At 37.8% G+C, this 288358-nt stretch overlaps 19 protein-coding genes and 1 long non-coding RNA gene across 27 annotated transcripts in view; 7 read left to right on the top strand and 13 right to left on the bottom strand.

Annotated features, from left to right (window-relative positions):
* The window catches only part of LOC136255586 (fibronectin-like), a 17222-nt gene extending 16545 nt beyond the window's left edge, over positions 1–677 (bottom strand). Inside the window, exons 1-2 of the mRNA XM_066048388.1 lie at positions 487–677; positions 51–431 (exon numbers count right to left, since the gene is read on the bottom strand). Coding sequence (XP_065904460.1) covers positions 51–431; positions 487–625 — 520 coding nt within the window. The 5' untranslated portion in view covers positions 626–677. The remainder of the gene's footprint in view (positions 1–50; positions 432–486) is intronic.
* Positions 678–15033: 14356 nt separating this feature from the next.
* LOC136256826 (cell cycle checkpoint protein RAD17-like) lies at positions 15034–24877 on the bottom strand. 2 transcript variants are annotated; one of them, XM_066049865.1, is made up of 15 exons: positions 24756–24877; positions 23976–24126; positions 23878–23930; positions 22659–22724; positions 22319–22615; positions 21754–21806; positions 20343–20462; positions 18438–18619; positions 18127–18297; positions 17801–17856; positions 17657–17749; positions 17345–17407; positions 16142–16343; positions 15728–15866; positions 15034–15392 (listed from the first exon to the last, which is right to left on the bottom strand). In XM_066049865.1, the coding sequence occupies exons 1-15, from the start codon at positions 24780–24782 to the stop codon at positions 15137–15139; spliced, it is 1929 nt and encodes a 642-aa protein (XP_065905937.1). In that variant the 5' UTR covers positions 24783–24877; the 3' UTR covers positions 15034–15136. The 2 variants fall into 2 exon arrangements, with proteins under 2 accessions (XP_065905937.1, XP_065905938.1); XM_066049866.1 differs by having other exon boundaries at positions 15034–15389.
* LOC136256828 (high affinity nerve growth factor receptor-like) lies at positions 24860–28399 on the top strand. The gene is made up of 3 exons (XM_066049869.1): positions 24860–24969; positions 25059–25902; positions 27893–28399. The coding sequence occupies exons 1-3, from the start codon at positions 24935–24937 to the stop codon at positions 28346–28348; spliced, it is 1335 nt and encodes a 444-aa protein (XP_065905941.1). The 5' UTR covers positions 24860–24934; the 3' UTR covers positions 28349–28399.
* On the bottom strand, positions 28340–37774 carry LOC136256829 (sister chromatid cohesion protein DCC1-like). Of its 2 annotated transcripts, none has more exons than XM_066049870.1 (12): positions 37636–37774; positions 37313–37477; positions 36257–36393; positions 36165–36205; positions 35417–35560; positions 35138–35228; positions 33161–33299; positions 32585–32634; positions 30391–30548; positions 28923–29008; positions 28548–28610; positions 28340–28498 (listed from the first exon to the last, which is right to left on the bottom strand). In XM_066049870.1, exons 1-12 carry the CDS (start codon positions 37641–37643, stop codon positions 28387–28389), a joined length of 1194 nt encoding a protein of 397 aa, XP_065905942.1. In that variant the 5' UTR covers positions 37644–37774; the 3' UTR covers positions 28340–28386. The 2 variants fall into 2 exon arrangements, with proteins under 2 accessions (XP_065905942.1, XP_065905943.1); XM_066049871.1 differs by having other exon boundaries at positions 36263–36393.
* Positions 37639–43112, top strand: LOC136256827 (DEP domain-containing mTOR-interacting protein-like). Its single transcript, XM_066049868.1, has 9 exons — positions 37639–37779; positions 37862–38233; positions 38463–38583; positions 39022–39200; positions 39639–39918; positions 40913–41076; positions 41215–41282; positions 41934–42038; positions 42790–43112. The coding sequence occupies exons 1-9, from the start codon at positions 37680–37682 to the stop codon at positions 42922–42924; spliced, it is 1524 nt and encodes a 507-aa protein (XP_065905940.1). The 5' UTR covers positions 37639–37679; the 3' UTR covers positions 42925–43112.
* An 80-nt stretch (positions 43113–43192) lies between these two features.
* On the bottom strand, positions 43193–50720 carry LOC136256830 (ATPase GET3-like). The gene is made up of 9 exons (XM_066049872.1): positions 50556–50720; positions 50348–50495; positions 50009–50072; positions 49577–49670; positions 49002–49152; positions 48246–48356; positions 47740–47887; positions 44300–44361; positions 43193–43794 (listed from the first exon to the last, which is right to left on the bottom strand). The coding sequence occupies exons 1-9, from the start codon at positions 50684–50686 to the stop codon at positions 43675–43677; spliced, it is 1029 nt and encodes a 342-aa protein (XP_065905944.1). The 5' UTR covers positions 50687–50720; the 3' UTR covers positions 43193–43674.
* Positions 50721–50726: 6 nt separating this feature from the next.
* Positions 50727–73715, top strand: LOC136256825 (tRNA (32-2'-O)-methyltransferase regulator THADA-like). Its single transcript, XM_066049864.1, has 31 exons — positions 50727–50853; positions 50920–51097; positions 51304–51455; positions 51628–51660; positions 52245–52296; positions 52350–52579; positions 56114–56242; positions 56290–56431; positions 56504–56569; positions 57399–57507; positions 57892–57961; positions 58907–59094; positions 60515–60583; positions 60644–60712; positions 61364–61427; positions 61720–61841; positions 62580–62735; positions 63863–63937; positions 63991–64132; positions 64209–64767; positions 65236–65557; positions 65683–65919; positions 66036–66281; positions 66334–66521; positions 69713–69838; positions 70007–70264; positions 70314–70809; positions 70864–70950; positions 71079–71204; positions 71784–72024; positions 72178–73715. The coding sequence occupies exons 1-31, from the start codon at positions 50742–50744 to the stop codon at positions 72663–72665; spliced, it is 5532 nt and encodes a 1843-aa protein (XP_065905936.1). The 5' UTR covers positions 50727–50741; the 3' UTR covers positions 72666–73715.
* A 6699-nt stretch (positions 73716–80414) lies between these two features.
* On the bottom strand, positions 80415–82110 carry LOC136256246 (uncharacterized). Its single transcript, XM_066049175.1, has one exon. It carries the CDS (start codon positions 82045–82047, stop codon positions 80512–80514), a length of 1536 nt encoding a protein of 511 aa, XP_065905247.1. The 5' UTR covers positions 82048–82110; the 3' UTR covers positions 80415–80511.
* Positions 82111–109124: 27014 nt separating this feature from the next.
* Positions 109125–109695, top strand: LOC136256761 (uncharacterized). Its single transcript, XR_010701634.1, has 3 exons — positions 109125–109269; positions 109427–109568; positions 109617–109695. It is a non-coding gene; the product is annotated as an uncharacterized lncRNA (long non-coding RNA).
* A 25410-nt stretch (positions 109696–135105) lies between these two features.
* On the bottom strand, positions 135106–144161 carry LOC136256017 (probable serine/threonine-protein kinase pats1). 2 transcript variants are annotated; one of them, XM_066048928.1, is made up of 3 exons: positions 143562–144161; positions 143158–143480; positions 135106–136209 (listed from the first exon to the last, which is right to left on the bottom strand). In XM_066048928.1, exons 1-3 carry the CDS (start codon positions 144136–144138, stop codon positions 135250–135252), a joined length of 1860 nt encoding a protein of 619 aa, XP_065905000.1. In that variant the 5' UTR covers positions 144139–144161; the 3' UTR covers positions 135106–135249. The 2 variants fall into 2 exon arrangements, with proteins under 2 accessions (XP_065905000.1, XP_065904998.1); XM_066048926.1 differs by having other exon boundaries at positions 143158–144161.
* A 3581-nt stretch (positions 144162–147742) lies between these two features.
* LOC136255967 (probable 4-coumarate--CoA ligase 1) lies at positions 147743–159041 on the bottom strand. Its single transcript, XM_066048877.1, has 5 exons — positions 158950–159041; positions 151185–152488; positions 148280–148361; positions 148091–148231; positions 147743–148041 (listed from the first exon to the last, which is right to left on the bottom strand). The coding sequence occupies exons 2-5, from the start codon at positions 152460–152462 to the stop codon at positions 147842–147844; spliced, it is 1701 nt and encodes a 566-aa protein (XP_065904949.1). The 5' UTR covers positions 152463–152488; positions 158950–159041; the 3' UTR covers positions 147743–147841.
* Positions 159042–161944: 2903 nt separating this feature from the next.
* On the bottom strand, positions 161945–198298 carry LOC136256386 (terminal uridylyltransferase 4-like). Its single transcript, XM_066049336.1, has 32 exons — positions 198240–198298; positions 197832–198026; positions 183998–184120; positions 181621–181807; positions 180459–180562; positions 180175–180226; positions 180030–180117; positions 179908–179950; positions 179767–179856; positions 178295–178408; positions 175884–176017; positions 175327–175436; positions 175227–175277; positions 175015–175107; positions 174243–174670; positions 173997–174053; positions 173844–173943; positions 172325–172411; positions 172142–172236; positions 170903–170975; positions 170772–170844; positions 170678–170720; positions 170541–170630; positions 167254–167367; positions 166956–167030; positions 166838–166905; positions 166668–166777; positions 166567–166614; positions 164487–164569; positions 164078–164267; positions 163853–164023; positions 161945–162969 (listed from the first exon to the last, which is right to left on the bottom strand). The coding sequence occupies exons 2-32, from the start codon at positions 198018–198020 to the stop codon at positions 162152–162154; spliced, it is 4101 nt and encodes a 1366-aa protein (XP_065905408.1). The 5' UTR covers positions 198021–198026; positions 198240–198298; the 3' UTR covers positions 161945–162151.
* Positions 198259–210371, top strand: LOC136256389 (terminal uridylyltransferase 4-like). Its single transcript, XM_066049340.1, has 18 exons — positions 198259–198383; positions 198483–198542; positions 199886–199982; positions 200622–200708; positions 201126–201220; positions 202461–202524; positions 202583–202658; positions 203075–203117; positions 203171–203260; positions 204946–205059; positions 205749–205823; positions 205874–205941; positions 206438–206547; positions 207558–207605; positions 207652–207734; positions 208361–208429; positions 208748–209054; positions 209358–210371. Exons 1-18 carry the CDS (start codon positions 198354–198356, stop codon positions 210290–210292), a joined length of 2451 nt encoding a protein of 816 aa, XP_065905412.1. The 5' UTR covers positions 198259–198353; the 3' UTR covers positions 210293–210371.
* A 1293-nt stretch (positions 210372–211664) lies between these two features.
* LOC136256392 (dystrophin-like) lies at positions 211665–218275 on the bottom strand. Its single transcript, XM_066049343.1, has 16 exons — positions 218110–218275; positions 218001–218061; positions 217035–217096; positions 215127–215201; positions 214866–215070; positions 214720–214805; positions 214527–214606; positions 214382–214471; positions 214171–214288; positions 214019–214113; positions 213877–213948; positions 213342–213475; positions 213236–213292; positions 213080–213181; positions 212290–212582; positions 211665–211844 (listed from the first exon to the last, which is right to left on the bottom strand). The coding sequence occupies exons 1-16, from the start codon at positions 218195–218197 to the stop codon at positions 211735–211737; spliced, it is 1728 nt and encodes a 575-aa protein (XP_065905415.1). The 5' UTR covers positions 218198–218275; the 3' UTR covers positions 211665–211734.
* Positions 218276–218287: 12 nt separating this feature from the next.
* Positions 218288–229222, bottom strand: LOC136256387 (microtubule-associated serine/threonine-protein kinase 2-like). Of its 3 annotated transcripts, none has more exons than XM_066049337.1 (24): positions 229008–229222; positions 227141–227410; positions 226852–226892; positions 226383–226529; positions 225759–225843; positions 225170–225202; positions 224734–224840; positions 224057–224132; positions 223958–223987; positions 223542–223613; positions 223298–223402; positions 222865–222963; positions 222677–222803; positions 222493–222581; positions 221946–222028; positions 221679–221853; positions 221016–221379; positions 220844–220954; positions 220539–220787; positions 220240–220459; positions 219924–220180; positions 219601–219839; positions 219476–219550; positions 218288–219380 (listed from the first exon to the last, which is right to left on the bottom strand). In XM_066049337.1, the coding sequence occupies exons 1-24, from the start codon at positions 229104–229106 to the stop codon at positions 218511–218513; spliced, it is 4023 nt and encodes a 1340-aa protein (XP_065905409.1). In that variant the 5' UTR covers positions 229107–229222; the 3' UTR covers positions 218288–218510. The 3 variants fall into 3 exon arrangements, with proteins under 3 accessions (XP_065905409.1, XP_065905411.1, XP_065905410.1); XM_066049339.1 differs by having other exon boundaries at positions 219601–219791; XM_066049338.1 differs by having other exon boundaries at positions 229032–229221.
* On the top strand, positions 229218–248529 carry LOC136256391 (origin recognition complex subunit 1-like). The gene is made up of 11 exons (XM_066049342.1): positions 229218–229416; positions 229803–230531; positions 231263–231364; positions 235528–235699; positions 236072–236182; positions 246732–246881; positions 246937–247056; positions 247200–247354; positions 247438–247525; positions 247843–247879; positions 248298–248529. The coding sequence occupies exons 1-11, from the start codon at positions 229274–229276 to the stop codon at positions 248450–248452; spliced, it is 1962 nt and encodes a 653-aa protein (XP_065905414.1). The 5' UTR covers positions 229218–229273; the 3' UTR covers positions 248453–248529.
* Positions 239200–268816, top strand: LOC136256395 (origin recognition complex subunit 1-like). The gene is made up of 7 exons (XM_066049348.1): positions 239200–239458; positions 267166–267315; positions 267371–267490; positions 267602–267756; positions 267840–267927; positions 268234–268270; positions 268566–268816. Exons 2-7 carry the CDS (start codon positions 267172–267174, stop codon positions 268688–268690), a joined length of 669 nt encoding a protein of 222 aa, XP_065905420.1. The 5' UTR covers positions 239200–239458; positions 267166–267171; the 3' UTR covers positions 268691–268816.
* LOC136256510 (kelch-like protein 8) lies at positions 248944–250311 on the bottom strand. Its single transcript, XM_066049487.1, has 2 exons — positions 250291–250311; positions 248944–249852 (listed from the first exon to the last, which is right to left on the bottom strand). The coding sequence occupies exons 1-2, from the start codon at positions 250309–250311 to the stop codon at positions 248944–248946; spliced, it is 930 nt and encodes a 309-aa protein (XP_065905559.1).
* On the bottom strand, positions 249712–255863 carry LOC136256394 (receptor-interacting serine/threonine-protein kinase 4-like). Of its 3 annotated transcripts, XM_066049344.1 has the most exons (6): positions 255580–255863; positions 254479–255188; positions 252646–252849; positions 251907–251995; positions 251093–251203; positions 249712–249852 (listed from the first exon to the last, which is right to left on the bottom strand). In XM_066049344.1, the coding sequence occupies exons 1-5, from the start codon at positions 255737–255739 to the stop codon at positions 251191–251193; spliced, it is 1176 nt and encodes a 391-aa protein (XP_065905416.1). In that variant the 5' UTR covers positions 255740–255863; the 3' UTR covers positions 249712–249852; positions 251093–251190. The 3 variants fall into 3 exon arrangements, with proteins under 3 accessions (XP_065905416.1, XP_065905417.1, XP_065905418.1); XM_066049345.1 differs by lacking the exon at positions 251907–251995 and having other exon boundaries at positions 255580–255859; XM_066049346.1 differs by lacking the exons at positions 249712–249852; positions 251907–251995 and having other exon boundaries at positions 251092–251203; positions 255580–255862.
* Positions 268817–268934: 118 nt separating the features above from the next.
* Positions 268935–276918, bottom strand: LOC136256390 (uncharacterized). Its single transcript, XM_066049341.1, has 5 exons — positions 276621–276918; positions 275860–276569; positions 271804–272070; positions 270538–270648; positions 268935–269945 (listed from the first exon to the last, which is right to left on the bottom strand). The coding sequence occupies exons 1-5, from the start codon at positions 276868–276870 to the stop codon at positions 269052–269054; spliced, it is 2232 nt and encodes a 743-aa protein (XP_065905413.1). The 5' UTR covers positions 276871–276918; the 3' UTR covers positions 268935–269051.
* Positions 276919–288358: the final 11440 nt, after the last annotated feature.

The following is a 288358-nucleotide window of genomic DNA, read 5'->3' as shown; positions in this document are numbered from 1 at the left end:
TTTTAGTGCACACACATAACACTATAACACACGCAAATCACACACATTACCTGTGATAGGATCAGATGTTACAGGAAGATTTGGTGTACCTGTAATCACTCCGACCACAGCACTGTACTGTCTGCCACTCGTCAAGTTTCCAAATACAGCAAAACTGATAGAAGTCAAAATTGCATCAGGTGATTGTCTCTTCCTAGAAGAAGATGACAGTGTAAGTGATACTCTGTATAGAGGAAATCCTTGAGCTTCAAAAAGTGTCAACGGAGTCCAAGTCACATTGACCGAAGTAGGAGACAGGGGTTTGAAGTCCACATTTTCAGGTGCCTTAGATGCAGTGAGTTCTTGACTAAAAAATGGCTCAAATTTATTCTCCATTCCTCTACCGGCAATGGTAAATGCCACCACTCTGGCTTGATAAGGTGTACCAGGCTCTGTAGTGGATCAAACAACTACATAAACCATCATATTTCAAGTCAACGTCCTTACCAAGATTCTCAATCAGGAAACTTTCAACACTCCCATTCAACCTTTCACTCATCATAGGAGCTGTGGCACTTTCATACACAGAATACATCACTTCATATCCAGTGATAATCCCGTTTGGTGTAACAGGTGAATCCCACATGACATTCACTGCAGTATTCGATGTGCTGCTGGTGGTATATACTACTATTCCAGGTGCTATATAAAAATATCAAAGATGAATGTACAGACATAATCGTCGTGGAATATTATTTACACCTAAGCTTTATTGAATGTTAAAACAATAACTACACAGAAACTACAGCAACCAAAACCAAATGTATACAGTGATGCTTTTTTTGGTTCATAGTTCAACAAATTAGTGGCAAGGATGGTACATATGTGTTGGTACTAAGAAAACTCTTTTTATATGTGTAACTATCACGTATTCAAAAACACAGTGTGGCACTCTTATTACAATTATAATAGCAAAAGCAATGTACAAAACAATTGCACGTCCTTATATACTGCATTACAGGAAGTGTTGTATTACAGTACATTACAGGAAATGTGGTATAAGATTACATCATAACAATTACATCACAAAGTGTATGCATTTAGAGTTAGTCTATATATATATATATTACATTCGCTCCTCCTAGTACAAGCTCGTCCCTAAGCTAAGGTCGATAAAATTCTGGTGGTTGTCTTACACGAGATGGGTATCGTGGCTGATAACTGTCCTGAACAATAATGTGTTCGACTGCTGGTGGCTCCCAGGTTTGCTGTAATGGTTGTTCATGTCTACTGCTGTCAGTGGCACTGTTATCATTAATTGGTTGTACTCTAGGTCTTAGTCGGTTAATGTGAACAGTCTTAGTTCTTCTTCCGTCACTTATTGTGTACGTGATTGGGCTCTGGGCTGATTGTATTACCCACCCTCCTTCCCACTTAGGATCTAGCTTGCCTGCAGTAGGGATAGATAGCCACACTAAGTCACCAACTATAAATGTTCTTGATTGGGTGACATGGTCAAAATGGTGTTTCTGTTGGCCACTAGCCTTAACATTGCTCAGTTCAACAAAGTCATACAGTTGTGCCAATTTTGCACGAAGTTGGTCTTGGTAGGTAATCACATCATGTGCTGCTCTTGTGGGAAGAGGTGGCTTGTGTGCACAGCGTCCATACACCAATTCAAAAGGTGACACACCTGTGGATGAATGAACAGCTGTTCTATAGGCATACAATACTAGTGGAAGATATTGCTCCCAATCATTGTAACGCTGGACATAAGCACGAAGTAGTTGGAGCAGAGATCGATTAAAACGTTCCACTAGCCCATCACCAGCTGGGTGATAAGCAGTAGTTCGGGATTTACTTATTCCAAAAGCTTCTAATGTCTGTGACAAGATAGTACTCTCAAAGTTTCTACCTTGATCTGAGTGTAAAATATCAGGAATCCCATAACGACTGAATACTTTTATTAACTCTTCAGTTATACGACGTGCAGTTTGGTTTGGAATGGGAATAGCATCAGCCCACTTGGTCATATAATCTTGTATTACTAAAAGGTAACGGTTATTGTGCTTTGATGTCGGGACTTCTAAGATATCAACTGCAACCATTTGCCATGGTTTTCCAATGGGCACGTTAGTTAATGGGGCTTTGACTGGTGCTGTAGGCTTGGTACGCTGACAAATAATACACTCTCTACAATATTTATCAATATCTTGCAGCATTCCAACCCAATAGCCCACTTGGCGTACTTTTGAAATGGTTTTATCATATCCCAAATGCCCAGCTGACGGGGCATCGTGGTGCTGTTTTATCAGGTTTAAACACTGGGAAGCAGGGATGAGTGGAACTGTGATAGCAGGTAATTGTGGGTTTGGTGCATAATGATGGAAAACAATTCCATCAGTAATGCAAAGTTGTGACCATAACTGTTTGTAGCGTGACAGAGGGGATTGGCGCCACTTGGGGCCCTGTGGTAAGACATGATCGCTAGATGTTTGTGCGAGGGCTGAATGAAGTTCTTGTATGACTGGGTCAGTAAGCTGTTGTTCATGAAGACTCTCTGTAAGTACAGGAATCTGTGAGGTAGCAGCAATCAACTGTGTATCTGGGTAAACCTTTCTGGATAATGCATCTGCATTACCATTCTCATGTCCCCTACAATAATGGATAGTGAATTCGTACTCTTGAATGGCAAGTGCCCATCGTGCTAGTAGGCCCTCCATTTTCTGAGCAGAGAGCCACTGTAGTGGGGCGTGGTCAGTTAAAATCTGAAATGGCCGCCCTAGAAGGTAGTGCCTAAACTGCTTTAAGGCATAAACAAGAGCTAAGCATTCCCTCTGGATTACACTATAGTTCTGTTCTGACTTAGTGAGTGTTCTACTCATATATGCAATAACATGGCCTGATTGTTCTAACACAGCACCAATCCCAGTAGCACTAGCATCTGTATAGAGGTGAAATTGTTTAGCGGAAGGTGTGAAGTCAGGGTATTTCAAAATTGGTGCTTGAGTGAGGGCAACTTTGAGATTGTTAAATGCCAACTGACAAGAAGGATTCCATTCAAATGGTACACCTTTATTGGTTAGGTGGTAGAGGGGAGCTGCAATGTCTGCAAAACATGGAATATAGCGTCTATAATAAGATGCAAGTCCCAGGAAACTTCGAAGAGCTGATGGTTCAGTTGGCGTATCCCAATCTCTGATAGCATTAACTTTCTGCATGTCTGGTTGCATTCCCTCTGATGAGAACACATGGCCAAGGTACGACACTTGTGAAAGACCTACATGACCTTTGGATCCCCGGAATGTTAGTCCAGCTGCGGACATCTTGTGGAAGAGAATGTCCAGGTGTTGTGCATGTTCTTGCTTACTAGCTGAGTGAACAAGTAAATCATCCAGGTATGTGGTGACAAATGGAAGGTCTGCACAAACTGTATTCATGAGTCTCTGGAATGAAGCGGGAGCACCACAAAGACCAAATGGCATTCTGCAGAATTCAAATAATCCAAAGCCAGCACCAGGACAAAATGCTGTTTTGGGTTGGTCATCTGGATGTACAGGCAACTGCCAGTATCCACTCTTGAGGTCAAAGGTTGAAAATATGGTGGACCCCATCAAACGATCTTGGACTTCATCTGGGCGAGGTAGGGGGTAGGCATCTTTAAGTGTCTTCTTGTTGAGTTCTCTATAGTCAACACACAGTCGGATTTCACCAGACTTCTTACGCACGAATACGGCAGGTGCCATCCATGGACTAGAACTGACTCGTATAATACCCTGCTGTAGCATGGACGATATCTGATGGTCAACTTCAGCTCGATAATTGGCTGGGATTCTACGTGGAGGGATCTTTACAGGGTTGCCTTCAGTTGGAATAAAATGTTCTGCCACATTTGTCTTGCCAGGCATGTTCCGGAACAACTGTCTATGTTTATCGAGGACCTTCATGAAGTCTGGATCTTGGCAGTTGGGAATTTCATATGCATCTACTGCATGAAACAAGGGAATTGCACAGGAATCAACAACATCTTCGTCGGGCTCATTAATTGATGTCACAGCACAAACTTTCTTCAAAGTGTTTCTTGCGGAGTTCAAAATTGGCATGAATTCCTCAGGTAAGTCAGTCGGCTGTGATGAATTGTGTATTGTTACTGGTATTGTTGTAAAGTCAAGAACTATTCGATGTTTATGTAAAAAGTCTAAGCCCAATATCACAGGTGTAATTAAGGAGTGAACAACAATAAAATTGTGATCAACTAGCAAATTACCAACACGAATAGGTGCCACAACTTGTCCTATAACTGGTATGGGTTCTCCCGCTGCTGATATTAAGTTAAGGTCTGTAGGAGGCTGGTGGTTATAGTTTTTAGCAAAACTTTCCATGATTAATGAAATAGATGACCCTGAGTCCATCATTACATCAACACACATATTACCAAGCACCCCCTTTATTACAGCACCCTGTGACCGTACTGCTGCTACTACTACATTAGATAAACCACACTTAGTACTACTACTACTACTTAATACAGATACATCACTATTAAAATATCTATTATCATAGTTAAGTTCACACAACGGGCTTACAGTTCTCAGGGGCGCCCGAAGCCCGACCGGGACGCCCCGTTTCCGTTTCCCGAGCGGCACTCACTGGCGATATGTCCTGGTCTTCCGCACGTATAACATCGTCGTAATCTATTGGGGCAATTTCTTTGCACGTGTCCAGGTTGATTACACCGGAAGCAGAGGAGACTAGCTGGCGGATGAGGATTCCTGCGTTGTGTCGTCAGTGCAGCCACCTGTTCAGTAAGGGCGGTCATCTTCAGTTGCAAGGCTTCAACAGCGTCAGTCTGTTGCTTCAGTCCCACTGCTGCAGTTTTCTCACCACAATCTAATGCCATTAGTAACTTAGCTCTTTGAATAAGCTTGTCTAGGTCATCAATGTCTCCAGCGGCACGTAACTGTTTGCTGACTTCCACCGGGATGCCCGTTAAGAATTGGTGTGTCAACAGTGTCTTTCGCATGGTAGCATCTGCTTTGGGCATAGCGTGATCCAGTAGACGTTTCAGTTCATGCACAAACACGGAAAGAGATTCTCCTGGGAGCAGGCGGCGGTAATGAAAATTGTCCATTGATGTAAATTGCATTGGCCCCATTCGCTCGATTATCTTGGCTTTTGCATCTTTATAGCTTTTCTGTTCAGCCTCGCTTAGCTCTAGCCACACTGCTAGTGCTTCCCCCTCTAAAAGTGTTGGCAGTCGTTTAGCTTTGGCCTCGTTCTCCCAACCATTGGCAGTGCAACAAATATCATATTTCTGGAACCATTCAACTGGGTTTCCTTCAGCAAACGGCTTAGGAAGACTAATCGCGGATGCTGTCGTCGTTGCCATCTTCTGCTATCAATGTAACTATCACGTATTCACAAACACAGTGTGGCACTCTTATTACAATTATAATAGCAAAAGTAATGTACAAAACAATTGCACGTCCTTATATACTGCATTACAGGAAGTGTTGTATTACAGTACATTACAGGAAATGTGGTATAAAATTACATCATAACAATTACATCACAAAGTGTATGCATTTAGAGTCAGTCTATATATATATATTACATATGTAAGTACATACAAGCTTTGACTGTACTTGTTTAGTAGCACACATATAATGTTTAGTTCACTCCAGCAGTTAATGCATTAAAAATAACAACTGAAGTAGGGTGGTTCAAAACAGACAAAATCCTTGTTTCAGAGCTTTTTGCAAAATTAATGTACAAGAAAAATTAAAATTTTGAATTTTAACAGGGATCATAGAAATAAAAAAACAAAGGAATTCACTTACACCTGTAGCTATACTATTTGACAATACATCCCTACTTCATAGTTATACAGCCATAACTGATTTAGGTATTTAATGTCCACTAGTATAGTTGCAGGAGTAGGTGACCTCACTGATTTATTCCTACTTGTATTTAAACTTTCTCATATTCTTCTTGTACTAGTTTGTTTCATAATTTATTGTGACTGGTGAAACTATACCTATCACAACATAGGATGGAATGGCACCAGATATATTTTAAGGAAAATTTGACATCTATACGTGCACTCTTGACAGAGCTTATAGTGGAGAGGCCATTCTGCTTCATTTTCAGCTGTCTTTCCTGTTGCACAGTGTTACAATCAAAGAACAGTGACTGCAGTTTTCCATACTTGTAGGTCAAGTGATACATATTAGTTGTAACTATATAGAGATGTACTGATCTACCTATCTAGTATCGGATCGGCAGCCAATCTGGATGATTTGAGCAAAATCGAAAGTGCTGATTTTTGTGTATAAACACTGATCTCATTCCAATGTTTCTGATAACTAAGTCTAACTGCATGTCTTCAACCATACTGAGCTTACTCTATCATTTCTCTTCTTCATGTCAGAGGAATAGCTAGACTGAAAAACTATCTTTTCTGTTGGCTACGTTATGAGAAGCCATACAACCACATGCAGATTTATTGTACTATTCATGCAGTTAAACTTGAACTTACCAACCTTCTAGGAAGCAATGATAGTGTTACACTAAATGAAGTAAGATACTTGGACACTACATCAACTTACAAGCCATTTAAACACGGAGTATTCCAGGATTAAGTGTTGGTAGGAGATAGCATTAAACATTTTGTGAGTGCCTTATTGTCTGTGTTGTGTAACTGCGGTCATACCACAGTGGGCACTGGCTCTTGTAATACTTTGGCTAATATTCAGCTTACAATTGCCTAATAAGGGTTTAAACACTGAGTAAAATCCTATGAGCTACCTATAGCAAGCTTAAAAATTCTAACTTATAGACTATACATGAACGACATAATGATATGATTGAAGTCAGATCGGTACAATATCGGTAGAAAGGAAACAAATTTGTTAGATCGAATTGAAATTGGAATAGCTCAGAAATGTTGAATCAGTACATCTCTAGTTGTAACATGGGCACTTGCTATCAGCCTAATATATACACACTCACCATTGGGCCTGTGGTGTGCATATACAGTGTATATACAAGGCATAGCACTTGTGCCTGTGGTATCAAGACACACGATAGTGTGTCGTGCGGCCCAAGAAGCCGGCGCGCCACACCGTGAGTATATTGACAGGAAGAACGAAAACGTCATTTTCACACCTTTGTATCTCGGTGATCACTTATCTGATTGGAACCAAATTTGCTACACAGTTGCCCGCCAGCCCAGGGAGTCTACATTCCAAATTTAAAGGAAATCACTCCAGCCATTTCCGAGATACGAGCTGCCAAAGTTTCGTTTTTCTTTCTTCGTTTTTTTTTTTTCTTCTTCTTCGTCTTTTCGCACACTTGCAAAAATTGCTATAACAAGCAAACGCGTACTCCGATCGCCTTGAAATTTTGCACACAGTAAGGGAGTCCAAAGGCGAATCCTAGCATCAAATTTGGTACACATCCGATGAATGGTTCAGGAGTTATGACCGATTATTCGCGTAAAACAAGATCGATTTGTTGTCACGCCTACAGGGTAAACCGCTTCATGGAATGAGTTGAAAATTGCTATGTAGATGGAGTAACCATCGTAGGAGTGCCTTTTGGTAGTTTGAAAGGAATCGAGATAAAGACCACGGAGATATGACACAAAACCCAACCTGTGTCACAATTACGCGATCGATTTTTATGAATAAAAAAGTATTAGTTTTCACGCCTACTAGGCAAACCGCTTAGAGCAATGAGCTGGAAATCGGTGTATAGCTGGAATAATCTTCATAGAAAGTCCTTGCAGTAGTACAGAAGAATCGGATTACAAACCACTGAGGTATGATTCGAAAGCCAACTCCGTGTAGCAAATGCGAGATCGAGATACTCTAATAGAACAGTCACCCTAATAGAGCATTCGGATAATTTATTTACTCCATTATAGAATTTTATTACATCACAAGTTATTCTGTAGGGAGTTCAGCTGCAAACAGTTAATCTTATAGACAGTTCGGCAAGAAGACAGTCACCATGTGGAGAGTTAAGCAAATATATCACTATAGAGATTCAGAACATTACAAGTCACACTGAAGAAAGTTCAGCTATAAACAAGTCATGCACTATGTAGAGAATTCAGCTACAATTAAGTCACTCTCTAGAGAATTCAGTTACACAGAATTCAGCTACACACAAGTCACTGTGAAGAGAGTTCAGCTACAAACAAATTACCCTTTAGAGTGATCAGCTACAAACAAAACACTTTGCAGGGTGTTCAGCTGCAACAAATCAACCTTTAGAGCAATCAGCAATGAACAAATCAACACAAATCTACCTGTAGAGAGATCAGCTAGAAACAAATCACCCTGAAGAGAGTTCAGCTACAAAAAATCACCCTGTAGAGACATCAGCTAGAAACTAGACACAATGTAAGGAGTTCAGCTACAAGCAATCACCCTGTAGAGAGTTCAGCTAAAACAAATCAACCTGCAGAGAGATCAGCTACAAACAAATCACCTTATAGAGAGTTCAGCTACAAACAAATCACCTTATAGAGAGTTCAGCTACAAACAGATTACCTGTAGAGAGATTGGCTACAAACAAATCAACCTGCAGAGAGATCAGCTACACACAAATCAACTTGTAGAGAGATCAGCTACAAACAAATCACCCTGTAGAGAGATCAGCTAGAAACTAGACACAATGTAAGGAGTTCAGCTACAAACAAATCACTCTGTAGAGAGATCAGCTACAAACTAGACACAAAGGAAGGAGTTCAGCTACTAGTAAATTACCCTGTAGAGAGTTCATCTACAAACAAATCAACCTGTAGAGCAATCGGCTAGAAACAAATCACCCTGAAGAGAGGTCAGCTACAAAAAATCACCCTGTAGAGAGATCAGCTAGAAACAAATCACCCTGAAAAGAGGTCAGCTACAAAAAAATCTCCCTGTAGAGAGATCAGCTAAAAACAAATTGCCCTGTAGAGAGATCAGCTACAAGCAAAACACCCTGTAGAGAGTTCAGCAACAAAGAAACCACCATGTAGAGAGTTCAGCTACAAACAAATTACCCTGTAGAGAGATCGGCTACAAACAAATCAGCCTGTAGAGAGTTCAGCTAAAACAAATCAACCTGCACAGAGATCAACTACAAACAAATCACCTTATAGAGAGTTCAGCTACAAACAAATTACCCTATAGAGAGATCGGCTACAAACAAATCAACCTGCAGAGAGATCAGCTACACACAAATCAACTTGTAGAGAGATCAACTACAAACAAATCACCCTGTAGAGAGATCAGCTAGAAACTACACACAATGTAAGGAGTTCAGCTACAAATAAATCACCCTGTAGAGAGTTCAGCTAAAACAAATCAACCTGCAGAGAGATCAGCTACAAACAAATCACCTTTTAGACAGTTCAGCTACAAATAAATTACCTTGTAGAGAGATCGGCTACAAACAAATCAACCTGCAGAGAGATCAGCTACACACAATTCAACTTGTAGAGAGATAAGCTACAAACAAATCACCCTGTAGAGAGATCAGCTAGAAACTAGACACAATGTAAGGAGTTCAGCTACAAGCAAATCACCGTGTCGAGAGTTCAGCTACAAACAAACCAACCTGTAGAGCGATCAGCTAGAAACAAATCACTCTGAAGAGAGGTCAGCTACAAAAAATCACCCTGTAGAGATATCAGCTAGAAACAAATCACCCTGAAGAGAGGTCAACTACAAAAAAATCACCCTGTAGAGAGATCAGCTAGAAACAAATCACCCTGAAGAGAGGTCAGCTACAAACAAAACACTTTGCAGAGAATTCAGCTACAAACAAATCAGCTTGTAGAGAGATCAGTTACACATAAATCAACCTGTAGAGAGATCAGCTAGAAACTAGACACAATGTAAGGAGTTCAGCTACAAGCAAATCACCCTTTAGTGAGTTCAGCTACAAATAAATCACTTTACAGACAGTTCAGCTACAAACAAATTACCCTGTAGAGAGATCGGCTGCAAATTAATCAACCTGCAGATAGATCAGCTACAAACAAATCACCCTGTAGAGAGATCAGCTAGAAACTAGATATAATGCAAGGAGTTCAGCTACAAGCAAAATCACCCTTTAGTGAGTTCAGCTACAAACAAATCAACCTGCAGTGAGATCACCCACAAAAACGCACTTGTACAGAGTTCAGTTACAAACAAATCACCCTGTAGAGAGATCAGGTAGAAGAATTCACCTTGTAGAGAGTTCAGCAACAAAGAAACCACCATGTAGAGAGTTCAGCTGCAAACAAATCACCCAGTAGAAAGATCAGCTAGAAGAAGTTACCTTGTAGAGAGTTCAGTTAGAAAGAAACCATCGTATAGAGAGTTCAGTTACCAAGAAATTACCCCGTAGAGAGTTCAGCTAGAAGAAGTCACCTTGTAAAGAGTTCAGCTACAAAGAAACCATCATGTACAGAGTTCAGCTACAAAGAAACCACCTGCACAGAATTCAACTACAAACAAATTACCCTGTATAGAGATCAGCTAGAGGAAGTTACCTTGTAGATAGTTCAGCTACAACAATTCACCCTGTAGAAAGATCAGCTAGAAGAAGTCACCTTGTAGAGTGTTCAGTTACAAAGAAACCATCATGTAGAGAGTTCAGCTGCAAACAAATCACTCTGTAGAGAGTTCAGCTACAAAGAAACCGCCATGTAGAGAGTTCAGCCTCATACAAACCACCTTGTAGAGAATTCAACTACAACAAATCACCCTGTAGAGAAGAAGTTACCTTGTAGTCTTGATGTGATAGAAAATCAAAACATTCTGTAATAATATCCAGCCATAATATCATAAATTGTAGAGATGCAATTTTTGTGGTTGCTTGGTTGTCCTTGAAATTTTCATTCTTATACATTGACAATTATTAGGATTGGCTTTATATATTATGTAGGTAACTTGATTGAAAAATGGGAAAACAATACGGTAATTGTTAATCTACGAAAAAAATATGAATCTACGAAAAAAATATGGACCTCAGAAATTTTTACGTATACTGTAAAACATGTCTAAATACTAGAATGCAACTTTCATATTGTATATACCCATTTACAATTACCCCCAGGTGGTCATAGAATTCACTACAGTAGATGGTGCTGGAGTTGCATTTTGAAGGAGTTTGTTAGTGCATGAATCAACACAGTATTTCTAGTCTAACTGCAATGGTCAAATATATGGTACATTTGTGTCAAATAATTATCATGAGTAAGTCTTGTTAAACACCCAGCTCTAGGGGAGTTTCTGAGGTATCCAGAAACTGGCCAAACAAGATTGAGATATTCTAATAGAGCAGTGACCCTTACACAATAGTCAAAGTATAATATTTTATATAATATACAGATAATTATGCTGCTAAATAAAATTGGTCTCAAGTTAGTCTAACTTCAAAACTTTCCTCCTTAGAATTAGCATGCAAGTGTATTTCACTATCAATTTTGGGCACCCCTTATTAAATGTGTTTAATATCTCCCTATGATCATCATTGCACAAATTATACTATGCTACTATTTTGTATTGTTGTTACCTGCAAGAAGCTCCCACAAATTGAAACCAATCTGGATATTACTGAATTTGGCAATTCAAAGATGTGATATTGTTTTTTGTAAATCTGGTTACTGATGATGTGCTAACCTGATGTTGTGATGATGGCTGACCAGTTACCTCAGCCCACCATACAATTGGACTCATCCCATCACGACCAGTCTGTTGACTACAAACATCTTTTGTCCTCTTGATTTCTGTGGAGACTTGTGTCACTGGAGGACGCTTGTCAGCATTATCATCCAAACAGGACATCACCAATGACTTCAGGACTGCAGCACCTCTTGTTAGCATGTTAATGTAGCACTGTCATCTCACCACTTCTGATATCAGTTCCCAATTTTTAGTATTGTCATTGAAATGCATCTTGTCAGTTGGTTCAGGCCACTGTTGGGTAATGACATTAAGAACCACTCCCCCATAGGAGAATATGTCTAATGGAGGACCATAGACTGGCTTTTTAGTGAGCGCTTCAGGGGGCATAAAATCTGGTGTTCCTGGGATCTTGGTCATGGAAGTTTTATTGTCAATCTGCATCACTTTAGCAACACCCAGGTCAGTGATCTTAGCCTCAAGACGACCTCCCAGTAATATATTATTAGGGGTGAGGTCACGGTGTACAATCAGAGGATTCCTACTGTGGAGGTATCTTAAGCCAAGGCACACATCATCCAAAATGGACAATTTCACATTTAACGGTATGTTGTCATACTTCTCCACCAGACCCCTCAGGCTGTGTTGCATCTTCTCCATTACCATAACAGGTAATCTGTATTGGTCACGTGCGGGATAGTACACACCTATACAGGCAGGTAGACGACATTATGATTCATCACGTGACACAAGATCATACCTAGAAACTGAACGACGCACGGGTGGCGAATGGTACTCCAAATCTGACTCTCGTTAAGAAAGTCGGTTGTGATCTTACGAAGCGCGTCACCTTGTGAATATTGTAACAGTAACTCGTGTACCTCCTTTGCGGCGCACAGTGTCCCTTGATAGTCGACTTCAAAGACTCTCCCATAAGCACCACGACCAATTTCCTTTCCTGTGGGTTTCACGTCATAGAGGATAATATCAGTAGCAACTCTAGTAGCCATAACAGAACTTCAGTCAGGGGCGGATATAGGATTTATAAAAGGGGGGGGCTAACTCAAAGTACTAATCTCTTGGGTAGAGGTAGGGAAGTACACTTCCCAGCATGCTGGAACTAGGGGGGTCTGGGGGCATGCCTCCCCAGGAAAATTTTGAAAAATAGATGCTAAAACACTGCAATTTGGAGACATTTCCACATAAAATTCATAATATTTTCTGCCTGTAGATATTTTATATATACTGCCTTTAGATTATAGGTATGGCTCTCTGAAGCATTTTGCTAGTGGAAAAGTTTGGGTAGGTACAGACAACCAAGTACATGATGCACCCCTCTCACAATTGCACAACACTGAATAGGTGCATGTTAGAATAATAATGTTGAAAGTGGAAAATTTTGAAATTTGAACAATACAAGATTGAATCTGAGAGCATTTTCAATGGAAATTGTGAACCTGAATTAAGTATTGTCATACACAAGTAGATGAATGAAGCCCTTTAAACAGACCAATTCATTTCATTGCATGTATAGGTGCAGGCAGATTTGGAAAAATTCCATAACAGAACCAACTACATGTTTCCAGTGAATGTTCTATAGAGTAGTTAGCTGACTGCTCTATTAGAGTATCTCGATCTTGTAAACCTCCAATGCTGATTCGGGTCCTTGTTGCATAAATTTTAGCATAAATCCACTGATAATACCTTGGAAAGACGTTTATAAGGTGGTTTTATGAGTATTTGTATTATTAGTGATCATATAATTATGCTAAGACAAAATTTCATTATAATACTCAGCATATTGATCAAGTAAAGCCTAAATATGAAGGGGGGGGGGGGGGGGCTTCAGCCCCCAAAGCCCCCCCCCCCCCCCCTGGATCCGCCCCTGTCAGTTACCTCACTGCCTCATTACGAACCGGTTGAGCGTGGCTTACGCACTGGAAAGGCATTTCGAAAGACGAAAGTGCGCATATAACTGAGATAATTTTATAGTCCGACTCTAGGGACCCGCCGATTATGCTGGCATAATTATGAGCATAATAGGTGTCTGAAAGCATTGAGCATAATGCTAGCATAATAGGTAGAATATTTGTGTAATAGAATGAATTCTTGCTTATCAAAATAGCGATCACAGAAAGATCGATATACTCTAATAGAACAGTCAGTAACTCTAATAGAACAATCACATAGCTGACTGTTCTATTAGAGTATATTGATCTTTTCTGTGATATGCATTTTGACAAGTAAGTTTGTGCTTCAGCCACTTATTATTCATCCATATATTAGCAGAGCATGAGAACTGAGGCATAAATAATTGGGCATAATTTGAGCATAATGGGTAAGTATTGAGCATAAATTTAAACATAATAGGTAAATTTTTGAGCAGTGCAGCATAGCATAATAGGTAAAATTATGAGCATAATCGGCGGGTCCCTATCCGACTCTAGTTCTGTAGTCAATGATCAAACCATATAATTACACTAGCTTGATGAAGCAAATTGTCACACGTGTGAATGCATCAAGTAAAAATCAGTATTATATTTATTCACACCCAATATTAATTTTTTTCTCTTTATTTAGTAATATCACTAGCATTAGCTACATATAGTATTAAGTTTTGATGCAATTTTAATTTAATAATTGATTGCATCAAGTAAAAGCTTGACTACATACACAATTTTATTGAAATTCTTTACCAAAATAGCTACAAATGGCAAAAATTTTAACTTTCATAATAAATTATTATGCTATAGTGCACAAACTTGGCATAAAGTTCAACAGATTTGCTACATCATTTACAGATTAGTTTTTGCTAATAAGACCAACCATTCCAAAGGTATGAATAATGTGAAAATAATGTATGAAAGTGGTAAAGAAGGACAAATTAACTTCAAGAACTTGTTCTCCGGCTGGGATTTCTAAAACATGTTTTATTCCTGGAATTACTGGATGTGTTCACACACATATAAAACAATAATTATTGTAAGATCATGGATTACAAATTCCTAAAGGTCTCATGTGAAGACTACATTTCTCATCACTTTCACCGTGCAATAAACTGTATAGATAAATTTCAAGTCCAAAACTTATTGCAAAATGGACATTTTACTACTCCATCATAATTATTGATTGTACAAGTAATAATTACGTATGTAAGTCGACAGTCAGCTCCAGATCCCCTTTGCTTACATATTAGCTAATTCTGTATATGGATTTTATTGAGCTCAACAAAATAATTATGTTACTTATGTTGTACCAATGAGGTACTCAGATCACTTGACTCAGATGATAAAACACTCTAATAGAACAGTCAGTCACTTGTAGTGTACTAATAGTTGAAGTTTTGGTTTAAGGGGACAACTGTGTGTATTATTGTCCTCCTGCACTTAAACATTTTATGAGAGAAATATCCCCATAATTAAGTAGTTAAATTGCATACGTACTTATAAATGTATATACAATCATTGTACACTAGTTAATTCATTGTGCAGTCACCAGGAATCATCATCTTCAAATTGTTCAATCTCATTATCAGAACTACCCACCCCTACACTGGTGTTCTGTGATAGTGTGTGTTGTATGTTATCCATGCCTGGAGCTGGTTGTTGGGACATGATGCTCGGTTCTGTGTGGTCATCCAGTGTGGTAGTGTGTTGATCTGACTGTGACCCAGTCCTCATTACATGACTGTAGTCATTGTCCAGTCCAGTACAGTCTTTATCACTTAATAGTTCAGGTCTGCTCCTGCTGTGACAATAACATGTATACTGTAATTGATGATGTCATATGTAGTAAAACTTAACATGTGTATACTTGTACATGGTCCCATTTATGTAATGTATGTATGGGACTTCTGACATATGAACACATCAATGACATTTAGGACAGTTTCAAAAGTGTTTTCATATCCCTTACTACTGGTCTAACAAACATGGGTAAGGTGTACCATACACTCTATGGTCTACTCCACTCCTTACATTTACTCCCTACATACAGTACAATATAGCTAATGTTTAGCTGTGTTGACCAGTTTAGCCTGTTAATCAGGTTTCACTACATTAGTGTGGTTGTTGTGGTCTGACCTGTAGTAGTGGCTATTGGTGAACTGAGTGACTGACTGTAGTAGTGACACTTGGGCAGGATTCTTCAGTGTCACTGCACTCAATAGAGCAGTATAGGGTAGTATCTCTGTCTGTAGTTCCACTGGTGTCCACAAGTGTGCTGTGGAATTACATGGTGAATATTATCTGTTTTGTTAATACTAAACATGCCACACACAACAATTAGAACACTCTAATAGAACACGCAAAACTACAACAGGGTAACTCCCAGTTATTTCAACCTGTGGACCATCTGGACACACACATAACACTCAACTAGCACAGTACACACAACAACTAATGATAAATAAAATTACGTTTCACTGACATAAATAAAGTGATGACATATTTAACCACTACTAATTTCTATCCTATAAACATTGATACAACACACACCATGTGATGAGATGTTGAGGTGTAGAAACACATCTCTCACTGCTGTACAGTTGTCATGGTAACTACGGTGAACTTCCAGCCATTGTGGTTTGTGTAATGGTCGCCATTTGTTGCCAGTAGCAACAGGTCGAGGATAATTAGAGTACATTATACCTCTGGTGGCCACACTGGAGGAACATGACATCATAATCTCCCTGGTAACCTACATGTGATAAACACCACTCATGATACCAATGTTCGATAGTTCCTACAAGATTGTGCAAAGAGTGCTCACAAAAGAACTGTTACTGTAGCTTAAAAAGTTAGTCCCTCTTTGGTCAATCAAAACCACATCATTGTGTTTCACAGCACAAGGCATGCACATGTGTATGAGTGGTAACATCATATCTACTAGGGCTGTGTACCGATATCACATTAGTTTTATACATCCGATATCCAATATTTACTATCAAGTACTGATACAGGTTTTCTGATGAACCAATATTACAGAAACAGTCACTGCTTTGAAAGCTGGTGTAACCAATGTTCCTTATTTGAGATACAAGCATTATGTCACTATAACATATTATCATGGTTAATTCAGTGCTTTCCAACAAGGTATACCTAGTTTCCAATGACTGCAATTGTTTGTAAGCATTTTGTTAAGACTCTGGTATGACTTGTTTGTACAAATTAACTGTACAATAAAAGATGGTACAAAACAGTGGTACGTACCAAATACCTCCAGTAAAGAAAAAATCTAAATCAGCCTCTAAATCCCCACCCACGTACAACATTTTAGCATTTACCACTGCACCATGAAACCACTTGCACAAATAATTGGCTTATAACAGTACTAATGTAACATAAATAAAATATCTGTTATAGACATCGTAACTGACCGATACAATATCAGTATCCCTATTATCTACATCCTGTGTGTATGTATGTGTGTGTGCGTGTGTTTGTGTGTGTGTTTGTGTGTGTGTTTGTGTGTGTGTTTGTGTGTGTGCGTGTGTGCGTATGTGCGTGTGTGTGTGTGTTTGTGTGTGTGTTTGTGTGTGTGTTTGTGTGTGTGCATGTGTGCGTATGTGCGTGTGTGTGTGTGTGTGTGTGTGTGTGTGTGTGTGTGTGTGTGTGTGTGTGTGTGTGTGTGTGTGTGTGTGTGTGTGTGTGTGTGTGTGTGTGTGTGTGTGTGTGTGTGCGTGTTACAGTAACACTTACCACATTTTCTGACCAGCGGCAACTCAAGAAATCAGCATCACTCAAATATTCACTACCAACAGCCTGTGAAATAAATCAGCACAAGAGAGTAAACAGACAAAGCAGTAGACATGTGTGTATGTGTGTACATGTACTATTAATGTAAGCACATACACTTTCACTACTATACTCCCCATCCTCATGTTCACTGCACTAGTACTGCGTACGCACACGCACGCATGCACACATACACCGCACGCATGCACTCACGCAAGCACACACACACACGTACATACACACACACAAGCATGTGTGCACACACAGTATCCCTACCAGTTGGTCAATTTCACTAAAGAAACTCGTGTAGTTCTGATGGAGGTAGAGGATGAACATGGAACTGGATATGTGGGTGTCTTCCAACACTTCCTAATAAGGAAGATACATTCATGTATAGGTAGTTGTTAGTACTGATAGTACCTCAGGATTAACTAGTAGCTGTGGTCTAGTCTGACCTTCCTCACTGAAAGCTGCTCCTGTAAGGGAACATATGGTTAGAATAGGAGCATAACTGCTGCTCTGGTTGTTTTTTTGCTGTTTAGGTCACTAAATAATAAATGTGAATATTAAATATCACCTTCTGTTTTGGCGTAATAGCACACCTGTCACAAACAAAATGTAGGGAAACCACTAGATCTCATTTTTCATTCAAATGTTCAATCACCTTTCAGGCCACAAAATCTGAACAATAACTTTTCTATTAGGTCTAGTGTAATTAGGGACTTGCAGTAGCAGTCATAACTCACTTTTACAATATAAAATTTTTCCTAGCGACTTGAACAGAAACAATGGTGCATCTCTGCTACCACACACTGTAGTTGAAGCCACACCTCCATCACTTGCAGAAGAAGCCTTGCCCCTCCCTTTGTGAGATGTAGAACGTTTAGCTCCTGACTTTCCACCAGTGTGGGAATAGTCTACAACAATATCAACAATTGATAACATACAAAAAGTTGGAGGTGCAAGCAAGAAAACACATTAAGAAAAAAATTGGTAAATTTTATTAAGCTGACGCACCTAACAACCAGACTCTACGGTACACAAATCACATGATCACCTTTCAGACAGGCAAACTGTAGTGAGTTCAGCAGTGATCTCACATCTCCATTGCTACCGGCAACCAACGCCTCCACAATACATTTATCTGGAGCTATAAATCTACCCTCACTACCCACACACTCTGTCTTCATCACTGTCTGTGCCAGTTTCATCAAACCAGTGTGAGCAACTGGGTTGAAACTGTAGCAAAAGATACACATAGTCTATTATCAGTCCAATTGTGACTTTTTACAGTACATATCATCAAGCACTCAGATACAGTACAAGTACACAAAAAATTTTATACGATATTAAATCACAGTAAAACAATAAGAAGTGTTACTGTGCCCAAGATACCATAACGGAAATGCACAGTAGGGATATAACACTTCTTATTGTTTTACTGTGATTTGATATCGTACACTACTCCAGCTTGTTTCAGTACTATTTATCGATGTGCTATGGTCCCTACTCTAGTTGAAAATTTCAATTTTTGTGTACTTGTTTATTATCATGACTGGTGAACCCATGCATACTGCATCAAAAGAAAAAAAAGGCGCCGCATGCCCCAGTTGTACTAATTATCATCTGAAAAGTGAAGTATCCATTATGCTTCGTTGTCAGCTATGTTCCACCCGTTACACAATATTACAAATCAAGAACTCCACGCATGCCACATCAAAAGAAATGGTGCCGCGTGCCCCAGTTATATCAATTATAGTCTGAAAAGTGAAGTATCCATTATGCTTCGTTGTTAGCTATATTACACAGCAGTACAAATCAAGAACTGTCCAAAATGCACTTCTGCAATCAAAGTAGCCACTATGAACAATTTCCATTACAAAGGAAAGTCATCACGTGCTACCGCCAAATCAACACTTTTCACTGTAAGCAAAGCTGAATGGGACATAAAGGAGGATACTGGTAAGCAGACATGGGGCCAAGTACATTAAAAAGTACTTAAGTAAAGTACAAGTACTTTTGAATTTTCCAAGTACAAGTACAAGTACTCCAGCAGCAATCAAGAGAGTACTTAAGTATACAAGTACATTTTGCTGTAGTAAAATATACACTGTATTCAGTGTATTGTAGTATGTAAGTGTGCCTGGGGGGGTTGATACTTTCAGGTTCTTGTCAACCATTTTCTCTCTTAAACTCTTAAAATGCACTGACTTGAACAGCAGCATTGTTTTTGTTTGCCAGAATGCTATGACATCATTAATCATGGTAACTAAGGTTGGGGAGGCAGTAGAAGAATCACAAGAACTTGTAAACTGCACCTTCATACAATTTTGTTATTCTCATTGTACACCCACTGTGTACAAACTACGTACAATGTTTGCAGTACGTACAAGTACTTAAAAGTATTTTAAGTACTCAAGTACATACAAGTACTTAGTGAAGTACTTGAGTATAAGTACAAGTACATTGGGGAAATTAAGAAAGTATTTAAGTAAAGTACAAGTACTTTCAAATCTGTACTTAAGTGTACTTAAGAATAAGTACTCATGTACTTGGCCCCATGTATGCTGGTAAGTCCATGAAGAATGCATTGTACGTACTGTGGTATGCCAAAAGGCACCTCTCGTGCTGAAGCAATGTCGAATAGCGAAAAAAATCAAGCCCGTCGCCTTAGCCGTTACCGAGTTATGCTTGTCTGAAGGAATCAGTCACTTACTCGGTCAGTAGAAAATTCCGTTAAATAAATTTATTTTAAAATTCCGGTTGGAAACATTTCGGGTCAATCTGAAGGTTTGTTTGGGCTTAGTTTTACCTAACCAATACCACCTCATTGTCGTCTGGGAAAAGCGAAGCTGGTTTTTGGGTGATGTTTTTTCATGGGCCACTCCGACTCCTCTGTGGTCCCTACTATACAGTACTATTGTACTGTATGATACCACCACACCCTCCTTCCCTTCTGTACCTGATGGTGTGTATGTCCAGTGATGTCATCAGTTGCTTTGGGAACAACTTAGCAACAGGACTGTGTGGTCCATCAGTGATGATGAATATCACTGGATAACGACAATGTCTCAAATGTCTCCTAGCAACAACAAAACAGAGAATGTACAATACGTACTGCTCAATTGCAACATAGTCTCGTAAGAGTGTAAGCTATTAAAACTCTCTAATTAAAAAGGGTGGCATCTGTTTCATTTGGGATGAATACTCACAAGTAAAATGGGTGCCATGCCCTTTAATTATGGAGATTTTAAATTGCTCACACTCTCACGAGATGACGTTGTAATTGAGCGGTACCATACAACCTTATCGTATATAATTATTAAATTAGAAAAAAATGGTATGTGAGCAATGCTTTGAAGTTCCATTAAAATAGAAGTTACTTATTCACTAAGTAACTTCAACAGAAACTAAGAGTCGTGGTTAGCCACACCAGTTAATTAGTTATCACTATGCACACAAGAATATATTGTTAACAGAAACACCGTCAACAAAACAATAGCACAACCAACCTAGTAGCTAGCTAATATTCTTCACCACCCTACACCGGTGAGTTAACAGTGTCAAGGTCAGTGTTGGACCACTACTTATATATTATTTATTACTCTTTACTGCCACTGCAATGAAACGCATTACAATTATATATTACCTCAGTTTATAAATAACTAGTAATATGTTATTGTATAAAGGTACTTCATTAGTGTAGTTAGTATTTCGTTAGATAATAATATTACAGTAACAAGTAGTAATGTGCTACTTTACTAACACATTACTTATGTAAAGTAACTTCCATTAGATATTATTAGCATAACAAATGTAGCGTGTCATTACTGTATTAAGTAATAATATTACATAACGCATTACATCCAACACTGGTATTGGAGTATTAGAAAATGGGCTGTGTTGTCTTGATCAACAAGCAGAATTACAATGTTTGCACATGATTCCGTTTTCACTTCTTTAAAGATAGCAGGGTGAAGCTATCCAGTACGTTTCACTTGTGGTAAGTTAATTTTGACGAGATATTTGTCTTGTATATAAACACAACTTCCTTCATCAAGCACTTACACCAATGTCAATACAATTCTCTTACTCAAACTGATGCAATACTTGCTGATGTCACTAAAGTAAGCAGCGTGTATCACCAGTCTACCACAGTAGAATGCCTGGCTCTTCAAAAGGAGAGTTAATTTTCATGCAGAATTACCCATGCAGCTTATCATAAACTCTTCACTGACATAGCAAAGCAGTAGTGTGTAAGATGTCCTGATTTAAGAGGAGTAAATGTGCGTTCATCAATTTAACTGTACAACCATTAGAATAATATTTCATGTAGGCACCATATTGTCTAATGTCTACATCCTGACACATACCTCAACACATCATGAAATCTTGATGGATCTCTCAAGAACACATTTGGGATTTCCTACACACAGTAAAATCACCAGTAACACTACACCCCACACAGACACAACGTCTAATAGGATATTTTATAACAGGATGTCTGTCTGTGTGTGAGTTCATTAATGGGAAACTTTATGTAAGTTTTGTGAGACACAGTACAACTTCTTTGTACAGTAATACAAATTTACAACTGATTTTGTAAGGATCGAGTTTTAAACCACACACACACACACACACACACACACACACACACACACACACACACACACACACACACACACACACACACACACACACACACACACACACACACACACACACACTACACACTACACACTCTACAACACACACACTACACATACACACACTACACATACACACAACACACACAGCACACTACAAAGTCAAAATGTCTGTAAAAGCTTTCCTACAGTAGCAGGTAATTCAAGTGAAACTTCATACATGCTTATACGTTTCTATTTGACAAAATTTAATTCAACTTCACACAAATGTTTTTAGGATTGACACCTTTACCTCTATCACAACAATTTTCTTAGCTGCAATCTCATTGGACGGATCTCCATCCAACTGAAGGCTTGGATAACGGTCTGCTCTACTAAGGAAATCACAAAACTGTTTAGTTTGAGATGGTTGATAGTAGGTGACTCCATCAGAATCTTGTTGTGTTAGCAAGCTGGTCCCACCAGTCATTGTTGTGGGGTTAACCCATTCTAGTATATCACATTTCATGTCTTGTGATAGTGCCTTCACTGTGGCTGTCTTTCCACACCCTGCTGGTCCTGATAATAGGCACACCCCACCATGTGGAGCCTGAGAAAAAAAATACAACTACTGGAGGCTAGACAGCCCTAACCTGGACACTCCATTCCATCCATTGTTGAACTTCAGACAACTTCTTCTTGTGAACTGCCAGCTCTGACTAAAATACAAATCCATATTTCAAGTATGCAAATATGTATAGCTAATGAGTGCATGACTATCCTTAATCATGTGGTGGAGACCAGGCCCCTCACATTGAGCCCATACATCTAAATTATTACTAGAGATGAAGGCTTGTGCTACACTATTTTCAAGACTTATACAAATGAGTCAGTGTCTCTGGTATAGGGGTCCTGAGGACATGTATGTAAAGACAGCAACTACCTGGTAGTGTCCGACATGAGTGTATGTTGTGTGTGCTTCCTTGACCAAGAAAGTTCACTTAGATTGCTTCAGTCTACCAAATGTTTTTAGGGGACCTGGTGGCAACTGGAGAAGCAGCCCACCCAGCTATGTATAACATCAATGGGTACCTGCATGGGGAAGCAAATGCCCAACTGTCCATGTCTTGTATAGTGGGTGAACGTCCAGTGGGACTTCAGGTACCCACACCTTCACCTGTGAGACATGGCACAGCCTTCTGTGGATTACTATTCCAGCAGGATTTTCTTGTGTTGACTAGTAGTACCAGAGTGGCAAACAGGTATCCCAGGACTGGTCCACTGGGTAGGCATAACTGTGCTAGTACGGCAGCTAAAGACTTTGCCTTCAGTTTTTGTTTGTGGCAGAACACAAATTCTCTCCAAATGGTGACAGTTGGAACACACACACACACGCACACAGAGAGAGAGAGCAAAAAAGGTATTACTTTTACATGTTAATGTGGGAAACCTTTTGAGACTTTGCAAGACATTAGAAGTTTTGCAAGTTAACATTCTGAAAGCCTTAACTAGGCTTTGTTATCAAGACTACTAGTTGTGGAACAACTTGAGGCTTTAAGTTTGTGTGTGTGTGTGTGCGTGCGTGCGCGCATGTGTATGTACGCGTGCACATGTGTGTGCTTGCGGCGTGTGTATATGCTTCATGTTTCTTCTGCATTGCCTGGTAAATCGCTGATACAGTACCCAGTACCTGATCATATCAAGTCAACAAAAGGGAATACCTCATGTATACATATACTCGAGGATAGCACTTGGACCAGACTATCAGAATGTTGTCCTACTTAGCAGGTTTCTTGGTCAGGTGATGCTTGGGGATTGGGAAGGTCATCTGACAATGTGTGTAGTGTATGTGTTTAGTACACAATTCCTTACAGCAGTTTGTGGTGAGTACTTATCACTCCATAACAATGACTCCAGCTCAACACCTACACATGTACATGTTACCATATCACACTACTCTAGTTATATACCTATAGTCAATGGTGAAGATTGTTTATATGTTACGTTGTATGATTTCTTGTGTTGCTCTGATGTCTTCTTGTTAAGTCTCTTTCTCTTGGTACCAACACTAGTCTTGTTACCATCACTACCAAATGAGGAGCTGACCCATTCTGATATACTCTGCAGTGTAACACATCCCATCATTATTTAAATATATTAAGTAAATCCTCGGTCACATGCGACCATAAAGACTGGCTCAAAAATGAAACCACCGTGGGCACAGCAAGGGTGAAAATACAAAAATATAATGCTACAGTTACCTCTAGTAATAAGTTACAAGATTCACAGTGTAAGTAGGGCACAGCCACTCCCTGCAGTCCCATGCTATAAATATCTTTTGAGATGATGTAATGCAAATCTTTTGAGGCACTATCTAAAATTTGTCTCACTGATGCTTTTGATATTGATAAATCTTAAGCAATAAAATGGAGGACATTCAAGTGTTTATTGTTGGTAATGTCCCGGTACAAGTTCAGTCAACACCACTGCTCAAAATTAAGCGCATCCCGAGTAAAGTTATTGCCTATATTATATCCATTGAAGTACACTTTGGTTAAATTTTTACGAAATATAAAACAGTAAGCATAAGAAATGCTTTGTAGAAGCGTTTGGTTGCAGGCCTGGTAAAGGTTGTCCTCTGCGGTGATACGCGCTAGGGCTAATATTAGCGCCTTGCACACATCTCGATTGTACTGGCTCATACTAATGTAAACATAACGGCGGCTGAATTATTAAGTGTAGTAACTCACCAGTGAGTTCGTGGAACGATGCTCCATCCAGTTTTAAAGCAGCCTTGAAAAGAGCACGTGCACAAAAAATACCGTTCACCCGTTATTCAAAATTTTAATGATGTCATAAGGGAGGCACGCCCATATTGTTGCAGTACTATGCCAACAGCTAAACAACATCGACAACCTCGTCTGAAACAATGAAGAATTTTATGAAATTAGGAGTATTGCTGAAGTGAGTGTACATGCAAGTTTAATGTACCTCCAGGCTGGTTGCTTGGAGGCGTGTCTGCTAATACAGTTTTAATACTTTTCCCCACGTAGTCTCCTGCTGTTACCAACCGCTTATTGCAATGATGAAGATAATGCTGGGATTATTGCAGGAATTGCAGTAGGTGCTGTGGTACTATTGAGCACATTTGGGTGCATATTTGCTACTTACATCTACTGCAATTGTAAGAGATTGAGACACACTTGGCCATCCAATATTAATGTTGAGGAGACAATGTACTTACCTCAAGCAGACCAGCTGGCATCATCTGCCAGTTTTGTAGCAATGGATGATGACAGATATGCCTCAGGAGAATTGTCACTGGTGTTTGCAAATGCTAATGCCCCCACCCACAATGCTCTACTATCTGAGCTAAACTTTCCCAGGACTGCAATATGTCTGATTAAAGACATAGGCAACTGGACTCTAGGAATGGTATATCAAGGAGAGGCTACTGGTATTAAGGAAACTGAACTATCTACTACTGTGTTAGTGAAATCACTTCATGAGAGAGCTAGTCGTAAAGTAAAGGAGAGGTTTTTAGCTGAGATGAAATGGGTTGTAGAGTTTAACCATCCTAATGTAATAACACTGTTAGGAACATGTGTTAAAAATGAACCAATGTATTTGATATATGAGTATCTGGAGTATGGACCCTTGAAAGCATTCCTGCAATCTGTGTCCAGTGCATGGACTGATTTTGAAGTGCTTGATGATGTTACTGATCGTGATGATCATGATGTTGGTTCATCACCAATGTCTGGTGGTCCCAACCAGAGCTCAGATGTACTAACTCTTGATGACCTGTTTAGTTTTGCTATTCAAATAGCATCTGGGATGGAACATATTTCCAGTAAGGGGTTTATACACAAAGATCTGGCTGCAAGAAACTGCCATGTAAGCCGTACTAACATAGCTACGCTTGGACTTGTGATATTAATTCCAAGTCAAATGTTTCATTCAAGTATTTATCCCTTTACTTTGGACACACTGGGACCATGCTATAGAGGATAGTGTGTTTTGATTTCAGGGGAGTACAAACATAACTCATACACTAACTCTGTCTTTACTCCTCCATTTTTGATAGAGTGCATGTAGAGATGGAACTGCTATCTGTTAGTATTGGTTCACAGTTTTGCTGATCACATTATGGAATACAAGGACAAGTGTCCAATTACCTATTGAGATGCCCATGAGGTGGAGTTCCAAGAATTATCTAGTTATAGATTACCATGTGTAGAAAATTTTAAGCCTATACAATCTATTAAGCTGTCATACTACCTACCTGGTTATTTGGTAGAATGAAAATTGAAAGAAATAAACTTTATATCTTTTTTAGTGGAACTATTAACTCTGACCATAATCCTCAATTGGCTGACTGTGTACTGTTAATCTATAAAATCTTCTGCTATAATATTACTACACTCTATGGCTGCAAATGAATCACCAAATCCATGCCATACTGTTACTTGAATTTGTTAATACTGCGCATCTTTTGTTATTATGATTATGAATAAAGTACCTGGTAAAGGCAGAGACTGTATACCAGAAGGCCTTATAAAGGCCTAAGATGTTTATATTAACTGCACTAAGTATGTTTGAAAAGTAGGAGAAAGAAGAAAAAATCCATGACTGGGCCTGGGCAGCCTTGAACCTGCAGCCATCCGATTAACGCTCAAACGCTTACAGGAGTCTGCGCCAGGTGGTCAGGATATTTTCTTCTTACTATTTTCATGTATTTGTATCCATAGGAATCCTAGAGATTGACTTATTATCTCTAAGTACCTCAAGTGGAACCAAATGGACATTGTTTTATTATGATTTGTATGGTAGTGGTAACAGGCAAGGTGTAGTTTAGCAACAATAACTAACTAGCTCTTAAATGGTACTTATAACTTGCTGCCGTGTGCTGGACACTGCAAAGCAGTAATAATAATAAATTGGTGGCTGACCTCAATAAGAGACAGTACATGGGAATTTGTCCTCTTCCTGGTCATGTGCCTCCCTGAGCTGTATAGACGTTACGAGACCAAAAAATAATATTGATATATATATATATATATATGGGCTGAGATTTTTGCGTCCTTTCTTTTATTATTCAAAGGGAATTTTTTATTTTTTTATTCATATACGTAGCAGTAAAAGACTTACTATACAAGAATGGTTAGACAGTGTAACCTTAACATTTACCTCTACAATCTATAATGCATGCACTAGCTAAGATCCCATCTGGGCTTCTTCATGCAACAGAGGGAGAACACTAGTAAATATATGTAGTGATTTGGTTATCTTATAGTATACTGCCTGTACTTGTTCTGCCTATGCTTTTACATTGGAATTACTCAGTGTACTAGACTAAGTCCAAAAATTTCAAACAAAAACAGATCATTTTGCCTTGGTATAAATTGTTTGTTAATTGTTTCAATACTGACTAAAGAAGGAGTTATACTATATTTGCCGTGCTTGAAGCACAGCCATCCAAAGAGTTTAGGATTGTCATTTGATGAGGTGGGCTTCACACTTACAGAAAAACTGAATACCTATTGAATTGTGTAATAGTATACTGTTTAGCTGGAAAATGTTAATTACTTAAGTGCATCTATACTACTTCAAGCTGTGCTCAACTATCCAGTAAGAATGTAATTCTCTCATTCTCCCTTAGACACAATGTCTGTTTCTGTCAATTGCCAGTTCAGCTCTTAAGCCCTTTTAAAGCAACCATGATGAATAAGGGCCTTTATGTGGTGGAGTTATGGTAAAGGTTGTGTGCAAACAGAAGATGTAGAATAAAAGATTAATTTCTAAATGAATGAACAAGATAATTTAGTTTTTGACAAGTAGTATTGACACCATACACAAACGATAATGTCATTACTTTGCCACTCAGGTCAGTCAAAGACTACAAGTCAAGATAGCCAACTTTGGCTTCAGCAAGGACATCAACTCACAAGACTACTACCACATGCAGTCACCTAAAACACTGATCCCTGTACGATGGCTGGCTCCAGAGTGTCTCAAGGAAGGCAAATACAACACACCAACAGACGTATGGTCATATGGAGTTACATTATGGGAGATACTTTCTTATGGGAGGCAGCCATATTCTGAACTAACCGATGTAGAGGCTTACAAGTGTATCACATCGTATGAACAGCTCGAGAAGCCAAGAGAGTGTCCAGATGTACTCTATCAGTTGATGCACCAGTGTTGGGAGAAGGAGCCACCAATGAGGCCATCATTTAATGAAATAATCAGCACCTTAAGAGACATGCAGAAAACTGGTAATAACCCTAACGTGTCATTTGAAAGCACTGACTTAAAAAGACTTGCCACCTTGTTGTAAGTCACTATCCATTTATCACTATAGTCATACATTAAAAATTATTTTATTGAATGTTTTGCATTATACAATTTCTGTCCTTTGTGATTGGTGGAAGTTCTTGTAAACTTGAGTAGTAGTGCGTTAAGTGATTGGGTGGGTGTCTCCAGGTCCCTGAATGGTGTCATGTGAGATCATGTGACATCATGTGAGCTGTGCTCACCTGATGTATGGTTCAAGGTCTTCTTGTGCCCACCTCTCCCTGACCTTGAATAACTTGTTGAACCTGTAGTGTGACAAGTTTACAGTGGAACCCCTACATATTATACAACAGACACTTTGGGACCAACAAAATCTTAGTCCTTTTTTAGAGATACACATTGGTAGAGATCTACAGGGACTTCAGAAACTAAGAGGTTAAATGTACAGTGTTCCCTTTTTAGAGAGGTTCCACTGAACACAGTATAACAGACAACTCCATACACACCTACACACGTGTGTGCACATCACACACCACATGTACGGTGTACACTACACATGCATGCACTACATACAAAGCATGTAAATGGTCGTACATACAATGTATATACATACACACCTTGCAGTTGGATCTTCAGGTAGATCATATGCTGGAAAGTGCCATATTGCTGGAGGCATACTGTTGAGGTCCCATAGAGCAAGTCCCTACAAGCCATATACATGTAGTACACACTGTACAGATTCTATAAGCTCATCACAACAACAATAATCTGTGATGTGGGTCAACAGAATCACAACCAGTTGTGGATGGTACAACAAAATGTGTAGTATAGTGAAGTTTGGGAAATGAGCAGCATTTCTAATTCACCAAACTCTATTATTGACGACACTGCTGCCAAACTTTTCCTTGACTTCACCCCCTCCACCTAGCTAAGTATTCTGGGTTGAGCCCTGGATGTTATATACACGCATACCTACAGAAGATATTGTTGGATGCTTTGTGAATACCCAAGGGTCTCTGACAGTTGCTACGAACTTTGTACTTAAAAAAACTTAAAAGAGTCCAAGTAGCAATACAAGATGTCTTCTCGTAATTCAACCGTATGTATATGTGGAAAGCAGTGTAGTGTAAACTTAGGCCAGATCACAGTGAATTATAGTTAACCATTACTGTACACTAATGCACAGTACAATACAACGTCAACAACATTGTGGCAACAACTAAACCACAGTGTTTGAATGTGGTACAGATCATGTTATGATATTTAGACCACATGAACTTTCCTGTAGACTGTTTATTAAGTATTCGTATGAAAAAATTATATAGTTGATCTTTGTCCTTTAAACTTTAATGATAAATCATGCATATAACCTCAAGTACAACAAAACAACAACTCTTTTCCCACTTAAACTTGATTGGCTTGATCACATGTTTTCTCCTAAGAGGCAAACATGACATGCTACCATATGGCTTCATCCCTACCCACCTACAGAGCAATAGAGAGGCTCTCAGGTATTATCAATTTAATGGTTGACTAAGATGATTAGTTATCAGATCAAACACCTCACTACTTCAACAAGAGATCACACATCTTGTAGTGAAATGTAATAGAGAAAGTGATAACAAGAATGTGTGAATGCAGAATGAGGGTTGAAATAAGATAATCACAATTACTCAAACATGTGATGCGTAGGTATGTATACACTTAGAGATAATGGGATAATGGCTAAACACTGTTCATGATATAGTACTTGTATGTAAACATACTTCACTACACTACACACTATTAGCTAGCTAGTGCTCAGCTTAGTGCACATAACTCAGTTAATTCCTAATAGAAAACACATCAAAGGCTTTTGGCTATCAAGTACATACATACCATGTATACATTGTAACTTATAGCCTTCAGTAACATAACGAAGGACATTGAGTGGTCACTACAATGAGGTGATCTTATACAACAGCTACTCAACCGCTACTGCCAAATGAGGTGGTCTAAGAAGCAAATTGAAAGCTGACATTAATGACCAGGCTGCAATACAGTGCATATGGGCAGTCATAGCCTTACTATACACTGTTCAGTTACCCTGAGATAGTCCATACTAGTGTTCATTCCATCAGGAACACTTTGTTTCCAGCAGTCCATGAATTCCTCGTAGTTAAACCGATCAACAGGTCGTAATAACAGCTCAGCATAAAACTGGCACACCTGACGTTCTGATAAGCTGTACACTCTCTCTGGATCTGTAAAGAGATAAGCAAATGATTTATCTAGTTGAGCACGAGACATAACAAGTTTGTACATGTACTTGACAAATTTATACACACATACAAAGTGAACAATAGCTACATCTTAACCTCACAATGATACAGGCTGTATGTCATCAATATAGTATGCTCATGTTGAGCTGAATCCTGAAAAACAGCTAAAAATTAAAAGTGGATTTTTTCTCAACAGAGTAAACATTTCAGCCAACCAGATGATTATTGGTAACAGCAAAGGTGTCAACAACAGACACGTACGGTTTGGCTCCATTACAAGTTCGGGAAAGGGCTGTAATGGACACTGTACTTATATGGCTTCCCCATATGAAATGTATTGTGAAAATTTTGATCGGCAGTAAATATTATGTCAAACATTTGAACAACAAGATTTTGAAATATTTTTAGTGGGTCAAGCAGTACTACAAATGAGCCAAATTTCAAGATCGTGTGTAATTGCATCCATGAGTTATTAAATGTTTTTGGGGATTCAGCTCAACATGAACATACCATACCGTATAGCTGGTAATTTTCGAAAGGTTTTTACTTTCGGATATTTCGAAGAGGCCCTTCTGTTCGAAAATAAATTCCCACGTCCGGTTGTTCTTCGAAAATAAATTCCCACAAGTGAAAGCAACGATCCAACTTTTGGCGATTTGTTTGTGTATTCCTAGAGTTTTATCTCAGTATTACTGATGATAATGGGTAAACTGTATCATTACTGTGCCAATAACCAGATAACAGGTGATCCAGGATGGGAATTGATGCCGTCTACTCTAGAATCTATGCGACTCGAATCTATGGTAGATAGCTAGCTACGATCGAGCCAATGAATTTACTCCACTCGAGACTCCCTCAGTCTTCTCTCCAGTGCACAGGGATAGGGATTACTCCATCAGTAAGTCAGTTTTTGGCAAACATTCACATTTTGTGACACGAATTTCTGTTTATTTGAAATCCATCCAGACTTCGAAATATTCACTTTTTCGAAATTAAAATCCTTCGAAATTCAGATTTTGCTTCTTGTGCGAAATTTTCTGTTTCGAAAATAACCCGCTATACGGTAGTAAGATAAAACCACAGACACTTTTATCAGGTCATATTATCCTATAATACATTAAATGAGACAAATATCTACTGCTACATAATAATATTATTGGTTTTGGGTGGCATGTCTACAGAGTTCACTAAACATTTAGCAACTAATTTTAAAAAAAGTCTTTCTGATTTACAATGTATTAAGTTGATGACATCGTTCTGATAAAAACCATAATCAGTGATTAAAAGGACCAGCAACATTCAGTGGAAAGGAAGTGGGGGAATACCCATGTTGCATTAATTGTACTATGAGAGGATGTCACAGTACTGTAGCATATAAACACCATTGTTACTCAGACTTATAGAGATTCATCACGTATTCATGGGAATATTTTATGTGGTCTAGACTGTTAGTAACAATATTGATAACAGGAACACAACTATTAGACCTCGTCATGATGCATGTTACATCACAACCTACACTGCACCACACACATACATACAAGGCAATAGTAGAGCCTTTAGCTGCTGTTTACAAGGTCATGTCAACTGTTGGTATCATGCTAGGAGTCGTGTACATCTTCCAGGCCCACGGGAGGTATGTATAGTGTGGATGTATGATATCCTAATACGTGTACCTGTGCGCGTGCACGTGCGTAAGGGACCGAGGCTGCCTAGGTCCAGTTATGGATTTTTTTTCTTCTCCTTTCTACAACCTTTTCAAACACACTTTATATAACATCTTTAAACAGGTTGTAGGACAGGGTGTCCAGTACCTGTGCTGTAAAGCCTTAATAAAAAATAAAACATACACACACGCATACACACACACATGCGTACACACACACACACACGCACACACACACATGCATACACACACACGCATGCATACACACACACGCATGCATACACACACACACACACCACTACATACAGTATGCAAAAAATGAACAAAGAGCTAATAAAGTCTAAATTCTTACCTAAATTCTTGAGGAAGCCAAAACAAGCAAGACAATGCTCAGTGATAAACCTGTGGTATGAACAATACAGACTAGTGAACAAGTACTGTCTTCTATCCTTAGCAACAAAAGCATAGTTTCACTATAGCTACCCTCACTCATTATTCATTATGGCAACATCTGTATCACCAACAAGACAAACTTCATTAACACATGCAAATATTGTCAACCACTTGTTAATGGTTTACTATGATGGCTAGCAACATACAGCTGCTAGCTGAAAACTAAAGGTCTTAGTAGACAGAACTAAAGTTTAAACACAAAAAATATAAATTATGTTTAATACAAACATATTCTGTCAACAAGTCACGAATTTCATGAGTGATGACAGCTCCGTGAAAATCATGAATTTGTTTGTGGTTCATGAGTCGATCATGTTTGATTGTGGCAAGTTGCGATGAAATGTTCTGACATTTCGTAAATAGCTGCTTTCGCATGCATATTTGCGAATTGAAATTTTTCACTTATATATGTACGATTATAGTTTTTCGTAATGAAATTGGTCCCATACAAGGGATGAGACATGTGGTGGCTCACTTTGGCTGCAGTTCCTCCAGTTTCCCAGCACATTGTAGTAATGGAACATGGTCCACACTCCATCCCTCCTCTTCTAGTAAGGTCAGGATGTGTTGGAATGACTGGTCCATGTAGTCTGCATCTAACAGGCGCCAGTAACCTGTAACAACGATGTTTAGTACGTGTTAGTTGCCTGACTACTTAACTGTATGGTCATCTGCTAAATGGGCCATTAAAAATACATAATTATTTTATTTTCAAAGTAGCCAGCTACCAGCTTATCAAGGTTAGGAGATCTTAGCTCTTAGATGACCAACATACACTCACTCCACTGTACACATCTGTTAAAACTGAATGAGTGTCATGTGAAAACTGACCAATACAGTACACTTTAGCAATTTGATCCTCCCACACAAAGCACAATATAACACAAATACATACATATCACTTTGAAAAGAAGTTGCATGGTCAGTGTCAGTCATGAGTCATGTCAAATATGATAGAAGACATAATACTATCTGAAGTGGTTAATTCATGCCAAGAACACGGATTCTACTATTATGAAGAGGGGTCAATCATTATCAGCAAAATCAAAAATGGTCTAAGGATAATTATCATCAATACCAGGTGTCATGTACGATTACATAATTATTTAGGTACAGTCTCATGACCATATATCCAACCTCTCCAACGTATGTGATATAGGCACATCAAAGACCTCACCTTATCGGTTACGTAACTCTCATGCAAATACAGTAATAATTTTAGTTACATCCCAGAGGGGGTTGGTCATGCATTATCATTCATCATGTGATCTCAAAGAATAGTTGAATTGTGTTCTGAACTATTCTAAATGACAAATTGTATATCCATACCAGTATGTGTTAGGGTCATTTTACAAGCCTTCTCAGTACAACTAGTTATTAAACAAGCCTTAATACCTGGAAGAAAGGTTGGTTACATAATCAAAGATACGTTGTGAAGAAAAAGGGTGATGAAGTGTGACCAACCTCACACCTTATGCACACAATCACAATACAATATAAAGTACAGATGGTTAATGGTTAGAGCACTTAACACTCCCTTCAACCATGCAGTCAACCAGCAGGTGTTGCTTATCGTTAATGGTGGGTCACTGCTGACAACAACTTTAACCATTAAGGTTTGTCCCTGGTTGCTGAACTAGCACTCACAGACATTCCTATATCCCACAAGAAACAATGGCTATTATCATATGACACAATTCTTGTTATATTAGAATAGTCATAAATGGAGGTTGTTATTTAGTAGTCAATAGAATACTCTTCTCTATTCAGACACAAGGAATCTCAAAGCAGATTCCATACTAGAAAGTTGTCAGGGAGTTTTAATTGTACACATACAAAGGAATGCATGCCATGTATACATACTTGCTGGGAGCATGACTGAGAATATATTTTTGTGTGTCAATGTGTCTATACAGAGGTCAGACACACTTTAAGCATCATCGCTAAAATAAATTATACAAAAGTCTGTTTTTAAAGAGTGGAGTAAACAGTACAGTAGTCTCGATATAAAACAGTGAGACATTGTCATCATTTCTGTTCATGAATACATTGCATACATGATCAGTCTGATGAAGTCATAATGTGAAAAAGTGGTTTGGCATTTTCTAAGCACTTTAGCAAAACAAAGTGATATGAATATTAAGTCTATCCCAGTCAACCCCACCATTTGCTTATTTCGTATTGCAACTATTGAGGGTCACATTTAAAAAATGCAATTAAAGGTGGTGGCACTTAAAGCATGTCCAAAGGTATCTACAATTCTGTATGCCAAAATTTTTTAACGTGGATAATTAAACTCCAAGCACATGAACAAGCTATAAAATTTTTAAGAGCGAGTGTGTGTCGATAGGTCAATAGATACAGGTGCGTGTTTGTGCATGTGTGCATTAATTATCTAGAATTTGTTTTGCTATGATTGTGCTCAATTCAAGTTGACAGGGTGACCACTTACCATCAATGTTACAAGCATGAAGTTTCTTCAGTGCCTCCAATAGTTCCTCTTCACTGGCTTGAACAATGTCCAGTAAATGCACAAACATGTACTACAGAAATGTACAGTATCCAAAACAACTTCACAAAATGCATAACTTCCACACAAAACATCACTTTTGTAGTATACTTCACACATTATAGATTTCAGAAATTACTTTTGGTATAAGACAATTTAGTTAGTAACCCACAAAACCATCCACAGATGGCACACACATAAGGTACACAAAACATGGTATACCTTTTGTGGACTAGTGATTACATCATCATCCATGACCTCATGTTCTGGTCCAGAGTAGGGACTTTCTCTTAGCAGTCGCTTGAGCTTGTCTAGTTGTGGACGACATGAGCGTGCTTCAAAGTACGTGTCCAAGCAAGCAGTAACCTAAAGAGGAGAGAAGAAATGAGGTTAGAAGCTGAGGTTGATAGCAGCTGCTAGGAAAGATGAGTGATAACATCGTTAATGAAAAAATCACATTATTGATGGTATAGGTCAATTAAACAATGGCAACATTGTAAGTGACTCAAGGAAAACAATCTCTTGTTATCAAAAAACCAAGTCCATATACTATTTTTTTCAAGTTTTAAAAAATACATACAGTATGTACGGTTGAGCTACTTTAGGCAATTCCTCCTGGAGGGCAGGATTAGCTGGCTGTACCATGTCTCATACGTAGTTGAAGGTGTTGGCACCCAAATTTCACCTGTTATGTGAGACAACACACAAAGCAAAAAAAGCAATACCTCCAGCAAGTGTGTGAAGTACAGCTATTGCCGCCCAGCGAACCAGCACTGGTATGCCTACATGTGCACAACTCAGGCACTTGAGCTTTGTGCAGGCAAGTCCTCGAGCAACTTTCTTGCTCAAGGAAACAACATGACAGCAACTTTGCATAACCAGGCATCAAACCTCAATTGCCAGGCTGGCCGGTGCTCTAGTACGCACACAAACACTACTACACCAACTAAATCATACAGCACTTACATACCTCTCTACATAACAAGGTTCCAGTTTCAGTTTTCTGAAAATCTACAATATAAGGAAATAGGAATAGGAAAACTCATACAAATACCAACATGCCGTTACCTGGTTGAGATGGGTCACTAAGGGCTGGAGCAAGTAACATGGTATTTGAAGTCTCTGCTAATTTGAGTTCAAAGGTAGTGTCTGTGGTGCAAAGGACTGCATTATCGTCCCTATCACCTCGTAACACCACCCTGGTGGTACATATAATACAAAGTGATGTAGTTAGAATTTTGTATACCAAACTAAGGTTTATATTAACAAGGTCACAATGAGGTGATCTTACTATTGAGGTCATGAAGCCTATCCATGGTGTAAACTTGATAATGAAGTGGTCTTATTAATGAGGTCAAAAGTCCACCTTAATTTGTGACCTAATATTGCCATATAATGAGGACGTAGCCATGAAGTATGGATTCACAGCATATAAAAATAAACAATTGAAGTTTAAAATCACAATTGAAGTTTAAAATCACATGGGTTATCCCCTAACAAAAATGTCAAAAGTATTCATAAAAGAGGGCCCACTATAGTGTGCTACACATCGGAGTTTGAGGTTAAAGGATTTCAAACACATGACTGTCTACGTAACCAGCAACATTAAAATTTTTAAGTCACAACCATCACACCATTAACTAAGCAAACAGTCCACCTATAATACTCCATACCAGCCTGATCATTTAATGGGTAACAATGACATTACATTTGGCATCGATCCAGGTATTAGAAGTCTGTGATCGGCCAATAAAATAAGTCAGGTTACCTTTAATGACGAGGAAATGTTACATAATTTTCAGTCATGAAGTCAGTCACTAGGTTAAGTCAATAAGTTTAAGTCCTTGAAATTAGGTTAGGTAATCCTAAGGCTGCAGCACATGTTGCTGTCAGACCTTCAGTGCTGGCTGTAAAGTGTTAGTAATAATAATAATAGTAGTAAATGATAAAATTCCATCACTTAAGTACATAAACTAACGGCACACTTTAAATTAAGGAGATTGGTACATTATTGAAAGCCAAATATGTCAAATTGTGTTGACTTTCAGACAAAAAAGAAAGTCTTCACTGAATTCTTGGCTTTAACAAGAGCAGGCCTGTTGCATCACACCCACTCACGTGTCTCCAGCTTCTAAAGTGGACAAGATTTTTGGCGGCAACTCAAATAATTTGACGTCATCTGAATTAAGTTGGTCGCTGAACTTCAACACTTGAACAGGTCCCTTGCTTGACTTCACTCCAGCCGCTCTAGCTGTTTCTGTGACCTCTTCTTGACTGCGACAACTAAGAAATCAAAATTAAAATATTACACTCCATATTTGGAAGTGTGCACAATGTTACAAAATACAGAGTGGACAAAGCAACCAGAGTTCAGTCCATCATACATTATTATCAATCTTACGCTGTGGAGATACTGAAATACAATACGCCAAAGCGCTTACCTCGACATTAATTACTTCACGTGAGTATCGAATATCTGAGGGATATGACGTATTTTGTTAAAAGACACATCGCGGGGTGTGGCAGCCATCAGAGTTTAACTATTTTACTACGAATTCTGAGGCACTGCAGGGAATTTAAAGCCGGTCAGTGTAAGAGTGCATTGTCCTATAAGGAACCAGCTATATTACACTGCACTTCAAATGCTCGCTGCTACTCTTGTTACAGGCTACGTCAAGAAAGCTTGTGGTATGTCCACGGACAACGTGCGCGAAGATAATTTTGTAGCACCCCTTACGAGGGCCGGATCTGTATCGAGTATTACTTCGAGTGACAGTGGATCAATTAGTCGCAGAAAAATGAGCACAGTTCGATCGTTAAACAAAGAAGCGGTGTTAGCTTTAGGTGAAGATCTGAGACAGACGCTCCATGAGTGTCCAGGGATGATTAAAGATAGGAGATATCATTTGAAAACATATTCAACCTGTTTTGTGGGTAATGACTTGATTACATGGTTAGTTGAACGTAAAGAAGTAGAAACAAGAAAAGATGGAGTAACAGCCATGCAGAAGCTACAAGACAATGGAGTAATTCACCATGGTTAGTTTGTGTGTTGTGCATTTAATAATTTATACTGGGCCATCCACTGGGTGCTGGAACTATGGGCGATAGAAAGTGTCTATTAGATTTTGGTTTCTATTCGTTCTGTTAACTAACCCATCAGGCCAGAGTATGGGTTTTTAATTGGTAGCTTTAACTACTTAGCAACACAAGCTGACTTTAGTAAACCACTAGTTATATTCATGATAAATGTGTTTTTTGTGTGTAGTTTGTGATGACCATGGATTCAAGGATGAAAAGTTGTTCTATCGATTTCGACGTGACGATAACACCTATGCAGGTCCCCTTGATGCACCACTGGTTGCTAAGGCACAAAGATTGTACTCTCGGTATGTAATTTATAGTTGCAATTGCTATTTCCAGGACCATATAATTCTGGTACTTGCAAGCAATAAACAACTCTGGTGTATATTAATTTCCTCATCTCCACAAATATTTACCAATAATCACTACACATGTTGCAGATTATCACCCCAGGTGGTGCTTAGTTGGGTTTCCCGCCATTTCCAGAGAATGCCTGGTAACTTATGAAATCATTTCAGAAGTTGTAAGGCTAAAACGTACACACTGCTTTCAGTATGTATGTTCCATGGCTTGTAGGCGGTTCTTATTGAATGAACTGAACAATGATTTAGTATTGAATAGTTGTGAAACTAAATTTGATTTGTGCCATGTTGATCATGGATGCTCTTATAGACAGGAATTTTGATTTAATCTAAAATTGTTGTATATGGGTTATGTTTAACAATATCTGTCTCTCTTTACAGGATTAGAACTAGTTCTCCGGGACTAATCGCCGACCGCAAGTACCACTTACACACGTACAAACAATGCATCATTGGTAGAGAATTTGTAGATTGGTTGATCGTGCAAGGGGATGTTAAGGACAGAGAGGAAGCTCTTGAGTTTGGCAAGAAACTAGTAAAGGCCGGTGTTATTAGACATGGTAGGTTATGGAAGTAAGATTTGTGTCTCTTAGGAACTTTACTGTTATTTGTTCCTAAAATACATCCTTTTGTGTGTTAACCTGTTAACCAAAATGGTTGTGGAACTAGTTCCATTTTAAGCAATGCTGATCTCACTTTACTAGAAAATCTGTTTATATGTGGCTTCATTTACACATCCTGTCCAATCAGCTTGTCTCTTCTCAGAATATTTTCATGGACACCTTGTAAGTGATCCCATTGATACTCTGAGAATTTGTAAACTTTTTTCATTTGGGCAGTACAAAGGCTTTCTATTGTATTTCAAAAATGCTTTAATTTTTATTGTGTAGCTGGAATGGATTTTGTAATTGTGGCTTTAATGATGTAATTTGTGGTCATAAATATTATGTATGATCAATGCATACCAGACAATAATATTTGTGTTATTGTTGTTGTAGTGTGCGATGATCACGACTTTAAAGACGATTATCTGTTTTATCGGTTCCGCAATGACGATAAGGTCAAGGACAAGTTAGAGCTGCGGAAATTGTTGAGTGGTTCTCCAAAGATCGATAAGAAATCACAACCACCTACACCTCCAGAAAGAAAGAAGAGCAACAAGAACAGTAAAATATTTAAAGGAGAGATGGTTTATGCAAGTCCGGACGAGGCAATGACATCAAAAGGAGCCTTCTTACAGGGAGGAGAAGTAGTACCGTCCATTGAAGAAGAAGATGAGTAAGTCCTGTGGCTTGTATGTAGTATATTGAAACTGCTTGAGCACAACAAAGTCTTTGAAGCAGGGAGACACTGTTTGGGATCAAAATCTTATAGGGGAGGTTTCTGTTTAGAGATGTTTAGTAGAGTTTTTTTTAAGAAGAGATTTTGATGTGAATATAATATACCACATACCCTACTATTAGTACCCCATCTAGTTATATTAGAGGAAATGTTGTGTTAATGGTACACATATAATTAGTATACTAATTTGGTAAACTATTTCTGTCAAAGGAAACTCTAACCACAATTACTAGATGAAGCATATGTGTGTATATTGAGTTGTTGCTTCTCCATATGTTGTAGCATGGAATGTTCCTTTAGCAAAATCCCATAGACCTTGATAAAATGTTTTATGCTAAATATAAATGCACTTATATGCATACACACAGTCTCCTTACAACACACTGATATTCAATATCATACCATACATCAAGCGATCCAGTAGATGAATATTGTTTAGTTGGTCTACTGAGCATTGTTAATGTTTAGTGAATATCAATAGCTATAGGGTATGCTTCAGTGACTAGAGTATAGAAACTTGATACATAGAATGGTTTTGTGTGTTAGATCACTGATTGTAAGAGTGTGCCAGGAAGCCACACAACAATAAAGTGTCATTTCCTGATGATATGGTCTATGTCTTTTGATATTAGACCTCAGTTCGTGGGTATTTTTAAAATTATTGTAGTAGATGAAAATGTTGAAATGCGAGTTGTTCAGAACAATCTGTGATACAAACAATGGGCTTCTTCCTGTAAACCACTACTTTAAACATGATATATGGGAACAGAACTATATCAATAACTTTTTTTTAACATCATGTGTGTAACTTTGGAAATAAGTGTACCAAGTGACAAAATGGGACCTACCAACGTAGCTTGCTTATGTGTTAATTATAACTTTCTATGGTGGCATTATTAGAAAATAATTCACCATGGTTACTGTTCCACAGATACATGGTAATGAAGCCAGCTGACGAGAAGGATGACCCTACCTACGTACAAATGCACTCTGCAGTTAGTCAGGCAAATGTTTTAAAAGATAAGTTAGCAGTGGGAACTGGTGGTGGTGGTGGAACTCTAGGTGGAAAGACATTTACTAACAGTCCAAACCCTGGTGAGTATGTGATAGTAATATATATTTACTTGTTGACAAAAAAAAAGGCTAATACACAACACATTCTTTGAGTGAACAGTACCGTATTGCAGGTGTGGTGGTAGTTTATAAATTCATGTCATCTTGTTTGGCTCACAGGTAGAAAGATAATCCATGTTGATGATTTGTTACATCAAGATGCTCCATTTGTACAGAGAGAAGTGACAGTAAGTTAAACTGCATAGTGTGTGTCATTGTATGGGTGGTCTTAGCATGTCCACACTTGAGGGGTGTCCTGATTTCATTGGCTGAATATTTAATGTACATGTAACCATTTATTGCAAAATTGCACACTCTACACTATACAGTACCACACACTCACTCACTCACTACATTACACATCAGCTACACTAATCAAGTCTTACACAGATACCACAAAGCATACAACCAAGAGTCCCTAATACTCTTGATACAACCAACAAAGTTCCCCAGATGTGATTTCAGTGCCTCAGTTTTAGTTGACTATCCATGCCATTGTATCTACTCCCTTAGGCCTTCACAATTAATGTATGTACTAGGCTTGTGCGTGTGTGTGTGTGTGTGTAGTACTAGTCAATGACTTTGGTAATGTTTGATCTCAGTAATGAGAAATGATCTGATGACTTGCCTTAAAATATGTACTAAGTGTCTGTGTGAGTTTCCTCAATGTTTCCAACTGTCAACTAAAATGACTATGAAAGATGTGATGTAGCTAAAAGATGTGATGTAGCATCCTTAAGAAATTCATTGTCGTTTTCCTGCTAGTTTATAGCCTCATGTCATATTACACGTAGTTAATTGATTTTTGTACCATTACATTATTGTTGCTATTGTTACAGGTGGTTAGCGACCCGGTAGGGTATGGATTTGTCATACGAGGTAATAGTCCGGTCTATGTTCATTCTGTTGACCCAATGGGACCAGCAGCTGCAGCTGGATTACAAGTGAGTGACCTTTTGTAAATCCTTGACCTTGGTGGATTAGTTTGACATCATGACTTTGCTTGATTTTGTACGTACGTATGTATATACGTGTTACCGAATTTGTTAATTGAGTGAACTGTCTCTGATGTGGGTTATACAGTATGTGTGAAAGTGGGAGAGCCAATCTACTGTTACCCTGTACAAGCAGGCAGAGGTTACACCTTCCCAGAATATTCTGTGGCTTACAGTATAGAGTATCCTTTACAAGGGCTTATTGCTTATGTAGAGTACAAAGCGTTGAAGGTTGTCTCTGGTGTGGGTTATACAGTATGTGTGAAAGTGGGAGAGCCAATCTACTGTTACCCTGTACAAGCAGGCAGAGATGTCTAATACACCTTCCCAGAATATTCTGTGGCTTACAGTGTAGAGTAAGGGCTTGTTGCTAATACAAAAGGCTTGAAGGATGTGTTGTGCCTAGAGAAGCTTGATCATATGTGCCATCAAACATCCTGTGATTTCAAGGAAAATTTCAACATCTCTATATCAATACTAATGTGTAGATCATGTGTGTCCCAGAACTCCACCCCAACACAGTACAAGGCTTACCTATCTAAAAAAGCAGGCTGTGATGTGATAAAACCATATTTAGTAAACAGCAAGGGTTAAAACATATGGCCAATGATCCTGTGCATGAACAAAATACAAATATGTAATACAAACACACTGTTTTATAGTTGACATGTGATTTTATGTAATTTTTCCTTTGCTTCAGATCGGAGAGTTCTTGTATGCTATTAATGGACAGACGGTACTACAGTCATCACATCAAGAAGCAGCTAAGATCATCTTAATGGGACCCAGTTCAACCCACCTTTCCACATTATGCCCCCACCACTTGTGTCCATGACAACCGCCGCCATTTATTGTTATCCTACTTCACGATCACTCACGCTACAAACATTTTTAAAACATGACAGAGAAATGTGTATGTGTGTCCATGTGTTGTGTACTGCTTGTCTTGTAACTGTATCTCTGGTCAATTGTGTAGATATTTTAAGGCTTGTAATGATACAAATGTTATGTACTGTATTGGAACTATACTTGCACTGGTAGCAATGCATGGACACTGCTTTATATCAAATCACCACTTGTAAGTAAGAATATTATAGTAAATGCTTCATTGTAATAATTAATTTGTAATATATTTCATGATTACTAATTTGTATGTACTATATTATGTATGCATGTATGTATGTAAGATGCAAGATTAAAATTATAAATGAAGATGTTTCAATCAAGTAGTTTTCTGTTATGTACAGTATGTACTCACTTATTCCAGACACCTATTACATGAAATGCTCAGAATTTCAGGAACTATATACAAGTGTTCTGATTATCAAGGTGTCCCATTAAACCTTTAGATGCTTATCGATTGAACTGCAGCTTGGATGGCATCTATAGTCTTCAACTGATAAACGCTTGCATAGAAACAGTATGAGTGAGACTAAGCATCACCACCTGACAGACTAGCCTATTTTTGTCTTTGTGTACACAAATTTCAAACAGCACATTTCTGTTGTCCAATTACCCCCACTAGACCATCATAAATCTTACACCATACAAATCAATTACACTATCAATTGTGATACGATCAACACTAGTTTGTTGACCCTCCTAGTAAATATTGTGAGAATTGTTTCACCTTCTCCACTCCTCGTACCTCCTCTTGTAATAGTGGACACTCCACGATGTGGAAATCATCATAGAGATCATAAATCTGTTATGATGCACATACATGATTTGTGTACTTATATGGGCACATGATTAAGGCTTAGCTGACAAGACAAAAAAATATTAAGAAATAAGTTTGCTGTAAATTTAAATTTCATGCCATATTAGTCGCAAAAATGTTTGAACACAGAAAATTGGAGCCAGAGTATTAAAGTTAATTTTTGACACATGATCACACCACACACTGTGTATACCTTATGGAATGTAGAAATCTGTTAAGTATAATGAGGGGGGATTGCAAATTTCATGGATGGGTAGCTAGCTATTCAACCCCTCGAAATTTGCAGCTAGATTAAAATGGCATTGTTTACTAATATAAATGCATAAATGATCCTAAAACAGAGCAAACCCCTCCCCCCCCTCTTGAAAAAATCCCACCATACGGTATTACTATACACAAACAATTCATAGGGCAGGAAACAGAACAATAATGACGACATTCAAACACACACAATATGACACCATCCAACGTACTCTACACAATGTTTTACCTGGTCGAGATATTTTGACTGTATCTTATGTCTAGCAGCACACATTGTACACTTGATGGTACCTGTAATTGATGACCACAATAAAACGTTATCAAGTTATTGATCTCTTTGATGGGTTAGGTGTGGTGACCTTTAACAGGTTATTGTAATTTACTGAAACCTGCTAAACTTGTTATTGCGCTGTTCAGAGTCACTAAAGTTACAAAATGATATCCCACAAAATTATTAAATAGACTGAGAAAGTTAGACAATCCACAGATTTCAGAAAAACACTTGACCAGTAGACCCTGGTTGGTGATTTATAATTATTCTTAGAGTTTACATATCGAGCAAAGTTGAACTCACAAGATCGGCATCATGCACTATTACATGTGTCATATGGGGAGAGGTGTTAGTAGTACCTTCCATCATTCACACAGAAAATAAGCAGCCGTATAATCAGTTGAATACCTACCCCAACATCAAACAAACCTTACAAGCACATCAGGTACACTATCAACAAAGGGAAATTGAGTACATCGCAAACATGAACCCTGACATCCTCGATGAGGCCACCAATGAAACCTCACTTAGCAACCACATGATTAATAGGACCACCTTGTTATAGTGACCAGGCACCAAACATGGCTAACCTGTAATGCATCACTTAGTCACTAAGTCATGAGGAAAGAGAGGCTTCAGTCTAGTCCAGTTATAAAGGCATTGTGTCATTTCAATAAAAATGAATCAAAGATTTCAATAACCAAATATTGTGAAGCAATTATAGGAAACAATTGTCGTCTTTCACTTCATAGGCTACTAGGAATATAGCAATTACTTCATGTATGTGAGCATTATTGTATATTAAGTGAACCTACAAGTGGATGAATACATGGCAACGTACTTGACTTGGGTACAAAGCCACTAGGACTGTAGGAGAATTTTAGAAGAATTTTAAGATCACATAATCTTTAATTTACAAGAATTAATAATAGCAAACAAGAGTATCAAATGGCATATTAGCATGCGGGGTAGTTACTAAAAAGTAACTAGTTACTCGTTACCTTTAAAAGTAACTGTGTTACAGAGTTACTTTTTAAAAGGTAACTACTGAAAAAGTTACATTACTAGTTACTTTAAAAAGTAAAATCACACTGTAGTTACCCTCAACTCGGCATGTGATAAATGATTGTGTGAAGTAAGACATATAATTCAGTAACTGTTCATCTATGTTGCTGCTGTTTTTAGTCCAATTCGGCCACTAAACTAAGCAAAAACATGAAGAGAAATGGCTAATGTTAGAGTTCAGGCACTGTCAAGTGGATCCCTGAAGGCGTTACAACAAGCTCGTTTGTGCCACCACTTAGTTGGAGTTATCTTAGGTCCTTACTACACTTTCCTTGTACAACAACTGTTGAATATTTGGTTGGTTGAACAACACAAAAAACTGGCAAACAAATACCTGTTGCCATGTATACGCATTTCAAATTACAATTTCACAAAAACGAACAATTACTGAAATATCCATTGCTCTATACATCATTTAACACAGGTTAATACACTACTTGACATTATAATACTCTTGTTAGTGGTATATGAGACATGGTGATGACGTCCTGTACACACAGTTTACTTTCATAAAGAAATATGATCATGTTTCTCATGATGAAGTTCTATAAAATTACGCACACACACAAGAGTCTCCCTTCATTATGGGATAATAGACTAGTGCAGAGTTGTTAAGAGAATGTCTGGCTTCCTGGCTGGGTAGATTCACAGCATAGCAGATACCGTTCAATGGACAAACTTTCATATTCTATGATGAGCAAATACTAATAAACAGGACATTAAATGTGGGACAAACATTTCATGATTTCATCTGTTGTGTGAATCAATGACTGATAATGTCAGGAACAAGGGCTCGTTGTATTGAATCATTCGGTTAGCTGTCACAAAGCTCAGCTATTCAGTGTTAACTTATTGTGAGGGTTGTAACCCATTTAGGTATGTAAGAAGAGTAATGACTAATATAATTAATCTAGTATATGTAATGGGAGTACAGGCCTTGATGCGTACCTAGCTGTAATATAACACTGTTCCAAGCTACTCCCAACAGGCAGTAAACAATTTGGAACAATCACTGAAGATAACATAACTGCACACAACACAAACAGTGAATAATTGGCATAGTGTTAAAACTTAACTAACGGATACAGGGACCATGCCGAAGTGTCACCAATACAGTGTAGAGTTCTAGCTGATTTCAGGGGTCTAAATGTGTACACACTGAATTTGAAACCATGGACATTGCACTGATTATCAACTGTGAATGGAAGCCTGATAACAAACCACAAGGTGTGTATCAGTGTATCCAGCACATCAGAGATATCGTTGAGTTATCAAAGAAATATCCTGGTTTATCAAAAGCTAATTATGTTTGATGACAAAAGCCAGACAAGAGTTACCTGTGGTTCAGTGGATACCATTCATGATAAACCTTGGATTAACTGATATGAGAATGGATTATATTACAACACTGATAACTGTAACCACATGGTAATCTTACACCCCATTCACACTATTTTCTAACTCGGATACAGCATTGACATAAATTGCATGAACAGATCATGCCATGCTAACTAGCTTGCTGGCACGGGTTGGCCCAGGATAGGATACAATGTGTGAATGGACACTCAACTCGGGTTAACAATAACCATTTTCTTCTGTTGGACCTCGGCCAGGATTTTCTACTCACCACAAACATTCTACAATGATACAAATATTGTGAACTCTTACTGTAAATAGTTGCTGTACAAATCAAGTTTCTTGCTGTTCCAATTATCTACCACTATAACTACAACATAAAAACTGAAACTCTAGCTGTGCACTCTTTTGTTACTATAGATAGCAGAGAAGCAATGGAATGTGTGAAAATGATAGGTTTTTGCTTGTACATATCCCATACGAAAACATGTACAATAGATCTAAAGCTTCTATCAGCTGAGCGTGACTTGGACTATGAAGTTCTTACAGCAGTCATGCTGTGTCCATGGGAGGTATCCATTCAAAACCATGTTACAAGTCTTTTCTTTACATACACCTGTAGATCAGCAAGTGCTGGAGTCATGTCAAATAGCTTTTAGTTACAGTCATAATAGCTATTATGAAGAGATACAAAAAAACATTGTACATATAATTATAGTAGGTTTGGGCTTTCTTGCCCAAAAATATCACCAAAATACCGACCTCGCTTTCCTTCATAACATATCGAAACGTTTTTTCACAGAAAAACATTTTCTGCAAAAAACAATGGGTATTGCATATATAATGTGTACTATAAAGTACATGTTTATAAAACTATTTTAAAAATAACACACACATCAGTTACATGATGGAATAATAGCAGTCAACCCATTACAAACATCATACTGGCCCCATTACCATCACAATGACTCACTCACCTTCAGAATTCTTTTCTGGCCTTAGCAACTGGTTTACGACAATGTTGTGTACATCAATATTGAGTTTTGCTAGTTCTTGTACTAGTCTCTCTGTCTCATAGAGTGATAAGAACTCCGGTATGCAAATACACACAAATGTTGTCTTGTCCTACAAGTTAACCACCGATATAACAATTTACATCTACAATAAGTGTATGCTATTATTATTAGTCTACGCCCTGCAGTCTACAAGCCTATACATGTGTTGTGCACTTTTATACCCAAATATAAGCTCAGGTACTTATTACACATGAGAACTAGTGTTATAAATATTGAAACAAAAATTCTACATTATATATTTTAGAAACGCCAAACAACAGCAATAAATGAGATCAGCCCTAAGCTGTGTAATACCAGCTCATAAGCGCCACAAGGCTCCTGGGAATACTAATACGCACATACGTACGTATACTGTAGGCTGTACATGTACACATAACTTAATTATGTATGATATCTACTAGACTTACAGGATCTTGAAACTCATCGTTAATTTGCTTGACAGTTGGAGCAGAATGTTGCAGTTGTCCCATCAATGATGAGCCTTCCTCTTTACTGTTTATCCCGAGCATCGGTAATAACTGTAGTTAACACAGTACAGTGAAATCTGCACTAAGTGGGTCACCTGGCCATTATAAAAACTCCCAAATGTAAAAGTGACCTGCCTAAAGTATATACAGTAGCTACCTGCTTAATTACACTACCGGTAGGTCAGACAAATTTTGGCCACGGAATAGATGGGCAGCAGCCTGAAATTTAGTTTTAGCATAATAGACAATACATACACTTCATTATTTGAATAAAAAATTGCAGTGTTCTCTACTTATTTGACGGTGAACGACAATCGCAAATCCCATATAAACTATAGGATATAACAAACACTAATTGGACCCACTACCACTGAGTTCAGGATTTACCAAACAGACAATAATGCTTACCAGAGAGAGGAATCTACTGGAAGATGCACTCGTAGCTGGCTTATTGTACACATAATGAAGTGGGCACACAGCTTAACCTAGTGAGCCAAAACTGCTTGCAAGGCAGGTAGGTGGCTGCAATAGGCAGGTCACTGTTCCGAATCACACACTTGGGGTTTTCAAATAGCTGCCATCTTATGTACAGTACTTAAGTGTCAGAGTATTAACTTAAAATGACAGTTACCAAACTCACTGATGGAACACACAAGAACTCATAACACTGTGCGACTGTACATAGCGTATACATACCTGTGTAAATAAGGAGCCAAATTGTCCTTTCACTTTTTTCAACTTCTCCATTCCTTTTATGAACAAGTTTGGCATGGAGAGAAAACGTAATGTGTGTCCAGTAGGAGCAGTGTCAAAAATGACAACAGAGAAATCCATCTCCTTCACAAGGCTGTGTGCATGATCAGGTGTCGTACAATAAAACACTGACCATATACAGGTTGTATTAAAGTGGAACCTGCCTAGCCTGGTCACCTTCCGACCGATGGCCTTGATAGGCAGGTGGTACTGTAGAAAGTTCTCACTTTGGGACATTAAAAGTTGGCCTTTTTAAAGGGGTGGCCTGGCCTGTATGCATACATACATACAGGCCAGGCCAGGCCATCACTAAGGCAGGTTCTTCTGTACTACACAGAACTAGTAATGGTTTATAATACACTATAAACTACATAACACTTAGCAGTGTATGCATACATACATACACACTCTGTGTTCACAAGTATTTGATGGAAACTTAAGATAATAGTTCAATAACAACCCAATGGGTATCACATTTGGTGGCTTCCTACCATATATACACATACACAAATACTTACCTTATCACTTCAACAAAGCTCTTAGCTTCATCAATCCCAGGAACTGAACCTGCTAACTCTTCAAGTATCTCCTTTGCCAATCCCTTTATGCCACCTGAGACACACAGTAAGAATGTAACTAGTCTAATAGCATTAACTACAGACTACTTCATTAAAAACAACACCACTGAACCACACAAACAGCACATGTACGTTATCAACAGAAAAATAATGGCTATAAATTGGCTAGCTGACTCACAATCATAAAAGGGGTCACTGAAGGGTTTATTACCCCATTGATAATCTACTGCAAATTTGTTCTACTAAATGATAACCAGTTTGCTCGCCAATTTGTAATGACTCCAAACTGAAAAACTCTAATAGTACAATCAGGTACAATGTACGTATGCAAACATGTACAGACTAACACAAACTGTTAACAAGTCAACTCACTATCGCTATCATCAAGATCTTCATTGACTATCTTATCTGGGTCCACTAGTTCTGGATCAATCTCCTACAACACATTCAGAGAGATAACCATCATTAACAATTGTGATGAAAAGATGTACAATAAAACAAATAGGCATGTGAAACCTCGGACAACATGCGAACACAAAAAGTAGAGGACTAATGTAGTCACTATGTGCTTGTGATTCTATACAATTTTGAAAATGAGATTAACTGAAAATGGCACTAAAATTAGTGGGAGATGTACTATTAAAATATGTTAACTGGGTACAATTACTCCAGTAACACATTAGTTCCTGTACCAAATATTTACCCACTCACCATAGCAGAGAGGTTATCATAACCCTTCACTTTGGTAGGGTATTTGGTGAACTTCTGGTCGAAAGCATCAGATATGTTGTGTGCAGGGTCGGTGGATATCAGTAAGACACTAGGACGAACTCTAGCTAGTAGTAGCGCCAAACTACAGCTAATGGAGACGGCGAGAATCTTACAATTAACGATTCTAAATAGTGCACACTTTACTGACCTGCACGTTGTCTTACCAACTCCTCCTTTTCCACCTACGAATATCCACTTCAGTGAATTCTGTTCAACAACATTCTGCAGAGTAGGAGGGTACTCATCTGTATCTTCTGGTTCGGGAAACTTTGTAGCCATTATCCGTAATTAAAGAAATCTAATGTAATTAAAGAATTACACCAGACCAAGTCACATGGAAGGCAAGTACCCCAAAGTTGCCAGGGCCAAGCAATCGCAGCAATTCACCGATAAGTTGATAGAGCGGTGGAGACAACTGTTAACTCCGATCAGTGCATGCGAAAAAGGTATTGATAATTGTTCTGTTTCCTCGCTTTTCTTTGTGTCACGATCCGTATTATTGCTCGTTCCAGTGTTTCTAGCGTGTGTGAAAGCACCCACCCCTTCAGTACAGCTGAAAGAGTTTAAGGTGCTCACTGTACAACTACAACAGCTGCAAGATGAGCAGCAGGTCAAATTGTTGGTACAAGTGCTCAGTGCCATGCACACACACTGCTTACCACGTCATCCACTACAGAGAGCCATTGGAAGGTAAACAGATATCAACACATTACTATCTATCCGTAACTACACTCCGCGTATTGCAAAATGCTGATGTCGACATTAGAGTTTGCATGTTTGTGCAATGCCAACTGGTTTATAGATATTTTTGCCATGGTACATTTTTGTGTAATTAGTTAGACATGTGATTCAATATAGGAATTAAAAGTGTACTTGTAAATTATTTATCATTTCAGAGTTTTAATGGACACTGCGTCATCCAGAAGTGACAGACTTGTTCACTCAGTTTTAACCAATCAAATTAAGTGTGTGGTAAATGTGGAGGAACCCTTTGATGTCCTTGATAGCCTCAACTACCTGGAGACCATGACTGAGAACTTCTCACTAGGTAACATGTAATATAGTGAATTGTTGAGTGTTCAATTAGAGTGTATTTACAATAGTATAGTGACTACTCTATTAGGAGTAATTGTGTGATGTGCATGGTTGTGGCAAGTCTAGTATAGATGAATATTTCAAAGAAATTGAAATAATTATTTGTCCTCTGATTATGTCCACAGGAGCTGAATGCTTACAATATCACATGCCAACATGTGAGTGAGCCAGTTTGTGTGATATGTTATGTGCTAAATGTATTAATCTGTGATTAATCAGTACGCATAATTATGTTCCAAAATCTTTGGTCATTTTCAGATAAAGTTTCCCATACATAATGCAGTTACTGTTTACTATGTGATGTGGGCTTGTTTGGCAGTAGCCTGGGGCATTTATATGGATTCGTAGATGACTGACCTTGTTAAATCATAGTCTCTCCAACCATCCTGTATTTTTCTTTTGTCCAAATGACAAAAAGAAAAAAAAATTACAGGCTGGATGGCAAGACTAGTTAAATCATCCTTTAATGTCATTATTCATTTTAGCTTCAAAAATGCTATTTCCTGTTTTAAAACAACTCTTTTGCCTGGTTTCTGCTTCAAACAACACTTGCATCAGTAATTCAGTGTATTCCAACTCTTATCCGAGGGAAACTCTTATGACAATAATTCTGTGGAGCAACTGGTGGCTATTATAGCTATTAATTAGTCAAATACAGTATGTACATTTCTAGTAGAATCTCTGCATCACATCGTAGCATGATTAAATAGTGGCTACAGTTTACCTGCCTCTTGTTCAACAGGTTTTGAGCTATTCTGTACTGTTCTGGACAGAACTACACAGAGATCATTAAGGTAAGACATGCTATATTGATACTGATATTACCACTCAATACTTACCCATCCAGTTCAGAGCAGTGGGATATTCAACTGGTGGAGACAGTCACAACCTGTTGTAAAGTGATCATGATAATTGTGAACAAATATTCTGAGAAGCTTCGTACCATTGTGGTTGGCATGGAAACTGGCCTGCCTCTGATGGAATGGCAACATCCAATGGCCACGGCAACAGAAAAACAGTCATGGCTTAAGGAGAAGCTGACAACAATTGAAAATATCTTGATGAATTTGCTTCAATGTGAGTATATTTGTATTATCAGTGGAAAAGGCTTTAATAACATGGGGATCATGTGATGGGTGTACATTTTTCATCTACTGTGCAACAGGAAATATTAACAAAAAGAAAATTTGATGAATTCACAATTAATCAGTTTTGACAAATTAAAATTTAATGAAAAGCAAGAAATCACAGATCTAAACATTTGACTTTTGAGGTGCTTATTGATGTTTGACAATTTACAACTTGACAAATGGGTCATTCCATGTCAAATCACCAAAGAATCGTAAGGTCACCCCTCGGATTTGACCAAACTTGGTGTGTTTGTAGTATCCCTGGTGCTCATCACCCATACCAATATTTAGCCTCATACACCACATTGTTTCTGATTTATGACCATAAATATTTTGAATATTTCATGAAAAATTGGTCCATCTCAAGGTACAAAATCAACTGTAGCTCATCACTGTGTTAATATTTTTAAATAAATGTTTCAGAGATTGAAGACTGTTGATTGACCTTTCAAGTGGTCCATAAATTATGGGATATACACTTAATTAAGGTTTAAAATGGCTCAATTAAAAACTTCAATCCTTTATATTTCATGAAGTGCTGCTTCAAATTCTTTGCATTGTTTAGTGAATAAGTATTGGGTCATGATCTAGTATTGATAAAAATTTTGTGGTTGGGCCACAATGGGTTCAAGAGATATAAGTAAATATGTTGTGGTATGTTGTGGAATTTTGTGTCTATTATTGCTGTATGGGAGTCTACACCTCTATTAACCACTCCTAATAAGGCCATGCCAACTTTCCAGTAGTGCAACTTGTGTTAGTGACCACCTGTATTTAAAGACCACCTTTGTGCTCCAGTTTATTTCCATTTTTAGTCTGACTTACCATATAGTCCCACCTTAAGCTTGTCCTGACTATAGCAAACATTATCGAACATGGACACCTAGTTATCTTCTTAATTTACCACCACAGTAGTACACTACACTTACATAGGCCAAAGCCACACTACATAATATTATGTAGCCACCCTGGAACATGGACAGCTTGAGAACTATGGCACTTGCTCATTATTTTAATGGAGTACACACATCGGCACTGACCTCATAAATGTTATTTTGGCTCCAGGGTTGTACTTTGTACATATTACAATACATGTGTGAACTTTACTAAGACATTTTTAAATGTACGTATTTCACAATTATGCACACTTTGAAGACAGTACAAACAGTCTTGATTATATGGAACCATGATAAATAGTTTGTATTAGAAAACTCATAAAGTGTCTGTCCAAAGGTATGAGTGCATGCATATTCACCATTAAATTAATTGTTAATTCTTTTGGTATTGTTAATTGGGGCAATTAACAAGAGTCCTGGCTATCAAGCTACCTACATTTTACTATTCCACTGCACCTATGCAACCCACATAATGTAATTTTCAAAAACTTCAAAAACTGTCAGCTGTTTTTAAACTAAAACATTTTGGAGTTTAGCTGTAAAAAAGTAATAGCACCATTCACTTTAGATGAAAATGCAACACTGCTATAAAGACGTTTTATACTCAATTTGAAATGATGACATAAACTCATGAGCAGCATAGTAGATCTTGGTGCCAGTGGCGGGTTGATTAATCTTCACTCCTTTCTCTAAATGGGTCTTTGAATTACGTATCTTGCCCACATGATGTACCCATGTGAAGCATTGTGGCAATAATAGCATCATGTAAATCTAAACGTTGCATGCCATCCACCCCAAATCAGGGGGTGATGTACCGCACAAATATTGTTTTGTTTGTTGTTTTTTTGGAAATGTTGGCAAATTTACTAATTTATCCATTTATAAAATACCCTATATACAGTAAATAGTGTGGAATTTTACTTAATACAAAAGGCATTTTCAAATCCACCTGTTCAAGAAGGATCGCTATATAAGCCAGCTTCATTGGAAAACAGAACGGTAAATGTGACTAAATAATTGCAGCACAAAGGTGGTCTTTCAATACAGGTGGTCACTAATACAAATTTCACTGTACTTGAACATCTTCACTGTGCAAGACAAATTCGGCATGGCTTTATTAAGAGTGGTTATTAGAGGTTTACGCTCCCATACAGCAATAATAGCCACTACATACCACAACATATTTAATTATATCTCTTGAACCCATTGTGGCCCCACCACAAATATTTTATCAACAATAAATAGACCATGATCCAATACTTATTCAGTAAAAAATTCAAAGAATTTAAAGCAGCGCTTTTTGAAATGTTAAGGATTGAAGTTTTAATAGAGCCCTTTTAAACCATAATTAAGTTGATATCCCATAATTTATGAATCACTTGAAAGGTCAATCAACAGTCTGAACTTTTGATTTAAAATATTAACACAGTGATGAGCTACAGTTGATTTTGTAACTCAAGAGTGACCAATTTTTCATGAAATATTCAAAATATTTGTGGTCATAAATCCGAAACTATGTGGTGTATGGGGCCAAAAATTGGTATGGGTGATGAGTACCATAGGTACTCCAAACACACCAAGTTTCATCAAAATCCGAGAGGTGACCTTACGATTCCTTGGTGATTTGGCATGGAATGACCCAAATGTAAAATTCGCCAAAGTTTTCTTTCATCAAAATTTCCTGTTGTACGGTAACCTGTGGACTAGTGATGGGTGTAGTCTTGGTGCTAGTTGGATATTTGTACAAATGTGCTTCTTGTGCTCATTGATACGTACTTGCATTAAAATGAATGAACTTAAGCTAATTTCCAACAATGTTATTTTATAAAACTCGCTGATGTGACTAATTACAAATGCCGATTAACACTTGATGTACAAAAACCTTCTTTATATTTGACTTATGTAGATCAATGATTAGTGGCAAAGAATACCTTTAGATAACTACTAGGTTAGTTTTCAGGTGTATACTTTATTAGTGCACAGTTCCTGGACCAAGAAGTTAGACTAATGTCACCAGATGACCTTCATGTGATCAAATATGTGAGCACGCAGTATCGAGAAGTTTGAGAATAAGTATGGTATAAATGAATTATTTGAACAATGCTTGTCCTAGCAATAAACTAAAGCAAGGAGGTATATCAAAATTAGAATTTTAAAATTTCAATGAATCACCATTTAATTTATTTCTGAAGATGTACTACTGTGCTATGTGTAGCTAGAGTACAGTATGCAATGCATTGAGTTGTGTATTTATTGTGTATGTATGTTATACCATATGTATGTACAGTGAGATTTCCATTATCCAGCCACCTGTATGTCACTTTAACTACAAAAGTGTTTAGATCAGTGAAGTTGTTGAGATAAATGGAGCCGATTTATACTATCAGAAGCTTATAAATGCCAAAGGCACCTTTATGATCTCCTGGTGTTATACAGAGCTGTCCAATTACTCTAATAGAACACACACTTACTTAGTTGAGCACCAAAATACTCTAATAGAACATTTAGTTGTACCATTCAAATGGTCAGGGGGTTGACATTGTGATAATTGAAGCTGACCGTTTATGTGATTTTTTATTGTGTAGGTTCCTCAGCATCATGCGATATGTTGTTGGTTGTTGGCATGACAACAGCAGTGTTGTGGAAGACACTACACCAGACTGCTACCATGGTAACCTCACATGCTCACATGATGCTAGTACAGTCCACACAAGGTAGGATGATAGTTAGACTAGTGTGTTATTGTGTGTTGTGTTTGCAGATATGAAGCCATTTTCCCAGCTATGCTTGACATATGGAGTATTGACAAAGTTTCCTGTTGACATTTTGGTAGAAAAGGTTGTAGCAAATGACAAGCCATTCTTCATTGTGTTATATGACCACTTGTCTGTGTTGAACCAAAAGTGAGCAAAGTTAGATGTCAATATCAGGTCTAACATCTTGTGTAATATATTAATACAACGTGTCACTTACAGGTTAGTTGAAGTGTCTGGTCGGTTTAATGTTGTCAAGGCACTAGCTCTGTGGATCACTACTGCAAGGTGTGTAGTATGTACTGTATAGTGAAACTATTACTCATGATTGAGTTTGTACATTAACAAATATATATATATATATATATATATATTGGAGGGAAAATGTCAAAGTTATTTTGCTCTTTGTTCAAGGCAGCAGTATATCATTCACTATACCATATTGTAGTGTACACACACCACTCAACACTAGTTGTGATATATGACACTACCTATTGGCTATTGGTATTTGTTCATTGTACATAACCACTATAATACAGTAGACTAGTACAGTACAGTTGTACAGTCATAATATGTGACCAGATTTGCGAAAAGGGGTCTTCCACACACATCCAATATACCAACTTTGACAATTCATAACTGCAGATTACAATAAGCTATTGTCTTGAAATTTGTGCTGTAGCGAGAACCAACATGGGTGAACTGATGGAGAAACTTTGAGGTTTGCATGTGCTTGGACAACTAAGTTATGGTCTTCCAAATTCATAGAATTGGATGTGTGTGGAAGACCCTTTTCGCAAATCCGGTCACATATGCATAGAACTGTTTCAAACACACATGTCAACATAAACATATAAATCAAATAACTGTTTCCATACTCCGTAGTTACATGTAATTGTTTGATACTTGTGTATGTGTACATTGGGGTGTGTGTATATCCTCAAAGCAGAATCAAATAGTTATAATGTTTGTTTTCAAGTTATTAAATGTTACACACACTAGTACCTAGAGACATATAGAAATCCATGTAGCTGTTTGAGATTGAGTAATGTTTATCATTGATATGTGGTATAACATAGTAATGTATTCGTGTACCTAGTCTGTTTGTTTTGTACAGGTTGTGTGCTCCAGTGTGTCCAGCTTGTCATAATGCTACTACCCCTAATGGTACAGTGATGACATCATTACTACAGTGTGTGTGGTCACAATGGGATGACCCTGTGGAGGTGAACGTGTTGTGTGTAGTGTGTGTATAACTGTCTCAAGCTCCTCTTTGGTACTGTAGAAGGTGCAGTACATATACTATTGTACGTTTGATAACTGTATTGTTAACACCATGACATGATTGTGGTCATCACAGTTGTTTTGTGGGTATCTTACAGAATTTATGCAAATGATATACTCTTATTGTTCTTGTATTCATGGAGCATGTGGCCATTATTAGTCTTTGAGAGCAGCCATATTGACTGTCATTTTGCTTGTCACTGATCATGCCACACATACCTACATGCTTAATTTATGAGTTCTTTGTTTGTGTTCACATAACATGGAGACATGTTGAAAACAGTTATCAATCATACTAGAGACATGTGTGTATCCTACCATTGTAGGGCATCAGATATCAAGTGATGGAGATATTTGATGGAGTAGTGAACCTCTATCAGACTTGTTATCATAATGGTTAGTGGGGGACGCACGCACGCACACACACACACTACACACCACACACACACACACACACACACACACACACACACACACACACACACACACACACACACACACACACACCCACACCCACACACACACACACTACACACCACACCACACACACACACACCCACACACACACACACACACACACACACACACACACACACACACACACACACACTACACACCACACCACACATACACATACACACACACACTACACACACACACACACACACACACACACACACACTATATGTATGGCAAACAACGCACACTACACACACACTATACGTATGGCAAACAACACGTATTCTACATACACACACATTATCTGTTGTTGCCGTATTAACCACATGAAGAAATGTCAGGATGTTGAAAAGCAATTTTAAGCTGGCACGCGCCTCCATTCCAGTGTTCCATTCCATTCCAGCTTTTATACCTTCCCCTAAGTGTATTGTGGATAGTGTTTCCTGACATGTTTTCATGTTTTCATTGTGTCAACTCTTCATGAGCCTGTAATGTACACACATTCTGTTAGTGGCTATTGCTTGTGGGTTGTACATGGGTAAGGTGGCTAGCCAAGGCACTAAATAGTTGAGTTCATCACTATAAAGCATTTAGTTGCTAGTCTTTGAATGGCAGTCCATGGCCAGTTGATCTATAAGTTTATAGATGATTTTCATCACTTAAGGTGTCTTAGGATGATTTTTAAAGGCACCATTTTGGGCAGTGCCTGTCACTTAGGTGGGTCTCTACTAACGTACCTACACTGTACCAATGGGATGATGTTGCTTAAATATTGATACCAGTAGCACTATATTGTAATGGTGGCACTTGGAGTTGACAATGAATGAACTTTTGTTCATGTGTGTAAACGCTGATCATACAATATCACAATGTACTCATCAGAGCACAAGGACTTCATCCCAAACTTGTTGAGACAACTTGTTGAGGTGACATGGCGGACAAGAGGCAAATATGTCTGCCTACAACATGTACTGACCCACATTGGTGATGCCAGTCAGTTCCTGGAGCTATCCCCTTCTCTGCCAAGTCTTGTGCTGAAGGCAATGGAGCAACACTCAGTGGCTCTGTGTGTAAGTGTTATGTGGTGTTATGTGCTAAACTGTTCTAAAGGTATTATTTACGAGTGTTGTATTAACCAATAAAAACTATTAATTTAAAAATGAAGTAAGGTTCCAGCAATGAAAAGATGTGATGGTAGCTATGAGGGAAGTCCTATCTACTTGGCATTGTAGCAATGTGGGATAATTGGCATTGTAGGAATAATGCCAAAGTAGGGATTTTCTCTCATAGCTACCATCATTTCTTGTTTGTCTGCTTTTTATTGCTGGAGCCCTACTTCATTTTTTAAAATATAATTTTTTTATTGTACTAGTTTGTTAACTTTTTTTATTAGAGCATAGCTGTGATGTGTGGCTGTGACTGCTGTATTAGAGTATCTTGATCTCACCACTCAGCTGCGCAGTAGATCAAGCTAATGGGATGCCTTGTTTTCTCGCCACTCAGCTGTGCAGTAGATCAAACTATTGGGTGTGGTGCAACACCTTATTTCCAATGGAACTACATAGATCATGCGTTCTGATCGTTGAAAGGGGTGTGGCAATTGTTTTAAAAGTGCAGCTTAACTGCTACAGTCCATTAAGCACCTCAAATAGTTTGTGGTGTCTAAATGCTCTCCTTCAAGGAATGTGTCAATGGAGAAAATCAATGCCTTGGTATGGTTTCCATGAAGAAGAAGAAAACAGCCATTACATTGAAGGGAAAAGTGCAGAAGGCAAACATTTGTCGGAACATTTCACCATTGAGTTTATTGCTGTGGTGTAAAATTGTGGTTGTGTGTAGTTTTATTGACCTCTAACCTTGCGAATGCGGTCGGGCAGGCTGGCAGGCAGTCAGACGAAATTCCTAGTTACGACAATTTTTTCAAAATTCAATATTCGGACAGACCCTACTAAACGGTACAATTGTACTGTTTGATAATCAAGTGTGTACATGCACATACGTTACACAAACACACACAATGGTGGGATCATATAAGATGTAATAATGCATACACACATACGGACACAGACTACGTATGCATGAACAAGAGTACATGTAATAATTGTAACATGGGCATGAGGGCTTTGCCTGATATGTATGCCCGAGGGCAGAGGGCATACATATCGGCCCGAAGGCAGAGGGCATACATATCAGGCAAAGCCCGAATGTGGTGCATACATATCAGGCAAAGCCCGAATTCCCATGTTACAGCTAATATGTAACACTTATTAGGCTGATAGCCTGTACAGGGCGATCAATCACCCAAACCAGTACAAAATGTAGCCCGGGCGGTTCCTTTGATCTGAGGTGTGAAAGTGTTACATTGAGACTTATGCACAACTACAAGTTCTAATGACTGAGAAAGGCTGTGTACATTGTATAGCACTAAAAGGAACTGTCATGTAAAGTATGTACTGTGAAGTGTGTTCATTTACTGATAACATTTTGCAGGCTGGACACTTTTGGTCAAAGCTAGCAGTGAAGCATCACCAAGAAGTGGACACTGACAAGTGGTTAGAGGTATGATGTGGAAAATATAGTTGATACATGTAAGTATGATGGCAGTCTCCTTTCTCACAGACTTGGGTTGATCCATTACTGGAGGTACTACAAGATGCCACATCAGGTCATCGTACACATGTTGCTCAGGTATTAGCTGATTAGCTGGTATATAACAGTAACTACCCAACAAAAGTTATGCAAATGATACATGATACATCTTTTGGCAAGGTATTTTTGCCTGCTGATATATAGATGCAGATGTGCCCAGAAAGAGAACAAATTTGTCAGCAATGAGTTCCATCATTGTTTAATTAGCAAACTCTGTGTTAATGACTATTTTTTACCGAATACGTACAAATTTTCTAGGAATGTAATTTTTACATGTTTTGCAATTGCTTAGCTGTCCACAAAATTTTCATCCTCAAAACTGAACCATCGTCAAATTAGCTTTATACTATAGAATAGGCCTTATAGGGAATATGAATGATTCGTGAAATTAAAACCAAGAAATCCATTAATTCATAAAATTATAATTAACTTGTATATGGTGTATTTAAGGAATCTCCAATTGTAATGGATAACTCCCCACAAATCAGGCTCAATCTGGGTGAATGGGCTTTTGGTTCTGATTGAGAAAAGTTTCTATATGGATTTCTTGGTCCTAAAGTGTCCTAAAGTATGCTCCTTTGTAAGCATATATTTCTAATACACATGTATATGTATAGCAAGTTAGTACGTCATAACAATAGTGAATTGTGTAATATATAAACTGCTTGTCTTATTGTTTGGTTGGTGTAGTATGCATTACCAGCTGTGCTAATGTCACAAGATGTGATGGATTATATCAAGATGAAACTTAATGGTAAGACAATAATATTGCGCCATAGCACAATGGCCTTAATATTGAGGTTGCCTTATTACTGAGGTCATAAAGTGCATTTTAGCTGTGTTTGGGACGTTCTAAAGGTGATCATAATAATGAGATGGTCTTATAAAAGAGGTGTCTGCTAAGTGAGGTTTCAGTGTATATAGCAAACATGTTGTATGTGTGTTTGTATTAATGACACTTCGTGTAATTTTTCTGAGATCAAGTATTTTATACTACCATTGTTACAGATGTCAATGAAAGTGTGTCAATATTGCTATTGTTACAGATGTCATTGAAAGTGTGTCAATATATCTTTTGTGTCTGAGGCAGTTTCGAAGTGAACACCCTGAGATCACGTCACTGTCTATGGAAACTATTGGACCTTGTCTCTGCCACATTGATGATCAGGTGTAGTGTATTGTAGAGTTAATGTTTGTAGTGTGTAATGTATTGGCTTGACTTGAGTGACATGAGCGATGACCACCACCTCAATGCCACATTAGACTTGTACACACTTGTACCTCGACAAATCCTGGCGACATCTAAATGTTTAATGGCAATTAGACCACATGAAAACACTATTGCTATTCTCTGCTGTGTGTCTGGATCTAATACTATCACACTTCAGTCTAGCCATATCTTATGCACTTATTAAAAGTATGTATTACATCTATCACAAAACAATCTCTGCTGCTGCACAAGTTCTATTACTAACAAAGGGGATTCTATACACAATCTCCTCCACTCATCTCTGATTTTTTGCTACCACATACCAGTCACGAAAAAGTTCAGATCCTGCCTAACCCTATTTTGTCAACAAAGCTTAGGTCCATGTGGCAGACAAGGCTGAGTCAACCACCCAAACAACATCAGTTTGGGAAGACGATGGTCTCACATTCTAGCTAGATGTCTCAACCAATGAAGCCTATATGGCCAGAAATCAAGTCTGATAGGGGAGTAGGTAAGCCCATCTTACACTGAACCTCTTCACTGCTAATGTGCTGGGCAATCTGCTGTGATCTAGTGTATATATGTATACACATAGTGTTCTTGAGGAATATGGCATGTTGTTATTCTCTCTGAGGTGTAAGCTTCTAATTTTAGTTCACACATTTACATGTGCACATCAGTTAATGTTTGTTCCAGGTGAGGATTGATGCTCTTGGTCTGTTGTGTGAGAGCAAGAAGACAACAAATGCTCCTAGCGAAGAAGAGCTTCAGTTAGTGTTGTCCTTCATGGAATACAACATGAACTCACAGTCACCACAGTTTAGGCAACAAATGTTGACATTGCTCAAAAAGGTCAGTGTGATGTACGTGGAATAGACTTATATTCTTCTGGGAAGACAGACCATAATTACAAGCCAGTCATTTAGTCAGTTGGTCAGTTGATCATTTAACTAGCTATTTAACCAACTGGTCACTATGTATAATGTAGTTAGATGTAGTTGTAATAAACTTTTTGCTGTAACAAAAAGAATATTTCAACCCAAGCATATCTACATAGTATTCTTTCTAAGGTAGTCCCTCTAAATGTACTGTACATGTCATACAGTATGATACAGTAGTAATGTATTTATTGTACTGAATGATATTAGGTTTCGGCTTTTGTGGCCAAAAGTATCATCCTGAAACCAGCCTCACAATATCTTCATGGTGCCTTGACAGTATTGGTTAGGTTAACCAAGCAACCTGAAATACTTCTACATAATAAGTTGATTTAAAAAATATATTCAGTGGAATTTTCTATTGACTGGTGACTGACTGACTGACTCTCTCAGACAAGCATACCTCGATAACGGCTAAGGCTACGGGCTTGCTTTTTTCACTGTTTGGTGTTGCAGGTGCCTTTTGGCATGCTGCAGTATGTACAATGCATTCTTCATGGACTTACCTTTGTGGCCCATTTATCTTTGCTGACAACGCATGGTGTCAATTCGTGTAGTGCCACGTGATGGCTTCCCTATGTGTTACAGGAATCATCCGAGTTTTCTGTAATTGTGACTGGGTTAATTACAGAGTTCCTTCTCCTAGTGTTCTTGGTTTGTGACGCTGTGTATTGGGCTGAACATATGTAGCTGAAAATGACCATTTTGCTCTTTCGTTAATGGCACACGTTTATATGAAAGCAATAAGCCTGGTGCCATCCTTTCTTTTGATGCAGTATGCGTCAGTTTGCCAGTCATAAAAATGTTACAAATTAACCCTTAAACCTGCATAATCCAGAAAACTGGATTTGATAAAACACGAATGAAAAACGCACAATATTTTTCCATTTTACATACATGGTTTTAAACAGGCATATCTTGCAAATCGTTAATCCAATCTCTTAGAAATAGAGGTTTTCTTACTTGAAGTAAAAATTCTTCCTTATACATATTACCAAGAGTTAGTTGTATTACAATTGGCAATGGCATCATTTTATGTAGTTGCTGATCAGAATAAGGGAATGTGGAATCACATTGGCTAAAAAATGTGGAACTTCAAATCTGCAGAAGTTTAAGGTACTTATTTTGCTGAACTTGCAACAATGATTCACTGATCCCTTTGTTGTTAGAAATTTCTTGTGGACTATTTTGAGATGTCAATCGCATCACTCTTCCCAGGATCATCATTTCAACGACGACAATGTGTACTACACTGCTTGACCCTACTGGCTACACTGTTTGACTATCATATTAAACAAGCTGTGGAAAATGGTGAGGTGATAACTAATAGGCTGTGTCCTGGTCTTCAATTTGTGAGTTATTCACTGCTGTGTGCTGTTTTACACAGGTGAATGGATTCCTAGTGTGTTCACTTGCTCTGCGACACTTACCAACTCACACATCAAACAATTACTGTGCTGTCTTCAAGACACTTATGTTGGTAACAAAATACTAGCACTGGAGTTACTCACCAACCTGGTATCCAAGGAAACACTATTAGAACACATCCAGACTCTTATCCCAATAGCTCATGAGATGATGTGTGGGTCTAAAGCTGCTGACTGTTCCTCAAGTGCCTACCACATTAAATTATTTATGATCGTTGATGGAGTACAACTAGCTAACATCATTAGACAGCTAAATACAAAGTGGTATGATCAGGTTAAAAGTTCTGGTAAAGTTAAACAGGATCTGTTGATGAGTCAGTTTAGTTTAGCTAACAGAGTTGGTGATGACTCAGAGGTTCCAGTGGTAGAAAGTTCACTTCATGTTATAGCAGAGTTGATGAACTTCCTCCAGCTCCAGTTATCACTAGCAGAACACAACTTGTTACAGGCATCAGTAGAGACTCCAGTGTATGGTGTACTAGAAGTGATCAGGATTGGACTGGAGTGTGTTGACCTGAAGTGAGTTAAAGGGCTGGATATAGCTGCACTTCATTGTTACATGCTTGTAAGTATGTACATGTTTTACCCGTTACTGTAAGTAATAGCACGTGATTACATATCATGATAATTTAGACAAACTTGAGTAACAAATAAAGTGGAATTAAGTGACAAGTGTGCAATGATGAAATCGTAACATTAGCATCTACATACTGTGGTCCCTCTATTATCCAAAGTCATTGGGCCTTGAGTGCATTTGGATAATCAAAAACTTCAGATAAATGAACTCCATTCGTTTATATATAAAACCCTGTTCAATAGAATGCACACCATAGACAAAATGCTCTAATAGAACAGTCATTTGAACTGTTCGGACAATGGGATATTTGTTGATTTGATAGCCAACAATGGAGGGATTGCTGTATATGTAGACACTAAATAGTCAAGTTCAATGTTTTGCTGTATCAATGGAGTTTTGTTATTATACAGAACTGTTCCTGACAGTATTATACCAAGTTGGAGGGAGATGTTGTCACACCTTATAGAGATCAGTACTAGGGTAGCTCAACTAGTCACTCCAGTAGTGTGTAATAGTTCCCCTGAGGGTTGTCTACCTGATGAGAACATCATCCATCATCTGACATCACATGTTAATGATAGCCAGGGGGACAATGGGGCTACAGCTCAGTCACTTGTTATCTGTTGTTGGCATTGTATGAAGGAGGTCTCCTTATTGTTAGGAGATATTGTAGAGAGAGCACCGCTGATAGTGAAGGAGTCTGATACTGCTGGACTGATCACTGTAGAACAAGTAAGGATAGTACAGACAGTAAAAATAATGAACTTCTTGCCGTAAAGAATTTTTTTGTTGTCAATTCTGTATGTAGTCCATATTGTGTTTCTAGTAAACTTTTATTTACACTGTTTTCACTATAGATTTTGAATATTGGCAAGTTATTCACTTATCATTTGATGGAGGCCAAACACATGGGAGCATTTGAGATGGCTTATGCTGGATTCCAGAAATTGTGTGGTGTTCTATGGGCCAGTACTTCACCACAATTACTAACTAAACCACTGGAGTGGGCTAAGCAGTTGTTAGACTCATTCAAGTCACAACACCCAGATTACAGGGTTACCAGGAGAAGTGCTGGAGTACCATTTTACTTGCAAGTAAGGATGTGCATACAATACTCTCAGTGCGGGTCATCTTGGCTGTGTTTCATTTTACATGTTTGGATTTTTTTACATGATGTGTAACTTACAGTTTGTATGTGTTACTGTAACAGGCAATCTTGTCAGCTGAACCAGATTTTAATGGCCGATCATGCCTGAGGACAACCATGACAGCGTTACTTGACATTGCATCATCTTCGGATCAACCTGATGACAACAGTCTACAGCCATCTTGTGTTCATGCTCTCAATATCCTCAGGGCTTTATTTAGGGAGTCTCGTTTGGGAGATCATGTGATGCCATTTGTAGCTAGTGGTTTTAAGGCTGCACTGTTCGGCATTTCATCACACTTGTGGGCAGTAAGTCATAGAGCTTATTATTAAACTGTGATATGGAGTACATTGTGTTTAGGTAAGGAACTCCTCCACACTGTTGTTTAGTGCCTTGATGACGAGGGTGTTTGGAGTGAAACAGTTGTCAGATGAACATTCTCAAGAAAACAAGATGGCATCTAGACAATTCTTTACCAAGTTTCCTTCACTACATTCTTTTCTAATAACAGAACTTGACACAGCAACCTCATCACTTGAAGCAGGAAGGTACCCATACGTATATGATGTCAATGCAATTATTGCTAATCCTGACATGAATAACATGGCTTTGTTAACCCTTAACCCCCCCTGGTAATTTTTGCTAACAATGCACTGAAAATGCATACACCGGTAAATCAGCTTTTACCAATGGCCTCAAACAAAGCGCTGTAACTGTCGGACCAAAAACCCTATGGCTATGCAATTTGTGCAATTGTATTTGTATTGTAATAAGGAATAAAAGAATACCTAGGGGTTTACCCTTTGACAAAAGCCTGGACCAAAACTTGCCAAGAAACAGCATGTACGCAGTCAAAACACGCATTCCAATACATACCTTCAGAAAATGATTCGTAACTCCCTCCCAGTTCACTGTATCTCCCATGCGCTCATGAGGTAGGGGAAACCAGACGTCCATCTTCAGCTCATCATAGCAAATGAGCAAATGTTGTTACAGTGATTATTCATCCTTGTCTAAGTAGCCCAATGAGTACGCTTTCCAGTGATAAGTGGTTTTTGGACTAATTTAGTTAGACAAGTTTCATACACTGTCAGTTTAGAAGCCATCTTGTGGTTATCCATTGGTAATAATAATTGTGTGTATTTGCACTTTATAAAAAAAATGCCAATATATCGACGTATGCAGGTTTAAGGGACAATTAGGCTGCAGGTATGTTTAATTCTAGACAAGGATGGTCATGCGTCATAGCCGTATGTTTTATTACACAGCCAAACATGGTGCTTGGGATTGGTGAAGTCCTTTTGTCATACTCACGAGATTTATGAATACTGTAGCATTTATTTAGTAGATAGAAAACCACACAAAGTGTTAGGATGGCTGAAAGAAGGACTTTGGGAACCGTGATTTATTAAATTTGCTCGTTAAAATATTTACTCCCATGTACATATACTGTACATTACTTGCACAATGTACAGTTTTGTAATCATAAATAAATAAATAATAATATAGTGTATCATGTGATTGTTATTATAAGTGTGAACATGTGTATAAGTGGTAGTGATAAATTGCTCTAATTCATTTTACTGGTAGCAGAGGGTGGCTGAGTGGCACATCAGTTTACTGCAGTCCTTTCCTAGTGGGGATGCCGAGGATTGGTTTCAGAGGTTTGAATATGTTTGATGGCAAATGGTTGGAAGGTGGAGGACCAAGCAAATAAGTTGCCAACATTGCTGAAATGGGAAGCACTGGCTATTTGGCTTGAGCTCACTGCAGAGCAGGAGAAAGACCACGAAACTACCAAGAAGAAGATACAGAACGTGATAATGCCGATGGAGTTTGCATCTCTAGAGGAGTTTTACTGAAGTTAACTGCGACCTGGCGAAGCAGTTTCCATGTTTGTTCTCAACCTAAGGAAGCTACTAGAGATGGTGATTCCAGGAATAAATAAGGATGCAAGAGATTCCCTTCTTCTTCTCCAGTTTGTTAGTGGCATCCAGAACCAATCAACAAAGGACTTCAGGAGAAGTGAAAACACTTGTGAAGTGGTGGTTACTCATGCTTGATTATTGATGACCATTGATTCACAGTTAGATTCTGCAGTTAAAGAGGTCGCCAAGGAGCACGCATAATTACAGGAGCTGAAAGATCAAATTTTCCTGCTGACAAAGCAAGTGGCTTTCCTATCAGCACAGCCATGTTTTACTGATTCTCTGACCTCATCTGAGCATAATTTCAGTATTATACAGCTTGCTATTGTTTTTGGCCAGTTCCGCCACTATATTTGTGGTAGATTTTTATACTGACTATGCCCTCCTGCAATGCCTAGCTCAGTAAAAGATGTAAGGCATGCTATTCTTTGGGCCTTGGCCATGCAAGAGTATAAATTGTGTGTCATAAGGGCTCAACTACTACTAATGCTGATGTATTGTCATGATTGCCATCAACCCCATGCTCTTTTACTGTTTCTATTCCACCATGCTCAGCACCAGAATTACAAAGCCTAACTCCCTGTGTACGTTATACTAAGTTGCAGTCATCAAATCTGACAAGATGTGGAATCAGCTTTCACTGTGCATATTCAAGCAACTGTAGAAACAGTTGCTTATTGCTGATGGCACCCTATGTTGAAAATATACTCACCTGGACCACTGGAGCCAGTTGTCACGATACTTGTCCTTTCTCCTTACTTCCAGCTAAGGCTGAGTCATGCAGCAGGCCATAGAGGGGTGGACAAACCTTAGAAAAGTTGTCCTACTCAACATGGCATGAGATATCAAGCAATACTGCAGAAGCTGCACTACTTGTTGTCAGCAGTCCAAACTTAAGTAGCAAGCTAACACGCATCCCAGGGGCGGATCCAGGGGGGGCTTCAAAGGGTTCCATGCAACCTCCCTTTTGAAAGAGCCTCTCTTACTCGAAATACTCTAATAGAGCAGTCAAGATCGAGATACTCTAATAGAGCAGTCACAGTATTCTTAAGAGGAGCAGTGTAGCAGGCTACTTGTGGAGTTGTACATAAGGAAATATAGTTGGTGAGGGTATATATGGTAAGGGGCAGCTATTGTCATGCATGCAGCAGGTGATGAGCTTTTTTTTTGGTCTTCAACTTATAGCTAGGCTGAAGTTACAATTCCAGAGTGGAACCTCCCTTTTAAAAAATCTGGATCCGCCCTGCATTCCACTTCAAAACACCCCAATTGATCAACCGTGGCAGATGGTCAGTGTGGACATATTGCAAGTTCCCTTTTAAACCAGTAATAACTGCTATTACTTGTGCTGCAAGATTATTTTGCTAAGTAGGGTGATGCTGTCCCTGTACCTGACCATACAGCAAATCGTATTGTCACAGCATTTTTCTGTATAATATGGTCCACTGCAAATGATGACACATTTGCTTGTAGACAAGGGAGGGGCAAGTGTAACATTGTACATTAGACTCATGCGTTGAACAGTTTTGATATGTAATAATAATATAGTGTATCACGTAATTGTAACTGTACGTTATTGGTGTGAACATGTGTATGAGTGGTAGTGACAAGTTGCCATAAGTCATTACATACTGTTGCTGAGGTGTCTGCTCAGGATTAAATGGGTTTTCTGTGTTTCTTTGAGATTACAAGATGTTCAATTACAGGTATGTGGCCAACCTTGTCTAGTTCTAAAATGCAAAGTTCCATTATGTTACAATCATTAATTGTTTCCTATATTTAAGGCTTCACACATTAATTTTGTTTTTCAGGTTTGACGAACTTCAGCCATCCCTATTCCCCATGTTACTACTGCTGGCCAGACTCTACCCCTCTACCTTTGATGATGGTGGTAACCCCAGTATGAGCCTGAGACCATTTATCCCACTAGTGTTGAGGTATGGTAACATGTGAAGTGTGTATACTGTATCTAGTGTGGAGGTTATTAATGATAGATATGTATATATTACATGAAATTAAACCTGTTTGAAATTACCTGCTATGTACATGGATAATGTATTTTATTGCACTACTAAATTTAGTTTATAATTATTCTCCTCTCTCAGGTGTGCTAAGAGTTCAGTATGGAAGATCAGGGAAGCAGCAGCCAGAGCATTATTGTCAATGTCATCTCAGACTGAACTAAGAATATGCTTGGACTTGCTGTATTCTAATGGTTTAGCAAACAGAGATGCTCGACACAACCACATTCATGGACTGCTACTAATGCTACACCTCATTGTGATGGAGAAGTTTCCTAAAGACTGGGAAAACACATTAGCTACACTAAACACGTTGCTAAATATTAACTGGATTGGAAAACGGTATAGTTGCAGTATATTACACATACCATTCATATTTGTTTAATACTAGTGAAAACAAATGTCCAGTTACTAGAGGGAAGTACTTGCAGATCTTGGCAACATTTTTTGATAAGATAAGTTCCTTTCCTCCTCTCAAGACTGATCAACAGCATCACAGTATCACAGTAGAGATACAGCAACTGTTCTGTGATGCCATCACTACACTATCGTCTAATAAAGACTACCCTCAGAATGAGTTATTTTTAAACACTGATCTAATGACTGCATCTTGTTGTTACTGTTATCACTTGTTAACATGTGCTCATGATTGTGTTTGTGATGAAGTAGTTATGACCACGGCAGCTAACCTGCTTTATTATTCAGTTACTGATCATATATCAGTTCAGTTTGTGTTAATGTGTTTACAGCATACACTGGTAGAAGTCAGTCAGTGTATTGTGACTGTGTTGAGAAGGAAGCCTCTAGCTACAGATCTTCTACCATCACTTGTCCCATCACTTTTAACTATGAGTATTTCAGTTAGTAATGTAGAACTGCTAACACTGGTTAGTTGTACACAATAATGATTTTGTTTTAGATTAAATATTATATAACTGCAGGTTTATGAGCTACTTGTAAATTATCATGATGTTTGCTTTGGTGAGATCATTGCAGCAGTCTACTCTGAGAACTTTTCTCCATTAAAGGTAAATAGGTTATTGCCATTATAATTATAATGTATATTATAAAAATAATAATGACAATAATATAATTATGTAGTGTGGTATGACACTAATGGACAGGTTTTAGCTCTTGGTTTGCGTTCTTTTTACAGTTACTTCAGAGTATTATTAAATTAAATCAAACCCACACCATTAAAATGTACTTGAAGGAAGTTAGCATTATGTTAGCAAGCTATATCCTCTTTCACTGTGTAAAGGAAACAGCTAGTTTAACAATGGTAAGTGGGAACAATGTTTTAGTTACATAATGTGTGTAAATGACGTTCAACAACGTATAAACTCTACCAATATCAAAACTGGAATTCACTATAGGACAAACAGAAGCCATCATAGGCCCACTGATAGTGTGCTTTTACTATTGGTATAGACCTGACTTTGTAGCAGTTGTATATTGGCTTGGATGGGTGACAAATGTTATGTCTTGCTGTAATAAATATGAAATTTGCTTGTTAACAGATAGGTGTTCATCAGACACTTTCTGTATTGCTTTTAGTTTTGCTTTTGCTAAATGATTCCTCTTTCATTAAGAGTTACTCTTCCTGTACTATTATGTACTTGCACATAAATCATCTGTTTAAGTATGTGAACTTTTTGCTTCAATGAAAATAATGACGTTTTACATTCAAGAAGCCTACATAGTGTTGTGGTCTTACTTGAAGTGATATTGTTAGCTACTGCATGTTTAGCTACATACTGTATGATGAGCTATTAATATAGCTGTTGCTATGTGTTAATTACCCAAATATATTGTTCCTGTATGGTCTATTTTTTCCTCTTACTGTGTTCTTATTATACAGTTAGTACAGTGGATTAGATTACTTAAAAGAAACTATGGTCCTTCACAGCCTGAGTCACTATGTCAGGTGGTGGCTAATGCTCTAGGTCATAGTTGGAGAGCACTGTTACATTACTGTAATAATGATAGTACAGTGATCACTGAGTTTTGGTCATTACTAGTGGAACTGTTACAAGATTACAATGTAACATGTCGTAATGTAGCAGCTAAATGTGTGACAGATATTCAAGCCAGTACTGATGGTAGGTATTGTAAATAGATGTTAAGTCATAAACTATGTGTTACTATTGATTATTTGACTGTGTGTTTGTGTAGTAGTGTGTGAGTACTGGAAGTCATGTTTTGTAGTGTATACGATGTGATTATGTTTATGTAATGTTTTTATCTATCTTTAGGAGAGTGCTGGAACATTCATCCTCATTATTGTTTGAGCCTTGTCTTTAGCTTAACAAGACATCTTCATGGTGGAAATTGCTCTGTACATCAGAAAATAGTTCTCCAATTTTTAATTACTACAGTCAGTAATGCAATAGATACTAGTGACAGTCAGAGTAATATATTATTCATTGAGGGTCCTATTAATGATTACAAAGAAGAAGTAATATTAGTACGTCATGCTTGTAGAGCTCTGAAGTTGATAATCAATGATTCAAGTGATGATCCTACAGTGTTAGCAGAATTGAAAACGTTTAGTTCAAACATGATTGCTTGTGCCACTAAACTAATTCAACTTTGTTCTCTGCCTGTCATGATCCAACACAATAGCTACTTTGTTGTTGCCCTACATCACTTGCAGTCAGTACTGAATGTTCTCCAGTTAGCTGATGACACTGTTGAGCCAGTGATCACAAGGATTACTTCTTTGCTACCATCAACTCTATAGTTACATTATAAAACACTCTATGGAATATACAATTTAGATGTGTTAAAGCAAACACAGTAATATTTTTCCAGAGAATCTACAATAATTGTGACCAAACTTTTGAAAATCGTCAATCTACGCACACACCAGTGAAGTTCACTTTTCACCACGAATGGATATATAGCCACACCAATACTCTACAGATTTGCACCACAGTCATGCCTCTGATTTTGATCAGGCTGCTTTTCACGAGTGAATTTCTAGAGACGTGTGCCAGCCACTGATAACACTCTGGCACCTACTGGCCAGCTGAAACATGAGACTGTGGGCATGAACAGCCTTGCACAGTTGCCCAGATATTTTCTACATTCTTTAATTTTCAGTGGCACAGGTGTCCAATATTAAGGTTGGAGACACCGTATGACCCACTTGGCCATTTTCTGGTCATGCCCAAATATCAATCACCCCCACCACCACCACCCATGGTGACATGCTTGTGTTACAGATACCATGGTGAAAAAAGTGCTCTAAATCATGGTATATCAATAGCTAGCTTGCTATGGATTGGAGTGTATGGTTGGCTGCATTCACGGTGAAAATTTTAAACTTGTAGCTTTTGACCTTCCCAAGCTATACTGGATTGAAATGTTTAAAATTGCATATCTCACAAACTATTGATGTATGTGGATCGACGGTTTTCCCAAATTAGGTCACAATTAATGATCATACATTTAGTCATATGATAGGGAATTCATCAATTCATGATAATATATAATTATGCACGTGGCTGCTACTTTATGGTGGCTGTGTAGATTACTAATTTTGTGGGTGACTTGTTGAGAGTTATACTTCCTGCTTTCATTGTGGGTTGGAGTTGTCCATAGCATTGTGTAGCTCATGTGGAAAGAGAAGCCACGTGAATAAATTAGTACAGTTGCCATGTGATACACTAGTTGTCCTATAAGAGTTACAGTGAGCAATAGTGTGGTTATAATGCTAACATTGAGGGTACTTGAAGATGTTTAATTTTGTCTTGGTGATTTTTCTATCATTCTATATTTCTCTACAAGGTGAGTCATTTGTTGTGTGTAGTAATAAGTATGTATGTATATCAATGCGTGTTACAGAATTTTTCTAATATGCAAACTACTAGAACTGATGGCTACATGGTGCCATGACTGTTACGTACATAGCATAAGTTGTTGCTAACTAGCCTATAAGTGATTTGTAGTGACTGATGGCAATGATCTCAGCAATGACTTTTTACCAATAGCTACATACAGTACACTCGTGATCATTTATCAGTGTTGTATATCCTCATGCATGTATTGTCCATTAGTGTTTTTTTGTGAGGAGAAAATATTAAGTTGCCATCGTAATTAAAAGTCAGAATTGTGTACAGTATTTTGCACAGAAAACATTATATGTTTGTGATGCTTCAATGCTGTTGCCATTATAGATTATGATTTTACAGTAATTTGCATAATACCATTGTGCATGGCTTTACGTAGCTACACAGCATTGTGTTAATATTGTTGAATACTATTGTAATTGCTAATAGCTGAAATGTGACCGAATTTTAGAAAATCAACCATGCATATGGGCGCATTTGACAATTAAAATATATGACCAAATAACACGCTTTATAGTGCAACCTACTTTTTAATTAGTGATTGTAAGCCATTCTCAATATCAAGACACACGATAGTGTGTCGTGCGGCCCAAGAAGCCGGCGCGCCACACCGTGAGTATATTAACAGGAAGAAAGAAAACGCAATTTTCACACCTATGTAGCTCTGTGATCCCTTACCCGATTGGAACCAAATTTGCTGGAGACGTGCCGCCCAATTAGGGTAGTCTACATACCAAATTTGAAGAAAATCGCTCCAGCCATTTCCGAGATACGAGCGAGCACAATTTCGTTTTAATTTCTTCGTTTTTTTCTTCATCTTCATTTCGCACACTTCGCAAAATTCGCCATAAAACACGAATGCGTGCTCGGATTTGGCTGAAATTTGGCACACTTACAGGGCTCATTAAGGCGGATCTCCGTACCAACTTTGGTAGGAATCCGATGACCATTCACGGAGTTATGACCGATTATTTGCGTACAATAAGGTCGAAGGTCTGTCACGCCTACAGGGTAAACGCCTTGGAGGAATCAGTTGAAAATTGATATGTAGATGGAGCAACCATCGTAGGAGTGCCTTTTTGTGGTTTGAAAGGATTCGGGATAAAGACCATGGAGATATGACACGAAACCCAACCTGTGTCAAAATTACGCGATCGAATTTTATGAATAAAAAAACTATTAGTTTTCGCATCTACCAGGCAAACCGCTTAGAGCAACGAGCTGAAAATCAGTATGTAGCTGGAATAATCATCATAGAAAGTCCTTGCTGTAGTACAGAAGAATCGGATTACAAATCACTGAGTTATGATTCGAAAGGCAACTAGGTGCAGCAAATGCGAGATCGAGATACTCTAATAGAACAGTCACCCTAATAAAGCATTCAGCTGCATTTATAATTTACTCAGTTATATTACATTGTAAGTTATTCTGTAGGGAATTCAGCTACAAACAAGTCACCCTGCAGTCAGATCAGCTAGAAGAAGGTACCTAATAGAGAGTTCAGCTACAAATAAGCCATCATGTAGAGAGTTCAGCTCAAATAAATCACCCTGTAGAGAATTCAGCTACAAACAAATTTCCCTGTAGAGAGATCAGCTAGAAGAAGTTACCTTGTAGAGAGTTCAGTTACAAAGAAACAATCATGCAAAGAGTTTAGCTACAAACAAATCACCCAGTAAAAAGTTCCGCTATGAACAGATCACACTGTAGAGAGTTCAGTTAGAAACAAGTCATCCTGTAGAGAGATCAGCTAGAAGAAGTCACCTTGTAGAGAGTTCAGTTACAAAGAAACACTCATGCAAAGAGTTTAGCTGCAAACAAATCACCCAGTAGAAAGTTCCGCTATTAACAGATCACACTGTAGAGAGTTCAGTTAGAAACAAGTCATCCTGTAGATAGATCAGTTAGAAGAAGTCACTTTGTAGAGAGTTCAGCTACAAAGAAACTACCATGTAGAGAGTTCAGCTGCAAACAAATCGCCCTGTAGAGAATTCAGCTACAAACAAATTACCCTGTAAAAATATCAGCTAGAAGAAGTTACCTTGTAGAGAGTTCAGCTACAAACAAATCACCCTGTAGAGAGTTCAGCTACGAACAAGTCACCCTGTAGAAAGTTCAGTTACAAACAAGTCACCCTGTAGAGAGATCAGCTAGAAACAAGTCATCCTGTAGAGAGTTCAGCTAGAAGAAGTTACGTTGTACAGAGTTCAGCTACAAAGAAACTACCATGTAGAGAGTTCAGCTGCAAATAAATCGCCCTGTAGAGAGTTCAGCTACAAACAAATCACCCTGTAGAAAGATCAGCTAGAAGAAGTTACCTTGTAGAGAGTTCAGATACAAACAAATCACCCTGTAGAGAGTTCAGCTACAAAGAAACTACCATATAGAGAGTTCAGCTGCAAACAAATCGCCCTGTAGAGAATTCAGCTACAAACAAATCACCCTGTAGAGAAGTAGATCAGCTAGAAGAAGTTACCTTGTAGAGAGTTCAGCTGCTACAAACAAATCACCCTGTAGAGAGTTCAGCTACAAACAAGTCACCATGTAGAGAGTTCAGCTAGAAGAAGTTACATTGTAGAAAGTTCAGCTACAAAGAAACTACCATGTAGAGAGTTCAGCTGCAAACAAATCGCCCTGTAGAGAATTCAGCTACAAACAAATTACCCTGTAAAAATATCAGCTAGAAGAAGTTACCTTGTAGAGAGTTCAGCTACAAACAAATCACCCTGTAGAGAGTTCAGCTACGAACAAGTCACCCTGTAGAGAGATCAGCTAGAAACAAGTCATCCTGTAGAGAGTTCAGCTAGAAGAAGTTACATTGTAGAGAGTTCAGCTACAAAGAAACTACCATGTAGAGAATTCAGCTACAAACAAATCACCCTGTAGAAACGTCAGCTAGAAGAAGTTACATTGTAGAGAGTTCAGCTACAAACAAGTCACCATGTAGAGAGTTCAGCTAGAAGAAGTTACCTTGTAGAGAGTTCAGCTACAAACAAATCACCCTGTAGAGAGTTCAGCTACAAACAAGTCACCTTGTAGAGAGATCAACTAGAAACAAGTCATCCTGTAGAGAGTTCAGCTCGAAGAAGTTACATTGTAGAGAGTTCAGCTACAAAGAAACTACCATGTAGAGAATTCAGCTACAAAGAAATCACCCTGTAGAAAGGTCAGCTAGAAGAAGTTACCTTGTAGAGAGTTCAGCTACAAACAAATCACCCTGTAGAGAGTTCAGCTACAAACAAGTCACCATGTAGAGAGTTCAGCTAGAAGAAGTTACATTGTAGAGAGTTCAGCTACAAAGAAACTACCATGTAGAGAGTTCAGCTGCAAACAAATTGCCCTGTAGAGAATTCAGCTACAAACAAATTACCCTGTAAAAAGATCAGCTAGAAGAAGTTACCTTGTAGAGAGTTCAGCTACAAACAAATCACCCTGTAGAGAGTTCAGCTAGAAACAAGTCACCCTGTAGAGAGATCAACTAGAAACAAGCCACCCGTAGAGAGTTCAGCTAGAATAAGTTACACTGTAGAGAGTTCAGCTACAAAGAAACTACCATGTAGAGAGTTCAGCTGCAAACAAATTGCCCTGTAGAGAATTCAGCTACAAACAAATCACCCTGTAGAAAGATCAGCTAGAAGAAGTTACCTTGTAGAGAGTTCAGCTACAAACAAATCACCTTGTAGAGAGTTCAGCTACAAACAAGTCACCCTGTAGAGAGATCAGCTAGAAACAAGTCATCCTGTAGAGAGTTCAGCTAGAAGAAGTTACATTGTAGAGAGTTCAGCTACAAAGAAACTACCATGTAGAGAGTTTAGCTGCAAACAAATCGTCCTGTAGAGAATTCAGCTACAAACAAATCACCCTGTAGAAAGATCAGCTAGAAGAAGTTACCTTGTAGAGAGTTCAGCTACAAACAAATCACCTTGTAGAGAGTTCAGCTACAAACAAGTCACCCTGTAGAGAGATCAGCTAGAAACAAGACACCCGTAGAGAGTTTAGCTAGAAGAGAAGTTACATTGTAGAGAGTTCAGCAGTTTAGCTGCAAACAAATCGCCCTGTAGAGAATTCAGCTACAAACAAATCACCCTGTAGAAAGATCAGCTAGAAGAAGTTACCTTGTAGAGAGTTCAGCTACAAACAAATCACCCTGTAGAGCATTCAGCTACAAACAAGTTATCCGGTAGAGGGATGAGCTACAAGGATCACCTTGCAGAGAGGTCAGCTACAAAGAAATCACCCTGCTTCATCTTTTCTTCTTCCTGTAGTAAAGAAAAAAATGACAGGTCAAAAAGCCCTAAAGCCGGCCATAGGCCGGCTTTGGGGTATACAAATACAAAAAGCAGTGAAATCTAATCCAAAACATCCAAGCTGTAAAAAAAGAGTGCGGCCCTGAGAAAGGCTATGGTGAAAAAAGATGTGAAATCCAAGGTGGTCTTGGCACAAAATTCACTTGAATTGTCGTTATTAAAATTTTTACCATTAACCTACCATCACAGCCATTTCTTGGCCGCCACCTTGGATTTCACATCTTTTTTCACCATAGCCTTTCTCAGGGCCGCACTCTTATTTTACAGCTTGGCTGTTTTGGATTAGATTATTTTTACACTAGTTTATAGTGGTCATTGTAAGTAAAATCCTGCTGACCGCCTTACAACAGTCACCTGTTAAGGGTATATAAAGGCCAACACTTTCTGATCCGAAGGTGACCATTAATACACAAGTTTCACTGTATATAACTAGACCAAAAACCTGTACAAATCAGCAGAAAGTAAATTTGTGTTTCTGTGACAAACTTTCCTGGTGCATTGGTGTGAAAGTTTTTGCTGAGTCCTATAAGGATCACTGCTTGAAGTTTCTTAGTTTACTAGAGTGGTATATCCCCAGTATATGGAACAGTTAATTGTTTGGAATTTTAGTAGCTTTTCAGTAAACCTGCATTCACTGATGTTTACTGAGAGTTTACAACTTAGTAAAACAATTATGTTCCATATACTTAAAGCTCCTGACATTTTACTATCAGTATAACTGGGCACAACTACAGTAAAGCAGCTTAACAAATTAGTAAACTAAGAACCTTCAAGCAGTGGATGGTCGTTATTTCTGGATAAGTGCTGTACATTGTTACCAGTGAAATCACTACTGTGTAGAATACTGTAAATTGGTACTACTGTAGGTAAAGCAACGGGTTACCCTGAGTGCATAGGGTACAGATAACATTGGTATTTAGAAGTGTTAGGGAGTGTTCCAATCCATTATTTGAGCAAATATGCAGCTATGACTTATGCAATGAAGAGGGGACATCAAGTGATAAATAGGCCCAAGAAAAGAATTGCAGTGCGGATTCTCACCTCAAAAATTAGCTACCTTCATACAGACAGTGAATGACACAATTATGCTTAACAGGCGAACCTCAAGTTAGTGGGTTCGGCCTTGGTTTCTTCTTTACCTCTTCTTACTATGTACAGGTTATAGTTCTTGAGTCACATTTATAAGATGGGAAGTTGTGCGAACAAATTTGCTGAGATGGTCACATATTATGGAGACAGTGAACATTTAATCCCTACTTCAATATTGCTTTGAAGTATAGGGATTGAATGTCCACTAGTAGCTATAAGGGTATATACCTCTATAACTCAGTCCATTCTCAATAAACAACCAAGGTATGCAATTACATTTATGGCTTCTGTGGGGGGTGTCCTGTGCCAGTAACCAGAAATTAGTCAAATTACATTACTTTTTGGCCTTTTCTTTCTGCGCATGGTACTCAAGCATACTGGGTTGTCTTGGAGGCTGCTATAAAGCTTTATAAACTTTTGACACTGCTCTTTAAAAGAGTCCATGTTGGTAGTTCATACCATGAAACATGACAAAAATATGCCGTAGTAGAAATAATTGCTCACATATGACATCACTTCTGTGCATAATCTAGAGCACGGACAACAAAGGCTAGAGCAGTAAGGAACCCTACCATAAACAATAGTATAATGAAAACATCAATTACAGCAATTAAACTTTTAAGATTTATTGATTAGATTAAGGGAAACACCACTATCAGAGCCCCCACATGTGAAAACTAGGTTTACTTAGATGGTGAAGCAATACAGTACTTGCCAATGGCTACAATGCCAGAAATCATTTTAAAACTTCACCACAAAGTGCCTACCTCATAAAAGAGCTTTCATTTTATATAACTGTTTTAACTGCCCAAGACAACTTGTGCACAAATGATGTCAAAATTGACAGGTCACTAATATTGCTGCATAGCTATTAACTTCATCAACACTATTCAACAAGGATCAATTAATAGAGCTGTTCCAGAAGCTTCTGAAAATCTGTATAACTAATTGCTACACTAAAGTATATGAGATCAACAGCTAATCAAAGGTGATGTCAAAATGCATTTCAGCCTATAGAAAACAAGACTTTCGTGGTTAATTTAAGGCACCCCAGTAAAGGAATACAAGAGGCCAAAAAGTGAACTGCACACTTTTAACCTTATTGAAAATTGATACCTTGTTTCCAGGGTTTCTGACCATGTAATGTAGTTAATTGGCTTCTATTTTTTTGAATCCTTGTACTCCATCCAATAACTGCTATACAGTTTCTGTAAATTCTTTATTGTATGCAATGGATCCACTAGAAATTTAAGCACATGTTTCAGTGACCACTTCAAGGATATGAAAGTGAATATATACAAAAATTCATAATAACCGATACCTAAATGAGGATATTCATTTAAAAAAAGTCTTGTATTGTATTAGATGAGACCTTTTTACCAGTTGGGTCATAGTAGTCCTCTGCACAGATTGACAAGATACACCTATTAGTGTCATGGAGTGAAATATATGTTGATGCTGATGATCTCACAAAACTAGTGATTGCTCCTAGTAATACAATACAATCAGCACGTGTAGCAATTGTTTTCTCCAGGATTGCAATAAATCCTCTGTCTGTAATCCCACCTGCAACTTTAATCAATCTTTGTTCTCTTTGTTCTGCTAGAAGACTACCATTAAAGACATCTAACATTATTTGATCACGCAGTGGAATCAAGTTTTTGTCAGCAAGCGAATTATAAAATCCAATACTTCCATACGTACCCATATCATATGCTAAGAATATTCCCCACTTACTCCTTATTTTTTCAAGCAAATGGCTAAGGGATTTACTACAGTCAAACAAATATTTGCTTTTCTCTGCAAGATGGTGTCCTGGAGCATAGTATAAAACATTATGTGTTCTAAAAGCAATTCCAATATACTTCCGATCACCGATGTAATTGGAGACATAAGATTTGTAAGCATTTAAAACTCTCTGACTTGGTGAAATCACAAGTGTTGCATAATTTGGTTCATGTGGGAAAAAGAATTGTACATTTGCAGCAGCATTAAAAGCAGAATCAGATGGTCTGAATTTTACCCTCTCTGTACCAAACCAATTTACAATTATTAAAGTTACTTCATTTGGTTTCAAGCTCCCAAATATACTAGACTTGAATTGTTCCAGTATCATTGGTTGTCGAACACTTCCACGGACGTAGTTTACCACTTTGGTGATGTTGAAGTTCTTTTCAATCCAAACCATGTCATCTTTTGTAATCTGTTCATACTTACCAGGATTATATTTCTTTATGTCATCTTTACCATAACTAAATATCGGTGACTGCGGACCTCTCCTTAATACTGTATAAAAAAGTATAGCATTACGAGGTGCTGTAGAAAGAAAGTCTTCCCACTTCACTAACGGATTTCCACCAAACTTGGTTACCTTATGGTTCCAGTCTTCTATATCATAGTAGTCACTGAATCGTAATGCTTGGCTAAATGTAGAAGTTACTCCCATCACACCAAAATTAGAATCTACAGCAAATGGTTCAGCAACCTTCATGCCCACCAATTTAGACCATATTTCTAACTGCCATAAGTTTCTAGCTCCATTAGTTTGTTCTTCAAAGTTGCTATAAATAAAAGCATGCCCTTGTGATTCCTGGCTTTTGGTGGTAGCTTCCTCAGCTATGACGGCTGCGTTGTCGCTTGTTGGGTGGGTTGTTGCTGCTATCGGAGCATTTAACGATGTTACAATCGCTGTATCATTGGGATTTATTTCGTGGATAGCTTTGGAGACGTAACGAGTTGGCGTCAACATAGGCTGTTTGTACTCAAGGTGAAACGATGCCGCTGTATTACTGGAACACCAATAGATTAAAAAACTCACTGTCACAAAACCTAGGATGACTAGGACGCTAATATAGGTTTTTAGAAACATCTTCATCACAAACAAGGCGGATCACTTCCCGTCGGTAGCTACACCATCATACTAAGCATCATAGGCGGCGGAAAGGGGGGGGCTAGGGGGCTGAAGCCTCCCCTAGGTCTGCTGAGGGGGGGCTTAGCCCCCCCTCAGAATGATATCATACCGAAATTATCTTTCTTGGAGTGGGGCTGAAAACCGTGATAAAGATCGAGATACTCTAATAGAGCAGTCACTCTAATAAAGTAGTCAGTGTGTAGCGAGCTATGTAAGGATTTTTATGTAGTTTATCAGCTAAAAATGGTAGCTGATGAGGTGGAAAGCTCTTGTCAGTTGGTTGTGACCTTTTTTTTTTTTTTTTTGGTCTCACCTTACCAAACTATAGAAATAAGTCTGGGTCAGCTCAGCGGAGCCCCCCCCCTCATATCAACTACTTCCTCCGCCGCTGCTAAGCATGTCGCATGTGTCGTTACAATGGAATTCGATGATTGTTGATTATCTAAATTTGCAACGTCATAGCTAGATTAATTTCATGATTTCGTATAATGAAATATTTCACGACGCCGTGTAATGAAACATTTCACGATGACGTAAGCGGAGAGGTTATCACGCTATCGCGAGCGTCGTCGTAATAAAATTTCGCGACAAGATAGCAAATGAAAATTTCAGCACAATTTATGCAAGATAAATCTATTCATACATGCAAGATTAATTTGATGCATTAACCTGACTGTGGAAAGTGGGACAATGAGTGTGGCGGAAAACTTCAACAAGATTAACCACAAGTACAGTTGTTACAGTCTCAATCACTCTAATAGAACAACCAAAGAAATCTCTTCTATTCTTTGTTCTGTAGGTTCTATTGTTTAGTTCTGTTGGTGTAGGTATAGGCAAAACTAGAACATCTTAACTTGAGTGTGGTGGATGGCTATGCCATTAGGGTATAACCATCCACCACACTCAAGTTGATTGTGGTGGATGGTTATGCCATTAGGGTAGGTTCTTCTAGTTATCCTAAAATAATAATAATGAAAAAAGTGCAATTTATAAAGAGTCGATTGCTTTATCCACTTGGCTCATACTATTGCTGACCATGCTACTGTGATATAATCAGGGGCGGATCCAGACTTTTAAAAAGGGGAATTCCACTTTGGAATTGCAACTTCAGCCTAGCTGTAAGTTAAAGACAAAAAAAGTCATTACCTGCTGACAATAGCTGCCCATCACCAACTATATTTCCTTATTTATAACTAGATACATAACTTTCTACACTGCTCCTCAAAAGACTACCGTGACTGCTCTATTAGAGTATCTCAATTTGACTGCTCTATTAGAGTATCTCAATTTGACTGCTCTATTAGAGTATCTCAAGTAAGAGAGGCTCTTTCAAAAGGGGGGTTCCATGGAACTCTTTGAACTCCCCCTGGATCCGCCCCTGCTAATGATATTACTATACTATATGTGTTGTGACCCACTGCGTAATTTTCCTGTACGTGTATGGGATATCCCATACGAGTATACCTATACGGGCTTCCTATACGCGTATGGGATACCCATACACGTACAGGGCACCCATAGCTATACGCGTATGGATCACTAGCTTAAATCGACCTATTAGGCCACTCCAAATAAATTCTCTGTTTCCCGTCCACCGCCCGCATCTGGTTACTGTCAGCTCTAAATATCCTACTATTCCGTATTCTTCCATTATTTCCGGTTATTCTTGCATACTGGCAGGCTCAGTAAAAGCCATCCTAAGTCAGTGTCAGCAGTGCTATCAACTCTGCACAAACTTCACGTTTGTGCTATGTTGCAACTTAAAAGGAAAGAACAAGCTTTATAAGCATGCTTTTATGTAGCTGTTTATGGTTTTGCCAGGCAAGTAATGGCTAGAAAAGCTGCCAACCTTATAATGAAATAATGGAAATGAACCGCCCGCCCGCATGCAAATGTGCCTGCGTCCAGGACGGGAAACAGAGAATTTATTTGGAGTGGCCTTAGCTAAATCTTTCCGACATCCAAGGAGATGATAAAAATTCAGTTTAAAACCTTATGGTTGACCAACTAGCTAGATAGCTAGCGGCTACTCAGGTCCAGTGGCGTAGCTACACTGGGGCCTGTGCCCCACCGTCAACTTTCCAGGTCCCACCTTCAGTAAATGTTGCAAGTCACGTGATTCGACACGCGACGATTTTTCACAACGCTACCATGTAGATTTTTATATGAAAATCATCGATGCAGATACAATTTCTTGTTATTTCGCTATTACTAACATCAGCGGACAAAGAAAATTAAAATTCCATTAAATACCCACTATCACGTGATTGCGAGTTCAAATGTGTGAGTTGGAGGGAAGGTGTCAGTAAAATGAGGCTGTACGTATCGTGATCATATCAATTATCATAATAATCAAGTCAAGGTGATAGCATACTCTATGACAGGTGTTGAGTGAGGTGTTCTTGATAAAAGACATGCAAGAGGTTTAATGCTTTTCCTGATCTTTATAAATGATCTGCCATCTACCATCATATCTCAACTACTCGAATTTGCAGATGATACAAAGTGCTTTTGGCAAATCATTTCCATACTGGACATACAGCAGCTTCAAGAAGACCTCAACTCTTTATTTAATTGGACTATTCAGGGGCGGATCTAGGATTTATAAAGGGGGGGCTAACTCAAGGTACTAATCTCTTGGGTAAAGGTGTGCAAAGTCACACTTCCCAGCATGCGAAGCATGCTGGAACTAGGGGGTCTGGGGGCATGCCCCCCCCCCAGGAAAATTTTGAAATTTTTTTATTTATTTATTACTGTGTAGGACTCCATCAAGGAGTATAACACACAGATACAAAAACAAAATCAAAGTAAATTCAGATGATTTAACAAAATGTCCTTAAAACAGTTTATAGATGGCTGATTGACCACATCTTCTGGCAAAGTGTTCCATAATTTAATAGTGGATGGTAAAAAGGAAAATAAGTACAAGTTGATTCTTGCTTGTGGGATTCTGAAACGTTGTGAATGACCTCTGGTAACTGATGACATTGATGTTAGTGAGATAGATGGAACTTCCATTTGACAATTGATTATCTTATAAAACATGACTAGTTTGCAAAATGTACGTCGTGATTCTAGAGAGGGCCAATTAAGTGATGTGAGCATGTTAGTAACACTACTTCTCCAGGAGTAATAGTTCATTGTATACCTTGCAGCACTATGTTGAATCTTTTCTATGGCAAAAATATCAGATTGAAGGTGAGGAGCCCATATAGGTGAAGCATATTCTAGTATGGGTCTGACAAGGGACTTATAGCAATGAGATCTTACAGAAATTGGACAATGATTGACGTTCCTCCTCAGAAAAGCTAAGGCTGAATTGGCCTTATGACAGATGTTATGAATATGATTTTTCCAAGTATGATGTTCATCAAATGTTATTCCTAGATATTTTGCCTTGGAGACCTTTTGAATTAGGTGATCAAATAAGTAATAGTTATGTTCAATAATATGATGTTTATTTGAAATTGTAAGATGTACACATTTAGCTGGGTTAAATTCCATTTGCCATCTCCTGGCCCATGCTTGTAAAGTATATAAATCTTGTTGAAGATGCTCAGAGTCATTGGGAAAATGAATGATGTTGTAAATTAAGATATCATCTGCATAAAGTCTAACAGTACACTGGAGATCTTGTGTAATATCATTTATAAATATTAAAAACAATAAGGGTGCCAAAACTTGCCTTGTGGCACACCGGAAAGTACTGTAGAAGGACAGCTATTTTCTCCATCAATAACAACTGATTGTGTTCTTTCTGTCAGAAAACTTTTGATCCAATCTAGCAAGTGGCCATTTATTCCATAGTGTGATAATTTGTGACAAAGTCTTTCGTGAGGTACCTTATCAAATGCTTTGGAGAAGTCAAGAAACAAAGCATCAATTTGTTCTCCAGAGTTCAATGCTTTAGCAAAATTGTTCACTGCACCCAGTAGTTGAGTTTCACATGATCGCTTGGAACGGAAACCATGCTGATTGTCACATAGAATGTTGTATTTATTGAGATTCGTAAAGATACAGGAGTAAATAATATGTTCAAGGGTTTTACAGCAAATGCTGGTTAATGAGATAGGTCAATAGTTACCCGGATCACTTCTAGATCCTTTCTTGTGAATTGGCACTACATTAGCTTTCTTCCATTCATCCGGGACAGTACCTTGTTGAATAGAGGCTTGAAAAATAAGAGTCAAAAGAGGAGCCATGAGACTAGCAGTTTCTTTTAGTAATCTTGATGGTATATTGTCTGGTCCTGATGCTTTATGTATGTCCAAGTCTCCTAAAAGTTTTTGGACGCCAATAGGATTAATGTCAGGAGTTGAAATATCTGGTGTGTGGGATCCATGGATAGTGGGGAGTGAATCCAAATCCTCTTCAGTAAATACTGATGAAAAATGTTTGTTTAAAATATCTGCTTTGTCTTTACTATCAGTATACACTTGTCCATGAGAGCATAGTGTATTGATGCTAACCTGATCTTTACGTTTGCCCTTAACAAAAGACCAAAATCTTTTAGTGAGTTTGTTATGTGAGTCCAGCAGTGATGAAAGATAGTTGTTATGAGATCTTCGACATAAACATTGCAATTCTTTCTTCAAATTATGGTAGCTTTCCCAGTCTTTTGCAAGGTTGGATGAGCGAGCAGTGTTGTATCTACGCTGCTTTTTCCTTGATAATCTATTGATTTGGGCAGTTATCCATGGAGTTCGAAACTTGGTTGATGTCTGCTTCTGTGGTACAAGGGCTAAACAGGATTCACAAAGATATTTAAATTTATTCCACAGAGTATTAATAGGAGTATCAAGGGTATAATCATTTAAAAAACTATTATTGAAGTTTAGGATGACTTCTTCAATTAAATCAAAGTTAGCCTTATGCCAAAGAAAAACTTTTCTTGAGTTTAATTTACAAGGTGCTGACACATAAGTGGAAATATGCACAATTTCATGGTCACTAAATCCTGGGATGACCTTGCATGATTTGACTAAAGATGGTCGATTTGTAAGGAATAAGCAGGGGCATAGTCAGGATTTTTTGAAGGGGGTTCCAGCACCAGCATTGAGTTACTAGTAGCAGGGGTCTGGGGGCACAGCCCCCAGCCGCTGAGAGACTTTCAATATTTTAATAAATCAAAACTCAGCAAATTACTATATTTTATACAAAAAGTACATTAATTATGATGCATTAAGTGCCCCAGGGATAAAGGTAGTACTAGATAAAGTCACCTAGTGGAAACAGACAGCATAACACATAGAGACACATATAGTAATCTGTAAGTGATAGTTATATCTCACTGTGGTATAGGAGCCATGAATCCACTGATACAAATGACAATCAAATCAATATAGCTAACTATACAAATATGCATAGCATGAATTAATTTTGCATAATAAAAGTGATAAATTACTGGAGCTCTATATCTTTAAACACTGCACACCAAAGCTATAGCAATATAAGGTCATGCTAAGTTTTGCATTTAATGTTGGAATGTCTGAAAAACTTCATATGTACATGGATATTTACATGCATGTTCTATTAGAGTATACCTGACTGCTCTATTAGAGTATATACCTGACTGCTCTATTAGACTATATCGATCTTCTTAACAAGTTTTGAAGAGGGCTCATGTTACCTCTGTAAATCCTTCCCTGAGAGATGAATGTAAGTTTTATCAACTCACTCATTTTGTCCTGCCGCACTAAATGGTGTGTTAGGATCCTGCTTGCAGAAGTCTAAATTTTACAGGGGGGTTCCTGAACCCCCCCTCCCTACGCCCCTGAATAAGTCTAAAATATTATTATTATTATTATTTGTTTACTGTACAGAAACCTCCATATGGAGTATATAGTACAACAGATTAAATTAAGAATAAATTATAGTGATTGTACTTAGCTACAATTAATACATTGTTTAAATGTGTTTAAGGTAGGTGATTCCACAGCACTGCTAGATAGGTTATTCCATAATTTAATTGTAGAGGGGTAATAAGAGTAAAGGTAAGAATCAATTCTGGAGTGTGGCTGCAAAAATCGTTGATCGTGACCTCGTGTTTGGCTTGCTGTTGGGATTAAATAGGTTCCATTATCGATGTGAACTTGTCTATGCACCATTTTATACATCATAACTAGCTTCAAATTGTTCCGTCGCTGTTCAAGAGTTGGTAGATTCAGGTGATCTAGTATCTCAGTTACACTAGCCCAGGGTGAATAATTGTTTGTAATAAACCTTGCAGCTCTTCGTTGGACCATTTCTAACTTGTAGATGCTACTGTTAGTGTATGGAGACCAGACAGTTGATGCATACTCTAAGATAGGACGTACCATTGCTAGATAACACAGCTTCTTAGTTTGTTGAGTGCAAGAGCTAATATTACGACGCAAAAAGGCATTGGCTGAGTTTGCTTTACAGGTAACATGTTGGATATGGTTTGTCCATTTGAGGTGTTCATCTATTGTTACTCCCAGGTAAGTGGCACTGGTAGATCTACAAATTTGATGTTGTTTCAGAAAATATGTTGAGTTAGTTGTTAATATCCTGTTAGTGATCTTGAGGTGTACACATTTGCTAAGGTTGAAAAACATTTGCCAGTCTTCACTCCACCTCACTATGGCATCAAGGTCTCTCTGCAATACTAAAGTGTCTTCATTTGAGTAAATCGGTCTAAAAATAAGTATATCATCTGCGTAGAGTCGTATCTGAGAGTTCACTAGAGCTGGTAGGTCGTTAATAAAACAAGTAAATAGTAAAGGGCCAAGTACTGTACCTTGTGGTACGCCAGAGATAACTTCACACTTCTCACTAGTTACACCATTCAGAACTACTTGCTGTTGTCTTTGTCCAAGAAAATCTTTTATCCAATTGACAAGTTGTGGACAAATTCTGTAATGCTCAAGTTTTTGAAGAAGTCTTACATGTGGAACTTTATCGAAAGCTTTGCTAAAGTCAAGAAATAAAGCATCCACTTCTCCACCATCATTAAGTATTGTTGCAAATTCATGAATTGTGTAGATCAGTTGTGTTTCACAGGACTTATTTTTCTGAAAACCATGCTGTTCTTCTCGAATAAGTTGATGATTTTCCAAATGAGAGCTGATGGAAGAATAGATGATGTGCTCTAGAACTTTACAACAGATTGATGTTAAGGATATTGGGCGGTAGTTAGATGGTAATTTACGATCTCCCTTTTTAAAAACAGGTACAACAGTAGCATGTTTCCATTCAGATGGAAGGTGACCTTGATGCAAAGAGGCCCTAAAGATCAGCACAAGAAATGGCGTAATGTAGTTTGCAAAGGTTTTTAAAAATCGGGGTGGAATTTGGTCTGGACCTGGAGCTTTGTTTACCTCCAGGTTTTCTAATAAGTTTTTAACACCTTCTGGATTAATACTGATAGGTTCCATTAGTGGGATAGGTAAATTTTCAATATGTGGTACAGAACTTAAATCTTCTTTAACAAAGACAGATGAGAAATAGTCATTCAATAAGCTTGCTCTGGTTGCTGTATCAGAGATCAGAGTGTCTCCTTCTAGTAATGGTGGTATGCCACAGTAGTCCTTCTTTTGACTCTTAATGTAACTCCATAACCTCTTAGTTGTAGAATATGTTCCAGGGGTGACTAAGTGTTGAATATAGGAGTTGTGGGATTGCCGACATGCCCTTTGAACTTCTTTCTTAATCTGTCGATATTTTTGCCAGGCATCACTAGACTTGGAATGTCGGGCCAAATTATATAGTCTTTGCTTCCTGTGAGATAGACGTTTAATGGCGGGATTCATCCAAGGGGGGCTATGGCCAGGTTTATAAGTTCTGGATGGAATCATATCTAGACACTTTTGACACATTTCCTTGAACACTTTCCATAAGACATCAACTTGTGTATCCATATCATGTTCCTCTAAAAACTGTTCACTAGATCTTGTAATGTATTCACTGATGATATCGTTGTTTGCCCTGTTCCAGAGTTTATAAGATTGCACTGAGGGATTGCTTTGTTGTTTGACTTCTACAGTAGACTTCACATACACGATATCATGATCACTAATCCCTGACAATGGTTTACAACAAAGTACTAATGATGGTCGATTTGTTAGGAAAATATCAAGAGTATTTGCATATCTAGTTGGAAAGTTGACAGTTTGTGTTAGGCCACAATCCTCAATGAAGTTGAGAAAAGTTTCACACAGATGTACAGGATAATTGTTACCACTAACTGAGTAGGAGTCCCAATCTATATTTGGGAAATTTGCATCACCTGCAATCCACACAACGGAATTAGGATTGTGATCCATTATATCACGTAGGACAGTGCAAAGATTTTCTAAATATGGTATATCTACATTTGGTGGGCGATACACAGAGCAAATAATAAGTGGAGGGCCTGTGGCTAACTGAATTTTACATACTATCAATTCACATAGAGATGTGCTATGGTATTCAAGTGCAGTAGACAACAATGAATTGTGACAAGCAATGAATACACCCCCGTAACCATCGAATCTGTCTTTACGGTATACCTGATATTGTTGGGGGAAAATTTCACTTGAAACTATGGAGGGAGACAGCCATGATTCACAACCAATGATGATTTTTGGTGAGTGACAGTTTATAAAGTTCTGAAAATCAAGTCGTTTTGCAAGGACACTTTGACAGTTGACAACAGCTACATCTAATATATCAGAATGATTCAAAATTTCAGGATTAAGTGTAAAATTATCAGTGCAGGGGGGCCCGGCTAGGGGCTCCTCTGCACTATTTTCCAGTTTTTTATTTTAAATTTGTTCCCATCCTTGTTTAGTTCTTTAAGTTCAGCACGTAACTTCTTATTAACTTCCTGCTCCCTAGGTGTGAGATCAGGGGTGATAAAAACCTTTTGAACTATGCTAGGAAGGTTAACATTGCGAAGTTTGGTACAATTTCGCATAATTGATGCCTTGTCTGACTCAGACGCAACCGAAACCTTCAAGAGTCTTGGCCTATCGCTTTTCTTGCCCAACCGGATTGCTTTAGTTATTGTGGCAGGGACTGTCAGATGTTTATGAAAGATGGATGACACAGAATCAATGTCATGCTTACGTCTAAGTTCAGGATCCTCAGATGTTGATTCAATAACATTATGTACTATAACATTCAAACGTCTCTTGGATTTTTCTTTTTCTTCATTAATGTAGGAAGACACCATTTCAGATATTTGCTCTTTAGACTGAGAAACCGGCTGTGTTTGAAGAGTGGGTTGTGTTTGGTCACTAGGATTTGCTTCTGTTGAATCCACAGGTTGTAATTTCTTCAGATTGTCCTCTATCTCCGTTAGTCTTTTCTCCATTTCATCCTGCTTATCTTGTATGTCTGTGAAGAACTTCAGGGCTAGTGTGACCTTTGGTTTACACACAGTACAAAAAAAACATGACATTTGATTCAGTGGGCTGACGATCCCATATATCTGCTAGCGCTTCTAATTCTGATGTAGATAGCCCAGCACACTCTCTGTGTTGCCATTTCCCACACCAATCACATTCAACACAATCAGTACTTGACTCCTTACTACAAGTAACACACAAACTAGCTGACTTCTTCCCTTCCTTGGACGGTGGAGTTCCCCCTGGTACTCTTCCACGCTTTGGCATACTCAAAATTGTTGTTCACAATAAAACTATAGGGAAACACCACAACAAAAACAGAACAAACAAGTACTGAAGTCTCGCCTTTTGTGGTACCGTTTTACCAGACGCAGAGACGTTGGACACCACGGTACAAGGTGGAGCGTTTAGTGGCGAGCGTTACTTGGAGTAAGATCTCTAGGATATCCACACCAGTGATCAGACGAACAAACTTTGGTAAAAGAAACATCAAAAGAAGCCTAATCACGTTCAAAATATGCCTCTGGGAGCTATTAAAACAACGAAACAGCACTCTTGTCGAAGAACCACCATACGTAATCACGTGATTTTTTTATTTTTTTATTATATTGTGTTTTCTGGTAGGAGCATCAACCATTTGTGTGAAACCATAAGTGTTAGAAAAGTCTAGAAGGAGCTCTGCAAAGGTGTGAGGGTAGTTGTTTCCAGATATTGAGCCATCACTCCAATTAATGATGGGAAGATTAAAGTCACCTGCTATCCAAATCGGAGACTGAGGGTTATTGCGTACTATATTGGTGAGTGTAGTTATCACGTTTTCAAGATAAACCAAGTTAGAATTAGGTGGTCTGTAAACTGCACACAAAAGAATTGGTTCTTTGTTTGGGAGAATTATCTTGCAAATAACTAAGTCAGAATCAGTTTCTGTAGAACATTCAATAACACTGAGGTCACTACGTATTCCTATGAGTACTCCTCCATAGCCATCACTTCTATCATGATGTACAATGTTATAAATGTTTGGGATAATTTCACTGGATTTGATTTCTGAGGATAGCCATTTTTCTGTACCAAAATTATATCTGGGTGATTATCATTTAGAAACAGGGAAAAATTAGCTTGCTTAGATATAATACTTTGAAAATTAATTATGGCAATGTCAAAATAGTCCTGAGCTTGGATGGAGGTTTGATTATCAGTGCAAAGGTGGCTTACTGCCTCCTCCGCACTATTGACCTGTTTTTTATCTAATAAAGACGGCCATTTTTGTTTCATTCTTTTAGTTCAGATCTTAGTTCTTTACTTCTCTTTTGTTCCTTAGGGGTTAAATCTGGGGAAATAAAGATTTTCTGATACGGAGGTGGTGTGCTCCGATTTCTAAGTTGGGTACAGTTCTTGAGAACTGTGGCTTTCTCAGAAACTGATGATAATGAAATCTTAAGTAATCTAGGTTTAGCTCCCTTTTTACCAAGACGGTATGCTTTAACTATTGACACCTTTGTATTAAATTGAGACTCACATAGTTTACTCACAAATTCTGTATCTTCATTCTTCCTAGTCAAACTTTCCTCAGATGAAGACACCGGTACATTATGTACAATAATATTCAAGCGACGCTTCTCATTCTCCTCATTAAGTAGAGTTGCAACCATGTCTTGTATGCTGTGATCAGGCAGTGTTTCCTTTGTTTGTGGAGTCACCAATGTGGAATCATGAGGTTCATTACTAGTATTGCTCACAGATCTGACAGTGTTTATAGTGGGTGTTGAGTTTTTCTCAAGTTGAGATACCGTTTGCTCTAGTGATGCAATAGTAGCTTTCATATCATTAAATAAGCACTCATAATTAGTTAAGCGACAGAATGGGCAATGAAAAGGGGTCTCTGACAATCTGATTGAATCAAATATTGGTTTTGGTAGCCCTGCACATTTCCTATGAAGCCAAGAGTCACATTTACCCTCCAGGGGCGTAGCTAGCCAGAAGGTGATGGAGGGGCAGGCATGCCCCCACGAAACATTCAAAATCATTCATGATTGCAAAAAAAAGGCTAATAACCCAATGGTGGGCTAGCCAACATACGGTGTTGTATTATTACAGCTTAAATAACTAGCTACGTAACTATTTCAGTACTGACTGCTTCCAATCGAGGTAGCTACATTCGTCGAGCATCATCGCACGTGCCACAACTGTACTCCAACAAATTCATCCACAGTCCGGTAGAGCTAATAATTTAGTGCAAATACAAACGTTAGCCACAGCCTGTGCTGCAGTTCTAGCACACTGCTGACAGGATGACGTATTCATTCACTTCACTCGGCGAAATTCAAATGCAATGTATTGCATGAAATCCCACCTGTCTTGCTAGCAGAACTTGTAAGCTTGACTGATCCACCTGACTGACTGACAAAGTAAAAACAGACTGCACTGTCGTACGTACAAAGGTCCAGTGTGATCGACTCGATAATGGTACATTTATTTAGCTAACGCTTTATCACCTCGTAGGCAGTAGGCTCATAGCCTCATCTGGTCTCCTTTGTCACTTGTGAGTTGTGACTCCTGTCGAGGAGAAACGGGTCACCCTTTTTAGATTCAAAAATGTTCGATCACGCGAGTAATCTAGGCTAAATATAGAAGTATGTCTCTAATATTTTCGTTCGATGGATTCACGAGCGAGTTGAATGTTGTGTGTGCACATTCACTAGCAACCCCTGGTGATACCGCGTAGTGGTGTACATAATTTACAGGCATTTGCATGTCAGTTTAATACTGGTAAACTTGTGACGAAGGTTTTAAAAAAATCATTTAGTGATGGGGGGGCAAATGCCCCCCCTTGCCCCCCCTTAGCTACGCCTCTGTTACCCTCACAAAATATCAGTTCTCTCTCATCGATATCATCAGTTGGTGGAGCAATAGATTCTAGACAAATTGTACAAACAAAGGACTCACCGTCCCTGGCAGACTTTTTCCTTGATGCTACATCAGGCGATATAACTTCATCCGCAGTACGTTTAAGCGGGCGAACATCCGTCATCTTGAGCAAACTGAAAAATAGATGCTAAAATACTGCAATTTGGAGACATTTCCACATAAAATCCCTAATATTTTTTGCCTGTAGATATTTTATATAGTGTCTTTAGATTATAGGTATGGCTCTCTGAAGCATTTTGTTAATGGAAAAGTTTGGGTAGGTACTGACAACCAAGAATAGGTGCATGTTAGAATAATAATGTTGAAAGTGGAAAATTTTGAAATTTGAACAATGCAAGATTGAATCTGAGAGCATTTTCAATGGAAATTGTGTACCTGAATTAAGTATTTCCATACATATTAACTACACAAGTAGATGAATGAAGCCCTTTAAACAGACCAATACACTTCATTGTATGTATAGGTGCAGGCAGATTTGGAAAAAATGCCATAACAGAACCATCTACATGCTTCCAGTGAATGTTCTATTAGAGTAGTTAGCTGACTGCTCTATTAGAGTATCTCGATCTTGTACACCTCCAATGCTGATCCGGATCCTTGTTGCATACACTTTAGCATAAATCCACTGATAATACCTTGGAAAGATGTTTTTATGAGTATTTGTATTATTAGTGATCATATAATTATGCTAAGACAAAATTTTATTATAATACTCAGCATATTGATCAAGTAAAGCCTCAATATGAAGAGGGGGCTTCAGCCCCCAAAGCCCCCCCCTGGATCCGCCCCTGCTATTAACAATCATCTGTTATTTAACCTCTCTAAATCCGTATTCATGAGCTTCCATCGTAAATTCAACTCTCAGTACATCATAAATGACCATATAATCAATGAATCACCCAGTTGCAAAGACCTAGGGATTATTTTCACTAACTCATTGTCATGGAGAAAGCATTATGAAATGATTTCCTCTAAAGCCTACAAATCACTTGGACTGCTACACAGAGTATTCAAGGATTTGCATTGTCCTCAGGCTAGAAAATCCCTATACATATCATTAGTGAGATCTAAATTGCTATACTGTTCCACATTGTGGAGACCTTATTTGTTGAAAGACATAGAATTACAAAGGCGTGCTACTATATTCATACTCTCTGATTACACTTCAGACTACAGGACTAGATTGACCCAACTTGGTATGTTGCCATTGATGTATATTTATGAAATATCTGACATCCTCTTTTTCATCAAATCACTTAAAACTCCTACAGATAAGTTCAATATCCTGAACTATGTCAGCTTCAATACTGGTTCTACTAGATCTTCTGGAATCAAACTACACTACAAGACAGCCCATACCAATGCAGCTATGAACTCCTATTTTTTTTGCCTACCTAGCACTGCTTGAAACTTCTTTGTTTACTAGAGTGGTATATCCCCAGTATATGGAACAGTTAATTGTTTGGTATTTTAGTAGTTTTTCAGTAAACCTGCATTCACAGATGTTTTACTGAGAGTTTAAAACTTACTTTGACAATTCACCCTGTTGTTTCCATTACCTTTGTCCCTGTTCCCGTTGTTCCAAGAATCCTGCATCTAACAATTTTAACCACTTGTAACTAAGTATGTAGATGTTAGTGTATAGTTATTTTTTAATGTATGTTAGGCTATCAGTGTAGGTCACTGGTAGACCCTCAGAATTATTATTCTGAAAAGCATTATTATTATTATTATTATTATTAATAAATGAAGTATTCCTTTTAATGCTCACTGCAAAAAGGTTGTGAATAGTGAGGTGTAGTGATTGGAGATTAGACCTATGATACTATTAAAGGAGATTGTCAAGATGATGAGGCACATGCTACTACGCATTCCTTTTAATGCCCGCTGTGGTTTAGCGGATCTCCAACACTGCAGTGCTGATGTGTGACATGTTGCTAGCCGATTAAAATTTGGATCAAGAGTTAATCCGTGAGAGCTGTGGAAGAAGAAATTAGGTAAAATTGCATGCTGATCGAGCAATAGCGTAGGTTGTAGGGTCAATTAGCTGCAGAAACAGCAGTGTAGCAGTATATTTAGCTAGCTAGGCACAACCATGCATTTTAATAAGATTTCTATATAAATGTGTAAGAGCCCACAGTGAGATGGACTCGTATGTCGTGTATGTATATTGCATGGGAGGACTTGATGCGAAGGTGTGCCCCACCTAGGCCCTACCATCACTAAACGTCTAGCTACGCCCCTGCTACTCACTCATTTTCTCCTACCACACTAAATGGTGGGTATATATATAATATATAAATATTGGAGGTAAAAATAGGTGGGGACTATTCTACGGAACGGAACAGAATGATGGACTAAACTGCGGAACGGAATGCTTTCTCAGATTGAAGTTTGCAGCTTACCATTGCTGTACAAGTTATCAGTGGCACTTCCAGCAGGTAATCAAACGTACCCCAAGAAAGATAAAACGAATTTAAGGATCGATTGTGGGTTCTTGTTGGTTGTCATTAGTAACGAAGTACTAATTGTGGGAATAGCTGACTCAGTGATTTCATCTTCGGATATATCAAGTAGGGAACTTAATGCATTACTTTTTTTTACTAGTATGTGAGTTATTTTTACTTACTTGACTTTAGAATGTACAGTCTGAGGCCCAGCCTTTCTAATCGGCATAAATCCAGTATGTGTATAGCTACACTACAAAGGAAACAAGTATGGTGACAAGCTGAATCAACTCAGCCTAAGTAGAATCTAAAGGAATTTTGTGCAGTGTGTGAGGAGCAAACATTCAGATACCTCAAGGAGGCTATATTGTGTGAACATCAATGATTCATTAACAGAGTAGTGGACTATTGTCAGATATCTCAGCCTGAGTACTGAGTTGAATTCTGAATGGGGTCTATTTTACAGAATGGAGTGCTTTCTGAATCAACTTGCAGCTTGGCTAGCTGCTATCATTGCTGAAATTGCATTTTATCAGTGGAACCTCCAGGAAAATGGAATAGGATAATTATAAAACATTAATTGATTGTTTAGGTAATCATGACTTTATTCAGTCTAATAAACAGAATATATGGTTGATTGAGTGAGGTATTACTTTCAGAATGTTCAGACGACCAGTGATGAGATGCATGGATTCATCGAATTTTTGTTGTGGTTGGAGACATTAAATATCCAAAAGCAAACTGACTGTATAATATTAATTCACTTTCTTTATATTTTCTCAATTTTGAGCCTGTATACAAATAATTGAATTTTCCTTGTCAATAGAAATCCTAGAATAAGATGGGAGAGAAACTTATCTTTGTTTACCTATACTGTACAACCAAGAGTTCGTAATACTGATTTGTATGGGGGAGAGTGTCTAACTCTCAGTATGGCCTGTACAAACACCCTGTGTAAAGTTCACCTTTCATCAAATCAACACCTTTACTGGGGGATAGAAAACTGTTGATTAGAGTTGCTGAAGAAGGTAAAGCCTTTGTTCTGAAATAAGGCCGAGGTGTTACTTTAAGCAGGGTGTTTGGTGAATGCATTCAAGTTAGACTTCTTGCTCTTGAATATGTTGCAAAGTGGAAGTACAAATCAAAATTGGATATCAATTTCATTATGAAAAATTTGTATACATAAATAATCTAGCATTACTATTTCATTTGTCCTCCACTTAAACATGCTACAACAGTACTAGTGTCATTAAATTGGCAGTGAGTCTACCTTGAAATCTCAACTCTAGAGTAGATCCAACACAGGACAGCCCGCACTGTAACAAATACATGTGATCCCATTGTAATTTCATGGACCAGCTGGACTGGGAATCACTTGAAAATAGACGAACAAATTTAACCTGTTTTGTTTGAAGTGAAGCATGTGAAATGTTACACTTAAGAAATCCTAGGATTCTTAGGTGGTATGTAATTAATGTAAGTGTTCCATTTCAGGTCTGACTAGATACATTGAAATTACACACACATCCTGGTCCAAATCACGTTTGCCTGGTGGCTACGGGCATGGTTTCACATGCGGCTTATAATAAGAGATTTGGCTGATCTTGGAGTTTGACATTTAGCCTGATTCAAGGCTAGCAGTCAGACACATCCTTGAATTGTGCAACAGATAAAATCAGCTCACTATTGAATACGGCATTAGTCCACTGCACCAGCTGTTAATATATAAATAACTCCATGCATACACTTCAGTGATGTTTGCAGAATATACCCTCCTTGCGGTCTGCCAAAATATTTGCTCCTCACACACTGCACAAGTTTTAATTCAGCTGGCTCTTTCCTGTTACCAGTATCTTCCTGCTTGCTTTATTTATACACTGACTTATGACTTGAAAGACCGGCCCAGACTGTTTTGTAAAGTCTAAATAAGAAAAACAGCTCACATAAAGTTCCCTTCCGTATGGATGAACATCACTGATACAGCTCATCCCACAATAATACTTCGTTACTAATGACAACCAACAAAAACCCACAATCGATCCGTTAATTCTTTTTATCTTATGTTTAACCACCCACTGGAGATGCCACTGCTAACTTATAAGGAAAGTTTCAGCAATGGTAAGTTGCAAGCTTCAGTTTGAGAAAGCGTTCCGTTCCGTGGTTTAGTCCATCATTCCGTTCCGTTCCGTTCCGTAGAATAGTCCCCACCGTAAAAATACTTGTATTAAAGGCGACGGTAGCGTCTGTGATATCAGCAACTTCAAAGACGTTTGACATAAAGGCTGTGTAATAGCTGAGATTATGGCGACTTGATAAACCTTTGAATAAAACGCACCACAAACGCGGAGACTTTAGCAGTACGGTATACCTTTGATATAAAGACTGTCTAATGCACTTGTCAATTTCATGCCCCACCCCCCCACCCCCGGGGAGGGTGGGGGAATACAGGGGATTTGACAAATCGCGGTGTCAAATTCCCCACTACTGGGGCAAAATCGGCTGTCAAATCCCGACTATGTCCCCACCCCCATAGTAGGGGATTTGACAACACCTCAAGGATGTCTAAGCGCATATTTCATACACACGACTAGTAATAAACCTGCCCTGTAACTAGTAAAATTATAGCGAGTGCGATTTTATTGTTTAGAAATGTAACTACCAAAAATCGGTCAGTGAATTGGACAATTGTCAATTGCCCCAGGGGTGGGGACAAGAAGCAATGTCAAATCCCCACCTGGGGTGTGGGGACGCCCGGGGGTGGGGGGGTGGGGCATGAAATTGACAAGTGCATAATAGCCAAGATTATGGCGACTTGAAAAAACCTTTGAATCAAATTCACCACAAACGCGGAGACTTCAGCAGCACGGTATACCTTTGATATAAACACTGTCTGATAGCCAAGATTATGGCTATTAGGCAGTCTTTAGTACACAACGTCTCCGTGTTCGCTGAGATAGTGGCGACCTCGAATATCTTTAGTACACAACGTCGTTGTGTACTAAAGATATTCGAGGTCGCCATCATCTCAGCGAACACGAAGACGTTGTGACAACGTCTAGTATACAACGTCTCCGTCTTTGCTGAGATAGTGGCGACCTCTGATATCTTTATTATATACTAATCAAATGCATTGAAATCGCTGAGATTACTGCCACTGCTTTCTCCCGCCCACACAAAATGTACACATCATGGGTGAAATAGAAATTAAAACAGAAATTGCTTTCTCCGAGTTGTCAAGAATTTATTGCTTTCAGTTAAACAAGTTATATTTGCAGGTGTAGTATGGTTGCTATGACTGAAATAAATCTAGGTTATTAATATGCCACGGTTCTGTAGTTTGTCTAGAGCCAGGTGCGCCCTCCCCTTTGTACAAAATTAATACTATTTACAAAAAGCCTATCACTTGGTGGACTAAGCAGGCACTTGCAACCATGGCAACCACATGCTTAGGAGCTTATTTAAATTTCTAGGTGTGGTAAGGAGCAGCCATGGATAAAGAACATTCTTTCTTATTCTTAAAGCTTACTGAGTTTCTAATTTTAATTTATTTTATCTATTAGCTAAGGCTTCACAGCTATAAGTGTTGAAGGTCTGTAGGACACCCGATCCTACAACTTATTTAAAGTTGTTATATAAAGCATGTTTGAAAAGGTGGAGAAAGGAGAAAAGTCCATGACTAGCTTTGGTCGGCCTTGCCGAACCTGCAGCCAGCTCATTACTAACATTGCTTGAATCATTTCTCTGCTGCAGGCGTGCTACTGCCAGACCCCCAGATGTAAAATGCTATAAGTATGAGTACTAAGAAGCTACATATGTATTATGCTGACTTTCATGCCTATATATTCCCAAGGTAGCAACCACTGTAAAATCTAAAGTGTCCCCTGGCCACCAAAATATCCTCTCTATTATCATCATTGCATGTGGTGTCTGTATTGGGACATTTTGGTGACTTCAGTATTTATCACTTTACTGAAAATAATTTCTAGAGTCATGTCAATAGAATCAACAGCAAGGGGAGAGCCTGTTGGATGAACTGTAGGAATGATGGTAGTATATCTTCAATGGTAAAAAGTAATCATTGTAAATTAAATTAAAGAATGAAAATTTCAGAATCTGAGCACACTGTAACCATTGGGACATACACTTTAAAAAACTGCAGTATCCACAGGAAGTAAATATCCTGGGCCTGATGAATTCATTGCTGTCTAATATATATATATATTCAATAAGTTGTTTAATAGTTGTATAGAGTTGTAGACTGAAAGTCTTCCCAAGTACCACCCATTCACAAGAGTGCATGGAATCTTGTTTCAGAGTCAAACTATTGACCAATTAATTTAACTTCTATGTATGTATAATGTTTACAAGTTTAGGGGATCTATTGTTAATGATCACATGCATATTGAGAGTGCATGTGAGACATTTATCCACTAGCTGGTCTAGATCTCTGCTCATGAATTTTTACTTAAAGATCTTGTACTACCCAATTACTACACAAGAACAATTATTAAGTTGTATATAGGTAATACATCCCAGTAACAAGTAGTGTACCATGTATGAGATCAGTGTTAGGTCCTGTGCATGCTCTTCACAATGTTTAATTTGTCACTGGTATTATATACCATCAATTGTTTCAAGTCCTGCATGTATTCATGCATATGTTTGCCAATGACACTAATGATAATCTCATGCACCGTTTCAAACATATAGTTTCTGTAAAAACTTTAAGGAGTCTACAGACCTTCAGAACTTATGCTGCAAATCTTAATGAATAAATAAATAAATAAAGTTAATAACTAAATAAAATTAATAAAGAAGTATAGTAATGACTATAGCTCTTCAAAATGATCACTTTATAAAATGGTCAGTCACTTGGCTGACATTAATGAAGTGCAACTATATTTTAGTGGAATTTTTGAAACATATCTCCAATGCCGCAACAGTTTGAAATACTATACCCCTTTAATTAACAATCATTTTTATAACCATGATTTATTTAACTATGTGTAATTACTGTATAATTATCACTTAACCCTCAGCATACCCAATACATCTAATCATTTGTTGTATACTTATATTTTCTTGTTTGCAACCATCATTATTGAAAATATACAGTGAATGAAATGAGAAAATGTAATGCACTAAGTATACACACAGAAAACCTTAGTCACATATGACCAAAGACTGGCTCTTAAAATGAAACTAGAGTGAAATGAGAAGTACAAAAACATTATAGCATAACTATATGTACATATAAATTATAAATGACAAGATTCTGTGAGTTCTAAGTAAGACACAGCCATTCTGGCCTTGAAGTCCCGTGCTATAAATATGGGATGCTGTGACGAAAGTTTAAAGACACTATTTAGAAATTAAATTCTGACAAGTAAAATTTAATCAAAAATTCCAATTGACAGAAAATTGTCGGTAGCTAGTTCAGTCCCCAAAAATTCCAATTCATCTGGGTATAGGTTTTGTAGTGGTTAGGGATTTTCAGCTGATTGTTCTGCTAAACTGGTATTCTTCCTTAACATAATAATTGTGGCTATATAACTACCTTTCAGAGTATAGGTTCATTTAAAACAAATACAATAGCGATAGATGGTCAGATCAGAATTTAAGGTTATCAGTAGAAAGTGTCTTTTACAAGTTCAGCTAAAGTATCAGACAGACGTCAACCTTGGATAAACGCTGAGATTAAATGGCCCTCAAATAAAAAAACTACAGTTATTATGATAATGGATAGGTAGATAAAGAAGAAATGGTGCAAGAAGAAATTTAGAAGGGTCTTAAGAACCTCCTTAAATTAATTTTGGTAAATTTAAGCATTTGTGGCCTACATGGTATATGAATTAAGAGTTAATATGCAGCAATATAATGCAGGTTTGAAACCTGAGAGAAATCTTGCAACTTGATGGTTACATCCTAGGAGCTTCATCTTCACTGCGTGGTTACTGGTAAATGTGAAGTATCTTCAACAGTGAAAATAGAGGGAACATCTGCCTTGTCATTATCATCAGAGCATTATGATGTAGCTATACCCTAATTCCAGTTTGGTCCATGCTAAAAGAAACTGCTAATCAAAATTGCTCAAAGCTTCATGTACCAGTCCATGTTACAGACTCTGACTGGAAAGCTGCTCAGAAAAGGTGATAGATCACCACCTATAATAGTTATTAGGGCTAAAACAAACCATTCAAATAGTTCGTTATTCATTCTAAATTCTAAATCAAATATTCGATACTATGTGAGCAGATTCAATATTCTATAGACATACTTTACAATGGTAAAGCAATAGCTCTTTTGAATAATTCTTATCAACATAGCTAATAGACTAAAACTTCGATGAAATATATGGGGCTTATAGTAGTTGTACCAATAGATCAGCACAAATGAAGTACAGTTTCATTTCCTACAAAAACATAATCGCAAGTGTCTGTGAATAAAACATATTTAGAATATTCGAATCAGTAGCTATTTGTTATTTTTACAACAGAGGCATTTAGAATATTCATTTTAGCTCTAGCAATTATAGGTCAATATCATTATGCAGTAAGGCTCTTCATGCATTCTCGGCAAGCATTAATAATTATTTATCCTGAGCCAAAATTGTTTATGATAACCAACATGTATCAGGGAAAGCATAAACCAATTATCACAATTGAGTTTATGAGGTGTTAACCCTATAATAGCAATTCTAACTATAACTACTGTAACTCAGAAAGGACACATTAAGTCAAAAGCTTATGCAGCTCTAGCATTCTTGAATCATATTTGTGACCCTGCTCATGTCATATCAAAGAACATTGCTTTAAGACATCAGTGCTACATGTGTCCTATAATAGAATAGGCCTCCACGATATGGACTCTTCAAAAATGTTCTAGAGAAGATCTACAGCTGCTAGGTTGTGTATAGTAAGTATATAATCAGGACAACACTAGACTATTATAGTGTTACTATTTTGCTGAACTCTCTTGGTTGGCCAATGATATATTGAAACTAGAAGATCATAGCTATTACATGACATTGCCAATGCAGCACAAAGGAACATGCGTATCACTCCTAAGGAGATTCAGAATGGAGTAGGTATGGAATATAGACCAATTGAAAGTTCGTTAACTGCTATAAACATAGAACGGGTTAGAGTGCATGTAAAGAAAGCCAGGCAATAGGTGGATAAAATTGATAATGAGGGGGTTAATCCATTTAAGATCATTGCCTCTTTCCCTAACATTAAAGAGCGTATTGATAAGAGCAACCACTGCCAACAGAGTGAAACCGTAGATAAACTGGTAGGAAAATACCAAATCGATGGAAATGATGCATACTGCTTTGGCAGAGACAGACAATTTGCATTGTTTCAGTCACCATTTCAGGCAAAGCACTGGTCACAGGCAGAAGTTCTTTTCGTAGACATTGACCACACTGGGTGCCGCCATTTTCCATATCTACTTAATGTCGTCTGTTTTAACACCATTACTTCAAAGTACATTGCTTGTGGACGAGGATTATTGAACCGTCAAGATGCTGAATCTATTGGTACAGTGTTGTCTAAACTAGTTGAAAATGTGAAACTCTATCATAGCGAATACAACATCAAAACTGCTCACAAAGAGATACTAGTTGATTTTGATGATGCAGAATCAAATGCATTTGTTACTAGCTTTGGACAAGAACTTTCAAATGTTTTGCGAGGGTGTGCAGTACATTTTTTGAGGTCTGCTATGTGTGTTTCCAAGTTAGTAAATCCATCTACAACATCACCTAGCTATCACATTTTCATGTCAATTGCCAGGAGAATCCCAGATGAGCCGTCCAAGCAAAGGGTAGATGAAGCTTTTGATGTGCTATGTGGTTTGCAGTCATCTGAACAATTTACAGATCAATTACCACCATATCTTAGGGCCACAGATTTCACTCAAGTGGATACCAGCAGATGGAAAGAAACAGGAACCTGGGTGGATTGGTGGAAAAGACCTCAGGTTTTGAAGAAGCTGAGTAAAGCATACAGCTCACTTTCAGCTGAAGAATGGGAAGATCTACCAGGAACCACCAATCCAGTGGAATCTATTAATCGACAAAGTGTACCAGAAAACCAGAAATTAGTTTCTTTAAAGCCTTTAGTGGAACATGTATATCTTGAAGATCGAAGGCAAGCTATTTTAGAAGTTGCCATAGCAGCCAATATCACAATTACTTACCATGTAAAGGCAAGAAGAAGAACCTGAAGATCCCTAAAGCCGCCTGAAAAGAGGTCTGCATTATCATCAAAGTCCAGGCAAACTAAAGAAATCCCAACAGGAAAGAAGGCTATAGGTACGCATGTTAGTGTGGAGTTCTATAATGATCCTGATAACAGTGCCACAACATGGTACAAAGAAACGGTTATAAGATACAATAAACAGGGCTATCTAATATCATTTGATGACTGTGGTCCTGAAGACAATGAAATTATAAAGTCTTTAAAAAAATCCATTGAAAAGGGAGAAGTAAAAATACTGTAGCACTTTTCTGGTTTTAGGTAATCGACTACTTGTCTAGATTTGCGTCTATTATAATCTATTCATGATTGCTGTAATAATTATTGTTATTATACTTAACTAATATAGTACTATTATATCATTACAGAAATACACCACAGCATCTAAACTTGTTATTGATTTTATGACACTGTAGAGTGATATTACTATTATTATGTACATTATTGTTAACAATTATAAAATATTGTAGAACTTTTGTTTCATGTAACTTATAATAACTGTGTGGTTTGATTATTTTCATTGTAGCTTTTGCAGTTGATTAATTATTATAAATTGTAATAATTATTGTAGTGGCATGGAAACTTGATTCATATCAATAATATAAAATTATATTTCTCTGTATACTATGTGGCTATAAACAGTCAGTATGGACTTTCTATACTTATGAATTCATGTTCCATGCAAAGTCAGTATGGACTTTCTATACTTCTGAATTCATATTCCATGCAAGCCTATATAGTAGAGCGGCTAAGTAACAAATTTTGATGAAATTGTTCACTTTGTGATAAAAGCACTAAATTTTCAGTGGAAGTTGAGTAAGGTATACTAAATCATTTTAGATACGGTGCCATGTCAAAATCATTGCCTTAGGGCATGTTTTGAAACTTTTAAAGTAGATTATAAGTGCACTTCTAGCTGGTAAAGAAACCACACAAGTGCATTAAGAACCTTCATTTTAATTTATTGAATGTATCTCAAATTTTCAGGTGTAATCAGAAAATTTTCAAAATGAGTTAAAATTACCTGTTTTTAAACACTTCAAATGGAGCAAATATTTCAGTGTTAAAAGTACAGGTACGACCAAATAGAAATAATGTATTGTACATCTATGGCTTCATATGCCATGACCCTCCGTACATCTTAACATGGCAAGCTAGTGACCTGGATGGACACCTCCCTTGATCAGATTTGGATATTACCATCCCTCACTTGTACTATTCAAATGCTAAGTTTCAGTATATGCAAGAGTTCATAATAGAACTCTTGGTATATGTACCATTGAGCCAGCTCAGAGCTCTTTTATGGCTTCCCCAATACATTTTCTACTAACTTTACTTTTCAGGTTCTTTGAGCATGATATGATTGGTAATTTTAAAGGCACCATATCTAATATGAAATAAGCAAATGTTGTACCAAGTTTGTTGCTTTTATTGAAAAAATGAACGATTTGCTCAATTAGCCACTCTACTTATATATTTGGTCATGACATATATAGTCCCACAATATTGGGGGAAGAGATTAGTATGTGGTTGGTACTGATTTTGTACTCAATACATAAGTCTTGTGACTTAGCTTGTGACTTAGCTTTGTAACAAGCAAACAGTTATGATACAGTAAAAAGGGAGATTTGCCACATGCATGTTCAGAAATTCTCACGAGGGTCTTGATTATTTATTTATTAAGGCTTTACACTGGGCAGCCTCGAACCTGCAGCCATCCAATTAATGTTCGAATGCTTACAAGAGTCTGCCAGGCAGTCAAGATGTTTCCTCCTTGTCAATTTCTGTATAGGAACTCTGGAGAGTGACTTATTACCTCTGAGTACCCCATGTAGAACCATATGAATATTAGTTTATTGATTAAGCTGTACAAAATTGTCATCATAATAATCATTGATGAACTATCAATGCATTGCCCCATCCCTTTGGGATAAGCAGTATATATCATGCCTACCATTATTTAAGCTATATGTATACTATAAGTAATGAATTCCTACTTGTACCATATACCCAGATTGTGGAACAGCTTACCATTAATTGACCTATCCCAAACCCCCAAACTATCAAATTCAAATTCAACTTGAGAATGATTTTTGGAATCATTTTGTTAGCAATTTTGACAGTAATAATCTATGTACTTTTTATTTCCGTTGCCCCTGTTCCAAATGTTTAAACGTTCCAGCTCCTACAAACTATTTTATTCTTTAAGTTATACTCTCTATAGCTACCCATTGTAATTATTATTTGTAGTTATATAGCTTATTGTAATTTGTAAGTATTAATTATGGCTACCAGTGCAAGACACTGGTAGACCTTCAGTTCTGTAATTTAATCATTTAAGCTCTTAAATTTTGTTTATTGATCTGTACAGTCCTGTATAGTAAAAAATAAAAGTACACCATTCTGTACATTTTGTGTGGGCGGGAGAAAGCAGTGGCAGTAATCTCAGCGATTTCAGTGCATTTGATTAGAGCAGCTCATGTATTTTCGACCCCCATGAGTTTTTGGACGCGATATTTCCTAGAAGAGCAATGAGAGCCGATCATTTATGGAACTATTATGAAGACCTATCACTATAACCTCCATGCATAAAATGTGAAAGGATTTGGTTATATCGTGTGGCTGCAGTGACCTTCGAAAGCCACTGTCCAAAAAAATGGATGCTCGGACAAAGTAACGTTCTTTCGGACTCCTCCATCTCTACCCTTCCCATGCAACTTATATGCTATTGTGTGGTAGCGATTGGTAGAGCTATCCTTGAACTATCCCGTGATATAAGCAGATTAGATTTTTATCAGCTACAGTTGCAGCTATCGCCCTTTCCCCAGACGTGGTAACTTGACGAATCGTCGGACACAAAATTGCAATTATAATTCCGGACACAGCAACTTATTGCAATTACTTTGGCAGTTTTTGAGTTTAAGTATAGTACTAGCTAAGAAACATTTGAAAACAGCTATTTAGGCACCTGTGTAGAGTGATTTTTTAGCAATTCGAGATGGAAATAGTAGCTACCACATATAGCTACAATACATTAGGCCTAGAATAGCTACATAAAATTGCTCAAACTTAAAATATTTTATATATTTGAACTTACTTGAGACAAGGGAGGTAAGAAATAAACCACAACAATGCACAGGAGGTCGCCACTGCTTTATCGCCTTAGTGACTGTTCTATTTGAGTATATTAATTTAACGCAGTTTTTAAACTGGTTTTCGCACTAATGCACCCTTAGATAGTCTGCATATACATAAAATTATACTATTGATGCAATTAATGAAGTTTAATTAATATAGCATTTAATATACTCTAATAGAACAGTCACTAAAGCTATAAAGCAGTGGCGACCTCCTGTATATTTTTGTGGTTTATTTCTTACCTCCTTTGTCTCAAGTAAGTTCAAATATATAAAATTATTAAGTTTGAGCAATTTTATGTAGCTATTCTAGACCTAATGTATTGTAGCTATATGAGGTAGCTACTATTTCCATCTCGAATTGATTAAAAATCACTCTACACAGGTGCCTAAATAGCTGTTTTCAAATGTTTCTTAGCTAGTACTATACTTAAACTCAAAAAATGCCAAAGCAATTGCAATAAGTTGCTGTGTCCGGAATTATAATTGCAATTTTGTGTCCGACGATTCGTCAAGTTACCACGTCTGGGGAAAAGGCGATAGCTGCAACTGTAGCTGATAAAAATCTAGTCTGCTTATATCACGGGATAGTTCAAGGATAGCTCTACCAATCGCTACCACACAATAGCATATAAGTTGCATGGGAAGGGTAGAGATGGAGGAGTCCGAAAGAACGTTACTTTGTCCGAGCATCCGTTTTTTTGGACAATGGCTTTCGAAGGTCACTGCAGCCACACGATATAACCAAATCCTTTTAAATTTTATGCATGGAGGTTATAGTGATAGGTCTTCATAATAGTGCCATAAATGATCGGCTCTCATTGTTCTTCTAGGAAATATCGCGTCCAAAAACTCATGGGGGTCGAAAATACATGAGCTGCTCTAGTATATAATAAAGATATCCGAGGTCGCCACTATCTCAGCGAACACGAAGATGTTGTGTACTAAAGATATTCGAGGTCGCCACTATCTTAGCGAACAAGGAGAGGTTGTATAGTAAAGATATCCGAGGTTGCCACTGTATCAGCGAACACGAAGACGTTGTGTACTAAAGATATTCGAGGTCGCCACTATCTCAGCGAACACGGAGAGGTTGTATACTAAAGATATCCGAGGTTGCCACTGTATCAGCGAACACGAAGACGTTGTGTACTAAAGATATTCGAGGTCGCCACTATCACAGAGAAGCAGAGAGAGGTTGTGTACTAAAGATATTCGAGGTCGCCACTATCACAGAGAAGCAGAGAGAGGTTGTGTACTAAAGATATCAGAGGTCGCCACTATCTCTGCGATTAAGAACAGTTTACATGAAGGGAAGTGAAGGCGCTGTTATCTCAGCGTAATATCATCTTTTAACCCAAAGTGAGAGGTAATTGCAGCAATACACTGTCATCAATTTTTCTTTAATAGAAACGTGTTTGTGGCGATTTTAATTTGTTTAATACTAAAGGTCACAGCATCCAATATTCTTCACTAGTATGAACTCCGCTAAATGGTGTGTTAGGATCCTGCTTGCAGAAGTCTAAATTTTACAGGAGGGCTCCTGAACCCCCCCGGAACCCCCCCTCCCTACGCCCCTGGTACTGTATGCTATACTACATGTATATTTAAGATAAGGCCACTCCAAGTCATACCTTAGTTTCTGGTCACTCCCAAGCCTACAAATGGATGCGGGCGGGCGGATGATCAGGACTTCAGGACTATAGACTCTACTGTGACAATATACTGTATGGTATTATTATTTGCTCAATTTAGCAAATTCATGTTGATTTTGGTTTTAGTCAAACTTAACCAACAACATAAGTAGTTGTGCTTCGGCCAAAAATGCACTAGGAAAGTTGTTGATGGATCATGGCTAGTTATACACTGATGTATAGCATTTAAGTATATTTATTTATTTATTTAGAATATACTATAGGAAATGTTTTGCTCATGTAGCTACTTATGCTTTCCAAGTGAAATAAATGTCTCATTAGCTATGTCAGGAAAGTATTACTATGACTTATAGCTAAGTTGTTCAAATGATCATGATACACAATGAAATTTAATTTCTATTTTCACATCAGAAATTCTTCATTCAAATGTGAAGTCTTAGCCCACTAGCTATGTGTTTCCAGCCTTCTATTCAGTAACCTTGAGAAAAGTATCTGTCAAAGTTTTGAGTCATTGAGTGCTCCAGACTAGTGTTTTTTAGTGATCATCTGGGAATGTTTAAACTATAAGGGTTTCTACTTGCCAATCTAATTTTAGTTATGGAAAAGTTTAAGTTTTAGCTCACTGAATGTTGCCGGCTTTCCATACCCCTGTAGTGTTCAGTGATAAGGAATTTGAAGTTACTAGACTAATCATTAGAGGAGTACATTTGAATTATAAAGTTAAAGCTATGGCCCATCTGCATGGACAAGTAGTTAATGCTACTGAAATTACTTTGGTTACAGAAGCAATAGTAACAGTTATAATCTGAACAGCTATTTAATCAAGGACAAAACTAGCTATAGTTAGAAACATTTTATTAGTTTGGCATATATACCTAATATTAGAGTTAAGAGTAGTGTGACTGCTCTATTGGAATCCCTGAATGCTCTATTAGAGTATATCGATCTTTTGCAGTAAAAAATAAGTGTCTTGCTGGGTCACGTGCACTTAAGCACCTGTAATATTATAATAATAGTCCTCATAAACTAGGGTTTCAGGTTTGCCATGCGGGCGGGTGACCAGAAACTAAGGTTTGACTTGGTGTGGCCTAATTATTATATAATTCTTTAGCTTCTGTTGCCGAAAATGAAGAATCTAATGATAAGGACAACACAGCGCAAGAAATCTTTTTCGGTGTACTGTTAGTTGTAGTTTTGATTAGTTTTATCACATTGATTGTGATCTGATTGTTCAAAGAAGAAATAAAACAAGGTTAGGTGTATCAACATACTGTTCTATATAGCTAATTAGTTGATGGAGATTTACATTTAAATCATCATAGCTATTTGGTTGTATTGACTACGTCTATGTTGTCTACCGTATTGTTTTCCTGAATTTTTTCACAATTATGTAATAATATTACATTGTAAAAAAATTGTTTACATGAATATAGCTATGTCTTTCACAAAAATATTGCTGTTAAGTATCAAAACTTCTAAGCATAAAGATCAGGTGATCAAACAAGCTCACATGAACTGATTGATATATATTGTGCAATGCACTTTGCAATGTTTCACTTTACAATGTTTGGAAGTGTTTCAAGTGAGCCAATGATTATAGAGGAGATTAGATAAGGTTCGATGTATGTAATTGAATTCTACTGTGTTTGTACTTTACAATGGTGTGATTTTCGTGTAAAGAAAAACAAAACCATTACAAAGAAATCAGTGTCATGAAATGATGACATGTGGCGATCACCAATTTGCAACTGACAATCCCTGCATTAATTTATCAAACAACCACAACAATCGTCCATGGTGGATACATAGAAGAATCCATTTCTTTAAATTTATATATATATTTTTAGTAATGCTAAGGACCATACGTAATTCCATTACCAATTCATGTGGGCCTCTACACTGCATGACTATTGAAAAAGGCAGCCAAATTACCAGCCAACTAGAGTTAAAAGAAATTAATTTAGGATGCAGCAAGAGTGAATGTAAACACAGCCGAATGATTAAAGGTTCAATGTTAAAACTTTGCTAATTGCAATCAGTTGTATCAACATACATTGTTGGCTGCTTCAGATATCAGCTGATTCAGTTGCCAGTTACTTTCGAATTGATGGGTGCACCTGTTTTGGATTAAAACTTAGTTAGTTGTATTAACATTGAGTTTTGGGTGCTCCAGATATTATGCAGCTGTTTAAATTACTAGTTATTTTGTACTTTCATGAAGTCATTTTCTACAGTTGAGCTGTTTTTACATTGGGTTACAGGTACTTGTAGTTTCTTGGATGTGCCTTTGTACAGCAAAGGTGTTCTGGGGGGGTTAACGTAATATTACATAACTGCACGTCAAATGTATGTGTTACTTTACAGGAATTGAATTACATAATGAACAAACAATGACAAATGGAGTCAACAAATCACTTTCATGTACAACTCAACTAAGCACAGGATGACATCTGATACAAGTTATGATGAGATCAACACTGATCACAGTACACAACTACAAGATATTAAGAACGTAACAGTTAATCCAGCCTATGGTGGAGATATTAGACTAACACTATACTAATGGATAACCCTACCTATAACTCAACTGACAACACTAACTATGGAGAAACTGATCATGTCACATAATATTATGAAGAAAATGACAGTCAATGAAAAAAGTTTATAATTCATGTAATTGATGTAGGTCATAAATTTATACACTTGTAAACTATGTATAGTGGACAATAGTATTGTTTTGATATTGATATGAGATAGCTACAGTATTAACCAAGGAAGGTCCTTCTATACACTGTAGTATTAATTGAGAATAATGATACTGTACAGCTAACTACCACCCGTATGCTTGAGAATGGGTTCAGTTTTTATTATAGTTTGATTTTGTTTAGTATGTCATGCCAGGGATATAACTATTGTACCATCAGATACAAACATTTGGCTACATGGATAATGTCTGTACATGTATAGGCTGCTTAAATTTGTTGTGAGGGCACAATGAATTCTTTAGTAATGTGTATATATGTGCTGTAAAATAATGTTTTTATAATGTTGTTTAGAACCACTCATGGAGACTGGAGCATTATTAATTTTAGTGAGAGCAGAGGCTCATTTGCAATAAATATTCACAGACTACCAATTTTGTGTGTTAGTGTGTTAGTATAAGATTCCAAACAGTAATTGCTGAAGCTAATAAAATTTGCAATATGATTGGACCAAATCTCACAAAAAAAATTTGCATTGTTTCTTTACTATACTTCTTTCTTCAAACATGGAGTCACTTAGTCTTCATTATATGTGACCAGTTCTGTGAAAAGGGGTCTTATATAATATAGCCTTTCCAAATTTCCAAGTTTGATTATAATATAGTCACATTCTTCATGGCTTTGACCTATCACCTGATATTACACGAAATAATAGCAGTGTGTTAGGAGTACAGCGTGACCAAATTTCAAGCTGGTACCTTATTTACAAGGTCAAGATATGAGCTGCCAGCTGCATGCAATTGGATAGGCTATAAGACTCCCTTTTGCACATATTATGCAGGATGCATTATTATTTTTAAGAAGTTTCACTCAAATCACTATACATCATTGCAGGTCAGAATACCACACTAGTGATGGTTAGAAGAATGGTTCACATTAACCATAGTATACAGCAAATCATGAAGTTCAAGGAATCCTATCATCTTCAAATTGTTTAATCTCATCATTAGACCTGCATCAAATAATAAAAAGCATAATAGGCTGGAGTGCTGAGGTGGATATTTCAAACTGAGTCTTAATTCCATGAAAATAGATCAATACTCCCTAATAGAGCAGTCAGTGGAAGGGGAACTGCCAAATGCATTACACATAGCTAATAAAACAGTCACTTTGTAGTGAAATACTCTAAAAGAGCATTCAACAGTTCTAAGAAATATTATTAACCTAAAAGTGTATTACAAGCATAATGGGAACACTGAAGAGCATAATAGGTGAAAATTTTGGGAAATTCCTGAAAGTATTTTGGGCAAATTTTTGAGCACATTTGACTCAGGCCTACTCATCATCAGAAGTTCAGACCTACCAATGGTGTTTTGTATGTTATCCATGTCTGGAGCTGGTTGTTGGGACATAATGCTTGGCTGTGTGTAGTCATCCAGTGTGGTAGTGTGTTGATCAGACTGTGACCCAGTCCCCATTACATGACTAGTCATTGTCCAGTCCAGTAGATTCTTTATCACCTAATAGTTTCATAGGCGTATTATAGCAAGATTTTTCAGATAAGGGTTCTTTTCCAAGCTAGGTGTAGCAGAGGGCAAAGCACAGTATGCATGCACAGAGAGCATAATTTCTCTAGGGGAAGAAGGTCTGCATTGTCTGTCCGCATAGGAAAATTTTTAATTTTTACCCTTCTGAGCTGAGATCAATTATTCTTAGGGCAACTTTACTTACTGATTGTTTTAATTTATTAAAACAATTGACTGTCCTATTAGAGTATTTAGATTTTTTTTGCAAACTGAAATCAGAGGGGGGCTCCAACCCCTACAGTGAGTTCATAAATTTAGGGGCCATGCAGCTTAGTCCTACTATAGATGTGTGCTAGTTTTGAGCATAATGCATAATAATCTCTATTTTTCAGCAAACTCAGTCTGTGTCATCAATCACAGGTACCATCAAATGTACTGCATACATCAAATTAATTATCTCAATCAGGTAAAATACTGTACATTAGATGGTGTCATGTTGTGTGTTTTGTGCAAATGTCCTACCTGTATGGGCATGCAGTGGGGGATGGGGTGGGTTGAAGCCCCCCAACTTTCAAAAGCAGGGGCAGAGTCCCCCCCCCCCCCCCCCCCCAATAAAAATGTGTTTTATGTCATAAGTCATATCATGTGATCAAAAAGGCATACACTCACTACCTGATTGTTCTCAAGGTGATAAGAAAGAAGAAATCATATTATTAAAATGGTGTATAGCTACTGATCTTTATTTTCAACTAAGTCTAAGTCCTCCACATCCACTCACAATCTGTGACCTTCATAGCTTTGAGGCCTGCATAAAATATACCAGCATAATGCAAAGTATAATAAGCTGGAGTGCTATATGTCAGCATAATGTTAGCATAATAGGTGGATATTTCCATGAAATAAACCAATACTCTCTAATAGAGCAGTCAGTGGAAAGTGCAAACTGCCAAATACATTACACATAGCTCCTTACATCAATACTCTCTAATAGAACAGTCTTTTTGTAGTGAAATATGCTAATAGAGTATTCACACTGATCAAAATGTTAAGAAATACTGTTAACCTAGGAGCATAATGCAAGCATAATGGGGAGCACTGAAGATTTTGGGAAATCTCTGAAAGCATTTTGAGCAAAATTTTTAACATATTAATTTTAACTCAGGCCTAATTTCCAATTTTGAAACTTTTAAAGCTTGAAACTGTGACTGCATCATAAAACTAATTAATGTTAGTTACCATAGTAAAGTTATCAGGTTATCAATCCTTTTGACTTTAACAGGTTATTGTAATCTACTAAACTTGTTATTGCACTGTCATTAAAGTTACAAAATAATGTCCCGACGAGAAAGTTAGACAATTAATCTACAGATTTCAATAAAACACCATTACACTTGATTGGTACACACACACACACACACACACACACACACACACACACACACACACACACACACACACACACACACACACACACACACACACACACACACACACACACACACACACACACATAGACATGTTGATGATTTATAATCACCCCAATTATTCTTAGAATCAAGATGTCTACATATGCATCAAACTCACAAGGTCATTAAAGCATTCACTATTACAAACATCTATAGGGACGGAGACCTGTTAGTAGCATGTTTCCATAGTTCAAACTGAACACAATTATGCAAGCAGCCATATAATTAGTTGAACACTACGGTACTAAGCCAACAAGCAGTTGTTAGACTCATTCAAGTCACAATATGCAGACTACAGGGTTATCAGGAGAAGTGCTGGAGTACCATTTTACTTGCAAGTAAGTGTATGCTCTTTAATGTGCACCTTTACTGCAGTACAACCAATTATGCTTGACCTTGCATATTGCCTTGCAATAGTTTTCATGGTGTGAACAGTTTTTGTGTCCTTAGGGTATCAGCTGAACCAGATTTCAATGACTGATTGTGCCTGAGGTAATAATGACCACCTTAGTTGACAGCTCATCAGCCTGATAACAACAGCCTACAGCTTGTGTTCATGCTCTTAATATCCTCAGGGCTTTGTTTAGGGAGTTTATGCCATATTTAGCTAGTAGTTGGCTTCACTAGCTGTTTGATGATTCATCACACATGTGAGCAGTAAGTGATACAGCTTATTATTAAACTGTGATATGGAGTACATTGTGTTTAGGTGGGGAACTCCTCCACGCTGCTGTTTAGTGCCTTAATTTTGAGGGTGTTCGAAGTGAAACAATTACCAGATGAACATGCTCATGATCAAGAGAGCAAATTGCATCTAGGCAATTGTGTACAGTCAAACTTCTCTAATCCGATGTTCAATGGGAGCCATAAATTTTGCTGGATTAAGGAGGTTGTTGGATTATCAAGTCACTTCTGTAATCCAATATGTCAGATTATGCAGTAAATTACAGGTAAACGGATCACACAATGTTTTTAACATGAATTAATTTTAGAATTTGCAAGTATTACAACTTTTTTTTCTATTACTGTTAACCAATTAAATACTTTGGTTGCTTAAAAATTATTTTCTGTGGTTGTTTTTAATGCCACTATTATTCTTCGTCATATTACAAAGGTCGAAAACCAAGTCTAGGGAATCAAATTTTGTGTCGGATTACAGAGAACAGAGGTGTCAGATTACAGAGGTTGTTTTCTATACAAAAGTGTTGGTAAATGACATTTTGGTAGGATTAGAGAGGATTCTGGATTACGCAGGTGTTGGATTAGAGAGGTTCAACTGTACCAAGTTTCCTTCACCATGTTACTACTGCTGGCCAGACTCTACCCTCTACCTTTAGATGATGGTGGTAATCCCAGTATTCGAGCCTGAGACCATTTATCCTACTTGTGTTGAGGTATGGTATAGTAAAAATTATGGAAGTATATGATGTACCTGCTACATGCATGGATAATGCTTTTCTGCACTATACTAAGTTTATGCATACCATGCTATAATTCTTCTCCCTCAGGTATGCTAAAAGTTCAGTATGGAAGATCAGGGAAGTAGCAGCCAGGACATTATTGTCACTGCTGTCTCAAACTGAATTGAGAACATGTTTGGACTTGCTGTATTCTAATCAGTGGTTTAACAATTAAACAAAGATGCTCGATACAACCACGTTCATGAATTGCTACTAATGCTACATCTTATTGTGATGGAGTAATTTTCTAAAGACTAGGAAAGTGTATTAGCTACACTAAACAAACTGTTAAACATTAGCTGGATTGGAAATGGTATAGTTGCAGTATATATACAAATGCCATTAATGTCCAATTACTAGAGGGGAGTACTTGCAGATCTTGGCAACATATTTTGATGAGATAAGCTCTTTTCCTCCTCTTAACACTGATAAACAACACAGTATTACAGTAGAGATACAGCTACCAGTTAATGTATCAGTTCAGTTTGTGTTAATGTGTTTACAACACACACTGGTAGAAGTCAATCAGTGTATTGTGACTATGTTGAGTAGCTACTGACCTTCTACTAGCATTTGTCCCATCACTTTTAACTATGACCCAGAACTGCTAATACTGGTTAGATGTACACAATAAAGCTTGTAATATATGCTGGTTTATGACTGAGCTACTTGTAAATGTGGCAATCCACTGTGAAAACTTTTCTCCATTAAAAGTAATTGGGTTATTGCCATTAGATTTATAGTAGAAATAAAAATGACATTGATTTGTAGTGTGGTGTGACACTATACTGGTCAGGTTTTAGCTCATTTTTGTGCAGTTACTTCACAACATAATTAAACTAAACTAATCCCACACCATTAAAATGTACTCAAAGGAAGTCAGCATTAAGTTAACAAGCTATATACTCTTTCACTGTATAAAGGAAGTCGCAAGTTTAACAATGGTAAGTGGGAATGTGTTTTTGTGTGTAAATGACATTCAACAAGGTAGAAAGCCTACTAATATCAAATTGGAATTCATTAAAAGGACCAACAGAAGCCATCATAGACCAACTGATAATGTGTTTTACTATTGATGGACCTGACTTAATAGTTGTTGTATGATAATATGGCTTGGAACATATGGTGGCCGACAAATGTTATGTTTTGCTGTAATAAATATGAAATTCCTTATTAATAGATGGGTGTTCACCAGACACTTTCTATATTGCTATTTCACTTTTAGTTTTAATGTCACCTATAGACTTCCTCTTTTCTCAAGAGCCACTCTACTTCTATGCTTGCATATAATCATCTATAGTGAACTTTTTGAAATTAATACCATTGTAATAACTTTATATTCAAGGAGCCTATATAGTTTCATGGCCTTGCTTGAAGTGATATATTGTTGGCTACTGCATGTTTAGCTATAATTAACACATAGCAACAGCTATGTATATTAATAGTTCATCATACAGTATGTGTACATACTGTATGATGAACTATTAATATAGCTGTTGTTATGTGTTAATTATTGAAATAATATATTGTTCCAGTGTGGTCCATTTGTTACTCTTACCGTGTTCTTATTAAACAGTGTGTATAGGGTTGATTGAATTGCTTAAAAGAAACTATGGTCCTTCACAGCCTGAGTCACTATGTCAGGTGGTGGCTAATGCTCTAGGTCATAGTTGGAGAGCACTGTTACATTACTGTAATAATGATAGTACACTGATCACTGAGTTTTGGTCATTACTAGTGAAACTGTTACAAGATTACAATGTAACATGTCGTAATGTAGCAGCTAAATGTGTGACAGATATTCAAGCCAGCAGTGATGGTAGGTATTGTATTGGTTAATTGATGTTAAGTCATAAACTTGTGACTGTGTGTTTTGTGTAGTAGTGTGTGTCTGTGTGAGTACTGGATGGTATGTTTTCTGGTAGCTGTCTGGATGTATATCTGAAAATACACATATATGTTTATAAATTGTTTTAGGAGAGTGCTGGAACATTACACAATAGTGTTTGAGTCTTGTTTTCACCTTAACAAGATGTCTTCAAAGTGTAAATTGCTCTGTACATAATAGTTTTCCAATTTTTAATTTCTACAGTTAGTAATGCAATCAGAAACTAGTGACAGTCAGAGTAATATGTGACAGGCCTGCAAAAATAGGGCATGTAAGCACAAACTACATCCCATCAGATTACAGGCGTATATCTCAGTATTGGCGTGGAATAACTGCATTCTGTAACTTGTATTATAACACCAATTAAATGTGCAATACATGATAAAAATTGCATGGCCATAGCATAACTATAACTGTAAAGTTATGATGCATGAAAATTTGAAAAAAGTTGTCAAATTTTGTGTGCCCACATACCCTTTTTTGTGGGCCTAGTCAAATAATATATTAAAGATCCTATTAATGATTGCAAAGAAGAAGTAATAATTATGTGATACAGGGCGACAGCAAAGTAACTATTGTACTGGATCATGACAGGTAGAGAACAAACTTGAATTAGTTTAGTAGTGCAAGCAATAATGTTTGACCTAAATGCTTTCAATTCAGCTAACACTGTAGGATCATCACTTAAATCATTGATTACAACTTCAGAGCTCTACATGTTCTCCAGTTAGTTGATGACACTGTTGAGCCAGTGATCACAAAGATTACTTCTTTACTAACATCAACTCTATATAGTTAGTTACATATAAACACTCTATTGAATAAATGTAATAATTAGATGTGCTAAAAGCACATACTATTTTCCCTTTTTTCCCAAAGAATCTACAATAATTAATAATCATACGGATGTACATTTATATACATGCTTGTACTATAATTTATGGTGGCTGCATGAATTATTAAATTTTGTGGGTGACTTATTGAGAGAGGTACATGGCAATACTTCCTGTTTTCATATTTTTGGAAGCTGCAGATCAGAGTTATCCAATCCACACTTCAGCATTGTTTAGTCTTGTGTGGAAACAGAAGCCACGTGAATAAATTAATTACAGTTGCATGTGATGCACTAGTTGTCCTATAAAAGTTGCACTGAACAATAGTGTGGACATAATGCTAACACTTGAGGGTATTTGAAGATGTCATTCAATTTTTATTTTGTCTTGGTGATTTTTCTATCTTCATTGTATATTTCTCTACAAGGTAAGTCATTTTGTTGTGTGCATATATAGTTATCTGCTTGTACACTTGATTCTCAGCAACGTTTTGGAATGGCATTTGTGATAAGCATCTCTAAAATTATTTTTGTATATTTAATTTATATTGTATATTTAATTTATTATTCTGACTTTTTACTGAATACATGTCAAAGAATTTTTCTAATAGGCAAGCTGCTCATATGTAAAAATAATTTATACATTAGCTAAATAGCTACATAGAAGGAAGCATCTGGTGGCCAGCGTCATGACAGCCATGGAGTATGAGCTACGATATCAATGGTCTAGGCAATGGCTTTTTGCCAATAGCTACATACACTCGTGCATTGTCTGTGTAAACAAAAGATTTTGGTGCTTTGTACTGTAGCTATATATCATCATGCATTGTCTATTAGTGTGCATTATTTGTATTTCAATTTGTGAGATATTTAATTGTTATCCTAATTAAAATCAGGTGTGTGGTATGTATTTCACATGGCAAATTTTATATATAATTATGTTTCAATGCTTCAGTGCTGTTGCTATTATAGAGTTCATCAGTGACAGTATTCATGTACATACACTCCATTATGATTGTAATTGGCAATAACTACACAGCATTTTGCAAACTGTTGAATAACTATTGTAATTGCTAATAGCTGAAATACCTCCTGCACCACAGCCACTGATAGTGAACAGAGTTACTGATACTACAGTGACATTGTCGTGGATGACACCTAATGAAAATATTTCACAATACATTCTAGAATACAGAGAGGTCGGACAAGTTTCGTATATAAGAGAACAATTAACTGGAGACACACTAACATATACAGTAAATGGATTATCCACTAACACTAGTTATGAGTTCAGAGTAGGAGCTGTTAATGTAGTGGGAGTTGGACCCTTCACTGATCATGTTAGTCAGACCACATCTTGTAAGTATAGTCACTTTATCAATAACATTAACTCATTGATACCCAACAGATGTTAATGTCAATGCTCAGGTGTTGTCACCACGTAGCATAACAGTCACATGGGAATTCTCTCTTACTGATTACGTGATCACTAGCTACATCATGTCTTACAAAGCTCTGGAGAGTTTTGCTGATAATGGCACAGCATCTTTTGTTGCAGTAGTCACTTCCCTTGTAATTGATAGCTTGGAAGAGTTTGTTACCTACACCATTACAATACAACCAGTATCTAATGGAGTGGAAGTTAGAGGTCTTTCTGGTAACACAGTACAAGTGACAACTTGGTCAGATGGTAAGGATATGTGCTTGATCAGTTGTGAGATGAATCACATGCTCCCAATTTTAATTGCAGTGTCCTGGTGGTGTTTATTATATATTTATCAGACACCACTGTTCCTAGACTGTGTAATACAGAACATGGCCAGTGTATAAAAAGCTGTTTTAGATGCAACAGAAGTACTCTGATTGAACAAACATCAGCCAAAATGTATACGTTCAGAATTTGGATTTAATTACAGTGTTGTACAGTAAATAGTCAGACTTTTATAGAAGCTATATCCCTCGGTTGTGACATCAGAATTCAAGCTTCTAAATTTAAATTTTGACGTAGCTACTCAGTTTAATTTCTGTACACTTGCTAGTGGCATGTTGATAGTGTTTGTGTAAAACTTTATTTAAATTTTATCAGTACCCTTGTTTTCTGTTTATTAGTTCCTAGTGGTCCACCACTTAATGTTACAGTGACGGGTGATGATGATACATTATTGTCAGTGATGTACACAAGACCAGAGATCAGATTACATAATGGTGATGTTACTGGATATGTAATCAGATACACTGGACTAGTGGGTGGTGGTGTTTCACAAGTGATGATGGTTGGTAATGACACATTTGAATCAGTCATATCAGGAGTTGTGGCCTTTACCAACTACTCAATAGAAGTGGCTGCTGTTAATACTATTGGGACTGGACCATTCAGTGATGTTGTGTATGTATTATCTGGACAAGATAGTGAGTGAATTGTAGTAATAAATCATTAATATTATTACTAACTTTTAGAGCCGTCAGCTCCACGTTTGCTATCAGCAGATACCATCCAGTTCACATCAGTGACATTGTCATGGATGTCACCTGATACTCCTAATGGGGTCATCATACAATATGAAATACAGTATAGTGTTAACAGTATGATATCACTTGTTAACTTCACTGGTACACTGATGGGCACTATTGAAGGATTATCACCTGGTAGAATGTATACTCTACAAATAAGAGCATATACTAGAGTGGGAGCAGGACCATTTAGTAGTGAGATGACTTTGGAGACTTTACAGGAATGTAGGTTGTAATGATGTTATAAGTATTGTACAACACTTCTGTAATCTACAATCCTTAATGAAGTGAATTGAAATAACTACCACTTTTGTACTGGTACTGGGTAATATTTAACACTTGAATTTATTATATTTGAATTCCAGTAAATTTAACAATATTACATTTATACCGTCTTCTATGACAGTATCCACACAATGGCTTCAATCTCCATTTTCATGAGTTTATTTTGCATGTACTAAACTATCTGAAGTCTTTGTACAAGCTATACAGTTATAGTGGCTAGACAAAATAGAATAAATTTGCTTAAAATTTGACTTATGTAAGTCAACTTGAACTTGAGAAAAAATTAAAATAAACTATACTCACAGAACATCATTGACAATCTGATGTTAGGGTTTATTGAAAGCTAACTTTCCATCCCATAGACACTGTATATGCTACATAAAATTGTCACATTAAGATATTGTGTGATTTTTAGCTTCTGTTGCTGAAAATGAAGAATCCAGTGATAAGGACAACACAGTGCTAGTAATTGTTTTGGGTGTACTGTTAGTTATAGTTGTCACTGGTTTTACCACATTGATGATAATTATTGTGATTTTGGTTGTTCAAAGAAGAAATAAAACAAGGTTAGGTGCATCAACATACAGCTGTACCTAATAAGCTCATATAGTTGCATTTAAATCAATGTGGATGTATTGAATAAGTCTATTGTCTACTGTTTTTCTGTAGTTGTGTCATAGAACAGTCATGTACAATGATTTTCGTTTGTGTAAAACATAGAACAATATTTTTGCACTCCTGAATATTTTTATTATCACGAAATTTGTATGCAGGAAAGCAAAGCAAAATACGGTAGCATATTACATAACAACAACACATCAAATATATAATTACAGAATTGAAATACAAGGTGAACAAACAATGACAAATGGGGTAAACTCATCACCATCATGTACTACTCAACTAACCAATATAACAGAACAACACAGGATGATATCAGACACAAGTTACGATGAAGTCAACACTGATCACAGTACACAACTACAGGATATTCAGAACATAACAGTTAATCCAGCCTATGGTGGAGGTATTAGACTAACACTAATGGATAACCCTGCCTATAACTCAACTGACAGCCTCAACTATGAAGAAACTGACCAAGTAACATATGAAGAAAATGACAATGTGTAAATAATGTCGATGTAGTTCAATAATGTAAATCATAAATAATATGCCTGTATGCATACCAGGCAATGATATTGATTATATTTGTTGCCGTATAATACTTAAATCAATTAATTATAATGGCTAAGTGAAATTATAAGAACAAGAATACCTTCATAATTGGTACATACAATTCACACTCATAAAGGTCATGGTTGTGGATGAGTCATACTGGAGTAATAAAGGTTTTCATTTTTATTCGCTAAAAAGTGCATAGATTTTCTTTGTGTTGTGAGTCTGTGGAGAAACAATAAGTAATTACAACATGGCAGCTCTAATTCAGTTCTTAAAATCCTTTTCAGTTATTTTGACTTCATATATACTCACCTCTACTTCTTACAAATTATTTAAAGGTTTCTTTTTAGGCTTGGGAAGTTTCCTAAGTTGGCGTTTAGCTATGTTAGTGTTTCAACTATACTAATGTAGGTGATCTTTACTATGTGAACCATGGCCACTACTGTGGTTTTCAGGTCCATAACTCATAAGTTTCACTTTGTTTATACTGTTCAGGAATGCAGCTTGCTACTTCAGCATCCAAATTCACTTTCAATTAGCACTTTTGACCCTTTCTTAACCTCTGGCCTTTTTGAAAAATATGTTCAAAAATATACGCTAGTTTTTCAGCTTATAAACTCAAGTCACACCCAACTCAGTTAAAATTTTGCAATATTCCATCATAGTCTGGTGCGGCCACCAATGATTTAATGGCCACATGAACACACTTTCCACTTTGGAAAATTGTAAGGAGTAGGAAAGTGTCTGTATTCCATAGCATTTCATTGCATATGTAGCTATATGCAGGATTCATTTCTTATAAAGGTAAATATTATTGTGGTCTATATAATTTGTGTTGGTGCTTGTATCAAAGTAGCTACTGTATATCATTCTCTTAGGTTTTCAATATTGAGAAAGTTATTCATTTATCATTAATTTTAGTGGAAGCCAAACATATGGGACCATATGCTGGATTCCAGAAATTGTGTGGTGTTCTATGGGCCACAATAATATTATTACTACTAAGCCTACAGAATGGGCTAAGCAGTTGTTAGATTTTTTTAAGTCATAAACTCAGACTACGGGGTTACCAGGATAAGTGCTGGAGTGCCATATTACTTGCAAGGAAGTATGCGTATAGTAGGGTCTACACTGAATCAAGATCCAGCAGTTAAGTTTGGGAGCCGGCTATATTTTTATTTTATTTTACATGTCTATGCTAAAATTTTACATGATGTGAAACTTTCAATAGGCTATTCTGTCAACTGAACCAGATTTCAATGGCCAATCATACCTGAGGACAAGCATGACAACGTTACTTGACATTGCATCATATGTTGATCAACTTGAGCCTACAGCCATCTTGTGTTCATGCATTTTAATATCCTCAGGGCTTTGTTTGGGGAATCTTGTTTGGGAGATCACATGATGTCATTTGTAACTAATAGTGTTAAGGCTTCAATGTTTGGTATTTCATCACATATTATGTGGGCAGTAAGTTTATTAAATTGTGATATGGAATACAGGTGAGGGACTCCTCCACACTGCTGTTTAGTACCTTGATCATGAGGGTGTTTGGGGTGAAACAGTTATCAGATGAACATGCTCAAAGACAAGTTTTTTTTTGCTGCATTCTTAGCTACTAACAGAACTTGACAAAGCAACTTCATCAGGAAGGTCCTGACATTAATATAATTGCTGTATTACATATTAGGAGCATGTATACGTATGTCTACTTGTAAAGTGTCAAGTCCCATTGTAGTTATTACTTCCTATTAATGGCTCACACATTTGTTTTACAGTGTGATGAACTTCAGCCACCCTTAGCTATTCACCGTGTTACTACATTATAGAAAATACATTGAATGTTCTAGACCTTCTGTTGGTACGTAGATCTATTGCATGCCTTAATTCACTATTAATACTCCAATGGAGTGCAAACTTTTAAGGGCTACTAATAGAACATACATGGAATGTTGTAGAACTTTCATTGGTGGGCCATGTACTACACCATACCTCAACACTAGTGAGATAAATGGTCTCAGGCTTATACACCATCATAAAAGGTAGCTGGGTAGAGTCTGGCCAGCGGTATACTGGTGGCCAGACTCTACCCCTCTACCTTTGATGATGGAGGAAGCCTCGATATGAGCCTGAGACCATTACAGTATGGTATTGGCACATGTGAAGTGTGTATACTGTGTCAGTATGATATAGAAGTGTATTAATTGAAAAATCAAGGCTGTTATAATTACACTGGTGTAGAATTCAGTCAGTGTATTGTGATTATGTTGAGAAGGAACTTGAGCCACTAGCTACAGACCTTCTACCAGCACTTGTCTCATTAATTTTAACTATGAGTGTTTCAGTTAGTAATCTAGAACTGCAAACACTGGTTAGTTATACACAATAATGGTGTTGTTTTAGAGTGAATATCTGCAGGTTTATGAGCTATACTAGTAAATTATCACGATGTTTCTTTGGAGAGATCAATGCAGCAATCCGCTTTGGAACCTTTTCTCCATTTAATAGTTGTTGCTCGCAGATACAATTTAATTACATTATTGTAAAAATAATAATAGAATTAATATGTAGTGTGATGTACACCAATAGTGAGGTTTCAGCTTGTAATTCATGATCTTTTTACAGTAAAAAATATAACTGAACTAAACCAATCACAGACCATCAAAATGTACTCAGCATTAAGCTGCCAAGCTATATCCTCTTTCATTGTGTAAAGGAAATTGCTAGTTTAACAATGGTGTGTAGTTACATAATTACACTGTGCCAGATGTAAATGACATTCAACACGATAGAAATCCTTTAATGCTATTAGTATCAAAAATGGAATCCATTATAGGAAAACAGAAGCCATTACAGACCAACTATAATTATATTGTTTACTATTCTATATATGGAGGCAGCAGCTATATGTTATGGTTCGGAACATGTGATGGTCGACAAATGTAATTTGCTGTAGCAAAATATCAAGTTGATTGTTAATAGATGGGTGTTCACCAGACACTTTCTGTATTGCTGATTTCACTTTTAGTTTTGATTTCACCTATAGATAGGGGCGATCTAGGATTTTAAAAGGGGGTTTCCAGACTCAGATGTAGGAGTCTAGAGACACAGCCCCCAGACGATGGCAAGGATTTAAATTTTTTAATTTTATAATGCTTGAAACTTAATAAAACTTGGTGTTTAAAACTACTAGTCTAGAAGCCTTCCTACTACAAATAATGTGCAAATTAAACTATAAAACTATGTCACATTATGTTCGATGTTCGATGTCACGTTATGTTCACCAGAAAGCAAGCAAGTACAAAGGAATTTTAATCCAGGTAGAGTTCAACTGACCAGCAATGAAACAAGGGAGACCATCTACTCCTGCAGTTCACCTGCTCGGATGATCATTGCTAATGGATACTGTAGCTATACCTGTGGAGAAGACCAGAGCTACAAGTTATAAAATAGCATATAATTGGTGGGTGTATCAATCATGCAAGCAGTATTTGTTTACACTATACACACATAAAACACAGTCAGGCATTATCGAAAAATTAAGAAAAGTGTATGCACACAAGATCTACACTAAGCTGTGCTATCATAAAGTACGATAGTACTGTATAGTAGGGACCACAAAGGAGTGGGTGTGATCCACGAAATGACATCACCCAAAACTAGCCTCAATTTTCCCAGACAACAATGAGGCATTGGTTAGGTAAAACTAAGCCCAAACAAGCTTTCAGATCGACCTGAAATGCTTTCAACAAGTTATAAAATATATTTAATGGAATTTTCTACTGACTGACTGACTAACTGATGCCTTCAGACAAGCATAACTCGACAACGGCTAAGGATACAGGCTTGATTTTTTCACTTTTCGATGTCGCTTTGACCCAAGAGATGTCTTTTGGCATACTGCAATGTACAATGCATTCTTCATGGGAATACCAGTGTCCTCCTTTTTGTCCCATTCATCTTTGCTGACAGCGAAAAGTGTCGATTTGGCGGTAGCACGTAATGGCTTCCCTTCGAAACGGAAATCGTCCATATTTTTCATAGTGGCTACTTGATTGGAGAGGCACTTTTCGAACAGTTCTTGAATTGTACTGCTGTGTAGCGGGTTGAACATAGCTGACAAATAAGCATAATGGATGCTTCACTTTCATACGACAAATGATATAAGAAGTGTTATATCCCTACTGTGCATTTTTATTATGGTATCTTGAGCACAGTAGGGATATAACACTTCTTATTGTTTTACTGTGATTTAATATTGTGCACTACTCCAGCTTGTTTCAGTACTTTTATCAATGTGCTATGGTCCCTACTCTAGTTGAAAATTCCAAATTTTTCTGTGTACTTATATATATATAGATGAATAAAAAATTGGAAATTTTAAAATGGGAATAGGGATAGTGGAAAAAAGCCACGAAACAAGAAGGGATCACTGGGGTGGTAATGTAAACCACAAATACCTATTTTGACTCTCTGTCATAAATCTTTAGTTACATGCTCTGTCATTTTGAAGTGAGTCAAAAATAGGGGTTTGTGGTTTACATTACCACCAACAGAGAGTCAAAATAGGGATTTGTGGTTTACATTACCACCCCAGTGATCCCTTCTTGTTTCGTGGCATTTTTCCGTGATCCCTATTCCCATTTTAAAATTTCTAATTTTTTATTCTTCTAGTTTGTGTACTTTTTATTAATCCGGTAATGGATTATGAAGAAGACTGTTGTGAATAGTATATTTTGCATTCTGCATAGTAACACCATCAACATTTCAGTACACACATGAAACTGATCAAATTGCAATGTGCATACAAACTGAGAGTCTCCTAATATGAGCTACAATTTACATTACTGGTGCCTTTAATAGCTGTCAAATTCAGTGCAAGGATTGTTGTTATACACTTGACTGCATTATACATCAGGGTGAACTCCCTTCAGACTGGAAGAGGGCATATGTAACACCAGTATACAAGAAAGGCCCGTGTACTAATCCATTGAACTATAGACCTATATCATTGACTAGTATTTGCTGCAAGTTGTTGGAACATATCATCTCCTCAGTGATATCTTCTCACGCTATTGATTACAATATCATGTGTACAAATTAACATGGATTTCTTTGATTGATAATGAAGACTGTGGTGAATAGTGTAATTATGCATTCTGCGTAGTAACGCTGTCAACGTTTCAGTACAAACATGAAACTGATTAAATCGCAATGTGCATACAGACTGAGAGTCTCCCAATATGAGCTACAATTTACATTACTTGTGCTTTTAATAGCTGTCAAATTCAGTGCAAGGATTGTTGTTATACACTTGACTGCATTATTAGAGTATTTACATGACTGTTCTATTAGAGTATTTAATCTGGATAACCCGCCCACATACAATAATTTCGGAGTGAAAAAACCACCTTACACAACAAAGTCATTAGCCCAGATTAAGCTTCCTGGCCTATACTGAGTTTAATTCATTAGCCACAAGCAGCGCACACCAAAAACCTTAACTTTGAGTACGATCTTGTATGGTTTCTCGAGTCCATCCGAAAACGAAATCAAAATTAGGTCATGGACACGCACAATGAACCATTCAGCAAGCCTTGCTACTTTTTATTCCAGGATTCTCCTTGTAAACTTCGCTATGCCTGTTAAAGAATCAAGACATAAAACACGAATTCGTGCTCCAATCGGGTTGAAATTTGGCACACTTTAAGGGCTCAATAAGGCGGATCTCAGTACCAACTTTGGTAGGAATCTGATGAACATTCACGGAGTTATGATCGATTATTCGCGTAAAATAAGGTCGAAGGTCTGTCACGCCCACAGGGTAAACCCCTTGAAGGAATGAGCTGAAAATTGCTATGTAGATGGAGTAACCATCGTAAGAGTGCCTTTTTGCGGTTTGAAAAGAATCGAGATAAAGACCATGGAGATATGATACAAAACCCAACCTGTGTCACAATTACGCAATCGATTTTTACGAATAAAAAAACTATTAGTTTTCACGCCTACCAGGCAAACCGCTAAGAGCAATGAGCTGAAAATTGGTGTGTAGCTGGAATAATCATCATAGAAAATCTTTGCAGTAGTACAGAAGAATCAGATTACAAACCACTGAGTTATGATTCGAAACCCAACTACGTGTAGCAAATGCGAGATCGAGATACTCTAATAGAACAGTCACCCTAATATAGCATTCGGCTACGTTTATAACTTACTCCATTAAAGAATTATATTACATTGCAAGTTATTCTGTAGGAAGTTCAGCTACAAACAGTTAATCTTATAGACAATTCAGCTAGAAACAAGTCACCCTGTAGAGAGATCAGCTAGAAGAAATCATCCTGTAGAGAGATCAGCTAGAAAAAAGAATTTACTTTGTAGAGAGTTCAACTACAAATGTAGAGAGTTCAGCTACAGACAAATCACCCTGTAGAGAGTTCAGCTACGAAAAGATCACCCTGTAGAGAGTTCAGCTAGAAGAAGTCACCTTGTAGAGAGTTCAGCTCACCCTGCAGATAGTTCAGCTACAAACAAGTCATCCTGTATAGAGATCAGCTAGAAGAAATTACCTTGTAGAGAATTCAGCTACAAAGAAACCACCATGTAGAGAGTTCAGCTGCAAACAAATCACCCTGTAGAGAGGTCAGCTACGAACAGATCACCCTGTAGAGAGTTCAGATACAAACAATTCATGCTGTAGAGAGATCAGCTAGAAGAAGATATTGTACCTTGTAGAAAGTTCAGCTACAAACAGATCACTCTGTAGAGAGTTCAGCTATGAATAGATCACCCTATGGAGAGTTCAGCTACAAGCAATTCACCCTGTAGAGAGTTCAGCTACAAAGAAATAATCATGTAGAGAGTTTAGCTGCAAACAAATCATCCTGTAGAGAGTTCAGCTATGAAAAGATCACCCTGTAGAGAGTTCGGCTAGAAGAAATCACCTTTTAGAGAGTTCAGCTACAAAGAAACCGCCATGTAGAGAGTTCAGCTGCAAACAAATCACCCTGTAGAGAATTCAGCTACAAACAAATCGCCCTGTAGAGAGACCAGCTAGAAACAAGTCACCCTGTAGACAGATCAGCTAGAAGAAGTTACCTTGTAGAGAGTTCAACTGCAAACAAATCATCCTGTAGAGAGTTCAACTACAAACAGATAACCCTGCAGAGAGTTCAGCTAGAGTCAAGTCACCCTGTAGAGAGAATCCTGTAAAGAGTTCAATCACCCTACATTTCAAGTCACCCAGTAGAGAGATCAGCTGCAAATTATCCTGTGGGGATTAATTGACATGTAATAAATATATGCATTATATATATATATATATATATATATATAATTTGTACATTTACTGATAAAATCAGAATGAGTTAAAGTATTTATAAAATCTGCTTCATCTTTTTCTTTTTCCTGTGGTAAAGAAAAAAATATAGGTTAAAAAGCCCCAAAGCTGGCCATAGGCCGGCTTTGGGGTATACAAATACTAAAAGAAGTGAAATCTAATAAAAAAAAAAACAGCCAAGCTATAAAATAAGGAGTGTGGCCCTTGAAAAGGCTATGATGCAAAAAGATGTGAAATCCAAGGTGGTGGCCAAGAAATGGCTGTGATGGTAGGTTAATGGTAAAAATTTTAATAATGACAATTCAGGTGAATTTGGTGCCGCTTGATCTTGGCACAAAATTCACCTGAATTGTCGTTATTAAAATTTTTAGCATTAACCTACCATCACAGCCATTTCTTGGCCACCACCTTGGATTTCACATCTTTTTTCACCATAGCCTTTTCAAGGGCCACACTCCTTATTTTACAGCTTGGCTGTTTTTGATTAGATAATATTATGAATAATAAGAACAATAATAATATGAACAAAATGGCAAATTTCAGTTTTGTCTGAAATACATGTACTGTTTCCTTTTCACTTAATACTTACTAGTGGACCTATACTCATTGCAAAGAACCACCAGAAGGTTGTTCTGGGTTGAAGGATGCTTTTCAAGGTGGTTTTTAAGTGTGTGTTCTATTAGAATTTTTGCAAAAAACATGGGTGATCCCTATTATGAACCCACTATCGTGGTTCATGATAGAGTTGATGCTAGCTTTGCAAAATCATCAGAAATTGGCTGGCTATGCCCTTGGGTGTATCTCAGCAAGGACGGATCTAGGATTTTTAGAAGGGGGTTTCCAGTGGAATGAGGACTCAGATGTGGGGGTCTGGGAGTGCAGCCCCCAGATGCTAACAAGGTTTTAATTTTACAATGCTTGAAATTTAATGAAACTTACTGTTTAAAACCTAATATTTTAGAGAGTTTCTGATCTACAGATGTTCACAAGCGTTTGATATGTCACGTTTCACCAATAGTTGTGTAGTTAGCTATGATAGATTGGTCTACCGAATCTTTATGATTAGCTTCAAGTATATTTAGCTAGCTTTATAGCTAGTCATGATCAACTCTTTACTTCTTCATAGCTACTAGGCATTTCTGCTTCGTTATCAGTATTACCATCACCTTCTATATCTTGCTCTGTAGTCCGGAAGGTTTACTGCTATGTCAATAGCAGGGGTGGAGAACAGTACTAAACAGTACTCTAGCTAAGTTGGGGGAGGGAAGGCAAAATCACATGAGGTGGTTAACATTCAGGAAGAATCTAAGAATCATTTAGCACAATATTAGGGCATATAATTATACCGTGTACATTAGCATTAAAACCCTGTCGGGTGATTGTTAATAAATAAATAAATAAATATGCCTCACAGGAAACATTTGAAGGTTGAGGTTTTGAGAACAATTTCAATGGTGCATGAGTAAATGAATACAGTATTCCTCAATGACTATCATTAAGTACTGTAGAAGTAGATATCAATAAATGAAAGGCCCTTGAAATACACACATAAATTTGTAAGGATACATCTCTAATAGCAGATAGGTTTGGATAAATTGCATCCTAAAAAGCGGAACTAGAATGAGGTATGAGGTATAGTACTAATTGCCTGAGGCATGAGGTATAGTACTAGTTGCCTAAGGGCTGGACAGTTGTTCTGAAGTAAATTCAGCCCCAAAGGAGTTTCTGGAAACCCCAGGAACCTGCACCTGCTCAGACTTTCATGTAAAGCTTTTATTATAATTAAAGGGGGGATGAGAGTTTTGTTGTGAGTGCCCCTCCCCCAGCCCCCTAAATGAAGCCCTGTATGTGGGAAAATCCTTATATTAGTATGTTACCACCATCTGTTCAATACCAAAGTGGAAATTTCCCACTGGTATTACTACCATTATTTATCTTGTTTCACTACTTTTTATTGTTGAACCCTACTTATTATTAATTGCATTGGGCAATTAACATTCTTTGGTATAGTATAGATATGATGCTTTATTAGAGTATCTCAATTTTGTTGCTGAGCCACATAATCATAGATTAAAAGGTATGCCTATCTTGCACTGTGAAAAGGTGGGATATAATATGGTATTTCCGGTGGCTAATTGAAAACAAATAAGCCTTAATATAAATCCTGTATTATACTCATCTTATGCTTTAACATAATCCATACTATACTATTGCATGTATGGTTTCAGTTTATTTACCACATTACCTGAAATAGCTTATATCTAATATAATGTCTACACTATACCATCACATATGTGGTTTCAGTATGTTTAACACATTAACTAAAGTCTTACATGTGATTGTTAGTATACTACAGGTTATATCAAGCTTTTTCGTATTCAATAAGCCACTGGAAATACCATCTTATGTCCCTCATTTTTCACAGTGTTGTTTCTACAGCAAATCAGCAGCTGATTGCAGCTAGATCATAAAGGGGCATGTCACCCATTTAAACACATTGTACCATGCAATTATTTTGTATGTGCAGCTACATGTATCTAGTTGCCCTTACAGTAACTTAAGTACTTCAAATAGTTTCGTGGCATCTAAATACACAAAGTATCAGTACAGAAATTTAACACCTCAGTAAGTTTCCTCGCATCAAGATTAAGACAACCATGTAACTGAAGATAAAAAGGGAACTATAGGCAAAGCGCCAAATGAAGATACTCATCAGAATCACTAAAGGTACTGTTGTCATTACTTTGTTGAAATGCGTGCACTTTTTCAAACACATTTAATATAGCGTCTTTAACAAGGCTGTGGGCTTCAACACTTGTGCTCAAAAGCCCCAAAAAAACACACAGTATACAAAAATAAGTTAGAGACAATAATTGCACCTTCCTTAAAAGTTAATAATCAAATGCTATCTTGTTCTAGTTCTCCTGATACACAAGCCAGTATGTAGCTCTCACAACAGCAAATTCCAGGGTTGAATAGACGACTTCTGAATAGTGCTTATCCCATCAAAATGCTAGACGATGCAAGTCTTTCCAGAAAACGAGAAACTCCAGAACCCCTCAGACTGTCAACAGAGAAACTAAAGGAGCAGTGGTAGTACCAGAGAACATTCAGACTTCTTTGGTTTCAACAAGATCAACGCAGGGGTGTATAATTCAAGTAACTTAAGAACTAAGACTAGGCGTCAGTGTCACAAACTTGAATATCAAATAACACCACAGACTGGGGAGACCAAACACCCCAGATACCAAGATTATTGTTATCATTATAATAACCCTTCTTCACACTAAACTCTATGCTAAGATGCTCTATAATGAGAACCTGGTCTACAAACCTAGCTTGAATTAACACGATGAAAATCACTACTACAATTTACACTGTACACACTAGCACATAAAGACATGCAGAACAAAACAGAGGAAACATACACATGTGTACAAAAACACCACACACAACCATATACAAAAATATACATAAACACACTATAAGGCTGCACCATCCTCTACACCAAGAGATCGCCACTTTGCATGAGAAACCACGGAGCAACCGCACACGCAGAGCAAAAGCAAGTGTCAAAGTACAAACATCTGAAAAGCTTCTGTCCCATGCATTATTATTAAATTTAGTATTACTGTATGTATTGGTAATTAATATAGCTTTACAATTAATTAACTGAAGACTGCTATCTGTGATAATTAACAATATAGTTTACCTTGTAGGAGGAATTAATAAAATTAACAAAACTGATTTCTCAAGTTTATTCCGTACCAGACACTTTGTCTGACGACCAGTTAAAATAGAGTTCCCACCAGGATACTTTGTGGCTCTGTTTAGCTCCATGTCAACATACAAAATTGATATTTACTAACAGTAAGGGCAAAAGCCAGGAGGTGTGCACACAAGGTCAACACAGCAGGAAAAACATAGGACAAATTCCATCACCTAGAAATGGACCAGCTGCAGTTAGTTCAGTTTAACTGTAAGGATTTAGCACATGTGAATCATGCAAGAGCAACCTCTAAGGTATATAGCAAGACAAAAATTATAGCAGTTATAACTTTGTGATCATGACAAATATTTGAAACAAAATCAGCAATTTTTGTGAGACAAAATTATGGTACTGTAAGAACCACACATTTCCTTTCAAATATAACTTGTTTTATTGATTGTAAAGTGTGTATGCATGGTGTCAACTAACTATAGCAATACACAGGCGGGGGTGCCACGAAATGTCCCAATGTATACATTATTCAAAGACTTCCTGTTTTTGTCAAATCCTCCTATCACATAAATTTGATGACTAGAACACACTGCAGCTGAAGAGCAGAGCATTGTTGGCAGACTATCAATTGACTCCCAAGAATAACTAGTATTTAAAACACATGCTGTAAAATACTCTGAATATCCTCCCACTGCTATTAGATATTTATCACCAAGGCTGGCAGCAGCTGGGCTACTCCAAGGGGTATCTTCAACACGCCCCCACTTTAGTTGATGATCTGACAGAGTTTCCAGTAAAGCTACATATACTGCTGAAGAAGGTTTCATATCTGGAGTCACTCCACCAAGCACAAACAGCTTGTTACCTACTATGGCCGAATGTAAAACACAGAGTGGTTGAGGGAGATCATCACATTTGAACCACTGGCTAGAATTGCTATCATATGCTTCAGTAGTACTGAAGATACCGTTCACTGTTATCTTTGTATTCCCTTTGTTTGCATCCCAGCCACCCATCACTATCATCATCGAATTGTGACTTGCAGCAGTTGGTGTCCACCTTGCAGTTGGCATCTCAGTATAATCTTTCCAATGTTTATTCTCCAAAGAAAGTAACCTATTAGTTGCCCTGCCATTTTTGGTCTTTCCACCAACAAGTATCAAATTATTCATAAAAACGGCGAGAGAAAATAATGACTGCGGTGTATCAATGGGATCATCCCACTTGTCAGCATCAGGATGGTATACATCAACTCTGTAGAGAGAAATGGTATCACTTTGTCCACCTCCAACATAAATTGCATTATCAAACATCACTGCTTTGTGGTAATCTGCAGCGACTGGTGCAGAAGCTCCTGTCACCCACTCAATTCTCCGTCCATTGTGTAAGTTAGGAATAGATGGTCCGCTGGAAGTAGTTTTCTCTCTAACTTCATCCTGAAAATTGACAAAATACAATGTTTAATACATATACTTGACTAAACTCATGACTAGGTAAAAAAAATTGCTTCTGTACAAAAACATGCTAATATTCAAGATACATGATAGTGTGCATGTCATTCAGCCAAAGAAAGCCAGTGTAGGGGAGCGCAAGAGATGAGTGTGTACGGGAACCAAGAAAAATTTAATTTTCAATTACCCTAACCGGAGCAGAATATATTAGTGTGACCATTGGACATTTACCAACCGACTAGCTATAAGAGTGCCCAATTACTTACTCAATCTGTCAAGGATGGCAAAACACTTTCCACTAAAATAAGTTTGATATACTCTAATAGACCAGTTAGCTATTCTAATAAATGCAGTAGTCAACAAGCTTTTTAAACAAGGTGCAACTACAAATGGAAAAAAAAACAAAAAAAACCATGATATCTCTTGTTTTACTACTGCAACTCTACTTTATTTTAAAATTAATGAATTGTTAATTGAGGGCTCAAACGAATAGTGATTTTTACTATTCAAATATCCTGTAATTAAAACTACCAAATATTCGAACACTCTATTTTTATGCATACCACACAGGAAAAGGTGCGCTCCGATGGAGTTGAAGTAGCTGGAACACAGAAATACTTTTGAATTAAAGGTATGAGTAAATTGTAATGTGAAGTACTAACTTTCCACCATTGTAGAGGAGAAGATTCACGGGAAGGAACGTTAGCTGATAAACAAGCCCTAACTATTTCAGAGACATGTTCACCACTTCGACTATTTTCAGCAGAATCATCTTCCCCAAGTAAAATATATAGGGCAGACAAGTGATGTGGTTCTGAAGCACATGTTTGAGAACTAGTTTGGCCACTTGCAGTAGCTGTAGTATCACTGTCATACTCAAAGCTGTTGATAAGGTAAATTACTGATGTTTCAAGCAAAGATTTCTGTGAGGGGTTAAGCAACTTGGTATCTTTAAACCGTAGGTAGCTAGTAATGGAACACTGGATCAATTTCATTCACGTTCCATCGTTGGGTAAGTTCTCTTATAACAATATTCTTACAATTTCTACTTGGTGCTGAGTGACCACTTTCAGGCTGCACATTTTTGATAAACCCGTGTATAACTGGTAACATAGTTGAAACTGAAACATTGTATTCACTGCTTAAGTAGGTCATGGCTACTTGAAATGGATACAATACATCTCTTAGCTGTTCTAGAAGATCCCACGATGATACTTGTAAATCAAGGTGACGGTGATCTCGTCTGGTTACAGTGCTATCAGCTAGAAATGCACTAATTGGCAATCATAACTTCAACAAACGATCAATCATGTAATAGACACTATTCCATCTTGTCTTTACATCTTGAACTATCTGTAGTGCATCTTGATCTGGTGACATTTGTTGCTGACACTTCTGCAAAGCAGTATTAGCAAGTTCACTCTTCTTGAAATGCTCAACTAATCTTCGAGCCGCACTAACCACTTGCTGAATTTCATTTACTTCCAGGCCAGCCTTAATACATAATTGCAAATCATTACCAGCACAACTTTCACTTGACCACCCAAACTTCTCTGATAACATTTTTCCAGCATGAACAAAATTTCACCCATTGTCATGAACAAAGCTAACAACCTTTTGTGTACTGATGCCAAAATTTCCCAGTATCTCCTCAATCCACAATGAAATATTATCACCTGTGTGCCGTTCAGATACTGGCATGGTGCCCAAACAAACTAATTCCATATTCCACTCACCAGAAATAAAGTGGGTAGTTAGGCTAATGTAAGCATCATTGGCAAGGCTGGTCCACATGTCAGAAGTGATTGATATGTAATTAGCTGCTTGAAGAGTTTGTTGAACATTGGCTACAGCTTCTTCATATTTGAGCTCAATCAGTTCCGTAAAGCAAGTTGCAGACAGTAAATGATAGCCTGGTTCAACAAAGCTCGTGAGGTTCTGAAAACCTTCCCCATCTACGAAATTATTGCCCTTAAATCTTTGATGATAACACCAGCTATACGGTATGCAATAACCTTTGAACGGGTCCGAGAACACACAATACCACAAGTAAAACTATCCAGTCTGGTTTGCTTACTTGTAGATGGAGTATCACTCAAATCATTCATAGTCGCTTCATAAAATGCAGTATAGTGGCATCTCTTTAAATGTTCACGCATCGATGATGATGTCTCTCTGTGATATGCAAGTAAACCATCATTATCTCCAACTGGACATAACTGACATTGAACTGATTTTCTGCCCTGCAAGGCACTGAAAAACTTCCGCACCACTGAACAAGGTCAGCATTGTCTTGACGAATTACCGCAAGAATAATTACTGGCAACGGTGCCAGTCTCACGAGTCTCTTCTTCTTCATCATTGTCATCTATTCTTTCTTCACCTAAGTCGTCACTAGAACTATCTTCTAGTTCCATTGCCACATGTAGTCACGCAGTGTAGCACAAAGGAAACAATTGACTTAACACATGATAACTTATTAATTACAGAATTTGGATCCCAGGTACTTTCGATTACTCAAAGACATTATCATAGCTTCAAGTACTCAATTCGGTTACAAATAGTCGGATATTATAGGATATTCGTTTGAGCCCTATATTAGAGTATCTCTATCTCACTGCTTAGCTATGCAATAGGTTGAAGGACATGGTTTTCATGTAATGTTTTCTACAGCAAAACTACTTGCAGCTACATTATTATGCTGCATGGTCACCATGCTGCGATCATTTAAGAGCATGTCAGCATGTTTTGATAGTTTAAACACAGACTACAAGTATCCACTCCCTTGTACAGTATAGAGTAAGCGCATCAACTAGTTTTGTAGCATCTAAACATGCACAAAGTTTCTGTGCAAAAATTTATGCTTTGGTATGGTTGCCTTGCAGAAGAATACAACCATGTAATTGAAGATAACAGGAAAGGCGAAGTGCAGAAGGCAAACACTTGTCAGAACCAGAAAATAACATGCCACGAGTGAGTATATGACTATGACATGAAGCACTGTTTCGTTTGGCCTCTAGTTTTCCGACTGTGGTCAGGCAAGCAAACTAATAATCAGGTTTTGGTGATTCTTTTTAAATAGTTTCTGTAAGTTATTAATGCTGGATATGATGACAGATGCACTATTCCATAAAGGTACTTTTCATTGTATGTGCGCCCATGTGTGCTACTTATATGATGGTTTTTACAGCAAGATGCAAGTTTATTTTAGGGGAAACACTACTAAATAGAGCTATCATACTGTTTTGATAGCCATATAGGGATTAAATGTCGTTGCAAGTGTATTCCTTGCTTCTAGTGCTGTGAACCTGCAGAGTTTACTAAAACAGGTTATTGGAAGGTGAATAATTGGATATTGACCGGTATCGCTAAGAAAATGCAATCAAAAGCACGTTTTTGATATCTATCTCTGCGCCTACTACTACTGACCTGTTCTAAGCCACAACAACTAGCCTATCTAGTAGTATACTAGCCTATCTAGTAGTATACTGTAGAAAACTGACGTGAAGTAATAGTATACTTTAGTGAAATGCCAAAGGAACCACAAATAATTAGTGACATCATTCAAGCGCCACGCACTAACAGAACTGACAGTGTATCACAGATATAAGCACCCAACAAGCTTTGTTTCGCAAAGCTGATGTTTGCTACAAGCCTTACAGAACTAATTATGGTACTAACCTTGATGTACCTTGTAGACATGAAGAAGTCATCACGCCATACTACAATTAAACCATTACCAAATATATTAACAAGCTTTTATCAACTCATTTATGCAACATTTATGCTATCCTAGTGGTAAATAGCACTAAAAACCAAACACAAAAATCTAGCCTTGGTGCAATCACCATTTAAATTTTATGGCATATTATGCAATGTGGTACACTTAATGAAATTTTTTGCGGTACACACTTTGGCTTCCCTAGATTGAAGGGCTTCGACTTGACTGTAACCTTAAAGGCTTCTTAGCCAATAATTCGCTTACCTAGACAATACCAGTAAATAACCAGTTTTTCCATACCAGTTCGCAACACTACTTGTTTCATTGCTTTTTAATTCTAATCGCTACTCAAATGTAAATTTTTAATTTTGTTTGTTTACTTATTTGTAATAACACTAGCTATAAAAATAATTAAATTTTAAAAGGAAGTAGAAATCAATATAATACACATCACGGCTGCCAATTAGCCAGCGAGCTCAAAAAGTAATGAGTATATTTCCAGGTGCAGCAAACTATTACTTGTAATATATCTCATAATGCACATATATAGAGTACATGTAACTTTTACATCAAGATCAAGATATTCCAATAGAACAGTCACCCTAATACAGCAGAGGCAAATATTTAGCTATATAGCTACTCTAACAAAATGTTATAAAATTTCCTAGGTGGTGTGCATTCTTATTAAAAATATGCAAGCTTGAGATACCCTAATAGAGCAGTCACCCTAATACAACAGTCATTAACCCTTCGTTTCCCAAATTCCTTTAACAATTACACTCCTTGCTTTATAACCTTATAACTCTTGTATAGTTGCAGGTATCATCACCTAATTTTTAGTAGCACTTCTCTACATAATTATGCACTAGTGGTGTAAATGGGATGGTGATTGAATAATCTAATTAGAAGTATGATGTAATTAAAATTGTAAAAAAAGGGAAATAAATGTATAAGAATTTATTACAATAGATTCACTCTGTTTATTTACAACTTTTACAAGTTTGCTGGGTAGCTACACCATTTAGGCACAAGCAGAAAACAATTCAGCGCAAAAGATTATTCCATGATGGTTTTACAATGAAAATACTGTCGTGACGTAGATGCGGGAATATATAACAATACCTTTTTGTACTAGATCCTTATAAGGAAATTTTTATTTCTAAAGTTTGCTTAGATACAATAAAAATGTATGTTATTATTAAAGCTGTTCCTATTCATCTAAAAAATAAACATTATCATGAAGCCAAAAAATGTATGGCAAAAACTATTGGTGGGTTAATAACAATTACACAAAAAATTGGAATTTTCAACTAGAGTAGGGACCATAGCACATCGAAAAAAATGCATGAAACAAGCTGGAGCAGTGCATGATATTACATCACAGTAAAACAATAAGAAGTGCTATATCCCTACTGTGTTCCAAAATACCATAACGAAAATGCACAGTAGGATTATAAGGCCAACCCAAGTTGTTGTCTGGTTTCTGGTCCTAGTCAGATTCAAATAAGCATGCGGGCGGGCGGATTTGGCCATTATGTCATTATTATTAATGAAACAGATAAACCAGGCATAGCCAGAGAATAAATACTCCAACCATTTGATTAGTGCTGTGATTGTAAACACTACAATTCACCACAGCCATGGTAAAACCTGCAAAAGTAAACCATATTCTAATTAAACAATGCCAGTTCGAAAATCAAACTAGCCAGATACCTTTGAAGGCTATAAAATACCCAGCAGCAAGCGCTCTAGTAATGTTTTAAAAGTGAAACTTACCTCCACCAAACGTCTCTCACTTGTTTACACATGTGAAACCTTACCTAATCTATTATATGATGTCATTACGCATGCGCACCACTAATAATGGAGAAACCTGGCAATTGTGTAAATTGGATGCAGGCAGTGGACCAGAAACCAGACTACCAATTGGAGTGGCCTAACACTTCTTATTGTTTTACTGTGATTTAATATCGTGCACTGCTCCAGCTTGTTTCAGTACTTTTTATCGATGTGCTATGGTCCCTACTCTAGTTGAAAATTCCATTTTTTGTGTACTTGTTTGTTAACTTCTTTTGTAAATAATTATTATGACTGGTGAACCCACACATACTGCATCTGCACACGCCCCAGCTATATCAATTATCATCTGAAAAGTGAAGTATCCATTACGCTTTGTTGTCAACTATGTTCAACCCGTTATACAGGATTACGAATTAAGAACTGTTCGAAAAGCACCTCTGCAATTGAAGTAGCCACTATGAATAGTACAAACGATTTCCATTACAAAGGGAAGCCATCACGTGCTACTGCCAAATTGATACTTTTTGCTGTCAGCAAAGATGAATGGGACACAAAGGAGGACACTGGTAAGTCCATGAAGAATGCATTGTACGTACTGTGGTATGCCAAAAGGCACCTCTCGGGCTGAAGCAACGTCGAACAGTAAAAAATCAAGCCCGTATCCTTCGCCGTTATCGAGTTACGCTTGTCTGAAGGCATCAGTCAGTTAGTCATTTACTCGGTTAGTCACTAGAAAATTCTGTTAAATAATTTTTTTTTTAAAGTCATAGCAACTTGTTGAAAGCATTTCGGGTCGATCTAAAGGCTTGTCTGGGAATAGTTTTGCCTAACCAATACTGTCTCATCATCATCTGGAAAAAGTGAGGCTGGTTTTTGGGTGATGTTTTTTTTTCATGGGCCATGCCTACCCCTTTGTGGTCCTACTACACAGTACTATTGTACTGCATCAGTCAGTCAGTCAGTCACGAAAATTCCATTAAATAATTTTTTTAAAATATCATAGTAATTTGTTGAAAGCATTTTGGGTTGATCTCAAGGCTTGTCTGAGCATAATTTCGCCTAACCAGTACTGTCATCTGGGAAAAGTGAGGCTGGTTTTGGGTGGTTTTTTCATGGGCCATGCCTACTCCTTTGTGGTCCCTACTATACAGTACAATAATTAAACTTCCTATTTAGTTTCCTCCAAGTTAATTATAAATGACTATACCTAATTATATTGGTACATTGGATTGGCCTGTGCATTGGAATATATCAGATTGGTTCTATTGGTATACCTCTAGGAGTCACTATCTCAACCGAGATTATAAATCTAGGCTTCACTTATACTTAAATTTAGAAGTGACTTGTAAACCAAACCCGATACATACACTCTGCGTTAGATTCTACTACATGTTAATTATTAATAAATGTACCTTTGACTCTGTGCTTTTAGATGTCTCAAAATACAAGAACGCATCTTTTAGGCTAATACCAGGATATATTTCTTCTACCTTCTTTATCAATTTATTGACTTCCTCAAATATGTCTGTCGCTGAAGGTCGAAATTCTGGATCATCTGCTAAACAAGACAAAAGTAATGGCTTCATTAGAATTCGATCGTCAGTATTCATCATGTTTATGAAGTCTTGACGTCTCTCTATTTCAGAAAGAGCTACTAGTTTTCTTGTCTTTAGATCAATCTGCTTCATGGCTTTTGGAGTAGGCCACTGTTGGCTAGCGATGTAGAGGATCACACCTCCAAAAGAGAACACATCTAATGATGGTCCATATACTGGCTTATCGTCTAATGCCTCTGGGGGCATAAACGCAGCAGTACCTGGAATTTGGGACATACTCTTGCTACTTTCTGCCATCATTACCTTGGCCACTCCCAGATCTGTGATCTTTGCCTCAAGAAAACGAGACACCAGAATGTTATTAGGAGACAAGTCTCGGTGGACAATTGGAGGATTCTGACCATGAAGGTACCTCAGTCCTAGAGAGACATCAAGTAGTATTGACAGCATCACCATTAAATTAATATCACCACCATATTTATTTACCAGCGATGTTACACTGTCCTGCATTTTCTCCATCACCATAATAGGCAGTCCGGACTCGTCACTCGAAGGATAGAAAATTCCTAAGAATTGTACAACGTTAGGATGACGTAGAGTACTCCAGAGGCGACATTCACATAAAAAGTCTCTTTTTAACTTAGCCAAGTCCCTTTCACTAGCCAGCTGGAGAAGCAAGGCATGAAGCTCCTTACAAGCACAACGTTTTCCGTTGTACTCCACTTCTGAAACTTTCCCATATGCCCCATTTCCCAATTCGACTCTTGTAAACTTCAGTTGTGATCTAGGAATAACGAGATTAGAAAACTCAGTAGATGCCGCTGCAGGCGAATCCATCGTGCGCCGTCCCAATCGCGCTATTCAATAGACGATATGCACACTTTATTACTCGAACGAAAAATGATCAATTAAGCGTAGACGGCGCAAAACTCAACGGTACCTTAAAAGCGGAAGTCCCATACAAAAGTATGGGAAGCAAATGCGGCTCGAGCAATAACTCACCACTCGAGCTAAGGACAGGCCATCTCGCCTGCCATACACTTCTTTCCGTGCAAAAGAAGTGTATGGCAAGCGAGATTGCCTGTCCTTAGCTCGAGTGGTGAGTTATTGTTCGAGCCGCATTTGCTTCCCATACTTTTGTATGGGACTTCCGCTTTTAAGGTACCGTTGAGTTTTGCGCCGTCTACGCTTAATTGATCATTTTTCGTTCGAGTAATAAAGTGTGCATATCGTCTATTTGGATTCTCGATTCAATTGGATATTATGGGTTATAAGCGCTCGAATCAAAAATATAACTTATATTCTATGGCGCTACTAGGGGGCGCTCATAAACCGTATAGCCTAGGGGGAAAATTTTCGCTGAAATCGCGGTTTTGGGGGTTAACAGCGAAAATTTTATCCTTGAGACCTCCATATAGTCTAATACATTTTAGGAGTGTTTGCAAATCCGCGAAAAAATTATTTTTAGCTAGCTACAACATTGGGGTCCTTCACATACAAAATCCATCTACGAAATTTCGAAATATGGAAATTTACCAACCAAATTTCTAATTTCTGGATAAATTTCTACCAAATTTCCGGCTTGGAAATTCTTGGTGCTATATACGAAGTTGTAGCTTGAGTTGTAGTATATTCCGTACCTTAGGCTACTGTATTATGGTTTCAGTATGGGTTAATGACACCCAGCTGGATACTTTGTATGACTTACTGATGGTATGAAGGTATTAGATAGGTAATAGGATGATTGCACATAACTAACGTTATTGGTAATTCTCAAATTTCAGTCTTTGAAAGATTAAATGTCATCTGTCAAACATCAGCCCATTGTGATACAGTATTCAAATCATTTTGAAGAGCTACCACATCTTGTTTAGAATGAATACTTCTGTACAGTAAAGTGTCATCTGCATACAACCAAATTTTTGATGAAATGTTGTGTGCAATATTGTTAATGTAACATAGAAACAAGAGTGGTCCCAACACTGACCCTTGTGGCACTCCTGAAGTTACTTTACACAGTTGGCTATATTCGCCATCACAACAACTCATGGGATCTGTCCGTCACAAAGCTTTTAATATATCTTAGTACATTTCCACAAATACCATAGTGACCAAGTTTGCTGCAGAATCTGTTTAAAGTACGGTATCAAAGGCTTTGGACATATCTAAGAAAATTGTATATTAAGAAAATTGTATCAATTTGTCCTGATAGGTTGAGAGTAGTGGCAAAGTCATCAATTGTTTGGGTTTCACAAGATCTTAAATATTAATTCTGGATCTAAAGCCATGTTGGAAAATGGTGGAGATTAGTTGAAGGGCAGCAGCTGCAGTAATCATGATATACATGTGTCAGGTTAGTATTTTTTTTTTTGAAACCATCAATATTGATGTAGCTATAGTGAAAAAACAAAACAATTAGCTAACATTAGTATACATACTCCTGACAATAGTGATTTACTTTGCTATACATTAGTTCCAATAGTAGAAGTGCCAAATCACATGGTTTATATTATATTGTGTAATTGCACTGTGAAGCAGCCAATAAGATAACAGAAGCCATTTAAGTGCAACAAGATCATCACTAGCCAATCAAATTATGTGACCTTTTAAGTGTTGAAAGAATGATGCAATCATCTGTCAGATGTGCACTACAAAGCATGAATGGTTGTCACCATGTGTTTAGTAGATAGCTAATCAGTAATCATGTACTTTTTCATGCAGTTATGGAGTACTTGTAACAGCCAAAATTGCACTCAAATGTGTGTGATTACCATCAACCTATACAAATAACACAACTTTCCTTTGCTGAATGGAATTTTATGTCATATGTTCGAATTCCCTTCAAAAGAAATGGTACCATCACTGAATTCCAAGCAACCATCCAGTAAATTGAATTTTTTAATTTCTTTTTGTTTGTTTTCAACTTACAGCCAGGCTGAAGTTGCAATTCCAAAGTGGAACCCCCCTTTTTAAAAGTCTGGATCCGCCCCTGATATTATATCAATCCCTACTTCCTTTTAAATTTTAAAAATTTTAATAGCTAGTACATAAGGCACTTGACATAATTATGGTACTAGGTAGGTTGTTAATGCAAAAAAAAAAAAAAAAAGGTCATCACCTGCTGACAATAGCTGCCCCTCACCAACTATATTTCCTTATTTATATCTACATACATAGCTTGCTACACTGCTCCTCAAAAGACTACTGTGACTGCTCTATTAGAGTATCTCGATTTGACTGCTGTATTATAATATCTCGAGTAAGAGAGGCTCTTTCAAAAAAGGACCCTTTGAACCCCCCTGAATATACATGCTGCAATAAGTAAGGAAACAAGCTCAAAAATGTTACAGCTGAAATGAGAAATGATCCAGCAGTAAAAAGTAAGGAAACAAGATTAAACGACTACTTGCTAAAATGAGACACACTTTAATCCCTACTTTTGGCTAGCATCTTGGAATGAGACCATTAAATTAGCCAAAAGTAGGGATTAAAGTGTGTCTCATTTTAGCAAGTAGTCGTTTAATCGTATTTCCTTACTTTTTATTGCTGGATTGTTTCTCATTTCAGCTGTAACATTTTTGAGCTTGTTTCCTTACTTATTGCAGCATGTATGCTATACCAATCCCTACTCCCTTTAAAATTTTTTAAACAGCTAGTTTGTTTACTTTTTATGTCTAGCTAGCTAGTTATATTATACTCTTTGTTTTCCACATAGCATAAATATCACTTAATGCAACTATCTTTTACCTTCATGTGCAATAAGCACTTCTAAAAATATTTATCGTTTTGTCGTTTAAAGCTATTACAGCAACTGCTAAAGGCTTCAGCTATGGCCTAAATGTTGATGATTTAACAGTGAAACATCACTGGAAAGTCCATCATTAAGAGTGTAACCCTTGCTTTTAGAAGTCTGGATCCTGAGTGGATCCGCCCCTCAATGGCATTATTAGCTAGCTACCTCGAGAAGAACAATGAAGTGAATGAATAATGAAAGCAAACAGCATGGTGCAGTGGACAGAATGTAATCAGAACAACAGATTCGTGAATCCGCCATCATTACTTTGGCTGTCTGAAATTTCTGGAGCCATACACCTAGCGTAACCAGGTTTACAGCAGTGAATTTCAAAATTTTAAAAACTCACTGTCCATCGAAACATTTGACTTTTCGCTTCGTTTACTCAAGGTACAGCATCATTACAGCAGTACTAATGTATTCCAGGTGGTTTTTTGGGTAAAACTTATTGTAAGGCTGATTTTAAAGTGTAAAAAAAATAATTATGAAGCCATATGATTTCTTACCAATCCCTACTTATTAAGTACTATCGTACTTAATGATACAGATCTCAAATCACTGATAATGAGTAGCACATTTTAACAGCTGCCTTTGTATACAGTTTAAGCTTTTACGTGTCATGTGTTCATTACTAGTGTTAACACTCACTACTATACCAGTATCAGATTGTCTCAGCAAACATTTCTGTGATCATATTATAGTGTTTATTTATATTATTATGAAACAGCAAAACAAAATACAAAAATTTCACTTTCTTAAAAGCCTTCGTAATATTTTGCCACTCGCTGATTTTGGTATTTCTTCAATAAACTTTACTCCTCCTTTTAACTGTTTGTGTTCTGCTACTCGTCCCTTCACAAAATCCTCCACTTCTTGTTCACTCAACTCGTCACTGCTTCTCACCACAAATGCTCGGGGAAGCTCACCAGATCTCTCATCCTCAACACCTTGTACAGCAACACTAATGACATCATCTGGATCATGTGATCCCCTTACCTATAACTGCTACATCAGAGATAAGTGGATGTTGGAGGAGAAGAGCCTCCAGTTCTGCTGGAGCTACCTGAAGACCTTTTACTTTGATCAACTCCTTTAGTCTGTCAGTCACATAGAAAAATCCATTCTCATCATAGTAGCCTTGAGGAAGACATGTACCAAAGATATTACTATATGATAAGTACCAACCAATATCTCCAGTGTGGATCCATCCATCATTATTGATAGTATCAGCAGTTGCCTTAGTATTATTGAGGTAGCCCTTCATTATCTAAAAAAAGATATTCACAAGAAATAAAACATTGTTGCAAATGTACTTAGTATAATGTTTATACTACACAAGTAGTGGGAAACTACCACATTATACCCATCACATCAGGGGATATCATAACAAACCCATAAAAGTTAAATCTGTATAGCTACCAACCAAAACCTGTAAAAGTGTGACCTGTGTAACATCTCAATACTAAACAAACAGAAAAAGATTGGCACATTGTGCAAACAAGCAGCAAAATAAATTTAAAAACTTTCATTCAATACAATACATGATACCACAGACTATTAGTGACGCAACAATAATCGTGATGCGCAATATTATCATGATATAGATTGTGGTGACAGTGCAATACTTTTAATTTTTAATTGCCATTTGCACATGTAATAAAAAAACTGTAGCGTAACCAACCAATTAATGGAACATTTATTCACGCCGCACATCCCTTCTCGTACAAACATCCCTGGAGCACAATTTTTGGCAGAGGTATTCCACTTGACTTCGTCTTCCTGTGTACCAAGTTTGGTGTCAAAAGGTGATTCCCCTGACCAGTAACAGCTGAAAACTTGTAAAGTCAAAGTAACCATTTATCGGAACCATGGCTCAATCACCAGAACTCTGTAGGCATGCGTGTTTCAATTAACAGACAATGGTTCAATGACTGTTCATGGCCTTGCACTGGAACTTCACAAAAATCTGAAAAAAATCCTGTATATTAAAGAAGGTCTAACTGACATCCATGCAAATTTCAGCACGTTAGATCGTGTAATATACAAGCTACGATATTTTTTTTTTTGTAAAAATACACACAAAATTGTTTGATAATTAAACACACAATGGTCATTTAAGGGCTCTACAGTATTTAATAGTGGAACAACCAGCTCCCAACAAATTGTAAATCCTTCTCTTGGTTCTGTTCTTGATCTCTTGGTGGTTTCCAGATGCTTTGTAGAGAAAGCATGGTGGCATACTTGAACTCCAGTCATGGAGATGAATATTTTGGACTACGCTCTCACCAATCTTTGCCTCATTCCAGCCACCATGTCATCTTAGAAGCCAGTTCAACTCCCAAGTGTTTGACACTAGCTGTACCGTTTTTTTGTTTTTTTTGTGGAAGTTTCGATGACTGCTGGCCTTGATCATGGCTTGGCTTGTTTCCTTTATTTTTTGGTGACTAACACTAAAGTAGAAACTAACAGTAGATTGTGAGCTTTCAAAGTGACGAAGAGAAAGTGCCATTAATGGTACAGGCTGAGCTCGCCTCTAAAAACAGCCCCAAATCTATAGTACGGAAGTTATATGAACTGTTAACCTTTATCCATTCCTTTATCAGCACAATTACAATCTTTAACAAACATAACACACTCCTTATCAACCATGCCACTTCTTTGTACCACAGAATTTTATCATTTTTATTAGAATAATATCTGTCTGATAATTGAAGCATGTATTTCCAGTAATTGAGCCCATCCGATAAATGGTTGCTTACACTACTAAAATTGTTTATTACCATATTGCATGCTGTAAAAAGAATTGTACCTAAAGTTTGTTATTGGTTGTTATTACTAATTCATTATACGTAGATTATGGACAAAACTACATGCAATAATTATCATTTCTAAGTATTTTGTAGCTATTTTAAAAACCATTTAATTACAAGTGGTATTCCTGTTTCTAATCCTGGCTGAGTGAAAATTGGATGAGGGCAGGAGGGTTTGGCTATTATATCATTATTTATCATACAAGTTATAAACATGGAAGACACCATATTTAGGACTCAAAATCTATTCAAACCACAAGGCCTCTGAGATTCTATACATGCATGTAGGACTGGTATAAAACATCACATGGCACAGTTTATAACTCATTTACAAACACTAAACAAACCTGCACACAGGGACGTATGCAAGAATTTTGAAAAGGGGTTTCCACTATAGCTAAGTGACTGTTATATTAGAGTAGTTATATTGCCTGACTGCTTTATTAGAGTATCTTGATCTTTTCACCAAACACATAATCCACCTACAGGTGTTGTTATCTATTACTAAGATAAAGGTTTAAAATGTGTCCTGTTCCATTGCAGATTCCAGATTTTGGAAACCTAATTTCTTAATGTTTCAAGTAGTGTGTAAAATCCAAAGAGGATTCCTGAAACCTCCTCAGTACGCCCCTGCACACGGCTTCTAACAGCAACCACCGACTTATGTGCAATGTGCATTAAATAGAATTTTGCATGTGCAATACCAATAGTGGCCTGTCCAATAACTGATGTGGTTGGGGACCAGAAACAGGATTACCACTTGGAATGGCCTTATGACATGATATAAAAAAAATCTATATCATGGCATCACTACCGACTATTATGTGCAGTGTCTTACAATACATTGTTTGAACATTCACAAAACTTTGATGAAAATCCTATAGTGTTGTATTTAATAATTAAAACGTTGTGCTGCTAAATTGTACACAAATTTCTTGTTTCCAAATAACAGGCACTGTCTCACATCATAATACTGATGCACCGATACTAATAATAGTACCAGTATCTGCCCTCTTTTGACAGAGTCGGATTAGTATATTGGTAGAGCTTTAAATACCTGATACCAACCAATACTTTTTGAAATCGTTTCATTGCTTTTCAAGATGGCAGTGTAATCAAGCAGTTGAACAATGAAGGAAGCCAGCATTATGTACTGGAATGGGCAGTAAGCCACAAAGTAGGATTCATTGAAGCTATAAAACCCTACTGATTAATAGCCACACTTATGTAAAACAGTTTTCCACCTAAAACAATATTATTTAATCAAATTTCATGCTTACTTGTGGTCCCTTTACCAGGACTTCTCCATCACAGTTTGGACCAAGTGGCTCACCAGTTTCCACATCAATTACTTTACAAATTGTATTAAGCACAGGAACACCAACAGAGCCAGGATTATCAGCATCCATGGGGCAATAGTGTGAAAGTGGACTTAATTCAGTCATGCCATATCCTTGTCTGATGACTTCTATACTTGTCCTGCTCTTAACGGCAGCACAGAGCTCAGCACTCAGTGGTGCAGCTGCACTCATGACACACTTAAGACTTGTGAGATCATATTTCTCCACTGACGGGTGCTGAGCCATGAAAATCAACAGAGGGGGCACCATTGGGGCATCAGTGCAACGATAATCTTGGATAGTTTTCAGAAATGTCTCTGGCTCAAATTTGGGTAGTATCAGAGTTGTAGTTCCTTGGTATAAATTGTTAGCAAAAATGATGATCAAGGCATAGATATGGTAAAACGGAAGTACACAAATATTGAAATGATTCTGGTCCCTAAAATTAATAAATTTGTTATGATCGACTTGGCACACATTAGCAATAACATTATAGTGGGTTAACATTACTCCTTTAGGAAGGCCTGTGGTGCCACTGGAATATGGAAGGATTGCAATATCTTCTGTTGAATTCACTTTCAGATCATCTGGAAACCTTGACCCACTGTCCTTCACCAAATTGTGGTAGGACATCATATTATTTCTCTCTCCCGAACCTCCATCATCACCTAGTATAATCATCTTCTCTACACAACCTGCCTTGCTTGCAGCTTCACGTACTGTTGGCAACAAAGCTGGTGTGGTGGCTAAATACTTACTGCCAGAATTTTTGAACTGATAAACCAACTCATCGACAGTGTATGATGAATTGCATGAACTGAAAATACCTCCACATGCTACAGTAGCGAAGTAGGTCATACAGACTTGTGGACTGTTCGGTGCCACTAGACACAGCACATCTCCTTTCTGCATACCACTCCTGACCAGACCAGATGCTATATTAACCACTGATTCCTGTACTTCATTGTAGGAGTACTCTCTTCCCGTAACACCATCAATTAGAGCAATCTTCTTGCCATACTTCGGAAAGTTCTGGAACACATGATCATAGAATCTTGTCTTAGGTATCACGACGTCGTCATACGGACACCTCACAATGAAATCTGAACTTATTACACTAGAATTAGTGCTAAAAGAGGAAGTTATTGGTGAGAGCACTTTTCCACGTGTCACTTTATTAAAGATTCTTCCAAAAGGACTTCTAAGTACATGCTGCATTGGCCTTGTTCACTGTAAAAGTGTACCTATAAAATAAAACAATATCAATTACACTGTGTTTTATACACTGAATGTTTGTAGTTTAACATATTGCTACCACTCCACAAAAAATTGTGGCTTGTGTACAACAAGAAGCTCATTAAGTCCAAATGATGGGATGGGTTCCTGCTTACAAACACATAATTTAAATGTAACATCTTCTCCAGGGATGTAACATCTTCTCCAGGGATGTAAAGTGCACTTGGAATGACAACTTGTCACAACCAATCTTCAAATTAGTGAGATTTGCCGATTTAAAAGTGAGATCCCCCTTTTTCAGTAAACATCACAAAATCTACAATTTTTTCTTAGATTGTATCTTTCCATTTATTTACTTTAAAGTACATTTAGTGCCTTCCTGATTGCATAGCAAATGAAATGAAATTACAAATTTCCCAAGAATTGTTACCTATGTGTGAGATGCTAAACCATGTGTGAGAAAGCCATCAAAAGTGTGTGTCTTACACATAATGCGTGAAAATTGAGGTGGCCATACAGTATGGTAGTACAGTATTCTAATGGAAAATTAACACTTTGATATGATTTCATTGCACAAAGAAGATGGTGACCAGAGTAATTGAAGATAAAAGGAAAGGAGGACAAACACTTGTCGAAGCCCCCCAAAGGCACGTGAGTTTGTTATTGTGACAAAATAATTATGGTTGTCATTGGATGTATTGTTTAGCCTCTAACTTTACAACTGTAGGCTGGTAAAATTTGGGTTTTAGGTGTTTTTCATTCTTCTGAAAAGGTTTTATTGCTTTGAATGCTATATCTGGTGTTGGTAACACTAAGACTCTTCTGTAAAGATGTTTTATGTCATGCAAGATATTTCTATGGCTGGGGCAGATACGGGGGCGGGGGGGGGCTCTTGACCCCTCTCCAAAATTTTTTTAGTATACCAAAATACATATAGTCACAGTATTAGAACAGTGTGTAGTGAGCTATTTAAGAATTTTTATGTACTTTATCAGCTATAAATGCATAGTTGATGGGGTGGGCAGGTATTGTCAGCTGGCTGTGACCTTTTTTTTTTGGTCTCACCTTACCAAAACAGACAATGTAGTTCCTCAGTTCATTTTGACCCCCCCTTCCATAAGTCTGGATCCACCCCTGTTCTATGGTGGTTCAGTTTTATGGGCAGAATTGGGGGGGGAATACAAAATTTTCGTGGGGATCCCATCGACACTCCTATTCCAGATGCCACATAATTATTTAAAGCACTCACACTGCTGTAAGAGGTATTACTATCTAGTTGACTCTGTACCTGCAGCTGAATGATAGGATTGACAGCACCAGAAGCATCGCGACAAGCCTCTTAATTATGTAGCAACACTTACTGCAACCAATCATATTGACCACGCCTATTACTGATAGTACAGTGAAAGAACCCATGGAAAGACCATGCCCCTTGAAAGTATCAAATAGGTACTCGAGATACTCTAGTAAAGCAGTCACCCTAATACAACAGCCATTTTCAATTTCTATATAGAATGTGCATATCATATCTACACGTAAAAACTAAACAAATTAGTGTATTAGCATATTAAAGTGAAGTAAGGATCCAAGTAATAAAATCATATAATGAATGATGGTATTACAACATAATTATATTATAGTCCCATGGGAAAATCCTTACTTTAGCACTGAACAAAACAATTATTATGGCATGCCACTGTAGGGATTTTCTCACATGGCTACATTGTAATACCATCATTCATATCTTGTTTCACTGGTTCTGCCACTTTACTTTTTTCAAATACATACACAAGTACTTTATGTCAAGTTTCACATACATAGTCTACCTAGCTAGCTATGAGCTACAGGTAACAACAATTTATAAGCATTAACTGTCTTTGATCAGTCTTGCATAGCCAGACCACATTTTCTGCTTTTGTATTGGGTACCAGTAAGAAAAAGGGCTTGGTAAACGCAGTATAGCAGTTTTGTTCTGACCCCTCCCCCCCAGACTTTGGGGATTCTACTATGTGACTTCAGATCATAGGTGGCAGAAAGGGGGGTGAAGCCCCTCAGAATGATATCTCGCCAAAATTATCCTTCTTGTAGTAGGGATAAAACAGTGAAAAGATCGATATACTCTAATAGAACGCTTAAATACCCTAATAGAGCAGTCAAAACACTTTATAAAAACGTGTTCCTAAAAGTAGTCTAAAACAAATGAAAAAAGTGCGTAGCAGGAATTGAGCCACCTATCTCACTTACTTTGAGTGTTCGGATCTTACCACTGTACCAAGGGTTTCCAGCTGCTTATAAATTTATGTTCGTTAACCCTGTAGTCAAACGGCTAAAAAGAGATTTTATTAACTGCAAATAGCAATTATGCTAACCTTTGAGATATTGTTAAAGTTAAAACGGCTACAGCTTCTGGGGGGCTGCATCCCCAGACCCCCTGCTACTAGAATCTCTGGTCACCTCTCCCCCTCACATCAACTACTTCCTTTGCCACTGCTTCAGATTGCTGTGAAAGGCTCATTATTTAGTAAGAAATGCACACGATGCCTTTGCAATGGTTTTTAAAAATAGTGGTAGCCATCATATGATCCATGTGTCTCACAAACAACACCAATCAACAGCCTCCAAATTCCGGGAGTGCCAGAACAAAACTGCTATACTGCATTCACCAGACCTTTTCTTCTCAACCCAATACAAAAGAACTAGCTACGCAAGACTAGTCTTTGAATATGACCTAGAATAGTCTTGCTGCAATCAGTGCTATCTAGGGTCTACAAATCAAATACAAACCAAAAAGTGTACTATATACTTGCTAGTGGAAAAGTGAACCTCTGGTCACTGAGTAACATCAGGTCAGCTCTATGGAGTACGGTGTGTCACACCCGTGTAGGTATGAATGACCATGGTCAAAATCCTGATCAGCTGAAATTTCGTGCTTACAACCTATTCCATGTTGGACCAGTTACTTTACTTCTACTTTCATAGGTCGCAATTGTTTGCCCTTGACTGTAGATTTGGCACAAATTCAGTGGCCTTGATTGCTGACTTTTGAGTCTGGCTGCAGTCGAAGAAGTGCGTGTGTGTGTGTGTATGCGTGTGTGTTTGTCTCCCAGTGAATGAATCCCTGAGAGTATACATCTCAACTACTGGTATGCATATAAGACCAGACAAAGTTGATTAAGAGTTTCTCATCACTCACCCGCATCACCTTCTACCCTGCCACTTTTAACTTCAAAACTGGTCACGTGCACCAGTATTTCAATGTTTGGACAAACCAAGTAACATTTTCAGCTAAGATAAATGTTTCTGCCTGCTTCAGAAAGGTGGTAAAGAATAACCTTAAGAAGGCTTTTGATAATCCTTGTAGTGACGATAACTAGATTTTGCTGTGATTTTGGTTGTTTCGAGGGGTAGCCAATGCCCACTCAAAACCCCAACATTTTGTACGAAAGTCCCAATATCAAACTATTTCACTCTGTATTTTGGAAATAAAATATAATTCTAATTTCAATTTTATTGTTATGTTTTTACCTCAAGTTTTTATTGCAGGTAAATTTGTAAGGCTAGACAGCCTGTTACACCTAATCAACAGGTAAGGCTAGACAGCCTGTTACATCTGATCAACAGGTAAGGCTAGATAGCCTGTTACACCTGATCAACAGGTAAAGCTAGACAGCCTGTTACACCTGATCAACAGGTAAGTAAACTAATTACATACACGTTTTTGCTAATAACTTGTGCAGAAAAATTGCTGAGGGGATCAGAGGAACTTCAGAAGAGACTCAGGTGTACTTTGTACTGTTGATCTGAATCATTGTATGGTGGCAGCCATAATTGAACTCGTGAACGGACAGAAACGAGAATAACCTTATGGTTTGGGATTTCTAAATATTTGATGGATTTCTCAGGTAGTGTACAAGAGTCCCAAGGATGTTGGCTACCTTCGGGGTGCTTCCTCCAATAATTATAATAATGAAAAATGACCATCTGCACCAAAAATTGAGGAGGTGGCTGATGAGAAACTAGCAATCCACTTTGCCTCTGTGCTACAATACTGCAGTAGCCATACACAGTGAATTAAGTCAGTATACATGTGACTTCCAGGATCGCAAGGCATTCGTGTGAGATATCACTAAGGCATTTAATGAGGATTTACGGTGAATTAACTCTTCCTGAAGGGTATCCCTTTGGCGGTGAGTAGCGAGGACTGGCTACTCGGACCGTTCTTCCAGAGACCTTCAGCTTAGTATTTTTAAGGTCTGTAAAATGCATGGAACAGCAAATTCTTGCTCTTTTTATAGATACAAGAAACCACAAGCTACAAAAACAAATTGCCAAAAATGGGAAAACAGGATGTGACTTTGTACATTCCTGAGATGCTACAAGACATATGTGCCAATATGAAAACAAAGTTTATGTCTTAAGGCAACAATCCCCTCAGTATACCATCACTGGGGATTGGAACCAGGAGTACTTTGCATCAACGGGCGGCCGTCTCCGGGATCTAGTCCGCCTTTCCTCACTGACTCCATACCTCAGCTCTAGCCTCCAGCTTGCATCAGCAGTATAACATTATGCAGCACTGGGTATCTTGAATTCAATCTACAATCTGATAGTGTCTCTTCCTTCTATATGAATGTGTCTACCATGTTGATGTAAACTCTCTAGTAGACTAGTACTAGGGGATATCATCATCTTCCTGTGTCAACACTTCACAGGACATTGTCTCTTCTTGAGTAATCATTCATATGAAGAAGTTTGCTACATGGCATGGACATTATTTTGCTTAATCATGGAACACTGTAATTTTCACAAACTAACCTGCAGAACTAATTCACAGTGCTTTTGTTACATTGTAACACTAATGTAGTGAAGGTTAATGGCCGTCAAGACATCGAAATAGCTCAGAGCATTCCTTTCCAAATATCCGCCATTCAACTCGCCATAAAGAAAAAGTGATTTTTGACCTTAAAATAATAAGCTTAAATTTCCTCTGATTTCCTTCTGCTATAGCTCATCTTAATCGCTATTCACTGCTCTTTCCAAATCTGATTCGGAATCTGAGATATCTATCTATCACGTGTCGCAGGTTATTACGTCTTTTATTGCATGCCCCCGAAACACCCAATACAAAATGTATGGGGAAATTTGCTACACCTGGTCGGTTTAAGCCATTTTGACCAGCCAAAATTTTTGTGAATTGGACTTCAATTGTACTCGCAGAGTTGCTCTACACATATTAAATTTGGAAAGTTACTGAACAGACTCGTACACTATTAATTTTTAATAGTTTTTTTAATCGAAATGTATTGGACATGCCTGTTCCGGCTGGCATTTTTGCCATGAACAAAAGTATAGCAAATATCCACAAACTTCTTGATATGAAATAAATATGCTAGGTATTCTAGGGAGGTTACGGGTATACCACATCCACAATCCATCCCTGGCAGTATATTCTTCAAGTAGCACAGTCTACAGGAATGGACAGGTCAGTCTTTGCTTAGTACTCAGATGAGGAGCGTCACTGCCTCCGGTCTGTAACAACCAATATAAGAATAAAACATCCGGCATTGAATTCAAGTAGTAGTGAACGTCATGATAATGACAACTATACTCATCGATGATGTAACTAGGCTAGTGGCTTTGATCTACTAACTCCATCACCGCTGGATGGCCCCTCTAGGTTAATAATGCACCTATCAATGTTAGGCCCCTACCCCCCAATACGGGCCATGTGGGGACAAGGTGGGGATTTGACACCCTGCAAGAGCAATAACCCCACTACTGGGGCCTAAGTGTTTATCTAATCTCCTACCTACCCCATATATTCCCTGAGGTATTCCCCCACTCCATGATCAGTTCTGCCATGCCTGCAGACAATACATGTTAAGGTTTGGCTACGGGTCAACGTCACGTGATTTAACTAAATATAGCTACACAATTCGATTGTTATAAAAAATGCTTGTGTCAAAAGCCCCACTACTGGGAGTAACTTTGTAGGTGAACCCCCGTATAAACTCCCTATAATCCCCCTATGGATCCCGTACTCGGGGTTACTGGGGGTTACAATTGATAGGTGCATAATAGTCAGTAAATACCTAGAGCCCAGTTTAATGACGTAGTGGTCTACCATAGATATACTAATCCGAGGACCAAGTCTCGATCTACAAATTCCGGGAATACTGGGGCTAGGAGGGGATTTGTGCGGTCGTGTGGCGTTAGCCTAGTGATGAGTTAGTTCGAGTGGATTCTAGTATGAAAGTAATAGCTAGCACCCGAGATACTCCTTCCTAAACTGAAAGCACACACCTATGCTGTCTGAGTGAATTTCTTTAGTGAAGACAAATCCCCACTATGTTGGGGAAATTTAGCGATCAATTCCCCGACCTTCCCCCACCCTCAACTCGTATTAGTGGTAGTCGGGCATTACATTGATAGGTGCATAACACACAACTTAATACACATTCTTTTGTACCTTGTTCCCCAGTGGCGAGAAGAGTCTTGAAAGCAAGCAGCAGGAAGATCCACAAGTGCCACGTGATCTGGCATGGGGGTGGAGCAATATTTTAATTCGTGCACAAAAACGTGTATTTCAACAGAATTGCAAGACTTTACGAACTTATTTATAATCCTATTTGATGCAGGAGAGCCTGCATCAAAGGTCTGTGGGTAACCTGTGCCCACAACCAGAAATGTACAGCTATAATACCACATTACAATTACTTATTACTAAATTTACTTAACTATATGTAAAGTAACTATGTACTTATTACTAGTTTGCAGATCAGTGTCAGTAATTAAAGGGGAGAAAATTGGTAGAGACTGGTTGTCTTGAGCATCAGTGGCATGCCGGGACATAAGAGATGAAATGAGCAGGATTGATCAGAGTTGAAGTTAACCGTAAAATGGTCCCATAGGCCATAGATGTTTTGTAAATTTTTGTTTGATGACATAAGATGGTAAGGTTAAGTTTATAACAGGTTACTGGTAGATGGTCCAAAGTCTTACAATTCAATTGAAATGATGATGAGTGGCGGATACTGTCCTAGGGTGGTGTAGTTTCAAGTGGCTTCCAGATCTAGTGCTGTTGCATGGTGTTGAAAGAGATATGTCAAAGTCGTCTGTTGGTGTGTTCAAGGATTTGATCAGAACTTGAACATTAAATCATTCAGTTCATAGGTGTACATTAGCAGTAATAAATTTAGTTGTTGTAGCCTTGATTTATAAGGTGAAATATAGTTATTCAGTGTGAATTTATATTAGTAGCTCTACACTTCACACGTTCCAGGGTGGTTATATCTCTATTTAGCTGAGGTCTCTATATTTGTGAGCAGCATATTATTTGTGATCTAACCAAGAGTTGCTTTTTAGCTTCTATACAATTGACCCTAAATGTATGTCTTATCAATCCTAGAATTTGATATGCTTTAGTAGTGATAGTTTTTTATAATGGTCTGTCCAGTTGAGATTACTGGAGAAAATGATACCAAGATCCTTGTGTTGTCAGAGTTGCTTTATATAGGTTTTCCATTAACTGTGTATGTTGTGGTGTCCAGATCAAAGGGTGGTTTAGCCCAAAAATGAACATGTACAAATTAAATTTGGCTTCATTAAATAATAGAGTGGCTCCACATAGCTGTGTTGTTGACATCGTACCAATATCATCCGTGGATCTGATTGCCAGTAGACGTTTAGTGTCATCAGCAAATATGAAGGGTAATGCAGATTGGATGTGTTGAGGAAGGTCGTTTGAATATAATAAACAGAATGGGTCCTAATACACTCCCCTGGGGAACTCCGGAGAGGACATTACAAAATGTTGATAATGAATCGCCAATTACAACTTCTTACCAGTGAGCCTGTAGCTCAGCTTAGGTTTACGTAGCTACATAGTGATACAGATAGCTAGCTAGCCACCATTTTCAATGCCCACAATGCATGTCACCTCTGTCACCATGCACTGCTCCAGAGGTTAGAATAGTGCTAGGAGGGCAGACACTAGCAAGATATCATGGAAGGTCAGCACAGACTTTAAAATGTCAGGTAAAACAAACTATGAACAAAATCAGGAATATCAGCTTATATAGCTATTTAATCCATTGTGGAAATAAAATACAAGTCATATTATTGTAACAGGTTCTGCCTCCCACGTTCACCCTCCAGTCCGGTCCCTAAGGCCAGGTAAACTTACTTGTTTCTCATCGACAAAATTTTGGATTTCCATGCAGAGGTCATTATGAGGTGCAAGAAATGGCTGCTGTGCAGTGAAACAATACCTCATCAAAATAATATACATGATTGATAATAGCAATAATGAAATTCAAGGTGGGGTAAAATGTGTGATGTGGGGAGTCCTGGCCTAACTGGTAAAGCAGGTATAAAAACACAAAACTAGCTAATCAAACAGTCCACAATTCAACAGACAAGAGCATGCAACCAGACATCATGATCAAACTTTGACATCATGATCAAACTATACTGGTAGTATAGTCTTGAACCCAGACCACATGGGTTTGAGACTAATCAGTTCTCTGATTACAGCTGATAGGGATGGCCTCATTTGCAGGCTTCTAACACAGTTCACAGCATCCTTATTATAACCACCTTACAAACAACAGAAACTCAATATCAGTACTTTCAGTTACATTACCACCAAATAATATTCACATGTACATCAAAATGATATGGGTAATTTGGGTCAATTAGTATAGGTAATCACACATTTGAGTGCAGTTTTGGCTGTTAGGAGTACAATTATTCCATAATTGTACAAAAATGTGTGTGATTGCCTACTAATCACATAGTGACCACCCTTCATGGTTTGTAGTACACATCTATCCAGTTCTATGTGGCCATTAACTTCTACCAGGTGATTGCATCATCCTTCTTTGTATCACATCATTTGTTGTTGCACTTAAAAGGCTTCACGTGCCAACAATTCTGATACACATGTTGCACTTAAAAGGTTTCTATTGTCAACTTATTTGATTGGCTATTCATTGTATAATTTTCTTGTTGCACTTAAAAGGCTTCTGTTATTTTATTGGCTACATTACAGAAACAAGGCCATGATCCTACTATTGAGACTAATGTATGGCAAACTACATCATTATATGATAAAACAAAATCATTTCATTCACACATATAGTCATGTATACCACAACAAATTACCATAAAAACAGCAATAGCATGCAGGTAGAATTTCTATTTAGTACAAGAATACATTACAAACCTCATATAATCAGTGAAAATGTACAACAACCATTCCAGCTAATTAAGCTTTCACTCAGGACCTAATTGCAGAAGAGCAATTTTAATGGGTGGCAACTAGTCAGTGTATCTTTACCAGTGGACCAAATGCTGTTATCTTTTCTGGTGTCTTATGAATAAAGGAAAAAAATTGTCTAGTACATCTGAACTTTGTTGTTTAATATTTAGTAATCATCTCAATGTTGACACAGTATCTAGAGCCATTTTAATCTGTAAAAACTAGCTGGCCACACAAAGCAACTACTGCTTCCCACATGTCTTTACACTCCTACACAACAGCTGAACACTTCATAATGAAGGTAGGTATTGGCAATATTATAAAAACTACTATAGAACTGAATACACAACACATACAAAGCGATAGCTATACTATTAGTTATATTTTCAACTTATGTACAATATTTTAGCTATCTTTGTTGGTGTTTCTGTTTGCTACCATGTCCACTGGACGTATCTCTTGACATTCTTGCTCTACCCCTACCACCTCTTCTGGTACTAACTCCCTTTATCACAGGCTTCCCCAGTGATGATTCACCTGCAGAAGGTGGACTAGTTGAAAAGTTATTAGATGCCTGTGTCGTAGATTTGGGTCTATATTTTGATTTCCGAATTTTACGTGTTGTATCATCACTGAGTTCCTTCCAATCGATATTTTCAATATCTTCAGCTGCTGTAGTTTTAACACTAGCAGCAGTGGCAGTAGTTGGTGGTGTAGGATTGTGTATTGTCGGGTCATCCATTTGCTGGGTAATAAAACTAGAATTGTGTTTGCTTTGTGGCATTTCATATTGTTGAGCAGGCTGCATTGTTGGAGGAGGGAATAAGTACTCCCGTTGTTGCTGCTGCATAAAATAGCCACCTTCAACACTACCAGGCCCACCAACAGGAACTACTAATGGATTGGGAATTCCTGCAGGACCATGCTTCATCGGATATGGTTGCTGGTGACGATGATGATGCTGTTTATGTTTGGGAGAGTGATCATAATGTCCTCGTGGGGTCATTAAGAGAGGTTGGTGAGGTGGTATGTAGTTTCTGTTCTGATGTGTAGTAGGAGATGAGCCCAACATTCTGCTTGCAGTGTATGGTACAGAATAACTGGGTTGTGGGTAGGGTGGGAGAAGTGGTTGAGTCATCATAGAGGGATGTGTTGGTGTTGGAGTAAGGAGTTGAGGGCTGGATTGTTTAAAAGGACTAGACTGTCTGATTGGACTTCTGGAGTGTTCTAAAAGTAAAACAAAATAGTTAAGAAAAAGTATACCAGAAGAGGAACGTTACAATAATGACAGGGTTGCACAGCACTCATCAGCCTGAACCAGATGCATGAATTGCTATGTACAATGGAACCCTCAGTTATCTATACTCCATCATGTCTCAGACAATGGTAAAAGTATTCAGATAAGTGAATTGTTTACATAACTACATTTATATACAGAGATCTGTTGAAATACTCTAACACTTGTACTCAAAATACTCTAATAGAACAGTCATTTCTAAGTTCCTATAAAAGAGGGTACAAATAAATGAGGGTGAGGGTCTATTGTATTGGCAGTATTGTATGCCAATACAATACTGGCAATACAATTGGTCTATTGTATTGGCAGTATTGTATCAATTTACAAACCTCCAAAGAAAAGAAAAGCTGAAATATAACCATATATCAGTAACCATATATCAGTAACCATATATCAGTAACCATATATCAGTAACCATATATCAGTAACCATATATCAGTAACCATATATCAGTAACCATATATCAGTAACCATATATCAGTAACCATATATCAGTAACCATATATCAGTAACCATATATCAGTAACCATATATCAGTAACCATATATCAGTAACCATATATCAGTAACAGACTTTTGAAACAATGGCTGTGCATCTAATATTGGATCAACACCGAAATACACAATAAATATCAGATGGTATTGGACTATCAATACAGCCTTACACAAACACGCTATTAAACAGCTAAGAAGCAAGTGCCACATTATCCATAGTTACAAAATTTCCAGACACCAAGATAGCACAATCACATGTCAATACATCACTGCCAGTGGGCTATGACACATAAACCAGTTCAACTAGTTAATACCTTACCATGAGAACGAAATGGCACAGTTTGATGACTTTCAGGAGATGACTCTGATAAGGAGTTATTACATGACCCAGGTAAATTTATTTCAATGTCTTTTGCAAAGGATTTGTTTTTCTTCTTTTTCTTAATAATTGCAGATTGAATGGCAGCATTGTCAGGTGATTCCCCATGCTCTGTGATCAGCAACAAAATAAACAAGAAGTCACAGAACACACAGTAAAACAGACCTTCTGACTCTAGCTGAGGACATTTTGATTTGACATGTCCTAGTTTTCCACATCTAAAGCAGGTGATATATGGCTTTCTCATATTCTCAGAGTTGGGACAGTTACGAGACAGGTGACCACGTTTCCCACAACTATGGCACAGTCCATCCTGTGGTACCTCCATAGTAAAACCAACTGTAAGCACTTTTTCCTGCATAAAACCAGTAGCAACTATGGCATGTACATTAGCATGACATGGACTACGTATAACTTGTACAAGAAACTTTTGCATAAAACATCTAACACCTGTTCTTTACTGGTAAATTAATGACCTCCTTAAAGCAAACCAAATGACCTCACTACTGTGGAAATTTAGTTAGACAAGTAATACTTTCAAGTTCAACAGAGTGTAGTAACAAAAGACACTTACAATGGTCAGTTGCTGGTTATACAGACTTGGGTTAGCAAAGTGATCATGAGCATACTTGAACACATGACGTATGTAGCTCCACACTGACAAGAGAATAACACAAACTTATAGTATACAATAGGGTAAGAAATTTTTTGAAGTTTGGATTTTCATGGCAAAACAATATTTTCAGTGATTCAATATACACAAAAATAGAGGCTGCTACTTTCAAGGATAGATAACACTGTATCATGGATTTAGTGAAGACAGCAAAATTTCTAACCATTAGTGACTACACATTAGATATCTAATTCATGTGTACAAACTGCAGTAGACACTACCTACAGTGCAGCAGGTGGAATACTGATAGTCCAGCTGGAATAGTCACATATGAGAACTAGCAGACACGTTTATATAAAGTGGGGGAGCAATGGCGTAAAGATCTGTGTGCTTATTGCACAGGTAGACTCTTTCAGATTGCTTCTGGTGCATTCTTAGGTAACTAAGAATGAACAGAAGGAAATAACTATGCCAGAGGTTATATACAAATCACATGCCTCTTCAATGCAGAGGTACATATTTGTATATAAAATGGAAATCGTACGTAATTTTTGTGTCACACCTCCAACAGTTGAAGTAAGCAATTGACTCTAGGCTGGCTTCTTGTCTGTGCATAGGGCAGGAGCATGGGCAAACCAGCTATACTGACTGCTCAGTAGTAATAAATCAACAGGCACACGACATGGCTACATTGCTAATTATAGTACAGTAGAACCTTGATTATCCAAACTAATTGGAGTAAAAAGAGTGTTCATATCATCGAACAGTACATAGAATTGAACATCCATTAGCTTTGCTCAACTACTCTAATAAAACATAACACTTGTTGACAAAATACTCTAATTGAGCAGTCAATTTGGTATTCGAATAATTGACTATTGAGATAATCGAGGTTCCACTATAATCAGTCTATAAGCTGTGAATTAACACCTTCATGTTGTAAGTGAATAAAAATAGACAAAGGTAAGTCTATGATGCATGTATAATGTTTACTTGTGCATGCACCTGTCAGACTGAAGTGATGTCTAAGAAAACAAGATGATGTTGAGCTAATTCTAAAACCAGCAGTTTGATGATACTATTCCTTAACAGGAAATTAATCAACCATGTTAGTTATTTTAACTAATTGGTTATTTAATTTGTAATAATACATTATCTAGTTACTTCAATTCATAATTTTTAATGATTCATTAATTATTTCATACGTTGCTTTGCACTGCTAAGGAAGCATAACTCAAGCAAGCCATTTTAATATCTTCTCAACTGTTTTACAGCTTATAGTATTTTCTAGTTGCTAGGTTACTCTTCATTATCGAACGTGCACAAAGGGTCACACCCCTTCAACATGCACCACTCCTGGTAAGCTAGAAGGATTGCTATTCTTATGTTAAACACTCTTATAACTCAAGGGAGCGCCATTCAGAAACTTGGTTAGAGAAATGCTACGCCCATATTATAACCCAGAAAGACCTCTAAGTGAAGCTAACGTACTTCTGCGAAAGTTTATACCAGGCTCATGTATTTCTCACATACTAGTATTTCTCACATACTAGCTATTTTACTATTCAACTGTTTTGCTCACATTGGTGTGTAGATCGATAGGTACTGTAGATAGATGGGTACACACACTCACACACTTTTTCAGAAAACGACTTCAAGGAACCAGGCATGCTTCGGGTACACACCTGGTTAAAAGTTCCATAGTGTTAATCATTATTGAGTCACACTTATCTGAAGGCATCAGTCAGTAAGTTAGTCAGTCAGTACATTAGTCAGTCAGTACGTTAGTCAGTCAGTCAACAGAAAATTTCTTGTAGCAATTTATCACGTCAATTGATTGCTTATTTGGACTTAATTTTTACTACAAAGTTGCCATGAAAGTATTGTGAGGTTGGTATCTGGTCAATTTTTTAATAGTAGGAAAGCACAAACCTTACTATACAGTTCTACCATACATTATGATAGTAGGATTTTTTATGCAACAAATAAAAACATGTTATGTACAAACACATTACGTAAGTACAGGAACACTGACAATTACTTTTAACACTCAAATGGTTAGATAGGTTATGGTCCAGATTGAAAGGATCTACAGAAAACAATACAACTTCATCACTTACTCATAAAACAATAACATTTCACCTTCTATACAAGCTCGCTTTGAAGCCCACTCTTTTTCTAGTTTACTTAGTTGTTCCAGTTGTCTAATGGTGACCACATCTCTCTTCCAGTCAAATTTTTCTAAGTAGTACCTGTCATGTGAACGGGTGGGGAGTAAAATGAGATGACATGAAGTGGTTGGTAGTACTCACTTGAAGAAGTTCACCCATAGCTCTCCTACGCTACTCTTGTTCTCTCCCACATGGGGCCACACCTTTGCCTGTGATTGTATTGTAACTAGATTGACAGGTTGATCTAGCTATCACTAACCAGCTGGGATAGGTGGTCAAACCGGTAGAACCAGCAATTCCAACCATCAACACCTACAACGTCAGGCTTGCCAATCTATGTAGTATCAAGACATCAACATGAACAATAAGGCATAAGTACATGTGTGCACACTACACACACACACACACTACACACACACACTACACACACACACACACACACACACACACACACACACACACACACACACACACACACACTACACATCACACACACTACACACTACACATCACATACATACAGAACTCATACTACACAGGCAGACATACAGACACACCTGTTGCAGTACTGGTACTACAGGTGGTTTCACTTGTTGTAGATAGTGCAACAGGAGCAAGATATATGCATACGATGACAGACTACCAGCTGAAGCATCACAAATATCACAGCTCTGTGAAAAAATTATGTAATTGATTAAATAAACCATTAGCAATTATTTAGTCTTTTGGAACACAGAATATGATCAACATAAACATTACTATTACGCTTCACACCATGGTGCAGGGAAGTTTTGATGGCACAAATTTCAAACTTTTCAATGGTATCGGAATAACCAAAACACGTTGTAGTACGTTGTGCAGCCAAGGAAGGTGATGAGTGCGTTTTCATAATCTTATTAGGATAAAAGATTAGAACATTCAGCAAAGCAAACAAACACAAAAAACCAAACCCTAAAGTAGGTACTATGGCCTTGCAAAAACAAAAAGAAGCGATATCCATATTGAAAGAAACATTCTAACCTTCACTCAAAAAAACTTAAGACACTTCATTCCTAAAGTCTGGCAATGGTGGAAAAGAAAGTTCATTCACAAGTGACTAGAATTTGTTGACACTATTTATGATATAATGAAGGCAGATGGAATACAGGTTGCTACATGTATAGTGCTACATAACACCACTCTCTGTAGTGATTATCATAAAGCAATAGTACTATTCTTCAAGTTCATATATTAAAATAATTATTGTTGTCAGCATAAAAAATGTGTAGTTTACGATGGAGGGAATGGATGACTTTCTTAACTCTGGTTCAGGTATCACCCAGGAAAAAGAGCAAAATGATGACCCAGACTTTCTTCTACCAAGATATTTGATCTATTTATCCTTGGGATTCAAGTTGATTGCTACAGTGTTCATCCTGCTGATGTCTGGATGGGTTCTTACTACCATCAAGACTACAAGAAGACTACACAAGCCTCACAACATCTTTGTGGCTAATCTGATGATCACTAGTATAATCATTTCACTATTTGCCACCACCGAGTCAACCATTATGGTAGTAGGGAATATCAGTGGAGTGGGAGATTTCATTGCCTGTAATGTGTACCACTTTCTTACATCACCAAGTGTGGAGTTCTACTACACATTTCTGATGATATCAGTTGACAAGATGATAGCCATAGCATACCCTTACAAATACAGAAAGACCATGACGCCTCGAGTTGTAGGGTATATGATTGCTGCTTCATGGATTCTGGCTGTTGCTCTGCAAACTCCCAAGCTTTTCAAATCCTGGTGATTACACAAAAGTAGCAGAATACAGCATCTGTCTATCTAATGGAGGTTCTCTTCTTCAAAACTTGCTACTGTTCACATTACCCACCTTGATGTCATCACTACTGGCGGTGATCATTGATGTTTATTTGGCCATCAAAGCACTCCAGGTCAGCAAGCAAATCGAAAAGGAGACCAGATTATCAGGAGCCACCAGCAATGAAGTTAAAAGCCTACAGCAAAAGAGGGCTACTATCAAGAAACACTTGAAGCTGATGATCACATTACTGATAGCTGTTCTGGGTAGTACATCCACTGGTATGCTATTTGCTGCACTGTATTTTTCAGCAAGAGCAATGGAAACTGCAACGGTCTACAAGCAATTCATAGAATTAATCTTCAGTACAAATGTTGGCTATATCATCCTTCTTTTGCAGCCACTCATATATGGGCTGTACTACAGGCAAACCCGTGAATCAATGATGAAGTTGCTGAATAGGGTTTTCCCCAACTACAAGTGCAATATAGCAGCTATAGCCCCACAACCATAAGGCTGCTTGTAGACTTGTGCAGTATATGGAACTGCAACAAGGATAACACTACTATTGTATGTAAAACGTTTGCTGTTATATTTTATGTAAATGGGTAAATTATCATGTGCAAGATGTAACTTTAAAAACGTACTTCCTACACTACGTACACTGTATGGCTACACAATTTATATCACTCTACTTGTGATGTAACAAATAACTAGAGTATTCCCTAAACATAAACCATGAGATTTAAAATAACACCTAGGGATTTTCCTTAATACTAAACTGTGAAACCAATTCTTGCCATGTAAGGTGCTCTTCAGTAAAGAAACATGCAAACCCCTTATAAAATGAAACATAACTTGATGGCGGTTGCTCTTGTCAACTTGCAATCAGCTACACTTGATTTGCTTCCAATTTAAGACCATATGTAACTCATGTGATTAAATCAACAGTCAAACAGGTGGTAAGAATTATTTTAAAGCAACTCCCTATTGTTCATTGTTTCATAACAAGTAAGCTTCTGTAGTTACAGTGTTCGTTTAAGCTTCTCCAAACAGCCCAGTAACAGACTTTCAATCAATGTGTAGTTTTAGGTTAAAGGAATTAAGTTACCCCACCTAATGTATGCTTGTACTGTACACGCATTCCCCAAAAGTTTTATGTCGGTTTAAGGGTTAATGCCACGATATAGGTATTCACACTTTCTTGAAAGGGATATGATATTACCTTATACACTTTACGAGACACATATACTTTTCCAAAGAGCCTTAAGGTAGAACACTACATGAGATACATAAGCAGATAGCTATGTAGCTGCATGATCTGGCACGGCTGCCCCTTCGATTAGAAATTAAGGGTCTGGTCTGTCTAACATCACATATTTGTGCGGATGGAATGTAGTAATACATCATCCTTTGTTTTTGTTGTTACCGTAAAATAATTTTCGTATGCCAAAACTTGTACGAAAATTTCTTACAGAAGATTTTGCATAATACTCTAATAAGCAGTCATTCACATAAATCATACAAAAATATTTTTACACGAAAATTTTTGTCACGAAACTTTTTTCACAAAAATAAAGCAAATTACAGTATATATATACAGTAATGTCTTTCATCAGGAGGTCAGCAAAAGTATTCTTAACAAATGCCTTTTATTGTGTACTTGGCATTTAGAATGGACTTCTTCATAAATCGTCACCATTACAAAAGGCGGCAAAATTTCATACGAGTTATGCATTAATTCACAACCAAGCGATCTGATTGGTTGCACCTGATACTCATAAGTATGAGATGCTAAACAGACCAGACCCTTAATTCTAATCGAAGGGGCGGCCATGTCAAACTAGTAGCTGCAGTGGCTCAGTGGTTACAGCTCTTACACATAGAAGAAACCATGATTAGTACTGTTACAGATACACATGCCAGGTTTGTACAGAAACAATCTACTGGGAACCAATATCTTAAACAACAAGTGTACATGTTTGTACATGTTTGTACATGCCATGTATATGTATACAAAGCCAGTCCAGCTATACCTTAGCAAACTCTTTCAGAACATGTCCCAATATTGGTACTCTGTAGTCAATGGAGGCATAAGAAGACAACAGCTTAGTATTATGAAGTGCCTACATAAGGTTGATACATGACTCATAATTATCTAAGACCACCTTACCAAGTAGTTTCCCATACTGATGTCACACTCTAGTTCATCCCATCTATTATAGGAGAAAATACAGGTATAGAGTCGTCACAAGACATTTGCTAACCGTTGCATCAGTTTCACTTTCACAATGGGAACTCTAGCAGTGACTATAGATATGACTGAATTAGCCCACCAATCTACAATTGAGACAACCATGATATATCACTGTTAATGTGACGTTGTTGAAAACCTTACGGCTTTGTTTTCTTGCTCTCAATTCTTTAGCCACAGTTGAGATTATTTCACTTTTCTGATCATGTTGTAGACACTACAAATAATGTTGCATACTTACATGACTGCATGCACACACACATACGTACATACTACACAGATACATTACAGTGAGTAATTGATTTTCCAAATTCTGATTAACCAAACACTTAGACATATATGACTGCTTAATTTGATCGTTTCACAACCATTGTATGTAGTATTATAGCAAGTGTATGTTCTATTAGAGTAATTCCCGTATACATATGTGTACATTATCCCAAGAGGACCATGTTTCCAGTATGTGTCAAATGCTAGCCTTCAGATCTATAGGGTTTTATTATTAGACATAAAACAAAAGTTCACTCTAACAATTACAAAGAGTGTTTGTAAAATAAAGCAATAACAGGTAACCAGGGGCAGTTCTAGAAGATTTGCTGACTGGTTTCCATTTCCAAAGCAGAAAAGCAGTTGTCTTACTTATGCAGGTCATACGCAGCTACAAGAAGTCAATAAATAGCTAACACAACATTTATTTTTGGAGGCGCCTATACACTTGAAGGTGTGTGTTGGGGGATACGGGTGAATTCGTGATAAATCAAAGCTATTTATAGATATAACGGTTGTATCTAATTTAGCCCTACTTTTGTTTCAGATTTCATTGACTGTTCTAATAGAGTATATCAATCTTTTCATTTAAAAAGCTTACAGGGAAACTGGTGAAACCCTCATAGAACTGCACCTCAGGTAATGTTGCCTTTGATTGGCATTTTTCATGTATCAGATAGCTGCAAATATGTATCACCATCATGTGATAAGTCTAATGGCATTTAGTTTAATGCCATGCAATGAAGCACATCCAGGATATGGTTGATCAAACTAGACTATTATGGAGTCAAGTTTCTTTCTTTGGGAAACTTGGCAACAGAATTATATTTTCAAAGGCAACAATGTTTGATACAAAATTCATGGTGAGTAACGACGTGGTATTAGCAAATATTTTTGGTTATAATTATACAAGGGTATGAGCACTAGGGACAATATAGTGACCTTTGGCTATTTATAATGAGTGAAAATATATAGTATTCATTAAATCATCGATCTGTACTCTGAGAATAAATAAGTCTGTAACAATTCAGCTGATCAAAACCCCTCTGTACACGTAAGACACACAGGCATGCGCATGCATACATGCGTACACATACACACACACACACACAAAACCTCATGGTGCTCAGGCAGTTTCATACTGATGTCAATGTCACTGGTTGGGGTACCGAACTCGTTAGCAGAAGAACCAAACAGCATTAACTCAGAATCTACCAACAATACATTACATCATATACAAGTATTGACAAGAGTTCACTTTATAAAAGAACTCTAAGGACACACTAATACTACACACACCTGGGTAAATATTTCTGATATAATGTTGAAGAATACTACAGATTTCTCTCCTCTTCCATTTATCACTAGCCTTTAAACATATCCTTTCTGTAAATAATGACAGTACATTGTTATTAGCTAAGAGACTTCCTACGAATAGTCAAAGACTATACAGTGTGTGAAAGTCACACACATTCCCTTCTTTTCACAACAAGCTAATTATTCATATACTCTGAACTCTATTCATCCATGCCATTGCATGTGATAGCTTTCAAACCTCTGCTAAATAACTCAAGAATTTATCATTGTGTGGGAGCTAGAACTATACCTACTAAAGTGGAATATTTATAACAAGTATAAGGAAACTTAGGAATTTTAAGTTCAATTAGGGATCCTAGAAAAAAAAGTGGTGAAACAAGGTACACCTAAAGTGGACATTTAATATTTATCCGTTCCATGGCTGTAACCGGATTTTTCCAGCGTGACAGTATAACATGCGCTGAGTGCAATTCCAACACGCTAGCGCTTCTATTGTGTGTTTCATAGTACAATGCACTAATCCTGAAGTGGGCATGCCCACAGAGATCCCATTTCTGGGATAACCGGATAGTTCGCACACTACTGCAGGTTTAGTAAATAACCCGGTAAAACGTTTCTCCTGAAAATAGGGCTATTTTGTTTATATTTGAGTTGATAGTCACATTTTGAACAATGATACATCATTATAGATAGGCTAAGACAACCGGCAAATGGCTATTGATGGTTTTTCAGACGTGCGGCGTGATTCAATCGTGTGCATATATATATATATACGCATGTGTGACACTGGATTTGTGATAAAATTCGAAGAAACCAGCTGTGAAGATGACAATTCAGTAAGGAGACAATATAAAGTAGTTTCATACATCAATTGTCACACTTATTTGTAGATAGTGCATTTGTGGCCGCCGGTTTTTCAAGGCTGCTTTAGCACAGTACATTTGTAGTTTTGTTGTATCATAATTGTTTTATTTACGTACACAAAAACAACCGAGTCAAGATTGTTAGTCCACAGTGTTTACGTAGAGGTATAGTAGCCAAGTGGTTTAGTGTACAGTGAGGCTTATACAGCATGATTCAGCGTACCTTGTAAAGTGCACCTGGAAATTCAGCCGTGAAAGGGTTTTACTTAATCCCTAATTCAGTCATGGTTCAAGGGAGTTGACTACACCTGAAGATTTACTAGTGGACAATCAATCCTATACCCATGACTGAATTAGGGATTAAATGTTCACTAATATATCTTCAGGTGTAGTTTCACTATTTATTTTTTCTGTGATCCCTAACCGAACTTAAAATTCCCTAATTTTTCCTTATACTTGTTTGTTTACTTTCTTGTAACATTATAATGACTGGTAAACTCGTGCATACCGCGTTAGAATGGAAGGAGTGGCACCAGGGCTATTGTTTTCATCTAAACATGTGCACCAAGTATCAATTACTGAATTAGTGAAGTGGCCATAGTTGTTTTCAGGTACTACAGTAATAATGGATTCCTTACCTTTCAGGTTAGTGAACAGTGCTTCCAGCTGCTTGAAATGTTCAGCTGATAATGGAGAGAATGTTCCTAGTTTCACTTCTTCTTCCTTGTCAGCACAGTCCTAATAATAAACAGACAGACAACACATTAGTGACTATTGTATTACTGACTTACTGGACTAGTGTAGATGTGCCCTTCTTGTTTACATACTGAACACACCTCTGGTAACTTCTGCACATACAAGAAACAGCACATATTTAGTAACATACAGTTTGTTAGAATATGCACATACAAGATAAAAGAAGACCCTATATACACAAAAGCACACACACACACACACACACACACACACACACACACACACACACACACACACACACACACACACACACACACACACACACACACACACACACACACTTTTATTATAAAATACGAAGCCACAAAGTCATATTGCAGATAATCTCCTCTACCAACACCGCTACACTGGCTGATGGTAGACTCCACATCTTCCACTATCATACTATCCCCATCTCTCTGATCACATGATGTGTCATGATCATGTGATCCACCATTAATATCACATGACTCCATTAACTGGTGTAATATTTCATCATCATTGACATCACTGTCTTCTGATTTGATGAGTAGTCCATTAGTTAATGGTTGTTCAGTTTTGTTGCCAGAATTATGTTCCTCTTGTGCTTCACCTGCTGCATCTTGGTGGGTGGGGCTGCTATCATTAGAGGTGTTACTTTTATCCTGGGAGGTGTGGCTACTGCTTAGTGTGGGCGTGGTTTTCTTAACTGTAGTAGATTTTGAGGTTCTTTCTGGCACAGTTGTCTTTTCTAATGAAACAAAGATTACTATAACTAATATGTACATAGTGCATTTTGTATGCAAACAGACATGCAGGTGTAGAGTGGAGTCCTCTTTGGGACTGCCTGGTATTCAAAAGGTTATAACAAACATGAGCGTAATGAGCACAATAAACAAACTTGCCAGTTTTGATTATTTTCTAATTGCAATACACTACTAAAAACTACGCTAACACAACAGTAAAGTTATTAAAGAAACGATTAGTAAATGTTTATAATTCAAAATGTTTGTGGAATTAACCTTTCAGCGGACACCTTGGTATGTATATTTTGGAGAGGTTCTATAGCACCACAATATAGTGCACACATCTTACCATTACTGGCTGTTAACCTATTCTGATTGTTGGAAGAGTTCCTACCAAAGTAGACCATCGTTGCCTTTAAGCAGATCTTCATATACAGATACACTACAGCAACCGAATACACCAAATGAACTGACACAGCATAAACTCTATTAAACTCTTCACTTTAATAACCCCATCAGTTAGCCTGACGGTATACAATACAAACACACATACAGACTCACTATTCTGACTGGCACTACCCTTGCCAATGTTGTAGGATGGATTAAAGGGACCTGTGACATCATCAGATGATATCATATTACATCACATGATATCACTCACTGCATACAACTAGTTTATGTATGGACCAGTTACGATCTTGTTTGTGTAGTGCCTCCAGTGTGGTCACCTGTACCACAGTACCACCAATGATGTCTTCATCACAGTAGAACCTGTTGTGGTGAGGAGTAACCAGTTTTTGTGTCAATAATGAGCACAGTACATTATAATATGTGACGGGCTTTGGTCTTACTGACCATATGACAGCAGGTTTGATTTTTCACTACAGATACCAGTCACACCAGCAATGACGTCATGAAGCTGCGTTTGGAGCCTACTTAAAGTGACCACTATTCTAAAGTGGCCTTAATAAATAGGTAGCCGCTAAGTGAGAATTCACTGTACCAACCTACTGAGACCAAAACCACACTATTTTAAACTCTAATGTGGCTATTATCTTTTTTATTGCCACATCTGGCAATACACAAGTAAAATATTTCAAAATCTGACATTGTAACACTAGGGACATCATTTAGTTTTGAGGAGATATGGGTCCTAATCAACAGGATAATACTGATGTACACTGTCCAGTAGGCCATGGTACCGATGTAGAGCCTTACCTGAACAATCCAAGCCACAACATCCCAATAGTATCCTTATTAGTGACCTTCCATGATTTGATCGTGTGATCCACTTCAGTGAGGTATTCCTCAGCATGCTCCAGGCATTGTGTAACCTCAGTGAAATTATCAGGCTATTTTTAGTAACAATAAAAGTATCAGTAAGAGGATATACAACTACTAGACATATATGAACAAAGAAAAATAGTGTTAATATAAACATGTAAACATCAATATTTTGAACAGTAATATCTTAATGAAATCATGGCATGGAATAGTTTATAGTACAAATAATGATTGACTAATAATTCTTGCCAAAATGATCTTTAGAGCTCTGTACAACATGGTTGGAGACTTTTCTCCCAAGTGTACCCTCTAACTGGGGTTAATATACAGTAGTTTACAGAGGTTTACTATTGTCTCAATATCTTAATAATTATAAAATTATTATGATAAGTCACACAGGTAGTGTTATATCACGATTATCACAGAACAACTGTAAACTTTCATTCTCAAACAGTCCACTACAGGGTAGTTCCATCAGATACAGTACACATGATACCAAACCTTTAGTTACGGGGTATATGAACCTCAGGCAGTAATAAATGTGTTCAGATATTATAAGTGAACTGTATCAATTCATTTATAAACAGGTTCCCTAAAATGTTCTAACAGAACACACACTTTAATGAAAGCTGTACAGTACACAAAAAAAGTAACAAAGAAACTGCAAGAGTTTTTGAATGTTCATTAAGTCTGTTAGGTTGCCAATAGATTTTATAAGACTTGCAATTGGTATGCAAACAGATATGAAGTGTTCAAATGTACACAAATTGTGTGATTTGGTGAGGCTCATGAAGCCACACATATAAAACCTCAAAATAGGATCAGCATATCAACAATTGACAATGTACAGTCTGATTCAATTAGTACAACACAACAGGGCTTAGCAATTAAGTTGCATAATGCTTGCAAAGCCTATGCAGCTTATTCATAAAGCCTACACAACCAGCTCGTAAAGCCAGAGGTGGGTCCAGGGGTCTTTGGGGCCCTTGCGACCCCCCACCACAAACAGGAAATCTAAGAGAGAAAGTGCAAGGAGGAAAAAACAAATGCGAAAGATCAATATACTCTAATAGAGCAGTCACAAACTATTCAGATAACCTATAAATATGATGATGGTACATGTAATATGGATTGTTTAAAAGTTCAGCAAATGGCGGAAGACGTGCACTTACTGTGAGTGGAAGAGCTGGCAACTACAAGGGAGCAATGGCATTTGTAGTCACTGATATTGTTGTGTAGGTATGTCAGAGATTTGTATAATCTGTAATGTTTACTGCTGGTACTTTCCTTTCGTGGTAATCATTGTGTACCTGATTTTGTGCGACATTTGGTCTATATGGGCACGTGATATCACTTGGCTGTTCTTGATACCTCACCCAGAAGACACAGAATGAACTGAACTCCGGTACCCTTACTCGGGAGTATGAATTACAGAGTGACACAGGAGTTCGCTACTCCAGCAGTTCTTCAACTTGGTCAGAGAAGGAGTGTGATAAACACAAGTGCTCCATCGTTCGTAATAACTGTATGCCAGGAAGTTGTGCATGTAGTAAGCTAGACCTACAATAGCATAGTATAGCAATAAGCTGCACAAACAGCAGTGTAGGTTTCCAGCTAGTTATACAGTAGCTAGATACACATATCATGCTTGCTGAAGTTTGCCTAAGGGCACATTTTATGTATGAATGATACAGCTGTAGGCCGAGTTGCATATATGTGAACTTTAGGGGGATTACCCTCCACCTAGCTCAGAGACACCCTCTTGAAAAATCCTGGATCTACCCCTGCGTGAAGCCTTGCACCTAACGAACATGTGTGCATACTTCACTACTGTTTTTATACAGTGTATTATATATACATTAAAAATACTGTAAGTGAATAGTTATTTTACATTTTGGATAAATGGCCACAAAAGTACACACAAATCTCATTCATTTGAATATATTTTAGTTGGCATTTTCTCAATGACACTTTACAGTGGCCAAGGTCTACAGCAACATGTGCTGCAGCCTTAGGATTACCTAACCTAATTTGTATGGGAGTTCATCAAATGTTCATTAGAAATTTATCTAGTAGTTCATGGCCACCATGAATTTTACATATCATTGAACAATTTTCATGACATACCATAAAAGGTATGTTTTAGTGCATGAAATGATGCTACAGTATATTACAAATGTTTTCATGCACAACAAGTCTAGCATGAAAACTATTCCACCGTATATGAATCTGTTAAAAAATCATACTATGAGTAATATGAATTTTCCATGATATATTATGAATTTTCTATGAAAAATTCACAATTTAAAAAATGGTACTAGCACACTGGCAGTAGCCACACCCACCTTTGGAGGAATAGGCACCACAGGTGTGGCTATTTGTTGCAGATAATGCACAACCATCAGTACAAACATCTGAGATGGGTAGGAGCCCAGGATCTGTGCATCAAGTTGACACAACTGAGGAGAATACAATGACATGTACTGTGAGTATTCAGTGTTGTAATATGTGGTAAATATGACAGTACATTAACACAACTGTTGGTAAATTTGTTTGCATTGGCCATTAGCAAAACCCATTCAGCATATTACATTCAATTACAGCAATACAACATACACTATTACACAATGAGTCGTATTATACATTTCAAAAATAGAACAGTCACCATACATATTAGCAAGAATTCAAAATAACGAGGATGCTTTGTAGCAATAAAATCAAGGGACAGATTCAGGCACATATTAAACTCTCAACAGTACAGGTAGCACATGTCCCATTAGTACAACACAGGATATTTATGTTATTGTGGTATACAATAAATATTAAAATGATTTAGGGTTTCAATGATAAAATAACATTACTCCTACAATGACAAGTTCCCACATTGTTACAATGCCAAGTAGCTAGGGATTTTCCCTCATAGCTACAATCATCTCTTGTTTCACTGCTTTTTATCACTGAAATCCTACTTCATTTTTAAATTAATAATTTTTTATTGCACTAGTTTGTTAACTTTAGGTAAGAGCATAGCTATGAAATAGACGTGTGGCTGTGACCGCTGTATAAGAGTATCTTGATCTCGCCACTCAGATATGCAGTAGATCAAACTAATGGGCGTGGCACAATGCCACAGTCCGTTTAGCAGTTTCATGGCAACTAAATACGCTCCTTCAAGGAAAGTGTCGATAGGGAAAATTAATGCCTTGGTAAGGTTTCCATGAAGAAGACAACCATTTTAATTGAGATAAAAGGAATAGCAAAGTGCAGAAGGCAGACATTCCATGGAGGTACACCCCACCAGTGAGTTTGGTGCTAATGCTGTGACATAAAAATGGTGGCCATGCACTGCTTCATTTGGCCTCTAGCCTTGTGACTGTGGTCAGGCAGGCAGTCAGACGAAATTTCAAGTTATGTCGATTTTTAAAAAATTCAATATCTGAAGTGTTTTCTTGAAATTAATGCTGTAATTGATGCTGAATGGAGTAAAACTATTCTGTAAAGGTGCGTATGATATTTCTATTATGGTTTTTAGATTCTGCCTTTTTAACAGTGTGCATCACTTTAGGGGGAGGGGGGGGGCTACTAAACAGTACGACTGTACTGTTTGATAACTGTACCTTCAAACAATGTTGTATTTACAGGTTATGATGCAACTACTATACAAATGTATACTCAAGCAGCATTGTTTAGTAGTACATACCACCGTACGTAAGTACTTCATCTCCCATTAAATGTGAATTTTGATTTAGTTACAACTGTATGTACTACAACACTGCAATAATACCACAACGTAGTTGGTTATTATACTACAACTCACCCTTGCCCAATACTTAAACACAACTCCTAACACTTTCACTCGACGATCCACTTCACCATACATCCTCAACAACTGACTGGTCCTCACAGGCTAGTAGTGATACAGTAATACTCCACCAATAGTGATTAATATAACACTAACCACTTCATGATGACAGCCAAACCGAACATGACACTTCAGACCACTACAAAAAAACACAACTAGACCAATGTCACTCACAAAACAAAAAGAGGGGTTGCACATTAATTTACAAGACAGCTCACCTTGGCTTGTGTATAAAAGTGATATGAGACACAGGAGAATACAGATGGTCCTCGTAGTTAATGTAGTCTGCGTCATTACTACTGTCAGCTGTTTGTGAGATGGATATTAAGATCATGTGATCTACATCACGAGGTGTGGACTGACCTAACTCAATCAGACGCTTGCTAATGCTGCGCATCACTTTGAAGTAATTGGACTAATAAGGTGAAATACAAAGTGTGCAGACATATAAATATCTCATAGTAGCAGAACATTAAATACGTACATACACTAGTACAGAATATGTGCATATACATACGTATGTACATATATGTACAGTACCACGGACAAGCATTTACGACACTACAGTCTAAGTATGTATACAGCTAGTATACCAGTTCACTACTAGAGTATTGTACATTATTGAGGTGCATGGTATGGCCCCTTACCACCCCCTTTATCGAGTTATCCTTGAAGATGAGGTTCATGTTGATGTCACTGTCCTTGAGTGCAAACCGACTATATGTGGAGCCAAACAATTCCACTGTGATGTCTAGGAAATGGGAAATTATACGTAGATATTGTGGCCTAGATCTACTGTATATGTACATACATACATACAAACTATGGAGCCATACACACACCAAAGAAAAGCAAAGTCTTTGGGCTGCTGTACACACACAATCGTGTCCATCCAGATGGACCACCTATGTCACTACTCAAGACGCTACAGGAGTATTGTAAGTCACCCAAGAGATAGTACTGGTACTCCACAGGAGATTGTACCATGTCTCACTGGTGAAGGTGTGGGCACCCAAAGATTCACTTGAACCTTCGCTAAGACATGAACAGTTATCAGACTTAGCACTATTAGAGCTGAGCGGTAGTGGTGAATAATCAGTTATCATGATAGTAACAATTGTGATAATAGTATGCCATCATGTTATATCATGAGATAAATTATGCAAGTTCAAAAAACATGGATAACTGATCAGTGTTGAAGAACTGTGTAAGATCAGTACAAGTATGAATATACACTGTGAGATACTCAACCCAAAGGAAATAATGTAATAATCACCAAGGCGGAGCCAAGATGATTATTACATCATTCCTGAGGGGTGTTTATCGCTAGGGGTGTTTATCGCTAGGTGTCTTACCCAACCTGTGTACAGGTCTCTTACCAGAATAAAAGCCCTGCATACTTTGCAAATATCAAAGCAACATTGTCTAATGATCACAATTGTTGTTGTTTTCCACATTAGACAATGGCATTCAGAGGATATTTGCAAAGTATGCAGGGTTTTTATTTTGGCAAGAGACCTGTACACAGGTGTCTTACTAGGTAAGACACCAGACAAACACATTGCATACTCCGTGGGTCAGATTGAGATAACACAATAACAATCTTGCCAATAGAGTATTAGAAAAGCAGATACATGGTGAATAATAGAACCATTCATGTGTCGTATACATGAGGTCAAGTGTCTTTGATAACTGCTAGTAACATCGTGATACTACATTTATGATATAAAAGTTACTATCAATTGTGATATGGTGTTGTACTATCACTCAGCTACCATACTACATGTGCTTGTACAACACAAGACTCACTTTCACATCCATCAATAGTCTTTAGAAACTGATCAAAGTCAGACACAATCTTCTCTCTTATTGGGATCTGCCCAGAAGCTTCAGCAGACCACTCCTTGTAGACCTGTTCCACCTTGACAGTGATGGCATCAAACTGTTCCTTGCTGGGTACACCGACTAGCTTCAACCCTTCCTCTACCTTCTTTAACTGCAATGTACAATATGGGAGATAAATAATACTAGAAATAAGATAAGGTGACCATTGTACAAGCTCACTAAACTTCAATGAGAAGGGATCTAACAAAAGTTGCTACTATTGCCAACTACTATATGTATTTGCCAAGAATTAAAATGTAATGCAACCCTAGGATAAATACTAGTGTTGCACCGATAATCGGATCGGCTATCGGAAAAACCATATGTCGGCTGTGTTTTTTGTATACCAGTATCGGATCGGTACCACAATGAAAAAAGCAGCAGATACAGATATATGTACGTATTTAAAAATACTAGCTCATGTGCACCAAACAATGTTTACAAATGCATCAAGTTGCATTTTCCTGCACTACAATGTTGTTATTACTGCTTCAGTGTACTGTCAGCTGTTGTTATAGCAATACTGCTGCTATAAACAATATTGGTCCTTCACAGACATGCTGTACTATATCAGATCGGCTACGTTTATTGGCTTGAAAATATTATCTAATATCGGTTATTGGAATATCAGCAAAATCTCATATCGGTGCAACACTAATAAATACTTACATATGTGACCGGATTTGCGAAAAGGTACCTTTTTCACACACAAAATTTGACCTATTTTTTGTACTAAAATGCTTCATAACGTTTTGAACATACCATATAATTGCTTGAAATTTTCAATGCATGTAGCTACAGTATCTGGCTACATTGTGAGACTAAGAGCAAGTTAATCAGTATAAGGAGTCAAGTGTTACATCATTTTGTTTGCTGGTATGTCAAATGTGTGAGCAAATCCGGTCACATATTATAAATGCAAGTAATCAGTCTTCACCAATCTCGTCTTTGTTTGTGGCACAGAAAGGAGAAAACAGGGTGAAAATATATGACAATAGATTCATCTATTCATGGCGAACATGAAGGTGTAAGTCTCAACTCCGCATATATTTACATTTGTAAGTTACAACAGTTCTATTAAAACCCGCATAGTCCAGAAAACTGGATCTAAACTTAATAAATACGCGTGCCTTGCACAAAGTGTTGTAACTTTCAAAGCATCCATCCTATGGCTATACAATTTACATCATTCTACCTGTGATGTAACAAGGATTAAAATGATACCTAGGGTTTTACCCTAATGCTTCACAGTGAGGCTAAAACTAGCTGTGTGAATAACTTTTTGGTGAGGAAACACAGAAACCCTTTACATACCTTTATAAAATGATCCGTAACTTGATGGCTGTTGCTCCTATCACCTTGCAACAAGTTCCGTTCGCTTCGTCATTAAATTTTATATCAGGCCATATATGACTCACATGAGCAAACCCACAATCAAAATTAAGCACGTGGCAAGAATTTTAAAACACAGAAACGGGACTTGCTATTGTTCAAAATGAGTACGCAAGTCAGCTGTAGTTACAATGTTCATTTATCCTTCTCCAAGGAGCCCAGTGAAAATATTTTTGATCAATTAGGCTATAAGGCTTAAGTTACGCCACCTCATGTCGCAATCCCCAAAAGTTTATTGCAGGTGTGTCTGTATATTATTACCTTCCCTATACTTGCTGTACAAATCAATCTTTCTGTCATTGCTCTTTGTATGGCTATAATTCCAAAAGTTCTGAGGTTACCACAGCATACAGTAGATTATAAATACAGTATTTAACAACCAAGAATTTTAAAAACTTGAAAAATGTCTGATTTTGTTGATCTGGTTCTCTAAAACAACAATATTAACTCTGCTATTTTGTGTTCACTAATTGAACAATTTCCATTTGTCAACCCACTAAAGATAAATAGATAGCAAAATTTGCTATAATATAGCAAATGTTACATTAACTTTTCTACAGAAAATAGGGCTGTGTGATAATGGCAAAACCTATATCTCAATAAGTAGCAAGCATTTTATTGATGTCATCTCGATAATTATAGGACTGTTTTGTAAACACAGTTTTTGACATAAAGTCAAGTAGTGGTTGTTAAGCCAGAAAATTTATCACTTCCCCAACTAGTTTGATACCTTTCCACAAATTTTCCATCTGACTGTGGTTGGATTACGAAGATTACTATTATCTTGATGAGCAAATTTGTTACCTTATTTACGTACGATAGGTGATTTAGGTACATGTATATAGATAAACCATTTTACCTAAATTATCTCCCAGCTAGCCCTACAGCAAACACACACAAAACTGCTCACATTTTTCTTTTCCTTGTGTTTCTTCTCTTGAGTGTGGCCCTTAGCTCCTGACACACTTTCAAAGTGTCTCCTACACAATTCACACTTGAACAATTGGGATGCACCTTTGAACCTCTGAGGGGCCTGGAAGTGGAAACAATATGCACTGAAATAACATACTGTATCATAGACCATGAAGGTTTGTAAGTACCAAGACAAACCCACTAAACACCACCTTATAAACTAAAATAAGTAACACAATATGGAAGTATCAGTTCACTAAAATCTGGTCTAAATAAATGTTTGACATTGCTTGAAACAATCTCCTAGCAAGTCGCTATAGAATTTTTGAAATTTGACTGACTGACTCACTACAAAGATTTCAGTGCTTACTCATGGTTAAAGAATAATTGAATAACTAGACAGATGCTAAAAGCATGATGGGGTGAGCCTGAGTTGTGTAAAAAGTGATGCGGCATCAACTGTATTTCCATGAATTGTGTTTAATGTTTGTGTGTGTTTGTAGCTATACATACAGAAATGCTCAGGCTACTCTAGAGGTAGCTGGAGGAAGGTGAAAAAGTTCAAGTTGGGAGGTCCAGTGGCCTGCCAGTATATAGCTAATAGTTGTAAGTTCTGTAACTGGTACGTTACAGAGAAACAATTTTATTTAAGACATACCCCATAATAGGCCATGTATGCTTCTGCAGTTTCATTGGCCAACTGCATACTCTCTTCTGCAAGAGTGCATGGCGTCTATCAGGTGTCTACTTGCTTGTGCTTCATGTGGCATTTCTGCTCAGTGCCGTCCTTGCCCTGTCTCATTCTATTCCTGCCTTCTTCTAAGACGGTGTTCTTTTTCCATGTTGGTGATGTTGAGATTTTTTACATTACCCAGACACAGCTTATGGTCCTTTATCACTTCACCTCTACTACATGACAAGAGGGGGGGACACTGCAATCAGCACAGCTGGACAGGGGCTTCTTGTGATTAGCACTTCGCCATCTGGTGATTAGAATACAACAGCCATTGTAGAGTTAACAAAAAGTCTATCCTATCTTGTTCCAACAGATAGTGTATTTTCTGGCACTTGAATGCAATGAATTAGACAGAAAATAAGCTCCCACGTTAATACTGATAGTGTTGTGTCACATCTGCACGTGACGCCTAGTATAAAAGGTGTGTTGTGGTGTGTTATAATCCACTCTAGGCCACGTGTGTTGAAACAGGTTGGCAGCGTTTCGTAAGCTTATAGTCTACGTAATGGAAGACGACAAGTTTGAGAAGCTGATGAGCGAGATCCAAAAGTCTCAGCGCATAGTCGAAGATAAGCTTGCTGCTTCACAAGATAAGTTTACCACTTCACTGGCAGAGTTTAGGAAGGAGGTGAATTCCATCCAGGAAAGGACTACGAAGGAGCTGTCTCAAAAGATCTCGAAGTCCAATTACACCTTCCAAAAGAAAGGACACGAGCACCAGTTCAATTTCAATTCTGGTGTTCAAGACTCCATCGCGACAGCTCGCAACGAGCTAGGAAAGCTGGCTGAAGATCCAATGGACAAGAGTGCCTGGTCCAAAGCCGATGCCTGCCTAGACGAAGGTGAAAAAGCCTTGAAGAAGCGGCAGAAACATATTTTAATTGCTGATCGGTCGGATCATGGGTGGGTGCCGTTCGCCACTACAAAGCGGACCCCTTAGCGGACGACTCCGACGATGAAAAGGAGATCAAGAAGGCTAACAAGGCCGCTCAAAAAGAGGTGGAGAAAGCAGGATTCACGTCAGCAAAGAAGCGGCGTGGTGGTGGCCAGGGCAGATTTAGAAAAAGACGCCCCCAATGGATGGAGCAGCCTGGGCCCAGCTACAGGAGGGAAGTGTATCAACCACCACCACCGCTGATGGGGCAGTACCAATTCCAGAATAGACCACCCCCACAGTATCGTAACAGACCACAGGTTCTGAGCCCATGCTTCAGCTGTGGAGCATATGGTCATCTGGCTGCCAGTTGTGGGGTAAAAGAACGCCCATATCCTTTGAACCAGCCTGTGGTGAGCAGTGCTGCTGATGTGTCTGAGTTTATACATCAAAGTACTTGTGGTGTATGTGTTGATAATGTGGCTGCTGGATCAGCCAGAGGCATAGAATGTGTTGATGAGGTTGCAACTAAGGTCTCAGAGCATGTGACCAATGGGGAAAGTGTTGATAGTACAGAGGGCAATGGTATGTATGACTTGCATGAGTTAGAATCCTGTAATATGCATGAGGTGGAATGCAGTACTACGCACACAATGTGAATAGCAGTGACATGTGTTCAGAAATAAACCCAAAGTTCTGGGAAGTGGAGTCCAGTGGACTCAAACAGATAACTGATGTTCAAGGGCGCCTGAAGAAACATTTAATGTATTGGGAAAATGTACTGCATGCTCTGTAGAGAATTAACTAACTCTTATTGTAATGATGTAATGTATGATGTAATGCGCATGTGCATGATGGCTTAATGATTCTTGTATCCGTGCGTGGTTGGGGAATCTGAGTTAGTAACCTCTAGGAGCGAACCGTATCACACTCAACTCGTCATTTCTGGTGCTGTGAAGGAAATCTCCATTGATACCAAGAGTGACAAATCCAAGTCAGTACGGATCTCTTCCAATTACCATGGATCATCCCTTATTGTTACCATCATTATCAACCCTGAACCTCAGTACTAGTACCTCACCGAGTCTTGCAAGGGTACCCACAATAGAACCGAGAGCTAACCCATCATTAACAGAGGTCATGCCCACCACTAGTAGTAATGTAACAGGTCGTACTCACTCTCAACAGTTCACCGCAAGCAGATTACCAAAACTGACCCTACCAACATTTTCTGGTAATCCCCTACATTGGCTAACCTTTTGGGATTCCTTCCAAGCAGCTATTCATCTGAATCCCAATCTCAGTGCAGTACAGAAGTTTAACTACTTAAAGGCTCAGGTTGATGGGGATGAAGCAAAGACAATAGAAGGGTTCCCCCTTAGTGATCAAAACTACTTGCATGCAGTCACTATTCTCCAGGACCGCTTTGGTCAAACACATAAGCTAGTGGCAGCCCACATGCAGGCTTTATTAGAAGTAGCAAGTCCATCTAATGAGCCTTATCCACAATGACGTTTTATGACATCACGATAATAAAGATGGCCGCGATAGTTGGGGGACTGTTATACAGGCGCCTATGGAAAAAAAATTTTAATTGCTCATATTTCAATCAGAAAAGAAGATATCAAGTTCTAAACAACAGGTACAGTCAAGGTTTATATAAGACATTACGATAAACGAGTTTTTTCACGTTTCAATTTTTTTTTCTAAATAGCGTACGTTTACAATAGCTTTTGTTACTTCATAACCATACCTGTCGGTTAATGGTCGATATCTCCATGCCTAGCTGAAATGTCAGCGATCAAAAATTTATCTCCATATGCGCCTGTATAACAATCCCCCAACTATCGCGGCCATTTTTATTCTCGTGATGTCATAAAACGTCATTATGGATAAGGCTCATACACTTACTAGCCTGCGCACATTTCATGATGTCATCAACAGCCACTCCCGTGGTCTATTGTCACTTGGAAAATCAGAAGACACCTATGGTGATCTATTAGTGCCCATTATTCTCAACAAGCTACCTAAAGAAACTAGACAGAATCTAGCAAGAGACACTACCACCCCGGAGTTGACATTTTCACAGCTTATGACAGCTATTCTTAAAGAAATTAGAATCCTAGAAACTAGTAACAGTACTTCATACAAATCCTATTCTACAGCCGCCTTTGTGGTCGGTTCCAAACCTCCACGTACTAACAAGAGTCAAGATAAGGGACCACAAACATGTGTGTATTGTAAGGGGACCCATGCTACCAATCAGTGTACCACTGTAGTAGACCATCAAAGACGACTAGAAGTAGTCAGACAAAACCACCTCTGTTTTAACTGTCTTGCGAGACACAAGGTCTCACAGTGTACCTCCAAGTTTCGCTGCAGAAACTGTAAGCGAAAACATCATACAAGTTTGTGCAATGGGGATAACAGAGCTGATGTACAAACCCAAGTCACAACTCCACCAGTCTCAGTTCCACAGCAAAATCCGACCACCGCTACACCAGTATCCTCCTATTTCACTCCTGCATCCAATCGTTCATCAGTTTGTCAGCTGAAAAGAGCCATAGCTCCAGTCATTAGTGGTGGTACTAGGATCAATGCTAACATTTTGTTTGACAAAGGAGCTCAAAAATTGTTTATATGCTCAGAACTAGCTAGCAAACTCCAACTCATTCCTGACACGACCACCCAAGTGGCCCTTTCCTCATTTGGTGCCAACTCACCATCATTACAGACATTAGAGATGACAACTATCCAGATACAAACACTCAATGGTGATCGTATTCCAGTCTCTGTTCTCATTGTTCCACATATTGCTACGCCTCTACAGAATTCGTGTACATTAGAACTGGATACGTTGCCACACTTAAGAGGGCTGAAGCTTGCAAATCCTGTTTCAGATGAGCTGGAATTTTCAGTGTCAATTCTAATTGGAGCCGACCACTATTGGTCATTTGTACAGGATCACATCATCCGAGGAGATGGTCCAACCGCACAGCAGTCCAGACTTGGTTACCTTCTCTCTGGACCCTTACCATCGCCGACCATTCAACTCTCAACATCTGCCCTATTACAGATCACAACCCCAGCTGATCAACAGTTTAATCCACAGGAAATGTGGTCCATAGAGGCTGCTGGAACCAATCCTGAACTGGACAGAGACACCTTCCTCCATGTTTACCAGTCAAGCCATATCACTCAGAAGCCAGATGGAACATACACAGCCAAGTTCCTGTGGAAAGAAGACAAACCACACCTCCCATCCAACCTTGATATTTGCACCAGACGAACAAAGTCACTTGTCACAAAGCTCAGGCGTCATCCAGAACTACTGAAGTTGTATCACAATATCATTAAGGATCAAGAACAACATGGATTTATCGAACAAGTTGATGACACCTCAAACACTTCCAATGTTCACTATTTATCTCATCATGCAGTTAAGAAAAATTCTCAGACTACCCCTATACGAGTTGTTTATGATTGTAGTTGCCGTGAGAGTACCCAGGCTGCTTCACTCAATGATTGTTTAATAGTTGGACCATCATTCATTAATGATCTTTGTGCCATCTTACTCCGTTTTCGATTACACCCCTTTGCTTTGCCCAAAGACATAGAAAAAGCGTTCCTACATGTTCACCTTGACCAGGCAGACAGAGACTTCACGCGATTTCTTTGGCCACTTCAACCTGAGAATGTGGACAGCAAGTTTCAAGTGTATCGTTTTACATCAGTTCCCTTTGGCATTGCCAGCTCGCCATTTATGCTTAATGCTATGATCAACTTACACTTACGCAAATTTCACTCCCCTATTTCTGACGACATTCAGAAAAACATTTACGTTGATAACATCATATCCAGCTGTGCTACTGAAGACCATTTGATTGAGTATTATCATCACTCACGAAGTATCCTGTGTAAAGCCGGGTTCAACCTACGATCATGGGCATCAAACAGTGCTGCTCTACGGCAAGTTGCCACCAATGACCAGACCATCGACTGCAACACAACCGTCAGTATACTTGGCATAAAGTGGAACACTGCAACTGATACTATGTCTCTAGCTCCAAAGCCATTATCTTCCAACAGTTTAGTGTCCAAACGCAGTATCCTCCAAGACTCTTCCCAGATATATGACCCTTTAGGGTGGGCTACTCCAGTGACTGTTCGGGCCAAAATTTTACTTCAAGACATATGGCAACGGAAGTGCTCTTGGGATACCCCTCTAGACAAGGACTTGTGTGACAGATGGCTCAGTATTCGCCGAGATATTGTTGACCTCCCCATGGTGGTCCATTCAAGGACCTACTTTCACCAGCAGTCAGGTATGCCAGATCATATTTATGTATTTGCTGATGCTAGTATTAAAGCATATGGTGCTGTTGCATATCTTCACAGAGGGTCTGAAATTTCACTCGCCATGTCGAAAAGCCGTGTAGCCCCACTGAAAGCCTTGACACTCCCAAGGTTAGAACTTATGGCTGCTGTCAGTGCTAGCAGAGTTGCTAAATTTGTTCAGACTTCACTCTCTCCAAGCAACACACCTATCCCTGTACATCTTTGGACTGACAGCCAAATAGTATTACACTGGCTACGGAATGGATCCCATGCACAATCATTTGTGAATCAACGTATTGATGTAATCATACAACAGTTTCCTGCAACTACCTGGTCGTTTACTCCCTCAGAGGACAATCCAGCGGATCTTCTCACTCGGGGAATATCTACTACCCAACTGAGGGCTTGTAAACTCTGGACGCGTGGTCCTGATTGGCTACCTGATCCAACAAACTGGCCAAAGTGGACACCAGCAAATGTTCTAGAAATCCAAGCATATGACACAGTGGAATCCTTTACTCCTAGTGAAGAGACAACATTGGATGAGAAATTCACAGGCATTCTAGCCATTCTTGATCCTTCACGATACAGCAGCTTTCATCGGTTACAAGCTGTGGCTGCTCATGTCATGCGGGCCATTCACAACTTGCGTAATCCTCGTACTCGTAAGCTTGGACCTCTCACCAGTTCAGAGCTGTCTTCCGTTAGTAAACAGTTGATAATGGCTGTACAATATTCCATCTACAAAGATGAGATTGCGTTTCTGAACAAATCAAGATCACACTGTCCTACATTAGTTAAACAACTACGTCTTTTCACTGACGACTCAAAGTTGCTCCGCTGTGGAGGTAGAATTCATAATGCGCCAGCTACAGATGCTACCAAATTTCCTCATCTTCTGCCCCCTAATCATCAAGTAACCAAGCTGATTGTCTTAGATGTTCATAAAAGACTTCACCATGGAGGGGTAGGTATTACAGTAACAGCACTTCAGCAAATGTATTGGATACCAACCATTCGACAGTATGTACGAAGATTGTTGAGACATTGTGTGACATGTAGAAAGCTGATGGGTAAACCTTATGTAGCCCCAGAATCCCCACCACTTCCAAAAGTGAGAGTCACTGAAGCCCCACCATTCACCATAACTGGTGTAGATTTTACGGGAGCATTGTATGTCAAAGGCTCTACTAATGGAGAGACTAAGGTATATATCTGCCTTTTTACATGTGCAGTAACCCATGCTGTACACTTGGAAGTGGTCAGTGACCTTACTGTGGATACCTTTTTATTGGCGTTCCGTCGCTTTGTTAGTCGAAAGTCACTCCCTAAACAGTTGATTTCCGATAACGTATCTACATATCTGTCGGCGGCAGAGGAGCTACGCAAGATGTTTGAGTCTGATACACTCAAGGAGGCACTAGCATCCCAGAATATCTCATGGACCTTCATTCCTAAAAGAGCCCCATGGTACGGCGGTTTCTGGGAACGAATCATAGGGCTGACCAAACAGGCAGTGAAGAAGACACTTGGGAGGGCCTTTATTACCCAGAATCAATTGGAGACTGTCGTTGTTGAAATTGAGGCCATGTTGAATAATAGACCCCTAACGTATGTGTCCTCGGATCTTTCTGACCCAGAGCCGCTGACACCTTCACACATATTGTATGGCAGAAGGATACAGTCGATTCCCTTTCATCTTGAAGACCCAGAAGACCTGAGTGACCCATTGTTTACTTCCAGTAAGGACCTCAGAGGAAGTGTAGATAAACAAAAACGCCTTGTTCAACAGTTCTGGCGACGATGGAAGAGAGAGTACCTAACCAACCTCAGAGAATTTCATAAGGCTTCTGGAAATAATAAACAGGTTATTAGAAGAGGAGATGTAGTGATTGTCCATGATGACAAGCCCAGAGTTCAGTGGAAGTTAGCAGTCGTCGAAGAGTTGATAGAAGGCAGAGATAGGATGGTTCGAGCTGCCCATATCAGAATGGATAAACTTAAGACTACACGTCCAATTGTTAAGTTATACCCCCTTGAAGTGTCTGAAGTAGAAAATCAAGCTGACAACGCAGAAGTCTTCCAGTCATCAGAAGAACTCAGTACAACTACTCGAGCTAAACGGGCAGCTGCTTTACAAACTTGCCAGAAGTTAACTGAATGGACTGATGCACTTCGGGCCCCGGAGGATGTAGAGAATTAACTAACTCTTATTGTAATGATGTAATGTATGATGTAATGCGCATGTGCATGATGGCTTTAATTAGAGTAATGATTCTTGTATCCGTGCGTGGTTGGGAAATCTGAGTTAGTAACCTCTAGGAGCGAACCGTATCACACTCGACTCGTCATGCTCCTCCCCAAATTCTGGATTGTATAGAAAATGGCTATCGCCTTCCGCTTAAGTTTGTTCCCCCAATGCGCTTACAGTGCAACCACAACTCAACAGCAACCCACAATGAGTTTGTAAATGAGGCCATTGAAAATTTAGTCAAAAATAGATGCGTAGCACTTGTGAATGATAGGCCCTATGTATGTACCCCCCTCTCAGTTGTATCAAACTCATCAGGCAAGCTGCGTCTCGTTCTCAACCTAAAGTACCTGAATCAGTTCCTGCATGTCTTGAGTTTTAAGTATGAAGACCTTAGAACGGCTGCTCTGATGTTTGAAGTAAACGAATACCTCTTTAAGTTTGATCTAAAATCTGGTTATCACCATGTTGACATCCATCCAGAGTATCAAAAATACCTGGGTTTTCAGTGGAAGACACATGACAAAGTTAAAAACTATGTGTTTACAGTCCTACCCTTTGGGCTTTCATCTGCATGTTACCTATTCACCAAGTTGATGAGGCCTTTGATTAGACACTGGCGTGGGAGAGGACTGAAGGCTATTCTTTATCTCGATGATGGAATTGTGGCAATTAAAGACAGAGAACAAGCCCTGAGAGAGAGTGCTCAAGTTAAGCTTGACTTTGATAATGCTGGCTTTATAGTTAACAATGAGAAATGCAATTGGGTGCCCAGCCGTAATACAGAATAGCTTGGGTTTCAGATAGACTTATCAGTGGGCGAGTTCTCAGTCCCTGCATGTAAAATTGATATGATCAGGTCAAAGCTGTTGACAGCTAAGGAGGCCCAGTTAGTTCCAGCCCGACAGCTGGCCAGTGTGATTGGTACAATTATTTCTATGTCCATAGCCCTGGGCCCAGTTACTCGCCTAATGACACGCAACCTGTACGCTGTGCTAAATGACCGTGTATCTTGGTGCCAGAGGTTAGCACTGTCAAAGGAAGCATTGGATGAATTGCAGTTTTGGCTGGATGAGATATCTCACTTTAATGGTCAGAAGATATGGCCCACAGCTTCTGCAGTCAGAGTGGTGTATTCAGATGCGAGCGCCACTAGTTATGGGGCGCGGAACACGGGAATGTTGTTGCTAATGGGCAGTGGTCACCTGATGAAGCAACACAAAGCTCAACTTTAAGAGCCGTGAGGATGGTATTAGAATCATTCCAGACTAAGTTAAAAAATGAGCGTGTGCGTTGGTTTACTGACAACCAGAATGTGGTCAGAATTGTCCAGTGTGGAAGTAAAAAGCTTGCCCTACAAACTGAAGCTCTAGGAATTTTCTCTGCATGTGTGAGTAATAATATACGGATAGAGCCTGAGTGGATCCCAAGAGAGCAAAATGAATTAGCAGACTATTATAGTCGTATTGTTGACTACAATGACTGGATGTTGAACCCTTCCATTTTCAGCTGGTTGGATGCCTTGTGGGGTCCTCATACAATTGACCGGTTTGCTAACCCATCTAATGCGCAGCTTGAACGCTTTAACTCAAGATTTTGGTCACCAGGATCAGAAGCTGTAGACGCTTTTACCTGCACCTGGGCAGGAGAGAATAATTGGTGGCGTCCCCCTGTCTATTTAATCCCCAGAGTCATTAGGCATGCTCAAAGTACACATTGTAAGGGAACCCTGATTACACCCCAGTGGGTGTCTTCCCCCTTTTGGCCCCTATTGTTCCCCTGATGGTGCGAATCCGATAGATTCAGTTGTGGGGATAGCTGAGCTCCCTAATAGTGAAACCCTGCTCTTACCAGGTGAAACAGGTCATAATCTGTTTAAAGGCATACCCAACACTCCAGTTTTGGTATTACAGCTAGATTTTACTACCTAAAAAGCACCCTCAATGTAGCCATAAAAAAAAAAAAAAATAAGTATATAAATAAATTTTAAAAATAAATAAATGTGCATCCGTTGTGTCTGTATTCCTTCTTGCTAGCAGCACAGTATTGTGTGAAACAAACTTATATACAATAAATAAATAAAAGAAATATAAAAAGTGTTAAGGAATGGCCACAGCTTACAGTGCTATGAAAGGGCCACAGCCTACAGTGCTAATGAAAGTTGTGTTGTACCTGAGTGATTGTAGTTGGCCTATGATGCCTGCCTGACAGTATTAATGCAACCTACAGAGCTGAGCTTATCTGACTAGTGAACAGGCCTACAGTGCTGGCTACACCTGGGTTATGGGACTTTACTCATGTATTGTTGATATATATAGTAGCCTACAGTGCTGACTGATGTAAAGGTCTTTTCTAATTGATGTCCATAGTGTTAGTATTACTTCCTCAGTTAAAAAGGCCTCGGCCTTGATGAAATGTTTATTGGACTGGTACAGTGGCTTTATGGAAAGAGCTGCAGTAGTGCTGACACTGGTACCCAGAGCTTACAGTGCTGAGGTAAAGGGTACTATTAGTACAGATTGGTACGGTCTGGTACCTTGGAATCGTTCACCTATGCTAATGGTACTCTGCTGAGGCAGACAAAGTGAATGAACACTATAGAGGGAGATAACTGGAGTGTAGCCTGTGTCTTAGCCAAGGTGTTGCATGTAATTGCATGATGTTATCTCCCACACACAGAGTTGGTCTGTGCATGCAAGGGAAGTATATTAATACTGACACATGTATCCCACAGGTGTTCTGATGGAAGGCAGCTGGAAGCTGATGAGTGATATGGAGGACCCGGAGCTAAAGGATTTGGCAAGAAAACTGGGTAAACTGCCTACTACAATCCTACACAGCCGTGCTGATAGTAGTGTCAAGAAATATTTGGGTGCATTTAGAAGGTGGAAGACGTGGGCAACCTCACATAACCTAGTCCCGATTCCTGCTAAACCCCATGAAGTTGCCTTGTACCTCCAGCACCTGGGTGATAGGACACAGTCAAAGTCAGCTGCAGAAGAAGCCTGTAACGCTCCCTCATGGATCCATTCTAGTGCAGGAATTACCTCTCCATCAACACACCCATTTGTTAAGGCTGCATAAGAAGGGCTGAAACGAACTCATGCTAGGCCAGTAGTCAAGAAGGAGCCATTAACAGTGGAAATGCTGGAAATGATTGTTGATAATGCAGAAAGATCTGGCTCGTTATCCGACTTGCGTTTGGCTACTACTGTCCTTCTGGCATTTGCGGGCTTTATGCGCTTTGATGAGCTTATAGAGACGAGACCATCTGATATCATCCCCTCTGAGCAAATGATGACCGTAAAGATTCCAAAGAGTAAGGGAGACCAATTACGACAAGGAGATGAAGTATCAATTGCAAGGACTGGAAGCTGGACATGTCCAGTGGCTATGCTGGAGCGCTACATGACAAGAACAGCCACACCTCAGGATGACCAGCGCTTCCTGTTTAGGCCAATCCATAGATCCAAAAATGGTGAAGAGCTTCGAAGTACAGGCAAGATAAGTTATAGTTGCCTCAGAGATCTCTTTCGGAAAAAGCTATCCAGCCTTGGCTTCAATGTCAACGATTTTGGCCTGCACAGTATGAGATCTGGTGGTGCTACAGCAGCAGCTAATGCTAAGGTGCCTGATAGGCTGTTTAAAAGGCATGGGAGATGGCGTTCTGAATCAGTCAAGGATGGATACGTGAAGGATAGTGTGGAGAGCAGGCTGCAGGTCTCCCAAAGCTTGGGACTGTATCTTGTAAACACCTTCTTTGGCCTCTCTAGTGGTCAACCATTATTAATAGCCAACCTTCTGTGGTGGCACAACCCAGTAATGAATTAAGTAGTGGGTGTGTATGGGTATGGTATGGTATGGTGTGGGAGGTGTATTTTCTGGCATTTGAATGCAATGAATTAGACAGAAAATAAGCTCCCACGTTAATACTGATAGTGTTGCATCACATCTGCACGTGACGCCTAGTATAAAAAGTGTGTTGTGGTTTGTTATAATTCACTCTAGGCCACGTGTGTTGAAACAGGTTGGACCCACCCACCCTCCCCTGTGAAATTCCTTAACTCACATCAGATAACCGGAGCAGACAGACGGAGAACTTTTGACTTTAACATATACATGCACTGGAGTGGAGCTTTTTGGGTTTTTTCCTGTACGGTCAAAAAAAAAAAAAAAAAAAAGGCCGGCAGGTTTTTTCCTTGAGTTTCCTTGGGCTGGGTGCTCAGAATTTTTTTGTTGAGCTTATTTTTATTTTGCTAGCCCCCACTTCATTACTCATGCAGTTTTTTTTTCTGTAATGCAAGATCTGATTAAGTATTAGTTAGTTGTTGTAAAGGATTTGTATGTATGCTAGTGGTCAACCATTATTAATAGCCAACCTTCTGTGGTGGCACAACCCAGTAATGAATTAAGTAGTGGGTGTGTATGGGTATGGTATGGTATGGTGTGGGAGGTTGTATCATACATGGGTGGATCAAAGCCTACTGCCAGTTTGACAAATCACTACTACCAGGTTGATACTACACCTCAGATTCCACACTACTTCTCACATGTAGTTACACCACACACTATACATGCATTACTCCAGCCCTCCCTGTAGGCCTGTATTCTTATGGGTATAGTTACAAGCTATAGCAAAAATGTAATACAGCTCACAGCTTGGAAATTGTATGTGTAATCTTTGATTTACAGTAAATACTTGCTGTAAAATAAAGAACTTGGGTATGTTTAGTGCATATAGGATTCCATTGATCCTGTACTGAGACTAACTTCTCAAAAATATAATTCCAAATAAACTATAAACAACCACCTCGTGGTCTGCAGCTGTATAAACATTAACCTTTTATGAATAAAATAATATTAGTGATACCATGATATAAAATTTTTTTTTCAAAGTTATCACAATAGCAATGATACACCACATGCTTTAGCCAAAAATATCTGAGCAACAACTTTTCAAATAGGTACATATTATCGCCATACAAGGTATATGTAGAAAAATAACAAATACACAATACTTACTTGTATAAAACGACTTAACATTAAATTGTCTTTGCACAACCAAGCCCAGTATTGACTATAAGTCAGCAGACCAGGCACTATATGAAACTTTGTGTTACTACCTGAATTGTTAGCCTAACACAAAATTAGATCATTGGATATGCATGTATATATTAGGGGTGAGAGTGTTCTATGGGATATCTTCATGTTTTGCAATGGGTACCATAGATCATGTTTGATATTATACGAGGAGGTAGGCTATGAAGTTTCAACAGTGAGGTTTTAGAACAATACAGATCTGGCTTTGCAACCTCCCTTTAACAAATCTTCTAATAAAACATTGTGTTAGTTTCATAGTTGTGTACATGCAAAGTCTTGTATTATATGACATTATTCTGGCTAATTTCCAATGTATTCAAAGCATATAACAACATGCAAATTTACGATGAAACCTGTGAATTACGAGCACTTCAATATTGTCCTGATTATCAAAGAGTACAGGTCTGTTTAGATGCTAGGGGATATTCATTTATTGCCAACATCAACAACAACTGGAACCAAACTCATCTGGTGCTGCCACAATATGGCTGACCACAACAAACTAGTACACAATCAACACTGCTGTAACTTACTGTGGATGGCTCCACTGGTATTATGAAGTCCTGCTCCAACTCCAGTAGCTGTCTTGTACTTGGCTTTTTGACATTCGACTTCTGCTTAGCCACCACCTTATCTGCACTGCTGTTATTTGCAGCATCTGAAGAGCTTGGTTTATTATTAGCTTCTGCAATCTCCTTGACAACCACACTCTCTGACTCCATGCCGCCCTAGACGTAAGTGCATCACTTTTATTAAACATAAATACGTTGTAGCATTCTGTACAATGAATAAACGTCTTTGTAGCGTTGGTGAGTGGCAAAGTTTAATGGGCGTGCATTGCATGGTTACAACAAAGATTACGCGTAACTAATGGTAACATGTACAAACACCGTTACACACTCTACTAGTGACACTTCCACACACTGGTTACGCCCTCCCACCTCACAACAATCCTGCACAACACCGCATGAGCTAATTTCAATTAACGCCCACCAAAATATTCCACAAGCATCGATTGTGGCACAGATTTTTTCAACGTGTGTGATAGTGTCGAAATGAAGAGATTTAAACGAGGCCTCAAGCGTGTAAGTTAATCTTATAAACTCTGTTTGTGTGCGCCGAACAATTTGGAGCAAGTTAAAGTCACTGGAGAGTGGTGTACTTGCCTGAATTTTCTTGCACAGAAACTCTCCGCCTTAATCTGTACAAGGTGTGGACTGGCTGGACACAGTGATACAGACCAGGTTAGCAGTCATGTGGGCTCGTAAACATGTCTTATATGAGTATTAATCTGTAACTGCAGATTGATTTACTGTTGTTTCATGTAAGCATGTAATGTATAGGGATACACAGCAAAGGGGTGTCACGCAGACATGCGCTGTAGGGAGATCTGTGACCAAAGTCTTGACCAACCGAAATTTTACTTTGACCTGTGACTAAGAACCTTTTAGAGTCTTTGACCGGTGACTTAGCGACGATATTTCAGTACTATTTGATGGTAGGTCAGAAATTCTTACCATTGACTTGGCACGAATTTGGTGGCCTTGACCTTTGACTTAGACTGACCACGGTTGCAGATCTACCTACAGTGAGTGCCTGTATGTCACCCCCTTGCTGTGCCTTTTTTTTCTTTAGTAATAACAATAATTGGGGGAAGGGTGCGACTGTACTGTAAAGTTATATTTTGGATGGAGGAGAATTTTGGAAAGGAGGTCCACTACATAAACTATTGTTTGTGTGAATGTATGCCAAAATGTCTATGTGACCCAATTTGGTGAAAAGGTACCTTTCTTGCACATAGTACAGTACATGGATAAAGTATTCAATCAGTAAGAGCTTCGCCACCAAAGTTTTACAATGAGTTGAGCTATTCATCAGTATTTACAATGATACCTCCTCCTGGGATTTTATGATCTGGTATATTCTCACAGGTGGTAGTAGAAATAGGGGTGGTAGGAGGGAGGTGGATAGGCAACTTAAAGGAGCAAGAAATGGAGGGAAGGCTACCAGCTAAGCCCAGTTTGAGGCCAGAGGAGGCTGTGCACTTGTTACAGTCCCAAGAGGGATCCAACCAGCTGATGCTGTCTGCCTGAATCCACAAGAGCTGTTCCAGCAAAGCCAGGGTGGTATCAGCGTCAGATCATCTACCGTGGATTCACAGAGCAACTCCAGATACACAGTCACAGAAACTAGACAGTTGGATAACAAATCATTAGTGTAATAGCCTAGCTAACTGGTTGTTACATGCAACACATTTTGAAATATGTGCAATAATGGTATCTCTTTGCTAATATGGTCGCATACTAATTGATCATTTGTTTTTGTGTAATTTTGGCTCAGTGTTGTCAATTGTGTATTCACAGTATTTGTCATACAGTTTTAGAAAGTACAGTGATAAAAAAGTTGATCTGATTGCACAATAATGTTAACAAAATTATGTACAGTGTACTTTGTCCAACCCAAGCTTTGTAGGTGTGTCTGTGTGTGTGTCCTATTAATTGGTCTATTTACATACTAAGATAGTAATTGTACCAAAGCAGTCAGTGAGTTATCAGGTCAATAATAATATCATTTTATACTCTTCCAGACTTGTCCAGATTGGGAGGTGACGGAGCTGACCCACTATCCTCCATTGTCATCAACTTGTTATGCTAAAATGTCTTCACTGCTCATCAATCATAAAAGTGAGTCATACGCACACGTGTGTATGTTTAACATTAGTTTTGGTTGTAAATATGTGATTGCATTGTTCATCTGGTTTTCATGTTTCATACTACAATGCTATAGAGATCATGCATGTACAATGCTTTGTTTTAGGGTTGTTTATAGTGGCCCTATTTATTGTAGTACAAATACACACAATGTCTGGGTCTGTTTAAATGCCGGGGTGCTTACAATTACAGTATGTTAGGCTATATAATTCTAAAAAAAAATACCAGAGTCGTGTGCTATACTAGAGTCTATATACACCCTGTACATATTACTGCTTCACCTCGTGTTTCATTGTTGCAAATAAAGATTCTGAACTGTAAGATAAGCACTCTCAGCACCATTTTATCCACTATTACCCTGCCTCGTGTGCTCTAAGAAATAAATGCCTGAGTGCCGGACTTGTTTGAATACCTGGTCTAGAATGATATAGGAAACTAACAATTGTACTTCTGTACAGATATAAATAGTATTCAATGAGTTGTTAGGTGCAATACAGTACCACCCGTCTTATTCTGTAGTGTATTCGTAGTCATCGTACTAGCTATTGTTAGTACAATGATTGTAATGTTGTTTTCATCATCTTCACTGTTGTTATTGTCCCACCTGATCAGATCAAGAATGCCTGACCAAGGAGCAGAGAAGATGGAGAGAGGGAATTTGTTCATTCATTGAAAGTGTAATCAAACCGATTTATCCCTGTATGTCAACAATGATAGGCTGTACACTGTGTGCATGTACACTATAACTATACTGTGTATATAAGAATCATTGTTTATGACTTGAAACTCTTTACAATAGGCTTTGTACAGTAGATTTGGTGGTCAAGCAAATTACCTGTTAGGTTTATACTTCATATAGAAGCTACCTTAGTAGTTATTTTTGGTGGTGAAAACTATGAGGGCAAGAGATCCCTTACTTGTATCATGAACTCTTGATAGCAGAATTAGATGACCTACTAAGTCACTTTGTACACAAATAACACATTTGGGGATTTTTCAAGTTGGCTACTGTACATAGGTAACCTTATTAGAGATGTCTCACTTTGGTAGTGCCAGTCTCACTTTGGTAGAGCCAGTGGTTTATTATTCATGACATCACATCTTGTAATCATTTAGCTGCTCAGCTGGTATTATTTGGCTCATCTGCTAATGGATTTGGTACACCTACCAGTGACCTGGATATCAGTATGAAGCTGCCTGGAAATGTTGGGGTACGTAATTACTGGTTAATGGTTGCTACTGAGTTGTACGTGTGTATGCATGCATTGTACCGTCATGTCAACATTGTAATAATAAAGTGGCAAGTAAAGATCTGTCATGTCTAATACTATATAAGTTGGTAATTGTCAAGGTATGTAAAAGTATTTTTAGTATGGTATAATCAGATTTACACATCAAGTATTTGTGAATACATGTTAATGTTACAAACACATAACTGAGAGTTTGAGGAGCAAGATATGACAAAAAGAATGCGACCATCATCAACAGCAAGTTTTGAAGAAGAAAAAAATGTTTGGTTACTACTGGCTACAGTGTAATGTACTTGATGCATATGCTCCAGTGGTACAGATTGACTGCTGTGAATTAAATATTATTTATTTATTTGTACATGTAACGTACCCCCAAAGCTGATTTGCAGGCCTGTGTAATTTGCTAATGTAAACTCTGATAGTTTACCGATTAAAGTCTTTCAGAAAAGTCGGTATGTACCGTATATGACCGTATTAAAGCCGGGCTCAAATACACGCAGGGGCTCAAATATACGCCGGGTACAGCTAGGGGACTGTCATAATAAACGCCGGGGCTCATTTAAACGCCGGGGTGCTAATGATATGCACTGAAAGGGGTTCTAAACTCGTGTCAGCTGCTAACTATACAGTGATGTCTCGTCACCAGTCTTATGATGTCTTGTCTTGTTCGACTATGCCTTCTCTTCAGGTGATGGCCATAGCGTATTTATCGTGGTCATTGTCATCTTTCCGCCCGACTTCCAATGTTTCACCCAGCAGAGGAGTCCAAATACGTGATGGGCTATGGATTTCGTATTTCGTAGGTACTTGTACTGGCACCTGTCGAGTGGCTAGTAAGAAATAAACGCCCGGGTCCAAATTAACGCCGGTCTCGTTTAAACGCCGGGTCAAAAATGATTTATAGGAAATAAACGCCCGGGCTTCTATACGGTCATATACGGTATATATGTGACTGAATTTGACAATACTAGGCTCTGTCACACACACCCAATTGTTTGACTTTGAAAAGATCATATCTCAATGTAGGAATATACCATCAGCTTCAAATTTGTAATTTTGTAGTGTTACAGAAGCATTGTGTAAAAATTCCAGGTCAGTACCATGCTGACTGTGTGAGTTACAGTTGGTCAAAGTCAAAGAATTGGATGTGTGTGGAAGCCTGAAATTCATTCACATATACATATTTGTCTTACTATTTTAGCACAATCAGCAGTCTTCAATAGTTAAAAATCTACTGAAACATTTGAGGAAGAGAGCTAGAAGAGGTATAATGTGTATTGTGTGGGTGTGGCTCTGATGTAAGCATGGCTCAATCTTGTGCAGATTGCTGGCATTATAATGACCTAGAGGCCATCCCATGGGCTAAGGTGCCGATAGTAAAAATGACACTGTCTCATCAGTAAGTTACATCAATCTATTACTGGCAAAATTATTAATCTCATTCTTCCTCATGTGATTAGGATATGTGTACAAGCTAGCAAAATTGGATTTGCTAATTTTTCGAGTGTGCATGGCCTTAATATGTTAGTATTTCTGTAATAGTATACCACATTGAAGTTAACGTTGATATGATCATATTTTCCTTTTTTCCCGGTGACTATTAATATCAAGAGCTTGTAATAATGGGATTTTTAAAGTATGACCTCTGATTGGTGCTATGTGTAAAGGCAATTAAATATATATGTTGATATATGATTGGCTATAAATATCAATAGTTTTCTGTTAGTAGTCAGTCTATAATGGCCAACTGTTCTTGATACGATATTGTGTCATGATTGTTTTCCTATTGTGTTATCTACTATACTCCTTGTACAGGTTGAACTCCCTCGGCTGTGACATTAGTGTTGGTAACTACATGGTGAGTGAAGCTGCCATCTTGTTATGGAGTGTGTGATGTACTGCCATCCTAAGGCTCTTCACAACACTGAGATGTTGGCTACTTATGCCAGAGTCGATGAACGTGTTCAGATATTGGGTATTGCCTTGAAGCAGTTTGCAAAGGTAAATGTTCGTGGTTCAGGTCTAAACTAAAGTTCATAATAAAAGTTCTTATTAGAGCTGAGCTGAGCGATAGTGGCGATTAATCGATTATTGTGATAGCTACAAACGATCGTGATCTTGATAGTATACAATTGTGCTATCGCGATTACTTATCCATATCTGTGCTGGTCGAAAGTATGGATAACAAAGGCAAGGATGATAATGTTGAAGTTCAGAAAACTGTAAAAGACCAGTAGCTTGATCATGGACAACAAAGATAACAACTGTAATACTGACACATAGCAATTTTTACTGGAGTGTTAGAAAAGCAGGATATGTGGTGTGTGCGTAATTGGAGTATTCAAGTGTTTGTATACGTGAGGTTGAGTGTCTTTAATAGCTGCTTGTAACTATCTTGATACTATCGTTATCGTGATATGAAAGTTACTATCAGATCGATATTAGTTCTAGTTATATCACAGTACGAGTATGATATTGTAGTTATTACATGAGTCCGAGGCGAAGCCAAGGACGAGTGTTAATAACTATGATATCATACGAGTAAACATGATATAACTGGCTTGTACCATGACTCACCACACTGGCAGACTGGACTCACGGGTTGTGCTGAAAATAGCTTCTTAAACCCATTCTCTCTTGTATTACTGCTGCTACTCCTCTTCCTTACAAGTCACAAGTCGTGCATGTACTAATCTATTAGATTAAAGTTACGTAAACACGTGTATCCATGTGTACTAGTCTACCCGGTACTAGTAGTGCGCTGTAGCAATAGAAGCTAGTTAAAGCTATGGTTGAAAAAAGCATAGATTCATTCCTTTGCTCCTGCAGTACTTAGCACGAAGCCAACTATATTTGCTTACCTGGTGCTGTGTCATTGACACCTCACTTTGACTCGTGTTCAAACTGCCAGCTAAGCATAACAACCAGTGGTGTATCTTAGTTATACCATGGCGGCACACTTTGATCTGCCCACGCACCATGGTACAATGATAGTTGTTCTATCGCTCAGCTCTAGAATATATACAGTTAGGCACAAATACCATCCCAAACAAACATCCCAATTTGACACATTGCACCTATGTATATCGTATAGCTTAAATGTTTTGAGGCAAAATTTTTGCTGGTTTTGCGGTTTTGGGGGTTAGCAGCAAAAATTTTATCCTAGACCTCCATATAGTTTAATACATTTTGGGAGTGTTTGCAAATCTGCAGGGAAAAAAATTATTTTTAGCAACATTGTTCAACCTCCAAAAATTTGTCCCTCGAAATATTTAGGCTATACCGTATGCAAGGAAATTTTGACGTCAAAAAAATTTGACAAATTTGACGAATCGCTCTAATTCGTCAATTGTTTATAAGCGCCCTTAAAAGTACAAGTTTTGCCTACAATTTCTTGATTTTTGTCAACATTTTATTCGTCAAATCTGCTGTAGTGTGAATTCGTCAAATTTTTCTTACGTCAAAATTTCCTTGCATACGGTACAGTAATAGCAGACATACGTAAGCACCGTCCTATTTAAGCACCATCCTATTTAAGCACCCTATTTTAAGAATGTATCCTCCAAGTTAAACACTTCCGAATTTAATGTTGAGAAGATTACTCCTCAAGCACTAACTACAATATCTGTGCATCTCTTGGATAATGGTGTTATTGAAGTACATCCTACATATGTGTCTTCCTTTAGGATGCAAACATGTGTGATGCCTCTACTGGTAGCTTGTCATCATACTCCTATATCATCCTGTTGATACACTATCTACAACAAGTGGAGCCTCCTGTGGTACCTGTACTACAACAGGTTTGTGTCTGTCTGTCTGTGTGTAGTGTATGTGCTGCTAGTCTCTGCATAGCAAACATGGTAACACAACTAGTATGGCTGCTAATGACATCTCCGCTGTCCATGACCATGTGGTGGAGACTAGCTATGTTGGCAGGGAGCAACTTAGTTTATGCTTTAGCACAAAATAAACCTGAATGTTGATTTTCATATCCAGGACCCTGCTGTTGTCCACTCCCTATCCACCCTCCTAGGGGTTGTCCCACCTGGTCTAAATTCAAACTTCTATTTGGTCGCTCAATGTCCCTAGACCATGCTTTTGGTACCTTCTGTAGGAGAGTGTGGGGGTCATCAGACAAGGCAGTTCTACATTGTGTCTACTCGTGTGCATGACGTGTATGTGTCCACACACAGTACATACCGTATAGATGGAAAGTTTGGCTGAAGGATAGTTTGGCCAAATTGGCGAGTGAGCAATCTAAAATCCACCAAATTGTTTGTCCAATACGAATCTGTATTAGCCACTAACAAATTTGCCAAACTTTCTTCTCTATCAAGCTTCCTCCCGCCAAACTGTCCAGCTATACTGTACATGTCTGTCAGTAGTGTACTGTACATGTCTGTCAGTAGTGTACAGTAGTGTACAGTAGTTACCTTACTAGTCACTTCACTGTTGTATTGCAATTTGTGTCTTTCCATTACTCAATCAGATTGGTCATAAAGGTACTATACTTGTTGATAACTGGAATTGCTGGTTCTACCGGTTTGACCACCCATCCCAACTGGTTAGTTGTAGCTAGATCAACCTGTCAATCTGGTTACAATACTATCACAGGAAAGGGCGTGGCCCCATGTGGGAGAGAACCAGAGCAGTGTAGGAGAGTTATGGGTGAACTTCTTCAAGTAAGCAATGGTGTCTTTTTCATGTTGATATAGGCAAGCACTCCATTTAAATGCTGGCTGAAATTGAAGTCCTTACGGATCCCGAGGGTATCCATTTGATATCACACTAAATATTTTCCTGAGTTATATCTTCGTGAATGTGTTAGAGAAAATGAAAAATTCAGCAATTGTGTAAAATTGAAGAAGGACTGGGATAAAGCACTATGCTAGTGAGTTACAATTGAAGAGCCAAAATAAAGGGGACTGGGTTAACATGGTAAAAACTAATGAGCAGCTGGGGTTTAACGTGATATTACTAAACTAATATCACTAAATGGAGTAATTGCCACACCTTCCATAGTTTAGCCAGCATTCTTTGGCTTCTAACTCACTCTGGAAGCCATTGATGTTTCCTCAAAAACATGGCATCTACTAACTTAATATTATTATTATGTGAACAGATACCCTGTGTGCAATTTTACTATTGAATTAAATAATACCACAAATTCCACGACAGGTACTACCTGGAGAAGTTTGACTGGAAGAGAGAAGTGGTCACTATTAGACGATTACAATCACTGAGCAAACTAGAGAAGGGCTGGTCCCATAAGAGTGCTTGTATTGAAGGTAATGTTAGGATAGTGTAATGGACTAGTGTAATGAAGTAGTGATCTAGGGCATGTGACCTCTCTGAGACCTGCCACTTCATGAGAACCTTGTCATTAAGTACACTTTAGCTGTGTTTGGGTTGGGACCTACTTGTCTGGTCACTATGATGAGGTGGTCTATGGATGAGATCATGAAGTACGGCACTGAGAGTGCCAGAAATTAAAAACTTACTAATTAAAGGATGTATGTGGCACCCATTTTGCTCATCCCGTTTTATTTGGGATGAATACTTGCAAGTGAAACGAGTGCCACGCCCTTTATTTTTAATGAGTTTTTTAATCACATGCACTCTCACGAGACGACTGCTTTTGAGCGATGCCATACACCTTAGCTATGTTTGGACCAACTTGACATGGTCACTATAATGAGGTGGTCTTATTAATGAGGTCATGAAGCATAATCTTTATAGCACATTCTACTACCCAATCAAAAGTTTCAATTTCCATTTAATCCACCTACATTTTTTAGACTGTTTGCTTAAATCCCACGTTATTACACTTTCTCCGGGTTGTTCCCCTTTTGAGTTAGGACCTTACACCCTAGCCCTATATACTTATATTTATTATATACCTTGAGGTCTACTTGACTTGGTCGCTATAGTGACTAGTGAGGTGGTCTTGTTAATAAAATCACAAAGTGTGCCTTATCTTTTGGGACCTACTAGAGATGACATGGCTTTATTTAATAGTCACTGCCAGCCCTCACTGTATTAGACAGTACTTCTACTTTCCAATCCCAAGTATTTATTTTAGACCAACAAGTTGCAGGAAGAATATTGCAACCTAGTAGTGACCATTACAATAAAAAATGATGAAGCAAGAAAGATCATGACCTGACACACAACCCACTTCAGTGATAAATGCGTATCAATGTTGGTATTTAATTTACACATCAGCCATTGATGTTCCCAGTTTCATCACTCTTTATATTGTAATCTTGTTAAAGAATGTTTTATCATTTTTCTGTAGACCCATTCAACCATAGCAGGAATCTGGCAGGACACCTGAACTCTGAAAGTAGGTATACCCCTCTTAGTGACATGTGTTCATGTGCTACCCTTAGTGTGGCAGTATATACAAATGATGATGCAGAGTGGGCGTGACCACTATTGTGACCCCGCCTTCTACCGTCTGCCAATTACTGATGTGAGTACAGTCCTACCACCAGGAGGATTAGTCTGCATGACTAGTAGTATCTCCTGTTGAAAAGAGACTGTATATTTGTATACACAATACACATGGATGTAAGATCTTTGTAGAGTTATCTATCAGCCTGCTAAAAATCAGTTTGCTCCATGCAGTGTATTTAATACCTGTGCTATAGTATGTTCACGTTGAGCTGAATCCTGAAAATCAGCTAAAAATTATAAGTGGATTTTTTCTCAATAGAGTTAACATTTCAGCCAACCAGATGATTATTGGTAACAGCAAAGGAGTCAACAACAGACATGTACGGTTTGGCCCCCATTACAAGTTCAGGAAAGGGCTGTAATGGACGCTGTACTTATATGACTTCCCATAGGAAATGTATTGTGAAAATTTTGATTGGCCGTAAATATTATGTCAAACATTTGAACAAAATAATTTTGAAATATTTTTAGTGGGTCAAGCAGTACTACAAATGAGCCAAATTTCAAGATCATGTGTAATTGCATCCATGAGTTATTAAATGTTTTTGAGGATTCAGCTCAACGTGAACATACCATAAGTGGTGTACTTAAGGCATGAACATAAGTATTATATGGATTGTAATTTTGAATGTTACACATTAGGAGAGAGTGTTCAAGATTAGTGCAACCAAAGAACAGTTACCACAACTACCTGAAGATGATGATGATGATGTAAGCTGTGTTGTATTCTTGTGCTTCAAATATTTCACCGTGACGTGACATCCGTTAAAGGATCTGACATACGTAATACACTATATGTAGTTTCATCCTATGAAATATAATACACCTATCTGTTAGGTGTATATAAGTGTACTATAACACAATCAAATGAAACTATTGGTGTATCCTGCTTCCATGGTATGCATACTATCTGTGCAGTCATAACTGTTAAAACCATGTTAACTTTGGCAGGTTTTGTGTAGAGGTTGTGTGCAATTGTACATATCAAATATAGATGGTTTCATTGTTGGTGTGTGTACATTACATTAGGAGAGAGCTCTTGAGATTGTTACTAATGAAGATGAGCTACCACGAGATGACGTCATTTGCATATCATCTGACTCAGAAGATGGCAATGATCAAGGTGTCACCATAACATCCATCACTATGGGCGCTACCACTAGTACTGTTAAGAGACATCCACATCAAGTCCATCCACCATTTGGTAACACTATACCAGTATATACTGGTACTAGAGATGGGCCTAGCCCTAAAAGACAACGTACCGTCAGTTACAGTAGCAAAGATGGCCACAATGGTTCTGCCAGCTCATCACAACATTCTTCGACTCCATTTAGTAAGGCTTGACTTTAATTTAACCTGGAGTACATCAAATTCTTTACCTTTTAAAGAATTCAGTGCACTCCTAAAGTATGCCTAAATGTATATACCAGTACGGTAGAACCTTGGTTATCCCAGCTCCAGTGTTTATGGTAGTAACACAATATACAGTATCTAAATTGAAGCCTAACTGCATTTAAATCCTATAAAAATGTTTTTAGTCAAATACTCTATCATTCAATTTATTCAATATTGGGGGCTGGATAACTGAGGGTCTACCATATGTGTTTGTAGTCACAATGGTCACTATTTTGTTAAGGTGGTTTAACAGTCACAGTACCTGGACCCCGCACAGCGTTGCTCACCCCTCCACCACTAATACCCATTTCCAGTCAACCTCAGCCAGTACCACCACGTCACAATACAACTGGTAAAACACAACTACGACAACCTCCCCATTCTATCAGTTCTCCCACCTTCCGAACTCCTCAAAGAAAAGAACTACAATTCCACACCTATTCTGGCCCTAAACAACAGATATCGCCCCAAGTGTACTCTGGTCAAAATATTTTCTCTAATAGTCCTCAACAACAACCACAGATGCATACATTCTCCGGTTCTAAGCAACGAAGAGGAAGAGGAAAAACCTCACCACAGATACATGTATATTCTGGCCCTAAGAAACAGAGTACCCCTACTACCCACACTGCTCCAAGACAGACTTCAAAGCAGCAAAGAGGACAGATATCACCTCAGACTTACTCTGGTCCTAAACGAGTTGCTAGTAGCACAGGCCACAGTAGTCAGGGCAACGGAGACTATGGGAGAAACTATGGCTCCATTGATAACGATTTAAAAGCTTTTGCTGAGGATTTCCCAACAGAAGGCTATCAGTTAAGCACTGGTCTCAAAAGCTATCAATCAAGTCATGATCGTAATAGCAGCTACAGATTAAGTCTTGATCATGATGACAGCTACAGGTCAAGCCGAGATGCTGATCTAACAGGAAATTATACATCAAGTGTTGATGACTACCAGAGAAGAGAATCAAGATTTGACAGCAGCAGATCAACCCAAGATTACCCCAGAAGTTCAGTTGTCAATGGTGGACAGTACACATCTCCTAGGGAACCAAACACCACTAGTAACATATCATCAGACTTTTATAAGATAGTTGCAGCCAACGCAGTGTTGAGTGGGTACACTCCTCCAGTGAGAGGTGATAGACACTTCAGTGATTACTATCGTAGATAGCTTGAGGCCATGTAACCTGTTATTGATCATTGTTTTTTTAATTATTTAACTAGATCGATAAAATTTGATTCACAAAACAGCAGACATGGGGCCAAGTACATGAGTACTTATACTTAAGTACACTTAAGTACAAGTTTGGAAGTACTTGTACTTTACTTAAATACTTTCTTAATTATCCCAATGTACTTGTACTTATACTCAAGTATTTTGCTATGTACTTGAGTACTTAAAGTACTTTCAAGTACCGTAAACATTGTAGTTTGCACATAGTGAATGTTAATGAAAATAAATTTGATAAAGTTATAGTTTTTTAGCTTCTTGAAATTCTTTAGTGCATTTTACAACCTTACTACATATCATCTAGCCATGAGTAGCTGTTTTGTTGGAATTCTGGTAGATATACCGTATAGTGTAATAATTTGATGGGGGAAATTTTGATGAATTTTCTATCTCTTAAATATTGATGAATGTCCTGCACCAGAAGTATTCTAATTAACCAGTCACGTAAGCTTTGACAAGGAAAATTTTGACGAATGGCAAGTACTTCATCAAATTCGTCAAAATTTTCCCCCATCAATTATGTTGTATGGTAACAGAAACAATACTGTTGTTTAAATTGAGAGTTGAAGAGAATGGTTGACAAAAAACCTGAAAGTATACCTGCTGTCATGAAATATTTTGCAATTTCTGAAGTTTTATCTGAAGGAGACTGAAGGCTAAATGCAACTACTGTAATGAGGGGTTTGTTGAATTGGTGGTAACACTTGGTATGAAATTATCATTTATAGTGCATGCATTCTACATCAGACAGCATTCCTTGTGAAGAAGACAGCTTAACTATGGTAACTGAAATTACTTTACATGCTGAACTTGATGACTACTTGCAATTTTAAGAAACCCCACATGTACGAAAAAAAACCAACCCTGCAAACTTTTTGGAAAGATAATCGCATAGCGTATCCTTCCCTTTCCATGTTCTTTTTCGTACTTGTATCATTTATCCCATTAAGCAGTTATTTAGCATTGCAGCTATAAAAGAATTTAAACCTGAGTGCAGTAGACTTATATTGATTTAAAAATTGAATGATTATTAAGCAGTTCTGTGAATATAAAAACTGTACCTTGCATGTTTGTACCTCAAACTTAAGTTATTGTGCATGGCTGCATAAATTTTGCTATAGGAAAATGTACTGTACTTGTACTTTACCCAAGTACTTTCAGTGTGTACTTGTGTACTTTCAGTATGTACTTGTATTTTACTTAAGTATTGTCATGATTTCAATTGGAGTACTTGTACTTGTACTTCACAAACTCTTAAGTACTTTTAAATGTACTTGGCCCCATGTCTGCAAAACAGTACCCTGAATATATATTTTGAAATAGATAGTGTATTTAGTTACTCCAATACATGTAAAGTCACTGATGAATGATGTTATACTGAGTTAGGTATGAGGTGTATAGCAGGTGATCACATCTTGTGTTAGTCCGGCAGTTGTGTCACTAACACTCATCATCTTCTGGTATAACTCTTCATGGATATATACCGCCATTCCTGTACGTAACATGTTAAACACAGTGACACTACACAATTACTTGTGAATGTGAGCTTTAAGTTTTTTTTCTATAACAGGAACTTATGAAAACACTAAAAATCCTGATTTCTACATACTTATTCCTCAGAAATTTGCATGTATGTAGAGTATGATATGAGGGGGTGACACACAGGCACTCGCTAGGTAGATCTGTGACTACAGTCAAACACAGGTCAAGACTACCAAATTTGTGCCAAGTCAATGGTAAAATTTCCAACCCACAATCAAAAAGTACTGAAATATCATTAAGTCATTGGTCAAAGATTGAAAGGCTCTTAGTCAAAGAATTTCAGTGGATCAATATTGACCGTGGTCGCAGATATACCTTCAGACTATGTGACACCCCCTTGTGATATGTAAAACAGCATACATTTTCAATCAACAGACATGTATATACAAACACACCTGGTTCTTGACCAGTTGGGAAGGCCTCCATCATCAACTTCATTAGGGCATCAATATCAGTTTCTTCTGATCCGATTGTAATGAGGTCCCTAGCTGATGATACACTGCTACTAGCTGCTACTACTAATGGCTGTTGGTACTGCTGGTGTAACATTTCCCTCAGTTGTTCAATCTCCTTCTCTAGTTGTCTAGCATATTCTTGTAATATCTCAAGTCTTGTGCTCAACTCCTCTGTATCCTCTTTGTTAGTAGGGGAAGTTGTTCTCAACATTGCCATCTCTTTTGACAGTTGTCTATTGCAAGAATCATATACATCAGATTGTGACAATGTTGCTATGCAACCACTGAGTTCTAGACACCTTAGGAGTGCCTGGGTTCTAAATTTCATACCATATTTAGTCATGGTAAAATTTACACTAAACAGATATAATTTTAGTTTTGCTGACACTAAGTCTTAATATTATTGATGTTTTGTGACAGTACACACAAGTGAAACTACATGTACAAGATCACTGTTTGCATGACTGTTTTATTAGAGCATCTCAAATCTCTGAATATCTAGGATCATTCACCTCATTTTTATGCTTAATGTCCTGCTCAACACTTACTAATACAGTATAGAGTAGGCTACATGCTTGTAAATTTCAACCTTAAATGACAGGCTAGTAATTGTGGGAAAAATTATTACTATGACTTTGTGTACAACAACAAACTTAATTATCATATATACAAATGGCTCATGAACAAGTGTCCTTAAGGTGTCCATTGTGGCTCCACAGCCTTCACTCACCTGTTCTCTTCTTCAAGAGCTAATATCTTAGCATTCAAGTTGTCTCTAGCAGTGTACACCATTGGTCCCTCAGGACTTTCATCTGTTTCATCATTGGCCAACCTGTAACATCATGATAATACTCTACATGTTGTAGTGGTATAATTGTGTTGTTACCTCTCTGCTAGTTGGTGTATTCTGTTGTGAACTGATTGTAGTGGAGACTCAGTCACCCTGTATGATCATGTTGTCAGCCATCGGATCATTATTAGGTGTCACTTACGTTTCTTTTTCAATGCCCCCACTGCCCCGGTAATGGTAGTTGTTGTAGCTGTACTTGCGCTTGTGACGACGTCGCTTGGAGAACTTGTTACGTACAACTTTAGCAAAATCTTTAACATCATCGCCGGTAGTAGTCTAAGATTTACACGCAAACAATTAATCATTTTTGTCTTAAGGATACTTGGCCATGTCAACCCAGTTGTTTAACAAGTACAACTCTCAGAGATTGAAAATTTGAAATAATAAAAATTAAGCTAAACTACCGTACCACAGACTCTGAGCTCTAGCCTTGCAATGCACTAGATTTTGGTCACCTGTATAACACATTATAACTGTAGCTGCTAGCAAGCTAGTGTTACTTTGTTGAGACCACACCCCTACTTATATTTTGCTTTGTTTTTGTACTGCTTTTTTCTGTTTGCACTCTTTTATTGATATGCCAACCTACCAACTCATGTCTCTGACATTTTTGTCCGTGAAACAACCAATCAAGTTGAAGTGGCCTAGCTTATAACACAAGATTAGTGTATACTCACCGCTAAACAGTATTCCCTCACAGGATGGACCAATTTGTGGTTTTTGGTGGTCTTCTGGGTGAAGTAACATGCCTGAGAAACAAGAACAGATAAAGTGTAACAAGTCCTATTTACAAACAGTGTATGTTCTAATATATATTACCTGACAAAAATCAGTACTAAAGTCCTTTAGGCTGCGGAATCTCATGCCCACTATGGGATATCTCTTACACACACCACACTTAGCTTCATGTTTGACTGTCAGAGAACACAATATCAAGTCACACTTGTAAGGATACAAACTATTTATCTAACCTGTTTCTGATGCTGCTAATCGATGCATTGTCGGCAGCCATACAATAAATTTTGGCTCACCCAACATCCACGACACAAAATCATTAGAGCCAACCCCTTGATGTATGGTCCTCTGAGACTGTATATATTATATGTCGTGATAATAATTTCTACAACTATTCTACTAGTCTGATCAGTACACAATAATCTCTAGGTAAACATGGAGACTTACAAACTGCAAACAGTTAGTTGCAGCCGCGTCAGCATCTATTTCAATTTGCTCCTCCAGAAATGAAGAGTGTTCACCCAATTGTTGAGGAATCTGTGTAGTGTGAGGGACATCAGTATGTAATATCTGTATGGTACAGTGGTAATACCAGAATGATGTCTTTGACAAAGTTTGTTAAAATGGCCTTGTTAACTGATCTTCCTTGTGAGCAAATTTGTCCAAACATATCTGTGAGTGAATTATTGCAATAACTGAACTACATGCATGCACTTGCAAACTATAAAACACATCACACACTTGTGCATAGACATACACGTGCACACACTACACAACACACTTACACACATATTTATCCTCCAGTGAGGCACTACACAGTACAGCTAGTGCTAGCTTGAACTGCATCACATTAACTTTACCAGTACGACCACTATAAGAGAACAGATCATTTTAAAATTATACTAATGATGACAATCTGTGTCCACTTTACCTATCATAACAGTTTAGGATCCAGTTAAGACACAGCTCAGCACAATGATCACGATTACTCTTAGACCATGTCACATTAACCTGGTTGAACATGGTCACTAGTATGGCCTCCATCTCTATCACTGAGATGACACTGGAGTTGTGTGTAACTGTTAGTCCATGATGATCCAGTGTGTCCCTTATTATGCTGAGCTTGATTCTGCTCACTATAAGATGTAGTGTTGTATGATGTGTTATGTCTTTGTAGTGGTACATAACTTACTGTGGATGAATGTCTGTATTGCCCGTAACTTCATTGCTGTCCTGTAGGCTGCATATTTGATCTGATTAAAATCCTCTACAGGAGAATACACATCACTAGTGCATGCACACATACACAGTGAGGTTACAGACACAAACTGTTGGATAATATTGTTTACATTAAGGAAGATGAACAAGTGCATACCTAATAATAAACAAACTAGGAGTAAGTTCTGTTTCAAGTTATTTGTTCTATTTATTATTGGCCAGGTTGTAAACACACCATCACGTACGTAGCTATATATTTGCTGCACAACATGTAATATAAAAGTTATATCACATGCAATAAACATTATAGATGTTACTGTGATGGAGTACATCAGGCTGCTGTAGGAAACAAAAAAGGTAGAGCATTTTAAAATCTAAATTGCAGAGTATTATGGTGTGATCAACGCTATTTGACTGCAAGGCTGTAGATTATTATTGTAGATGACAACCAGCAACAGTAGACCCTCTCATATTTCAGCAGTTAATTAGCTAAGACCTAGCTATTTAATTATACAGATAGACAATTATTTTATCTCACTCATCGAGTGAAATCTTATCGTTGAGTACTATATGGAACTATAATGATGAACAGAAAACAATCTATTTGTACATCAACTATATACTGTGCAGGGGCGTAGGGAGCATGGGTGTCATGGGTGCTTGGGCACCCATAAATATTTCCAGTGGCGTAACTAACGGGTGTCAGCACACTGTACTATATATTACCAAGAGTATATAATAGAAACCAAGAGTGTTGAACGGTGTATTTGCCCTTGATTAATGATTGCATAAAGTAACACGGATATTTCAGTAATTGTTTGTTTACGCGAAATCGTATTTGAAATGCGTACGTGGCAACGGGTCTTTGTTCGCCAGCCTTCCGTGTTATTTAACCAAGTATTCAACAGTTTTGTACAAAGCAATTGTAGTAAGGACCCAAGATAACTCCAGCTCGCTAAAGCAACGGTTGCACAAATGAGCGTGTTGCCATGCCTTCAGGGATTCACTTGGCAGTGCCAGAACTTTAACATTAGCCAATTCTCTTTAACCTATCATGTTTTCGCTTGGTTTAGTGGCCGAATTGGGCTAAATACAGCAACCCTTAATGGCAATGAAAACGAACAATTACTAAAAACTTTATGCAATCATTAATCATGGGGTAATACATCTGTTTGATACTCTTGGTTTCTATTATATACTCTTGATGTCACTGAAAAGATCGAGATACTCTAATAGAGCAGTTAATGACTCTAATAAAGCAGTCACACTCGTGACTTTTTTTGGTCTTCAGCTTTACCACTGGGCAGCCATAAGTTAAATATCTTCCTACGCCCTGAGGTGTCTATATAATTGATCATAAGCAAATTTGAGTATTATTTCACTGTTTACTAAAGCAATTAAAACATGCAAAAATTATTTTTGTAGCACACAAAAATTATTTTTGTAGCACACAGCACTGCAATTTATTGCAAAAAAGACCACATTCAATATCCTGAAATGTGAGTTCCTGAGAGTAGCAAACCAACACAATCCTATTTTGCACATGTATTATATTGAAAATTCTCCCATTCATGAAGTTACATCTGCCAAATACCTAGGGGTCACCATCAACAACAAGCTTATCTTCAATGACCATATCCAAACAATCACCAATAAAGCTAACCAAATCAATATCTTTATTTACAGAAACCTGTGCCACTGTCCAAGCACTGTGAAATGTAACTGTTACAGAAGTATGGTCAGGCCAGTGCTTGAATATGCATCATCTGTATGGGACCCCCATACCTTAAATAATATTAATAAAATTGAAGCAGTACAGAGAAAAGTGGCCAGATTTTGCTTAAATGAATTTTCAGGTTGTACACATAGTACACAGCCTCACCAAACTTCTCCTTCAGTTCCATCATATCAGGATGATCCCAGTGTGTCTGTCCATCAACGTGGCTATATAGGACAATGTTAGGTAACACTTAACATGTGTAACCAAGTGTCTAGACACATATACAACAGTTCAAAGGACACTAATTTAGCTGTTTTACTGTACATATGTACTGTTTTACTGTACATACGTACTGACAAGGTAGTTTCACATACAATTTAGTTTCTATAGGAATTTTGATGAAAAAAAAACAAATGTGATTGACAAATAGAATAAATTCATCAATACGATAAAGTGAGAATTTGTCAACTTTCCTTAAGCCCTCCATACCCACCACAATAATGACCAATTTCAATGCTAAGGTCACTCCAAATGAGAGTGCAGTTTCTTGTCCTTCACCTCTGGACACCCACATGGGAATGTCTTTGTTGTGGCCATTGTTTCTCCAAAATTACTTCCTGTGCTGCCATACTTGTGAAATTTCTTATGAGGCCTCCCATTTTGCATTACTAAAAACACAATAAAAATCTTCATAAAGAACAGTCTAGTGGTTGTTTAGAAAGAAGCTATAATTTCCTGGTCTTGACATCCTCTCAGGATGGAGATACTCTAATAGAGCAGTCACATAAATATAATAGCGAATAATGACGATAAGCCACCTGCCCACACCAAATCTCCGGACGGAAAACTACAGTCCCATTTGGAATGCCCCAATATAGATTGCAAGCCACCACACTCACCATCAAATGTAGCTATGCTCGTAGCATGCATCCTAACACATTGATGGCTGTAAAGGAAATCTAGCTGGTGTAATTACTGCTAAGTATTTAATTGACTTCTTTAATTGTTAAGAAGTCAATAACTTATGCATTGAAATACGTAGGTAGGCAGCATCACGTGGATGCATTAAAATAGCTATAGCTTGGGATTCTGGCATCAACACAACCAAGTTACACCTGTCATTATTACCTGATATAGTACGGGACATTTTCGCTGGTTTCAGCACGATCCCATCCCTCGGGTAACTGTCCTGTAGTAACATGGGTGAGATGAAACAGTTAATAAACTCTCCACAGACCTTTGTCCGGGTCATTAGCCGTCTCTGGTTCTTCTACTTCCAAAACTCTATCTCTCTCAGAAATCTCCTCGACGTTAGGCAACGCCATGGGCGGAAAGAGAGCTTTAAAACTGCCGGCACGCCCCTTCTTTACCAACTAGGCGCTAGCGCCTCAATTATACAATATAAACATGTATAGAAATAATTTTAAATAAATGAGCATCACATGTTATGCAACATTGTCTCAAAACATATTACAATCAAGTCGTATTACACACACGTACACACAGAGTAGTACAATTACAACCACAAATACAGACAACAAATTAAAATCCAAAATAATTAAAATATGCAATTGCTTTCATCGTAGTTATATAATACAGATAGGATATAGGGTACTAGCAGCAAATGGACTTGTTCTATCATTGTTTATTAAACCATGCTGTGCGTTCCTTCCATGTTAAGTGTTCAGAATGACTCCTCATTGGTTTAATTCCTGATAAAGTCCCAGATCCTTTGCTGCCTTTTCCACTTTCCACAGTTCTTTGTAACACCAGAGGAGATCCGTGAGGTGACACCTTTTGATGTATAGGAGAAGACTTGTTAGCTGCTGTTACTAAACTACTAATTCCTTCACAACTTGGCCTTCTTGAATGGCCCAGTTCACCAAACCAACTTCGTCGCTCTGGCCGAGTTGGACTTTGTATTTTTTTAGGCAGAGCCGAATGCAAGCTACTACTTCTTTCTGGTGCCTTCCGTGACAATGTGTGTGCTTCCATTTCATGTAAGTACAAATTAGATCCTGTGGGGCTTGAGCTAGGAGATGAAGTGCCATGGGCAACAGTTAATGGTGAAGTACTCCTACTTCGCGTTGTCATGACGCTAGTTGGAGATGGGCTGTGTGCCAGTGGGGATATCGGCTTTCTGGGAGAACCGATTCTACTAATACGTTTCATAGTTTCTTTGAAAGAGTCGGATCTTGAGGCACCCTCAGATCTTCTAGGGCTCTGGTGTGCATGATTTGGTGAGCCAGAGGGTGGACTTTGTGGCCTGGAACGAGAATCTTTAGAAGTTCTGAAAATCGTTCGTGAACGCTTCTTTAGTGCTCCAGTTTTCTGTTTTAACTTTTTCAGTTTCTTTACCATTCTGTGTCCAATAGATTTACTGGGTACCCTGTGTCCAGTTTGTATTGTGGTGTTTTCCAATGGAATAGCATTAATTGTCAGTACATCAGTGCGTCTGTTGTTTAACATGAGCTGAACAACTTGTACATGGAGTAAGCCAGTTACAGACTAAAGGAAAACACACACACAACATTACACGTATGGACAACCAAACACTTCGTTGCTACAGCGAAAACTGTTCTAATCAGAAAAGGGGTACTTACCTCTCCGTTAACATGCGTGATGACAAAGCCAGGTCTCAGGCCAGCTTCCCAAGCAGGACTTTCCTCATCAACGTGCTAGTATTACAAACAAGGTGACCACTGTACATCACACACTATAGTTGTACCTGTACGAAATGATGGAGACGATATTTGTCAGAGTTTTCAGCAAGGTAGACACGCACTGACTGCAGAACGACGCCATAGCCATGTTCCCCTTTCTGGATATAGTAGGGCACTTCACAGGTAGACATGCGAGGCGATCTCAATGGTGGCACCATATCATCATCAGTTACTGGGCTCAGTGAGAAGCCATGCTCTGCGGAAGATGAGAAATTGTTGGACTCGCTAAGAGTATAGTCAGCAGCTAAAGAGGTCATATGTTATAGTTATGTAAATACACCGTCACATTACAATATCTTTTAACAACCAGACATGTTTGTGTACCTACCTGGTGTGGGTGGGGTCACGGTGATTGGGTGTTCAGGGGAAAGTCCCGTTGACACAGTGATGTCGTACAGTCCTTGTCGTCTGTTACGACCATCGATGGGTGATGGCACAGCAAGGATGACAGGAGCGGAGTCTTTCACGGGTGTTTCTGGAGTGACTGTGCCGTCTCTTAATGCGTCACCTTCTTGTGGTGTACCCTGTACAGCAATAGGATCCTCCCCATCTTCTGTAGTTATCTTAAGACCAACCACTAATTTCCTGAGGGATAAAATACATTATTAAACATGCTACATGCAATATCAAAGTTGGCTACTTACGACATGGGGTCTACATCTGGATCCATATTATGATGGTCAAACACTGAATCCTTGAGTTCTTTAATGTCAGCAGTTTTCTCGGTTAATGAATGCTCCAATTCAAGCATCGAGTAGCGATGTGTTACTGTGGAGAAGTTAGTGAATGGGAAATGATATTGCTCATCATCGTAATCTTCTTCGTCACTTGCTATTTCATCATGATGGTAACGATCACTACGAGCTACACAATAAAAAAGAGCAATAAAAACAAATCTACATCAAACAGTGTCTACTGACAATATTTAGTCTCTTGTACTTACTGTCAAAGTAACTGGTATCATCTTCTCCACTCAACTCAGGAACAAATTGTGCCTTCTGTCGTAACAACCTTTCCCAGTTAATTGTGGAAAAGAAATCATGTTCCTTGACTCCAGCTACACCGTTGAGAGTGGCTGAACCAAGTCTTTGTTGAGGTTCATGTTGCAACAACATCTCAACAAGATTCTGAGCAACTGGAGGAGGCGGCTGTTCTTCATCCTCTTCAGTCGGCCACTCAATTTCAAGATTGTCTACAAAGACAAGTACATAATACAACTGGAATACCACAATCATCTAGTTACCGTACCATTTGTGATCTCCTCAAACAAAGCCTCCACTGTGGTGCTGGCAAATGGTGTGATCCCTACAAGCATTTGGTACAGGACTACACCCATCGACCACCAATCTACTGGAAATCCTGTAAAAGACACAACATATTAGTATACTGTAATGTTCTGCTTGTATAGCCACTGCCTTACCATAAGCTCTTCCTAGAATCACCTCCGGGGCAATATAATCAGGTGTTCCTAAGATTTGCTCATCAGTAAATTGTTGGTCTCTGCTAAGATTCAAGTGATCCTCATAAATTGCTGCCGATAAACTGGCCAGTCCCATTTTGGATAGTCCAAAATCTGTTACTTTTATGTGGCCGTCTGACGTAATCAACAAATTGTCTGGCTTCAAATCACGATGAATGATTCCCAAGTTGTGAACGTACTCCAGTGCTAGCACAGTCTCTGCGAAGTACATTCGTGCCAGATCCAATGGCAAACTGCCAATATTCTTTATGAGAGTCCCGAGATCACCACCTTCAACATATTCCATCACCAAATATAAGCTCCTCTGTAGAGAATTAAAACAAAAGGTGCTTAATTTATGGTATCAAGTTCTATAGCCTTAGAGATGTGGTACTTTAGCTGAGAGGCAAAGCAAATAAAATCTCTTTTCAATACGAATCAATTAAAACATCGTTATTACAAACACCATGTTAGGAAACTAAAAGTCCAAGCCCGCACAGGTTTTCTGTTTACACAAAAGTTTAAAAACAAATCCTAATATTGAAATACATAAAATAGAAAGCCATCTTATAGAATAGATAAGACTACAATAAAATGGCAAAAGAGATTTGCTACATCACGTACCTCTGTCTGAAAAGAGCACCACAGACCAACAGCGAAAGGATTCTCCGCAACAGTAAGCACGTCACGTTCTTGAAATATATTCTGTACTTGTTTCTTCATAATCATACGCTGCTTGCTCAACCTCTTCATAGCAAATCTCATCTTTGTTTGCTTGTGTCTCACAAGATAAACCGAACTAAAGGAAAATACGACAAATTTCATACCACATATTGAATAACGCACTACAGGAATTGAGTTATCCATACGACAGCTGTTTACATTCCTAACCTGTATGCTCCCTGGCTGATTAATTTGATCCGCTCAAAGTTACTTAACTGGGGAGCGGTCGAAGATGATGCAGTCGAGATAACCTAAACAGGTACAAAATAAAACAGCAACATGGATCCCACACAACACCATATACAGAACCAAAAACATGTAACCATATAATCTGTCTCTTGTGAAGCTGGTAACATGGGAACAAAGAGCGGATAAGACGTTGGCCATGCATATTGACCAGCTAATTGGCATACAAACTGTATACTACAACTCCCTCACAATGTTATTATCAATATGTGAAATTCATAACTACAACTTGGCCATACTAATGCACACCCACATTGCTATCATGCTCAAAGGCCATCTGTTGGCAAAACACGCACACAACAGTGCCTTTGAGCTAACTATTGAAACCATCTCCATCAATAACTTTAGCTCTCTTAATCAATGAGGATAATTCAAACTGTTATTATAATTGTGTATGGTTCCCTTAAGTGAAGGTTTTCAAAAAGCTCATTTAAACAAAGCATCTCTTTTTGTACACACAAACACATACCGAGCTTCTTGCTGATTGAGGTTCAGATGATTCTGGGGTGGTAGGGTCAGGTGGCTCTGTTCCATCTGATGCATTTTTGTTGTCATCTCCTAGTTAGTAAAGAAGACACAATAATGGATTAAACTCTGCACAGCTAGCTACAAATAACACACAGAGGGACGCACGCTAAACAACACATATATACCTGAATGACTGTCCAGAGATGCTTTTAATCGACTTAACAAGAATGGAACATGCGAGGAGAGGAGCTCCTTCGCTAATTGATGCTCAGTTTCATCTAAAGATTGATAGTAAGCCTCAGAATTGAAATCCTACAAAAAAATACATGCAGCTTTAAATCCTAAAGTTTCATCATTGCATAAACTGTCTTACCAAAACTTCTAGTAATCTTGCTGGTCGAGATATTATTGCTAACAATTGCTTGATCAGTTTCTTTAGTGAAGCGTCGTCACTGTTTGTGTGTTCATGTACCTGCACAACAACACACACCATCATGCGTGACACAGCAGACAAAACAATAAACATGTACACTGCATGCGCACACACGCACACAACACACAGGTATATACTGCAATACAATATTTACACCCTCAACACTGACCCTTATACACAATACTACGTAGTTACGAAACAAGATAGCGGGTTTGTTTGGTCAATTCAAAAACACAAGTAACACAATAGTGAGGGATTGTGCAAAACAAGCTACAGCCAAAACAGGTTGACATCCTATCTACACAACACCAAAGTGACATCAGTAAACAATCAACACATACATCAGCAAAACACACAAACACATTGTGTTTACCTTATGTAAGAAAGTATCCAAGCTAGCAGCAAGCTCCATGAATAACTGGCTTGATAATAGACCATTGACAGACTTGAAGTAAAGATCTTTAGCGTGCTGAATAATCTACAATTGACACAACAACACCTTTACATACCTGTGGTATGACACTATCATACACCACTAAACACACAGGATACTCTAACCCACTAATGGTTCCCACTTACTAACAGTACTGGTTTATATAGGAAATACAAATGCTGACCTGGTTCCTTAAGAAGCTGAGATGGCCATCAGAATAATGCAGGCCACTTTCTTCATTGGAGGTAATAAATTCCTGTCAACAAATCACACAGATAACCATTGAACATGAAGCATGCCACAATGACAAGTGTAGCAGCAGCTGGAACATGCAGCCCTAACAACAGTGAAATCATGACCCCAACATGTCTCCCAAAGCAAGTTAAATTATTGTTCATTAATGCTTTTAGTTCACCAAAAATAGTGAATAACTCAGTTGAACAAAGAATAACGAAGTTGTCTACACCAGTGTAAGGAATACGCTATTTCCTGCGGATTCTTAGACTACAACTTTTGGTTAACAACAGCTGTGCCATGTATAATTAGACATTCACAAAATAGTGCGCTCTACAAAACACATACTACACATGTAATACATACTTGTAGCTTTTCTTCCATTTGTTCTTTAGCCTAATAGGAGACAAGAATGGACAATTACAAACAATGAATAATTATGACTTTATTCATCTGCCTATCTACCTTTGGAAATCTATCTTGAAATAACAAGTTAAGAGATTCCAGTTCATAATGGCTATTCCGTGAAGACCTGACTGGACTACAAGGGGGAACACGCAGGACATAACCACAACACTAAACTATAATGTACCATATTAAAAACACCACTTGAAACATATGAGAAAGATAACAAATCAAAATATTCACACACCAATATTACACAACAAACACAAGGTAATATTTCAGTTAAAGATATTCATGTAGTGTACCTGATCTGAGGTAGACAAGATATGAGATGATATGATATTCATTACCGACTAACAAACCCTAGCTATACCCTTACTAAGCAGCCTCCACAAATGAAATTGAAAATCTAATAATTGCTCATACAAAATGCTACCATAGAACGGCCTCCTTTGTACTTATAAGATGAAACCAAATGTCCACAAATTGGCCAACTGGGAAGGCCCAGGATATTGTATTAAGTGACCAAACCACTTCAGTGGAATCCAGGACCCCTTGAATATGTGAATAAGACACCTTGATAATCAGGACGCTTGTAGTACTAGACGCTTGCCCCATTTACACATATTTGGACCCCTGAAAACAGGATCCCTCATTAATAAGGACAATCAGAATGATGTTTAAAGTAAATTTACAACGTACAAGTGTATTAACCAATCACAAAACAGTCACATTACCTTAGACTTCGAGCTCGAGAACGTTTCATGGGTCTGGTGTCTTCATCCATCAAGCTCCACATGCTGGCACTCGACTGCTGAGACAAGTTGGCAGCATCTTCAAAAGCCTGCACAACATAATCAACATACTAAACCAATTTCACTTTTCCTCCTACAATGCTCTATAGGGATACAAGCTCCTATAAGTGCTTTTCAGAGCATCCTTTAAACAAGAAGAGTTGATGGAGTTTACAGGTAAAACATAAGCCCATAGTGAAATATGCTCATAAATGGAAACATTTGATGAAAACTTCAACAAACATCAATAGACACGACCTCATTAACAACATGTATATTTGTGTGCGTGCGTGCGTGCGTGTGTGTGTGTGTGTGTGTGTGTGGATGCAAGCGTGCACACATGTACGTGCAGGCACACACATACAAACAGATATCTCACCTGATTTGTTAGGGCTTCCTGGGAGCCATAAGACTGGGGAGTGGAAGAGAGAAAACACAACAATATCAAGCTGAACATCACTGGCAAGGAATTCCAATTGCCAAACACACAACACACATCAGAACAACAGAAACCAACAGAGTAACAGACCAGAGCCCGCCAAATGCGGTTACCACATATGTTTGCACTCATTACAGGCTTGAGTTAAACTGTGTATGGCTTTGAGCCATATGAAATTTCAGTCAAGAATTTATCTGGTTTGGAAAGGGAACAAGGCTTCTTATGCTTGATATATAGGATTGATTGGAATGAAACAAATACAAACACAACAACGAAATGATATATTGTGTGTGTAAGCCAAATCAGTGCTCTCCTCCCACATCTATAGAGGATACAGTGAAATAGTAGCACAAACAGGTTTCTCCACAAAACATACATACATACATACATACATACATACATACATACATACATACATACATACATACATACACAAACAGGTTTCTCCACAAAACATACATACATACATACATACATACATACATACATACATACATACATACATACATACATACATACAAATACTTACTGATAACGAAGAAGGGGAATCAGTATAGCCAGTTGTACTGTAGCCAGAAGAAGTCGCTGACCATCTTCTCCCTCTGTCAAGATCTCTGCAAAACAACAATGATGTAATCTTGTTGTCTATAACTAAAGTTCAGTGGAAAAAAAAGTTTCTCCCAAACCTCAAGAGTGACTGAAGTTGTTTTCCAAAGAGCCAAGGTGACTGTACCAACATGGAAGCCAAACTAAGCTTTACTGACAATAACAATCATGATGAAGCCATGCACCAGCTGGTGGCTTATTATACTGGTTTAACCAGTAAAACTGGTTTAAATGGAGGGAAACAAGCCAGTGCAAAGAGAATAAATGATACGCTTCCTTTTTCAACTAGTTGCCATGGTAATTATCACACTAGCACTAAAAATAACATTTCACTGGTCTATACACAGCAAATGTGTTAATGTGTTGAGTGAAGTTAACTGGTAAACAATGGTAACACCATAACCAAGTTAATTAACCATTAATGTTTAACATTATGAAGATGACACTTAATGTATGTGAAGTAATCAACACTGTTTACTGACACACCCAGCACCCAGCACCCAGCACTACATTACACTACACACAACACACACACTGCATCACACACCTCCTGCCATAGAAGAAGGCAGAGGACATTCCTGGTGACATGTTATGAGGACTTCCACAAGGTGACGGAGTAATCATGGAATAACGAGGGGAACAAAATGGCGGTGACTGACTCTTGGTATACAAGCTCTGTGCTCTTACAGGCAACCTAATAACATACAGAAAAATACATCACATGCATGTAAGCAACTTAGAAAGTTCAGGAAACCACCAAGACAAGAATATGATTCACTAAAATAACACAAGATTCTTTCAGGAATGTCAAAATTAAGAGAGAAGCAGCCAGTAAGAAACCACCCTGTATAATCAATTAGAACCCTCCTTAATGTGAACCCTGAACAAAGCAATTGAAATGTTAGCAGTGAAATAGTTTCCACTATAGTCAATAACAAGAGAGCCCAGTGGGTCAGCAATGATCTATAGCCATACACCATGTGGTATATCAATAACACATCAATATGGTTACGCACCTTGCTCTATCATCCATGCTCTTCGAGTGCATGTGGAAGCTCTGTGTGTGAATGACACATGTAAGGTTGACATGTGGAAAATACAATAAACACATACACACAATATGCTCCAAACACACTAAATTCATCAGCTAATAAAATACTGGATGGTCCACAATAAAATTCATTAGGTTCTTATGAATTTTATCTCCACATAAAATAAAGCAAGTTAATTGTCATAGCCAGCTAAGGCAGAGGTACAATATTAACAAAAACAGCTGTTAACAAGAACAGTTGACAATGCACTTACACTGGCTTTCTTTCTGTGCAACGATGGGTCAGATTTGCGTAGCTCAGCACTGATGGTGAGTAGATTGCTTAGTGATGACGAGGGACTAGCCACAGGATGTATCCGTGATAAAGTGCCGATGGTACTGGCATTGCAGCTTGATGCAATGTGCTGCGTCGACACCGAACGCTTGGGACCTCCAGTAGGGTCTTCCATTGGCACAGGATGAATTTTAAAATTGCGTGGCAAAGTCTTATTCAAGTCCAAATCATCATCAATATAATAATCATCCTGTATATATGCAAACATTGGTAACACATCTAAATAATAACAAATTGAAATACAACCCAATCTGAATACAGGTATTAATTACAAGTACACGACCACAAATGTGTTGAAGTAGATTAGGCACAAGCAGAGAAGCCCAACACTGTAGCATATCAAATTATAGCACACAGGATATAACATACACTAAAAGGATTATCTGTAAATAATAAAACTACTTTTAAGCTCTTAAGTGAATGGCTGATATTCATATGTCACAACTTGGCCACTTGAGAACACTAAATTTTTGAAGGCACTCAGTCAAATGTTTCCCTTACCAATACTGATCCTAATTTTACAGCTTCACTACTCCAACTACAATTTGTACACTAACTTTTATACAACAACATTAGTCACGCTACATTGCTGACAGGAAAGACCCAGATAAAGCGACACATTAAATTGTTATTAGTTGTCAAATTCCAGGTTATTACAGGCATCCAACAACATTGTTAAGATTAGCAATTGTTTAATAGCCACCTGTGCGACAGTGGGGGGCCATACAGCAATAAGCAAAAATATCTCTTTAATGACTACACTTGTAGTTTGGTAAGCCATTTTTGTTATTTCAGGATAGAATTACAAATGTGCTATTAAAGATGTTACGAAGTCTTAGGAATATTGCTAAACTGATATACACAGAGTCTGGCCAGATGGAGGCCATTATGGTATAGAGAAACTCTCCATGTGTACAACTTCTACGGCATTAAGATTAAGCTTTTTATCATCAACAAACTGCCTAAAAACATAATGTTTCAATGAACAATTTAACATCTACAGAGCACTTGCTGTTAAAATAAATGACACTGGTTATCCTCAATCTGAGGTCTCCAATCAAAAACAGTTATCCATACAACATAACCACAGCTTAACCATCACTGCATATCCATACATTCTTTCACATTGAGAAGTCACATCAGGGTAATATGACACCAGGTTAAGTAAACACAAAGCAATTATCAGCCCAACAACATGTATACTGTAGTATACTGTAGTATATCAGTAGCATTTGTACTAGAGCACAAGCTGAGGATACCATTCAAGAACTTAACAGGCACACTAGTAAATAATGTGGCATACCAGCAGTGGAAAAACAGAAGCCAGGCTTGAATAGAAATGACACCACCATTACAACCACCACTAACAACAGACCTTGTTAAACCATCAACATAAAACTGTACACTGTCAATTTGTGGATTATAAAATCTGCCACAACTCATAAATGTTGAGCAATTTCTCAAAACATGCATGGCTTATAGAAAACTATGTTTTTCATTCACTTTACTGGAAATAGTTTTGATTTACTGTCATAAATCTGTGTTAATCGGGTCATCAGTTACGGAATGATTAAGTCATTTGCTCCAATAATACTTTTAAATATAGTGGCTTAAGTGTTGTGCTATTCGCTGGGATGAAACGCGCAACAACACTCAACCCACATGTAATATACGTACAATACCATGAAAAAGCAGCCCTTCCACCCGCTACCAGTAAAACTATCACCACACAATATTGCTAATCTACTACATAACACACAATACTACACAAATACTAGATCACTCACTGACAAAAGCAGAAACAAACTCACTTCTTCGCACGCATCAACTTCAGATATTAAGTTCGGCAACAATTTCGGAAACTCTCGTGTGCGCTCCTCAGTCATTGTTTATAACGGCAAGCCAGCTAATTCCTACGCACCATTGCTGTTAAAAGAGTGTAGAATCCCTTGAAGCGCTATTCTTTATTTGCAATCACGGACATTTTTGTATACTACATTCACGTGACTGTGCACAAATAGACGCCTGCAATTTTTGATGCCGCCAAAAACAGATGGGAAGAGGGCGCAAGCGGAACACCGAGCTGAACACAGACAAAAAGGAAGTGCACAAGAAAAGGAAGGTCACTGACGACATGCCTCAATGGATAGAAGATCCGCTTTCAACAACGGACGGATCAGCTCCTTGCAGTTACCTGTTAGTTGCTGTTTTTGTTTGTTATCCGGCGCTTATTATTAGAGTGTTGTGTGTGGCGGTGGGGTGGAGCATGGGGATGCATACAGGAACGTACTCATTAGTATACACAGTTTGGTAGCCGGAGCGATAGCTTGCATTGTGAAGCATACCGGCTTGAATTTCATGTGCAGTACTAGCTACAGTCTCACATAGCCAGATCACTCTTATTTTTCTTTCTCTATCATTGGGTTGGGGAAAGTTGGTTGGTATAGCCTCTGTGAGGATGAATAGTGTAATTGCAGGTATGACGATATATGTTTTTGTGTGTGTTGTGCGTGTGCGTGTTGTTTGTGTGTGTGTACGTGTACGTATACGTGCATATATTCCACTCTGATCATTGTATACAGAGGTGTACGTGTTGAAGGAGAGGAGATATTTCTCAGTGAGACTCGTCATGTTAGAGCTTTCAGTGGCAAGGAAGATGAATACACTTGTGAGATATTAAAATTCTATGACCTAACTGCTACCGGTGGTGATACTGAGATGGTGGCTGATGTCAGGTGGTACTATCAGCCAACAGAACTCAAAAGAAGCAAGGTGAAAAATATGCCTGATAAGTTCTTGCCCAATGAAGTCATTCTCTCAGATGACTATTCCCCAGTTAGTGTGGAGACAATCACCAAAAAATGTCTGGTTAAAATTCTTGATGCCTCGAAAGTGCCTGAAAAGACGATGTTAAACGATGGTAACCTTTATTGCCGGTGGAGGTTGGTTAAAGGGGAAAAGCATCATCTAGTGCCTGCCATTCCAGTTACCCCAAAATTCAAAGCACAAAGTGCAAAGAACAGCATGACTAACACGAAAACAAAGGGCAAGAGGAACACAGAGGTCACAAGCAAGACTAACTCAAAGAAGCGTAATAAAAGAAGCACAGAAAAGAATAGTGATATTACCACAAAGAGTAAAGCTACAGTATTGAAGAAGAAGGCTACGGAAGTAAAAAAAGCATTGACAAAAACTTCAAAAGTAAAACATCAAATGTCCTCTTCACCAAAAAAAACAAAGGCTAAGAAAAATGTGGCTGAAAGGTGTGCTAATAGAGAAGGAATCACACCATTTGAATCAGCAAGGGAGAGGTATGTAGTTACAAAGTCTGTAATAACACACACAGTGGGAAGATATCCAAAGCTACTATAGCTTGTAATACATAATATGTTCATCACGTTTCTATGCAGACAGACAAGTCCATGTTCCAAGTAACAACATTTCCCATTTCATGTGGACCCCTGAAAACATTAGAATACTAATGCTGAATATATGCCACTCTACTATGTGCTGAGTGATCTCTTAATAGTAAGGTGTCCTGATTTCAGAGGACCCGCATATTAGACAACTAAGGACCAACCAATAGTGTATTAGGGTATCCAGTTATTGGGGGTATTTTGGGCATTACCGAGTGTCTACATTCTGTGGATGTCCTTAAGTGTCGTCATTAACTGATTTTACTAAGACATTGATTCATGATATCTTGATGATATTCAGAGTGTTCCATTTGATGTGGCTCCACTGTAACACATTTTAGAGGAGTTTTAGGGGGGCAATGTTAATAATAAGCACCTCACATTCCAGTGTGTACCCCCTTACCCCCCAAGGTCTACACATTTTGTTGTGTATTCTTTAGAAAATTCCATTGAAATGATTAAAAAATAACGAATAGTTCTATTTTTATCCATGTAGCTACAAGAATGTGCAAATTGATCCCTAATCCATAACATATGTAGGAGGTGTGTGTGTTAGTTTAATTGTATTGTTTTTGTTAGTTAATTGTTTTATTGCATGTACGTCTGTATGTTTGTATGCTCCTTAGGCTTCACGTATCTGCTGTTCCTGACTCCTTACCTTGTCGACAGGAAGAATACAATGAGATATGTTCGTTTGTTGAATCTAGGCTATTGGATCATACTGGCGGGTAAGCGTTCTACAAGTTATTGACTGGCCAAATTGGCTAGCAGTATAATACAGTATAGGAAATAGGCTGCAATATGATACGATTATTTCAGCCTTGGTGTGAACACAGAAGACTTTTAATAAATAATAAATGGAGGGAAGAAATTCACCAACATTTGGTTTTGTTTAGTGTGGGTTGTAGAGTTTATGCTATCAGATAACTAGGATTAATACAATGGTTGCCTTGTAGTATGATTTTTTAAGGCAAGGAAGATCATTGAAATTATGTGGTGGTCTCCTCTAATGGTTGTGTAATTGGCTGTTGTGTTTGGCTTTAACGTCCACCACATACTATCGTCTAAAAGTTGAGTGCTGTATAACAAGAAACTTCAAGTTGATAAACCACACTTTATCAACTTTGACAAATGGAATGACAACAAAATCAGGAGTAAATCTAAGCACACAGGTGTTTATCAAGCTTTAATTTGGCAGTTTAAAATTTGACTGATTCATTGAATTCGTTTTCTTCTGTCAAAATTTTCTGTCATACAATACTATAATTTTATTTTGCTATGGGTAACCTTGCGTGAAAATAAATTGTAAATCTATATTGCATGTAAGTATTTTTGTTATTGAGACATGTACAGTAATTGTGGTAGGGCACATCTAGAGGTTGTAAATCTATTTCGGGTTCCAGGATGTACAATTAACAACATATGTTTATGGTGAGTTTTGCAAGTGGGTTTTTCACAAAGGAATTTTCCCCAGTTTGTAATTGTCCCCTGACTAGTTGAATACAGTGAGTAGGATAGTATAAACACTATGATGGTATTCAGTGTGAAGTGTATGATACAATAGATTATTTAAATAGCTCAACATTGACACCTGTTCAGCCCAGCAGGAGGTAGATATAACTTTACAAAGAATATTCAAACTGATAAAGTGTATTGTCTTGTACAAATGGGCTACTTTGTGTTGGTTGTTTATCAATAGTTTTAGATATCACAGACAATGTTTTCCTGAAACATGGCAGCTTGTATAATAATACTCAATAAAGATACAATATTTCCTGCGAAACATTAAAGGCATAAAAGTTTCAGCATCGCTTCCGTATTCTGAAAAAGAGAACAGTCATAGAGACAAACATTTATGGTTAAGTGTTCATATTGTAGTCCACATCAAAAATAACTTAATTCTGACACACAAAGCACTTGTGTTTCAGTGAAAGATCGTGATGTAGTCAGGTATGATAGTTTACTTACTTACATTCTACAATATTTCCCTTATCAACATTTCATTGGTTGCTGATGTTACCTGATTCACCATCATGAAATTACAATGTTAATTCTTGCCAGCAGCCATGTTGGCTTTGGTTTTACATTTTTCAGTCAGTTAATGGCTACCACCAGTACTGTATGTCAGTGCACTAGTGATATCATTTAAACTATTTAGAGAAATATTTAGCCAAATAGAGAGTGGTTTATCTGAAGCACGCATGGTGGCCAATCAATAAATTACATTCTTTCCCAAAAAAACTAAATAAATAAATTTCAAATTAGGAAAGACAAACAGTAAAGTAGTTTCATGAACCTAAAACAGATTTAAAAATTTTACATTCTTTAAAGTGTTGGATGATCTGCTCAGGAAATGATTTTGTTGTGTTAATCATTTGAAATATTTAACATGAAGGTCTTCACCAAAGAACAGTAATATTAGTAGTAAGGAATGTGTCATGTACAAGTACAGACACTTCATGTATTCATTTAGGAATAGGATATCAGAGACAGCTCATGACTGACCATGAAGCAGTCATCACTACAATGAATCTCTTTTAATGCATGAGCAACTATAGTGGTAATATGAATAAGAAAGGAGAGAAAAATGGAAACGCATTATGTTTATGCAACAACTGTTTTAGTGACAAAACTTATATACAGTACTAGCTGTAAAGCTTTTAGTACTGTTTTGTTGAAAATTTGTCCTTGATCGACAAGATTTGCATTAGCTCTTTTGAAGGCTCCTCTCATAAAGATGATACAACAAGGCGACCAATCTTGAGAGACTTGTTGAAAGCAATGCTGTTTGAGCGCAACTTGTAGATTGATGAATAAACTTTCCACACAACTACAGTCCACAGAATTAAGTATATCTCCTCCAAAACAAAATTATATCCCTGTGTTTAAGCTGTCATAGCTTGATGAAGGAGCTTCTCAGTTGGTGAAACTTATATACCATTTTGTTCTTTATAATACCAGCATTCTAAAAATCTAGACCATGTGACTTTCCATATACGATTTGTCGATTGATGAATATCATTAGCCACTATAGTGATATTGCATGGGTTTTGTAAAGTTTTAAAGGTTTATAAACTCACCTCAGTGACCATGTCACTATTGTCAATACAGTAGGTCACAAACATAGTTAAGATGTACTTCTTGACCTCATTAATAAGACCACCTCAATGTATTGACCTTATTTTGCACTTGTTGTAGATGATCACATTGGGTTATAGGGTCTATGTCAATGCTCACTTTACCACAATTGTTCATTTCGGTGACTAGATAAGTACAATTTGGCTATGCACTTTTAGCCTAGAGCTTGTAGCACAAATTGTGTTGTTTCTCTTTACAGATTGGCTCTTATTTAAGTAACACAATTTGTTGTACAAAAATTAAACTACATTTGTAGTTGTAGTACATAGTTGGAACTTGAAGTTTGTGATATGTCTGCATGTAAAATACATGGGAGTACCTGCACTCTAGGACCATCTTTTCAAAGGAGTGTCGTAAATCCCTGATTTTAGGGGTCAAGCATATACATCAGTACAAATAGTACTGTTTGACAAGTGTCGTGATCATCCTGTTCCTGTCAAGGTGTCCTTCTCAGGGGGTTCTTCTGCATTCCTGAACTCACCTTTTATGTGTTGACACTGGCCAAAATATACTAAATAAAATTATTATTTTATTGCTACTTAACAGATATTTAGGAAATGACAATCAACAACCGATATGTGTCCAAACAGTCTTGAAACATATAACCAGCCAATGTGACGCACATTGTTATAATGACAGTAATCACGGTGTGTTTATGTCCTTAAAGCAATATCCTGATACATTTAAAGAGTGAATTGTGTTTATTATACTAAATGAAGTGTTCAATAAGGAAGGTCGTTTATTAAGTACAAAATCATGTAGCATTGTAAGGATATGAATCATTAAGAGAATAAATTATGTCACAATTAATGTAGCATTTTTTTCATTTAACTTGTTCACACATGTTTGTATATTTTGTAATAAGCATACAGTATGGTAGTACTGTATGTTGGGGATCACGGAGGTTTTCTCCTCACAAAAAAAGATCACCCTAAAACTACCTCACAAAACCGTTGTAGTTAGTTCTTTCATAAGCAAGCCAGCTCCAATAAGGGTGCTGGGGAGGGCAAAAGGTTGTTTTCAATATTACAAAGAGGGGCATAAGGCTTTTAGGTTATATTCAGGGCTCAAAACTGGTAAGGATATTTATAGCACCGGTCTTTGTGCAGTACTACAGAGGCAGAGGGCATATATATCAGGCAAAGCCACACTATGTTGACCAGGACAGACCTGGGCTCGCCAGCAAAAGCAGGCGGATGGTGAAATATGATAGTGTGTTCATGCATATCAAACATGCTGTCATGGGCAACGAGACTTGTTTTCTGAAACTTAATCACATATTTTGTGTATGTGTGTTGTAAGGTGACTAATGGTAACATCCCTGACTCTGCTGTGTGATGAAGGCAAGGCACAGTCAGGGGATTCCTTTGCGTGCAAGCCAATAAGAGGGCTTTACATTTACTTACACCATGCTTTGCACAAGTCTCTGACTCAGGTCGTTGCAATTGTCTATGGCCTATTCACCCCCCGGAGATCCTCTCACATGGCCTATAGCTTGTAAAATAGGTAGACGAGCTCTCTTTCCTAGCCTAAATTACCTCCTGGCTAGGTGAGTGTATACCTTCCATGTAGTGGAAATGATGATCTCACGAGAGATGAGAAGTCTACAGACAGGCAGAAGTGCATGTGTGTAGTGTGTGTTCTTGCGTTTGCACCTTTACATGTCTATACATTTCCTCTACCCATGTGAAACACCCTCCTACTTATGCACTTGTAGCAATATATATACTCATCTCATTATCCTATTCTACAGGTGTATGTACATATCAGGGATGCCTGGTACAGGGAAGACAGCCACGGTGCTGGAGGTAGTTAAAGAGTTGGAGGAGTCATCCAGTGATGGTGATATGCCAGCGTTTCAGTTTGTGCACCTCAATGGCTTAAATTTAACCAATCCACAACAAGTATTCCAAGTTATTTTAAAGGTGTGTGTGTGTGTGTGTGTGTGTGTGTGTGTGTGTGTGTGTGTGTGTGTGTGTGTGTGTGTGTGTGTGTGTGTGTGTGTGTGTGTGTGTGTGTGTGTGTGTGTGTGTGTGTGTGTGTGTGTGTGTGTGTGTGTGTGTGTGTGTGTGTGTGTGTGTGTGTGTGTGTGTGTGTGTGTGTGTGTGTGTGTGTGTGTGTGTGTGTGTGTGTGTGTGTGTGTGTGGTAAGTAGTTAGTAGTTAGTAGTTATTCATGTGTATATATAATCTTATGTGCTATTTGCTCCATACACTGCATATCAACTGCTTCACACTCAACGATAGTGCCACTACGTACAGTTAACACATTACACACTCCTTGTCTCTCACCATATAGCAACTTACTGGGAAGAAGTCATCACCTGCTAATGCACTAGAGGCACTCAACCAACACTTCTCCAACATGGATGCTGACACTGACAACAGTATCTTACTGTTGGTGGATGAGGTAGGTACTAGATGTTAACTGTTGTAGTGCGTATATATGTGCACATATGCACATGGTGTGATAGTGTGTATAATCAGATCCAGCGTGTAGTGTGCATGTGTAAGGCAACTATAACCAGCACTGACCTGGTAATTTATTGTAAGGTCCCAGAGATTTGATGCTTTGATGCCCAGATGCTTCCTTGAACAAGAAACTTTCTCCATTTACTCAACTGAGACTCTGGTGTTTACTATATAAGGAACAGCATGCCTCACTCTATTAACTGTAGAGCAAAATAATGTGAGCTCACTAAACTGACAAGAGACTTCAAGTGACCACATGTTCACATGGAAAACATGGTACAACCTCCTGCAGGGTACTAATCCTGCCCCAGGAGGGTAAGAGGGTTTGCCTGCACTGACTAGTGTGTACCTGAGTAGTATATAGATGGTCCAGTGTTTTATTTTGCAGCAGAAGACTTTATTTACGTGTTTGTGTCCTTGACCACATGGTGTGGATTGGGAAAGGCCAGGGGCTCTTTTGTGGGTAGTTGGAAAAGGCAGATACAGTTGGACACGGACACGGATATTTTTAAAATATACTTTACATTTACAAAACAGTTATTTTTTCATACCTAACGTTGTTTTTATAGCAGTATTTGCTTCCAGACCCAAGTGTCAATCTTGTCATAGTATTTATCCCTTTATAAGTGCATGTGTGAAGGATAGACTAGCACTCTAAAGACCATATTATAGTGTTGTACATGTGCTCTAGAAATCTAATTCAGTGTCATTTCATAGTGGCATGTGCCAACCTAATCTCGTAGGCCAAGTCCTTGAAGCCCTCAACGCTTTGGTATAAGCACCTGCGCCTTATACTAAAAGGCATAAGATTGTTCTTTTGGCCTGCTAAGCTAAGTCACATGGGGCATACAAGCTAATCTCTACAATTATATTACTCTGTATTAGACTTTAGAGCATGTGTACAGCACTACATGGGCTTTGGCATTCTATTAGTCTGGCACCGCCGACCCTATTTAGGCGTTTATACAAGCACCCCGAAAATAGGGTCTGGTCTGTCTAGCATTCAGGACTTGTGTTTAGGAATGCGTAATTACACTGCGGCTCGTGTTAACAAACATATCGAACAGCGAAGAATTCAATCACAGCAGTGATGTTTTAAGGGTTTCGATCAGTTAATTTCTATGGGCGGTTGATGTTTAGGCTGTGGAGATGATATTTCTACTTTCCGAGGGCAGGCGTCTATTACACACGAATGGTAAATGGAAAATCGTCCCTGGGTTTATTCACCCTGACACAAAAAGAACTCACGCAACTTTCGTTTTGCGACTTTCGCCCCAGTATTTACTCACATCGTGCTGCCAAAATGCATTTAATTGGCAATACTACGATTTGATTGGACGCACCAGTTTTCGGTAACGGTGGCACAAGTCCTTGATTCTAGACAGACCAGACCCTATTTTCGGGGCGCTTGTATAAGCACCTAAATATGGTCGGCGGTGCCAGACTAGCATTCTGTGGAGTGCTGGTCTAGTCCTTCGCACGTGTGCTTATAAATGGAAAAGCGCTGTGACAAGATTGACGCCCAGGTCTAGAAGCGAAGACTGCTGTAAAAACAGCGTTAGGTATGAAAAATAGCTGTTATATAAATGTAAAAGTGTTTTTTGAAAATATCTGTGTCCGCGTCTGATCGTATCCGGCTATCCACCTTTCCAACTACCCCTCTTGGTGATGTTACAAATCAACATGAGGGAATTAGCCTATGCATACACTTCATGCTTTTAGCAGCTACTGACCAGACCGACCCTCTGTTTGTCCAACTGAAGTTGGAGATGTCATCAGACATGCAGTCCTATGAATGTGTGATGTAGTACAGTAAATTGTAAGAAATTCCTTTCACTGGTGATATCACATGAAAAACAGCCCATTTGATATTTTGTAAGAATTACAATGAAAAAGCCTGGCCACCTATCATTGGTTGGTTTTCACGTGAGTCCCATTCAGAATTTTTGTATGACTGACAGATCACTGTATACAAGTGTAGTATAGTAGATGTACATGTCATTGATGAGAACAAGTGGAGGAGTACACATACATAAGACACACAGTCATAGTACAGACTATATACAGTAGTACCAGCATATCACAAGTAGGTGTGATAAACCTCAATGTACACTTTATGGTAGACGATCCTCCCACATTATGGGATAGTGTCTTGTGTGACTTAACATTATGTCATCTGATGTCACACTATAATAACTGGTAGTGTAAATAGTATTGAACTATGTGGAATAATAATTATATGAATGTAAAGTCCATAGAGTGCAAGTGAATTTCATTGAAATACATAACTTGGAATGTAAACTGTTTCAAAAATTACTACATAGACACCACAGTAATTGTACTGTATAAACACTGTATAAACACTGTGGCTAAATACTTAAAAGGTTGTGAATACTGTAGACACCATTTGATATTTGTTATAATTGTAGGGGAAATTGAGGCTATTTTTTGGGTGATATTACTTCGTGGGCCACGCCTACTCCTTTGTGGTCCCTACTATACACTACTATTGTAGTGTATGATTCCATTTTGTCGTTTCCCTTGAATCTCAATGCATGCATTAATATAGTCATGAATTGTGATATTTACTTCAGCTCATTAGACACACACATATATAAGTGTGACTAACGCTGAGACTTAAATGCAATAACGCAGTAGTGTAGCTTCACGTTAGCGGTATTTATTTGATTTTGGCTAATGTGAGATTTAGATTAGTAGTACGAAATCTGTCACATGTAGTCTTCTATGAGGTCAAAAATTAATACTAAAAAGCAGCTTAAGATTTTATCAAAAGTGATGAATTATTATTTATGATAGATGAGGTGATAACACTGTTAATTGACTACATCATCATACAATAATAGTGGGATAGTATTTAATAAATAAATGTGTTACAATGGGGCGTCAGGATTCAGCGGAATGGACTGGAATGGTAATTAGATAATTTCACCTAGTGGTCACCTCTTTATAAGACCATTTCTTAACAAAGACCACCTCTTTATAAAGACCATTATACTTTAATGTCTAAATTGCTGCTATCTTGTTTTATAGTGTATCCCCATAGTACGGTGACTATGGTCTTATTGATTAATTGTGTACCACATGCCTAAAGATGTCATATTTGATTTGTAATATAGCAATAACAGCTTGGCTGTACAAAAAAGATGTGTCCACAAAACTAAAAGTAACTGATGACTAAAGGAGCTGATATCTGGTGAGGTCAAGAAATGAATGTTAATACTGACAACTAACTATAGCTAGTGTACAAAAATATGGTCCTTTATCATTGACTCGTGCAGTCTTTCTGCGTTCCTAATTAATTCTAATTGGCTAGTAATTTGGCCACCTTTTAATTTTTCTCCTACAATTCCTATTGAAATGGGGGTAACACGTTACAAATGTTATGCGTTACAAATGTAATGCATTATGTCTTTTGCAGTAATGAGTAATATAATGTGTTACATGATGGAGTAGCGAGTAATATATAACAGAAATTACATCCAGAAATTGTAACGACTATAGCATGTTACTTCTTGTTAAAGCTCATTGTATAGGCCAGACATGTAATTGGTATCATTAGCCTAGACAGCACTGGAGACAGTGTTTATTTATTTATTTATTTATTTATTTATTATTAATACTGTGCAGACCTCCATTAGGGAGTATAAAGCACAGATACATGCAAGAAAACAAAATGTACAACATTTTAGACTATATAGCTGGATTAATACAAAAATAGTCTACAATCCTTTTCTGAAAGTCATCTACATTGGTTGCTTCAATTGCAGTAGCTGGGAGGCTGTTCCATATTTTGATAGTGGCAGGGAAAAAAGAGTGCAAATAAATGTTTAAGTGGGCTGATACCTGTCTGAATCTGTAAGAGTGCCCTCTTGTACATGTGGTTATTGGCATAGGAAGGTGGTAACTGGAAATGGATGTTTCATTATGTAATATTTTAAAAAGCATGATAACCCGTGAGATTTCTCGCCTACACTCCAAAGATGTCCATCCAAGTGAGTTTAACATCCCTGTGACACTAGACATAAAACCATAATCACCAGTCACAAATCTTGCGGCTCTACGCTGCACCGACTCAACTAAGTTTATGTTTTTATTTGTAAAAGGTGACCACACAACACTAGAATATTCAACAACTGGTCTCACCATAGATATATATAACAGGCTTCTTTCACCCTAGCTGGGCAAGAACTAATGTTTCTTTGTAAAAAAACCCTAACTTGGTTTGCTTTATTAACAATTTTCTTAATATGTTCATTAAATGTTAAATGCTCATCCAGAATAACTCCCAAATACTTTGCATTAGGCACTGATCTCACCTCCTCACCATCCATATGATAACAATACCTTGAGGGGTTTTGTTTGTTTGTAATGCGCAGTAGCTCACATTTGGATAAATTAAACGTCATTTGCCATGTTTTTGCCCATTGTGTTAGTGAATGCAGGTCTTGTTGTAAAATATCATGATCTGCAGCAGAATGTATTGCTCGATAGAGTAACACGTCATCAGCATAAAGCCTAACAGATGATTTAACATTACCGGGTAGATCGTTGATATAGCAGAGGAATAATAATGGCCCTAAGACCGTCCCCTGAGGGACTCCAGATATCACATTACTAGGGCTACTGCTATATCCATTTATAATCACTTGTTGAGTTCTATTTGTCAGAAAATTCTGAATCCAATTGAGGGTATTGTTACGAATCCCATAATGTGATAACTTAGTGTTGCAGACATGAACAAAGGGTGATAGTGTATGGGGAGTGCCCTTGTGGTTAAGATACTACAACAAAGTATGTTTTTTTATTTACCAGAGAAACTGTCTTGCTTGTAGTTGTAGGCTGGTAGAAGGTTGGACTTACTAACTTGTAACAACACTATGTATCATTATTACTAGTTATAGCCCTTAGAGCATTGAGTAACAAGTAATATGTAACTCGTTGCTTTTTTCTGTGAGTAATTCAACTGTAGCACATTACATTGCGTAGAAGTAACGAGTTACATTTACACATCCTTTTTGAACAGTCTAGGCATGTGGCACACAGTTAAGACCATCCTATAAGGATGCACTCTAAAACAACAAGATAGCAGAAATTTAGGCATTGAAGTAAATGGTCTTTATAAAGAGGTGGTATTTGTTAGAGGAATTATTTAATTACCGTTCCATTCCACCATTCCATTCCACTGGATCCAGACGTCCTGTACAATGTGTGGTGTACAACTAACCATGTGTCCTGTAGCTCCAGCAAGCTACATGTGATTGTCCTTTATGAAAGGCACTAATTGCTGAGTGCTGCAGTCTGTACCACCAACTATGTGTCTTGCAGCAAGCTGCATGATTTAGGAATTACAAAACATTGTAGCTGTTTAAATGTAACTTGATTTCATTTTCATGTAATGCTGCCATATTTGTGTGGGCACACATTCACTCCTATATAGTTTAGCTAGTTGATGATCATGAGGTTATGAAGGTTGAAGTAAACATCAGATCCAGAATCACAAGTATTTGAGATTACTGTCATCTGCCACTATACTATCCTGTAGATGATTACTAGTGGAATTGTGAACTGCTAATGATTGTTTACTCCCTTGGGGCTCCCCCTCTAGTGCATTGGTGTCATACAGTACGGTAATAAATTAGGTATCATGAAGGTTTGCCAGAAACCAGCTTCACAAATCAATACCTTCATGGCACCTTAGTTGGGTATAACTACAAATATAGGAAGCCATCATGCAATAGCTACCATGAATTGACTCCTTGCACTGTCAGCAGGAAAAATAGGAGAACAAAGGTAAGTCCATGACACACCCTGCTTTGAAAATCTGTTGCCCAGTTACAAAATTTTGCTAAATCAGCTTACCCACAATAAAATCAACATCTGGTTTACCAGTTGTAAAAACATTTATCAATTGAATACAAGTATATACCTTATCAGTTATAACACAAGTCATAACCTGCTATAACAAATGTACCAGTCAAACACACAACAGAATTTGATCAAGACAAAATTGTGTTAAGTTATGATAAGATTTTTATCTGCTGATTAAGCCAGTCACAATATTGGGATCAAGATGGCCAGTGTTATTAATAACTAATGATTAAACACCAGCTGTTTTTATAGTGTGGCGAAACCACCTCAAAAATATTTTTGTTATAGAAAAATTCTCCCAAATATTGGCTCTTTTGCTAATTTGTAGACACCCGTATATACTTCTTTAGGAATGCCGCAATTTCAGACATGCCCCAAGCCTGTAGCATTCATATTAGTAGTTTGTGTAACCAACGACTTCTTCAAAAAGAGAACCAAAATAGATTTCTTGCCCCACCGAATGTAACAGAATGAATGTGCACATCTTGATAACAAGAACACTCTTCCATGGCCCCACGAGTGTACATACATTTAAAGGACTGAAATCAGGACAACTTACTAATGAGCGCATCTTGTAAATGGAGCCATGGACAAGCATTCAAATTATCAAGGCATCCTTATTAGTGAGGTGTCCCAGTTTTATGTACTAATACAGTATATATGCATATCAATTTACAACCATAATACTTGTCATTTTTGGCAGTACTAGAAACAACTGAGACATAATGAACTGTGTCTATTCTATATGTACCAAGACACTATAGATGCATGTAACATGTGATCATGGAATACAAGATCATTAGTAGTGTCAACATGTAATAGTATGTGTATTGTATGAACACTTGTGTGTGAACATTTGATACTGAGAAGAATTTTAAGCACTCAGGACAGTCATGAATGACTCAACATTAAGTACAGTCATTGTGATGTCATAACACATCATCAACTGTACAGTATCTAGTTTGGTGAAATGTATGGTATTTACTGGTTGATTGGTTGGTGTGATCATATATTAGATTCCATTAATTGTGGTTTGGATTTTAAAACATTGTAAATCAATCACATGGATTAATGCACCAATATACAATACACAGTACACAATGTACAGTATTGTGTAGCTACTGAGTACAAGTGGATAAGCCATGTGTGTCCTTGTTCCACATTTACATTGGTGTATTATCAAAAGTAAATAATAAAAGAGTTTGTTACTCTTGATATTATTAAGTTACCTATTATGTACAGATGTGTGGTAGTAGGGGACTATAGTATTGGTCCTAATAACATCCTTATTAGTGGTTTGTAACTTGCCACTACCTGCAACCAATAACCCTAGGGATGTCAAAAAAACGGGAAGCAATCTTTCCACCCAATCCCATGAGGAATGCAAAACTTAAGTATTTGTAAAAATGAGTGGAAGTGTTAATTTCTACATGCATCTTATCAGAGCACTACTAACCAATAATATTGTGCTAATACTGCTCCCTGCCAGCTCCCTGAATCTTTAATAGTGTAAATAAAAGACTACGAAGGTATAGCCTATAACGTTTAAAGATGGCTGAACCCAAACCCTAACTTTAGACTTCTAAAATCATGAGGATTGGTTCCATAAAGAATTGAGGGTGCATTGGCACCCTCTACAATTGATGGAACCAGTTAGAATGGGTTACCATTGAAAATACCTTGGAATGGAAACACCCAAACCAGGGTAGAGTAGATGTTGTTGGACCATTATATTCAAACACTTTTTTGATATGTACACTGATCTCACAGGATACAAAGATGCTATATAACTGCTGAGTGACACATAATATATAATTAGGTGATGATTTTATGGTTGCCACTTAATCCAGTTACCTTATATAGACACACTTGTGTATATACTTTTAATTAGGTGATGTAATATGTTATGAATACAAGTACAAGGATTTTAAGTTTGATCAGATTGCAAAGATGCTTCTTGTCATTTGTAATGTTGTGTAATGAACACAGCTGAAAACAAAGCTCAATAGCCACTACATCTTTTAGTAATTGATATTTAAGATGCGCATTTAGATACAAAATAATTTTATCATTCTTTCTTTTGGTGTGATATGCACAAGTTCACCAGTAATAATTATGTTACAAAAAAGTAAGCAAAAAAATTGATTAGGGATAAATATTTAAACAAGAGAAGTCGCCTCCACCTGCATATATACCAGTGGACAGTTAATCCCTAATTCGGTCATACCTAAATTAGGGATTATAAAGGCCTACTGGTATATCTGCAGGTGGAGGTGATCTCCCTTGTTTCACTACTTTTTATTCTCATGATCCTGTAAAAGTGAAAAAAATGAAGTATGTGGCCTTAGCTGTTATTGAGTTATGCTTGTCTGATCAGGCAGTAAGTCAGTAGAAAATTTTGTCATATTTAAATAAAATTCCGTAGCAACTTATTGGAAGCACTTTTGGCCACTCTGAAAACACTTTAGGGCTTTATTTTACCTAGCCAATACTGCCAAGGTACCCTTAGGAATGGGTGGGCACACTTACCCACACATTTAATTTCATGCAACTAGCACAAAATGTGAGTCCATCCTTAGTGGATTCTACATACATTTGGATTACAAAACTGTTTCAAAAGTGCATAAATGTATCTAGCCAGCTAATAATACACTACACTGCTGTTCCTGCAGCTTATTTCACTAATCTAATGCTACTGCATGAATGATATAGAAGCTAGAAATGAAAACTGACGTATTACACCTCCTTGTCTTGTTCTCTTTTGTATGCAGCTCTATACTCCAGCCTGACTCTTGAGATAATCGTATGGCTTAATTCAGCCACCAGATTTTCATATCCAACTGACTTTCCTGATGTTAGATGATTTAAATTTTGTCTATCACTTAAGCCACTTAACCCTGCCAACGAAAGAATCTATGCTACTCAGTATTCTAGCTGTAAAAAAATAAAATTAAAATAGAAAACTGGATCCCTTCCTTCTTTCCTCATGGTCCTCTAATCACTGTCTAAAGTTTTGATTACATGTTGCTGTGCATTAAATAGAAAACACTGGAACTATCTAGATCATGTGATGCACTTATTGAACATTTCTCAATGTCAGCTGCTGATTTACAATGAAAACATCATACTACCAAGGTGTGCACTACTTGTCTCTTGGTCATTACAGCAATAGCAAGGGTGCCATTGTCCTGGGAAAATTTGGGTAGCACCCAGGCCCACCCTTGGCATGAAGACTGGTTTCTGGTCAAAAAAATTTTTGTGAGAAAGTGCAAACCTCCATGATCACTAATATACACTACTACTACTGATAACTACTCTATGTTACCACTAGTTACATGTAGGATATATCAGTGGTCAATTGTACTTGTTATGACTAGCAATTGATACAAATTGTGTTATAATTGATGTTTACATGTGAATATTGTTTGGTGGTAGTGGTTGGACCACTGGGGACTGTTCAACTGAAAGGGTACAATTTCCTGGTATTGTTTTGTTGGTGATATTGAGTTTCTGTTGTTGGTAAGGTGGTTATAATAAGGATGCTGTGAACTGTGTTATTGAATTCATTGTGAAGCCTGTAAATAAGGCCATCCCTATCTCTCAGCCAGAGTCAACAATTCCCATGCCAGCAGTTTGATTGGAAAACAAATGTTTGTATATTCCTAAAAGTTTGGTGTCTGGTTACTTTTCATACTCTTATTGTTCCATGAAATGTTAAACTACCAGTTTAGGTATAGTGAAACCTGGTCTAATCCAGTTAAATTATTTGACCTTATTAGGTAGGTGGCCAGTCATATAGGCTCATTTAGAGATACTGAAGTTGACTGGTTTACCACTTTACAAACAAACAAACTCCCTAGACACTAAGCAGGTTTCACCAGTCTTATCCCATCTCACAGATATACAGGTGTAGTTATAGTTTTCCTTTAAGTTGTCCATGCTTTCACAGTGAAAGAAAAGACTGTGCTGCTCATAAAACATTCCCTGCCTGTGTATCCAACTTTATTCCATGAAACAACTGATTTACCCAAGAAGACACTACTGTGTATTTGTAGGAACACTTCAATGTATTACTCTAACTTGCAGCATTTCAAGTTCACTGTTTATTCACTTATAGTTCAGTTTCTACATTACATTATATACACTTTGTAAGGTGTTTTGTGGACTACAAGGTTAATGTATTATTCCAGTCTGATAACAGTGTACATCTAACAATGTTACAAGTTTCTAAGTTCTAATTTCCCATTATCATACAGTACGGTAGTATTGTATATTAAGGATCATGGAGGTTTCTATTTTTCTGGCCAAAATATCATCCCAAAACCAGCTTTACAATACCATCCTGGTGCCTTGGCAGTATTGGTTAGCTATAACCAAGCCCAAAAGTGCCTTCAGTACAATTCTAAAGGATTCCAATGGATTATGGTATGGTATATCAATCAGCACAAGTATACTTGTGACTGTAAACTCTCTAATTAAACATACAGTGTTTTGTGGAATAAACACTATTTGAGACTTCTAAGTGTATGATTGTATATTGCAAATGGTACAAATTTACTACCATGAATTTTCTAATTACACATACACCCATATTTTAGCTGGACATGTTATGGACTCGGAGACAAACAGTATACTATAGTATATTTGAATGGTGCACCTGGCCTGATACACCACTAATACTATTAGCTATAGCAAATACTATGGACCTGCCAGAGAGAATGTTGATAGGTCGGATTACAAGCAGGCTGGTATGTCGTAGTGTGGGTGGTAGTTTTGTGGTCATGTTTGTGTCATCACTGTTAGGGCTTGACTAGACTGAACTTTTTACCTTATGACTTCAAACAACTGATGGAGATCTTGTCAGCACGTTTAGGAGATCTGAAGATGTTTGAACATGACTCAATTGTGTTGGCTGCAAGGAAGGTATGTCACTCCTGTTATCCATTAGAATTACATAAAAGGGGAGATATTTGTTTCCTTGTAAATTTACATGAAACTAATTAAGTATCACCAATGTTAAGCTTGCTGTGTTAAAGATAAAATCATTGCCAATATCTCCACCCTAGGTTGCTGCAATATCTGGTGATGCTAGGAAGGCCCTGGATATATGTCGCAGGGCTACAGAAGTTGCTGAAAAACAAGGTTGTTCCACAGTGAACACAAGACACATTGACACTGTTGTCAAGGAGATGTTCTTCTCACCAAAAGTGATGGCAGTGAAGTAAGTGACTGTCATATTGTTAGCCACCAGTGACTATAATGTGGTACTAGTTAGTACCTCAATGTAAGCCATACTCTTTATAGGTGTGCTTCAGTACAAGAGCAGTTATTACTACAGTCAGTACAAGCAGACCTGATAAGACTGTCATCTGAAGAAACTACTCTGGAACAAGTAAATCATTGTCACTTGTGTATGTTGTGCGTGTGTGTGTGCTGTGTGCGTGTGTACAGACTCTCAACATTGTCAGCATTATGTCAATTAAGTCACTTTCCTACATCCTTTATGGGTATAGCAAAAGTTACAATGCCACAAATTTGCAACATATTAATTATAAACACTCTTCCAACAATAAGAAATTGTGGTCATAACAATACCAGAAAGCAATGTTTATGACTGTGTAGTGTTGTTGTGTTTATCAATAATATGATTTAGAAATGTTTGTACTCCTTTTGAGGTATGTGATTGACAGTGTGCTATCTTTATTACAGGTTTATTCAACCTACTGCAACCATTGTAGTGTTAAAGGTAATCATATTAAGAACTTATCAGTTGTAGGGAACTCTAACAGACATTTTTGGATACATGACTTTATATCAATGACTGTACACCACATTGCACAGGGCTAATAATTGATTGTGGGATGACTTTTACCTGGAAACACATACAATCATATTTATAGAAGGCACAATGTCATTTTCATGGAGAAACTGATTCACCAAGCTAACATTTTGTTGCAAAATTAATATCTATCAAACCAGCCTTTGAAAACCCTCAACAAACTGTGGTGGAAATGTCAACAAGACCTTGTGTTGTGGTAACGCTCCATGATTTGATGTAAAATCTCACAATTATTCAAGCTTACAGTAAACCTCAACTATTGTGATCCCTACAATAAGTACTATTATAAGTTGTTACATATCCAGTGTGTTAATTATTTCCTCAGGTGTAGTTCACCAGTTGTCATTGTCAGAGTTGTCCAGTGTATGTTGGAGGTTGGCAGACATCAGATTGTTGTTACTTGGTACAGGTCGAGATGTTCATCAAACAATGAGACTGAACATTAGCAGAGATGACCTCAATTATGGCCTCAGCTTATAATAGTCAACTATTTCACACATATACATGTATAACTTACTGTATGGTGATCACATGATCAATTGTACTGTAGTATGGTACAGTCTATTTCAGGTTGGTTGTCCACGTAAGCCAAATGCAAAAATATCACGTGAATAGAAATAACCAATGAAATTTCACGCCAGGCGGACGGCGCTAGTTTAAACTGAAGGCTACTGATCTCATTGGCTACTTTCAAGCACGTGACTTTTAACACTTCGTTTCTCTAGTCAACCAACCGGAAATAGACTGTAATAGAGATTTGTGATTTATGTTACCACTCCAGTGATCCCTTATTGTTCTGTGGCTTTTTCAATTATCCCTTTTCAATTGCTATAACATAAAAATATAAAAATTTTAAATAAAATCTATGCGTAACAGTGATTAAGTAGTTTTGTGGTTTGTATGCCAGTATTGCTTAGTTAACAACTTGTTATTAATAAAATGGTACAATAATAACATGTACAATGTATACATTACTGTGGCTCACATGAGCCAATCCATACAGTATTAGTATAGCAGTACTTATCATCATATCCTCCTACTACAACTAATTTGTTATCAGCTACACTAACTACAGCTGGTGCACTTCTTGTTGATGGGATTTGTCCTATGACTTCCCAGCTGTGACTGACCTTGTTGAACATGTGAATGTCTCCAGTGACCACATGTCCCTTATATCCACCTACTGTTAGTAGGTGTCTACCTTGTATGCTGACAGGAGCTGAATTGATAAATGGAATATCTTGTTGTGAACTCCACTTTAGTTGATTACTGGACAAAGTGTCAAGTGGAGCAGTAAACATTGCTTTGGAAAAATAACTGTTATCATCGTAACCTCCTAACAGGTACAGCACATTGTGTATTATCACTGACTTGAGATGATAACGTGGTAGTGGTAGGTCACCAGTAGAGTACCACTGTCTAGTAGTACTGTTAAACAGTTCAGTAGTGGCTAATTTCTTGTTCTTGTCTTCACCTCCAACTAGTATCATTGTTCCCTGATGACCAATAGCTGTGGCCCAACATCTTGGTGTAATCATCCTGGTGTACTCCTTTAGGTGATCACCATCTAGTGAGAATATCTTGTTGGTCACCTTATTACTTCTATCCTTCCCTCCAGCAGTGATCAACTGGTTGTTGAGGGTGGTCATGGCAAAGTGCTTATAAGAAGTGTTGATAGGAGAAGGGTTCCATGAATTGTTAGCAAGAGTGTAGATGTAAATTCTATCAGATGATTCATAACCTCCTCCAGTGTAGACCTTCCCATCATGTAACACAGCAGTGTGGTGTACATCCTTCACTGGTGCAGGTGCTCCCTTTTGCCACTTGATGTTCACTGGTCCACTGAACAGGTCTGGTGTAGGAGACTGGACCAGTTGTTCCTACACAATATACACTAACTGTAATATCACCTTAACAACTTGTGTGTGGTAATTATAGTTATTATAATATAGACTATACAGTGATGTGTTATTATTACATGTGACATCATCAAATGTAGGTGATTGTTCTATTAGAGTAGTTGACTGTTCTTTTGAGAGTAGCAATCTTATTTTAGTTGGTGTTTCACAAAGCTAAAATTAATCATTGCTCCCAGAAACTTGTTAAACCCTCTGTATGCATTGGTGAACCCATTGTAGTGATATCATTAATCTTCATTAGTATTAAAACATCAACCACCAACTCCAGTATGTGCACTATTATGGCCCTAAGTGTAAGTGTAACATTACTACTGCAGAGCTTACAAAAATTTTTTGTTATACAGTCACAATGCCCTGGCAAATCAGAATTGGCCAGACAGTTTCCTGAACTGACTTTACATGAAGGAGAGTAAAGCCCATTGCATCCACTTGCACAGCAGAACATTATAACATTATCTGTTTTAGTTACTGGCAATGTGTCAAATGCATGTCCAGGGGCATAGGAAGATATTTAACGTATGGGTGCTCTACTACTAACTCAAGATCAACTTGTTTTTATCTCAAAAGGATTTCTAGTCACATTAAATATGGTACTGAAGGATGGAATCAGCAACTCTGTTTAGAATATAAATGTTAAGTGATAAACAGCTATATTTCTGCTACTCTTGACTTACTGCTCTATTAGAGTATCTAAATTGGACTTGTATTCTATTACTTTAATGCATTTGTACCACACATTTGTTTAAGCCTATGGATTATGGTTGAAGCCAAGTCAAGGTAGATGGAATCACTGACAAGTTAGAAAAGAAAGGATGAATGATTTTGATTCTGGTTAGAAATATTTATGGGTGCCCAAGCACCCATGCTTCCTATGCCCCTGATATCTTGCAGCAGATAGTTAGCATGGTACATTTGTGTATGGTCACTCCCTTGGGTTCTAAGGGGTGAACTAATGACATTTATTTTAAACAGTCATAAAAAAATCATTTGTCCATTGCCCAAATACTCTGCTGCTACTGCAGCAATCTCTACATGTCTATGCAATAGTTGATAAAAAGTTATTGGATGCAGACAGACAGCCACATACACAAATTGATTTTCATCTTCCTTAAGAAATTTGTTATGGCCATTGCTACATCTATACACCATAAAGGTTCAAAGGCCATTCATGCAAACTTCTGTATATATATTGTATACTCACCCTTGGCTTGATGATATCTTTATTGTGAGATACAGAGGCTCCTTGTTGTTTAGACTAAGGATGAACAGGAAGTGGTAGAATTTTCCTCTGATCAGCCATCAATGAAGTATGCTATAATAAACCAGTATATACAGTCAGAAAAAATGAGAGCATTATTAAATACAGAAGTGCTTACAGTAATTATTTCAGATGGCAGCGACACACACACATCAAAACCAGCCTAACATCATACAGTAGTTGTTTACAAAACAAATCCCAAATACATGTTATATACTCCCCAGAGTGACACACACAGTGTATATCTATGAATCATTTTTGTTACTTGTTCTATAATACTGACTTTCAAAAAAGATTTTATACCAACTAAAGCTGCATTACACTATAGGCAGTAGTTAAGTTGTTGGTTAGACGAGATGGACTATAAGTTAAGGAGATATAATTATACCAAGTATGCATTATGGAGTGACCTTTCATATAAGAAATCAAACCCACACAGTGTTCCCTTCATTGTCTGCTATAGATTAACACATTTCACTATGCAAATTTGATGGTAGAAATGACTGTTCTATTAGAGTATTTACATTCTATTAGAGTGATTGAACAGGGCTATATATGTATTTAATCTGATCATTTTCAATATCTAAATGCACTCAAGGCCCACTGAGTTTGAGTTGTAGAGGGACTACTGTACTTGGCTGAAGGAATCAGTCGGTTATTATAAATTTCTGTCAAATACCGAAAAAATTGAGTACATGTGTAGACTTGATTATACTAACCACTACTACTGCGTATACTGAACAATCATTGTACTTACAATCTTGTAAAACTGAGACTGAGTCTGAGACTGACAATCCATGTAGAACTAGTATTAAGACAAGTCTGATAAGACCAGGTCTCACAACCCTAAATGGAGGCAAACATAATTCATATTCTGGATTACTTGGTGTACTTACAGTTGTTATCAGTGAGCCTAGCCAGATATAAACGGCCACTTAGTATGTGACTTTGTTGGGCTAATATCAGACGAAGATTTTTGAATGGTCATATCTCAGCCAAGAACAATGATATCAAGCTGTAACTTACAGGTATGCTTATAAAATAAGTACATTCAAGCATTGATTTATGTTAAATCCCTATTCTTTTGGCTAATGTATAAGCATACCTGCTAGTTAGAGTTTGATGTATTCGCTCTTGGCTGAGATGGGTTAAGTTGATATTTTGGCAGGATAATATGACATCATTCATGATCCCTACTATACAGTTGTTATGGTAATATAGAACAATGGAACTGCTAGACAATTAACAAAGGAGTTGCAGTCTAAGACCACACTACCATAATTCACTTATTTTCATGTAAAAAACTTTCTTGATAAAATTTTGGCGAAAATGTTTTTGTATGATTATGTGAGTGACTGCTCTATTAGAATAGTTTCTTATGTAAAAAGTTTTGTGCAACAAATTTTTGTACAAGTTCAGCATATGAAAAATTTTTTAAAAGTGAGTTACGGTATATAAGGATTGCATAAGGCATTAGCAGTAGCTAAATGGCTAACCTGCAAATGTTGATTTTCAGCTTTAAGTCGAGTAACTTCTAACTCAAGTCTGTTATTCTGTACATTCAAACCATCAACTTCCACCTTCAGACCATTGTTCTCCACCTTCAGACCATCAACCTCTACTTTCAGACTATCATTATCTCTTTTCAGCCCCTCATTACATATTGTCATCTCCTCCAGTTGGCTGGTCAGTGAAGTCACCTGTACCACAATATAATTCTGTTACTCTTATTGTTGAATTATAGTACATCTGGTCAGTATAATACTGTCACTTCATCAGAATAAATTATCATACAAACAAAAAGCAATGAAACAGGAGAGGTCATCTACACCTGCAGCTACTGTATATTACAGTATAGCCATACAAAATATCTACTAGTATAGCTGCAGGTGTCTCTTATTTCAGTGCTTTTGTTTCTATGATCCACTGTAAAATTTCTTCAACCAAGTTTGCAACATAATTTATGATTGGTGAACCAGCCAAACATATTATAAAAATCAATTTAGTGATTTAACATGTCCAGACAATCAATTACTGGAAAAGATGTGGTCATTCAGCTTCATTATCAGCTTTGTGCAACTCATTATAGCATTACAAATGAAGAACAGTATGGGAAGTGTCTCTGCATTCAACCCAGTTACTACCACAATTGCAAGTATATATGCATGACACTGGCTATCAATTACTGACAAGTGAAGTGGTAATTCTGCTTCATTTACACATATTGCTACCAGTTATACAGAGTGTATTACAAACAAAAAACAGGATGAGAACTGCCTCTGCAATAAATCCAGTCACTACAGAAATTATTGTGATCACAGCCATCTGCACTGAAGCTAACACATGTTACAGATAAACACCTACACGATAGTGACGAAGGAACTGAGACACAAAGAAGGAAAAAGATAAGTTTATAATGTATGCACTTTAGTTACTACAGTTGGCGAAAAGACACATCTCATTCCAAAGCAACATTGAACATTTACGAAATCAAGCCTGCACTGTTAACCAAAATGCTGGCTGGAGGCATTATTGATTAGTTAGTCAGTTAGTAAAAATATGAGCACCGTTTTCATACCACAAAACAGTTTGTAACACCTCCATCGTTGTGTTTACAAATCAGATACAAACCTCATGGGAGTGTTTCAATCGAATAGTACATAATAATGATAATGGCAGATAAAAAAATCTTCGTTAATGAAACTATCAAAGCACAGTAAAGACCTAAGTATCATCTTTCAGCTAAAAGTTGTAGTAATGGAACAACAAAACTACAACTAGGGTAAGTAAATATGAGATCGGAATGGAAAGCGATAATGGGAATGGCCAACAGAAGCTTTGTTCAATTAATATAAAGTAGAGAGCATGTACTTGTTTAGAGACCACTGTAATTGAACAGTTGCTTGGCATTTAGTGTTTCAGATAAGGCTGACATTATTGTTTCCCGTCTCCACCCACTTCAGGTAACCTCACAAATTTTAATTATTGATTATAGATCACTAAACGCACTATTTCATGATGGAGGGAGACACAGAATGACCAAGTGTTAAGATAATTCATTAGCCATACATACAGGTATAAACGTACACTGTAGCAGAAGGGTAACTAAGGAATTGGAGTCCCTCCTCAACTAGTATCTTTGCATCTTTCAAGATTGAGATACTCTAATAGAGCAGTCATATATTCAAACAAAGCAGTCAAGTGTACGACTAATAATCATCAGTTTTTGTTGTACTAGGTAATGAGAAACAAGGCAATAAAATGATGATGGCCTAATCAGCTCTCCACTGTATATACTTTATGACTGCAAATTGTGACAATGTACTAACCTGTTGTTGTGATGATGACTGACCAGATACCTCAGCCCACCATACAATGGGACTCATCCTATCAATACCAGTCTGTTGACTACAAACATCTTTTGTCCTCTTGATTTCTGTGGAGACCTGTGTCATCATGGGACGCTTTCCTGGGTTGTCATTCAAACATGATGTTACCATTGGTATTAAGTTCACAGCACTTCCGGTGAACATGTCAAGATAGCTTCTACGCCTTGTCACCTCTGATACCATCTCCCATCGGTCAGTGACAGTGTTGAGCTGCACCTGATCAGTTGGTTTAGGCCATTGCTGGGTAATGACATTGAGGATTACCCCACCATAGGAGAATACATCTAATGAAGGACCATACACTGGCTTTTGAGTAATCGATTCAGGAGGCATAAAATCTGGCGTTCCTGGGACTTTAGTCATTGAAGATTTACCATCGGTCCGCATCACTTTAGTAACACCTAAGTCAGTGATCTTGGCTTCAAGACTCCTCCCCAGTAATATGTTGTTAGGGGTGAGGTCACGGTGTACAATTGGTGGATTCCTACTATGGAGGTACCTTAGACCGAGGCACACTTCATCCAATATAGATAATTTCACGTTAAATGGTATGTTGGCATACTTCTCTACCAGACCCCTCAGGCTGTCTTGCATCTTTTCCATTACCATAACAGGTAATCTGTACTGGTCACGTGCGGGATAGTACACTCCTATAGTGTACAAGACATGATTTTATCACGTGACATAATGCATTACCTAAAAACTGAACTACGCAAGGATGACGATTTAAGATTTAGATTTAAGATTAGGTACTGGGCAGTCAGCTCAGCTGGTTTGCCCAGGGGGTGAAAACCCCAAATGGTACAATCAAATACATACATACATACATGCAATTTGATAATTAATTACAGTAGTGAAGGTTAAGTACGTAAATAAATTCATCCAAATTTCTTGATTCTATTATATTAATTGGCAACTCATTCCAGTCTTTAACAGTTCTAGGATAATAACTATATTTATAGGTGTTGAGGGTTGCTTGAATGGTACTCCAAATCTTACACTCGTTAAGAAAATCGGATGTGATCTTACGAAGTGCTTCACCTTGTGAATATTGTAGCAGTAATTCGTGTACCTCCTTTGCGGCGCACAGTGTTCCTTGATAGTGGACTTCAAAGACCCTCCCATAAGCACCACGACCAATTTCCTTTCCCGTGGGATTCACATCATGGAGGATAAGATCAGTAGCAACTCTAGCAGCCATGACGGAATTTATTGATTAACAGTCTAGTGTTGGGCGATATATCGTATCGTTAAATTTTTGCTGTTATTGAAAAAGTATCGATGTATTTTTCAAAATATCGAATTATTATTATTAGATATTTTGATACGATAAATCACGTGATCTGAATCAATTTTAAAATGTGTACATGTGTTTTAGAGCACAGCAATTTTCTAATCACTTACTCTTGTGTATATGGGCGGGAAATCCCCGGCATTGTGGGCCATTAGTATTAAATTATAGACATGTATACAAAACAGACCAAAAAATTGTTAGTAGGCCAGAGGCCTTTTAGTCTGTCCATATCCTGTTATTGACCAGAAATGGTCTAAATTATTCTTAAAGTTGTTGAGATTAATTGACTCAATGACATTAACAGGTAGGGAGTTCCACTGATTAATCACACTGTTGGTAAAGAAGTTGAGCCTGGATGTGAGTCTACATTAATTTCTGTTTTAAAATTCGTTGATTGTGACCTCTAGTTATACTATTTGTAAAAACAAAAAAATGGTTGTGGTGTGACTCTGCTAAGATTGTTCACCAGCTTGTAAACATCAATTAGTGCACCTCTCTGTCTATGACAATACAATGAATATAAGTTAAGATGGTGTAATCGCAACTTGTAAGGTAGGTGTGCTATTTCTGGAACTAGTTTGGTCACTCTTTGTTGAATTTTTTCCAATTTATCAATGTCTCTGGCCAGATATGGACTCCAAATTGACACACAGTACTCTAAATGTGGGCGGATATAAGTTTTGTATAGAAGCAAGAAGGACTCACTGGTCAAGTGATTAAATTACTACCTGCTATCAAATTATGTAAGAAAACTAGCAATTTACACTTGAAAATTAATGTTACAATATTCTATCGAAAAGTATCAATATTGGTCAATTTCGTATCGTTCTGAAAATCTTGTTATCGCCCATCACTAATTAACACTGAACATGGTCGTGGCTCATATGCATAAATCTATGACGATCCAACGTAGCCAGTCCAAGCACATGCAAGTGAGTTGCAGTACTAGCTGACTGGAAGTATTTGGTTATGGATACACAGGTCCAGCATTTAGCATTAATTACAAATATTCAGTGATCAGTGAATCCTTGCTTACTTATATGGCTGTATCCTGGTGCTCCGGTTAATGAAGTTAAGTTTTGAGCCTTTATATAGTAAGGGTAGATAAGGTATGTAGCCACCTAGGGCTCTAGTATATAATTGGGGCCCCCATGCAAGCGTACGAAATCTATTTACCACAAGTTTCTGACAGCTACAAGCCTCAAAGAGTAATGTCTGCACACTTTACACAACACAACCAGTGAACTAACCTGGATAGTGCCTTTAACAAAGGAAAACAGCCCAGTAAAAGCTTAAGATATTTCAAATTCAATATAATTAAGTCAGCAACTCTAATAAAATAATCATCCCCAGTGGTATAGGAATAAATGGCTTCATAAGAGCAAAGGGTTGTTGTCATAAATAAAAAAAGGCAGAGCATAGGGATTAGGTCAACTTATGGGCTATATTTTGGGCTCAAAGTTGATTAAAGAATATTTACAGCTTAGGTCTTTATTCAACACCATGGAACTGTACAGCCACATTAGGTTGGGTCAGAGATGATGTTCTAACAAGTGATGATGATCTCATGAGAGATGATGGTCTCTCCAGACAAGCAGAAGCGTGTGTGTATAGTGTGTGTTCCTGTGTTTACACCTTTACATACCACCTTTTCAAACATACTTTCTGTAACAACTTTAAACAGGCTGTAGGACCAAGAGTCCGACAGACCTTCAGCATTTTTGCTCTAAAGTCTTAATTTAAGAAAAAACAACATGTCTATGTTTCCTCTACCCATGTAGAACACCCTAGCAGGCTTGTAGCAATAAATTATTCTATTATCCTATTCACTGCTACAGGTGTATGTACATATCAGGTACAGAGTTGGGGTAGTTACTTCAGAAAAGTAATTAGTTACTGGTTACTTTTATCCCATGTAACTTAGTTATACTTATACTTTTAAAAATGTAACTATGTAGTATCTACTGAGTTACTAGTTACTTTCATAAATAAATTATGCTTATTTGTTAACTTTTGTAATATGATCATTTTGCCCAGAGCAAGGGAGAAGGCAACTAATTATATGTACACTTTCTGAAAATAATGATTCTGTAGTCATTTCAGCTCAGTTTCAACTGTTATGTCTGTGTACTCAAGAAGAACAGTACACAGAAAGTGTCTACTTAAAGTGGCTGTAGCACAAAAATCTCGTTACTTTAAGCATAATTACCTATAGTTACAATGTAACTATAGTTACTATTGTAACTTAGTTACTTACTAATTACAAAGGGGTCATTCCATACCAAATCAACAAAAAAAGATCCAGACCCCTTTCAATTTTCATGAAATTTGGCACAAACGTGGACCCTATCAAGAAACTTTCTCACACAAAAATTTGGCTCATTTCATTGGTCTCCCTTTAAGTTATGACCACTCAAAGTTTCTGTTGAAAATTTTATTTTGCTTACATGTCTTCAATAAAATGGCCATAACTTTGCTTGTGATTGACATGGGTTAGATGTTTGAAATCCTTATTAAATTCTCTTTCAGGTGATATATAATGTTTTACAATTGCTCAAAGGAAAAGGTCAAACCACAAAAATGTAGCTTTTTCCTTTGATCTTAATTTTCAAAAATATATATAATTAAATTTATTTTTCGTTTACATATTGCTCTAATACCTATCATTCATCACTGTGAGTTTAAAGTTGGGACCAATAGTAGATCATGAGTTATAAGTGTTAATGTGTAGCCTTGTAATCACTGCTGTTTGTATGGTATTTTTCAGTATAATTTCCAATACCAATTGCAAGTTACCTTATTTGTTAGTATGTCACAAATCATTTTATGCATTAAAATAGTTAGGGTTTGTATTGACAAGGGCTCACTACAGTGAAACCATACTAACAGAGCCACTTTTAAAGCTAAGAAAGTTGGAGCAATAATAAGGCTGCCTAATAAAGGAATTACTGATTATGTTTTTGCTATACGTAAGTTCAGTGCCCTATAAATATATATAAAATAGAGGTGACCACTATAACAAGGTGGTCTTATTATCGAGGTAGCTATATGTATAAGGGATTTACTGTACAACTAATGATATTCCAATCTATTATTTCAATTTTACCTACTGTATAATAATAATATTCAACCACAGATTATGATGATATAGTTTCCAATCTTATACGTGTGTATAATGGATGCAAACGACACAGTTATTCATACATATGTACATGTAAAGTGGAATCGAAATGCCATGTCTTAGTGATATCCAAAGCTTCATAATACCTAGATAGCTGCTTCATATAGTTGCATTAGAGTAGAAATATTTTAAGTTGGCCCTTATAAAAAGGTGCATGCATATGGCCTTTAAGGTAGCCGCTAAGGTATGTTACACTGTATTTTGAATCATACTTTGAAAGGGCAAGCCTACTACTGACCACTTAAAAGCCACCTTTATATGTCTGTACCTATAAATAATGCTTTTGCTGGAAAAATGTACACTTCTAAAACCACTATGTATTGTCTTACTCGTCAAAAATTTGATGGAATAGATTGGACAGTGGCCACCTGTTTAGAAAGGCCACCACTCCATAAGGGCCAATTTTAAATTGTTGCTATACACTTATGCAAATGTATTAAGCAGCTACCTGCACATTAAGGCCCAGAAATTTTGGCCCTAAGGTAACTGGCTTAAACTCCATACATCAACTGTATCATGATAAAAATAGCAATGTATAGCTCATAATTTGATTCTATAATTGAGAATCATAGAATCATAGAAATGTTCCTTAGAAATTACATTGTAGAAAGGTTCACTACAGCAATTGCACACTGATGCATATCTATAGCTTTAAGTGAAATAGATCAACAATTGATTAAAGAAAGGGTCAAGGCAATTAACTTCAAAGTTAAATCAGAGTGTTATAGTAAATGTTGAGACTGAAACTGGTGCATATTGCATGACAGTCTCTACAATCATTCACATGTAACTTTGACATGCAATGAAATCTGATGCATTGATATCAGTACACAATTGAAGTTTTGAAGGTACAAGTTGAAAAGACTGTTAATACTGCATCAGTCATTCATTACTACTTGTTAGAAAAGCTCTATAGTAGATTACAATGTTGAAACATTCATGCCTGTGTTAAGCAGCTACACAACATTATGTTTTATTCGTAAATGTTTCAAATTACAGTGGAACTGGCCACCTGTAATGAAAGGCCACCTTTCTATTGTTCTAGTAAGACATTTGTATACACATCAAACTATATAAATAGCCACCTGCATATTAAGGCCAAAAAAATATTGGCTTAGACAGTTTCCACTATAGCTACATTTGTGTATCAAAATACACTGCTTGAAGTTTCTTAGTTTACTAGAGTGGTATATCCCCAGTATATGGAACAGTTAATTGTTTGGAATTTTAGTAACTTTTCAGTAAACCTGCATTCACTGATGTTTACTGAGAGTTTAAAACTTAGTAAAACAATTATGTTCCATATACTTAAAGTTACTGACATTTTACTATCAGTATAACTGGGTACAACTACAGTAAAACAGCTAAACAAATTAGTAAACTAAGAACCTTCAAGCAGTGATATGTACTTGTATATCAACAATCAGCATTAAATGCTAACAGTAGTAGTAGCAGTATCAGTTACTGTAGCTAGTGAAAATGTCAACAAGTTCAATATCTCACTACTATATAATAGACTTGGCGTCATAATCAGAAACAATATGTACAAGCTTGATAAGGGGTAAATTACTTGAGTACATGTATTTATGTATAAGCTTTTACTGGGTTTTCTTACAAAACATAAACAAATTAACTTTACTCACATACCAACAATGTATAAAATGATTGTGACATAATATTATATAAAGTTACTTGCATTGGTATTGCATCTTTGCATACTTGAACCATACAAACGACAGTATAATTACAAGGCTACACATTAACACCTATAACTCATGATCTACTATTGGTCCCAACTTTAAACTCACAGTGATGAATGATAGGTATTAGAGCAACATATAAACCAAACATAAATTTAATTAAAGAATATACATTTTTGAAAATTAAGATCAAAGGAAAACGCTACATTTTTGTGGTGTGACCTTTACCTTTGAGCAATTATAAAACATTATACATCACCTGAAAGAGAATTTAATACGGACTTCAAAAATCTAAGCCAGAAGTTTCTATGTCAATTACAAGCAAAGTTATGGCCATTTTATTGAAGATGTGTAAGCAAAATAAAATTTTCAGCAGTAACTTTGAGTGGTCATAACTTAAAGGGAGACCACTGAAATGAGCCAAATTTTGGTGTGAGAAAGTTTCTTGAAAGAGTCCATGTTTGTGCCAAATTTAACAAAAATCGAAAGGGGTCTGGATTTTTTTTGTTGATTTGGTATGGAATGACCCAAAGTAAGTAACTAGTTATATTACTAGATACTGGTTAAGTAGCTAGTTACTAGTTACCCCCAACTCTGATCAGGCAGGAAGACAGCCACATGCAGTGGAAGTTGTTAAAGAGTTGGTGGAGATGGTGATATGCCAGCATGTCAGTTTGTGTACCTCACTCAATGGGTTAAAATAACCAATCCACAACAAGTATTTCAAATTATTTAAAGATGTGTGTGTGCGTGTGTGTGTGTGTGTAGTAAGCAGTTATACTTTTAATTATGTATGTAATATATGTATATACATATTTAGCATAATTGTGTGCTATGTGCTCTGTACGTACAATGTTTCATACTTAACAATAAAGCCACTACATACAGTTACACACATTACACACTCCTTGTCTACCATATAGCAACTTACTGGGAAGACATCATCACCTGCCAATGCACTAGAGACAGTCAACCAACACTTCTTCAACATGGATGCTGACACTGGATAAATGCAGTGTCTTACTGCTGGTGGATGAGGTAGGAACTAGATGTTATATAACTTATAACTGTTGTAGTAGTAATTTGTGATGTGCATGTGTCTAGCAACTATAAAACCCTAACCCTAACCCTAACCCTAAACTGAATGACTGAAGCACTGACCTGGTAATTAATTCAAGGTCCCAGAGATTTAATGTCTACATGCTGAATCTTTCTTCATTTTACTCAGCTGGGAATCTGGTGTGTACTGGGAATTAGCCTACCCAGCTCTATTAACTGTGGAACCAATTACCAATTCACAAAACTGGCAAGGGACCACAATTTATTTGTAATAGTCTTTTGTAGGATACTATATAGTCCTGCCCCAGGAGAATTTTCCTGCACTGACTAGTGGGCACCTGAGTATAGTGTACAGTCTAGTGTTTTACTTTGCAGACATTGCTTTGTTTGTGTGTGTGTGTGTGTGTGTGTGTGTGTGTGTGTGTGTGTCCTTGACCACGTGGGGATTGGGAAATTCCAAGGGCCCTTTAGTTGGTATTACAAGCCAACATGAGGTAATAGCCTATGCATGCACTTCATGTTTTTAGCATAACGTGGAGCTACTGACCAGACCAAATCATTGGCCCTGTGGTTGAAGTTGGAGATGTCATCAGACATGCAGTCCATGGTGCAGTACAGCAAATTGCAAGACAATTGTCCAATGAGTTGCAATGTAAAGATTACCAACCAAGACACCAAAGTAATTGCGCTGTATAAACACTGCGGTTAAATGCTAAAGACACCATTTGATATCTGTTATATTGTATTCTGGAGTTCTCGGCTCAATGCATGTGTTATTACAGTCATGAATAATGAGGTTCACCGAGGCTCATTAGACGGTAGACACACATGTATGTTTGATAAGCGATCTCATAAAATGAAAATCCATCATTGTAATGTTACGTTGATGCCACCACACATAGAGTGGATTCACACTTAGTTCACTCCAGAGAATTAAAACTTGTATAATTTATTTTGGCAGTATTTAAGCTACATATGTCCTATTTGACACAAGATACGTACAGGTCTAGTCATCTATATTGAAACACACACAAAATTTAATGTATGTGTGTGACTAAATCATACATCAGTAGTTGGGGCGAGCCTGAGCAAGCCCCAGTATTGTCAGTTGAGTATGGTATGTATGCGATGTACACAAAAATTTCCAGAAAATCCTGCACTTGATAGTTGAAATGGTACGTACGTTGTGCATATGAAAATTCCCGGAAAGCCCCACACTTGCACTGTATACATGGTATTTTTCGAGGGATGTAATTTTTGCAAATTTAGCAAATGGGATATTATGAAATTTTAATCATGAAATGTTAGAATATCTAGGCATCCCAATGCACTGCAGGCATTGTCATTCGTGAAAATAAAATTGCGAAAGTGATGGAAAGTGAGTGTTTGCAAAAATTACATACTTCAAACAAAAAATATATACCATGTATTGTATGGTAGTTGAAATGGTGCATACATCATGTGTATGAAAATTTAGAAACCATTCTTGGTAGTTGAAAAAGATACATACATTGCACGCATGAAAATTTCCTGAAGAATCAGTATTGCAAAGAGAGGAGACATTAAGGAGAAGAGAACGTGAGAGGGCCCAAGAATCAAAGACAAACAAAGTTCAACATTATTCACTAAGGGGGTGTCATCTAGGTATGTGCTGTAGGTAGATCTGCGAGTGCAGTTACAATGTTGACACACCGAAATTTCACTGTGACCTTTGACTAAGAGACTTTTCCAATCTTTTACCTGTGACTTAGATGATATTTCAGTACTTTTCGATTGTGGGGTATCCTTGACAGTTGACTTGGCACAAATTTGGTGGTCTTGAACTGACTATAACTGACTATAATTACCAAAGAATACCTTGGCTGTAAAACAGGCAAATAAAAGTAACTGGCAACCAAAACAGCTGATATCTGAAGCGGCCAAGAATAAAAGTTAAGTTGATACAACTTACTACAATTATAAACTTGCAACATTGAATCCTAATCATTCAACTGTGTTCTATACATTCACCCTTGCTACATCCTAAATTAATTCTTTGTAACTCTAATTGGTTGGTAATTTGGCCGCCTTTTTCAATAGTCAGAGTAAAGAAAAAAAAAGGCGGCCAAATTACCAACCAATTAGAGTTACAAAGAATTAATTTAGGATGTAGCAAGGGTGAATGTATAGAACACAGTTGAATGATTAGGATTCAATGTTGCAAGTTTATAATTGTAGTAAGTTGTATCAACTTAACTTTTATTCTTGGCCGCTTCAGATATCAGCTGTTTTGGTTGCCAGTTACTTTTATTTGCCTGTTTTACAGCCAAGGTATTCTTTGGTAATCATAGTCAGTTGTAGTGACATTATTGATTCTTGGCCGCTCTAGATATCAGCTCTTTCAGTTACCCATTAATTTCATGGAGTGTTTTTCTACAGCTTATCTGTTTTACATGGGGTTACAGATACTTGTAGTTTCTTGGCCGCGTCTTTTTTTTTACAGCAAAGGTGTTTTTGGGGGGTAGTATTTACTGGGTTGGTATGGTCATATCTTAGATTTCATTCTGTTGCTTAGCTATACTATCCCGTCTGTTAAAACATCACATGGATCAATATACAATACGGCACAGTACACAATGTACAGAAAATCCACAGTATTGCTACTGAGTACAAGTGGTTATTATTGTTATTATCTACTTTACCAGTTAGGCACTGGAGGGTGTACACAGAAGGCAGAGCCTGTTCGAGGTGTTTACCCATAGCCTAGGAGCCTAAGCGACAGCAGACAAAGCGATGTAACCGTTGTTATTATTATTCAACGGTTACATCGCTTTGTCTGCTGTCCTTCGCATCCCGAGTAGTATCCATCATTAAACTATACTAAATGGGTTGGGAGAAAGATTTAATAGAGAGCTGGACCCTTGCTAGCAGGCCTGCAGGGTAAATGGCAATTATTTTTAGATCCAGCCATTAGGCCGGGTCATGTGCACCTTTAGTCCGGACTTCTTGCTTTGACTTGCATGGTCGTACATAGCTGTATCCCTGGCTTTAGCTGGACAAACGTATCTTTTCAGAGTGCTTAGTGATGAAGCAGTGATCTTAGACTAAATCAAGTGATAACGTTATTATCATGGTGCCGAAATTCTCGCGAATTAAATTTTAGCGAATGACCCTAAATGCTAGAATTAATTCCTCGCTACAAAAGCCCTCTATATGGTAACATCCTTATTAGTGGTTGCAACCTGCCACTAAACCAACAGCCCTAGGATGTCTAAAATCTTTTCATCCAATCTCAGGAGGAATGCAAAACTTAGTTGTGGGGGAGGGGGTCAATTTCTACTTGGTACTTTTTCAGAGCACTACTAATCAATTGTGCTACTACTGTTAGCTGCCAGCTCCCTGAATTTTAAATGCAAGACTGCAAATAATGGTATAGCTTATAGCTTTTAAAAGATGCAAACCCTAACTTTGGACACAAGAATTGGTTCAAAAATAGTTGAGGGTGCGTTAGCACCCTCTACAATTGATGGAACCATTATGGAGTGGGTGAAAATGGTTACCATTGAACAATACCTTGGAATGGCAACACCCAAATCAGGGTTAGAACAGATGTTGTTGGACCATTATATTCAAACACTTTTTTTTGATATGTACACTGATCTCACAGGATACAAAGATGCTATATAGCTACTAAATGACTAGCACATGTATATATTAATCCAATAGCTTAGTGTATTTATTAGATGACGATTTTATGGTTGCCACTTAATCCTCTTACCTTATATACACACTTGCGTATATATACCTTTAATTAGGTGATGTAATATGTCAAGCACATGCAAGTAATTTTAAGGGATCATAGGAATAACAAGTAGTGAAACAAGGAAGATCATCTCCACCTACAGATAATGCCAGATGATTTAATTTTTGTATATCACTTTATGCCACTTAACCCTGCCTACAAAAGATTACTCACAACTCAGTTTAAAAAAAAATAAACTGGATCCCTCCTTCCTTGTGATCTTCTCATCACCGCCTAAAATTTGATCACACGTTGCTGTGCATTAAATAGAAAACACTAGAACTATCTAGATCATGTGATGCACTTATTGAACATTTCTCACTATCAGCTGCTGATTTACAATGAAAATATCATACAACCAAGGTGTGCACTACTTGTCTCTCAGTCATTACAGTAATAGCAAGGGTGCCACTGTCCTGGGAACTGAAATTTGGGTAGCCCACCCTTGGCTACAGCCACTGCATGAAGGCTAGTTTCTAGTCAATATTTTTTTGTGAGAAAGTGCAAACCTTCATGATCTCTAATATACACTACTACTACTACTACTACTGCATAACTACTCTGTGTTACCACTAGTTACATGTAGGCTATATCAGTGGTCAATTGTACTTGTTATGACTAGCAATTGATACAAATTGTGTTATAATTGATGTATATTATTTGGTGGTATTAGATGGACCACTGGGGACTGTTCAACTGAAAGGGTACAATTTCCTGGTATTGTTTTGTTGTTGGTATTGAGTTTCTGCTGTTGTTAAGGTGGTTATAATAAGGATGCTGTGACTGGGAACTGTGTTATTGAATTCATTGTGAAGCCTGCAAATGAGGCCATCCCTATCTCTCAGCCAGAGTCAACAATTCCCATGCCAGCAGTTTATAAAGTGTTTAATTGGAAGACAAATGTTTGTATATTGCTGAAAGTTTGGTATCTGGTTGCTTTTCATACTCTTCATTGGTCCATGAAATGTTAACTGAACTACCAGTTAGGTATAGTGAAACCTGGTCTAATCCAGTTAAATTATTTGACCTTATTAAGTAGGTGGACAGTCATATGGGCTCATTTAGAGATACTGAAGTTGACTAGTTTACCACTTTACAAACAAACAAACTCCCTAGACACGAAGCAGGTTTCACCAGTCTTATCCCATCTCACAGATATACAGGTGTAGTTATAGTTTTCCTTTAAGTTGTCCATGCTTTCACAGTGATGAAAGAAAAGACTGTGCTGCTCATAAAAACAATTTCAAACATTACCCTGCCTGTGTATCCAACCTCAAGAAGACACTACTGTGTATTTGTAGGAACACTTGCAGCATTTCAAGTTCGCTGTTTATTAACTTTTAATTCAGTTTCATCTACATTACATTACATACACTTTGTATGGTGTTTTGTGGATAATGTATTAGCTATTTCAGTCTGATAACAGTGTACATCTAAGAATAAGTACTGCGACTGTAAACTCTTTAATTAAACATAATGTTATGTGGAATAAACACTAATGTATTATTAAGGTCTTACTGAATTTGAGACTTCTAAGTGTATGTTTGTATATTGCAAATGGTACAAATTTGCTACCATGAATTCTCTAATTACACATACACCCATATTTTAGCTGGACATGTTATGGACTCGGAGACAGACAGTATACTATAGTATATTTGAATGGTGCACCTGGCCTGATACACCACTAATACTACTAGCTATAGCAAATACTATGGACTTGCCAGAGAGAATGTTGATAGGTCGGATTACAAGCAGGCTGGTATGTCGTAGTGTGGGTGGTAGTTTTGTGGTCATGTTTGTGTCATCACTGTTAGGGCTTGACTAGACTGAACTTTTTACCTTATGACTTCAAACAACTGATGGAGATCTTGTCAGCACGTTTAGAAGATCTGAAGGTGTTTGAACACGACTCAATTGTGTTGTCTGCAAGGAAGGTATATCAGTCCTGTTATCCATTAGAATCACATAAAAGGGGAGATATTTGTGCCCTTGTAAGTATCACCAATGTTAAGCTTGCTAAAATCATTGCCAATATCTCCACCTAGGTTGCTGCAATATCTGGTGATGCTAGGAAGGCCCTGGATATATGCCGCAGGGCTACAGAAGTTGCTGAAAAACAAGGTTGTTCCACAGTGAACACAAGACACATTGACACTGTTGTCAAGGAGATGTTCTTCTCACCAAAAGTGATGGCAGTGAAGTAAGTGACTGTCATATTGTTAGCCACCAGTGACTATAATGTGGTACTAGTTAGTACCTCAATGTAAGCCATACTCTTTATAGGTGTGCTTCAGTACAAGAGCAGTTATTACTACAGTCAGTACAAGCTGAACTGATAAGACTGTCCTCTGAAGAAACTACTCTAGAACAAGTGAATCATTGTCACTTGTGTGCGCGCGTGTGTGTACAGACTCTTAACATTGTGAGCAATATGTCAATCAAGCCACTTTCCTACTTCCTTTATGGGTTGAATAAAAATAGCAAAAGTTATAATGCCACAAATTTGCAACATATTAATTATAAACATTCTTCCAACAATAAGAAATTGTTGTCATAACAATACCAGAAAGCAATGTTTATGACTGTGTAGTGTTGTTGTGTTTATCAATAATATGATTTAGAAATGTTTGTACTCCTTTTGAGGTATATAATTGACAGTGTGCTATCTTTATTACAGGTTTATTCAACCTACTGCAACCATTGTACTGTTAAAGGTAATTATGTTAAGAACTTATCAGTTGTAGGGAACTCTAACAGACATTGTTGGATACATTATTTTATATCAATGACTGTACACCACATTGCACAGGGTTAATAATTGATCGTGGGATGACTTTTACCTGGAAACACATACAACCATATTAATTTTTATAGAAGGCACGATGTCATTGATATAATAAATTGATATAAAATCTCACATAAGCTTACAGTAAATCTCAACTATTGTGATCCCTACAATATGTCCTATTATAAGTTGTCACATATCCAGTGTGTTAATTATTTCCTCAGGTGTAGTTCACCAGTTGTCATTGTCAGAGTTGTCCAGTGTATGTTGGAGGTTGGCAGACATCAGATTGTTGTCACTTAATTGGTACAGGTCTAGATGTTCATTAAACAATGAGACTGAACATTAGCAGAGATGACCTCAATTATGGCCTCAGCTTATAATAGTCAACTATTTTACATGTACACACATATACATGTATAACTTACTGTATAGTGATCACATGATCAATTATACTGTAGTACAGTAATAGAGATTTGTGATTTATGCTTACCACTCCAGTGATCCCTTATTGTTCTGTGGCTTTTTCAACTATCCCTTTTAAATTTTATCAAATGCTAAAACATTTAAAAATTTTTTTGAATCCGTATGTGTAACAGTAATTAATTGGTTTTGTGGTTTGTATGCCAGTATTGCTTAGTTAACAACTTGTTATTAATAAAATGGTACAATAATAACATGTACAATGTATACAGTTACTGTGGCTCACATTAGCCAATCCATACAGTATTAGTATAGCAGTACTTATCATCATATCCTCCTACTACAACTATTTTGTTATCAGCTACACTAACTACAGCTGGTGCACTTCTTGTTGATGGGATTTGTCCTATGACTTCCCAGCTGTGACTGACCTTGTTGAACATGTGAATGTCTCTAGTGACCACACCTCCCTCATATCCACCTACTATTAGTAGGTGTCTACCTTGTATGCTGACAGGAGCTGATCTGGCACATGGAGTATCTTGTGAACTCCACTTTAGTTGATTACTGGACAAAGTGTCCAATGGAGTAGCAAACATTGCTTTGGTAGGATAGCCCTTATCTTTGAAACCTCCTAACAGGTACAGCACATTGTGTATTATCACTGACTTGAGATGATAATGTGGTAGTGGTAGGTCACCAGTAGAGTACCACTGTTTAGTGCTACTGTTAAACAGTTCAGTAGTGGCTAAATTCTTGTCCTCGTCATCTCTACCTCCAACTAGTATCATTGTTCCCTGATGACCAATAGCTGTGGCCCGATATCTTGGTGTTATCATCCTGGTGTACTCCTTTAGGTGATCACCATCTAGTGAGAATATCTTGTTGGTCACCTTATCACTTCTATCCTTCCCGCCAGCAGTGATCAACTGGTTGTTGAGGGTGGTCATGGCAAAATGGTTAAAAGAAGTGTTGATAGGAGAAGGGCTCCATGAGTTGTTAGCAAAGGTGTAGATGTTAATTGTATCATATGATCCATAACCTCCTCCAATGTAGACCTTCCCATCATGTAACACAGCAGTGTGGTGTGCAACCTCCACTGGTGCAGGTGCTCCCTCTTGCCACATGATGTTCACTGGTCCACTGAACAGGTCTGGTGTAGGTGACTGGACCGGTTGTCCCTACACAATATACACTAACTGTAATATCACCTTAATAACTTGTGTGTGGTAATTATAGTATTATAATAGACTATACAGTGATGTGTTATTATTACATGTGACATCAAATACAGGTGATTGTTCTATTAGAGTAGTTGACTGTTCTTTTGAGAGTAGCAATCTTATTTTAGTTGGTGTTTCACAAAGCTAAAATTAATTATTGCTCCCAGAAACTTGTTACACCCTCTGTATGCATTGGTGAACCCATTGTAGTGATAACATTAATTTTCATTAGTATTAAAACACCAACTCCAGTATGTGCACTATTATGGCCTTAAGTGTAAGTGTTACATTACTATTGCAGGGATGAACTAATGACATTTATTTTAAATAAAAAGAATTCATTTGTTCATTGCCCAAATACTCTGCTGCTGCAATCTCTACATGTCTATGCAATAGTTTATAAAAAGTTGTCGGGTGCAGACAGACAGCCACATAAACAAATTGATTTTCATCTTCCTTAAGAAATTTGTTGTGGCCATTGCTATATCTATACACCATAAAGCTTCAAAGACAATTCATGCAAACTTGTGTATATACATTGTACACTTACCCTTGGCTTGATGATATCTTTATTGTGAGATACAGAGGCTCCTTGCTGTTTAGACCAAGGATGAACAGGAGGTGGTAGAGGTTTCCTCTGATCAGCCATCAATGTAGTGTGCTATAATAAACCAGTACATACAGTCAGAAATAAACAAAATGAGAGCATTATTTAATACAGAAGTGCTTGCAGTAATTGAGATTTCAGATGACAGTGACACACACACACACACATCAAGACCAGCCTAACATTACACAGTAGTGGTTTACAAAACAAAGCCCAAGTGCATGTTATATATTCCCCAGAATGACACACACAGTGTGTATCTATGAATCATTTTTGTTACTTTATACCAACTGAAGTTGCATTACACTATAGGCAGTAGTTAAGTTATTGGTTAGACAAGGTGGACTATAAGTTAAGGAGATAAATACAATTAAACCAAGTAAGCATCATGGACTGACCTTTCATATATGAAATTAAAGTGTTCCCTTCATTATCTGCTATAGATTAACACATTTTGCTGTGCAAATTTGATGGTAGAAATGACTGTTCTATTAGAGTATTTACATTCTATTAGAGTAATTGAACAGGGCTATGTATATTAAATTATTTTATCTGATTATTTCAATATCTAAATGCACTCAGGGCCCACTGAGTTTGAGTTGAAGAGGGACTACTGTACTTGGTTGAAGGAATCAGTTCATTTTATAAACTTCTGTCAAGTACCGAAAAAAAAATTGAGTACATGTGTGGATGTGATTATATTATACCAACCACTACTGCCATATTGTGAAGCTGCTAAGTTGATATTTTATATTTTGGCAGGATATGACATCATTCATGATCCCTAGCTATAGCTAGCATGAATGATGTCATATCCTGCCAAAATATCAGTTGTAGGGTCTTATTATAATAGATCAGTTGTAGGGTCAGTTGTAGGGTCAGTTGTAGGGTCTTACTATACAGTTGTTATGGTAATATAGAACAATGAATCTGCTAGACAATTAACAGAGGAGTTGCAGTCTAAGACCATACTACCATAATTCACTTATTTCTGTGTAAAAAATGTTCTTGATAAAATTTTGGCTAAAATATTTTCGTATGATTTATGTGTGTGACTGCTCTATTAGAATAGTTCAATCTTGTGTAAAAATTTTTGTGCAACAAATTTTTGTACAAGTTTAGCATATGAAAAGTAAAAAAAGAGAGCAAGTTACGGTATAAGGATTGCATAATTAGGATTGTGTCATTAGTGGTAGCTAAATGGCTAACCTGCAAATGTTGATTTTCAGCTTTAAGTCGAGTAACTTCTAACTCAAGTCTGTTATTCTGTACATTCAAACCATCAACTTCCACCTTCAGACCATTGTTCTCCACCTTCAGACCATTGTTCTCCACCTTCAGACCATTGTTCTCCACCTTCAGACCATTGTTCTCTACCTTCAGACCATCAACCTCTACTTTCAGACTATCATTCTCTCTTTTCAGCCCCTCATTACATATTGTCATCTCCTCTAGTTGGCTGGTCAGTGAAGTCACCTGTACCACAATATAATTCTGTTACTCTTATTGTTGAATTATAGTACATCTGGTCAGTATAATACTGTAACTTCATCAGAATAAATTATCATACAAATAAAAAGCAATGAAACAGGAGAGGTCATTTACACCTGCAGCTACTGTATATTACAGTATAGCCATACAAAATATCTACTAGTATAGCTGCAGGTGTCTCTTATTTCAGTGCTTTTGTTTCTATGATTCTCTATAAAAGTTCTTAAACTAAGTTTGGTTTTTTTTGCAACATAATGATTGGTGAATGGTGAACTAATGCATACCACATCAAAGTAATCAATGGCACTGGCCAAACATATTATAAAAATCAATATAGCGATTTAACATGCTCAGACAATCAATCACTGGAAAAGATGTGGTCATTATCAGCTTTGTGCTCCTCATTATAGTATTACAAATAAAGAACAGTACTGGAAGTGTCTCTGCATCAGCGTTGAAACCGGGTCACTACTGCTGACCCGGATGACCCGGATTAATTAAAGCCGAGACGTGCGATAAGAACTATGTTTCGGGTAGTCTCGAACAAGCGAGACTACGTTTTGAGCATTCAATTCGTGTTGAGTAAATGAGTAGTTATGTGATAACTAAGCTGGTAAGTTTATAATTTAAAATCAGTCAGTGGGTTTTGGTTCCACGTAGCTACTGCGAGTTTACAGACAGCAATTGGGTGTGGCTTTGTGCATACCCAGTATTACAATTTCCTGATATATTGAAGTGGGTGTGGCTCACACAAGTACTTATCCTGCTGCAAGACTTGACTATATACAACTCTTACAATAATCGATTAGTGGGCGTGGCTCCACATAAGCTTGCAGACAGCCAACGGACACAGTTTCGTGCTACAGACTGCATTTACTACTAAATGGGCATGTGTTTGTAATGTGATAAGTGGGTGTGGCTCATGAAAGAGCTATGTGATAGCGTTTATAAGTTTACACGTCGTCAAACAAACAATTTCGTTTCTCACGTGATCCAATCTGGGGATAATTTGTAAACCGGGTCGGACCCGGATGACCCGGAGAGAATGTGACCCGGTTGACCTGACCAGGTTTCAACGCTGCTCTGCATTCAATTCAGTCACTACCACAATTGCAAGTATACGTGACCCTAATTACTGACAAGTGAAGTGGCCATTTTGCTTCATTCACACATATTGCTACCAGTTATACAGAGTGTATTACAAACAAAAAAACAGTATGAGAACTGCCTCTGCAATAAATCCAGCCACTACAGAAATTTAATTTTTGTGATCACAGCCATCTGCGCTGAAGCTAACACATGTTACAATATACACCCACATGATAGTGATGAAGGAACTGAGACACAAAATAGGAAAAAGGTAAGTCTATGATGCATGTACTTTAGCTACTACAGTTGGCAACAGACACATCTCACTCCAAAGAACATCAAACATTTACAAAATCAAGCCTGCACTGTTAACCAAAATGTTGACTGGAGGCATTATTGGTTAATTAGTCAGTTAGTAAAAATATGAACACCATGTTCATACCACAAAACAGATGAACACCATGTTCATACCACAAAACAGTTCGTAACACACCCATTCAACTTGTATCTGGTTTGGAACAGCAGCCCTCAAGCATTGTATTTATGAATCAGATACAAACCTCATGGGTGTGTTTTAACTGTTTATGATTGAATAGGACATTATCATTGGTAGATATAAAAATGAAATTAACCAAGCACAGTAGTGACCTAACTGTCATTTTCAGCTAGAAGTTGCAGTAATGGAACAACAAAACTACAACTAGGGTAAGAAATTATGAGAACGGAATGGAAAGCGATAATGGGAATGGTCAACAGAAGCTTTATTCAAGTAATGTAAACAGAGCATGTGCCTGTTTAGAGGCCACTGTAATTGAACAGTTGTTTGGCATTCAGTGTTTCAGATAAGGCTAACATTATTTTATTTCATGCTTCCCTTCACCACCAAATAATTTTTAGGTAACTTCACCAGATTATTGATTACATACCACTTGAATGCACTATTTCATGATGGAGGGAGACACAGAATGACCAAGTGTTAAGATAAATGCAATAGCTGTACACAGTATTGGGGCAATTACTTTTTAAAAGTAACTAGTTACATATTACTTGCAACTGAATTATTTAGTTACAGTTACATATTACCCATAGAATAAAGGAGCTATAATAATATTACATATTATATTACTTTGCGTCCACAGCCTTAAGCTGTCACATGTGAAACTACCACGTGACATGATTGCGTTGTTGGACAAATCCAGGACAATGTGCAAATCTTGGTTATAAGTAAGAAGCTGGTGAATAATCTACATTCAGTAGGCTTTGCTACTTCATTCTGGCTAGGCATTACTCAGTGGATAATTAACGAGATTAGTAACTTCGTTACTTGTTGTAATAATATTACATAATATTAGACTCGTTACAGTAACTGTATTACTTACGTAACGCGTTACAGTAAGTAAAGTAACAAGTTATATTACCTGTTTTTATAGCATATTTCATTATATTACTTAGTTACCACAAAATTAATACGTAATGCATTACCCCAAACACTGGCTGTACATATAAACAAACAATGTAGTAGAAGGGATTGGAGTCCCTCCTCAACAGGGTCCTAACACCTTTCAAGATTGAGATACTCTAATACAGCAGTCATGTACTCAAACAAACCAGTCAAGTGTATATACAACCAGTGGCGTAGCCAGAAAAAAATTTTTACCGAAGCAAATTAAGTTATACATTGACGTAATTGAGAGGGTCTGCTTGTGACTCAACTGATTCACAAACACTTTCAAGCATGGGTGGTACAGCATTTGCAGGTTGATTCTCTGGTTGGATGGAAGAAATTGTTTCAGAAGACTCTGAGTACTTTTCTACATGTCATGCTCCAGCTTAGTTAATGCAACAGTATACCATGACTAGTTTAATTATACTCAACACAAAAAAACTGACTTACTCTGGAGATATTTTGAGTGGTCAGGCCATCCATGGACTGCAACAGAGGTCATAGTCATGCACACTATACTTTTTATTGATCCGATATGATATTTAAGTCAGAGATATCTCTTCCATGAAATAATCAACTACATGTGCTAAGTATGTCAAGCTAGGGAGTCTGGGGGCATGCTCCCTCAAGGAAATTTAAAATATATGCTTTGAAATGGCATGTGGAGGCTATTTTCATGATATACATGATCAATGGGCTTTATGCAATGCCATGCAGTTAATTCATTGGAACATTTTTGAAAAGTAATTTAAAGACAATTAACAATGTAAATGATTTAGACCAAGCAGTGTAAGAGCACTGGCTATAATTTACACCGAATACTCTATTAGAGTATATTACGATGACTGCTCTATTAGAGTATCTCGATCTTTTTCCGCATACAAATTCAAGTACTGTAGCTGAAAAGTGGTCCAGGACTGTGTCACCATGGGCTCCGGCCTGCTTAGTACTACAACCATAGATTCTATTGTGTGTGGTACAGTAATGCTGTATAGTAACATTTGAGTAGAATATTCAAGGTGCCAAAACTCGGGCCTGCTCAGTGCTAAGCCTGAATTGTTGAGTATTTTTTTTACCGAGGCAGCTGCCTCGGTTGCCTCAATGGTAGCTACATCCCTGACAACTAATAAATATCAGTTTTTGTTGTACTAGGTAATGGGAGAAGAGCAATAAAATGATGAGGGCCTAATCAACTCTTCACTATAATACTTTATTACTGCAAATTGTGACAACATGCTAACCTGTTGTTGTGATGATGACTGACCAGATACCTCAGCCCACCATAAAATGGGACACATCCCATCACGACCAGTCTGTTGACTACAAACATCTTTTATCCTCTTGATTTCTGTACAGACTTGTGTGATCATGGGACGTTTTCCTGGATTGCCATTCAAGCATGACGATACTATTGGCATTAATTCTGCAGCAGTTCCAATGAACATGTCAAGATATTTTCGACGTCTTGTCACCTCTGATACCATCTCCCATTGGTCAGTGACAGTGTTGAGCTGCACCTGGTCAGTTGGTTTAGGCCATTGCTGGGTAATGACATTGAGGACTACCCCACCATAGGAGAATACATCTAATGAAGGACCATACACTGGCTTCTGAGTAATCGATTCAGGGGGCATAAAATCTGGTGTTCCTGGGACTTTAGTCATTGAAGATTTACCATCAGTCTGCATCACTTTAGCAACACCAAGGTCAGTGATCTTGGCTTCAAGATGACCTCCCAGTAATATGTTATTAGGGGTGAGGTCACGGTGTACAATTGGTGGATTCCTACTATGGAGGTACCTAAGACCGAGGCACACTTCATCCAATATGGACAATTTCACGTTTAGTGGTATGTTGGCATACTTCTCCACCAGACCCCTCAGGCTGTGTTGCATCTTCTCCATTACCATAACAGGTAGTCTGTACTGGTCACGTGCTGGATAGTACACTCCTGTAGTTGTACAAGACATAGTTTCATCACGTGACACAATGCCGGCCATACCTAGAAACTGAACGACGCAAGGATGACGAATGGTACTCCAAATGTGACACTCGTTAAGAAAGTCGGTTGTGATCTTACGAAGCGCTTCGCCTTGTGAATATTGTAGCAGTAACTCGTGTACCTCTTTTGCGGCGCACAGTGTCCCCTGATAGTCGACTTCAAAGACTCTCCCATAAGCACCACGACCAATTTCCTCTCCTGTGGGATTCACATCATGGAGGATAAGATCAGTAGCAACTCTAGTAGCCATGACGGAATTTATTGATTAAAGCTGAACATGGGCGTGTCTCATGCGCATAAACTGATCTAATGAAGATCCAACGCAGCCAGTCCCAGCACATGCAACAGCAAGTGAGTTGTACTGACTGGAAGGAATTAACCATATTAATGGATACACAGGTGCAGCATTTAAGATTTAATGTTTACAAAGCATTACAAACAAATTTGTTGATCAGTAGAGGTCCTTCACATTATTGCTACATATTTTCTGCATCCAGCATAGTTTTCAGTTACAGGTTTCTGACTCCCCGCTGCTCACAGGCTTACTGTTAGCCTCCTTGCAGGTCCCTAAAGGGATAGCTAGTTGTCAAAAAATAAATATGGCTAAATCCTGGTGCTCCGGTTTTGCAAATGATGTTAAGTTTTAAGTGGACAAGGTACTGAGCCACCTAGTGTCCTAGTATATAATTGGGGGCTCCAAGCCTACAAAATCTATTCACCACAAGTTCCTGTTAGCTACAAGCCTCAAAGGGTAAATTGTGTATGGTCTGCACTTTACACAACACAACCAATGAACCTGGGTAGCTCCTTTAACGAAGGAAAATGGCCCATGAAAGCTCAATATTATAATTAAGTCAGCAACTCTATCATTCCCCAGTTGTATAGGAATAAAAGGCTTCATAAGAACAAAGGGTTGTTTTCATAAATTATATAGTGGGGCATAGGGATTATGGGCTATATTTCGGATTCAAAGTTGGCTAAAGAATATTTACAGCATAGGTCTTTATGCAACACCATGGAGCTGTACAGCCACATCGGAGATGATCTCATGAGGATGATGGTCTCCAGACAAGCAGAGTTTATAGTGGGGTGTCTTGATGGAGTGGGGACTGGAATGGTGGAATGGAATGGTAATTAGATAATTTCACTCAGTGCATGTTCACCTCTTTATAAGACCACAAGACCACCTCTTTATAAACATCATTTAACTTAAAATTATTTAATTGCTGCTATCTTGTTTTAGCATGTATCCCCACATTTAGGATGGTCTTATTGATCAGTTGTGTGCCATGTACCTAGAAAAATCAGAGTGATATCTGATTTATGATGCTGCAATACTCCCATGCTAAAACAGCTTGGTTGTACAAAATGTCCATGAAACTAAAGGTAACTGGAAAATGAATGTTAATACTGGCAACTAGCTATAATTTATTTTAAATTAATTTGGTCCTTTGTTATTTCGTGCAGTCTTGCTGCCTAACCAATTTTCCTGTAACTTTAATTGGCTAGTAATTTGTCTACATTTTTCATAATTTACGATGACTATTGAAAAATTGTACCAAATTACTAGCCAATTGGGAATGCAGTCAGACTGCATGAGTCAATGATAAAGGATCATAAATTTTTTTGTAAATTGTAGTTAGTTTCCAGTATTAACATTCATTTCTTGGCCTCACCAGATATTAGCTCCTTTAGTTGCCAGTTATTTTTAGTTTCATGGACACAACTTTTTTGTCCAAGCTGTTTTTGTATGGGGGTATTACTGTATCATAAATCAGATATCACTTTGGCTTTTCTAGGCATAACATGTGGTACACAACTCACTGTCCTACAAGGATATGTACACCCTAAAACAACAATTTAGACATTAATGTGGTCTTTGTTAGAAGGTGGTCTTTTATAAAGAGGTGACCACTAAGTGAAATTACCTAATTGCAGTTCCATTTCACCATTCCAGTCCACTAATCCAGATGCATGTCTTGTGTACTGTGCATGTGTTCTTGTGTTTACACATTTGCATATCTATATGTTTCCTCTCCACAGGTGGAACACCCTCCTACTTTAACACTTGAAACAATAAACCCATTCCATTATCCTATTCACTGCTACAGGTGTATGTACATATCGGGGATGCCTGGTACAGGGAAGACAGGCACAGTACTGGAAAAGAGACTGAGTTGGAGGAGATAGTGATATGCCAGCATTTGAGTTTGTGTATCTCACTCTATGGCTTGAAATTAACCAATCCACAACAAGTATTTCAAATTATTTTAAAGGTAGGTGTGTGTGTGTGTGTGTGTGTGTGTGTGTGTGTGTGTGTGTGTGTGTGTGTGTGTGTGTGTGTGTGTGTGTGTGTGTGTGTGTGTGTGTTGTAGTAAGCAGTTATATTTATGTGTTGTAATATTACGCATATAAATGTTTAGTGTGTGCTATTTACTCCATACACTGCATATCAAAAGGCTTCATATTTAACAATATTTCCACTACACATGAAATATTTCAACCTGAAGGTCTTCACTGAAGAAGCTTCACATGTGTTACTAAGTAGTAAGGAATGTGTCGTGTACAAGTATAGACACTTCATGTATTCATTTAGGAATAGGATATCAGAGACAGCTCATGACTGACCATGAAGAGTTCATCAGTACAGTGAATCCCTTTTAACCCTTAGAGGTGCATGAGCAACTAGTGGCTGTATGAAGAAGGGAAAAAAAAACGAACGCATGATGTTTACGCAACAACTGTTTTAGTAACAAAACTTTTATATACTAGTGGTAAAGCTGTTAGTAGTGTTTCTCTATACTTGTCTTCTTTGCCTGATTTCAGTTGAAAATTTGTCCTTGATCGACAAGAATTGACATTAGCTGTTTTGAAGGCTCCACTAGTAAAGATGATACAACAAGGCAACCAATCTTGAGAGACTTGCTGACAGCAATGCTGTTTGAACAGTGCCACAGTGGACCATATCAAATAGTAGATTGACAAATAAACTTTCCATGTGACTAGAGTCCACAGAGTTAATTGTCAATCAATGAATATCATTAGCCATGATATTGGCTTATGCAGACATGGTGTATGGGTTCTATAAAGTTTTATGCGGCTTTAAAGGTTTATGAAATCACCTCAGTGACTATGTCACTATTATCAATTACAGTAGGTCCCAAATGTCTTCTTGACCTCATTAATAAGACCACCTCAATATATTTGCTCCTATTATAGGTGGTTACATTGGGTTGTCAATGCTCTCTTCACCACAAACCAGTTTAGTTCATTTCAGTGACAGGATAAGCACAATTTGGCTATATGCACTTCTAATCAAGTACTTGTAGCACAAATTGTGTTGTTTCTTTTAACAAATTTGGCTCTTATTTAAGTGATACAATGTGTTGTACAAAAATTAGACTAAATTTGTAGAACTTGAAGTTTGTCAAATGTCTGCATGTAGTATACATCCATCATGGGAGCATACACTAGGACCATCTTTCAATTTATTGCATACCAAAATAGTGTAAAAATATAATAAATATTTTGTTCCCGGGTTAGATGGAATGCCCTTACCAAAAATAAAATAAATGGATTTTTTTATTGCCACTTATGCCGATATTTAGGAAATGGACAATCAGCAATCAATAAGTCCAAACAGTCTTGTAACATATAACCAGCCAATGTGACGTACATTGTTATAATGACAGTAATTGTGGTGTGTTTATGTCCTTAAAGCAATATCCTGCTACATTTAAAGAGTGAATTGTGTTTATTATACTAAATGAAGTGTTCAATAAGGAAGGTCGTTTATTAAGTACAAAATCATGTAGCATTGTAAGGATATGAGTCATTAAGAGAATAAATTATGTCACAATTAATGTAGCATATTTTTCATTTAACTTGTTCACACATGTTTGTATATTTTGTATTCAGCATACAGTATGGTAGTAGTGTATATTAGGGATCACGGAGGTTTGCTCTCTCCCACAAAAATATCACCCTAAAACCAGCCCCACAATATAGTTACACTGTAGTTCTTTCATAAGCAAGCCAGCTCCAATAGGGTGCTGCTGTAAATATCCTTTTACCAGTTTTGAGCCCTGAAGATAGCCTATAAGCCTTATGCCCCTCTTTGTAATTTTGAAACACCATTTGCCCTCCCCACAGGTCTTTGTGCAGTAAGTACCACAGAGCTGTACAGCCACATTATGTTGGCCAGGACTCCTAGTTCTCAGACCTGGGCTTGGCCAACAAAAGCAGTCATTTTTACTCTCAATAGTGAAATATGATAGCGTAGTCATGCAAATCAAATGTGCTGTCATGGGAAACAAGACTTGTTTTCTGAAACTTAATCATATTTTGTGTGTGCGTGTGTGTGTGTGTGTGTATGTGTGTGTGTGTGTGTGTGTGTGTGTGTGTGTGTGTGTGTGTGTGTGTGTGTGTGTGTGTGTGTGTGTGTGTGATGTGGCTAGTGGTAGCATCCCTGACTCTGCCATGTGGTGGAGACCAGGACCAGGCACAGTCAGGGGATTCCCTTGTATGCAAGCCAACAAGAGGGCTTTACACTATGCATACACTATGCTGTGCATGAGGCAGACCAAGTCTCTGATTCGGGTCCCTGCAATTGAATATGTTCTATCCACCCTCAATCCTGGGGGTCTGGCCTATAGCTTGTAAAGTAGGTGCCTGGCTAGATGTGTTCTCTTTCCTAGACTAAATCAATGGCTTGTAACCCCTGGCTGGGTGAATGTGTACCTTCCATGTAGTGGAAATGATCTCACAAGAGAAGACAAGCAGAAGTGTGTGTGTTGTGTGTATGTTCCTGCGTTTATACCTTTGCATGTCTAAATGTCTGTATATTTCCTCTGCCCATGTGGATACAACATCTTCCTGCTTACATGCTTGTAACAGCAAACTCATTCCATTATCCTATTCACTGCTACAGGTGTATATACATATCAGGGATGCCTGGTACAGGGAAGACAGCCACAGTGCTGGAAGTAGTTAAAGAGTTGGAGGGGTCATCCAGTGATGGTGATATGCCAGCATTTAAGTTTGTACACCTCAATGGCTTGAATTTGACCAATCCACAACAAGTATTCCAAGCTATTTTAAAGGTGTGTGCGTGTGTGTGTTGTTATGTGCATGGGTGTATGCGTGTGTGTATGTGTGTGCGTAGTAGTAGTAGTAGTAAACAGTTATGCATGTGTGTACTGTAATCTTGTGTTATTTGCTCCATACCAGCACTACATATCAAAGGCTTCACATTTACCAATAATGCCTTATCTGTCACCAAATAGCAACTTACTGGGAAGAAGTCATCACCTGCCAATGCACTAGAGGCACTCAACCAACACTTCTCCATGGTTGTAGTACGTTGTAGTATGTATATGTATGTACGCGTGTGCACATACGTGATACTGTGTCCAATCAAAAGTTCAGTGTGTGATGTGCATGTGTGAGGCAACTGTAACCAAATAACTGAAGCACTGACCTGGCAATTAATTGAAGGTCCCGATGCCCAGATACTGTTGTTGCTTCCTTGAACAAGAAACTTTCTCCATTTACTCAGCTGAGACTCTGGTGTTAACTACAGGTGTATATAAGGAGCAACCTTCCCCAGCCATATTAACTATGAAAGCAGATGTTTACTCACAAAACTGGCGAGGAACTTCAAGTGGCCACGCATTCACCTGGAAGACATGGTACAACCTTGTACCAGGAGGATTTTCCTGCACTGACTAGTAGGCACCTGAGACAGTCTAGTGTTTCACTTTGCAGCAGAAGACATTGCTTTGTTTTCATGTGTGTCTTTGATCACGTGGTGTGGATTGGGCAAGGCCAAGGGCTCTTTTGTTAGTGTTACAAGCCTATGCATATACTTCATGCTTTTAGCATAAGATGGAGCTACCATACAGCGTAATAATTTGACGGGGGGAAAGTTGACGAATTTAACGAAATGCTTGCCATTCGTCAAAATTTTCCCCATCAAAGCTCACGTCACTACTTAATTAGAATACTTCTGGTGCAGGACATTCATCAATATTTTCCTCGTCAATATTCAAGAGATAGAGAATTCGTCAAAAATTTCCCCTGTCAAACTATTACGCTGTATGGTACTGACTAGACCAAATCATTGGCCCTGTTACTGTCCAGCTGAATTTGGGAACATCACCAGACATACAGTCCTGTGGATGTGGTGTAGTATACAAGTGTAGTGTAGTAGATGTACATGTCATTGATGAGAACAAGTGGACACAGTCATAGTACAGACTATATACAGTAGTAACACAATATCACAAGTAGGTGTGATAAACCTCAATGCACACTTTATGGTAGACGATCCTCCCACATTATGGGATAGTGTCTGGTGTGACTTAACACTATGTCATCTAATGTCACACTATAATAACTGGTAGTGTAAATGGTATTGAACTACAGCGGTTCTAAAAGACCTGAGTCCCCTTGCGCGACAATAAAAACAAGTGAGATCACGTGCACAAGATTTCATCCAATCAAATTGATTCATTTTTGAAGTTTAAACTATAATTACCACAGGTGACGTCTTGTTGTTACGCGAGGTCTCTTAGAACTGCTGTATGTGAAATTTATGAAGTTGTAAAGTCCATAGTCCATACAGTACAAGTGAATTTCATTGAAATACTGTAACTTGGAATGTAAACTGTTTCAAAAATTACTTACGTAGACACCAATGTAATTGCACTGTATAAACACTGTGGCTAAATGCTAAAAAGACTGTAGACACCACTTGATATTTGTTATAATTATTCTATTTTGTTGTTTCCCTTGAATCTCAATGCATGCGTTATTATAGTCCTGAATAATGAGCTCATTATACACGCACATATATAAGTGTTACTAATGCTGAGGCTTAAATGCAATAATGTAGTAGTGTAGCTTCCCATTAGGGATGAGCCTATTTTGCTTTTTTTTTCCACTTATTTTTCTTTCCAGCAATTCTTTTATTTTTTACCTATTTTACTCAATATTTTGCTCTAAATTTTTCTATTTTGCTGAGCATCAGTAAAAATTAATTGCAGTATCTCTAGCTTACAAGTATGTGTGACTGCTCTATTAGAATATTTCGTACGTAATGACTGCTCTATTAGAGTATCTCGATCTTTAGTCACCATTTCCTATGAGCATATGTTGTCCTAATACTATGCGTGACTGTTCTATTAGAGTATCTCGATCTTTATCATACAAAATGTGCCAAGTTGCCATTCCTTGGTGCCCATTTTTCCTATTTTCCACCTATTTTTCCAGCATTTTGCTCTTTGCTTTTACCAACGTAGTTTTCCAAAAATTTAGCCGGCAAAATCGGCGCATCCCTACTTCCCATAAGTGGTATTTTGGCTAATCTGAGATTTGGATCAGTAGTATGAAATCTGTCACATATACTCTGCTATGTTTGAGGTAAAAAATTTATACTAAAAAGCAACTTAAGATTTTATCAAAAGTGATGAATTGTTATTTATGATAGATGAGATGATAACACATTGACTACATCATCATACAATAATAGTGGGATAGTATTTAATAAATAAATGTGTTACAATGGGGCGTCAGGATTCAGCGGAATGGACTGGAATGGTAATTAGATAATTTCACCTAGTGGTTACCTCTTTATAAGACCATTTCTTAACAAAGACCACCTCTTTATAAAGACCATTATACTTTAATGTCTAAATTGCTGCTATCTTGTTTTAGAGTGTATCTCCATAGTACGGTGACTATGGTCTTATTGATTAATTGTGTACCACATGCCTAAAGATGTCATATTTGATTTGTAATATAGCAATAACAGCTTGGCTGTACAAAAAAGATGTGTCCACAAAACTAAAAGTAACTGATGACTAAAGGAGCTGATATCTGGTGAGGTCAAGAATGAATGTTAATACTGACAACTAACTATAGCTAGTGTACAAAAATATGGTCCTTTATCATTGACTTGTGCAGTCTTTCTGCGTTCCTAATTAATTCTAATTGGCTAGTAATTTGGCCACCTTTTAATTTTTCTCCTCTACAATGACTATTGAAATAGGCAGAGTTGGGGGTAACGCGTTACAAATGTAATGCGTTATGTCTTTTGCAGTAATGAATAATATAACGCGTTACATGACGGAGTAGCGAGTAATATATAACAGAAATTACATCCGGAAATTGTAACGACTATAGCATGTTACTTCTTGTTAAAGCTCATTGTATAGGCCAGACATGTAATTGGTTTCATTTTGGGCCTAGACAGCACTGGAGACAGCATTGCAGACATGAACAAAGGGTGATAGTGTATGGGGAGTGCCCTTGAGGTTAAGATACTACAACAAATATATGGCTGAACTACACCAGAGAAACTGTCTTGCTTGTAGTTGTAGGCTGGTAGAATAGAAGGTTGGACTTACTAACTTGTAACAACAATATGTATCATTATTACTAGTTATAGCCCTTAGAGCTACGAGTAACAAGTAATATGTAACTCGTTGCTTTTTCTGTGAGTAATGCAACTGTAGCACATTACATTGTGTAGAAGTAACGAGTTACATTTTTAGAGTAGCGACCCCAACTCTGGAAATAGGCTCCAAATTACTAGCCAATTATAGGTAAAGGGAATTACTTAGGAATGCAGCCAGATTGCACGAGTCAATGATAAAGGATCAATGTTATATAAATTATAGTTAGTTGCTTGTATTAACGTTTATTTCTTGGCATCACCAGATGTTAGCTAGCTCCTTTATTTCATGGACACATCCTTTTTGAACAGTCTAGGCATGTGGCACACAATTAAGACCATCCTATAAGGATGCACTCTAAAACAACAAGATAGCAGCAATTTAGGCATTGAAGTAAATGGTCTTTATAAAGAGGTGGTCTTTGTTAGAGGAATTATTTAATTACTATTCCATTCCACTGCATCCAGACGTCCTGTACAATGTGTGGTGTACAACTAACCATGTGTCCTGTAGCTCCAGTAAGCTACATGTGATTGTCCTTTATGAAAGGCACTAATTGCTGAGTACTGCAATCTGTACCGCCAACTTGTAGCAAGTTGCATGATTTAGGAATTACAAAACATTGTAGCTGTTTGCTTGATTTCATTTTCATGTAATGTTGCAATATTTGTGTGGGCACACATTCACTCCTATATAGTTTAGCTAGTTGATGATCCTGAGGTTATGAAGGTTGAAGTAAACATCAGATCCAGAATCACCAGTATTGAAATTACTGTCATCTGCCACTATACTACCCTGTAGATTATTACTAGTGGAATGTGTGAACTGCTAATGAGTGTTTACTCCCTTGGGGCTCCCCCTCTAGTGCATATGGGTTGGTATCATACAGTACAGTAATAAATTAGGTATCATGAAGGTTTGCCAGAAACCAGCTTCACAAATCAATACCTTCATGGCACCTTAGTTGGGTATAACTACAAATATAGGAAGCCACCATGCAATAGCTACCATGAATTGACTCCTTGCGATGTCAGCAGGAAAAATAGGAGAACAAAGGTAAGTCCATGACACATACGTATTGTACATACTGTAGACGCACCTGTTGGGCTGAAGTAATGTCTAACAGTGAAAATTCAAGCCTGTAGCCCCAGCTGTTAGCAAGTTATGCTTGCCTGAAGGCATCAGTCAGTCAGTTAGTCAGCCAGTAGACAAAATAAATCTTACATATTTTGCGGTAACCTATTGGAAGCATTTTGGGTCATACTGAAGGAACACTTATAGGTTTGTAGTTAATGGGATTGATTATGGGGTGCTTCTCATAATGTTCTTGGTTTGTAGTACTGTTTAACGGGTTGAGCATAGCTTAAAACAAAGCATAATGGCGTGATAGATGGGGTGTGCGTTCAGACGAAAACATTATGTATGGCGTCTTCTTTTTTTTTGATGCAGTATGTGCTGGTTCACTAGTCATAATTGTGTTACAAAAGAAGTAAACTAACACTAACAAGTCAAGTACAAAGAAAAATTAGGAATTTTAGGGATCCTATCCATGAAACAAGGGAGGCCACCTACACCTGCAGATATACCAGTGAACATTTAATCCCTACTTAAGTCATGGGTATAGACTGAAGTATTCCATCAGTATATCTGCAGGTGTAGGTGACCTCCCTTGTTTTATGGCTACGATTCCTTAAATTTCTAATTTTCCTTGTAGCATATAAACTGAGGTTGTGGCTAACAGATTTAAGTGACAAACTAAAAAGTGTGAAGATTCTTTACTTACTATATTATCTATGGGTATTATTGCTTGTCCAGCTGTCAAAAACTTCAGGGGACAGTGTGATAGAATTCTTCAAGAGTAGATAAAATTTAGTGATTAAAAATTTGCCTCAATGCATGCCCAGTTTTTGTATCCCCTGCTTTGAAAATCTGTTGCCCAGTTACAGAATTTTGCTAAATCAGCTTACCCACAATAAAATTAGTGATGTGCAATAATATCGATAGTATGATAATCGTATCACAGTGGTTCATTATTGTGATATGATAATAGCTTGTGATTATCGTGAGCACTATAATATTAGACAATCTTACCTCGCCGGAATTACTTGAACAATTTAAGCATTCATTTGTTTATTCAATTATGTATTCTAATTGTTTTCTGAGATTGAACTTTGCTGTATTTTGGCATGACATATAATCATTTAGGTGAGGTGCCTCTACCCATATTCATAGTAAATAAGTAAAATTAGTGCTACATTACACATCTTATCATTTGGATTTACTATCGTGATAACTATCGTATCGTGATGCAATTATCGTGATTAATCGATATAGTTGCAAACTTATTATCGCACGTCCCTAAATAAAATCAACATCTGGTTTACCAGTTGTAAAATTGTTATCAATTGAATACAAGTATATACTTTATCAGTTATAACACAAGTCATAACCCGCTATAACAAATGTACCAGTCAAACACACAACAGAATTTGATCAAGACAAAATTGTGTTAGGTTATGATAAGATTTTTATCTGCTGATTAAGCCAGTCACAATATTGGGATTAAGATGACCAGTGTTATTAATAACTAATGATTAAACACCAGCTGTTTTTATAGTGTGGTGAAATTTACCTCAAATATCTTTGTAATAGAAAAATCCTCCCAAACTGTGGCTCTTTGCTAATTCATAATTATACTTCTTTGAGAATGCTGTAATTTCATACCTGTAGTATTCATATTAGTAGTTTATGTAACCAAGGACTTCTTCAAAACTAGAACCAAAATACAGTAGGTTTTTTGCCCCAGGGAATTTGACAGAATGAATGTACACATCTTGACAATAAGAACACTCCTCCATAGCCCCACGAGTGTACATACATTTAAAAGACTGAAATCAGGACACCTTACTATTAAGTGACTTGTAAATGGAGCCATGGATGAGCGTCCAAATTATCAAGGCATCCTTATTAGTGAGGTGTCCTGATTTTAGTTATCTTTTATGTACTGATACAGTATATGCATGTCAATTTATACAACCATTCTACTTGTTAAGTGTGTTTTTGGCAGTACTAGAAACAACTAAAACATATAAACAATTAGAACTGTGTCCATCTATTGTATACATGTAGTAGTACTGTATATGTACCTATACACTTGAAATGTGTAGATACATGTAATATTATGTGATTCATGGAATACAAGATCATACATAGTAGGGACCACAAAGGAGTAGGTGTGGCCCATGAAAAAACATCACCCAAAAATCAGCCTTACTTTTCCCA

The sequence above is a fragment of the Dysidea avara genome, chromosome 5 (assembly GCF_963678975.1).
Source record: "Dysidea avara chromosome 5, odDysAvar1.4, whole genome shotgun sequence".
Classification (NCBI taxonomy): Eukaryota; Metazoa; Porifera; class Demospongiae; order Dictyoceratida; family Dysideidae; genus Dysidea; species Dysidea avara.
The sequence above is the reverse complement of the archived record's forward strand: the minus strand, read 5'-3'. Positions and strand labels throughout refer to the sequence as shown.

Coding starts and splice junctions, on each gene's coding strand:
- LOC136256826 (XM_066049865.1), bottom strand. CDS start 24,782: ATGGAGCATCGTTCCACGAACTCACTG. Junction 22,725..23,877: donor AGTACTCACCACAAACTGCT/GTAAGGAATTGT, acceptor TTTGTATTTTAG/TCAGAGCTGGCAGTTCACAA. Junction 18,620..20,342: donor CTGGACATACACACCATCAG/GTACAGAAGGGA, acceptor CTTTTGCTACAG/TTTCAACCCAGTTGCTCACA.
- LOC136256828 (XM_066049869.1), top strand. CDS start 24,935: ATGAAGAATTTTATGAAATTAGGAGTATTGCTGAA. Junction 24,970..25,058: donor AAATTAGGAGTATTGCTGAA/GTGAGTGTACAT, acceptor TTCCCCACGTAG/TCTCCTGCTGTTACCAACCG. Junction 25,903..27,892: donor TGGCTGCAAGAAACTGCCAT/GTAAGCCGTACT, acceptor TTTGCCACTCAG/GTCAGTCAAAGACTACAAGT.
- LOC136256829 (XM_066049870.1), bottom strand. Junction 32,635..33,160: donor CTGGAGGAACTGCAGCCAAA/GTGAGCCACCAC, acceptor TTCATACCACAG/GTTTATCACTGAGCATTGTC. Junction 28,499..28,547: donor GACCTTGAACCATACATCAG/GTGAGCACAGCT, acceptor GACACCATTCAG/GGACCTGGAGACACCCACCC.
- LOC136256827 (XM_066049868.1), top strand. CDS start 37,680: ATGACGTATTTTGTTAAAAGACACATCGCGGGGTGTGGCAGCCATCAG. Junction 37,780..37,861: donor CTGCAGGGAATTTAAAGCCG/GTCAGTGTAAGA, acceptor CTCTTGTTACAG/GCTACGTCAAGAAAGCTTGT. Junction 39,919..40,912: donor TCCATTGAAGAAGAAGATGA/GTAAGTCCTGTG, acceptor ACTGTTCCACAG/ATACATGGTAATGAAGCCAG.
- LOC136256830 (XM_066049872.1), bottom strand. CDS start 50,686: ATGGCTACAAAGTTTCCCGAACCAGAAGATACAGATGAGTACCCTCCT. Junction 50,073..50,347: donor ATGATAACCTCTCTGCTATG/GTGAGTGGGTAA, acceptor AATGTGTTGTAG/GAGATTGATCCAGAACTAGT. Junction 43,795..44,299: donor AGTCAAAATATCTCGACCAG/GTAAAACATTGT, acceptor GCATCATAACAG/ATTTATGATCTCTATGATGA.
- LOC136256825 (XM_066049864.1), top strand. CDS start 50,742: ATGGAAGGCAAGTACCCCAAAGTTGCCAGGGCCAAGCAATCGCAGCAA. Junction 57,962..58,906: donor TCAGACTTGTTATCATAATG/GTTAGTGGGGGA, acceptor TGTACTCATCAG/AGCACAAGGACTTCATCCCA. Junction 66,282..66,333: donor TTTCATCACACTTGTGGGCA/GTAAGTCATAGA, acceptor CATTGTGTTTAG/GTAAGGAACTCCTCCACACT.
- LOC136256246 (XM_066049175.1), bottom strand. CDS start 82,047: ATGAAGATGTTTCTAAAAACCTATATTAGCGTCCTAGTCATCCTAGGT.
- LOC136256017 (XM_066048926.1), bottom strand. CDS start 144,138: ATGGATTCGCCTGCAGCGGCATCTACTGAGTTTTCTAATCTCGTTATT. Junction 136,210..143,157: donor CTAAAAGCACAGAGTCAAAG/GTACATTTATTA, acceptor GTCAATTTTCAG/GATGAAGTTAGAGAGAAAAC.
- LOC136255967 (XM_066048877.1), bottom strand. CDS start 152,462: ATGCAGCATGTACTTAGAAGTCCTTTTGGAAGAATCTTTAATAAAGTG. Junction 148,362..151,184: donor TCCTGGTAAAGGGACCACAA/GTAAGCATGAAA, acceptor ATCTTTTTTTAG/ATAATGAAGGGCTACCTCAA. Junction 148,232..148,279: donor GATCCACACTGGAGATATTG/GTTGGTACTTAT, acceptor GTCTTCCTCAAG/GCTACTATGATGAGAATGGA.
- LOC136256386 (XM_066049336.1), bottom strand. CDS start 198,020: ATGGAGTCAGAGAGTGTGGTTGTCAAGGAGATTGCAGAAGCTAATAAT. Junction 180,118..180,174: donor CAAGCGTCTGATTGAGTTAG/GTCAGTCCACAC, acceptor TCTCACAAACAG/CTGACAGTAGTAATGACGCA. Junction 166,906..166,955: donor TTGACCACCTATCCCAGCTG/GTTAGTGATAGC, acceptor ATACAATCACAG/GCAAAGGTGTGGCCCCATGT.
- LOC136256389 (XM_066049340.1), top strand. CDS start 198,354: ATGAAGAGATTTAAACGAGGCCTCAAGCGT. Junction 198,543..199,885: donor GACACAGTGATACAGACCAG/GTTAGCAGTCAT, acceptor ATACTCTTCCAG/ACTTGTCCAGATTGGGAGGT. Junction 205,942..206,437: donor TTATGGGTGAACTTCTTCAA/GTAAGCAATGGT, acceptor ATTCCACGACAG/GTACTACCTGGAGAAGTTTG.
- LOC136256392 (XM_066049343.1), bottom strand. CDS start 218,197: ATGGCGTTGCCTAACGTCGAGGAGATTTCTGAGAGAGATAGAGTTTTG. Junction 218,062..218,109: donor GGCTAATGACCCGGACAAAG/GTCTGTGGAGAG, acceptor ATGTTACTACAG/GACAGTTACCCGAGGGATGG. Junction 211,845..212,289: donor CCCAACTGGTCAAGAACCAG/GTGTGTTTGTAT, acceptor TGTTACGTACAG/GAATGGCGGTATATATCCAT.
- LOC136256387 (XM_066049337.1), bottom strand. CDS start 229,106: ATGACTGAGGAGCGCACACGAGAGTTTCCGAAATTGTTGCCGAACTTA. Junction 221,854..221,945: donor ATCAGCCAGGGAGCATACAG/GTTAGGAATGTA, acceptor ATTTTCCTTTAG/TTCGGTTTATCTTGTGAGAC. Junction 220,788..220,843: donor GTTTGAGGAGATCACAAATG/GTACGGTAACTA, acceptor TTGTCTTTGTAG/ACAATCTTGAAATTGAGTGG.
- LOC136256391 (XM_066049342.1), top strand. CDS start 229,274: ATGGGAAGAGGGCGCAAGCGGAACACCGAGCTGAACACAGACAAAAAG. Junction 235,700..236,071: donor TATTCCAAGTTATTTTAAAG/GTGTGTGTGTGT, acceptor CTCACCATATAG/CAACTTACTGGGAAGAAGTC. Junction 246,882..246,936: donor GTCGGATTACAAGCAGGCTG/GTATGTCGTAGT, acceptor CATCACTGTTAG/GGCTTGACTAGACTGAACTT.
- LOC136256510 (XM_066049487.1), bottom strand. CDS start 250,311: ATGGGCTTTACTCTCCTTCAT. Junction 249,853..250,290: donor TGGGCTTTACTCTCCTTCAT/GTAAAGTCAGTT, acceptor TATATTGTGTAG/GAACAACTGGTCCAGTCTCC.
- LOC136256394 (XM_066049344.1), bottom strand. CDS start 255,739: ATGGCTGCTAGAGTTGCTACTGATCTTATCCTCCATGATGTGAATCCC. Junction 255,189..255,579: donor ACTGCTACAATATTCACAAG/GTGAAGCACTTC, acceptor TGTACACTATAG/GAGTGTACTATCCCGCACGT. Junction 251,996..252,645: donor CTGAAAATCAACATTTGCAG/GTTAGCCATTTA, acceptor GCCTCCATTTAG/GGTTGTGAGACCTGGTCTTA.
- LOC136256395 (XM_066049348.1), top strand. CDS start 267,172: ATGTTATGGACTCGGAGACAGACAGTATACTATAGTATATTTGAATGG. Junction 267,491..267,601: donor TTGTGTTGTCTGCAAGGAAG/GTATATCAGTCC, acceptor ATCTCCACCTAG/GTTGCTGCAATATCTGGTGA. Junction 268,271..268,565: donor CAACCATTGTACTGTTAAAG/GTAATTATGTTA, acceptor TTATTTCCTCAG/GTGTAGTTCACCAGTTGTCA.
- LOC136256390 (XM_066049341.1), bottom strand. CDS start 276,870: ATGGCTACTAGAGTTGCTACTGATCTTATCCTCCATGATGTGAATCCC. Junction 270,649..271,803: donor CTGAAAATCAACATTTGCAG/GTTAGCCATTTA, acceptor GGTTTATTATAG/CACACTACATTGATGGCTGA. Junction 269,946..270,537: donor AAGATATCATCAAGCCAAGG/GTAAGTGTACAA, acceptor TATATTGTGTAG/GGACAACCGGTCCAGTCACC.